Here is a 262,167-nt window from a genome sequence, read left to right as displayed (position 1 = left end):
AGCTATTTTTTTTTAGTTTCAGGATATTTATTGATATGAGATTCTTAAGAAATAATTTTGAAACAGTATGACCCTCAGTTCTCTGATCTGAGGATATATCCTCTACCCACTGGACATTAAGCCACCAACAAACAACCAAACAATCTACCTACCTTCATGCTTAAATCAGTTTCATTGAGGAGATTACACTTAATTTGTTAATCATACAGAGTTTGACATGTCAATGCATATTACTATGTTTAGATAGATATCGTATATAAACATGTAATTAATGAACGTCTACCACGCTTCCTTGATATATCCATTAAACATGTTTAAGGAATCGACAATACGTTAAATATATATAAAACTGCTAAAAAGACCGCATTTTTCTTCTTTTTTCTACTTTTTTGCATTTTTCTTTTTTTTTTGGCATTTCTTTTAATATGTTTTTCTCTTCAATTTTTGATGAAATGTAATTCATTTCGCGTATTTTTCAGTTTTCCGGTTTTGTTTATAGAAAATCAATGAAATATATCAACTGAACTTTTAGGGTTCCTATTGCTGATGGATATTTCTTTTCGTTCCTTTTTTAACAACAAATGCGTTTAAGGTTTGGTCATAGCCTTTTGGTACCACTATATCCTTATCTAAACAAAATGCAACATTTATCAATTACTCTGGAATTTTTGTGGATAACTTATGGTTTTTATAGTTCTATAGATTTTTATCCAAGCATTTTCAAAACTTTTAAGAGGCTTGCATTGAAAATATGTGTTTGCATATATTTGATAACATTCTATTTTCAGTAAAACAATTGAGGAACATTCACAACATTTTGGCGAAATGTTTACTAGATTACATTTCACTCTTGACTACAAAACATGTCATTTTGGTGTTAAGGATTTCAAGATAAAACGTCACATTATTCCATAGGACGGTGTCATGTAGATGACTTAAATATGAAAAATGTAAAACAAAACCAATATCCACCAAATAAAATCAGAACGAGGTTTTACAGTTCATATGTCGATGCAATTAGTGTAGACGTTTAGTGTAAGACTAAGCTAAAATCACAGTTTCCTTACAAACAATATTACAAAAAAGACAAAGAAAATGTCTGAACTAATAAATGCCAGATTTCGCTTGAAAATATTAAACAGGCTTTGACGAATATCCTTTTTTGTCGTAATCCGATATGTCGAAAACATTTATTTTAACAGGTTTGCCTTTCGACGCATTTCATCCTGGTTATACTAATTTTGGTTCATGAAGAACATTATCGACTTAGACTTAATGAACTTTGGACAACATTTTTGTTTTCCTACATCTTTGGTATATATGTTTTTGGCACCGTAAACCTTTTAATGAAAGTGCTTCTATGGGTGTTTATGAAATAATCATGCTTTCGACATTAAATTAACAGTTAAGACAGGATTTATCATTTCAAACACGTCCACATGTCTTTGCTTTTTATCTTCTCCATGATTTACAGTACATGTAAAATTGTGCTACATGTACATTGTTTGTAATTTTCGAAAAGTCACGTTTTTGTTTTGTATATGCAGCTACTTCCCCATTCAACTCTCATAGAAGATTATGAAATCCTTTTTTTTAATTCTGCTTTTGTGGCTCTTCGAAGTAAATTGACCCAATATTTTTATTTCCGCTTTACTTTCTCGATCAGATATTTCTTACAGATTGAATGCAAAAGAGTCGTATATTTGTTTATTAAAAAATTGTTTGAAAGCTTTCATCTGTAAATTACTGAAAAATAAAAACAGATATGTCACTCTATCTTTTATTCATGCCATAACTCATTCAAATGCTTGAATTTATTTATTTGAAAAAGGATGAAATAGGAATAACAAAACAGGAAATGAATAAAGTACATCAGCTAGTGTATACTATTTCTATGCTATACAGATATTTGATATTGATAATTCGTTCTTTATTGACTATATACAATTGAGATAGTTACGATTTATTACATAAATATGAATAAAGATGATCAGAATCTATAGTTAACATTACTCGTTGTAAATTGCATTGTCACTGATACTTTTCAAAATACGGTCAACTAAGATCGATAATCTAAAAGATTCGTTTCTTGTCTAAATCTCCCATAAAAAAAACATATGGGTCCTTCAGATTAAAAACAAATTAAATTTATATCATCTAAAGAATTTCCATTTAATGCGCTCGAGGATTATTTGTTCAAATTCTAAAGCATAGTGATATAAACTCTTATGACATTGTTATTGTTATGATGGTCACCAGCTGATGTCTTAAACGATGCACGTGCTTTCAAACCTCTAATTTATCTGTTGCTTTTACAAACAAGTCGCATTAAAGTAAAGTGAACGAATGACAATTTAATTTTGGCATTTGCACATGCATATATATATATCATTTCTACCTTCCATGTTTTTTTATTCTTTGAAAGATTGGTATTGGGTTTTTTTTATAGTAACTGCTGTTTACAGTGCTTTATTTGACCAAACGGTCGTTAATACATCCGTAATGGCTTATAATTGTTGCAAAAATAGATTAAAAAAATGAAATTGTTTATTCCAGAACGATTTTTTATGTGAAAAACTAAAAGCAACTAACATCTGATAATGGAGAGGGGATATGATTGCCTTATTGCGTCTTGACATTAACTAGCATACCACCTCTCCTTGTTCAAGTTTATTATAAGATTTACTTTCTGTGTTAACAAATGGACCCATTCTGAAGTTGTGCAATCCTGCTCGTTAAAACAGTTCTCGAGGACTCCGTTCCGTCGAGTCAGTATACAGCGAATCATGTGCATCAAACCTGTATATTTCTGAGGTTTTTTCATAGACCTATCCATTTTCCTAAATAACCAGTAATTAGTCAGAAAAATGACTTCAAATATTTTTTGGTAAATTGTTTACATATGTTGAACTTGTATATCTGCATGTGTTCATCTATTACATAAGGGGTCCTCAGTGGCCTAGTGATCTAAGTAGTAACTACTGTAATCACTAGCCAGTCAACACTGATGTTGTATGTTCGAACCCCGCTCGTGCGGGTGCACCCGACTTCAATCTTAATTGACTAGAATTGTCAGTTTTCCTATCGGAGGTCGGTGGTTTTCTCAGGGCACTTCGGCTTCCTCCACCAATAAAAACTGCCCGCCACAAAAAAGCATAAATATGGTGCTTAAAAGTGACGTTAAAACACCAAAAATCAAAAATCAAATCTAAATACATAAGGCTGTTTAGTAAATCCAGCGTTGTATATGTCTGGGCTAGTTTAGTGTTGAGAAATCTAGTTCAATCATCGATTAATATGATGTATTGTTGTAAACGGGTTATCAGTTATAGTGTACTAAATCAAATACTGATGCAAAGTTAATTAAAATTGTTCTAGCTTGAAGCATTGAAGTAAAATAAGTGAAATACTTTGATAAATAAACGTCAAATAATTGTGAACTGGATAGCCTACTTGATGAAATTGACGGAATGAAAGACACGATTGGTTTTTACATGGAAATTCTCAAGATAGAATAAATTTTCTCTTAAAACGGATATACATATGGAAAGAATGTTTGAGAAACACCAGTGTTTTGTCTTTAGGTTGAAGTTTCTGCCGATTACGACAACGATGACCCAACACCGATGTATTGATTTGTTATAACTTAATATGTTTTGCTATTTGTAGAATTATGGTGTTTCACTTTCATATTTAATTATTCACAACTTATTTTTAGTCTCTATAGGTGATTGTATTACAATATCTATCAATAAAATAGGTGAAATAAAATTTCACATATTTTATTGATAGATATCGTAATTAGTTAACAAAGGTATCAGGATTATAATTTAGTACGCCAGACGCGCGTTTCGTCTACATAAGACTCATCAGTGACAAAGTTACAGAGCGTTGAGGATCCAAAATTCCAAAAAGTTGTGCCAAATACGACCAAGGTATCTGATGTGGAAATTTTTGTTGTCTTTATGTAACAGTTCCTTTGACGCATAACCCATCATAATTTAAATCATATGCATCAAAAGGTACCTGCAGATAAAACATATCATCAACATTTACAGAACTATAATAATTTATTTTTTGTTGCTATGACGTTCTCCAATCAAAAAGGACTTAGCATAGTACATAACACAATAACATAACAAAAGACGACCAAAACTATCTTAGACTCATTATTCAATTGTTATCATAACGCTATCTTTCAAATTGTATTATTATCTTATACGATCTTCTACCCTCTTATACCATAAACCGTTTAGAAATGCGACTTTTTAAAAATCTTAGTAGCGATTTCGTAAATTTTGCGTATATTTTTTAACGATTTAATAGACTGGACATGTTAGTTAATTAAAAATAGAATGAGAAAAGCGCTACATCTCAAATTCTATTATTATCTAATAGCTTGAACTATTTACAAGTGCTCCTTTTTGAACATGTTAATAATGTTTGGTAAATCGTTCATTGGCTTTAATAATGATTTAATAGACTGGACATGTTGGTTAATTAAAAAAAATGAGTATGTCATTTCGACTCTGGACAAATATGTTCTTGACAATATTGCTTACAGTACTTCTGAACGACGAAGCTTCTGCTAATAACAAACAGATGATTATATGAATTATCGCAAAGTGGACAACCAAACAGTTTGTTTATTGACCGAAAAAGAAAAATTATATTGATGACAGATTGGTCTTCGACTAAGCTTTAAGTGGCGTTTCTAACTTTCTGAACAGACAAGTTTTAGATCGATAGACTATCACTTATAAACGGTTGAGTTGACATATCATTTACTAATATATCTTGATGTCTTGTTTTGGCGGTTCAATTGTTTAATGAATATAATGTTTCCTTAGTCCGAACAGTGAAACACATCGTTTTCCTTAATATGAGAGTATTGACTTTACAAGTATTGCAATTATTTTGTTATTGGAGCCTATCAACATGAATATCATTTGTTTCAGATAATAGATTTCGTCCACCATTGCAAACATTTGAACCAATCCGACAAACAATTATTGTCTATTGCCCTAGTTTGCTGATTGTTAAAAGAAGAACTGATTTACGCTTGTGCATGTTCACGCTGGGTGGACTTCATTTACAGGGATGCGTTCCTACTTACACAAAACAATGACCAACAGAGTTATGAGGAAGAACGAACGATGTCGACCCTTTAAATTATTTACGGTCAACAATACGATTGTGTTGACCAATATGATGTATGTCTGTGTCTCATCTCATTAGCCACATGTTTATGCAGTCTTTTATCTTTAGATACCAGAAAAGTTGTCTTCGCTCTACTTTCCCGAAACTCTATACTTCGGCAAGATTGGTGATAGCATGCAGTAGAGGTATAAGCTATCGATACTAGGGGTATTGCTCCTTTTGGAGTTCATACGATTTACTTAGTGAGTGCTTGTTTTCTATTTTCAATTTATGGGCTTCGAACATCGGTTGTTAGTGTTGGTGCGTCGGCAAAGGAGGTTAACAGATATTAGCGAACATCAAATTATTATCAGAAGCTAATTAACAGTTCCACAAATCTTCAAAAACATTTTGCACCCGAATTTGTCTGCCTCTGTATGAAAACACCATCATCTCCCTCATGCAAAGCTCTGATTCCTTTCATGGCTTTGGCTATACTATTTGGACCTTTTGGATTATAGCTCTTCATCTTTTATATAAGTTTTGGATTTAAAATATTTTGGCCAAGAGCATCACTGAAGAGACATGTATTGTCGAAATGCGCATCTGGTGCAAGAAAATTGGTACCGTTAATTTTATAACGTGACGGTTGAGTTTGTGTACATATAATCAGCAGACAAAAACCAAAAAGGGGAATGGTGAAAACAATTTGCGAATACTTTGTTCGTCATATGACTTCACATAATCATGTAACACCTAAATGAGCATATATATAGGTTAATGTGTAAGTGTCATTTCAGATGGTTTATCATTGTAATTTCCAATATGATTCAATATAGTATTTAATCATTGGAATGAAACCATGAAGCTACATTCAGTACAAATGTTAAACAATTTTGTTTAATGCTAAAACTATATAAATCCTTCCACAACGGACACCGGTGAACTAGGTTAACCCTGTACATATATATTACAGTCTTTGCAATCACTTATACTGCAGACTAAATGTACAATCTGCAACAAAGACGTCCAACTGAAACGTGATTCAAAGACACATCATATATCGATATCTCTCAACTGCAAAAATGTTAACTTAATTAGGAATATGTCATCTATGAAATACATTCAAGTAAAGTAATTTGTTTTCGTTTTTCAATACTTCAGGTTTCCCTCATATAGGGCATAGAAAAAATCATTTACAAATGATATAACTGTTTTCTTTAAAGTTGAATTGTCGATATTTCAGAGTTATTGATGTTTTATGTATTAGTAAAAAGTGAATGAAAATTCTATTTTCAGTATATGCTAGTACTCAAAAATAATTACCATAAATGGCTTTCTTTTGGCCATGTCTTTTCATTTTCGTTTACAAATAAAGTTTCGTATTGGCAAACACGATTTTTTTAAAACTAAAATACCAAACTTGAAGGTAAATTCAAAAGGAAGAAGTCTTACGAAATCAGACGTAAATATGTGAAAGAGGGACAAAAGATACCAGAGGGACAGTCAAACTCAAAGATTGAAAATAAACTGACAACGCCATGGCTAAAATATAAAAAAAAAAAAAAAACAGACAAATAATATTTCAGAAGACACAACATAGAAAACTAAAGACTAAGCAACATGAACCCCACCACAAACTTGGGGTGATCTCGGGTTCTCCCAAAAGGTAAGCAGATCCTGCTCAACGTGTGGCACCCGTCGTGTTGCTTATGTTATTACAAATCTGGTAAATAGTCTTATTCGGTAGGTTACATTCGTGAAAAGGGAAGGGGATTGTAGTTATGACATAAGGAACATAATCATTATCATCTGTGAAACGGTTATTCCATAACAGACCGAATAAAAATTAACAGTTATATTCCTGTCTCGGTACAGGCGTTCCTCAAAGAAGATTTTAATCTTACGGCAGGAGATGGACGGAATCGAAAACTGTGTTCGTGTCTCGCAATGTTCAAATTAACTGCAAGCTTTGCAATGCAAATGGCTTCGTTATAGAAATATAAGTTGCTGATTAAATTGTATATACTGCGAGTGTCCGTCTATTGGCTAATACGATCAATGTATCATGCAGATCAGATTGTGTGTAGACGGCTGATATCGTAACGAGGAGAAAATGATATTAAAATGTTAGAAGTATTGATTACATCTTGTCACTTTAAAAACCTATGACAATTAATCCTCGGACAATCAATTATTGTCTTTTGTTATCTTATACACTCAATCATTGTTTGTTTCTACTGCTGATTTACCAATAGAACAATGGATGAAGGTTGAAGGATAAAACAAATAGTATCTGTCCAGTGTCATTCCTTTTTTTTATGTTCAAACGATCAAGATACAAAAAACATAATGAGGTTTACGAAATCGCAGAACAAGACTGAACAACAAATTTGAGTCATTAGGGTCCTTTGATATATCTTCCATTGTTTTTGTCTCCTTTTTTAGAGGGGGTGATGGCAGATGAAATATTTGTATTGGGTTTTGAAATGTCACTTGCCTGCAAAAAATATTACATTTTATAATTCAAGCATGCTTCCAATTGTTAAAATCAAAATGCAAATACACTAATTTGCATGTATACACTGTCACTGTCTGAAACTGTCATATGATCTCTGTGTGAATATAACGATCTATATCAATTTAAAAAAATAATGAATGGATAATTCAAAAGTGTCAAGCATATAATTCGATTTCGTTGATGTTCTTTTTCTTTAACTTCTTTAGTCTAGCTTGGCGAAGTGTACGGAAATGAAGCGTGTTCAAGTTTTAATTCAACCATTAGAGAGAAAAAATACAGTTAAATTTTCCACAATTTTACTATTACCGTAACTTGTTGACACTGTGTCAATTGACTAGTTTGTATAACATCTATTTGTAAGCATGGTATCTATGATGAGTTAATCTATATTAAGTGATAAGAAGAAAGTCCTACGTTCTACAAAAACAAAAAACAAACGATGAAAAGACAAATAAATTCACATAAAAACCATAAAACTGAGTAACACGAACCCCACAAAAACCGGTGCTAAACTCATGCGCTCAGGAAAGTTAAAAAAAACAAAAATACCGAACTCCAAGGAAAATTCAAAACTAAATGTTGTTATCAAATGGTAAAGTAGTTAACTGATCTTCCTCTGCATGTTTAAACATATCTTTAGTATAAAGAATACATTAAAATATTAGCGGTAAAATCAATACAGACATTATTGTTCATACTAAGTGTACATTCACTTAAACGAATGCATAACAACTGTCATATTCAAAACTTGGTATAGGCATTCTCAAATTTAGAAAATGGTGTATTGAACCTGGTTTTAAAGCTAGCTAAACATTTCACTTGTATGACAGTCGTATAAAATTCCATTATATTGACAACGATATGTGAATAGTATTCTAGCAAACTGCAATCCTGGTTGTATATGAGGAGTTTATTTTTATTTGGAGCCAAATTTATAGAATATCGTAGCAACTAGGAGATATAAGTACTACATATGCAGGCGCAACTGGGATGTTGCTACAAAAAACAGGAAAGTCAACTATCGGAAAAGCTTAAATCATTGGTATGCGGTAATGTTTTGTTCTCAACTATCATTTTCAATTTCTAAATGTAATTCAAATTGGAATTTGAACTTTGTTGCATCTGGTATCTTTTAGTTGTTTTTTTTTTTTTTTTTTTTTTTTTTATTTCTTTAAATAACCCATTTTCTTCCTTACTAATAAAAATAATATCCTTATGAATGTTCATGAAGGAAAGAGGTATCCTATTTACAAAAATGATGTTTTATGTGTCTTAATATTATTACGTTGAGGCTTTGATGTGGTGAATTATGTGTTTTTCAAATCCCAATGGCATCACTTATTTGACGAATGTGGACTGTATCTATTTCTCAACGTTGCCTTTAAACGAAAAAATACATGATTAAAGACTCTTGTTTCAAATTGAGCCAGTTTTTTTTTTTTTAATTAAACCGCCTTTTTACAAAACGATTCTTTGATCTTTTCTATTTCTGTTGTTTTCAATTTCCTTTTTTTTTTCCAAGATTTTATTATTGCATTTTACTCTCTTTGTAATAACAGCTTTGTTGTTTATTCAATTTGATAAAGTGCTTGAAATTTCCTTCTGTTGCTAAGAGTGAAGGATATGAAATATTCTAAATGAAAAAATGTTATAAAAAATGAATTATTTACAACAATGTGTGAGGGTTATATGTTCTGTAACTACATTCGAATAAAGATAAACAACTTTTGAAATAAAAACATGACGTCTCTGTTAAAAAAGAGTAACAAAATTTGACTAGTTCAGTCTTATGTGTGTATCTCATGATTGCTCGACATAGTAATAAGAAAACCAAAGGGACATTCAAACTCCTAAATTGAAAATACACTGACAGCGGCAGTGCTTAAAATAAAAAGACAAACAACCAACAGTGCACAAATTACAACGTAGAAAACTAAATACTGAGCAACTAGAACCTTACCAAAAACCCTTTACACCCAGAAAACAATAAACAAAAAACCACTGCAGAACATCAGCAACTACTATAAGTTATCGGTGTATTCCATGCCTCTTTGTCAATTAATTAGATCCGTGTTCATAACTTTTAATTGGTATGTAGGCGTTAAATAAATAGTAATAATCCTATACTTCATTAGATTCGCTTAAAATATCAGTATTAGGCTATAGGGTATATATCATACAACTGATTTACGGACAACGAGATTGACAAGTTACTAAATAAGATTTTTTTTCCCTGAGTTTTAGTCATGATTTATGTATTAGGTTAAGTCAAATCAAGGATACATGACTGTGTCAAAAGCACAACTTTAAAAATCTACAAACTCTAATAGTACAAGTTGTCTTGATGACAAGTTTTTTCTTTACTACAGATTTTGTTCTTGCAATAATTACTTTGAGACAACTTGAAATGACATTCGATTGACAATATATATCCATCAACATCATTGAACTTATACAAGTACATCTTGCTATACGATTGAAGTTTTTTTTTGTATAGAAAGACATACAAAATTAGGTTTTGTTGTCTCTGCTTGTTAGGCTTTTTAATTCAAATTTACGAAGTACACTTGTCTTTCTGTAATATATTGTATTACTAAAGAATCGTCCTTATTGTTCAAGTGGGAGATTTATATTTTTGAGAATGAGTTCTTCCCAGGAAAACTATATTTTATAATAGCAGCACATGGCAATCTATCTCATTTTCCTGGCAAAAACGAGAACCGCTTAATAAATTATTATATGCTAAAACATTCTATTTTTTTATTCTTTAATCAGTCTTACTATTTCAATATTTATAACTTAAGTTGCAACTGCTTTCCCTCTTCGCTTAGTTTCTCCAAAAACAAGTTTATTAATTAGTGTGGTAATAATTGTGGCGAGTATAACATCAACATTGCTTTTCAATTCAAACATTCAGTTTGACTATACTATATATCTACGTTGATTGAAAATAACTTGTCATAAAGTTCAAATTTCAAGTTTTATTGAATAAGTCTAAGATACAAATATTTAGCATGAGGCAATGCAAGTACATAACATAACAAAATAATAGTACCGTCAAAATAACATACATTTGTAAAACCAAATTATCAATTTCTTTCATATTCCCCTATATCAATAAGATTGTGTAATTCCTTACCAAACCATGTATGTGTATTGATAGAACAAATTAATGTTGTTGCCTTTAATTTATATACACACAAAATATATCAAAAGAAAACCCCTGGTTTTTTTTTAAATCTATTGTACATATTTCATATAGAAACTTTGAATTTTCTCTAGTATGTACCTTTTTTTAAAACATGAACATATTGAAGTTAAAATGTATAATGTAGATGTAATGAGGAAATAAATAAATACAATTCATTGTAACAAAGAAGTGCATACTTATTTTCGCGGATAATTTATTTTGCGTGTTAAACAGTCTATTAAGGCTAGTTTACGGCTATTTATTTTCGCGATTTTCTTTTTCTAAATGTAATTCTATATGGGTATTCCAAAGCTTGACATATCCGTGACAATTTATTTTTAAGTAATTTTTTTAACAGAAAACGCGAAAATCAATCGTTCGCGAAAATAAGTTTGATAAAAGTATACCATTATTCCATGTGGGAAACTACCACATGACGATTAATAAACTCATCATAGATACAAGGATTTTAGTTTTGTATTTGCGCCAGACGCTCAGTTCGTCTACAAAAGACATATCTAAGCCGGTCGAATAAAAAAAATGTCATTTCGAGCCCTGTTATGGCTGACTATGCGGTATGAGCTTTGCTTATAGTTGAAGGCCTTACGGTGACCTTTAGTTGTTAATTTATGTGTCATCATTGGCAATTATACCACTCATTTCTTTTTTATATATTATAGACAATCAATAGTACTTAAAACACAAAAAAGAAAACTAAAGACTGATCAACACAAACCGCTCCAAATTAAAGTGACCAGAAAGATTCATGTTACCAACACTGTCCACACTTGATCAAAAACTTGATAGATACAATAATAAGCGATGTTCCTTGCATGAAAATCTCTAAATCGTCAGCGTTTTTCCATTAATCAAGTTGATTGATCAGTTTGTGTCCATCTGTTGTTATTGTGCAGTGCTACACGAAGGAATAAAGAGTACGATTAGATATTTGAATTGCAGATAGGGTTAATTTACCTACTAGATTTAAAACAATCATTCTATTTATGCTTAGGAAATTTAAAATAATTGATTAAATCTAGCAAGTATTCTATGAAAATTGATGAATTGCAGACATTTTACAATTACTGTCTTCGATGAAGCGTAGGCTTGTTGCTGTGATCCAAGGACAAAGTTAGTACTATATTTATTTCAAGGCCCGTTAAACATAGGTTCTATAACAGTATTCATGTTGTCCAGAAATGCTTTTGACACAATGTATAAATTAGGTTTTAGACTAAAATCTAGCAGAAAAAAATTCTTGAGACTATTTTTCATGATATATTCATGTTATATATTTCATACATTTGTATATTCTGGCATACCATACTCTTACAAGGAAACATCCAAGACATAATACGAGGAAAGCAGACTCTGAGTGAAAATGTGCCCGCTAATGTAGATGCGTAGCTCATAAAGCCACAGCTATTGGAGGCAACAAAATTGATGTACATAAAAATGACAAAATGTCGAAAAACGAAATGTCAAAATAAAAAATGTCGAAGAAAAACAGATAACTTCATATAAATAAAACATACGACGATATTCAAGCAAATACTAGTCAACAATTATATAATAGACATTGTAAATTGGTCAACCAAATCACGATTAAACTTTCTTTGTTTGAAAAATTCAAACTATTCTGAGTATGCCTTTTATTTTGAAATTCGTTATTTTCTTTATTATTTGAATTATAAAGAAAAGTAAAATTACAAAAATACTACTCCCAGGAAAATTCAAAACGGAAATTCTCTTTTCAAATGACACAATTAAAGGCACAAACACATCAAACGAACGGATAACAACTGTCATATTCCTTACTTGGTATAGGCATCTTCGTATGTAGAAAATGGTGGATTGATCTGCTTTATAGCTAGCTGAACCTCTCACTTGTATGGCAGTCATCAAATTCCATTATATTGACAACGATGCATGAACAAAACATGTGAATTGATGGTTCTTTTATATGTATAAAATGAATTGATAAAACCATGAAAACAAAAAAAAACACATAATAGACCTATAAATCAGTTCCACATAAATGTTTGGTGATTATCAATGTGGACAATCACCTATACACAAGGGACGCAATAACCATTATTCAACAAGGGTTTTAGACTTACGAATGATTCTTGAATCTATACTAGTAGGAATACGATTAATTTCTAATGTTACAGATCAAGGTTCTTACGCAAGGCGATTGTCCTCATGTAGGTACACTTTAGAGGTTCGACAAATATATTTTACTTACGATTCGGAGGGTTTTAGATCTTGATCTATGGTTTTATCCGCAGGACGCGCGTTTCGTCTTCATTAGACGCTAGAACCATTAAAGTTAAAAAGTCCAAATACACCATGAAGATAGATTCTTTAATTGATGTTATTGTGTTGTTTTATTGCTGTTTCAGCGTTTAACCGACTTTACCTTATAGTCATATCTAAGTGTTGTTGTTCTCTAATGTACTCTAATATAGTTACGATACAAAACATAACCTTATTTAACTTTCCAAAGATGCCTCCATCAAAACATGTCGATCTTTAATTGTTCGTGCTTGTTTATCATTGCTTCCAATTTGCGATTCGTGGTAGCATGTGAACAACAATATTTGAAGCATGCAAATGTACAAATGATAAAATTTCTACAATCAAGTTTTCAGCTTTGGCGTAATAATTTTAGCTGTCAAATTAAAAGACGTGAATGGAATTAAAATTTGTAATTTGAGGCTCACAAATTGTAATTATAGGAAATCACAATTTTCACTTGAAACATTTCTTTGTTTTGTCTTTTAATGTGACAAAGATTGCAAGAACGCTTTAATATTACGATAAAATCTTCGACTTTAACGTTTGTAGCTCAAATGTCTGCTAATTAGCTTTTATATGTTATAATAAGGGAAACCTGTGTTAAAACATATTTTAAAAACTCTCATACTATCTTTTACAGATTGACCAACTTTACACTTGTACTTATTTACCAAATTAATAAATACTTTTAGTAAACATGATAATCGGTACATACATGTACTTTTGCATCTTTTTGAGAAAACGATCTGTATTCACCACCCCCATAAATCCCTTTTTAATTTTAATTTACAATACTTCTTGCTTCTCACACATGAAAATGAACATCAAGCAAGCATGGAGGATGAAACAATATCAATTATCAAACGGACGAACATTCTAGTTATGGTATGTGATTTTAAATGAGTTGAACTAATAGGTTAACAGCATTTTAATGATATGAAACTATGTAAAAAGTAGAATAATATAAATACTGAACTCCGTGGAAAGTTCAAAACGGAAATTTCCTAATTGAATGGCAAAATAAAAAGCTCTAATACATCAAACGAATGAATAACAACTGTCGTATTCCTGAATTGGTACAGGCATTTTCTTGTGTAGAAAATGGTAGATTTTTAAGCTAGTTAAACTTCTCACATGTATGACATTTTCATAAAAGTACATTATATTGACAGCGATATGTGAACAAAACATACAGACATAACTGTTAAAAAATGTCCAAAATAGGGGTGTTATTTAGATGCAAAGAATGTGAAAAGGGATATTGTAGAAGTAGATAATTGTAATCATATTTTAACTACAATCAGTTCACGACAGGTGCACCTACTTGAACACGACTCGTGACTGCTTGCCCTTCCGGAGAACTGGAGTGAATCCCGGATCTTGGTGGGTATTTTTCCTAGTTATTATATTAGGTGGTCATTGTAGCGTTTCGTTTCTATGTGTGTTACATTTTGATATTGTGTTTCTGTTGTGTCGTAGTTCTCCACTTATATTTGATTTTGATGTTTACCTCAGTTTTAGAATTTTGAAGAGCGGCATACTACTGTTGCCTTTATTTGTTATTATTCTTTGTCATTTTGTCATTTTCTTTCTTTTAACTAAACTTATATTTTTGTATTGCCTTCCTACTATCTTCTCTATATCTTTTAAATTATGATTCATTTTTATTCCCATTTTTTTAATGATGCGGAAGTAAAAACTTTATTTTGCCAAATCAGCTTTTGACACAAAAGAACAAGTACATCAATAAATATGAACCTTAATGGCACTGACTCATAGGAAGACACATGTACGCATACTTTTATTCTACCACAATACCCTGTTCATTGGTGAATATAAGAACATAATAGATGGAATTCTTTAAAGAATTTACATATGACTAAATAAAGATTGACATGTAATAAACTGCAGTATGATTTTTTTACCGACGTCAATATCTAGGGAAAATTTAAATATTCTGTGTTCCTTAACAATATGGAAATACAAGTAATTTGAATAATTGAGCAAAGATTATGTCAAATATTATCATACCCAATAGCTACTTAATAAGAGTATAGAAGAAGCTATATGCTGTTGTTAATATATGCATATTCAATGCTAATATCTTACATAGACAATTTTGCTTTCTGATGCAGGTCTTACTGGAACCGATCAGTTTGACTCATACAACCTCCTAGCTTGGACATTGAGATAAACAAAACATTGATACTATCATTGGTCCTTTGCTTATAATGTTATCAAGCGGTTATGATTTTTTGTCATGAATCAATAAGCCATATATATATATATATATATATATATAAACCGCAATTTTTATACGTGTGCATGTAAAACAAATTTCGTTGTAGAAGGGTCTAAAAACAGCACAAACAACATTTTCCAAAAAAAAAACAAAAAAGTGAAAAAGTATATTTAAACAAAACACATTTGACTAATAGGTCGAACAACTGATGTTCTTTAACCCTGCTGACTGCCATTGGCGATTGCCAAATAAAATTGATCACAAGATGTAATAAAATGGATCTTAATATAAATTTAATACTAAACAGAAAAAAAATAACTTTTAGGCCACGATGTTATGCCACATATATATATATATATATGTGTGTGGCATAACATCGTGGCCTAAAAGTTATTTTTTTTCTGTGTGTCACTAGCTCAGAATACAGAGTTTCTGCACTGGCACGATATACAAATAAAGGAAGTAGTATACCGCTATTCAAAAGTCATAAATAGATTGAGAGAAATCAAATCCGGGTTACAAACTAAAACCAAGGAAAACACATCAACCAACTATAAGAGGAAAACAACGAAATATCAGATATATATATATTGGGAGATGTGGTATGAGTGCTAATGAGACAACTCTCCAACCAAGTGACATTTCATAAAAGTAAACTATTATAGGTCAAGGTACGGCCTTCAACGCGGAGTCTTGGCTCACACCTAACAGCAAGCTACAAAGGGTCCCAAAAATTACTAGTGTAAAACCTTTTAAACGGGACAACCAACGGTCTAATCGATATATAAACGAAACACGTATGAACGAAGAAACGAAATAGTAGGTAACAGCTGCCATATCTACAGATGGACCACCGACCTCATATAAAATACTCTAGATATCCATGATCAATGGGTTAGGAGTAACACCAACAGACTTCGCATGTCAAACAAAAAGGAAAAAAACAAAGGAAAAAACAAAATTTCATGTAACCGTACCAGTTCGGCCAAAATGTTTCTGAGGAAGTAACGAAAATCTTTGATACATTGTTTAGAGACATCTTATAGCATTTCTGAGGGGGAAACATTATACGAGGAGATAACGACCAATTTCGTTAAAAAGGATTGGGTCTGAACATGGTGAGGAACGCTTAAATCTCAATCTTTGAAAGACAGTGATGTGGTTAAATATGCAAAACCGTAGTAGCCAAGTGACCAAAAGGAACATAAAAGATAAAATCAACCAAATTCATCTAGAACAAACCTTGTATATGTGTATGCGAGAAATGGAACCTACATTTTATTTTAAACATTTACTTAGCTCTAGACAAACAAACATCTCTAATAGCAATAGTTCTAAAGAAAATATTACAAGACAACTTAAAGGTTATTTTAAATGTCGATTTTTGCAGTTATTGTATATACACCGTTTACTTTGTAAACTGACGTATAATTCGGATTGTTTCTACTATTACCTGCATGTTGAGAGAAGAAAACATGTTAAATAAAACACTTATTACACTTTTTATAAATCATCAAGTGTTAACAATATTGTTTTCTTTCGAAAGTTTTCGTCATATATATAAGCTGTCCCCTTTCAACCTCAACTAAATATCCCTAGGTATTTGTAAAGTATTTATTTGTACATAAGTTTACTTCGTGGCTGGTTATTAAACTTTCACCTGAATTGCCCTTTCGTATTATCAAATTGGTCATATTGTTCAACGTTCTTTCATCTTCTGGGAATTTAAATTAATTGTTAATAATTTCCACCAACATTGTAATTAGCATTTGCTATTTGAAATAAACCGACTTAATTAACAGTTTCCATTGACCGGAAGCTCTTAGTCGCCATTGATTTGAATATCTGTCTTTTTATAGCTATTGACAACAGACAGTAAGTATGAATGGCATATTCCGTTCGGTACAAACTTAATTTGGATGTAAGCATACGTGACAATATAACACCAATTGAATCTCTAATTTCTGTATTTCTAAATAATTCTTTTAATTAAAAGTCGATATTGAGAAAGTTTTTTTCTTCACTTATACTAACATTTAACAGGTTTATGCTTGCGTCGCTTCCCTCTATAAATTGGTTAAGAAGTCTCTGACACAATACAGGTATTAAGAAAATGACTGAAGCCGATTATAAAGAGAATTATTTATCGAGTCCGAGGTCGACAGAGAATACAGTTGCTTGCAAGGGAGGAAAAATTATAACGGATGAGAAATATCACCTAATTAACGACACAGAAAAAAAAACCTAACATGCATCAACATTCCGTTGTTGAAAGAAAACGTTAAATTTGATTCAGTATTTTGTGATACTTTTTCAGCAATAGTAAATATAATCTTGTGTTCAGTTTCAAACATCATAAGCTTTAGATGAAATTATTGTACATTGTAGTTCAACTTTCTTTAAAAAGGACCAAAATATGACTAAGGGAAGTTAATAAAGAAGAATGTCCAGGTTGTTATTGAATATTACAAAGTTGCAATATTGTAAAAAGATAGCTTCATAGAATAGAATAGAATAATGTAATTCTCTGCAGTTCATGTATGAAATTGATGTTTAAAATGTACTCTGAAGTATCCGACAGTGATTAAGGCCACAATGTTTTATATCACCAGCTTTAAGTTTGCGAGAATTCGTTATTACTGTTTTTGCTACAATTGGTTGTCTAAAGTCATTAACCTCGTTGTTGGTTGTCTTTGTTAAGCTGATCATTGTGTCTGTAGTTATTGCATATCAATAGTTTGAAACAGAAGAGATTGTTCTTATTTTATATGGAAAGTATGTACAAATCTACTTTGGGAATAGCACAAAATATTGTCTTCTCGCACCGTTTGTGTAGCTACTTTAACAAATTTGTCCCGAAATGCAACGGACGATACTTGACAGTATCGCAGCATACTTTCTTTATTACCGGATTAGAAATTTCGAGCGGGCGAGTACTCTTTGGTATTATTTCCCTTTTAACTTTAAAAAAATCACTAGCATTGAAAACCATTATTTCCTTGCTAATCTTCATCTAATCTGTTAATAAGGAGATCTTTAATATATTGTTTTGGTTGTCCCATTGATAGATCCTCCAACCATTGTTCTAACCCATTATTATGTCCCTTTGATAGATCCTCCCACCATTGTTCTAAAACATTATTACGTCCCCTTGATATATCCTCCCAACATTGTTCTAACCCATTATTACGTCCCTTTGATAGATCCTCCCACCATTGTTCTAACCCATTATAACGTCCCTTTGATAGATCCTCCCACCATTGTTCTAACCTATTATTACTCGCTCTAATCATTTTAAGTTTCGATATGACATTTCTAAATCCAATACCGATAATAAAAGCCCTTTCAGCCATAATATAATCTTTAAAGGGTGCATAATAAAGAAATTATAATTGTATGTTTGCACGCGTTGTATTATATAACTATCATATGCTTCGTCTCAGGAATTTCAAATGCTATACTTACACGTGATGTAATACCTAACTATTCCATGTTTCGTCATCGTTACATTATAATTACAGAAACCACCACACTCCATTAATACATTGAAATGCTTTCTCTGAATCTTCAGAGCATTACAAATCTGGGCAGGTATTTAATTTCAACTGACGTTTTACTAATCAAATGTAACCTTTCAACACTTTTTGACAATAGTCATTGAAATAGAAATACTGAATGATTTAACAGAGAATTATTGCTATTAATTCAAATTGTTGAAGATTAGAAGATGAAAATAGATTCGAAGCTTTCATAAATGATGTGATTGCCACTAATAATGGAAGACAGCAATCTCACAACATCATCAAATTGAAATACGTATACGTTGCATTTTGTATGAATATTTGATCTGTTAAAATCTTAAAACTCTTAACGACAACAGAATTTAAGAATATCTAACTTTTTCGTTCAATACAAGGAATGTTTTGAGGAGGTCATGATTCGAAGTATTAAATCTTAACTGAATTGATCATTCTCTACTTATATCTATGTGTATTATATAAATGCTGGTGTATTTATATATCCTTCTGGGTTTTGCATATCTCTATGGAATTTGATGTTCTGTTAGATCTTTGATAGTCTGTTAAATTGCACTTACTGAGATAAACTGTGAAACAATTTACAAACAAAACAAAACACAAAAAAACAAACACAAAAAACAAAAAACAAAAAACAAATTAAAACAAAATAAAACTAACAAAATCAAAACAAAACAAAACAAAACAAATAACACAAATTAACGGAATCTTCATGCTAAATCATTTACCGAAAACCAATAAGGTCATACAGCGACAAAGATTAACCACCGAATTACAGGTTCCTGATTATGACAAGAACATAAAGATTGTGGCAGTTTAACTTGTGTGTGTTCCTGACATGGGACAGTGGTGTTTCAGCACAATTTAAGAACAAACTAAATAAACAGATCGGCATTAAGCACACGATATACTACCGGATGAAAGGATATATAGTCAAATTAAAGAAACTATAATTCTTCAGAACATTTTGTCCTAACTGAGATTTGCGCTAATAGCTTTAATATTCCCCGAACAAACATGATAAACCAGAAAAAATATTTGAAAGACTCTATTTGATAAAAGGAATATTTTATTGAAATCAAAGCCCATAACTCTCCTTTCAGTTAAGATTAAATTCCTTAAATAGATTGACTTCAGTTTTAATCTGATCACAATAATTCTTATGTTGACAATATTTCATAAAAAGATTTTGATGATCATATAAGTTTTAAACCCTCTGTTGATTATGTCATTGATAATGAAGGATAGCATGTAGGCTTGAAACTTATTTCATTTCAATTCACGAAACTCTTTTGATTGTCATTTAATAAACTGTCTAAAAAGTACCATGTCAGCATGACTTTAGCCTTTGAAGAAGTACATATTTCCTTTTCTAGATTTTTCAATTTTCGAGTTTTATGTCTCTGATTAAGTCAAACTTTGAAATTGTTTCGTGACGACACTTAGTCACTGCTTTGTTCACAAGTAACAGGATATTCTGTCTATAAGAATTTCAATTTGCTATACAAATCAAATACAACTTTCTTAGAATCCTTCAAATCAATCAGTAGACATAAGTTTCTTTTTATCTATTTACCATATGTGATGTCTGGCTACAAATTATCATTTGATGATATGTACGCAAAAGACATTTTCAAATAACAGAAACGATATTAAGAAAAAAACATCAGAAAGGTTACTGAAGTTTTCAATTTAATGGTTTTGATATTGGAATCATTATTTCTATTAATAAATCAAAAATACAAAATTAATGAATGAACGAAATATGTTGAATGTTTTCACTTAATGCACATATCCACATGTTCTAATGATTTTAAAAAGGAAAAGGATACCAAAGGAAAACAACATCAGTCTTTTAGCAATAAACCACACTATGACTAAAAGAACAAAAAATGCAATTAACGAACAACCACTTGCCCACAAACAACACTTCTCTAAAAACAAGCAGTTGAACACATGCCTTTGGTTTCTTTGGTATCAAGTACAATATATCCAAGTTAAAAGTATTCAATATTTGGTAATCAAATTAAGCCATCAAAAACATTTTAAGGTTACTAAATGTCAAGGAGAAATGTCGAGAAAATGGAAAAAAATTGATAACCATAGAACCAATTCAGCTTTCGTACTAAATTGGCAAGCAATATTCTATATAAATAGTCTGAATATATACATTTCTCCAACAGAACATCTAGTTATCATAAAATACAATTGTCAAAAACTATCAGCTCTGTCGGGAGAAGATAATTAATTGCACGTGTATCATTGTAGTATAATGAATGTTATTGACAAAAATGCAAAATATGTATTGGTGCCTTAATAAGACATAGTAAATAGGGTCGCTAAAGGTTAATAAATACATTAATCGAATAATTTACAACCGTCAGGACATAATTATCGTCCTTTATAATTGTCTAGACGGTATAACAAACTTTTTGATTTTTCATTTAGCTTTACGATAGGAAATATAATGTAATATAATTTTAGAGATATCGAATTTTCCATGTTTATGTTTTATTCATGGACATGGTGGCTAACTGCAAAAGATACGGGAAAGACACCGAATAACCAGTGGTATTTTACTTTTGTTAATGTAATGGTCTACAACACAATAGCTTTTACACATTTTCATGTATTCCCATTGGACTGACTTTTTGGTCTATTCTCATGAAAGACTTCCGACAACTTTTACACCTTTTTGTCACAAAAGATGGTCATATTTGATTAAAATGTGCTCGTATTTGATTTAAATGTTTATATATCTATAAATAAAATTGAAAAAAAGAAAGAAAAATACATGGCAAAACAAAACAAACTCTTTTTCAACGTGACAATGACGTCACAGATAAATCGTTTATGTCAATCTATTACAATATATCCATATGCACATGAAACAAACTACATAGCATTGAGTGTTTTGATTCTAGAATATATTGCAGTAACCGTATTTCTCGAACAAAAATAAAAATATCATAAATTTTATACGTCCGATGAGATTTATCTCCGCCAGAAATGCTTAATGTCAAGTATATTCTAAGTCAAATGACATACAAGACCAAAACGGGACTCGAAAGTAAGTGCCAAATTCAGTTAAAGTTAACTTTCCCCAAAGTAGAACAGTTATAAAATAGCTTCAACAGTGAAATTTACCAACTTTGACAAATATTGTCAGACTCAGTGGTATAGACAGTCGTTTTTTCGTCTAGTAGTATAGGGAGTTTGAACCTAGGTTTCTTAAGAATTTCTATTCTATAAAACGACAATTTAAGAAAGGTATGTAGCAGGAAGTTGGTTACAAGGTCGAAGCTCAAGGTCATGTTCTAAATTTTGAACTGTCCTTGTTATCACATATATTCAAAAACTGTAAAAGTTATCGAAAGGATTTTGCCAAATTGTAAGTTGCGACATGATGAAATGTAAATACATATGACTTTTTCTTCCTTTAAACAATACAATTTAGCTGTTTGCTAAGATAGCGTCAATGTAAAATTGAGAATAGAAATGGAGAGTGTGTCAAAGCGACAACAACCCGACCATAGAGCAGACGTGTATGTTCCTGGTCTCATATATTTAGTGATCACTTGTTATTTAAAATTTAATGCAAGTGTGTAGCATAAAATATTGTCTTCCATGAAATATTGTCTGTCGGACAAATTTTCATATAAAAGATTGTCCACTGACAGTATTTCATAATGATTATTGTCTTGAACAACATTTCATTATGAAATAGTATCCTTGTCCATGAAATTTTGTCACCTCCATCTGGACAATATTTCACTATGAAAGTCTGTTCATGACAGTACTTCACTATGAAATACTGGCTTTTAAAATATTTTTTAATCGAATTATTTCACAATTAGAAATAGTACACAAGCATGCATCATGCACATTTTTAGATTTATAACTGAAATTGTTTTTACAGTAGAGAATTTATATTGTTGTTAATAGTGAGTTTCAAATTTGCATAGATACTTTACAAATGGTTAATTCTGAGACTACTATAACTGTGTTATAGTAGTCTCAGGTTAATTATAGATTAAAAATTGTCTAACAAAGGTTTCATTTTATTACATTATACTGTACAAATATAATTAATGTACTGACAATCGCTTATTTTGTAAATATAAACACAGGTATGTGTCGCAGAAAAAAAATCCTATATACCTTCTCTAACATGAATATATGTTGATAACCTCCCCTTCATGAGACAAATTTAATGACAATCTGTCTATGAAATATTGTCTCAATACTCACGAAATATAACCAAAATATAACCTCCTTTTAACAGGACACAATTTCGTAGTATTTATCTATGAAATATTGGCTTAATTCACACAAAATATAACCTCCCTTTAACAAGACAAAATTCCATAGTATTCATTCCATAGACGAGGACAATATTTCATGATACATGTGGTACGTCTTGTGGTACAATATGTCATAGGACAATATTTTGCTTTACAATTGTACATTCTATATTCGTAACTATATAATTTGTAGTTATAGTGTATAGTCGAAACTAAAGTTCATCCATTTATATATTGTTATTGACTTGCATTAACATTACAGTGTGAACAAAATTATTCTCATTTCTTTTTATGGTTTTTTTTTTATCTTATTGCATATGTATTGATATCACGTGACATTCGAACAGATTGATATATATCTGTCTAGTACATAAACTGTTTTCTTTTTTTTTTACAGGAAATGACTAGAAGCTTATTGTAATGAAACCTTGTGCTAGAGACAGAATCAAGCCACACTGACTACTATGTATAACGTAGTAAAGAAAACATTTAGACTAGCAAACGGTGCAGATAAGCTTTTGTTCAAAATTAATATTTCCAGTGTTTATCAACTTTGTCAAAAACACAAATCTAGTTGCGTTATGAAATGTTGTTGATAATTATTTTTACAATTCAATATAGCTGTTTATATTTTTTTTCAAATGTAATCTTGGTACGTAATTTCATTTTGTGTTATGAAAATTATAAAATATATTCACTGAATACATAATATCTCCGTTTTGTGTGGCTGTGTACAAAACTCAATATAAAATAAGCAAAACATGTCGTCAGTGTATGTTTAATCGTATTGATTTGTCTTTTCATTGATTTCAGCCATTTCAATAGATATTTTAAAGTGTGTTTTGCTATGTGGTGATGTTACACTATTGTTTCAGATAAAGGGGAGGTTTGATACCATTACAACGTTTAAACCCGCTGCAATTGCTTGCACCTGTCTTAGTCAGGAATCTTATGTTCAGTAGTTGTCTTATGTTGATGTGGTTCATAAGTGTTTCTCGATTTTCGTTTTTTATGTAGATTAGACCGTCGGGTTTCTCGTTTGAATGGTTTTACACTATATTTTTTTTATTTTTTTTTTTGGGGGGGGGGGTCTTTATAGCTTGCTGTTCGGTGTGAGCCAAGGCTCTGTGTTGCCCTTTAATGGTTGACTCTTAGAAATTGTGACTTGGATGGAGACTTGTCTCATTGGCACTCAAACCACATCTTCTTATGTCTATAGAAAAACATAACGAAAACCTTTAAAATGCAAGTCTTATCTAAAATCCCTTTCATTATTTTGAAGATATTAATGTTTGAATGTCAAGTAAATTACTTTATAACTCATCCTTATTTTCTGTACATGTTAATATGTTAACTAAACCATTATAGCTTTTAAGTGTATTTGAAAACTGCAATATGCATTAAACTAATATTCTTCGTTTGGAAATTCATCCATGTAATAAAATCTTCAGATGATTTATTACATGCATGAGTACATTTTCGATAAAGACTAAAAAGAGTTAAAAGCATATTGACTAGTGCCCTAGTTAATAAATGTGTATAGTAACCTTGTAGATATCAAAAAGGTAGACAGAAAAGTACATAAAGGTCATCATAGGTTTATTCAAATGCTTCGTATGGCATTAAAAGAGGGACAATAGATACCAGAGGGACATTCAAACTCATAAATCGCAAATAAACTGACAACGCCATGGCTAAAAATTAAAAGGACAGACAGACACACAATAGTACACACGACACAACATAGAAAACTAAAGAATAAACATCACGAACCCCACAAAAAAACTAGGGGTGATCTCAGGTGCTCCGGAAGGGTAAGCAGATCCTGCTCCACATGTGGCACCCGTGGTGTTGTTTGTGAGATAACAAATCCAGTAAATAGTCTAATTCGGTAGGTAACATTTATGTAAGAGAAGGGGATTGTAGTTACGACGTAAGGAAAATATCTGATATCATTTGTGAAACGTTTATTCCATAACGGTCAAACAACTCGTGATGGCGTCCGTGAAATTTACGAAGAGATGATATCAAATTCACCATTTGGAACTCTTGATTTAATAGCTTTAATTAACAAATGCAAGCCAATGACAAATAACAATTTTTAAAAACCTGTTACCAAAGCTATGGCAATCCATCCGTTCTCGTCAAAAATATGTTTAAAACCATTTTGCGAAATAGATACACACTGAGAATATTAAAAATTCTAATACAATTATTTTGTATTAATGGTTCTGATTGGATGACAGTTAGCGTAAAATTCTCTCTCCTTGTCTGTAACTAAGGAAGCCGACATTTTGAATTGCTGAATGTATTGGTATGTAATTTCTACAATAATAAGCCAAAAAACTCACAGGTTGCACCTAAAAATCTTCTTTTTATCAAATTTTATTACATTCTGAAGCGGCACAAAAGCCAGAAAATGCCCGGTCAGTGTTTATGTTTGACCTATGACGTCATCTAGTGTAAGACCAAAGAAGATATATATCAGCTTTTCGCAGAATTTTCTTTAATGAAGATTTTACACTGAAATAATGATTGAAATCTAAGTGTGAGTTTGTTTTGCATTAGAATAGAGATACCTGTATTGTATTTGAAGCTTTGCGGACGTCCACCGGTAGTTTTACTGTCGCAAATACCCGTTTACCTGTCTCCGCTAAGCGTCGCCAGGTAAACTAAATTTGCGACAGTAAAACTACCGATGGACGTCCTTAAAGCTTCAAATACAATACAGTTATCTCTTAAACACACTGAGATGAATAAACCCAAAACACACACTGAGAATTAAAAATTACAATTTCATAAAGACGCACTGAGATTAAAAAAATGGAAAACACACTGAGAATTGAAAATTACACACTAAGATTTCAAAAAGACATACTGAATGAAATAAACTGAAAAACACACACTGAGATTTTGATATTACACACTGATATTTGTGCGCACTTTTTATGCGCACATATCTAATTAGCATACTTAATCTGAATCTGAATCTTAACAAACTTAGAACAATTAGGGGACATAACTCGTTAGTCTTCAATTTGTCAAATGCCAAATGTTTTATAAAAATCATCAGAAATACAACATATTAACGATATAGAAAACTACAAAGACCAATAGAACAAGAAAAATATCCACTTTATTTACTCTTACTGCAAATTATAACAATATTATAAGAAAACATTGGAACAATCTGCAAAAAGAAAAAGAATGTAGTGACATTTTTACCAAAGTGCTTTTATAATAGAATATAAACGTAACAAAAATATAACAGATTAACTTGTGAAATCAGGGTACACAAGGTAATTGAAAGACTTTTGAAAAAAGGCCCATGCTTAAACGGTTTTAAGCAAAATATCCCGATACACTGTTAGTGATAATCTAAATTATAGGCAACAAACTTATGAATATGAGTAAACTAAAAAAAAAAAAATATTGCGAATGTTGGTTAAAGGAACCGCATTTTATTATAATGACAAGAGTTCGGGAGACCAAGATATTAATCTGTTGAATTATTCATCTCATGAATATTCATTAGTATTGCATATTAATCTCAGTGTGTCTTTTTGAAATCTTAGTGTGTAATTAACCATTCTCAGTGTGTGTTTTTCAATTTATTTCATCTCAGTGTGTCTTTTTAAAATATCAGTGTGTAATTCTAAATTTTCAGTGTGTGTTTTTGGTTTTTTTAAATCTCAGTGTGTATTTTCAAATCTCAATGTGTAATTTCGATTTTTCAGTGTGTTGTTTTAGGTTTTTAAATCACAATGTGGGCTTTTTAAATTCTCAGTTTGTATTTTTTCGAAAAAGGGTTTAAACATAGTTTTGACAAGAACGGCTTGCCATACAAAGCTCCTATGGTTTGCCTACTAAAACTGGTGCTTTCTTTTTTCTTTCAAACAGATTGAAACAAAACTGTGACGTATTTTATTGTTACCAAAAAAACAAATATTTGGAATAGAAAACAATTGAAAGTGACGGGGTATCCATAACATACAATTGGAAAAGCACAGCATAACACACACAAATTAAAGTACAGCGCTTTTAATGCTTTCTTCAATTCAAAGTCTCAACGCTATGAGGCCTTCATTAAGGAACTTGTAGCATATATCTTCCATGAAAAAATATTCAATTTTGTGTCAAGTTCCGAGATAAACAGCTAAAAGCTATACTCTTCAGAATTATATCAGATGAGTGAGGTAATTATTAACTCTTTTAAAAACACTGAAATATAATGAAATTTTAAGCAATTCATAGTCAAATCAGACTAAACTGACATAAACACTTGAACAAATGTTCTTTAGAAACGCGTCAGCTCTGAATAACAATTACAACCAATGAATTTTGTATTCGTATTACAGAAGAAAAAACATCATAATTACGTAAACATATCATCAGAAAAATATTTGTTTTCGTCGCTAGAAGCAGTGTGTTTTCATCCAGTGCTGAATTCAAATGAGTTACCAGTGCAAAACAATAAGAGACGATTAAAACAAAACATTAACACGTGTTCAATTACCAAGTCAAACAAACTTCCGGTCTGTCAGATCCTTAATGCAATGTGTATTCATATTTCAATGACAACTTATAACACCGTGACTGGGTACCTATCATAATCAATAAAAATTTTATCATAATGAAACCGATATTTGTGATCAGCTTTAAATTCTATAAATTGCCTGACAATTAAAGTTTTTTGTAATTTGAACTATAAAGTTTACATTGTAGTTGTTATCTAAAAATACTGTATGAAACCCTGATTTAATGTGCGCTTTTCTGGCTTTCAGCTTGAATTAAACAATATAGCTATAAGGTCTGTAAGTAGCTTGTACAATACATTAAATAAGGTTTCTTGAATTAAAGGCGGGAAAGTAGAAAATGTCAATAAGACATCAACCTAACAAAAAACCCAAGTTAACCTAAATAGGCAGGATTGACTTATCCTTCCGGAACACCTGCTATAAATCTGCATAATTTATATTGCCAAAAGCATTACCTTTTATTATTCACATTACGTAAATGTCATCCTTTGTTCTTTTATTAAGCTGTCTTAACCTGAATACAGAAATTTGCATATTCATCATGGCGTCAGCTGTTTGAGACAAGTAATCTATGTAATGTAGGCTAAACTCTGCATAAAGCATATATTTTCTAAAGTTAGAAAATTAAATTACATTTAAAGAATATAAATTCCATGAAGTGTAATGTCGTGTAATGTAGAATCAAAAAATGTGTGTTTCTTCCTAAATAAAAATCCGAGGTGGAAGTTCTTTTATAAGGTGGCATGGTATTATTTTTCTTGGCCATAAGGGATAATGATAGCCTTTTAGAATTTTCACAACTTTCTAACACTGCGCAAAAATCTGCATACGCAGTTAACTGAAGTTCTTTCATTATACTATTTAGAAATGAATTTGAATTTGTGTCATGACCATTTTCCTTTTTTGCTATCTTTGAAAAACCTAAGGTCACTAGTGCTTTTGGGTCTTTTATCGTGCAGTGAATATAAAATTCTAAAAAAATCATTTTCACCTGTATGTAAAATTATTTCATATTTTTCTACACCTGACTAATCCCTCAGTTTGGGAAAATATGTTCAGTTGATACTATAATTTTTGTCGAATCACATTGTTCTGATACATTGACTTAAATAGGGTCACAAAAGAGAAACTTAAATTCTGGAACGCAAACACTACCGTGTTACCTTTAAAAACTAAAAATATAGAACGGTATTGCCTTAACAAAATATGGGTTATTTTTTACGCGTACGCTCTCTCTCGTTTTATCATACACTAACTACATACCTGTCAACTCACCCGTTTTTTGCGGGTGACACCCGTTATTTTCACCTCTCACCCGGGAGTTTTTCTTTACCCGGCGGGTCCCGGGAATTTCTAACATTACCCGTTTCACCCGGATTTCTGACCGGAATTGTTTCCGGTATTTAGAAGTAATACGACCTTCGGTTTTATCGGTCTTTTTCAATGTAACCAAAAGTCAAAATGTAGGACTGTTTACCTGAGCTACGTACCGTGTAAATTAATGTTCTCTGACAGTGAAATAGCTTCAGGTTATTCCTGTGGAAAAACTAAAACCACCCAAATAGTAAAGAGGGCCCTTTCAGTTGAAAATAACAAAGTGGTAGTTGAAAACAAGCCAAGATTTTTTGTTTTGTCAAAACTTGCTAAAACATTACTGGTTTTGCCAAACAGCAATGCAGACAGTGAGAGGGCATTTTCTTTAGTAAAGAAAATAGCTACAGAGTTTAGGGCTGATCTTAATAAGGATACACTGTGTGCTCTTCTTTCTTGTAAAATGAATACACATTTGCATTGCTATGAACTGAAACCAAGTGCAGTTCTTTTAAAGAATGCCAAGTCTGCTACTATGGAATATAACAATAGTCTGAAATAAACTTGTATGCATGTTCTAACTGTTTCATATACATATTGACTATATAAATTATATATAAACATATTTTTGTTCTTCAATTGAGCCCGCAAAATGTCGTACGCGTTATGACCTGAGATTTTTTTTCTCAATGCAGGTCATGACCTGACTTTTCATTTTCAGAGGTTGACAGGTATGTAACTATGAAGAACAAAAATAAAAGTACATTTCAATTAGAAGCCTACAAGATTTTATATCACAAATAGTAGATAGTGGAAAGATTTACTACAAGCATTCGTATATAGAAATATGACAATATAATAACTCGTCCAGTTATTTATGAAGTTGGTCTCTGACCTTCCAATGTAGTAGCTCCAGATTAGCTTTGACAATATAGATTCGAACTAATGAAACGCAAATTTGAGAAAATGCAAATTGATGTCTTCTCTTAGAGACAACGGTTCCTTAATTTGTTAGTTATAATCAGCACAGGAAGATTGATTTCGGATTAATGTCTCGCTTCTACAGATTTTGTTTCATAATTCTAATAGGAAAAGGTATTGCCTGGAACGTGTGTAAATCTGTCCTAATCATTCAAACCTGCTCCTTCAATTAAAATGTCGCTTTTAATGTACTATGTAAATATATTTTGAATAAACTGAATTGAAGCTTTCAGTCTTGAAAGTATCAATGACAAACGAATTACTATGAAGTGAGCGATAAATAATGCGTTACAATTAACATTTGCACTTTTACAGTTTCTGTTCAGTGTGACATTATAAAAAAATATATCCATTTCCTTGAATGTCAAGTTGTGTTTATCCTTAAAAGTGTGATTGACAATTTCCTTAAGAAAACGCTATTTATACTTTCAATTTATGGGATGTATAAATGGAGTGTTGGATACGGCTGATACATGCATAAGTTTTCAACGCGGTAATACTCCACTTAATTTGTAGAGAAAACAACCTGTACATTTGCAGTAGTAATACATCAAAAACTGAACGAATTTCATTTTTCACAATAACAATATTAAACAGGGCAAAAATACGAAGACGCAATCAGAAACCATATCAACACCAAAGCTCAATAAAACGCAACGAAAAAACAAACAACAGTCTACCAAATTTTACAAACAACCAAAGATAGAACAACAATGCAAAACGGAGAAGAAATCTTTCGCCCCTAGGGTCATGCTATATGCATGTTTCTGCTGACTTTCCTATATCAAATAGATTTTAAAGATAAAATGATAATATAACTGTGTCGACCAAATAAGAAACACCCCTCGAAAGTAGGGATATATGCATGTAACACTAACAGTGGTTAACTTTGAGGCAGATACTTTTGAAGGTACATTTTGACTGGTGACTCAATATGAGTCAATCATCAATGAGAATTTTGCAATATGTATATATTAGCGCTGTATAGTCATTTTACACCAGGATACACAAATCAAACAGTGTGTGGATAACTACGTTCCAAATAGCGAAATGTTCTTCAAATTCCATTTAATACCCGGAACACTAACAATCGGGCAACTAGGCAAAACCGAAATAAAAAAATCATGTATGATAGCATGTTCATACGTAATAATATCCAATGGAAATAATGATTATTGGTTTTTTTTTAACTCTCAACCAGATGATGTTTTGCTAGCCTAACTGAAGAACTGATCTGGTCGTAGTTAGCGTCCTTTCAACAGAGAGTCAAAGATTAGCGGTTTTAACTTCCTGTTAATTTCAAGATAATATTTAGTCGATCGAATTTTTGAAATTACCAAAATTACCATATTACACGCAAACTCGATTCTAAAGTCGAAAATGTTTTTATATTAAAGTTATACAGTCTGTTTTATTTTGTTCTGTACAGCAACGAGTACGAATTATAATAGTAAACTTACGAAATAATTTGTATAGGAATTATAATATTATGATCCGATTTGGTCTTTTAAAAGTGATTTTCAAGAAAGTCCCAAAGAGATAAGACGATATCTACAACCCGTTTATATTAGCTACCCTAGCAAAAAACGAGTATCCCAACACGTAAATGACACTTTAATGAACATTAAAATATGACATAATCTATTTATGCACATTAACTTTGTCCTGAGTATTGGATTTCCCATGTGAAACATCATGCTCAAATTATGAGGTCTTTTTTACAAAGTTTAATCAAAAGAAATTGATTGGATGCGTGAGGAAATTTCATTGGAAACAGAACTTCAATGTAGATCAATTAATTTGATACTATTTTCATAGTTTTAATAGACAGAACACAAAGAAAGACATCTGCAATGCACTAAATGATACCGAATGTTGAAAAAAAGTTGAGAAACAAATGGTTCTGACCCCTTTGACACGTTACAGGAAGCTTATGAGATGAATTCTAATGGTATTAAATTACAACGACGAATATTTCTTAAAAGAAGTGGAATTGGAAAGGATCGAAGTTGATTAACGAGACATCAAATGGTCTGATTTATGTAGAAAACAATTAACGAGAAATAAACATGACCTACATCAACAAATGCCAACAACTCGATTACATGCTCCTGAATTGGGACAGGCACATACCGAATGTGGCGAGTAATGCACTTTTGGGTGGTGCGCTCACTCTCCTCATAGCCTGGGTCAGCAGTTTAACAGCATAGCATAAGAACATAATGTAAAAACTAACACTTCCGGTGTCACACTCCATCTTGGTTTCTTTAACACTTCTCATTTCATTATTCGTGACCAACGCTTTTGCGATTATACAGATATCGTCACCTTGGACAGATACAAGGAAATTATCATATTTATACATCCAAAAGCTAAAGAACAATTGATTCCTCTGTTTCAAGTCGATAATTAAGTTTTTATCGTAGCCAGTAATTGCCATAATCTTGGTAAAACAATGCCTAACAGCTTTGATTGAATATATTAATCGGCACTATAGCAGAATCAATATGTAATATATTTTAAGTTTTATCTTTAATATTTTAACTTGTCGGATGTCTAAAAATAGAAGAGAACAGCATAGAAACCATCTTTTCCCAGCATTAAGGAATATATTGTATTGTTTTATGTACTTTCTTTTAGTTATGCTCAAAATTTAAAATAGACAGTGTTTTGAGGTTGACAAAAAAAAACCTGTATATTTACAAAACCGTGTGCCTTGAGGAAAAGTGAGGCCAAAAGACGGCAGTTAAATGGATCGTGTAATATCATAGTGCTAGGATTTAATTTTTTCTCAAATTGATCTGTTAGGAGTAAAGAGTAATATCACAAAAACACTGAACTCCGAGGAAAATTCAACGGAGAGTCCCTAGTCAAATGGCAAAATCAAAAAGCTCAAGCACATCAAACGAATGAATAACAATTATCATATTCCTGACTTGGTACAGGCATTTTCTTATGTAGAAAATGATGGATATAGCTAGCTAAACATATCACTTGTGTGATAGTCGCATCAAATCAAAAAAGAGTGAATGTCACAGATTTTTCTAAGATTTAAAAATAAACCAAACTGCGACAATTCTATAAAAAAAATATTTTAATAGTTACTGAACTATGGTTGGACAATTCATCCAACAGCTACAAGTTAGAATACCAATTATAAAAATCGGCGGGAAACTTTCTATATAATATATTATAGGCATGATTTCTCAAAACCGAAATGTAAGATTATAATTCAAAACAATCAGGTCAATGGCGTTTTTTTTTTTTAATTTCGAGATAAGAGTAACTTTTATATATTATCGTCACCATAATTAAAGGTTATAAACGAAACACGACATGTAAAGAATGGCAATTGGACTACTCAATGCTAAAATCGAAACTCTCTGCATTATTATTTACCTGTTATACTACAATTTCAAAAAAATCTATTGATGTTGTTCGAGAGGACATTTATAAGTTTCTGTTTTAGTAAAATGAACAAAAGTAAATGTTGTGCATCCATGCGAAATTTTAATATTTGAAGATTGTCACATGTATTGTATATACATGAGATAAACACCATTGCCATAAACATAAAATTATATGTTTTCCATTTCGAGAATCGCATATTATCGTTGGAATTTGTGTCATGTTGTGAAGGATTATTTTAAGTTGTATTTTATTGCAAACCTATTTGAACTTAACCCACACAGAGCCTTTACAGACCTAAAGAGTATATCAGAAATATAGATCTTAATTGTTTTGTATAAAGAGTGCAATATTTAATTGAATATCGATCTGGAACGTTAGAAATTGATGACTTTGTGGTTATTTTGCTGAAAGATTATAGGAAAAGCATTGAAACAGATTCCAGCACTCTAATGATCACCAAATTGTCCAGCTTAACAATCACAGTATAAAGAACTGTAACGAAGAACTACTTTGTCAAGTTAAAGGGCCACTTGGGAAAATCTACGATATTGATTCATGCAACTAATCAAACCACTTGACGTTCTCCCAAAGAAGATATAGTGCCGAAACTTTAACATGCATTGGTAACTTTATTTCTGATAGAAAAGTCCAATAAACACTCGAGAAATGAGCATTTTACTAAACAAAACACACTTCAAAGGTTTAATAACATTCTAGAGAGCTATATATGTATTCCCATTCAACATGTGATTGTTTTCAATTGAAGATTCAAGGCTAAAAGGAAAACATAGAAATAACTGATTTTTATTCTTTGTAATTTCAAAATGATATATTAGTCACATTTGATAACAATTGTCTGATTGGCGCCTATGCTATTTGTATCAAAAGACATGAAAAAACAAAGAAAAGAAATAGTTTGTTGACACCAACTCTATGATTAGAGAGAAGCATTTGTTAGAATACTCGTTGATTTTTTTTATTCATTTTGGGTTGTTTTCATTTGTTGGTTTTTTTCTTTGTTAATTTTTTTTTTTTTTTTTTTTTTTGTATTAATGAACAAATCAGACAGCTATTGAACTAAATAATGATTTGAATTCAGTTATTAGTTTTGCACAATCTATATCAGATAGGTATTTTTTTCTCAAATTGTATGCTCAAAATCTATATGTAAATAGAAATGCTGTTGCCGTTATATCTTTTAACCATAACATGATATAATATAGTAGTTTTACATATAAAGTTTTGATTTAATCGAAAATTTTATTGGCCAAGAAGAGCCAAACGCCAAAAAATAAAAAGCGATTAATGTTCTTCGGTTTTGGTTTCCACTTCAAGATCTGATGTACAGTAGTTGTCGTTTGTTTATGTAATTTATACGTGTTTCCCGTTTCTCGTTTTTTTTTATATAGATTAGACCTTTGGTTTTCCCGTTTGAATGGTTTTACACTAGTAATTTTGGTTCCCTTAATAGATTGTTGTTCGGTGTGAGCCAAGGCTCCGTGTTGAAGGCCGTACATTGACCTATAATGGTTTACTTTTATAAATTTTTATTTAGATAGAGGGTTGTCTCATTGGCACTCACACCAAATCTTCCTATAACCTATATAATCTGGTATAGTCCACGCTTGTTAACAACGTGTATATATTAATGAGTTTCTATAAACTCCATTTGTTATTTCTAATCTGTTTTAGTCGTTGCATTTCGGTTTTTGTTTCGTTTAACAAATTCAGTTTGTTCAGTAATCAATCCATATTTTTATTCTTTATCATTATGACATATCTGTATGTTTGTTTGTTTAAAAAAAAACATACGTTTAAGGTGGTACCTAACACTACAGGGAGATAACTCTGTAAAATCAGCTCAACGTTTTTTAAAAATTAAAATTGCTTGTGTTGTTAAGGGAATATTAAGCTTCTCAATGATCAAAATAAGTGTGTCAAACTGCTATATAACCAGTGTAATTTTTCTGATAAAACGGTTGGTTCAAATTTTTTGAAATTTTTATATTTTTGTAAAAGGGTCAAAGTAAATACTTTGTCAAAATTTTAAGAAAATTAAACCACCCAAATTAATTTTAGCTAAAGTGTTGGGTACCACCTTAAACCTATAAATGATAATTTTACTGTGAATTACATATAACCGTATAGGATTGTAAAGAAAAAAATGTGCTTTTGTAACATTTCTCCTCAATATTTCATATATATTCTTTATAAACATTGATTTATACTTCCTGTCTTCATTGTAAGATATTATAGAACAAAATGTCCAATAAATTGTGTAAATCTGATTAATGGTAGGCAATAATCAAACACACCGAAAAATAATTTAGAACTCTACCAAAATATCATATTTTGTGATAGACAACTAATTTATAATACTTTATAGACATAATCAAACACCAAATGGAAGAAATCGTTTCACGAATGAGATAGCAATTCTGTATAGACTTTCTTAATCAACTGGTATGGTAAAATCTCAATATACAAAATAATGCTTTAAATGTCTTTATACTGTTTACAAGATATTATTCCGAATTAAACTAATCTAGAATCAAAACTTATCTTTTTTTTTAATAACAGTTTGTCGTCGTTATTCTAGGTTCTTGCGTACTAAATTACACAAGTTAAAGCAACAACACAGCTTTTTTTCCTTATGAAGGAGTGCTAAAGATAATATCAAGTTTTATATAAAACTAAAGAAACATTATTTTCTCTAAGGTACAAACATATACAACAACCTTGACAAAAGAAATTCCTCATGTTGTCATCTACAATATTGCTTCGACATATTTGTGCAAAATTGTTCTTTAGCACTGACGTTTTAGTGCAAATGAGCCTTCAAAAGTTAATTTCATCCGCAGCCGTTATGGCTTACCGCAGGCCATGAAATTTTAAAGACAATTATACCTTTACTTACAACTCATGTAAGAATAACTCTCAAACCGTATGGTTAACTGAACATGAGACAGAAGTAATTATAATTGTTTAAGTCGACTTCAAAAAACGCACTCGTTTGCACTGACAAGCATTGTCCTTATTAATTCTATGTAACTTTTGAACTGTATTACAGTTTTACTTGTGGAATGTGCAAAAAAAAAATCATTTCTGTTGTGAAAATAGCACAAAAGCTCTGTTTACGGTAAACAATCATCGTATAGAAATAAAATAACCTCTCAAGAGACACGCTTAAAGAACAGGATATTCTTAAGAAACAAAACCTTTCGTGTATTTAATGCCCAGGGGAATGACATTTACATCAGCAATTGTTCTGCACCAGATGCGCATTTAGCGCTAACGGGAGTTGTAAGTCAGATATGCATTTTTACAATCATTTTTTTCGTTGACGCCCGATGTTAAATCCAAACTTAGTTAATAGTTACAGCGCTGTCAATAGGGCTTATAAGCTAACAGCGTACTACTGAATCGCTTGGCTACAACAAGATAAACGAAGAACAGTAGTCTGTAAGCGAAAGAAGCAAATATGTACGTTAAGTTTTAATTCTATTTATAATACCAACGAGATGATAAAATCCAATATTTGAATATCAAAAAGTATTACAATTCACTGATTCATACATTTGAGTGACATTGTGTTACTCTCCCCTTTTTTAAATTAATTAAATATTCGATTGCTATTCATCATTGTTATATGCGAATGAATAAAATCTTAGAATTATACAATATATACTAATGCAGGAATGTGAAAAGAAAATTAACATTAAAATGACTTCAAGATACTATAACTCGTTTAAAGGATCCGTTTGTAGGCTGATTTCTTTAATATGAAGTCTATCAATTATTTATTGCTTTAATTATTTCCGATCAAATTGTTCTTCAGACTTGTGAAGTTTCATGCGTTCAACTGATTGCCGATAAAACATTAGCTTTACAGGAAATTAATAACATTTATTTCAACTCAGTTATAGAAATGTACACTTTCGTATAAGATACAAAATGTATCGAGCATTATTGATGTTAACAAGATGGACTTGGTCCCTGGTTTTTTAATTGACGTTTACATGATGGACTTAGTCCCCCATGTATCCCTTTTGCTCAAGAAAGCTGGAGCGTATTGAAAGTTTAAAAACTTTATAAATTTGTGACATTTTGATTTCCCTTGTACACTGACGCTTCGATACTCCTCTGGTTTTAACCTATAAAATCATAAGTGAAAAAAAACACCATTTTCCATGTTCATTTTTGAACGAGTTGGGGCTCTTTTTATTTGTATTTAGCTCGAAAAAAAACCTGATCCATTCTTTAGTGTATTCTGTCGTTATGATGACAAGGTTAAACACGTTGCAAGAAGGAGAGATAGATTATGGAATGGACTGAATTATTCGGATTAGTCAGTATATACTGCTGTTCGCAATTCTTACGAGGTCACCTTAATTTCGTTTACAAATGTCGTGTGTCTTGGTGTATCGTACTCCGTAACATCTTTCACGTTTACATGTGTTATATACCGATACATTATTGCAGGACAACTAATTAATTACTACAAGAAATGATTAACCAGGTTTTTTTTTTTAAAGATATTTCACTTTCTTTTGATTATATTTGAAGATAAACGTCAAACATTTTGAATAGCAGCAGTGTTGAAGAAAAATAATATTACTTTTCAACAAAAAGGAAAAAAACATTTTTTTTTTTTAATTGTTTTTGGTCAATCTGAAATAGTCTGCAGGTGTTAATTAGTGTTTTGATATATCCAATTTTTCTCCCTTAACATCCAGTGGCAAATTATTACATATAAACTTAAGCTGTCCATGATTTTCTATTGTCTGACCCATCATGGAAAATTAAATTGTTTTTCCATTCTTTGTTCAGAAGTATATGTTAGAATGAATATAATCTAACTGAACCAGAAGTTCCATTAATAAATTAGTTAAACAAATAAATAAAGACAATAAATAAACTCAAAGTGTATCTTTACACGATATCGTATTTGCTTTGAAATTGGACGCATAAGCAAAACATTTGTCATCAAATATATTCGGGTAATTTTTTGTTGACTGACTAATTTAATAAATTGGCCATGGCAGCGGTTGGCTAGTGGTAGATATTTAAAATACATTACAAAAATGAATCAGTTATAAATTAAGCGTTCTGGCGGAGGCATATACTACAATTATATTTTGTGTATTATATGTCTTTGGTTATGGCAATTACCATTTACATTAAACAGCTGCGCCCAGAGCGCAAGATTTGCTCGTCCTAGCTAGGTAATTATTCGAAAAGTTTTATGATAATTTTCAAAATTACATACACATTGCTAAATGGTCAGCATAAAATATTATAGTTCATGAGAGTTTAGTGGCATTTGAAATTTTTTCTTGAAAATGCGTCGGAGTATCATATGCCTTACTTGTAAATAACGGATATTTCAAACGACTTTATTTTCTTGGTTTTCTAATATTTCTAAGCATGATAACAGCGTATGTTTGTGCGTCTGTCCTATGGACACACACTAAAGCCTGGTGGTGGTATCTTTGACTTGATATTCCTTGTTATGATTATTAAAGCAAAAACAAAATACAATATGCAAACCTTTTCATGCTTAACACCAATAAAATTCCAGAGGAATTCAACCTGCGTGATCGTAACACATTTGAAAAAATAAAACGTGTTTTAAATAATTATATGTGATGATTTGAAGAAAACATTACTGTTTTAATGATAAGATAACCGCTTTGATCTCAGTGGAGCAGGAAACGGGACTATTCTTGAGAAAACGTTACGCAAATTATTATTATTGCTTGGATTACTAGACTCGATATCAAGTTTCATTAGTGGACCGGCGTTTTATGACTCGGCATCAAATATCATTAGTGGTCTGGCGGTTTTATGACTCGGCATCAAATAGCACTAGTAGTCTGGCGGTTTTATGTCTTACGTAAACAAAAGATGCAACATTATTGTTCCATCGACAAAATAACATTTGTGCCAAAATTAAAGCTACAAGAAAAACAATGGCGTCGATGATTTGAATGATAGGTTTATTCATGAACACAAACAAAGTAATAAAAACCAAAAGACGTCGGAATAAGTCTATTCATAAAATGTAAACGATGATTTACACAACGAATTATCACAATTAAGAAGTTGCGGTTTGATTGCCACCGGAAAAACTATCTCACAGGGACCAAACGAGGGCCGTCACCATAAGACCTTCTACAATAGCAAATCTATATCCTTCCCGTGTGACAACTCAATGATAATGTCACAGGGTAAATGGCCACTTGGTCTTTATAAACAGGGCGTTGAATAGTGTGACAAATATAAAGTTGCAAACCTTTTATGTCACACTGAAAATACATAATTATAATAAACATTTATTTCAAATGTTAAATTAAAATTTCGTTTTAAATTGAAATATGAATTTGATAGAAGTACATGCATGATAAGGCAAAGAAAATGTGCTTACCTGAAAAAAGGGATAAAGTTATGTGTCCGTTATGCAGCGTGCGTGCTTAAGTGTGAAACTCGCACAAGTACGAGTTAACCATATATATAGTGCTAAAAAACGTGGCGGGGTTGCATGCATAATAAATTCGTGCAGAGAAGAACAGATAATAAAGTCTTTTTCTTACTTTAAGTCAATGAATGAATGAGTTAATGAATGAATGCATGAAGGAATGTGTAAAAGGTAATAAATATATAGTACACACAACATATATGGTAATAGTAGTATAAAGATGTACTCTAATAAATAGCTACGGTGACAATAAGAACAAAATCAACGGTCTGATCTATCAGTTTAAAACACCATATACGAAAAACATGATAGCCAAAATCCGATTACAACTACTGAATTACAGACTCCTGACTTTGGACAGGCTCAAACAGAAAGATCAACGTAAGGGACGACATCAAAAGATCAATGTAAGATAAAAAAAAAAAAAAAACTTAATTCAAATAGTTTAGGGATGAAAAGGGGGGTTGAACTGCAGCAAGATTTGGTTATCCGACATTGATTTTTACATATATCCATATGGGTCAATCACTTTTCCCAAATTAAGTTAAGAGGGCGTGGGGGTCAGTGAAAAAACTATGTGAATGAAGTTTTTTATCCTTCATTGAACTTTTGATGTCGTCCCTAAGAACAAGCAGTAATCATCAGATCGACACAAAGCACAGTAAACAATCAACACAAGAAATAAGTACACAGAAAGAACCGACCTAAGAGTACTCGCAGTGCTGCCTAAAACTAATTGATTAATCATGTATCCAAGACACAAATACCAAGTAGGTGAGTTTTTCCTATAATTAACATAATACAAGTGCCAGGATGAAAACTGACTGAATTTTGATTTTAAATAGTGCAGGGTACCCAACACTTTGACTGAAATAGACAAGGCTTGTTTAATTTTCATTAAGTTTTGAGAAAATATTTACTTTCACCTGTTTACAAAAATATGAATGTTTCGAGAAATTTGAACTTCACAATTTACAGGAATAATTTTGTTGGCTATGTAGCAGTTTGACAAACAATAGTTTTGATGCTGAAAAGCTTGATTTCTCCTTACTTGATATATGATGAAAACGCTTAGTTGATTTTTAAGAGTTAACTCCCTTATCTGTTCCCCTTAAACATTCAAACTGATCAATAGTATACATGTTAATTCCTTATGTGTGTTGCATGCATCTTTGCGAAAATCTCAATTTATCCAAAATATATCATACATGTATTTCAAATGTAAACGGAGTTTGTTCACTAGAATAAAAAAAGAATACAGAGATTCGACTTTTGTATCAGTTTAAGATAAAACTGTCGGTCATTGTACTAGATGACACATAGCGTTTTAAATGAATCCTAATTCTTATTTCATAATTGAGCATGCGTTACAAAAACAATGTTGTCGAGGACAGGCAGTCGAAATTGTTTTATAAAAACAAGATTTACATGAAGAGTCACAGTGAAACATTTGATTTTTTTAAGTAATCTGGCGAAAGCACTGAACTCTATTGAATTTCTCGTAACTAAAACAATCAAATAAACTAATGTAGACTTTTAGAAGCAGTGTGATTCTACATAATCATCAATACAACACACAAAGCTCTACGGGAAATTGACAGAAATCTTTTTAGCTCGCGTTTAAGAGGTTGTTTAGTATGCTAAACTTTTTATCGAAATGAGCAAGTCATGGACATATAGGTGATATTGATATATAAACGTTTAGATCTGTCACACGCTTGACTTTGGATTTGGATTACCTTTAGGTAATTCACCTCAATTCGATCAAGTATTCAAACCTGTCAGATTACTTTTTAAAAATATGAACATTTTTAAGGATATATCTAATTCAATTTGAAAAAAAAAAAAAAAACATTTTTGCTCTTTCCGAGTTTAAAACTGGATGGGTACCTTATAACTAAATGTTTGTGTATATTGAACGGAGATAATGAACTAGCACGTCTATGTTCAGATTTGTTTTCGTCCATTTATAATCATAATACCGGTATTTCTGGTTTCGGAAATAAGTAATTAGTTTGGTTTTAAATTTATGCAATCTGGTTGAAATACAGACCCTGTGTTTACGCTACGCTATCTGACAACACCCCATTTTACTTTCTGTTCTTGTGATTACACTCTGTTCTTCTTTTTGTTGTAGGGATTATCATCAGCCAATGAAATTTCTGCCTTCAAATTTTTGAAGGTATGTATCATTACAATGAAATCCGACGATCCCGAAAGGTCTTTTCAACAGAAAGCAGACTGGAGCATTATCAGATTCTTGTAAATTTAATGTGGACACAGATATGTATTTCAATCATATTTATTTGTTCTTCATTTTAAAACCTTACGTATATCTGAGTGCAGATTTTTTTTCAATTTTTGAAAACGGGTTAAGAAAAGATACGACAAAAGAAATAAAGAGATAACGAACATTTTAGTGATTTTCTTACATTGTGATTCTTTTTTCTCTAATCTTTTCTTTATGTATTCTACTTTAAAGTTAATACGATACTGACTGATTGAAATTCCGTTTAAGTAAGATAATCTGAGTTTACGAAAATATCCTTAAATACTGTTGAATTATGCCGTTTCAAAACCAAATGATTAGTTAGTTATCGCCTTGATATATCTTGGTTTCTATTTTTTTCCAATTTTTTAAAATAGAATAGGAAAACAAGAATATAATTTTGATTCACAGTTAAATACCATTTTGCTACATAATTGTGCTAAAGCTTCGGTTGAAATTCCCCACTCGAAGCCATTTGACCTAAAAATAGCGTGGACACTTCTAGTGGGGTCATTTTGGTTTTCAGACTTTCCAACTTGTTTAAATTTTTTGCTTTCAAAATAAACGCCAAAAAGACGAAATTTGGTTTTCGAATGATTGAACCCCATTGTTGACTAGGTAATAGAAATATTGGCGTTTCGGACTTCTTCGAACAGTTTGTAAAATCCTTGCCAAAGTCGGACATCGGTTTGGTTGTGTTGGATGTACAAGAAAGCAGCAACGTCCGATCAGACTGGTGAGAGGTAAAGAGAATATCATGCCTCCGCACGTATACAATCCTTGCAACAACTCTTTAGGGATCTGTAGGAAGCCTGCCGAGAGTCCAAAAAATTGTTCTTGTCCTATATACCCTTATTTTCCAGGGGCATTTATATTTCCCTGACCGAGATTCCCTCTTTTATAGAGACTTCCTATTGGATTCGTTGTTAATGTGTTCTTGTATCGTGAACATGCATGAGACACATGACATTAGGCGTTAAGCAACCAAATATCAATCAAACCAAATGAGCATTGAGTGAACATAATGAAGGTTAACTTAGTCCAAGAACATAGTTTATATGCTTAGTAATTACCTTTACCAGTTTGTTTTTTTACAAATTAAGCCATGATGGGTTTTCTGCATGCCAAGTTATGATATTTGTATAATATGACAAAATGAAATATTGTTATACAAAACTGTTAATTTTGTATAAATCCAACATATGGAAGAAATATGTAAACCAAAGTTTATTTTTACGGAGTTTTTTATGAGTAAATTTAATTTTTCAATCACAAACTTAACATAAAGACGTCCTTCGGACTAATTCTTTTTGTCATTGAGTGGGTTCAGTTTACATATTGATGAAATCTTTCAAACTAATCTTTATTACTGCAGTGTTTTCGTATATGTTTTGCAAAGTATAAAAAGACCGTTTAATGTATCATTTTCAATATATATCTCGAACGTGATACATCCGTGTTTAGCATGACAGTCACTGTACTCTGCATCATGTTATCATATATGGTAAGACCGATATATTTGTACAATACAACATTACCGTCATATCTGAATGATGTAACAAAGTATACAAGACTTCCTAACTGTACGTTATATCTGCATTGTATGACCAAATTATGGTCCAATACCGTTATATAAAATGTATGCATACAATAACAGTAAATATACATTGTAATAACACCAGTTTTCCACATGTATATACTGCATTAAGCCCTGTACAATTTATGATAGTTTAATATGTTGTTTATGGTTAAGTTCACTTTTATTGAAATAATCCATAGAAGAGTAATTCAGTACTAAAGTAGTTCATTAAATGGAATCGAATATTTTGTTCAAAATTAAAAGTCAACTTACCTTTGCTAAAAATAGACAGGACGCAATAGTTAATTCCTTAAATTGGTTTGAATTTCAGAAACTTTTTTGTTCCAATAATTCACAATCCAAGACTATTATATCGTGATTTGATTAGAAATTTCTGTGTAAAATAAATTCAGTTTTGATCACTGTCAAAGCGTTTTTGTGTATAACTAGAAACTAGAATCTCCACTATATTGATCACGAAATTTTACTTCATTCGTTGATGTTACAATAGCATGAAATTTAAACCAATCGGATTTGTTGAACGGACATTTATGTAAATGATACGTTAAGCGGTATTGTATGTCCTATGTCGGTTTATTTACTGCTGAACTAAAAGCTCTAATCGTATCTAATGTTACTTCAACTATCGGAAACTCGCGAATTTGTTTCTTACTAAATTGAAATGCCAGTCTGTGTTTGATTAAAATGAATTATCGCTTTCCAAGTCATTGGTCCCTTTATTATTCATTTTTCAAAATTTGTTGAAAAGGAATATTTTGCAGACATTAAGCAAATATTTTTTCTTCTAAGATGATATCAGTTTGTTGGGGCTTAAATCTGCTAGCTTGAAATTAAAGCCATTTGTTTAAAGAAGAGTTTTTTGTTAATTTTAACAATATTGTATAGTAAATAACTTATAACTTTTAGCTCAGCTGGATTCAATAGGTACAAACAAAATAAAAAACTTTAATCTCACATTTAAACAATGAGTAAGTTAAAAGCATATAATTTAATTTGAATCTAAACCTATATTGTTTTCAAATATATCAATGTTTGTGGTAATATTTTTATTCTTTGCAACTCCGAGTAGTTTACTCATGTGTTTACATGGATGGAAATTTCTCGCTGCATTGAAGACCCATCGGTGACCTTCTGCTGTTGATTGTTCTTTGGTCGGGTTGTCTCTTTGACACATTCCACATTCCATTCTCAATTTTATCACAGCAGCCAAGAAAGACAAATCCTGTGATACGAAAGACTTTTTTATTTTATTTTGAAATACACATTTTATTTTTCCGTATAATTTTTATAACTTTCGTTTTGAACGATGGAACCAATAGAATTGTAATGCAAGCTTTTTTTTTTCTCTCCTCTAATTCTAATCTGAGTTGAACTCAAAAGAAAAACATTTTGTAGGTAATATTGTTAGATACCCGATAACACTGTCCATACAGGAATACTTATCTCAAAGAGTAATCTATTCAGTCTCTTGTTTGATAAGGCACAGATTTTTCAATGAATCGATTTATCGCAAAATGAGCAAACACAGCCATCAACATTCAGTCACAGATCTGTTTCATTGAATAGACAACTTTTAAGTTCGTTACATTTCCGTCCACAAATTTGGTTTTAGTGAATATGAATATCGTTTACGGGCATCGTCACTTCCCTTCCATGTTGAGCGAGCGGTTGAGAGAATATGATGCTTTATTGCAAAATTCATTCGATATTAAAAGAATTGTGATAAAATACGGAACACAGAGTATTTCAAGTGTATTTATGTATTTATACATACATATGCCTAATACCCACAATTCGATTTATGTCTAGCCTTCATGATTCCTCTCGCATATTCCTCAGGAAATTCGGTTCCATTTAAATGTTCTTTTGATTAAACAGTTCTCCCTGAACTGTAAACCAACGTGTCTCTAAAATTCTGGTATTCCCCCTCATCAATTGATATGTAACCTTGTAAAAGACAATGAATGCCTGTAGCTAACGCCTAAATGAATCATTTACAAATATAATGCATACCCATGTTAAAATGAACATGGAGCATGGCATGATAGAATTATTTTGATTCTAATAGGAATATTTTGAACTTTTGTACTTTAAAGCAGACATATAGTAGTCGCCATTTTGATTTGATGAACCAAAAACGTTATGGAAAATCAACAGTTTATCAATGACAAAGAACAGAAACATTTAAATTTACGTTTAGAATGTTTTCATTTAATTTCCTAGCAAGCAACACCAACAAAAATGTCCATTTTGATCTCTAGCGTTGTTCAAAATTTATCTGACGTTGTAATTTCAATTGTGACGTCAATCCCGTGCTGTGAACTAGAACATTGCTTTGTTACCAAAGCTAAAGAAACGTCATATAAGAATTATGAATTTGTTATGAAATATATGCTGATCTGAAGGCTAATATTTTGCAAAAAAATGAATAGTTTTTACCATTAAGAAAACTTTAAGCTATCAACCTGTATGAAATATTCCAGGTGGAATGTACACGGAATATAGTAGGAATATTGGTCTGAATTCCTACTAGAAAAGAGTGATATTCCAGTCAGACATTAGTAGGAATCCACATGGAAAATAGCTGAAAAATTTAAATTAGCAGGAATTTCTTAGTAGGAATATTGTATATTCCTACCAGGAATATACCAATCAGCAGGAATAATTTGGTAGGAAAATAAAATTCCTACTAGAAAAACTTAGTGGGAATTTTTTAAATTCCACCCAGAAAAAAATATTGCCTGGTAGAAATCTAAAAATACACAAAATGTAAGTGTATATTCACAAATTCACAACTGGGTCAATGATTTAAGTTTGAATCTCAACAACAAGGAACAAAGGAAATTCATGAAATAAATTCATTTTTTAAAAGTGGACTTTTGAAATGTATAAAGAAACTGCAATATATGCAGGCTAGAAATTGTTTAATACATAAACATGAAGAAAAGCCAAAATATACTTAGTTGAAATTAATAGTTCTAACAAATAAAGAGTAAAATTAAATTGATGTACTATTGTTGAATTAACTGAATATTTTTGGCAGTCAGATAAAACAATCATTTTGAATGTATAAGAATTACCTTAAATCTTCATAAGCCATATGTTCTTACATTTATGTATTGTAGTTGTGTGACCCTAGCTTGCAGCATTGTTTCCAACACAACTTTTCATTTTTGTTCCCTCTAACTTTTGAATTTTGAACTGGAACCTGCTTGCATGTAACACTGCAAAATGTGTGCTCTTAGCAAACAGGAATCCAGTACAAAATAAGTAAAGGTAGAAAGATTATCTGGTAGGAATCTATAAATTGATTCTGGCAGGAATCTTGTACAAGTAGTAGGAAAATAAATAATCAAATCAGATTTTCAAAACAGAAAATAATCCATACAGACTTTTAAGATTCCACCTAGGTAGTAGGATTTTGGTAGTACGAATATAAAAAAAATCCAGTCAGAATTTTGTTCATTTTCAATGTCCGCCTACTTACTATATGGAATCTTTGATTCTAGGTAGATTCCTACTACATTCCTACTAGTGTCTAGGTGGAATCCTTCTACATATTTCGTACGGGAAAGTTAATGTTTGTTTTGAATGTATGTTGATACGATATTTTGTTTTGATAATCGATGCCTAAAAAAGTATATGGATCATTATAGATAATTTTAAAACTCACAGAAATATGAAAATCTCATTTTTCATTGAGTTTATTCATCGGTCGATTTTAAAAACTGTACAATCGATTTTATAACCCATACAACCGATATTTTAGATTGTACAAACGAGTAAAAAAAACGTTCACATAATTTTAAGAACCGTACAAGCGATTTTCTACTCTGGCTTATGCTTGCCATGAGTTTGGTTTTAAATGCTTTTCAAATTGTATTAATGATGTCTACTTAGTTTTTGTATTGCATTTTAGTGCCGTTGACCAATCTTCTGAAACCAAACAAGTGTCTTTATACCTAGAAGTATATGCATTGTAACTGAATTGTGATTATCTGTGTAACTGAATTGTGATTATCTGCAATAATATTGTCATTAGCAATTGTGACACCAATTTATTTAAGAAAAGATTTTAAACTGCTAGTATGAATAGAGTTTATTTTGTCATGACATATGTGATAGATCAAGTTTTCTTCACACGTATAAATCATTAAGTCTTTTTTTTTTGTTCATAGCTTTTTCTATTGTTCTTTTTTTTATCTGCTGTATAATTTGATCCATGTTAATTCAACAAAATTAGAATAAAAAACATTGGCTAACAGTGGTAGTTTTCATTTTAGCATAGAACGAATCAGTTCATTTTATTATCACTAAACAGATATTTATATCACAATTATTTTCAAATATATGTGTGCAAAGTCTTCAATGCCTCAAATGTTAGAATGTAAATTCACCAATACATTGTAATGTCAAGATAACGTGTGATTCAAACGAGGTAATATAGACTTTTATTTTGTTATTTTTACTATGGAAAAACACTATATAAGACGGATTAAATTCAAGTTAAAACATTTAAGGAAACGCTTTGTGTGAAAAGGTGACAGTAACAGTAAAAATAAAATCAAACGATAAAAATCAAAACTGAAATGTGCAATCTGAATACTTCCCGACACTTCGAATAATCTTTTAATGGTTCGCAAAGAACTATTAGTTTTAAAAGCACGTTCATGATTACGCCTTTAAGATATAACGGGGTATTAGAATAATTGCAACTCATACATTCAACTGAAAACGATTTGAACTAAAAGAGGTAGTTCATTTCAAAGTCCTAACTACAAACTTTTTTGATCACCAGTCGAAAAGTAAAGAGAAATCTCCCGATAAGCTAGACGGCTGAAGGCGTATGTAAGCTTAAATGTAAAGAACTGGATATGAATGTTCAACCCATCAATGCGAATTTAGTCTTTTCGACCAAATACATATTTGTTTAATCGATTCATTATATCCAATATACCTAATCATATATAAATATTGATCTTTGATATTGACGTGAATTCAATTTTATACAATAAAAAGGTACAATTTGTGTTTGAGTTTTGTTTGATTTTGAGTTCGTTTTCAATTATTTTTTTCGGGAGAGGGTATGCTTTACTATAACAATGGTTTTATTGTAGGTTGAATTTTTAAGAAAGATACTCGAGTGGAACACATTCATATATATTTAAATATTTAGATTGCCACTCATTAATAGTTATCATAGTTTGTTTTCAATCATTTTAATCGGGAGAGGGTGTGCTTTACTATAACATTGGTTTTATCGTAGGTTGAATTTTTAAGAAAGGTACTCGAGTGGAACACATTCACATATATTTAAATATTTAGATTGCCACTCATTAATAGTTATCAAAGGTACCAGGATTATAATTGAGTACGCCAGACGCGCGTTTTGTCTACAAAAGACTGATCAGTGACGCTCATATCAAAATATTTATAAAGTAAAACACGTGTTACTATAACTTTTGCTTCATATCTTTAACATTAAAGGTAAATTGTTTTGCATTAAATGCGCATTCCGATAATAAACAGTGAGATGAACCTTCCACAAGAATAAGTGTCAATCCAGTAGAAGTATACATTAACGCTACAAATTGTTCTAGGCAAAATGATTAAAAATCCTCATATGTGTCTTAAATTTTACACAAAGAGACTTTATCCCCTGAACATGATGAATTCAGTGTTCCCAAAGTCATCTATGTCTTACAGCTTATTTCCTCTATGAACTGTTTGTGTGTTCTTGAAATTTCTATTATTTGTTAATCTTATAGGTGTGTTTCATTGATAAATTCAAAGGTCTCGATGGAGAAATTTTATTCAACCTCGGATGTAGGCTGAACTCTGTAAGTATGATTATTTTCGAATGTAAAAAAAATTGGCTTTAGGAATCGATAGGTTGAAACACCTAATAGGTATGATGACATTATTCGTTAAATAGTTTCTTTAACGGAAAATTATTAATCAATCTTACAAATGATACCATGTTTACACAAAAACAGGTTTCTTGAGTTACGTAAAGAAAAAGGTGAAGTGCTATGTATGGAAAACACCTCAATATGACGTTCTGAGAATATCTTTTTATAGGATACAGTAATCATTTCACATATACCTAACGGAGATAACATTTGTATTAAATTTTAAGAAATGACTAACTCTATATCACAGAGGTGCAGAATGCTAGAGGGTTAGATGTGTGTACAAGCTGTTGTGATTCAGATCTTTGTAATTATGGTGGATGTGGAGAAACAGTTTTTTATTGCTAAAAAGTTAATTCAACCTTTGAGTTGACACAATTTGTAAAGCATTACTGTGCTTATTTATTTTGTATCTCGTCTCACTATTTGTAATTTGTATCATCTTTGATAAGTATGTAGTATGACGATAACTTTCACTTTTGTACTCGTACTGTTAACAGCAAATTTATTAATTTTGTAGAAAGAAAAAAACGTTACCGTTATTATTACAATAAAATTATTATATTAAGATTGACCTGTGAACTTTGTTTTATCTAAATCCAGTTTGTCCCAGGTTAGAGTTGGCTTTTTGACAATATTGCCATATCATTTTTATTGTATTCATAGTGTGTCATAGATAAAACTTATTCGTTCAGTTTATGTTTATATGACTTTTTGATCGAGTTAAGCCATTTCAATTGATATTTTATGGTGTGTCTTTTTATGCTGTAAATTGTAAAATCACAATCAAAGAGCAGAATGCTCTCAGGGATACGATTGTCATAGTTTTCATTGACACATGTATAGCAGTTCTGCCAACTTTTCATTAAGCAAATGTATGAGATTTGGCCAACATTGAAAAGATCAAAGGGAAAAAAATAGATCCAAGGATACTGCCGCAAAAAAAGCATGAACATGCGTGAGTCTCACGCATTTTTGGCAGCTCTGGTACAGCTGGATAGTATCATTTTCAAAACTAATTCAACTGCACATGCAAAATGTAATAATCTGAATAGTCACTCAACTTTAAAAATAGCCAATCCCGGATACAAGTGTATGAGCAATTTACTCATTGTGTTTTATTTTTGTACTATCAATTCCAAGTTTACTTTCCACAGCAGTCACTGAGAGTGAGAGAAGGTATTTCACTTCGTATCTCATCACCGTTAATTCTAGGAGGAACCCCATTTCTAACTCTTTAAATATTAATTTCCTTTGGGTCAGTGGGCATGACTCCTTTCCGTACACACTCCTCTGTTTAAATTGAGATCGTTCTTAATATAATACGACGATTTTCGACATCTAACGAGTTAAGTTTTCTTGACGAGTCGTATTGTATTTCGATTTTGACGGAAAATACTTCCGGAAGGGAGACTACTCGAAACGATAATATGGAAGACTCCATTTCGGCTGAAGGGGTGTTATAGGTAAAATTTTACGGGAACTACATCTATTCTAATTTAAATGATGCATATGATTTAAAATTATGCAACAACAATAACCCTCAATAGCAGACAGACATACAAAGAATCCCATGAGTTTCAATTTAATCAATGAAGCGGGGAATCCAGAGCAACCACTCAATCTGATCCCCTTGAAATCAAGAAAACTATGCGCATGCGCATTAATACATAAACAAACCCGCGACTTGCGATTTTGAACAAGAACGTTTATTAAATGATATGGTGAATGGTTCTCCATTTCTTTTATGAGAGTACAGTATCAAATCATCAAATATCAGTTTCATAACGGTAAAATATGGAAAAACTCCACTTCAGTTCTTATATGACAGAAATAGAATTATCGGAATTCAGAGAACTCTCGCATTTATCAAAACTGGGGAATTCCCTCTGACGTGTTTCTAAATTTATAAAAACATTAAATATAAATACTGCTCAATTCTGATTTTCCGTGTTGTTAAAAACACGCATATATGTCAAGGGAAATATCAAACATAAATATTATGAGAAGAACTTTACAGGACAGTTGTTTATGTTCAATCCTTTAGTTTTTTATACCTTTTAAAGCAAGGCAATTATAAGAATCTGAGATGTTGCTGAATGTTTAGAATAAAACGGTTGACGCGAGGGAATGCAGCCCTGAGTCAGCGGTAAAAGTCTACAGATTGCTTGAAAGCAATCGTATGCCAAAAATACTGAACTCCGAGGAAAATTCATTCCGAAAGTCCGTAATCACATGGCAAAATCAAATGACAAAACACATCAAACGAATGGACAACAACTGTCGTTTTCCTGACTGGGTACAGGCATTTTCAAATGTAGAAATGGTGGATTGAACCTGGTTTTGTAGCGCTAAACCTCTCACTTTTACAACAGTCTCGTCAAATTCCGTTATATTTACAACAATGTGTGAACAAAGCAGACATAAAAATAATGTTACACTACTATCAGGTTAGAATGAAGGTTTGCGTCTATTAAAAACATTTCACCCGCAGCATTTGTATGCACCTGTCACAAGACATAAGCCATATGTTCAGTGGTTGTTATTTGTTAGTGCGGTTAATAAATGTTTCTCGTTTCTCCTTTTTATATAGATTATACCGTTGGTTTTCCTGTTTGAATTGCTTTATAGTAGTCCTTTTGGGACCCTGTTTTGTGTGATTCAATGATCCGTGTTGATACCTTACCTTGACCTTTAATTGTTTACTGACTTGGATGGAGATTTGTCTCATTGACATTTATACCACATCTTATAAAAAAAAAGAGGTGGTATGATTGCCAATTAGACAACTCTCCACAAAAGACCTAAACAACTAAGTCTTTCTCCAAATTTCCCATTTGCGTTAGAAAATCGTCAAATTCAACTTTTGCTACTTTTCTTTAAGGACTTCTTAATAATCATGGACCTGTCTGTTTAAGTTGTAAACAGTCGAGAAACCCAACCAAGTGTGATTCTATAAGCATATGCGAAAATTAAGAAGTAAGATTATATAGCTATAGTTCTTTTAATTATCATAACAGCAATCTACACTTGACAATTGACCAATCAATTTTTATACAATCAGCCACAAACATAAATATGAAAACATATGGTGTGATAGTGAATACATCCATTGCAATTCAGTATTCCCGTTGTTCCTTTGTTGTTCTCTAATTGTGCATGTGTTTCCCGCGGTTTTAGTTTATAGCCCGGATTTGTTTTCTCTAAATCGATATATGACTTTTGAAAACCGCTATACTAATGTTGCCTTTATTGAAATAAGACAGATTACTAATTACAAAATAAAAACACATCACTATATAAAACTGAAATTGAATAGATTCGATACAAGAATTACTATATGCTGCCATTACAAAACAAACTTTTAAAATACACACACTAAACTGATCATAAAGTTAAACCAATAGCGAAGAGAGAAATGATGCATTCCTCCATCAATAATCCAAATAATACAATATTATACTTAATTCAACAATGATGAAAAATATATTTTTTACAAAGGTGTATCACATAGAAGAGACAAATCAGTCTTGTATTAAGTTTTATAAGTCTGGTTGTTTGTCGGAACATGTAAGTTCGTAAGTTTGAAATTATAAATGAAAATGTGACAAGGACCAAAACTCCTCTTAAATGTTTTTCGTATTAGTTGTTTGACATGTTGTCATTTCGGGCCTTTGGTATAGCTAACTATACGGTATGTATTTTGCGAATTGTTGAAGGCCGCAACGTAACCTAACGTAACTACGTATTCATAAATCCATGGGTTTCATATTTTGAGTTAAGCGTTCCTGATGCAGTCATATTGACTTTTATACGAATTCATGACCTTGTGGGCGCCGTTAAATGTTTTTTTGATTGATTGAAGTAAAGTTGTTGAATACATTTGTTCAACAAAATTAGAAAATGAATGAAACAGGTAATGGAAAATCTTAAAGTTGTATAAAATTGCTAATTTTAATGGGAAAAGATTTACTTGCACGCACTTTGATTCTCATGAAAACCATTGCCAAATTCATGGCGGTATGGAAGGGGGTTTACAGAAAAAAGAACAATGCGCACGAAATATATAGAATAGAGAAATACCAACCAATAAAATATTGAATAGAGAATAATGGAAGCTGGTAAAAAAGAATGAAGATGAATGAAGTCTAAAGCATGACAAAAATGCCTACAAAATCAAAGAATACAGAAATAAAATACCCCTTCCGCCATTCCAAACCTTCAGACATGATGTTACAACTATAGTAGTTACGAAGGTTTATATCAATTATGTCTGGGTTGGTTACCCAAGTTTTTAAACACCTGTCGTATAAAAGTAGTGGTTTAGCAAGCTAAAAACCCAGGTATGAACCCATTTTTTTTCGGATTATGCCATGGCAAGTCAGGGATATGGCAGTTGTTTACTAATCCTTTAACTGTTGGACCGTTTTTTCTGGACATAGTAAATTGAACTTGGAGTTCAGTAAAAAAAAAACTGTAGTCAATAAAAAAAATTCGTTCGGTCGAATCGTTTTTTTTCTGGATTTGCCTCCATCAGAAAAGCTCAAACTCAAATGTTCATCATACCATAACGATGGCTAGGACATTGACATACATTGAAACAGAAGTAAAATTTAAATCAGAAAAATCTTACTTTTGTCTTGAACTTAAAATATTATGATCTTACTATCATTCAAATAATGTCGTATTATTTTAACGGCCAAACAAAATGTCTTTTTAAGACTTCGTTTAATTGCAGTCAAAACGCGAATGTTGTTAATAAATCTAAAAGAAAGTGAAAATCAGAAAGAAATCTGTCTTTACCTTCCAAGATAAGGATATTACATAAATTTTTATAAGGGGCAAGAAATCATCCATGCCAACAGAAAATATTTTTAATTAACGTCTACTTTTGTCACTACGTGCATTGAATTTCATTTTATTTTGTCTTTGATTATAATTTTTCAGGTTTACTGGTAATTCAACTTCAGACTAAATTGATTTGGGGTGGGTGGGGGTTATATCTTTTTATTTAAATGACACTAAAATACTACGTAAAATCTGTATGTAACTAGCGTCATGTTTTGTCCAAAATAGGATAAATTTAAATCATATGAAAAACATTTAAGGTTCTATTACAGTATAACATAAACGATACGATTTTTACGGTACCAGATTCACATCAGGTGTTCTGCCTTCGATGCTTGATGCCTTTTAAAAAATGGAAGAGCTGATATAACCGAATTGATCCAAAACTCGTACAACAAATGAGAGATACTTTATACTTTTTTATTTGGAATGATTTCCTTAATTTTTAAAAATATTTTTTAAATAAGGAAGACTCGACAAATAAAAACAATATCAAAATTAGGTTTGTGTGTGTTTATGATGTTCACACAGTTGCGCTCCTACCGAAGTTCATAAAGTCACTTTTGCCTTCATTTATTACTTCTTAATTGAATTATAAGATTTGAACATTGGTAAACTACTGTTGAATCAAATTTGTCAGAATGAGTAATTGATCGTTTTTGTTTGTAGACGAAACGCGCGTCTGGCGTAAATATAAAATTTTAATCTTGGTATTTATGATGAGTTTATTATTTAATTCATTCACTACTTTCAATGGCAAACTAATGTCATTGTAACACAAAATGAAGTATAACCACAATAACTTCTTGTATTTTCTTCCTGATTTATTTTAGTTTTGTCGTCAATTCCTAAAACCAATAGATATATTCGGAAGACGGTCTGTAAATAGAACTGATCGGTCAAGTGTTGTCACCTGTGCCAGTTGTTGTCATGAAAATTTGTGTAATAGTTAATGTGAGTACAGATATACATTTATACATTAGTGTATGTTTGCGAGATTAAGACAATAAACGACAAATAAGGAGAATATTGTAATATTTCCGACATTTTCATGTACTGTTATACCAAGCACTTTAGAAGTTTTATCCTCGAACGTTTATTGCTTCTCAGAATGATAATATCCAAGTTATTACATTTTATACACACATTTAGATATTAATGACTGTTTTCACTTACATTTACTTGATGGTGGTAGGATAAATCCTTTTCTAATATAAGCTGTTTTAAAACTATCCCGGTACACAATTTAAAAAATATGAGTCTAAAGCTTTAAAAAAAAATGACATGCAATTGTATAACGTCAACAGTGTATGGATTAACCTCATAACATGCATGGTGCTAAGAGATGAAACAATAACCTCATAACATGCATGGTGCTAAGAGATGAAACAAACTATTTCTGACGGGCCGTGTAAAACCCTATACTTCACCGTAACGATAGCAACGAATACACTTATAATATAGAATAAACTATGCTTCTTAATATAACTATCAGGCTAAATAACAAGATCAATAACTATTATTTTCTTGATCTAATGAATATTTTTTTTCGTTTTTGATAATATATTTTTCTGTTAAATTACATAACATGGGAACCTAAGAATGGCTCCCTTTGTATCATATTACTTAAGTTAACAACATTGATAAATAGACTATGACTATATGAAAAAAGATCATCGCACATACTTCTCCAATAAATTCAATTTTTTTTCTTAAAAAAAATGCTAAATATATAATAACTGTGTTTCTGTAAAAAAAAAGAATTAGATGCTTTCACTATTTGTATAGCAGGGCGGTTTAAATATTATAAAATCATGATAATCTTCTCTGGACTGTTGTGACTTGTTGACTTTTACAGATCAGCACTCTACCACCGGGGTAATTTTTATCATTGCATTGGTGCCAATACAAAACGATATTGTTTCTGATAATGGATTATAATTTTATCATAACTAAACATGAAGAAAGATGTCTGATTAGTTATTTTTCTAATTAAATAAACTCATCATAGATACCAAGACTAAATTTTGTACATACGCCAGACGCGCGTTTTGTCTACAAAAGACTCATTAGTGACGCTCGAATCCAAAAAAGTTAAAAAGGCCAAATAAAGTACGAAGTTGAAGAGCATATTCTAAAATTATATTCATTATAACCGTTAAAATTAATTTACTAGTACAAGATGTCGTTCTACACTATTGTTTACGTGATTATACTATCTATACAAAGCCTCATGACGTGGTTTTGGTGACTCTAATATTTATTTAATCTTACGATGTAACGTGTAACTTGTTTTTCAAATATTTTTTTTTTAATTTTTATCTTGTGTTTAACCTATATTTTAGGTCTAGCTACAATGACTACAACTTCTGTTCCTCGATGAGGTAATGCACACTATTTCCCACTTTAAAATGCAACTACCTATATTGTTAAATTGTTTAATATAGCATTTCAGCGCTATTCAAATAAAGATGCACGCAATATTTCATTATTTATATATTCCATTGTCTTCAGGCTATGTCACCATTAAATAAAGCCAACGTTTTACATTTCAACCTTTCGAAACATTCCATCTTGATGACATTCGCCGATGGCTATTTAAGTAAGAATGCCCAATTAGATTTATATCATTGTTTTGCCAATATTTACAAGAAAGTTTACTCTTATAATAATTATTATAAAATTCCCACATTGCTAGGTGAGCAGCAGCCTTTTTGAAAATTCCAAAGACAAAGAGTGCATTTATACATTCAAATTATCATTTTTGCAAAGTTTCATTAAGTTTGGAGCATTTTGATATTTTGGACATTTTTGCTGTTTCCATGGTTACGGCGGCCATTTTGAAAATTCCAACTTCAAAATGCAAGTCTGCCTATGACAGTTACCATTCCTGTAAAGTTTCATCCAGTTGGCAGCACTTTGATGTTTTTTGAAATTTTGAACATTTTTGCTGCAACCATGGTTACAGTAGATAATTCCAAAATTCTAAAAGTAGAGATCTCAGTGCCACCTGTAATATTATATATCCATACAGTTTCATTTACTTTGGTGTAATACTCTCTGAGAAAATGCAGATTTTATGCATTTTTCCATAGGGTCAATGCAAGGCTTGCCCCCAATTTCCATGACAACGTCGGCCATTTTGGACTATCCAACTATTGTTTTGACATCTTGGCATACAGGGTAACATTTTTATGAAGTTTCATCCAGTTGGGTCTTATAATGAAAGAGTAAGAATTTTTTTATATTTTAGCTGTTTCCATGGAAACGGCAGCCATTTTGAAAATTCCAAAGTCAAACTGCAAATCAGCACATGCAAGTTATAACTCCTGTGGAGTTTCTTCCAGTTTGGAACACTTTGAATATTTCGGGTTTTTGCTGTTTCCATGGAAACGGCAGCCATCTTTTCCATTCCTAAGTCAGGTGCACAACTTCACATACTGGTCCACATTAGGGTACAGTTCCATCAACATTGGTCCATACAATTCCGAAAAACTGTGTAAAACACAACTGAACATGTATACGGGTGTGAAATAAACACATTTCAAAGAAAATAAATTCATCATCTTGAACTATCGACATAGCATAAATGACGACATGACATTACGCCAATACATTATGGTTGCTACGCTCTGCTGACTTTTAATATGAGATACACCCCTCAAATGTAATAAAAATATGTTTGGTATGATTCTGTTTTTTAAAGATCTCTATATTACGTATTTTAGACCCTGATTACTTAATTTGAGACTCTCGGTCACCGTGCGGTGACCCTATAGTTTTTAATTTATGTGTCATTTTGGTATCTTGTGGAGAGTTGTCTCATTGGCAATCATACCAGATCTTCTTTTTTATATTGATGGTGAGGTCAATCTCAAAAGTTCAATTATCATTATAGATTTTTGACTTTTGCGATAAAAGAGAGCGAAAAATACCAGAGGGACATTCAAACTTATCAGTCGAAAATAAACTGACAACGCCTTGGCTAAATAAAAAAAAAATCAACACATAAACAACCGACAGAAAATTAAAGACTGAGCAACAAGAATCACGCTAAATATTATTGGATGATACCTCCATACTGTAACATGTTAAAGCCATAAGTTCTTTCTTATAAGGCTGGACAGCACATAATCTTGAAGAAGAAAAAGTGACACTTGTGTGTGCAAAAAGTAGTCATTTGGGCAATAACTGCGAATGAAAGTATCTCCCTTATTTGAATCATAGGTATTTCAAAAGTTTTTTTTTTAATCAGTGTTATGTAAGCTATCAAAAGACAAGTTGGCATTTTGTACATTGAAAGTAACAAACCTGTCTTGTATCAAAGGGGAAACAAGGAAACCAAAAAGTATTGGTATCAGTGATAAGTTAGCTTTCAGTTAACATCAGATGGAAATATCTAAAACCAAGAAGCAGTTGATCATCGTCTTTAATAAAAAGAACTACAAACAACTATACATGTGTAGAATCTGCACAAGAAAATTTATATTCTGATTACGTAATTAATCAAGATCTTTGTGTTATCATTCTGTAAGTATGTATTTTCCGATGTTTTAGGTCTTATGCATAATTGTGATTGGTCAGACTTCGACGTTTCTATTTTTAATGAGTTTGTAAAGTTTCACAAATTAAAGACAAAAGTCTACATGTCCTTTCGTGAACACGGAAGTTCAAAAGGATGGCATAATTTTATCTGTTTATATTTTTTTATGTTTCTTTTGCAGAGAACTAAATTTGCATTATTTTGTTTTACTAAACTGATATTCTATCACTTGTTTCATATTTTTATATAATCACTCATTTTTCATAAGACAATTGCAGTCATACAAGGCTAGTAAAATTAATTGTTTTATCGAACACTAAGACCAAAAGTACAAGTTTATATCTTTAAAGACGTGACAATCAGCCATGTTAATTGTCTGCAACAGTGGCAAGTTAAACATGTATCTGTAAGACAAAACGTATCGACAAGTCGAATGATATATCCAATCAAGGAAAAGGTCATAACCATGACTTAATCTTTCATTTTCGGTAAAATGCAGAACTAATTTCCATGTGACCTCAATAAGATTAGTTGTCTTGAAGATCTTTGATATGAAGATCCCCGATGGGCAAATATCATTTCTAAAAGTAAGTCCGAAAATATAAACTCATCAATCAAATATCAAAATAATTACTGTCCGTTTCAAGCCTTGCTTTGATCAAAGTAAAGCAAATAAAATCGTTATAATAAGCCATGACTTCGTTTCTGCAATCGTAAATTTGAATTGAATGCTTACGCTCTGTTTACATATTTGTTGTATGTATAGATAAGGGCGATGTGTTATCAATGCCAATGAGACAACTCTCAATCCAAGCATAAATGCATAAACAAAAAGTACCGTACTGCAACACGGTGCCCTGGCTAACATTGACCAGAAGCTACAAAGGGCCCCAAAATAAACAAATCAAACAGGAAAACCAACGGTCTAATCGATATTTAAAAAAATTGAAAAGCAAGAAACACCCGAGAACCACACCAACAAACAACAACCACTGAATAACAGGTTCCTGCACTAGGATGCCGCGGATTCAAACGTTTTAACAGGTTTCAACCTACACACTAACCTGAGACGACAGTAGTGATTCATTTCAACATAAAAAGACACTTTGTTTGGTTTGTTTGGAGATGTGATTATTAAATAATCAAAAAAGCTCTTTCCTTTAAAAGATTTATAGTTTGATATTTGGTGTGAGCCAAGGCTCCGTGTTAAAGGCCATACCTTCACCTATAACTCTCAAATCTTTCTACGTTGAGACATGTCTAAAAAAAAAGGTTGTCTTATTGGGTCAAAAAACACATCTTCTTATTTATATTAGTTTAATTCTCAAGAACAGTTTAAGATCGTATCCGTATAAAAGCAGATGTTTTCTTTTAGATAAGAACAAATTTGCAAAGCCGATCAAAACGAATTTTAATTCTTTTTTATTAGCTGCCATTTCAGTACCTTTCAATAATCATTCAACTTCTGACATTTTTAGATTTTGCTTTTTAAAATACTATCTGGTACTCACTTATTATGATTTCACGTATAATTTGTTTTACAGAATTCCCGGATTCGACATTAAAACTATAAATGTTAAGAACCGGTTCCAAAAAACCAACATTGCCACTATTTCTTGTGTGTTTTAATGTTTTAAAGTATGGTACCAGACCTATTATTGCGGTTATATTTTTTTTAAATAACTGTTTACGGTCAGACAAGTTAGGGTAGAGGATGCTTTATGGTAGCAAACGGTTCAGATAAACATCATCATTTTCGTATTGAATAAATTTTTGGCAAAAATTTAAAGTTTCAGTAATCAGCATTTTCATAGGAAATGAGATCAGGTAGAACACTTACTCAATGAGCTTTGTTTCAAGCGTTCAATATGATAAGATTAACGATACTTTGTCTTATTTCAAAGCTTACATTTTTTTAAATGTATTTACTGATAAAATTGAGAATGGAAATGGGGAATCTGTCACAGAGACAACAACCCGACTATAGAGAAGACAACAGCAGAAGGTCACCCACCAACAGGTCTTTAATGCAGGGAGAAATTCCAGCACCCGGAGGCGTCCTTCAGCTGGCCCCTAAACAAATATATATACTAGTACAGTGATAACGGACGCCATACTAAACTCCAAATTGTACACAAGAAACTAAAATTAAAAATAATACAAGACTAACAAAGGCCAGAGGCTCCTGACTTGGGACAGGCGCAAAAAAGCGGCGGGGTGAAATAGGTTTATGAGATCTCAACCCTCCCCCTATACATCTAGCCAATGCAGAAAAGTAAACCCATACCAATACGTACATTTAAATTTAGTTCAAGAGAAGTCCGATTCTGATGTCAGAAGATGTAACCAAAGAAAATAAACAAAATGACAATAATACATAAATAAAATAAGACAACTACCAGTTAACTGACATGCCAATTCCAGGCTTCAATTAAACTGATTAAAAGATTATGATGTCTTCATCATATGAATATCAGGCACAGTCCTTCCCGTGAGGGGTTTAGTATCATACCATCATAACATATATGAGAAGAAAATAACCCGTTTCATGCCAACAACTGGTTTTTAAATAAATGTGTTAGTTCCGATGCAAAGACACTATCAGTGAATCAATATTAACGCCAAAATATGCAGTCTTTAATGACCTGACAACAGTATCGTAACTATAACTGAGAATGTATAGTTATTATAATAGAACATACGAGTCCATACTCCTAAGCATTTTCTTTCTAGCAAAGCATTGAAAAGCATACTTATATAGTACTTTTGGTTGTTTTATTTATCTTTTGGACATATGCTGGACCAAATATCGTATTAAACTAAAATGCCCAACGAAATTATTTAATGGTTTTAGGTTATACAAAACAACTATTATATTGTTCATGCCATCCAGTGCAAATTGAACTATCGTATTAATTATTAAACGTTTTGTGTTGTTGAAATATTACTGATTCAATAATTGAACTTCATTTTATTTCGTATTACACCAAGTACACAACAAATACTTCATTTTACTTTCTGTGCCAAATGGCAGTGTATGTGCTAACTTGATAATGCTTGCTTGCTCAACTCTTTTTCGAATTTCGATATACTTAGTAAGTATGTTCCTCATAATAAAGGTCAAGTTTGATATTGTTCATTTTCTCTTTTGTCGTTTTATTAGAAAATCTGGCTTGAAAGTTTATGCGACAGGAAGGTTTGAAACGATGTCTATATGGTTCTTACACATCAATGAAAAATAAAGATCCTTTTGATTTTAATGCAATCAAATGTTTTATTTTCGTTTTGTATTTTGTCTTTAACCGAACGCTTTTTGGTTCTATATATAGAGATAGCACACTTAAAAAAGAAAATTCCCGCCTAACAATTGTGACAGTGCAATCAAAACGAAACTTCAAAAGGTCACTTTATAATCATTAGTACACCACCGTCTGTCAGTGAAATTCGGTAGATTTGGCAAAAAGCTGCGTTTCCCCTAAGCCTATTTTTCTCATTGATAGAACTCCAACATTGATTGAATGGCAGTAGAAACAAAGACAGGCATTCTTTTCTAAAAAAATCGCTGCGGCATGTTAATTTTATTGGAGAAGAACTTTATGTACAGTGTTTGGATTATCTATGTAAAATGCAGATAATGTTTGATACATTATGACCTTGTCTGTCTCCTTTTCGGGAATTTAATTGTATTAAATTCATTTTTCATAACTTTTGATAGTTTTGCATGATTGCTACAATCTTGAATAGAAAATTAATGTGCATTAATTTGCTATGACAATGTATGACCAAAAGAACGAAAAATGTTTAACCATAAAATGAAAACTAAAAAAAAAAGGAACAAAAAAGACATTGTTCTGTTGGGTTTTTTGTTTTTTGTTATTCCGTTTATTGTTTACATTTTGGCATTCTTATACATCAGGTAAGTCTTTTAAATAAACAGTTAACCTTAAACCTCTGTTTTTGTCTTTTACTGTATACCAGTTATAAGCCCTATATGGCTTCACCTTTGACAATTCACTTGTCTCTGAAAGAAAAAGAATCAATGAATGCAATAGTATATATTATGATTACTTAATCTAATTTCTATGATAAAGCCACTTTTTACCAGACATATCGAGACAAAGTAGACGTAGAGTATAAAATAGAAAATTAAGGTTACGATTTACGGCTCTCTAGAACAGTGTTTATTTCGGAATAAGAACCTTTAATCTTAATATTATGTCTGGGAAAGCTCTCCAAATAATCATCGTTTGACGTATGTAACAAAGGTTATTGAACCAGTTCAACGTTTGGCAATTACTCGTCAAATAGAGTCACACAATGATAAAACAAGCTTTCTTTACTTCAAATAGAGTCACACAATGATAAAACAAGCTTTCTTTACTTCAAATAGTCACACAATGATAAAACAAGCTTTCTTTACATCAAATAGAGTCACACAATGATAAAACAAGCTTTTTTTACATCAAATAGAGTCATACAATGATAAAACAAGCTTTCTTTACATCAAATAGAGTCACACAATGATAAAACAAGCTTTTTTTACATCAAATAGAGTCACACAATGATAAAACAAGCTTTCTTTACATCCAATAGAGTCACACAGTGATAAAAACAAGCTTTCTTTACATCAAATAGAGTCACACAATGATAAAACAAGCTTTCTTTACATCAAATAGAGTCAAACAATGATAAAACAAGCTTTCTTTACATCAAATAGAGTCACACAATGATAAAACAAACTTTCTTTACATCAAATAGAGTCACACAATGATAAAACAAGCTTTCTTTACATCAAATAGAGTCAAACAATGATAAAACAAGCTTTCTTTACATCAAATAGAGTCACACAATGATAAAACAAGCTTTCGTTACATCAAATAGAGTCACACAATGATAAAACAAGCTTTCTTTACATCAAATAGAGTCACACAATGATAAAACAAGCTTTTTTTTACATCAAATAGAGTCACACAGTGATAAAACAAGTTTTCTTTACATCAAATAGAGTCACACAGTGATAAAAACAAGCTTTCTTTATATCAAATAGAGTCACACAATGTTAAAACAAGCTTTCTTTACATCAAATAGAGTCACATAATGATAAAACAAGCTTTTTTTGCATCAAATAGAGTCACACAATGATAAAACAAGCTTTCTTGACATCAAATAGAGTCACACAATGATAAAACAAGCTTTCTTTACATCAAATAGAAGTATTATTAATTCATGTATTTAAACAAATTTGATTCGTTTATGGATAGTCACATGTTAAACTATATTTTCGAAGGTAGAGAGAAAACGGCGGATAACAAAAAAACGATATACTTTGTGACGTCATGTAATGAATTTCAGGATATTGTTTAAAAACGATCTTAAACGTTTTGAAACAAATGCTATCTGTGATCGATTATTTGACGGTAAAAAATCTTCAAAATACATAAGATGACAAACAAACAGAAAAAAAAAGCAATTTAAATAACAACTAATATTTTGTTATTGTCAAGGAGACATTATGATATCTATAAAATCCCAACAAAATCAAATAACGATTTTGATACAAATATGGTCGGAAATTAATAATATAAATAAATGTAGCCTTTGTATGAGGTCAATACAGGATATATCGACCCAAAGAGGTATATCAACATCGGACTTCGTCCTCAGTCAATATACTTCTTCAGGTCAATATATCCTTGTATTGACCTCATACAAAGGCTATATTTGTATAATATTGTGTTATTCAATTTGATAACTATCTAAATAAACACTCGTATGTATATAAACTCTTGATTTTTATGTTTTTTTGTCGTTTTGTTGTAATTTCATTGACCTATATAACGAACCAAAAACCTATTGTTATCATTCCAAAAAGATATATATTTAACATGATTATTCTCCATAATAAAAATTGATACGATTACATGTCTACTTTACTCAAATCTTCTCACCTAAATCCCTTAGTTCTAAAATGTACGGTCATACATGTAATGCTTCCATCAAATCATTCATACTGGGTCGATGGTATCGGGTGAAACTGACAGCGAAAAGCGTCTACTGTCCATTAGGCATGAGGGAGATGCATTCATAGACTTTGTTTTCATTGCATTAATTGTCATCTTACAAAGATGGTCAGGATGTTGTCATTTAATTATGTAAAAAAAAACAATTTTATAAATACACATAAACCGAATTTAACTTTTTTTTTCATTTTGTGTCGTTTGTTGCTTCTTTATTGAATAAAATGTATGAACCTCTAGTCCCTTTTTTTACATCAAATAGAGTCACACAATGATAAAACAAGCTTTCTTTACATCAAATAGTCACACAGTGATAAAAACAAGCTTTCTTTACATCAAATAGAGTCACACAATGATAAAACAAGCTTTCTTTACATCAAATAGAGTCACGCAATGATAAAACAAGCTTTCTTTACATCAAATAGAGTCACACAATGATAAAACAAGCTTTCTTTACACCAAAAGTCTCCTTTTCGCTTTATACTGCTTTATTTAAAATTTTATGTCACAAATTATAACATTTAACATAGATGAACTAAAAAGGACTTCAATAAGAAATATAAGGGATTACTGAAAACTCATTGAACATACTCTAAACCATTGATTCTGAGTTGAAATGTCGTGTTAGACAATTACGTCTATATGTAATCTCCAGTATTGTAAAATATGTTTAAAAAATACAATTAATTTCATTTTTAATCAAAAGACAGTCTGTCTTAAGTTAGATTCGTCAGTAGTCAAGGCCATACGTATAGATCACTTTTTCCCGCGTTTTTTTTTTTGAAAGATGACGTAACAATGCATATACCTGTTATTGTGTAATAATGCATATTGCATTAATTATGCATATAAATAGACTATTGTGTAATTATGCATTTTGCTAATTGGCGAATTGCGTAACATTGATAATTGACTAATTGCGTAATAATACATATTATAAGTTTTATGTAAAAATGCATATTATAAGTTTTATGTAATAATGCATATTATAAGTTTTATTTTATAATGCATATTATAAGTTTTATGTTATAATGCATATTATAAGTTTTATGTAAATTAAATAATGTATTTTTTTATATGGTTAATATGTAATATATGCCTAGTGAGTAATAAGTCTAATTAGTACATTGTTTACGACTTGATTTCACTCAATCTTTTGGCGTGTTTGCTTTAAGATAATTATCATTGATTTTATATCTAAATGGTTTTTAAAGAAGAACGCCATACTTAAGAGAAAATATAAACATTTGAAGATATAATGATCTGTTGAATTAGGTTTAATAATTATCTTTTAATTCAATGTTTTTCGTTGTAGCTTGACGATAAAGATTCAGATGATTTATTTCACATTCGATTATGAAAACATCTGTCCTTGCAGCTTTCAACACGGTTTTATTGTTAATTGTCGTCACCTGGCGTGAAGCTTTGTCACTGACAAGATAAATAGTAGTATATATATAATCAAACTTTGAATATTAGTTGAATATTTATCCAAGCCGATAAATTGTTCTTTTAAATTGACTATGTGCATGTTGATTTAATTTTCGTATTTAATTTGAAAGATGACGTAACAATGCATATACCTGTTATTGTGTAATAATGCATATTGCATTAATTATGCATATAAATAGACTATTGTGTAATTATGCATTTTGCTAATTGGCGAATTGCGTAACATTGATAATTGACTAATTGCGTAATAATACATATTATAAGTTTTATGTAAAAATGCATATTATAAGTTTTATGTAATAATGCATATTATAAGTTTTATTTTATAATGCATATTATAAGTTTTATGTTATAATGCATATTATAAGTTTTATGTAAATTAAATAATGTATTTTTTTATATGGTTAATATGTAATATATGCCTAGTGAGTAATAAGTCTAATTAGTACATTGTTTACGACTTGATTTCACTCAATCTTTTGGCGTGTTTGCTTTAAGATAATTATCATTGATTTAATATCTAAATGGTTTTTAAAGAAGAACGCCATACTTAAGAGAAAATATAAACATTTGAAGATATAATGATCTGTTGAATTAGGTTTAATAATTATCTTTTAATTCAATGTTTTTCGTTGTAGCTTGACGATAAAGATTCAGATGATTTATTTCACATTCGATTATGAAAACATCTGTCCTTGCAGCTTTCAACACGGTTTTATTGTTAATTGTCGTCACCTGGCGTGAAGCTTTGTCACTGACAAGATAAATAGTAGTATATATATAATCAAACTTTGAATATTAGTTGAATATTTATCCAAGCCGATAAATTGTTCTTTTAAATTGACTATGTGCATGTTGATTTAATTTTCGTATTTAATTTGATAAATAATTAGATACTTTTTTAAGTTTTCATTATATCTGAATTTATTTTTTTTTACAAATAGTTTACCGTCATTCAATTTAGATTATCTTTTTTGATTAATCTTAAAAAATATTAAAAACAAAACCTCTTTCTAGTTAACATTTAAAATCTGTCCTATATACTTATAGCAAAATTAAAGTAGATATTTTCCCACAACTGCAGCTTCTAAAGACATATGTCCTTAATCACCCATATAGCTAGCGGGTCATGCCATGATTAACATCAAAGGTCATGATTTAAAATTGAATTCGTTCCTATGAATAAAAGCCAATGAACAGATGATTATCTCTTTAGCCACTTAATTATGTCTAGTTAAATACGCCAGCTGCATTTGTTATTACCAGTTTGAAAACAAAATATTTCACACATACTTGACTTTGTATTGCTAAATTGTTTGAATTCCTATTGCTAAATTACTTGAATTCTCATTGCAACATTATTTGAATTCTTCTGCTAGATTATTTGAATTCTTTTGCAACATGATTTGAATTCTTTTGCAAAATTATTTGAATTCCTTACAATCAATTAAATGCGCATGCCTGCTTATTTTTGCGCCACTTTAAACTTGTAATAAAGGACGACATATACGGGGAATTGATGTATGGAATAACTTGGACAATTTATTTCTTAAGGTAAGATTTATTATATAAATTGTTTGACCTATCAAATATATCAAATAAAAAGACAACAAAACCTTTTCAAGAAAAAACATATTTTATTAAACTAGTAATACAGTATTTACAAGTCTTGTAAATCGCGTGTGTTAACCCATGATGAAAATCTCTCTGGCCAATAAAGCCATTTCACAAAATATTGTTTGTTTGGCCCCTTTCCTCTGGTTTTCACAATTTTTTCGATTTTCCATAAATCATCATCTTTCGTGGTAACCTTCTGGACTTCACTCTGGTAAAAGGTCCCAACTATTTCTTTTCCGTTGTAATCCTGGAGGCGATATATTGCAGCATTGTTTCTCCAAAATCTACCAGATATTGTAAATATCTCCCCGGTCCATTTTTCTTCATATTCACGAGTAAAAACATTTTTAAGATATGTTATTCTAACACGAGTTCCTATTGAAAATCTGAATCTCAAATGTTTTGGCATTTTCTTTGATGGTTTCCGTGCAAAGTATGTAGCTAGATGTACGCTTTCTTCATTCTGTTTAGACACCTCATTTGGTGGCATATCTATGGTTCTATGTACAGTGTTATTATAACCTTCAGCATAATCTTGCAATTTATCTATGTATTTGTAAGATTGTTTATAGGCAAAGTAACGATATATCCTGGTCTTAATGGTTTTTATTGCTCTTTCTGAAATAGCTGCTTTCACCTCGTTTAAGGCATAGAAATGATTAATTCCCTCAGTTTGAAAAACACGTTGTACCTTTCTTGATCTGAACTCTTGGCCTTTATCGGTTCTTATTCGGTTTGGTTTACGACCCTCCTTAAAAATGTCTTTAAATGCCGAAGCAACGGATTCGCCCTGTTTGTTTTTCAATTTTCGCAGCCATATGTATTTGGAAAAAGCATCAATTACGACCAAAACGTAAGAGTAATCGTCGTCATATTTTTTAAATTTCACCATATCCATGAGATCTGCAGACCACTGGTCGTCTATACCGGCGACATTTATATGAGTTCGATTTTTAGGTCGTCGAACACCTCTCTGCATTGAATAAGACTCTTGGTTCTGTAACCATTTTCTTATCTTATATTTACTGAGTTTGTATTTTCCATCTCGCTTTACAAATGCGTATAGTTTATCCGGTCCAGCAAAACTAGCGGCATTTGATGGCTCATAATAAATCTTCTGTAAATACTTTTCCCACGACGCCATGTGCACTGGTTGAATGTCGGAAGTAAAATGAAACATAATTTGAGTTTTCATATTATAATCCTCCTCCTCCTCCTCCTCCTCCTCCTCCTCCTCCTCCTCCTCCTCCTCCTCCTCCTCCTCATAAAAAACGAGAGAACGAAATGATTAACACTAATAGTTCTAATCCTCCTCTTCCTCCTCCTCCTCCTCCTCATCCTCCTCCTCCTCCTCCTCCTCCTCCTCATAAAAAACGAGAGAACGAAATGATTAACACTAATAGTTCTAATCCTCCTCTTCTTCCTCCTCCTCATCATCAACGTCCTCATCTCCCTCCTCCTCCTCTTGATCACCATCATCATCACCCTCCTCATCTCCCTCCTCCTCTTCGTCATCATCATCACCCTCCTCCTCTTCTCCTTTTTCTTCCTCCTCAATGACTTCATCAAGATAATTATCGAGTTCATTTTTGTATTTTCTTATCGCCATTTTTATTGCTTTTTTATATTCAGTTCCTTCTTGCAACAATTTTTCAATGAACTTTACTACCTTTAAATGCAATCTGCCAACTCTAAGTTGTAGAATATAATGCACCAAGTTTGCATATTTCCACATAAACTTATCAAGTTCATCTTCTCGAAGTTTTCGGTTAGCTCTGTATTTTGCTTCAGTTTCACTCATACCATTTTTCAAGTACTTGTCAACTTTCTCTTCCCAAAGGTCTTCTGTCTCGTCTCTCGCATATTTAGCTAATTTCTTAAAAACATCGCTTTCGCCGTCTTCAATCTCTATTTCAGTTTTGAATTTCTTTGAAGGAATATCTTCATGTTCCTCGTTGAATTTACGCTTCATATCGTTATTTTCTGGACACCATCGCTTTACATGCCTCATTAAATCAGATAAATTTTCGAACATCAATCCACATTCGTCACATGAAGGCATTGTTTCTTTAGCTTCAACAAATTCTGACACGTCTCCAGAAAGCGACTGCTCTCTTGTTCTTCTTACTTCAAACTGGTCAATTATTTTACCTTTATCGTTTATATACCTTGCCATACTGCCACCATGCATGACATCCGAATTCTCTACTCTTTGGTTTTGTTCATTAAATATATCAATTTTTAATCTCTCTTCTTCTAATGTGTTCTGCTTAAGATCTACAAACAGGTAGCCGTATGGTCTTTTAACTCCTTCAATATATTTGTTCATGAATCTTTTAAATTGTTTGGATACATCTGTCTAGCAAATACAGCAGGTGTGACTTGATCACGTGGGTTTTTGAACAGAACTATATACTGACTATTAATGCTCATTGTTCTGTTTTCCTTTCCCTTCGAAAAGGCATTTTGCAAGATACAAGTTACACTCAAGTTACGATGATGGCTACCCTCAACAAATAACTCGCACACATGTTAACTGTTAGTTGCGTCTTTCATAAGATCATCTATTACGACAAGACTAGGATATTTAGGATCTATAAATGAATCGCTGTTCATGTCATCTGGAATCCCTTGAACGAAAATAATGTTCTTTACCGTCTGTTGCATTTCAGTAAATAATGGCTGCCATCGTTTATAACACCATATTATCCTCTCTGGTGTTGGTTTTATCATGCACTTTGCTCTCTCCAAAAGCATTTTCATCCAAAACGTTTTTCCCGACCCTGTTGGTCCAGCCAACATCATGGTAAAGGGGTGCCCTAAAATGACCGTGTTGTCACGTGGCAATATTAAGGAAGAAGGAATATCTGTTTTGGTATACTCATCCTCATCAGTAAATGGTTGATTCTTTTCGTGGCTGTTCTTCATGTGTCTTTGCAAATTGTCTTTTCTGGAAAAGGACACCGAACAATATGGGCATCTAGACATCTTTTCACTTCAAACACAAAATTTAAAATGAAAACATTTCTTGTAAAATCTGTTTTTATGTAGGCGAATATTCATCTCCTTATACATTCGTTTTCCTTATAGATATTCTTCAGTACAAGATGGATCATCATCGAGGAAAGATGTCCAGGCAATATGAGTGTCAACATTGTGGTGCTACATTTTCCAAACGCAGTTTACTTGATGAACATAAACGAATACTAGGACATCAAGAAGTCTTCAGGTGTCGTGTGTGTGATAAGGGATTTTACAGAAAGAGTAACTTAGAGAGTCATGAAAGAAAACACAGCAGTTCAGAGTTTTACCAGTGTGATAAATGTAAAAAGGTGTTTAGTCATCCGGATCGTTTATCCTTACATAAAGAAAACTTTCATAATCAGTCTGGTGGAGGTGTAAAAAGGAAATCAACACAAGATGGACTCCCAATAAAAAGGAAAGTAACAAAATATGACGACCCAAGTGATTCGTATACCATAAGCGTTGTTGGAACCCAGAAAATGCCCAAATTTAACACAACCTCGACCAGATATAAAGTTGCATTTCGAGAGCTAGATGTTCGGGGTATTCCTAATATTTTAAAGAGTCTCAGAGTTCTCTTCAACTCCATCATAAAAGATATTACAAAGTTCATGGAGCCTGACGATTTAGTTCGACTATCAGTGCAATGTCCAGAACTCGACTTTCCAATCTCATTGCCGTTCATGAAATTATCACAGTTGAATGCAGAGCGATTTCTCACGGAAATTGAAAGAGTGCTGCAGTCATATGAGCAATTCGTGATGGACGAAACTCTTGAAATTGAATTCATACAAGTCAGTATGCCAGTTGGTGGAATTGGAAAGCGATGTAGATATGTCGATCTTGAAAAGACTTTAGAGGGAAAAAGATGTTTTATAAGAGTACAAAACAAAGATAACTTATGTTGTGCTAGAGCGATAGTGACTGCAAAGGCTAGATTGGATAATCATGAAAAGTGGAACAGCATTCGTGTAGGTAGACACATACAAAGAGATCTTGCTTTGCAGTTACATGATAAAGCAAATGTACCTTTAGGTAAATGTGGTATCCCAGAAATAAAACGCTTCCAGGAGGTTATGTCAGAGTATCAAATTTATGTACTATCTAAAGGCCATTTTAATGCAATTATTTATGAAGGACCAGAAGCGGATAAGAAAATGTATCTTTATCTACATGATGACCACTATGATGTGATCACCAAAATGCCTGCATTTCTAGGCAGAAATTACTATTGTACGATATGCAACAAGGGATATGACCATAAAGAACGCCATGCGTGTAACAATACCTGCCACCATTGTTATAAAATCCATGATGTACACGACGAACATTGGAAATATTGTGAGGACTGTAATCGTTATTTTCGTAATGATATTTGTTTCGATTTGCACAAACAAAGAAGTAACTCTGGTCAGTCAACGTGCACCACCAACTTTAGATGTAATCAATGTGGTCAGTCCGTATATGCCAAACTACACAAAAAACCGCACCTGTGCGGGGAGCAATACTGTAGAGTTTGTAAAGATTACTTTCCCGAGAGTCATCAATGTTATATGGTACCCGAGGAAAAAAACAAAGATAACAAAAACTGTCTCTCCGAGAGCACACATGAACTTAACATTTCAACGGATCATAATAGTTTACCAAAGGAAAAGTCGAAAACGTTTTTATTTTTAGATTTTGAATGTAGACAGGAGGAATTACTGCAGTGTGAAAGGGGATTTACAGCATCTACTGAGGGACGAAAATGTATTCATTGCAAACAATCATGGTGTGGAACTAGAAAGCACACACCAAATTTATGTGTAGTTCATAAAGTGTGTGAAATATGTATGACAGACGAGGTAGATAGCGGAACGCACTGCGAAAAATGCGGTCAAAACGAATACATCTTCAGGGGTGAAACAACAAGAGATGATTTTTGTCGATGGCTTTTCTCTGAAGAAAACAGTGGTGCTAAAGTACTATGTCATAACTTTAAAGGATATGACAGCTACCCTATTTTACAGTATTTGTACCAAAACGGAGTTCTACCAGAGGTTATTAAGAGTGGATCAAAGTTCATGTCCATAGATATACCAAAATGCAACATCAGATTTATAGATTCAATCAATTTTTTACCCATGTCACTTGAAAAGTTCCCGAAGTCTTTCGGTTTAAAGGAATTATGTAAAGGGTACTTTCCTCATCTCATGAATACAAAAGATAATCAAAATGCAATACTCCAGGGACTACCAGATATGAAATATTACAATCCTGATGGAATGAAACCAGACAAAAGACGGGAATAAGTATGACACATTTAACTTCCAAGAACAATTGCTAGCATACTGTAAATCTGATGTAGATATACTAAGAAAGGGTTGCATAGCGTTCCGAAAGATGTTCATGGAAGTTACTTCACTAGACGATAAGCCTGGCGTTGATCCCTTTGATAAATGTTTAACAATAGCATCAGCATGTAATCTTGTTTTCCGTAGAAACTTCTTAGAATACGACAGTATTGGTATCATACCCCCAAATGGATACAGGCCTCAGCAAACGCAATCCATTAAAGCATTAAAATGGTTACAATATATTTCGGAGAGAGATAGTATTGAAATAGTACATGCGAAAAATGGAGGAGAAAAAAGAATCGGCCCGTTTTTGGTTGACGGCTACCAAGAGACGCTTGATGGAGACAAGATTGTATACGAGTTCCATGGGTGCTTTTGGCACGCTTGTCCAAAATGCTTCGCAAAGTCAACAATGAATCCCGTTACTGGCACATCAATGTCTGATTTATACCAAAGAACACTCGATAAGAGAAGTTTTCTCGAAAAGAATGGATATAAATATATCTGTATTTGGGAATGTGAATTTGACAAAGAAGTGGAGAGTAATATGGATCTGAATAAGTATATGAAGAGTCATACTATGCATTATCCTCTTGAACCGAGAGAAGCATTTTACGGAGGACGGACTGAGGCATTCACAATGTATAAAGAAGCAGCCAAAGACGAAAGCATTAACTATTATGACGTAACTTCGCTGTATCCATTTATCAATAAAACAGGGAAGATTCCACTTGGACATCCATTGATAATCACAGAAAATTTAAGAACATAGATGCTTACGAAGGATTGGTCAAATGTAAAATCAACCCTCCAAGAAATTTATATCTCCCTGTTCTTCCCTCGAGAATAAAGGGAAAACTAATGTTTGGATTATGTCGGACTTGTATGGAAGATGGTGTAACTGAAAACTGCTGCCACAACGTCGATAGCAGGGCCTTGACAGGTACTTGGGTCAGTGACGAAATAAAAAAAGCCGTTGAAAAAGGTTATGATATAGAAGAAATATACGAAGTGTGGCATTTTGAAAATGTTTCACAATACGACCCACTTTTAAAACAGGGTGGTGTCTTTACAGAATATGTAAATACATTTTTGAAAATAAAACAAGAGGCAAGCGGATGGCCCGATTGGTGCAAAACAGAAGAAGACCGTCAGAAATACACAGAGGACTACTTCGAAAAAGAAGGCATAAGGCTTGATGCAAAAAACATTAATTGTAACCCAGGACTTAGACAACTGGCCAAATTAATGCTGAACAGGTGAGGTGTACATGATATAAGATAATAATAATGATAATATTAATAATAATAAAACAAATAATATATTATGCATATGTTATTCACTGGTTGATTTCAACTCTTAATTGAAATAAAGACCACTTAAGATTAACTTACTGTCATATATAAAAATATAATTCTATTTACAGTTTCTGGGGAAAGTTTGGTCAGCGATTAAATTTACCACGTACAACATATTTAACAGATCCTTCCATTTATTTTGATATCCTGACCAGTGACAGTCAAGAAGTCCAAGACGTCAGCTTTGTTACGGACGATATGGTCAGAATCAATTGGATTAACCAGTCTCAATTTATTGAAGAAACAGGAAGAACTAATGTGGTAATAGCAGCCTATACAACGACACAGGCTCGACTACAGCTGTACAAATATCTTGAAAACCTTGGTGACCGCGCACTCTATTGCGACACTGATTCAATCATTTTCAGCTCTAAACCAGGCGATTGGCGACCAATAACTGGTGATTATTTGGGGGATCTAACGGATGAAACACCAAACAATAACATTGACGTTTTTGTTAGTGGTGGGCCAAAGAATTATGGTTATAAACTCAAAAATCCCGATAGAGATGGAAATAGAACATGCTGCAAAATCCGTGGAATAACTTTAAACTATAAGAATGCCCTCGAACTCAACTTTGACACAATGAAAGATGTTGTACAAGGAAAAACTGATAAAGTAACTGTGACTGATGATAACAAAATCTGTCGTGAAGTTAAAACTACTAACATTATAACTCGTGCAGAAGATAAAACCTACAGGATTGTATTTGACAAACGGGTGTTAAAGAAAGATTATACAACAACCCCATATGGGATGTAGATATTGTATATAAATAAAAAGTGTATTTATCCCTATTATCTTAGTCTTTATTATTAAAAAAATAATAATAATAATAATACACGGTTACGTGTTGTGTTGATATTTAAAAATAATTTATGAAAAAAAAACTAAAAAAAAAAAAAAAACTATATACATACAACGTTAAAAAAGTCTGGAGACCCCTTCCAAAAAAAAAAGCATTGCTCCAAACACACACAAATACACACACTAATACAAGAATAAAAGTCTAACGATTGTTATCTAAAATATATGATTAAAAGAGGGCAATATCTGCTGAATTATAACACTCGACAAAATTAACATAAATCACTAGCTGCAACATATAGTCATACTTCCGTACGAAACACCATACATAACGATAACTTCTTTCAATCTATTTTCATGAAATCATATCATAAAATCAATTATCAATTTGTATTATTACATAATAGTCCATATGCATAATTGCTTAATTAGTGCAATATGCATTATTACACTATAGTCTATATGTGCATAATTAATGCAATATGCATTATTACACAATAACAGGTATATGCATTGTTACGTCATCTTTCAAAAAAAAACGCGGGAAAAAGTGATCTATACGTATGGCCTTGACTACTTTCGTCTAAAAGTACAATATAAAAAATACCCAACTCCGAAGAAATTTAACAGAGTAGTGTATATGGCCTGGGTTAGGTTTCGCCGTTGATACTTTTATTACACAACCATAATCAAATAATGGTTACCGAATGGATTCCCTAATACTTTCAATAATTCGAATAATAAGATTTGAATCTGTATTTTGTCTTTTTCTATTGTCAAATTCATGGTGTGTGGTTGCTGGTATTTGTTTTTTCTATCGCTGTATGTTGTCATTTTACCTACTCGCATCTACTTACATAAATTGTCAGTTTCCTGTTATTTATTGATGAAAGTAAGAGGAAACAAAAACTACAATATTGTAAGCGCTTCTTTCTTTCGTTAAATATATCACATATGATAGTAAAAAATTCAACAACAAAAATGAAAATCCAAACGGGAAAGTTCATCAATAATAACAGTTTGTATACACGAAGTACAATTTTAATTTTTAATTTATCATACTTCATTAAAGCAATATTTCAACAAAATATACTGATGAAATAACCCAACTGTTTACTATGGATTCATTATTATTCGATGGATACTAATTTTCGTGTGTTTCGTAGTTACCCAGTAACCACGAATTCAAATGTCCAACGAATTACAAATTTTGTATAGGTATTTATGCACAATACAAATTCAAATAGATACAAAATACCAGTTTTCCTTAATCCTCGAAAATTGGTATCTACGAAAATAAATGTATCAACAATATTTGTCCTTCAATATTTGTGAAGAAAAAGCAATGTTAAAATCAATTTATAAAGAATTCTTAACTGTTCGCTCACTTTATTTAGTTTTAAACTAAACCAACTTCAATCTTCTGCTTTTAATTGCACGTTATAAGGCATTGTAACCTCCATTAGAAGAGCTAATTTTCACCTTGATAAAGTTCAATGTTATTATGGGAAATTAAAATGCAAATACGCCGAACGTTTCTATTTCAGTAATAATGCATGGAATTCGGCATTCTTTTGAGAAAAGTTCGATACAATTTAGTTTATAGAACAGGTTCTTCAAGGTCATGTGTTGCATCAGTTTTCTGAATTACACTTAGGAATTGAATGCTTCTTTTTGTAAATTCATTGGGGTGTAAAAGCGTTGACCGAAGTACATTTTGTATGAAGCGCGGAAGTGGGAACATTCTAAAAATGTTCCCACGGTCAACGCTTTTACAACCCTATGAAGTTACAAAAAGAAGCATTCAATACTTATAATTACATTTTTTAGCTATGATCATGAAAACACGAATTTTATATGTTTTATCATTTATTTCACCTGTGCACTTTATTGTTGGAGCACGTGTTATCATGAGTGAAAAGTTGTATTGAGCAATGCAACTGCTTACGGAATAACACGTGATGTGCAGTTAGCCAATCAGAATAAAATATTATAATGAAACATACATCTAATGTAATTATAAGACTATAAATTGCGTCTATTTTTAATCCATTTAACATGAAAAAAAATGTATCGTTTGACCAAAATTTACCTTTGGTTTCATAAAATATTTGAGAAAATATACATTTTAAACTACAAAAGCAAAGTTCAACCACTACAAAGAAACAAATAGTTAAACTTAAAGATATGGAAAATATAAAGTAGTGAATACTCATTTCTTGTGTCATGTGCAGTTTGTTTTAATTAACGTCTTCTGAAATCGACAGCTTGGAAACAATGTACAATGTACTGTACAAAATAACTGAGAAAGGAAATAACGGGTAGTGGCTTTTAAAGCATACATTACACATGACGTAATGTGGATATTGTTGGTTAATAATTCTTCCGATTAACATAGAAGTCAACTCTTACAGTAACAGGCTTGTCCTTTTTTTCTTACTTTATGATTATAGAAATTTTCTGTTCTAGTAATGATTACACCAAACATTGAAATTACAGCTTTCAAATTTTAGATTTTTGATTTTTTTCGTTTTATAAATGATATTCATTTTTGAATTTTCCTCGGAGACCGGTATTTGTGTCGTTTTACTTTTTATCCGATAAAAAAAGAGAATTCCGAGAGTCTTTAAAACAGAAAACAGACAGATGTTTTCAGATACAGGTAAGCAAAGGTAAGCAACAGCCGTGTGTTGTCGTTTTTTTTTTATATACTTCATTGTTTTTAAAAAGTAAAACAAAAATCGACGAATATAAATAGTAGAACGCTCTAGCCAGTTAAAAAAAACTATATGCTTATTGTAAACCACTGCATTTAATAAAACGACAATCGAATTAACATGGAATATAAAGTATGTTTACTCTATTATTTTAAAAAAAACAATGGTATTAACAAGTTTGAATTGTTACACTTTTATTCCAATGATTAATTTGTAAAACTTGATGAAGCAAATAACCTTATTTGATCATAATGATTCCAAAACTTACAAAGATACCGCCTGAACTACTCATAAGAATATCAAATATCGAATTGGAAATTTATTTATTCGATGATTTATATATTATCTTCTTCAACTTTCTAAACATGAATGTACATTGAATTTCGATTCTTGTAGGAATCTCTTGTTCGTTTTTCTTGTATCTGTTATTTTATTTTGATTTTATTAATGGATAATTTTACTGTTTCCTGAATCTTGAATTGGGATTCATAACTTGCATCCGCAAACTTTTGACACACAGTTTTATTCAAAAACGTGTGGTCAATATTATAACAAAAACATTAGTGACACCAGACTTATAACTTTACACGATAGACCCGCGTTTCGGATACTAAAGAGTAAAAAGGGACTCTCGAATAAAAAGTTGAAAGTGAACTGCGGTGCCATTATGTATGAAAATTAAGTAACAGATCTAGACGAAAAATATTTGTGAAATATCTGACCAAAAACAACGATCCTCCGCAGAAAAAAACTTTTTACAAAATGTTGTGAAATGCATTCCCTTATAAAATATTGGTCATATGAACATGTAATCTCTTTAAATATGACTTCAAAAAGACCAAACGTAATGTTTCTGATGACCGTTTTAAGTTATACCTTATTATGTCAATAATTCAGTAAATGTCAAATGACCAAACGTAATGTTTCTGATGACCGTTTAAAGTTATACCTGATTATGTCAATAATTCAGTAAATGTCAAATGACCAAACGTAATGTTTCTGATGACCGTTTAAAGTTATACCTTATTATGTCAATAATTCAGTGAATGTCAAATACTGAGAAATAACTAAACGATGCGACATATTACAACGATATCTATATGTTTTACCAACTCCATAATATATGTCCATTCTCAAGCGTGCTGTTTGTGTTATTTTTAAAATTTTAAAGAGAAAAGAAAAAAACAAGGGGCCAAAATCGTCTATGGTCGATTTTGCAAGATGGGATTGTTATAATTTATATCATTGCATACTTTAAGTCCCCATAATGTATTATTCCATGGTATTATTAATTCGTATATTTTAACAAATTTGATTCTTTTATGGATAGTCACATGTTAAACTATATTTTCGAAGGAAGAGAGAAAACGGCGGATAGCAAACAAACGATATACTTTGTGACGTCATGTAATGAATTTCAGGATATTGTTTAAAAAATCTTCAAAATACATAAGATGACAAACAAACAGAAAAAAAAGCAATTGAAATAACAACTATTATTTTGTTATTGTCAAGGAGACATTATGATATCTATAAAATCCCAACAAAATCAAATAACGATTTTGATACAAATATGGTCGGAAATTAATAATATAAATAAATGTAGCCTTTGTATGGGGTCAATGCAGGATATATAGACCCAAAGAGGTATATCAACATTGGACTTCGTCCTCAGTCAATATATTTCTTTCAGGTCAATATATCCTTGTATTGACCTCATACAAAGGCTATATTTATATAATATTGTGTTATTCAATTTGATAACTATCTACATAAACACTCGTATGTATATAAACTATTGATTTTTATGTTTTTTGTCGTTTTGTTGTAATTTCATTGACCTATATAACGAATCAAAAACCTATTGTTATCATTTCAAAAAGAAATATAATTAATTACCATGATTATTCTCCATAATAAAAATTGATACAATTACAGGTCTACTTTACTCAAATCTTCTCACCTAAATCTCTTGGTTCTAAACTGTACGGTCATAATGCTTCCATCCTATCATTCATACTGGGTCGATGGTATCGGGTGAAACTGACAGCGAATAGCGTTTACAGTCCATTAGGCATGAGGGAGATGCATTCATAGACTTTGTTTTCATTGCATTAATTGCCATCTTACACAGATGGTCAGGATGTTGTCATTTAATTTTGTTTTGTTGCTTCTTCATTGAATAAAATGTATGAACCTCTAGTCCCTTTTTATCTATATCGATGAAAAAATAGCCTTTTGAATTTTTTCAACATAAAATTGATTGTGTTATGTGCATACAGTACACTTAAGGCATTATAAATAAAGTTTCTGAAAGAATTGTTCGGATTCCAACTAGAACAGATCCATGCTATTTTGATAAAACAACACTGCTTATAAATTAAAACCCTAATGGGTCATGTCAACAATTCGTTATATTCAAACTAAATAACTTCAAAACCTCTGATATAACGAATTGCGCACGCAATGGGAAATCATTGATAACAGTACTGCAATAAATGCGCATTTTGACATTTAAAGTTTCATCAGTGATGATCGATTGAAAAAAGTGATTTATTTAATGTCATACGGATACTGTTAACATTAACAGTTGAAAAATTAAACTGATCAATTAATTAATATACAATTAACTGATAAGAAGAATTATGTGTTAACAAAATATCACAGCTATTACACTACACCTTATAACGTTATAAAAACTTTAGTGTATCGTGCATCGGTTTTGTATATTAAAGTTTTAATTTTATAATAGAGCTCAAAATAAACAATTTATATAATAAAATAAGACATGTAAAAAAAATATATAAATTCTTTCCTAAATGTGGCTATGGAAATCACGTCGAAGATAAAATATCACAGGAGGTAAAAGGTGATTGTTTGATGTTCCACATTAAACTTGAACATGACGCAAGACAAAAAAAAACTCCGTTTAAAAATGTTTTTACACTTACAACTTCTAATTTAAACTTACACATTTAGTATAATCATTTCCATTTAGAGAAAACTTAATGCGCTGTTGGCATCGTATACACGGCTTTATAGTTTTCTCGCACAACAAATGAATTTGCATGTTCGGTTAATTAAACATGGACACATAATAACAGGAAACTAATAATCATATAATGTTTTTATGATTATGCATCTCACTTGTAAGAAAAGACATTTAAAAATCACGATGTCAATCATCGTTACATTATAATGATATAATGTAGTTATGTTCGACTTCGACTAACTTGTAGCGATATTGCTGAGATGAGCAAGCAGGAAAAGAGAAAATTAGCGTTGAATGTTTACCAGACAAATATCGGATGAAATTGTAAGAAATTTCCCTTATCATTAAGGTCAGTTTTTGTTGTGCTTGTTCGTGACAGTTTCATGTTATTTGCCACTGACTAGGAGATTTTAAACATCAAAGAAAACGCTGTCCATTGGAATGAATAATGAAGTAAGGTGTGATATTCTAAGGCCATCGCTACAGATATCTAGAACGAAACATTTAGAGAAACCAATGATTCTGTGCATATATATTAGTGATGAACAAATTTCGATTGCTGAATAATGCAATGTAATATAGGAAATAGTATTAAAGTAGTTTTATACCAATTCAATGTTCAGTTTATTTTTCAAATCCAATTTGTATAAAGAACCTTATTTCATTCAATTCTATCCAGTTGATCAAATGAAGTCGAAAGAAAAATACTTTTTAATCAACGACGCCAAATATCTCCTCTAGTGACGCGAAAAAGGAAAGTATATCATTTCCTGTAACACTGCGGATGAAAAGGAAATAATGTATTGTTATAGTTATTAATACAGAGTTATAAGCGGAAATTTGAATATTAAGATACATAATGAAACAGAAAGTTTATTATAACAGTACAAGGAATTTTGTTATATAATACTATTCGATTCAAATATGTTTTCTGTTTCAGTTGACAAATATTGCACTTACGTCATAATATCAAATGGTATTCAGAATTTCATATTAAAAGTGCGTTTACCACTTTGCAATTAAAAAGATCGCAACAGAATAATAAACCTATGTATCCTAGTTTACAAGGCACGTCTTGTCGATATATTTGCGAAGAATGTGTTGCACATTAATGTTATAATGAATTTACTCAACGTAGCCATGATTTCGGGGTAAATTTGTACTGACAAGGAACGGTTCGTTCTTCGAAATCTGACAAGTCTCGAGAAGACTTGTCAATATTTAAATGCATGAATACTTGTCCCATAAGTTTTAATGAGTAAGTTGATAGGCTGTAGGTTAAAACAGGAAAAAAACTTTAAGTATTATAAGACTCACTCCATTGACTACGTTTTCTGATTCTTTTATCGTTTTGTAGTAATAGCGTAGTAAATGTGTATTGTCTGATTCGGATACCATAGCATTTGGCATTTGTTAATTTCGTTTATGTATAAAATTGTATAATATCATGTAATTGATGTTTTTATTTTCCACTGTAATATAATCTTGTAGGGAGAGAGGTACATATATAAAACAAAATGACTTTGTGTAACATTTAGGTGCCAAATAAACTCATCACAGATTTTGTATTTGTGCCAGACGCACGTTTCGTCTCCTAAAGACTCATCAGTTAGGTACGCTCGAATAAAAAAAGTTAAAAAGGCCAAATAAATACGAAGTTGAAGAGCATTGAGGATCAAACATTCCTAAAAGTGTTGCCAAAATACATTTTTGCTAATTTTAAAGAAAATTACAGGTATATTTTTTCTGAAGAAAAATAGATTATCATATTTTTTTATTTATTTATTTGGGAGGAGGGGGAGTATGAGAAGTTTGGCTAATTGATTGTACATACTCCTAAACAAAGTGAAACATTTTTGCTAATTTTAAAGAAAATTACAGGTAATTTTTTCTTGAAGAAAAAATAGATTATTATATTTTTTTTATTTTTTTGGGGAGGGAGTTGTGTATGAGAAGTGTGGGTGATTGATAAACATAAACAAAGTGAAACATAATATTAGATTCGTCGTCTTCTAAAGATAAGTACAGTGAATATTTTTTTTTTTTGGCTTTTTCTTTTATCTTTCGTATCAGATTCTATTAAATTCTATTACTCAATTGCACTTTTTAAATATACACTTTTTACATTTTTTGTTCTCTCTAGAATATATTCCATCAATTGGACCCTGTTGGCTCTTCGTTGACCACTACAACATATATACATTGAAGGTAACGCTCTTGGCAGTCGTGATTTTAACACAACAGATAAGCAACTATTATTTTAACGTTGAACGAATTGCAAAGCAGTAACTTTAAAGACCAACAACACCAATGAAACACTGAATTCATTTTTTCATTGTTTCTTGCATTTTTCAATTTTTAAACGATTATGGGTACATGTGCATCCAGCCCACATTTGCTTTAAAGTTTCAAATATGTTACTGCAGCCCTATATAAAATACATGAATTTCATGATAGTAGAATGGGTTTTGCTGTGAAAACAAATGGCATATTGTTTAGAGAAACCTACTATTATATTTTCTTTCCACTACTATCCAAAATAACATAAACGTATCAATTCTAATTAGCAGTTATTTTCACTAGACTTGATCCATGAGTGCGACATTCATTACATTTATATTAATTATTAGCTTCAATGATTTATAATAAGATATATAAATTGTTGGAATTTGAATAAATACAACAGATGTAAAAGAGATAAAATATAGGCACATGTTGAAAAATTATTTCTTTTAACTCAAATGAACAATATGTTTTAAAATCTTCGATGTTTTAAAAACCAATATACCACTTAAACTTATACGTTCTCATTATGGTGATTTACTTGCTAGGTTGCGGTGTATATATAATGTAAAGACGCTAGAATACAACAGGTTAAACATAGATGATTATTAACAGTCATAAATGTATGGTCTATTTATCGTCTCAATTTTTTGTTTTCTTGAAATCTTTTACACAATTCTTACTACCTAATTAAAGCAAGACAAAATTACTATGGATAGTATGATTCAACTTTTCAAACTAGAGTAATATGCTCTAAGATGATTTTTAAATGAATAATTTGAGCTATATTTTTTCAACTTTATCTAAATAAAAGGTAGAGCTTGTTTGCCGTCAGGTACTTACAAGAGAAAATTAAAATAAGTCATATAGTGAGATCAATACGTAACTGAACCCAATACTAAGGAGTTATCTAACCAGAACTAATTCATATTATCAATGTTTTGCAGTGATAGATATATCTAAATGTTTTGACAATGATGAACAACAATCAGAGTGTAGACAGCTGATTAAATTAAAAAAAATATTATACCAACCACTTTAATTGTGTGTGCTCCTTGTGAAAGTGAATCAAAAAAAGAGATTCGAACATAAGCATTAATATTAAGTGTTATTTTCAATTGATGTTGGGAGACTTTAAGCTGCCCCTTGTTAAATTGCTATATTACTTTTTATGTTTAAGTTCTTTCTGTACATTGAAATAGAAGGTAGGGTGAGATTAAGTAGTAAAACCAAATCTGCTATTAGACCATCACAACCATTTAATGACGGTCAACATATTACGGGAATGTGCCTGATCCGTTACAAAACAAGAAAATTCTATTCGGGGCCATCATTATTATCTGGAATAAGAAATCGAAGTAACTTGATATATAATTACTTCTTATGACAAAACTATTTTAGTTTGAGTGCATTTATGTTTTAAGGCATTTATGATTTCTGCAAATATCAGCACTTTTTAGTGTGTCTGCTTGCATTGATTGATGATATCGTAAGTCACAAAAAGAATCAAAGCATCCTACTTTATTACTAGAAACAAATATCACTTCAGAAGTGTTTAAAGATTTTTTTATACACTCTATATTGTTTTTATATGGATGTTCAGTTTTTTTCATTGTTTCCGTTTATAATTTGAATTATGTTCACAAACTTAATTTATAAAAAAAGTAAAATTGTATTTCAAGTTTTCAAATATAAAGTAAATTTTTTTTTTCTGGACATTTATTAAGATCAAATAAACAGCAATTGTGCATTTGGTAGTTTGTTTAAATGAAAAAAGCATAAAGAAAAGTTTGAGGGCAATAAGGCAAATTTGTTCCATATTTTTTTGTGAGAAGAGATATTTTTGTGTAAATAAACTTTCTTACCATTCTAATCAATATCTACTACTACTATTATGATCAACTGTAAGATATTGTCTAGGTTAAATGATGGAAATAGAATAACGTTTTAGATTAGGATGACATAGCTGTCCCATGTGTCTTTTATTCTGTCATTAAGAGGTTCATTAGTTAGCAGTGATGTACTTTTATCCATGAAAGGTGTTAAAATGTCTGATCTATTCTATACTTTAAGCAATATATTGATAGCGGGATATTTGCTGTATTTCAAGGCAATAAAACCCGTTTCTTGTATAAGTTGCCTTATTTGTAAATTATGTATGTCAATTATGTTGAGGAAGTCAAGATTCGGTTGGCTTCAAATGTCATTTTGTCAAAAAGATCCCTACAAGATGTTAAAATATAACTGACTCATCTGTATTGCACTTGTTTTTTGAACATCTTTCCTGTAGTTAAGGGACATAACGAATGCAGCACTTTATAATTTCTCTATAATATTATTTCACAATAAAGCAATTGTCTTTGTGACCTATTGCACTTTGTAAATACAGCTGTTTCACAAACCATGACACTTGTTGGAAGATACATACTATTCATATCAAATTTGTTTTCTTTACCTACTGCCTACTGGTTCCAATATATGATCTCTATGGTTCACCTCATAAAGCCATAACTTGGGAACTTTACCAGTATGAATAAATAGCGGCTAAATTCAATTTTGAGGAAGATGCAATGTGAAGATAGGGTCAGTTCAAAAAATTGTATACGTTTAAACTCTCAGAATTTCTGGATATATATTAAAAGTATGCCGCACAGCCTTCTGTTTTGACATTAAAAAAAAAACAGAAGTTCATATGTGCTTTCCAATCTTGGATATCATTTTTACAAAACATCATTATTTTGATGAAGAAAAAAGTTTTGATCAATGCCGATTTCTACATTTTGTAAGTTATAACTTAACTCAATTAGTTTTCGCCTTCCATGTAGATCTCTGAAATCAGGGAAATAATATTAAAACAAAATGGTATTGTGCAAACAAATATTAGACAATAATATCATGAAATACTAGACCGTGATTTATATACTAAACCTGAGGGTGATAGTTATCATTACTCAAGATACAGGCTACAAACAAATCCGCAGTAACGCTCAAATCAAACTTAAAATCCAGAGACAAAATCAAATATGAAAATGAAAAGCAATTCTGAACATGAACGCGCGAAACCTAGCACTAGAGCTATGCCATGACGACAGAAATATGCTTCAACTGTGGAAAAAGCTTAAATCGTAAATAATAGATCTTACCTCGAATCGTCCATCTGTGCCAATATCACGAAAAAGATCAAGATATCAAGCAAATATAGATTAGTTTTCGTAGTAACCTCATCGTCAAATTATCTGGAATATAAGAGATTCTTCCACTCACTAAAATGTGTTTTATTCAGTGACATGACTTCCTTCATCTGTATATCTAAATGTGAAATACAGAACTTAGCTATGTAATTCTATACTTTCCCCTAAAAAGGTTTGTATAAATTTTGAGCTCATCTCTTCGATAACAATCAAAGAGCAGACTGGTTTGATTGTTATCGACGAGATGAGATCAAAATTTATACAAACCTTTTTAAGGGAAAGTATAGAATTACATAGCTAAGTTCTGTAATTCACATTTAGATATACAGATGAAGGAAGTCATGTCACTGAATAAAACACATGTTAGAGAGTGGAAGAATCTCTTATATTCCAGATAAATTGACGATGAGGTTACTACGAAAACTAATCTATATTTGCTAGATATCTTGATCTTTTTCGTGATATTGGCACAGATGGACGATTCGAGATAAGATTTATAATTTACGATTTAAGCTTTTCCCACAGTTGAAGCATATTTCTGTCTTCATGGCATAGCTCTAGTACTAGGTTTCGCGCGTTCATGTTCGGAATTGCTTTTCACCGTCATATTTGATTTTGTCTCTGGATTTTAAGTTCGATTTGAACGTTACTGCGGATTCGTTTGTAGCCTGCATCTTGAGTAATAATAACTATCACCCTAAGGTTTAGTATATAAATCACGGTCTAGTATTTCATGGTATTATTGTCTAATATCTGTTTGCACAATACCATTTTTGTTTTAATATTATTTCCCTGATTTCAGAGATCTACACGGAAGGCGAAAACTAATTGAGTTAAGTTAACTTACAAAATGTAGAAATCGGCATTGATCAAAACTATTTTTTTTCATCAAAATAATGAAGTTTGTAAAAATGATGTTTTCATTGACACATGTATACATGTAGCTGGATAATATTATTTTTAAAACTAATTCAACTGCACATATAAAATGTAATTTACGTAATCTGAATAGTTACAAAATAACCAATCCCGGATACAATTGTATGAACAATGTACTTATTGTGTTTTATTTTTGTACTATCAATTCCAAATTTACTTTCCACAGCAGTCACTGAGACTCAGAGTGAGAGAAGGTATTTCACTTCGTATCTTATCACCTATTTCCCTACGTTAATTCTATAGGAGGAACCCCATTCCTACCTCTTTAAATATTTAATTTCCGTTGGGTCAGTGGTCATATCTCCTTTCCGTACACATTCCTCGGTTTAAATTGCGATCGTTGTTAATATAATACGATGTTTATCGACAGAACGAGTTAATTTTACTCGACTTGTTGTACTGTATTTTGATTCAGAATTGACGGAAGTTACTTCCGGAAGGGAGACAACTCGAAACGATAATATGGAAGACTCCATTTTGCCTGAAGGGGTGTTGTAGTTACACCTTTACGATGTGGACAATATTTATTTTAATTTAAATGATGCATATGATTTAAAATTATGCAACAACAATAACACTCAATAGCAGACATACAAAGAAGGATCCCATGAGTTTTAAATTAATCAATTGAGTGGGGAATCAAGAACAGCCATTCAATCTAATACCCCTTGAAGTCAAGAAAACTATACGCATGCGCACAATTACCTAAACAAACCATGGAGTAAGAACGTATATGAAATGTTAATTAAACGACCTAGATGGTTCTCTATTTCCTTATGGATGAACAATATCAAATATCAGTTTCATAACGGTGACATATAAGAAAAACTCTACTTCAGTTCTTATATGACAAAAATAGATTTATCGGAATTCAGAGAACTCTCGCATTTTTATCAAAACTGGGGAATTCCCTCTGACGTGTTTCTAAATTTATAAAAACACTAAATATAAATATACTGCTAAATTCTGATTTTCCGTGTTGTTAAAAACACGCATATAAGTCAAGGGAAATATCAAACATGACGATTATTAAAGGACATTATAGGAAAGTTGTTTAAGATAAATCCCTTTGTTTGTTTTTACCTTTTAAAGCAAGACAATCATAAGAATCTGAGATGTTCCTTAATGTTTAGAATAAAACGGTTGACGTGAATGCTTGGACCTGAACCAATGGTATAAGTCTACAGATTGCTTGAAAGCAATCGTATCCCAAAAACAAATCAAACAGATAGGGTGAACTATGAGAACTCATTGGAGAACGAATCAATGGTTGAAGCATCACTTCACCTTTCTTAAAAAATGTTGTGTCATCCTAAAGTTAGGCATTTTGATGATATCGTCTTCGGTGTATTTTTATTTGAAAATATTTCTTTACTTTATTTACGATTCCTATTTTTATACAAGACTCTGAGAAATATCGATCATGTCGATTACTTAATTGATCATTGTTAAATGCAGAAGAAATTACTTTTTTGAAACCACAAAACAGGCCTTATTACCCCGGGTCTTTCCCATGCACAATGTTAAATAACGTATAAATATGCATTTGTAAATAACGTTCTGTGATCATTATATTCTCTCCGAGTGAGGAAAAATGTTAAAGTTATATAAAAACGTTTTAGAATGTTTAGATGACATAAAAATTAAAAACACAAAAACACTGAACTCCAAGGAAAATTCAAAAAGGAAAGTCCAAAATCAAAAGGCAAAATCAAAAGTCCAAACACATCAAACGAATGGATAACAACTGTCATATTCCTGACTTGGTACCGGCATTTTCTAATGTAGAAAATGGTGGATTGAACCTGGTTTTATAGCTAGCTAAACCTCTCACTTGTATGACAGTCGCATCAAATTCCATAACATTGTCAACTATGCGTGAACAAAACAAACATACTCAAAGAGTAAAATGTCAAAAATGGGGGTACAGCAGTCAACATTGTGTTATCATCTTAATCACTATAAAAACAACAAATGTAACGAAGAAGCACAAAAAGGGATACATCAAATTTAACATCCTCATTTTGCTTATCTTAAACGATTTTATTTATCTATGTAAAGTCTACTCGTAAAGGATGGAAGGTTTTCACTACTGGTGTAACATTGCGCGTTTGAAATTCGCACAGGTAGACATAAAATAATTGTGTCGTTCAAAGTATGACGGCATACATAAATGCAGAGTCACGTAAAGTAGATATACACATGGAAAAAAGTATTGCAACACCAAATTGAAATTGAAATTGAAAAAACACTCTTTATTTTTTTGTGATATAATTTGGTAAAATAGAACTATTTAAACATTATTTAAGTATCACCTGAGTTTAATCAATAAATATCGACTCGATAAGTTTGTATCTGCGCATGCAGCTACTGTACCCGTAAACAGTAAAACAGATATTTTTATCCTCATTGTTTTCAACACTTTAAATAACCAAGTTTTTAAAGTTATGTGATTGACACCTTGTAATGGGTCCTTGACAACTCTTAACTGCAGCAAGATGGCAGATTATCAGCATAAGAGAAGCAGGGATGTCGCTGTAACAACTGCATAACCATTCCACTATAAGTCGTTTTGAGAATAAAAATCAGGCAGTAAACGCTGTTAAAGACCTTCCGAGATAATGAAGACCCCCTATACCATTTGCTAGGGAAAATCAAGCATAATGAAGGTTGGTCAGAATGAAACCCATTGCCTACAAGACAATCCTAAAAAGAGAGTGGTGACCATACAGGAGCCTTTTAATAAGAACTGTTTGAGATCGACTTATCGCTACTGGTTATCGTGCGATAAGACCATTTCGGAAACCTTTGCTAACGAACAGACACACAGTTTTCCGTATCCAATGTAGTGCAGAGCTCGCCAAAGTTGGAAATTAGCATCGTGGAGGAAGATCCAATGTTCAAATGGAATTCGGTTCATCTTCCTTGGCCCGATCGAAGCCCGGATTTGAACACCATCGAGCATATTTGGGACACTATTGGGCGGAAAGTGCGCGAAAGGACACCCCAGTTCAAACACATCATGAAATAAACAATGCCCTTTATCAGAAATGGTTGATGCTACCTTAGCAACAAATTAGTCGATTTATGGCAGGAATCAGAAGACGTTTAGATGCGGTTATCCGTTTGAATGGAGACTGCGCACAAAGTACTAATTCTGTGGCGTATAACGATCAACCATGATGTGAACAGTCATCTGAAGATTAATTTTGAAATGTCTGACATTGTAAAGTTCGACTACAGTAAAAGTTGCAAAATGCATTTTTTTGTACAAAAACACTTCATTTTGTTATTAAAATTGTGATTATATAAATCATTTTTTTTTCAAACATTTTTTGTTCGTTTCAATGCCAATGTTATCATAAACTATGTTTCAATAATATTATACACATATTTTATTATATTTCATCCAAACAAAGAGGCTGATTTTTCAAGTTTTAAAAAATCAAGGTATTGCAATACTTTTTTCCATGTGTATATAACAAAAAACAGACTTAACAGTAAAAGTAATAATAATAAATAAAATAATTGTGTGGCTCAAAGTATGACAGGATACATAAGTACAGAGTCACGTCAAATGTATATCATAAAATACAGATTTAAAAGAAAAAGTAGTATTAATGAATAAAATAGTTTTGTCATTCAAAGTATGACAAGATCCAAAGTATAATAGTTTACACAAGCAGAGTCACGTCAAATAAATACTATAACACGTTATTAAGATGATAACCAACGTCAGTACGCAAAATCTATACTTCAAGACCATCTTGTATTATTTGTGAAGTTGATACGGAATATTTATCAACAAGTTCTTGGTACCTTCCGATGAACTAGATTAGAAAAGGGAGAGACGTTCTTTGACATACCCCTGGTTCATCAACTTTCTGCTCAGACACTGGTGACGTTTTACAAAGTCTGAATAAGAGCTGCAAGCTCTTGAATACCGAATAAGTTGGGTAATGTATATTCCATATGCAGTTGAAGTTGGTATATTACTACTAAGGTGGGGAAAATTGATAATTTCAAAATTAAAATCGTCTCATTTGTCATAGATTCTGGTACTGAGATGACTGTGTATGTCAAATTCGAGGTATAAGTCTAAAAATGAGGCGGAGGAAGCCGTGTCTGTTGTCTCTTTAATTTTTTTTCTGGTGGGTATATTAATGGAACCCAATCAGAAAAGTTCGGATTGTTAATGGAAAGAACATCATCAATATATCTGAAAGTGAAATTAAATAACCTGGCTTCTTTGATCTTCTTGTTTTTGACAAGTGTCTGAAGGAACTCCGATTCATATGACAATAAGAAGAGGTCGGCAAGGAGAGGCGCACAGTTCGTTCCCATAGGAATGCCGACAATTTGTTGAAAAAGTCTACCTCCAAGTTCAACAAATATGTTGTCAATAAGAAACTCCAGCATACTGATCACTTGTTCCTCTGTGTAGTATGTTTTACCCTTTTGTTCCTATTAACAAAATATGCCTTATGGTATCCCAAAGTGATAAATACATAGCGTATGCTACCATTTTTGTGATTAAAAGCATTGTGGATTATTTCTTTTAGGCGGTTTTTCAATTTCACATGGGGAACGGTTGTATACAAGGTTGAAAAATCAAAAGTTTTGATAGAACTAATTTCAGAAAAAGACCGAGATTTAAAATTATCCAGAAGTTCTTTAGAGTTTTTAAGAATCCACATATGGTTAATACCACTACGCGAGTAAACAGTCTCACAGTATATCTGAAGACCCTCTTTAACTGCGGACAGAATTTTAGTCAATTTCATGGACAATTCTTTAGTAGAACATGCAGATGAGCCAGCAATGTACCGTTGTTTGTACGGAATTTTGTGAAGTTTAGGTATCCAATACAAACAAGGTAAGTCCTCCGATTTGTTGTTCAATGCAATATTCATAAAAGCCATGAAGGACTTATGATTCGCCAAAATCTCATCCTTGTCAAATGATATGTTTTTGTATGTGGGATTACCTGAGTGCTCATTTATTCCTAATTCTTTTATAAGACACTCGTAGTAATACGATTTACATATAAAGACAATATTATTTGAAGCTTTGTCCGCAGGAACAACAACATACTTATCTTGAAGATATGATACACATTTTACAGCCTCTTTGTCACTGAAAATGGACTTAGGTCGATCATTCACACAGTTTTTCAACTTATGAATGCGACGTTTTATCAGAGACCTGATTGTTTTGACCCATTCTGACAAAGTGTTCAGTTAAACTTCTTCTCGTTTAGCCCATGCTCTGGCGTAGTCCTCAATGGAATCCATAATTATTTTGAAGTTATGGTTCCAATTGATTTGTTGGGGTTCTCTAAACTTAGGACCACGAGAAATCACCTTTCTGAGATTTTCATGTTGAATTATGTTTAGATCCCCAGTAATAACATGGCCAGAGGGGCTGTAATTGTAAGGCGAGTGGGAACCGTCACATGTCAGAGGTTTTTTTTAGGTATTTTTCTAAATCAAGGTCCTGTAATGCTTGTTTATAGTTAAATAATTTGGGTGCAATGGTTTTGGTGTAACTGTAGGATACAATAGGAACAGACTGATTTTGAAAATAAATAGGAATTTTAGATGTTACCTCCTTGTGATGTAGAACGTTGCTGATGTTGATTGCATCAATTCCTCTATTGGTAAAGTAAATATGAAGGAATTTCCTCTTTTCCTCATGTAAAGGTTCCGATCTTACTGGTTTAAAGAGACGAAAAAGAGCAACATCACAAATTATACTGACAATAAAATTGAGAATGGAAATGGGGAATGTGCCGAAGAGACAACAACCCGACCATAGAAAAAAACAGTAACAGAAGGTCACCAACAGGTCTTCAATGTAGCGAGAAATTCCCGCACCCGCACAAAGTCTGTATATTGGAGAAAATGTATTGGTGCCTCCTTTGTCAAGTGCATAATCTCTCAAACATTTTAGTGAAAAAAGAATAGTTCTAATGTAATGTAACCCTAACGGATGATGTCGATGAGAAAGAAAGTCATTAAAGCTTCCAGAGGCCGATCTAGATATGGAAGACTTTTTTACATTAGGCCGACGGTAATGTTTTTGTCCATGACTACGTTGAATTCGTAAGGTAGTATTAAAAAATTCGTAAGGGTTCCGCGGAACCCAGTGTCTCGCCTACTTTTGCTGTTAATCGCAGACTCAACAAAATGAGGAAAAACATCAATAAAAATTTCCCTCTCGATACTGTCTTTTGATTGAAAGAAGTTTCCAAGTTTGGTAAAAAATCCAGGATAGTTTATGAATCTAATAAATGTTGTATAAACTTTAACTGCAGACTGTATGTAATGTTAACTGGAAGTCCATTGATAAGTAGAATACGGAAAAAGTTTTTTTTTTTACAAAATTTACTTCTGAATAATATCTTATGATCAGAAACAAGCTTCTGTCTAAGTTTGGTAGAAATCCAGGATAGTTTAAGAACATTATAAAAATTTTAAAAACTTAAACCACAGAGTGAATGTTTTGTTTCTGGCAAAAAAACTAAGTCCATTTATAAGTAAAATATGGAAAAGTGGAAATTTATTTTTACAAAATTTTCTTCTTGATACTATCTTATGATTATAAATAAGCTTCTGTCCAAGTTTGGTACAAATCAAGGATAGTTTATGAAAGTTATTAAAATTTAAAAACTTTAACCACAGAGTGAATGTAATGTTTCCTCGCAGAAAAACAAGGTCCATTTATAAGTAAAATACGGAAAAAATGGAATTTTATTTTTACAAAATTTAATTCTGGATACTTTCTTATGATCATAAACAAGCTTCTGTCCAAGTTTGGTAGAAATTCAGTATAGTTTAAGAAAGTTATAAAAATTTCAAAAACTTTAACCACAGAGTGAATATTTGTGGACGCCGCCGACGACGACGACGCCGACGACGACGGAATGTAGGATCGCTTAGTCTCGCTTTTTCGACTAAAGTCGAAGGCTCGACAATAAACTCATTACATTAACATCACTGCAGGCTGGACTTAACAAATTTCCTACTCCTTTTGAAAACGCTGTGACACCATTTGTTATTTCTAAAAATAAACATTACCCAGTAAAGTAATCGTTATATAGAATCTATCGGAATGGACAGGCAAAGGTAAAAAAGGAAAATTGCTTCCCTAATCTGATTCTTGGCAGATCATAATCGGATTCTTTATGATTTTGTTGCTGCATAAATAAGCGTTATCTGATCGCCTTACTTTACTTTTGCAGGTTAAAACAAATTTAATTGATTTTATAAGAGGCTTAAATAAAGAGGTTTGGTAACAAGCATGTGTTAAGGCATGAAAATACGGATGTTTAGTGTTATTAAAATTTACTGTTACAAAATGTTAGAAATTATTATAAATTAAGGAATGTATCTCCCTCATGCATAGCTCTGATTCCTTTCGCGGATTTGGCTATACTTTTTGGACCTTTTGGATTAAAGCTCTTCATCTTTTATATAAGCTTTGGATTTCATATATTTCGGCCACGAGCATCACTGAAGAGACATGTATTGTCGAAATGCGCATCTGGTGCAGGAAAATTGGAACCGTTAATGTTATCACTACCACTGGATCTATGCCTGTACTGGTGGACTGTTAGCCCCCGAGGGTATCACCAGCCCAGTAGCCAGTACTTTGGTACTGGCATGAAAATACGGATTTTTTGTTTTATTAAAATTTACTGTTACAAAATGTTAGAAATTATTATGAATTAAGGAATGTATCTCCCTCATGCATAGCTCTGAGTCCTTTCGCGGATTTGGCTATACTTTTTGGACCTTTTTGATTAAAGCCGTTCATCTTTTATATAAGCTTTGGATTTCATATTTTTTGGCCACGAGCATCACTGAAGAGACATGTATTGTCGAAATGCGCATCTGGTGCAGGAAAGTTGGTACCGTTAATGTTATTAAGAAGAGGAAACTTAATCAGATCTGTCACTATATTCTAAAAAGGCAATAAGGGCATCAAGTACAATCTGTTACATTTGAATACTTACGCTGCCCTATTTATCATTAAATTAAAATACAGCATTCTGGGCAAATTTACATTTTACTCATATTTAACCATTCTAGTGCAATGACGTATAGTCCATATATCTATATATCAATCCCTATCCCGTTTTATGCCTCATCTACTTGGTGACTTGTTCTAAGAGACAAATCATTGTCTGTTCAAATTTTATGAATTCCTTTTTTGAAGTGAGAAGATAAGTAAACAAGATAGTAAGTAAGTCAGCATATATTAGAATTTGCTGTTGGTTACCAATCATGATTGATAAATCTCAATAAAGTCTTGATAAGTTATTCAAGTTTTAAAATCATTAATCACAGAGTGTATTTCAGTGATAACAGCAAATTAAGATAACTCGATGGACAAACAAATACGATTCAGAATTTTGGTTTATCTGGATGTTGGTTAAAAAAAAATGGAAAACAACACGTTTTATAATTTATTGCGTCCGAAGCGCTTTTCTGGATTTACCTTCATCAGGAACGCTCAAAGCCAAACATTTGAAATCCGAAGATGTATAAGTACCGAAAATCGTTGAAGACCTTTATGTCAAAAATACCTTAAATAAATAGCCAAATTCATCTAAAGCCAACTTTGCCTGAGGGAGTTGAAACCTTAGTTTCATAATAATTTCAAAATTTATAAACCGACAATTTTAGTAAAGTTTGTTAAATCATGTCAGTACCGAAGCACTGACTACTGAGCTGATGATACCCTCGGGGACTGATAGTCCACCAGCAGAGGTATCGACCCAGTGATGTAAAAAATGGAAAACAACACGTTTTATAATTTATTGCGTCCGAAGCGCTTTTCTGGATTTACCTTCATCAGGAACGCTCAAAGCCAAACATTTGAAATCCGAAGATGTACAAGTACCGAAAATCGTTGAAGAGCTTTATGTCAAAAATACCTAAAATAAATAGCCAAATTCATCTAAAGCCAACTTTGCCTGAGGGAGTTGAAACCTTAGTTTCATAATAATTTCAAAATTTATAAACCGACAATTTTAGTAAAGTTTGTTAAATCATGTCAGTACCGAAGCACTGACTACTGAGCTGATGATACCCTCGGGGACTGATAGTCCACCAGCAGAGGTATCGACCCAGTGATGTAAAAAATGGAAAACAACACGTTTTATAATTTATTGCGTCCGAAGCGCTTTTCTGGATTTACCTTCATCAGGAACGCTCAAAGCCAAACATTTGAAATCCGAAGATGTATAAGTACCGAAAATCGTTGAAGAGCTTTATGTCAAAAATACCTAAAATAAATAGCCAAATTCATCTAAAGCCAACTTTGCCTGAGGGAGTTGAAACCTTAGTTTCATAATAATTTCAAAATTTATAAACCGACAATTTTAGTAAAGTTTGTTAAATCATGTCAGTACCGAAGCACTGACTACTGAGCTGATGATACCCTCGGGGTCACACAAGTGGAAATCAGAAAAATGTATGTCAATGGTTAAATTTAAAAAGTTTTAAAAAAAAGATAACTTCATCTATCAGACTGAAAACTCAGAAAAAAAGCATTTTGAAAATGTTGCTTTCGAACAAAAAATCAACTACTGCTAAAGTTAACTTCTACTGGAATTCGATGCGACTGTCATACAACTGAGAGATTTAGCTAGCGATGAAACCAGGTTGAAACAAGCATTTTCTACAAAAGGAAATGTCTGTACCAAGTCAGGAATATAACAGTTGTTATCCATTCGTTTGATGTGTTTGGGCTTTTGATTTTGCCATTTGCTTAGAAACTTTCCGTTTAGAATTTTCTTCGGAATTTTAAGTTTTTGTTATTTTACTTTTAACGCTACCAAGATATCACCGAAATAGTTTACACATAGCCTTCGTCCTAAAAGGAAACTGTCACCCTAAACGTAGTCTGTTGACATATTGTTTTCCTGTAACTATCATAATTATTCCACTGAAACATTCCTGAAAGACTAATGGACCACTGTACCACTATTGATCAAACTTTAGCATACAGGTCATTACCAAATGTAGATTTGTATTTCATCTGTGGAACTGCCGTCACAAAGTAATCAGCATGAATGAGGTAAAAGGATAGAAATATGACATCTGATATTGGAATTTTCTAAATGGATGTTAAATTATAATCCTGGTACCTTTGATAACTACTTACTATAGAAATAATGCAAAACAAAAATGCAATGCTCCAACTTAAAATATTTAAAACAAAATGTTTACTGTTAGCAGACATAGTCAAATATGAAGAAAACAAACTCCAATAAAAATTCAAACTGTATAGTCCCTAATCAAATGGCAAAACCAAAACCTTACACACATCAAACAAATGGAAAACAATTGTCCTATTGCTGACTTGATACATGGGATCTTGGCATATGAAGTTAAGATATTTGACTAAGCAATTGTTATGAAAATTCACAGACTGATGTATAACCCTGTATTTATGTGCATTTACGTTTTAAAACTTAAGGAACGGCAGCAGCTTAGTGGCAATTATAGAGGGTGGTATCCCTTACAGACTGCAATAGCAATTCAAGTTATCTAAGTTCTTTCTCCATATTGAGTTTAATTGTCTGTTTGCATTGTGGTATCATGACTTTGGTCATTCTTGATCATGTTTATTGTAGGAAAATGCTTAATTGTAGAGTTTGACACATATGTTTTGTGTTATATCATTCTAAAATTAATACACACACTAATATTTGTTTTGTCTATTCTCATATAAGTCTTATGAATCCCATTCATATTAAAAAGTCCTTTAAAATGATTGATTTTTGTTAAAAGTGCTTCATTAAATGAAATAAACAAATCCTACTCCATTTCTTTTATCTATTTATAAACTGCCAACAATAGTTATGTAATAAATAACAATTATTTTCATAACAGCAACATAAATCATTGATTATAACAGAAATCTGAATTTTTAAGTTGTCATGATAACTATGTTTATTGAGCAGTTTAAACAAAACTGAATTTAATATTGCTATAAACAATTCTGAGTCAATTCACAAAACAGTAATTTAACACCCATGGCTTCCACTCTGATCATTAATAAAATCATACAGCACTCACAATAATACATATAATACTATCTATGTCAAACTGCCCAAGTATTACCAACACACTTATTATATTCTCTTGCATCCATTTGTAAAATATCAACATCTATATTTTAATGGAAATTAGACATGATAATAATTTCCTAACATGTTTTAGCAATAAGACACTTCTCTGAAACAGTTTTACGCAATGTATTTAGTTTTATAAAAATTGATAATATAAGAAACAACCAGGTTCACATTTCTTTTTATGACAAAATGGTTTTTCACAATAAATGAATTAAATATGAAAACTTTAAACAGCTTATTATGATATACCTGGCCTTCTAAAAACTGAGCAAGAAATAAATGATATTATAAAGAAAATATGAGATCTTTTTGTCCAAGACAAACTCTTCTATAATAAATAGAATATAAATATAAGACCATACTGTATATGTAGCTACTAATATCTAATGAAACTAAATTAACTTCTTTGAAAATTTGATATTTTGCTGTTTTATATGTTTAATGACAAATTAACTTTTCATAATAAATTACCATGAAGATAGTAAATGACTTTTAATATGAAACAATCATTTTTATCTATACATCATTTGACATACCTGTACATAAACATATCTAGAATTGTTACGGGCTAATTGTTGGTAAAATAGGAAAACACCAAAAAACAATGTTCTGTTAACTGTTTATATATATATATCAATTAAAAAAGCTTCTTTCTCATATTTTGTAAAATTCCATGATTGCCAGACAATCAGTATAGAAATTTTGCAAAAATAAAAATATATTGAAGCAAATAATTAGGAATAATTTTCTTACTTGAATATCAATCATTTGTGATCATAACAGTCATCACAAGAAAACTTGGAAAAATACCCTTCTTTCCTAATATTGGTCATCATATTACTGTTAGTTTAGTCATCATTTAAATACACCCTTCACCATTTACTGTATCAAAGTCAAAACTGATTTTCATACAGCTCAGTCTTCAGGACTTTCTGACCTGATAGTTACCTTTTCAAATGAAGACCTGTTTTCATCATTTCGATTGGATTCTTTATTTTCAGAACAATTTTCTAAACAATCCTTAACAGTTTCAAAACTATCACAATTTTCTTTGATGCCCATTGCATATTTGCTAACTGCATCATCAGTTTTGTTGTCAGCATTTTCAAAAACATCAATTTGTTCAGAGAACTGGTCTTCTTCAACTTCAGACTTATTTTCATCACTGATATTTTCTATAACTGAACTGTTCAGTTTATCTTCACATTTACTTTTCTCCTTTAGCACCAATTTGTAAATATGTAAAGGTTCACTCTTGTCTATGGATTTAACATGCCTTAATGTTGATAAATCAAAAGCTCTTATAGACAGCCGGCGTTGTAAATTTATCAGCTGAGCAGAACTTTTATCTACTGTAGAGGTACGACGGAGACTAGAATTTGGATCAAATGTTTCTATGGATTGACAAAGCTCATGTAAAGCACTCAAGTCCCTTTCCTCTGTAGCTTTCAAAATGTGATGTACTTTTGGCTGCTTTCCATGTTCTGCAAAAATAACATATTCAATGAATAACTTTAAAAGGTAAAGATAACCATGTAAAAAAACTTTTATTTCAAAATAAAAGCAAAATCTGTTTGTTTTGCTTTTTGACATAGTGAAAGCATTAATCTTGGAAAAATTAAATAAAGTTTAATCAATTATTGGGTCCTCTTGGAACTTCAAATTAAAGTAACATATAAAGTTCTGGGTTTTTTGTTTTCTTTTAGGACTCCTGTTATTAGGCTAAAAGGTCATCTCATGGCAACAAAATTAAGGACCTCATTAAAGGATTAAAATATCTAAAATTACATATAACTAGCTTTCCTCGCCCTTGTGGAACATTTACATTTTGTCTGTTTGATGCAACACACTATCACTGTATCATATTACTTAGTGTAAAATATCATGCAAGTATGTTCACAATATCAATATCTAAATTTATATTAGTTGTTTCGACATTGTTAACGAAGTTTTGTTATATTATATATTGTATGAATCTAACAATATAGATTCATAAATCTCAGTTGATAAATTTACAAACTACCATTAAATACTCAGTTTGGTTAACTCATGAAGCAAACATAAGTATACAACATTAACTGCAACAGCAATGTCCTGTAATTTTGGTTAAATTTGGTTTTATCACTGGCATTATGCTTAGCTCTTTATAAAATTGTAATAAATCTCTGTTACAGTCAACTATTTGGTTTAATTTTAGCATGCCTTATGTGCTATGTGAGTAAATATGGATTTCAATACGAATATTTATACGAGTCTATAGATCTAACCACATAAAGAATCATTTGCTACATATTACTTAACTGCAATTCAGAAAGTAGAAACTATATGTCTAATTATTATCAATATCTTATAAGTATGTGTCTAGAAACGCTAAAATAAATTCTCTTCATACCAATTAACCGTATTGTTTTTTGTTTTGGTTTGTTTTTTGCAATTGTTTATGTGATGCTTTTAAAATTCTATTCTACTTATATATTCAAAGAATGTATGTACTAAAATTACTTGCACGCATTTACATAAAATAAAATTCATTAATATAGCATTACTTTTCCATCTTGGTTTTTTCCCCTCATATTCTCATAGGCATTTTTAGATTCAAATTCTGTGCTTTGATTTATAAAATCTTTATTACTATAACAGATCATTCTCCCTCTTGTTCAATGACAGATCTTCGCCAAATTAGTGAGAATTAAGACAAATAGAAGTGCCATCATATCCGACCTCTAGATTCTGACATTAATTAAAGCAGTGATGTATGACTATAGCTCTTTATTTCTCTAATAGATATTTGATGGATTAAAAATGGGCCATTACTCTGCCATAAACCAATATAAGTATATCAAATTGATATTACAATGTTGTTTAAAAAGTATTACCATTTGTTTCCTGTGTTAGTGGTGTAGTAATCTGTTCATTATCATGACGAATCACATTCTTTGTGTAGATCTTCAGAAGTTCTACAATGTCTGGATTCTGAAAATTAGTATGAAATATAAAAAGCTCAGTTTACAATAAGTCTTTATTATATACAGTAATTATTTGTTGATAAAGTGGCTTTACAGGAAATAATATTCATACAAGATTGATTAATGTTTGCACAACATCCTAGGCAAATGTTCAACCTACCATTGGTTTTTAAAATATCCTGTACCATATAAAGAATATGGCAGTTGTTATCAAATAGTTCCTTTCTATGTGTGTTGGTGATTGTGAATGTCGGAGATTTATTTCCCTGAGGGTATCACCAGCCCAGTAGTCTTCTGTGCTGACTTGAGTTATCATTGATATGTTCATAATTAAAAATTAACTGTTAACAAAACTTCGAATTTTTAAAATACTAAGGCTTTTCTACCTCAGGAATAGATTACCTTAGATGTATTTTTGGCAAAACGTTTAGGAATTTTCGGTCTTCAATGCTCTTCAACTTCGTACTTTATTTGGCCTTTTTAACATTTTTTGATTCGAGCGTCCCTTTTGTAATCCTGGTATCTATGATGAGTTATTTTGTTGCACTTATGTGTTCCTGTTGCTCCATTGTTTTCCTCTTATAGTTGATGTTTTGTCTCTCAGTTTTAATTTGTAACAAGGATTTTTTCTCTCTCTCAATTGATTTGACTTGAACACTTGTATACTACTGCTGCCTTTATTCAACCTTATATCTTACTTCGGGACCTTGAAATCTGGAAAGAGGGTTCCAATTTGGTTTTGGGTTAGGTAAGGGTTTGTTCTAAATTAGGGTCAGGTATCAAGTCCAGGGCTAGTGTGAGAGTAAGGTCATAATTAGTTTTAAGTTGAGGGTCGATTTAGTATAGCTCTATATAAGTTTGGGTCCTTTAAAGTAAAAGACGGTCATCATTTCATGAACATTCAAAACAATATATACATGACTTTCATTCAATAACAAATTATACTCCAGATCTTTTACATGGGAAGGAATGAGAGAGGTTTAATGGCAATCTAAATACTCACTCCAATTCAAGGACTGATATTGAAGCCTAGTTTGTGGCCTACACGAATGTCATAAGTGTCATCTAAGGCACTAGTGAGCAGTGCAGTGGTTGGTTGTAATTAGCAGTAGTTAACAGTAGTTTCATATAATTATTTAAAACATGCATCATATATCACAACAAATAGAATTATTTTTTAGCTTGTTCTTTTATACCATATGTGTATTTGTGACCTTCATTATATTATATATGTTTGGCTTTCTAAACTTGTGGTCTATTCTAAATGCTAAAGAATATTTATCATGTATAGCCTTTCTGTAGATGACTCTGTTGCATCAAATGTGGTATGGTGACCTATAGTTGCTTATGTCTATGGTGAAAAGTTGTCTTATTGGCAATCATGCAACATTTTCTATTTTTATTACAGAAACATGTGCTGTGTACAAGGCAATCACTTCATATATTTTATTGTAATAACAAGAAGATGACTAGAGATTGAGAGAGTCCTAATCAACAATTAAGGAAATATCAATCAGATGTATAACCTCTAAAATATGTTATGATTCACTAAGATAGTGTTTTTGCATTAGAAATAAAATGTGGTATGAGTGCCAATGAGACAACTCTCCTTTCATATTAAACAAGGTGTTGAATGAATTTTTTTCTAGCCTACAACAACATTGTCTATCATTTATAACTTTGTTAAATCAAATATGACTAAAAGATGGATTTTGTCTAATGCTTAGTTCGTTCCTGTGTGTGTTACTTTTTAATGTTGTCTCATCAATCTTTTATATTTAATGTGTTTCCCTCGGTTTTGGTTTGTGACCCAGATTTGTTTTTTTTTTCTATCGATTTATGAGTTTTGAAGATCGGTATACTACTGTTGCCTTTATTTATATATCATAACTAGAACACACCCGTGATATCGCGGGTCCGTGACTGAATTAAAGTATATAACTATGCGCAAGCCTTATTTTAGTATTATTACTGTCATCTGATAAAGTAATGCCGATTATAAGATGCACAGTTTTCCGTCTGCTTTCAAATCTTTCTGTTTGAACCTGTCGAACTGGAACTTATCAATTATTGGTAATATTAATTATTTGGAAAACCAAAGGTCCTGGAATGGAGTATTTTTTTAATCAACAGCATTGTCCTATATAAGTTATAAATAAAGTTGAATTCTTTGTTTCGATGTTTTACGTCATGCCCGCTAACAAATTGAAAACTGTACCTATAGGCCTTATTTTTAGTCCAGATTTTTAGTACAGTGTATTCGTATTGTTATCTTACAAAGTCTTACTGATTAAAATACTACAATAGGTAACAATTTGACCTGTGATTAAGACCAGTGTATATAGCATATTAATCCTGAATATACCGGTTGTTGGTGCGCCTGTCAGATGCGGAACATACAGATAAGGTAATAGGTAACAGGTGAATATACTATTGGTATCGGTATCGGACTCGACCCGGAACTTCTTAATTATTGGGAATATTAATTACAGGGAAAACAAAAGGGCCTTGAGTGGTGTAATTTTTAATCTACACCTTTGTACTAAATTAGTTATATATAAAGTTGAATTCTTTGATTCGTTGTTTTTACGTGATGACGGCTGACAAATTGGACCTCGTAATTTTAGTATTATAGATAGCAAATGGGAGATAATTAATTGATATTGGTTAAATGGAATAGAAGGAAATAATATGATTATAACCATTTCAAAATGCCTAAAGAAACTGATAGTTTACATTCAGTATACACATTTTTACCTCTGATAATGTTGCTAATGACCAAAATAAATCAACAGCCATGATAGCTTACACAAAAGATATAATGAAGTGATCTATATGATTATCTTGTACAAACTGTTCTTTAGTCAATCTATTGTCATAGGTCTACTAACTAGAAAATATGCTACTGGGTAAAATCCATCAATTTAATGTATTTTTTTTCAAACCAGACTTCTCTAACTAATGGCCAACAATGCCTGGAGATAGAAATGATAAAGGTAATAGATCCAGTAAAAGAAAGAAAATAGCAACAGCGACAGGGTAATTAATAACTAAAATGAACAGGAATAGACCACTGGTTTTATCAGTATAAGCTGATATAGTTCTCATTACTTTTAGAAAAATATAACAGTTCAAGGCCTAGCCTTTTGACTTTTAACTATATATATTTCTAACAAAAAGTAATTTTGTCTGAAACAACACTAGGGTAGACCATTACCATATCTAGCCCTTCAGTGACACTTTAAATGAAGTGATTCATACAAGAAAAAATCAGTCAGTGTCTGCTTCAGGGAAAGTCCTGATAATGAATGTATCACCAACATATTCTTATATGCTTTTCTCTTGGCTATGATTTTTGGCAACCACAAATTAATAGACCTTTGGTTTAGACATTAGTAGGATAATCAAATTATATGTTAAAAAGGCTAAGGACTATGTTCTCAAAAACAACATTATCAAAATATATTTTTTCAACCATCTTAAATTGTTTAACTATGTTTAAAGAAGCAGAAACAAACCATAATGACTAGGAATTACCAAGTCACTAAAAAATATATCTCAGACTATTGTTATCCTGTATGAAACATTTTCTGGTTCATTCATAGTAGAGCTTTTCATTGAAACAATCTCATAACCAGTACACTATGTTTCTCATTACAAAAGTATATAAATCAAAAATCCAATGAAAATTACCAAATAGATAAACATATTCCTATAATATTATGTCCATAAGACCAAATTCAATTTTAAAATCAAACAAATATCAGAAGAATCACTTTCATATAATGGTCACCGACATGGTATGCACATTTTGTGAATAAAAGCTGGGGACTGACTTTAATTTTGTGTGCTACAACTACTTGCTTAACAAATAATTAATTCTAGTTTCAAGTAAGCATGCACCTTCGACACAATCCCTCAAAATCGCTTAATCAAAAAGGTAATAAATTCTTCTTTTCACTGGGTAGTAAATACCAATTCTACACCAAGTAAAAACATTATTTCGAGATGTTTATAACATCTTAAATAGTATTTCAGCACTAAATTTAACAGATTATAAAATTCTATTCATTTATCAGTAATTTATCAGTAAAAGTTTGAAAGAATCTTACTACATTTGCAATTTAAGAAGTAAAATAACAGTTCTAAATTTGATCCTCATACTTTAAATTTCTAATTTGCAGGACTTTACACAATTAAAGCTCCTCATGAATTAACTTTCTAACAAATCTCCAAATAATTATGTTACAATTAAACATAATTACATGAAATCCTTGCTGAAATTAATATTTTACAGATCTTATAAATTTCAATGAAAGTTTCCATCACAGACTAATACCTGTCAGATTGTTCTAATATTTTGTTAAAGTTTTCATGAAAATTAACTATTTTCTATGCAAACAAAGAGATCACTTGGGATCGTCAGAGATAAACTATGATTAATTGGAATCGGTATAAACACTTGTCTTGGATCAAGCTATGCAAATAAATATATATTCACAGCTTATTTTGGTGTTATACCCTTAACTTTAAAATACTGCCAATTCCAAATTGTTATTAATCAATTTGTCAATTGGATCCCTTTGGTTAGATGCTGATAAAATTTTAAAAAATGAAAAATTATGATTTACAACATTTTATTTTTTCTTATGTTCTACTAACACCTTCCTTAATCTTTCCTAAATGTGCCTCCCCATATAATTTGTGAAATAAAACTGTTGACCTTTTCAAGAATAGTTCAACAGCAATAATCATAAATCATGGTTTGATGAAATATGAGAACGTGTCAGAATTGTTAACAAATCATTTTCTCCAGACAACAAATATAAACTCTATCTCAACTTGAACTTTAAGAAACTCAAAATATTAAAAAAAAAACAAATGAGTAACCAAAGGTTTAGACTGTCAAGATGATATGACGAAAAATGAAATATGCGAGCATAGTTCACATCAGATATGCCACATAAAAAATATACTTTTTTGTGTTAAAATAATCAGGAGAAAACTGAGGAATTTTAACTCTGCTGTTTGGTATGTATAGACATTTACACTTGAAATGTCTTAGATAAACAATTTAGGCCACACTGATTAGTCAAGCCATGGTATTTGTCTTTTTATAGGTATAATTTCATTTTTAGTATCTGTAATCAGTTATAACTGCACTATTCTTTAGACTTAGATATACTTATAGACACTGTCACATGATTAATACACACTTATTGTCACAAAACAACTGACAAACTCATTAAACTCATGCTGAGTTATCAACGAGAACAAAGTTATGTATTAATAATAGTATCCAATTTTCTTAGAAATTGAAACAGGAAATGTGTCAAAGAGAACAACCCAATCAAGAAGAAGAAAACAGCACAAGACAATGGATGAGTCTTCAACACAGCAAGAAAATCCTGCAACAAGATGCAGGCTTCAATTTGCCCCTGAATAAAGTATATTCTTAATCATATTTCTACTTTTCAGGATTCTGGTATAAAGATTTTTGATTCTACAGGTGTACAATTTGTTTTTCAGCATATAAAATACAAAAAAATGATAAGATTTCATTTGACATCAATACACTTTACTACCAAAATAAAACCTTGCATAATAAATGCTAGAACACCACTGAACTTTCAATAAAATAGATTGTTCCTATATGTAACTATTTATAAACAGGCTATGCATCTACAGTAATAAATTTGACAAAAATCCATTCGTTCAAAATTTATGGTTATTTCCATTAGTGAAAAGAAATATTCTTTCATAACATATATGCTATAAAGTCAAACTGAAGAAAAAAAATACAATAAATCTAGCGGTTTTCCTATCAATTAACATGAAGTAATTCTTCCTACGTAACAGACCAACTATACAAGACATTTGATGCAGTTTGAACATTGCAACATTTCACAATTATTGACATAACGGATATGCAGCAGAGTTTTAATTCCTTCTTTTCTATTTGAGTTGAAATAATGTCATATGAACAAATAAAACAAAGAAAATCCATTCTTTAATCACTGAAAATGTTAAATGTTTCTAAATACATTTTTGTTAAACATCTTATATGCACTATAACAAGTGTTTGCAGATACCTATTAATTTAGGGATATGAAAAGGAACAACAAGTTAACCAGTCAAAAAATTAACTCTCATCTAATGCTTTTACTAAAATCTATATCTTTTTCACAAAAAGAGTAACTAAATTTATTGTGGCATCAGTGGTCTAAAACTACATATCTTACCTTCTAAAAATTCACATCTTCTTTTATACAAACAAATATTTAAATCTTAAATCTAAAAGTTCAATTCCAGCAAAAAATTAAATAAGCTTCAGTATCGCATCCTGCCTATTACTGTAAATCCAAACAATAAGTCAAATAGGCAAACTTTTTCAATAAAAGATGCAGTTTCTACATAAGAAAATTTTAACCACTTCAGGAATATGACAGTTGTTATTTATTCGTTTGATGTATTTGAGCTTTTAATTTTGCCATTTGATTAGGGACTTTCAGTTTTGAATTTTCCTCAGAGTATTTTTGTGATTTTCCTTTTTTTCATCTGTTTTTCTCAAAAAAAGTAAAATCACAAAATTACTGAACTCAGAGGAAAATCCAATCGGAAAGTCCATAATCACATGGCAAAATCAAATGACAAAACACATCAAAAACGAATGGACAGTTCGTTTTTGATGTGTTTTGTCAAAAAGATGTCTACAGCAAGTTCTTTTAAACACTTTTCTAGTTTTGTTATAAAGTTACTACTATTTCTACAGAAACCTGCTGTATATTTGTTATTATTACAAAAATATTAATAGTGTTGGTAATTACGTCAATAAACGTACTTTGAATGCATTTCTAATATGCTGCACTTCTTTATTTTCTCATTTTTTTCCATTGAATGTCAACATTATAGTTTCTGAACAAACAGTCTAATATCAAATTATTATGTTATCATATTAAAACTGATTGTTTCATTAAGACCTTATAAAGGAAGAAAAGAAGAAAGTGTATGAGGACACTAATACCTTCTTTAGGACGGACAGATGGAAAGATGGATGAAAAGACGGACAAAGGGACAAACAGTCAATAGTAACACTCAATTTCCCCTTCACCTATGGTGACTTCAATTCACTATAAATGTTTCCTAATTAACCAATACACCAAAATCAATGTTTATAACAAAAAAAAAACAAACAAAAAAAAAAAAAAAACAAACAACTTCAAATTGGTTTTCATCAATATGTTCACTTATTCCTGCAAAATGATTTTTTTTCAGTTGATGGGATATGGAATTCGGATGTAAGATGTACCGAGAAACTGCACAACTGTTACATTTTATATTTTGAATACTATTATATATAATATATTATTTTGGAAGCATTGGTATTGCATAAAGTTGAACTAAACGTAAATTTACTGAATTTCCCTAAAACCTTTTACGTAAATATATTTCAAATTAGTTACGAGGAAGAATATAAGACAAACAAAAGTTCCAGTCAGATAAATCTAATTGTAAGGAATTATTTATCTCAAGATGGATATTATACATTGAGGTTTCCAAATTCCCACAAATATCCATTATATAACACAGCATTGTAAAATACGCCATACCCAATAACTTATGAACATATCTCTATAACATTTCCTTATAGATTATAATATAAATTGATAAACAGTTTGCTAAGTGCACATTTCAAGGCTTTGCACAGAGTTTTAACAATTATGACAAGTTTGTCAACTGAGCTGAATCGTAATTACACCCTATGATAGACATATCTATTGACCTAAACCTATTGACACCCGATTAAAGGGACAGACCATGCTATGTCTATTTATCAAATACTAAAGACTTTTACAGATCATAGCTTGATTTAATATTGGTTATACAAAAAATACATTATTCAAATGAATGACTTTCCTTGAAATAACAGCTTGATGCTTACCAACTTCCTTGTAAAATCACATAAACAAATGTCAACTATGTAAAGAAAGACAGATCCTGAATTTCATTGCTGTAAATTTAATTCTACGCTGAGACTGCACTCTCTCACATCCTCATCTATAATGTAAACAAGTTTTGTAATGTCCTAACGTACAAAAGGTGACCAGTCTTATCCAAAACTATAGCCACAATTCAACTATCCTGAGGAGCTGTGAATAAAACATTGTGCACATTTCTGTTTGGATAAAACTGTACAGACAGTCTTTATTTCTTTTCAAACTTAAGAATATACACCTCAATCAGATTAGATATGAGAAAGTCAAGACTCAAAAGAGTATATTGAATGATAAAATGCAATGTTAGCCCCATGTTATATGTTATCTTATAGTTCGTTTCTGTGTGTGTTGCATTGTAGTTTGTTTTTTTTTTTTTTTTTTTTTGTTTGTTGCACTTTAGTGTTTCTGTTGTTTCATTGTTTTACTCTTATATTTGATGTGTTTCCCTCAGTTTTAGTTTACAGCCCGGATTTGTTTATTCTCAATCGATTTATGACTTTTGAACAGCATTATACTACTGTTGCCTTTAAATGTCTCATATACTGTCCATGCTTCTGTAATGCCTGTAGTGACTTAATAGATAGGTACTTTCACAGGAAAATACTGCACTGAACATCACACTAAGCATCAATGATCTCCATCAAAATGTTTAAAAAAAGTTAACAAAACAAAAAAAAATGTTTGATATTAACAAATAAAGGTTTTATGCAAATAATTCTTTTAAATTCTTTTAAGATATTAAATCTCTTTAAAGAATATTGATGATTTGTATACTTCGGGCAGTGGAATCTATAAAAGACAAATATTCTTTTAAGGTTATCTACTGATGATGCAAGCAGTACTAAATGATGCTATGATAAAATAAAAGATAACATGTGATAAGGGATAAGGAATACCTTCAGTAGGTTTAATAGCATTGAATTTACTTTGTCCTGAAGAATAAAAAAAAACTGTTTTATACAAAACTAATGATTTTTGTTATAAAGTGAAGGTTAACATTACAAATGATGAAGTCAATTATCCTGCAAGCAGTTGTTCAGAAATGATCAGGTAAAGGAATGTTAATAAAATTGTTTACAAGATAAGGATCAAACTTGCCCTAAAACAACATTTGTATTCCAATTTTTCTTCAATTTGCGGAATGCATTTATTTTTATTTTATAAAGTGTTGTCATTTGTTTACTTGATGTGTTTCCCTCTGTTTTGGTTTGTGACTGGGATTTGTTTCAGTTAAATTGATTTATGCTTATTGAAAAGCAGTATACTACTATTGCTTTTACTTATTTTTAAAATAGTTCCTGTTCACACCATTACCAGTTGTCAAACTTTATAATAATTAGTAAAAGATACAATGCCTTCTGCTTATGAACAGTAACACAGACAAGCAAATGAATACTATATATATCACATTGTTAATTGTATAAAACCAAGTAAAACACTGTTATATAATCCTTAATGAATGACATTGTGAAAAGTACTTCTCTGACCACAGTAACAGATCTTCAATAATTGAAAACTCTGACCAGCTAAAATGTAACAATTGTAGACATATACAGAGATTTGGACACACAAGTATTTCAATTTTTTTTGGATAAATCTAAATAATAATAAACAACTCCTCTGAACATGAAAAGTGACCATTTCCCTATGTGCTTTGTTGTTTGTACATAAAACTACTTTAACAATAATGACTGGTCTTATCTGACAGGCTGAAAATGTATAACTATTTATTGCCTTATTTATTTGTTAATCTCATTATTGCAACTTGGTGATGTTTATAGGCATTTTGCATTATTTAGCTTATAGACTGACACCATGCAATGACTGTAAAATTCCAAAGAAAAGCTGCCTATTGACCACTAGATAAGGGGGTGAAAAAAATTGTCAAAAGTAACAAAAACATAAAGATACAACATGAGACAACTTGTGACAACCTCTATTAAGGTACAATGTCCATTACAAAAATATATTTTGATAAAGAAACAAGATAATTTGTGAATTTCTAATATTTATATTTTCAGTGAAGATCATTTTAGCAGGAGATGATATGAATACTTCAACAAAGAACTGTGGAGATCAAATGGAACATTTATATATCTTCAGGAAATAATTTTCTTAACATAATTACTTTCTAATAGTCATGATGTGGTTATTTTATTTATTGGCAGTCATGCCTTGGTCATTTAGTTACTTTTGTATGTATTCAGCATTAACCTTTTCATGAACTTTTGGGTTAATATCTGAAGTAAATATCTTTCTTTATTAATTACCAATAATCGTGTTAATACATTTGGATGCAATTTGTTTTGTGGATTTCTCTTTGTGCAAAGTTGGTATATGAAACATAAAATTGATAAAAGAAGATATGGTCATAGTGAATTAATATGGCAGTAAATAAAACATTAAAGAATGTACAATGTATATCCCTAAAAGTAATAACTATATCAGTAAACAAAAAATTGATATACATTGACATACAATAAACACCATTTTTGTAAAAATAGAATATCACGAAAAATCAATCCCTTAACAATACAAACAACATATTTTGTTCTAATCAATTTTCTTACAATAGGTTCCATTTCATTTCTTAGTAAGAGCAAAATAAATGTAATGGAACTAATAAATATTGGATAAGGTTAAGTGACATAAGATGTTTCCTCAGTACAATGTTGATTTCATTATATCTTATAATATTTCTAAAAGCTATCATGTTTTATTCAAAAGCTACATTTTTATTGTACTTTCAATTCCTACTTATTTAATACTTAACCTATAGTGTTTTATTCTTATAGTAGCATGCTTATACTACAATGAAATTACAAATAAAATTAAGCTTTTCTTATGATTTTCTTTGCATTGTTGTGATATTTTCTAGAGAAGCATGTGCATGTTGAATTAAAAAGCAAATCAAATATAATTTTGGATGCCTCATAACTGTTGCCTGCAATTCAAAATTAGGGTTTCTGATGAGACATAAATGTAAAATAACAAACAAATAATAAAATTTCATGTTTTGAGAAAAATTTTAGTATGTATCGTGTCAAAACTTTTGACACATATATATATATATATATATATTTATATTAATCACAGGAAAAATTTCAACTGGTGAAAATAAATTTATCCAATTGAAAAGAATTTCAATAACAATGATCAGTCTAAATCAAGTAAGTGTTTGGGGTAAATTGGGCAGGTGGAAAAATGCCATATTCGTTATGAATGATTTCTTGTAAACCATAACCAACCAAACTTTTTGAAATTATGAAAACCTACATGTCTGTATTGGCATAGTTTTTCTGATCTCTTGTCAGACTATTTAAACTTAAAGCAATTGAAAGTTTGGGCCATAATGTCAACTTTATAATTGAGCAAATTTGCATTGACAATACACCAATACATAGCAAATCATCTCGAAGAATACTGCAAACAATCTCATTTTTCAGTTCTTTGTCATAAAGTGTGTTTAAGAGAAACATGGTACAGCAAACATTGAATTCCTTCACAAAATTATATGACATACAATACTCTTTGGTTAAAACTTAAGTTTCTTGACCGAGTTATCCTCAAGAACAAGATCACTCACTATACTTAGTGTTTTGTAAAATCAAATTACGTAGGAAAGTGAATTAAAATGAGATTTACATTTCAAATGAAGCCATAAACAAACTGTAACTTAATTACATTGTGACATTTCAGCATGGTAATAACACAATAAATTAAGTTGAAATTGGCCTACAGAAATATTCTGTCATTTATCAATCAACCTTCTGTTTATCAGATACGAATAAGTTTGCTGAAGATTTTTTTTTAGAAAATGTCAGACAGTTGTCGATCCTAAGGGTTCTCACTCTGGGAAATCAAACAAACAGGAGAAAGCTAAAAATTACTAGGTCACAGTTTTGAAATTTATTTCATGGTGGCATTAGCAAAGAATAAAAGGCTAGTTTATCTTATTAGTAAAACAAATATGGCAAAGCATATAATTCCATGATGAAAATTTGTACTTTTAATGGACTGATTGATTGATTATTGTGTACTTAATGTTTACGACACCAATTTAGGTGTCTTAAGATGGTTAAACACATGTAAAATTCTGAGATCCAAGCATACAAAGAGTAAAGAGCTAAAAGTTCACATACCTGAGAGAAGTCATAGAGAAACAAGGAGGAGGAAGTAGCCACATCAAGAACAGAATACAGAAAGCAAGAAATATATGGTATGCAAGTGGAACTGCCAAAAAAACTGATATACACCTGTTTAACTCATTTATTAGACCTGTACTACTGTATGGATGTGAAACATGGAAAACCTTAAAGAAAAGAAACTTACTACTGTACAATACAAAAGCTCAAGAAAGATCCTAAAAATAAGATGGCAAAGTAAAACATCAAACACAACAGTAAATGAATTTGCTATTACTAAGTACCTGAAACGTCAGTTGTAAAATCAGAAAGAGAATGTGGACACAGCTGATAGGACACATATTGTACCAAGTCAGGAAAATTGCCATTGTTACATTATAGTTAGTTTCTATGTGTGTTACATTTCGGTGTTGTGTTTCTGTTGTGTCGTAGTTCTCTTATATTTGATACGTTTCCCTCAGTTTTTGTTTGTAACCCAGATTTGTTTTTTTCTCTATCGATTTATGAATTTTGAACAGCAGTATACTACTGTTGCCTTTATTGTATGTAGCACAATGGGTAAAGAAAACTAGAGGCTCTCAAGAGCCTGTGTCGCTCACCTTGGTCTATGTGCATATTAAACAATGGACACAGATAAATTCATGACATAATTGTGTTTTGGTGATGGTGATGTGTTTGTAGATCTTACTTTACTGAACATTCTTGTTGCTACAATTATCTCTATCTATAATGAACTTGGCCCAGTAATAACAGTGGAAAATATTTTCTAAAAATTTACCAAAATTTATGAAAAATGCTAAAAATTAACTATAAAGGGCAATAACTCCTTAAGAGGTCAATTGATTATTTTGGTCATGAAACTTATTTGTAGATCTGTTTTTGCTGAACATTATTGCTGTTTACAGTTTATCTCTTTCTATAATAATATTCAAGATAATAACAAAAAACAGCAAAATTTCCTTAAAATTACCAATTCAGGGCAGTAACCTAACAACGGGTTGTCCGATCCATGTGAACATATCAGAGCAGATAGATCTTGACCTGATAAACACTTTTAACCCATGTCAGATTTGCTCTAAATGCTTTGGTTTTTGAGTTATAAACCAAAAACTGCATTTTACCCCTATGTTCTATTTTTAGTCGTGGCGGCCATTTTGGTGGTTGGCTGGGTCACGCCACACATTTTTTAAACTAGATACCCCAAAGATGATTGTGGCCAAGTTTGGATTAATTTGGCTCAGTAGTTTCAGAGGAGAAGATTTTTGTAAAAGATTTCTAAGATTTACGAAAAATGGTTAAAAATTGATTATAAAGGGCAATAACTCCTAAAGGGGTCAACTGACCATTTTGGTCATGTTGACTTATTTGTAAATCTAACTTTGCTGAACATTATTGCTGTTTACAGTTTATCTCTATCTATAATAAAATTCAAGATAATAACCAAAAACAGCAAAAATTCCCTAAAATTACCAATTCAGGGGCAGCAAACCAACAACGGAAGTCGGATTCATCTGAAAATTTGAGGGCAGAAAGATCTTGACCTGATAAACAAGTTTACCCCGTCAGATTTGCTCTAAATGCTTTGGTTTTTGAGTTATAAGTCAAAAACTACATTTTACCCCTATGTTCTATTTTTAGCCATGGTGGCCATCTTGGTTGGTTGACTGGGTCACGCCACACATTTTTTAAACTAGATACCCCAATGATGATTGTGGCCAAGTTTGGTTTAATTTGGCCCAGTAGTTTCAGAGGAGAAGATTTTTGTAAAAGTTAACGACGCCGGACGACGACGACGACGGACGCCGGACGCCAAGTGATCGGAAAAGCTCACTTGGCCCTTCCGGCCAGGTGAGCTAAAAAGAGCACTAGAGAGAGGCAAACAACTAAATAATGAAAAACAATAGAGAGAGAAAGGAATGAACTAGAATGGACAAGTTGTAACATGGCCAGAACAGCTGCAAAAAATAGAAAAGGGAGAAATATCAGCATGGAGGTCTTATGAGAATTAAATTTAAGGTTAGAAAGATGGCCTGACTTTCGGATAAATTTAAAGATGCTTGATTTATTTCTCAGACCTTCTTTGGAACACTAATTGATTCAACTTTGGCAACTTTACTGAACAGTAAGAATTTATACTTCCAGGAAACTCTATAACATTAGGATCTCTTTTTGGTTCGTGTGTATTATTATTTTTTTGGCACAACTGAAATAGTATAAACACTCTGTATTTATACAAAAAATGCATTGGAATTGGCTTTGAACTATGTTATGTATGAAACTGTGACACTTTGAATTCAACAATATAATATAAAAATATTTCTTTAAATCAAGTATTTCAAAAATCTCTTGGCTTTATCTTGCAAGTGTAAGCTGTTAATTATATCAAAAATACATTTTTTTTGGTTCACACTACACATAATTTCGCCTAAAACAACTTTTCTATAATAATTCCTTGAAAGGTTCAAAGGTTTTGTTTAAGGGAATATAGGTATTAGACTGATTTTACAATTTACCTACATTTTATACCATTAAGAATATAGATGCCTGTATGCGGGATCACAAATTTCTATATAATACAAGTGTGGTTGTAAATTCTCAACATCTATTAGGAGAATCTAATTCTGTCACAAATAATTGCACATTTGAGACAGTGGCGATTTACAGTAAGTCTACTTTGAAATGCTGCATTCAAAACTTAGAAGATATCAGCTGTCAAAACCTCATTAAAGAATAATAAAGATCCTCATTTCAAATCAAAGTTAATTTAATGAAATTAAAAGTTCATGAAGGAATCCATTATCTTAATCAAAATGTAAGCCTTTATAATGTCAAATGCATCATCTGAGACTGGTAATGTCAAATTCATCATCTGGGACTGGTAAGGAAGCATTCTTCTCAAAACTGACAATTACTAGTCAAGATAACTCAGTAATTGTTATTATTCTATGACATGTACTATGTTATAAACTTAAAGTTTATAACCAAACAGTTAGACAATCCTCATGCAAATGATCAATTGTATTTTGTCTTGAAATTTAACCAAAATATATAAACAAACAGAGTTAACAAATAGGATGGCATGATTTCATGTAAAGTACTTTAAGGGCATAGTAGTATACAGTTAGTAAAATATTTTGAAAAGATGCACTTTTCAATTGATTTTAATAATTAAATTATAAACGAGTAAATGGACCCCAATTTTGTTTGATTCAATATGATATGTATAGATTCCATAACAATAAACTCATCATAGATACCAGGATTAAAATTTTGTATTTTAAGCCAAACGTGCGTTTCATCTACAAAAGACTCATCAATGACGCTCAAGTAAAAAAATATGTTAAAAAGGCCAAATAAAGTTCGAAGTTGATATGCATTGAGGACAAAAAATTCCTAACAGTTTTGCCAACTACAGCTAAGGTAATCTATTCCTGAGGTATTCCAAGTGAGAATTGGATAATAAGTTATTCTATTTCACTATAGTAATTAACAAGCCTTTGGTAGGTTGAACTAATGTTTATGGCATACAAGAACATGTATGAAGTTATATTGCCTTTTTAGCTTCAAACTTTATCATCAGATATTTTAAACTTTTAATCACATTAGAATGTAACAAAATTTAACCAAAATAAGATTTTTTGGTGAACAGTGCAAGTGTTTCATCACATAGGGATGAAATCACATATCTTTGTTAACTGACAGGAAATGAACATCATTTTGATCTTTGAAAGTCATCAATGACCTAAGGAATAACTTATGAAAATTTAGCAATATCATTTCATGATCCTAAATAAGCCAATCAGAATAACACATTTTTTGTACAACTGTTTTGTATCATGATGCATGCAAGTGATTTGGAAACATAAGAGAATGTTGATTACGATTTTTGTTATATCATAAAATTCAGATCAAGAGAAGAAGGATAAGATTTCCGAAACTAATTCAACTCTCCCAGATGTACATTTGCAGTTCCCAAGTCAAGAAATATTTTAATTGTTGTCATTTGTAATATCTTACTGTTACTGGGTTTTTTTTAGGTTTTTTAGGACAGAACTTATATCAATCTGAAGTAAAGCTTGTGTATTAAGCTGGTTTTTGCAATACTTTTATCGACATTTAACAATAAAAAGAGGTGAGAAAAAACCAAGTGGACAATCACTATGCATGAGTAACACTTGCTTCCTTTTTACATTGTGAATAAAATTGTTCCACTGTCCACCTGTTATCTGTTTAAGGGCAATAACTCTAATTGTTTTTATTTCTTTTGTTATTTTTTTTTAAGTTACTGACCAACACAATTGATTTCTCTCTGATTTTATGGAATGTTTGTACTATTCATTTACACCATTCCATGAAATAGACATATTCTAAGGCCATATTTCCAGTAAATATGATGTTAAACTTGTTAGATAGCTTGCTGATATAAACCTTTTAACGTATATAAAAGTCATAGATTTATCAAGCAAAGAAGGTGTGAGAGTGTGGACAATGTAACTTCTCATTCAAATTACGTTTCCTCCTGTAAATATATGTTTGATCAGCACTGATGTTCAAAATAGTGTGACACATTGCTGACATGAACATTGTATTCAAATTTCAAAAAGATCTTTCAAGAAATGTAAGCTTGGCATAAAAGACTGGAAAACAGGACAGATGTTTAGACTCCTAAATTTCTATGTCCCAGTAAAAGTGCATTGGTTTTTGAATGAATTTATTATTACAATTTCCGAAGAATGGACAGACATGAAAGTCTAATTATTGGGATTTCAATAGATAATGCATACAAATTATGTTTCATGTATAAAAATCTTAAATGCAAGGTACTTTTTTTGTAAAATCTGTTCCATCACAAATAATGCAATTATATTTTTTTTTAACACAGCAACTATTTCTGTATTTACTTCTTTAGATAAAGTAATTACTAAGGGATATAACAAACAATGTTCATAATTTAAGAACATTTTCACAAACTTATTACCATGTTAACATGTAAAAAGCCTGATTAATCAAAGTCTGCATATAGTCCTATAGAAAATTTGCAATTTGTTTGACATTAGAATTCGTGATTACTGGGTTATCATGGAATCAACGAAAATTGGTATGGAACGAATAATAATGAATCCACAGCATACAGAAACAGCAAAAATGATCGTCCTGTCCCCAAGTACCTATGAAAATTATGTGTAATTTTGAACTCGCTTAAACAGAAGTCTTGTCTATGACTTAAAAGTCTGTCCATTGATGGAAACAATATAACAATATCAAGATCCTGTATTTTTGTTTTCCTCCCAAAATCCAATGAAATAATAATAAGCAAGTATGACAAATGTGACTATGCATGGTACCTATAAGACACAAAGGCATGATGATTCTAATTCAATAATATAGATTAAAAGGGGGAACATCTTACATTCTTATCATACCCTCAGCATCAAAGTTTAAATATTTCTGAGGCCTTATTGTTTTTCAAATCAAGGAAAGGTATGAATTCTTAATTTTATTTTCTAAAGCTAATATTTGAACAATTGGTTCTTACTATTCTTACCTTGGCATAAAATATAGGAATTCCACCATCTTTATTTCTGGTATTAACATAAGCTCCAGCCTTTAACAGTTTCCTGACTGTGTCTATGTTCTGTGTTTTCACAGCTATATGCAGGGGTAGGTCACCTTGTTTATTGGCTGGATTTATCATTACATGGTTCTATATTGAAAAAAATAAAATTATCAGACTATTTCCATGCAACTGCTCAAAACATTTAAATTTCTTCAATTTAAAAATCTTGTTGAATAAAAACATCCGCATGCAAATCTGATGTAAATTAATTTAAGCTGTTTTGGGTGAGCATTGTTGATTCCAGCAAATCATAAAATAAATTTATATGGTTTACAATTACAAATGGTGACTTGGACAGAGAGTTTTCTCATTTGGCACTCTTACCACATCTTCTTATATCTAATAACATTTTTATTTTTAACTAACCTGTTCCAAATATTTTAAAAAGAAATATCAGGTATTTTTGCCATTAACCACGTAAAAAAAACTTACACTACAAATCATACAATTCCTGCAATTGTCAATTTCAGGTAGATGGGGTGTCTAAATTTTAATCCATAGAATTTTTTAATAATTTGCCAAAATGTAGTTTATATACCGTAATGCTTTTTTTTTTTAAATAATAACAAGAATGTGTCCAAAGTACATGGATGCCCCACTCGCACTATCCTTTTCCATGTTCCATGGACCGTGAAATTGGGTAATTATCTAATTTGGCATTAAAATTAGAAAGATCATATCATAAGCAACAAGTGTACTAAGTTTCAAGTTGATTGGACTTCAGCTTCATCAAAAACTACCTTGACCAAAAACTTTAACCTGAAACTCCCACTTTCATATTCTATGTTCAGTGGACTGTGAAATTGGGGTCAAAAGTCTAATTTGGCTTAAAAATTAGAAAGATCATCTCATAAGCAACAAGTGTACTAAGTTGCAAGTTGATTGGACTTCAGCTTCATCAAATAAAATTGAGAATGGAAATGGGGAATGTGTCAAAGAGACAACAACCCGACCAAATAAAAAACAACAGCAGAGGGTCACCAACAGGTCTTCAATGTAGCGAGAAATTCCCGCACCCGGAGGCGTCCTTCAGCTGGCCCCTGAACAAATATATACTAGTCCAGTGATAATGAACGCCATACTAATTTCCAAATTGTACACAAGAAACTAAAATTAAAATAATACAAGACTAACAAAGGCCAGAGGCTCCTGACTTGGGACAGGCGCAAAAATGTGGCGGGGTTAAACATGTTTGTGAGATCTCAACCCTCCCCCTATACCTCTAACCAATGTAGAAAAGTAAACGTTTAACAATACGCACATTAAAATTCAGTTCAAGAGAAGTCCGAGTCTGATGTCAGAAGATGTAACCAAAGAAAATAAACAAAATGACAATAATACATAAATAACAACAGACTACTAGCAGTTAACTGACATGCCAGCTCCAGACTTCAATTAAACTGACTGAAAGATTATGATTTCATCATATGAACATCAGGCACAATCCTTCCCGTTAGGGGTTTAGTATCATACCATCATAACATATATGAGAAGAACATAACCCGTGTCATGCCAACAACTGTTTTTAGAATAAATGTGTTTAGTTTCGATGCAAAGACTTTATCAGTGACTCAATATTAACGCCAAAATATGCAATATTTAATGACTTGACAACAGTATCGTAATTATATCCCTTCTTAATAAGTCTATTCAAAGGTTTTGTAAGTTTCTGAGGTGAATACTGACACCTTTGTGCTTTATAAAGAATATTTCCATAAAAAATTGGATGTGAAATACCTGAACGTATTAGAAGTCTGCATGTTGAACTATATTTACGAATGATGTCTTTATACCGATGATAAAATTTAGTAAATGTTTTGACTAGTTTGTGATATCGAAAACCCTGGTGTAATAATTTTTCAGTAATACATAAATTTCTCTCGTTAAAATCTAAAACATTGTTACATACACGAGCGAATCGTACAAGTTGAGATATATAAACACGTAAAAACTACCTTGACCAAAAACTTTAACCTGGACGGACGAACGGAACCACAGACGGACGGACGGACAGACGGACGAACGGAGCCACAGACCAGAAAACATAATGCCCCTCTACTATTATAGGTGGGGCATAAAAAGAATGGGTCACAGGGCTTATTTTCACGCTACACACTGTGCAAAATTGACAGATTTTGTATAGATTACTTTTGTTTGTCTGTTTGTTTTTCATTTTAAGCCATGGCGTTGTTAGTTTATTTTTCGATTTATAAGTTTGACTGTCCCTCTGGTATCTTTTGTCCCTCTTTTATGCATGGAAAACTCAATTTTCTGCAATAAAGCGTAAACTACACCATTGAATTTTGAGATAAGATATGAGAAGATAGCTTTAATAGTATGCTTTCGGTTAAGAAAAAGAAAAGATGGGGTCACCGAACCTGTTTTCTTGCTACAGTTTAAAATAGGTAAATTCCTAACACATTCTATTGTAAAATTACCTTAATCTGAATCATCTGCCCTTGCATTTGAGTTGCCTCCCCTTAAGTGGCAAAGTTGGAAAAAATTTAATCAAACAAAAGTTTTTTGTATTTTGTAAAATACAACCATGAATATGATAAAACATGTCATTTTCTATATTGAAATGAAAGTTCATACACCTGAATCATCTACTACTCTAAAAATTTGCACATTTTATTACAGATCTAGACCTTGTTTTCTTGTATTTCCAAATCCAAGATGGAGGAAGACACCCCTAACTACCTTAATACTAATATAATTTTATGATTAGAAATTTTAACATATTCTAAATTATTGAAATGGTACTTTAACAAAAACAGCTTGTTTAGGGTGACTTGGGCTAAGGTTTATTTGAGTTCTTTCTAATGAATTCAGTATCTACACCTGAGATTTTGAAGAAGAAAAACATATGACATAAAGATAGAATTGGACACTGGAAAGAAAGTTGGTTTACATTGAGATGGTTTTTATTGTATCTTATATTGACTATATTTAATCTTTTCGTCAAAGTTTAAACACTTTTTTTAGACAATAAAGATAGAAGGTTATGTTGAGAATTGCTGTAGATAAGTATTACTGATAAGATTTTTACCTGAATTAAAATATCAATTATATCAATAAAGCACTTGTAACAACAAAGATGGAGTGGTGTGCCCAGCATGTTGTAGATAAGATTATTACCTGAATTAACATATCTATTATATCAATAAAGCCCTTGTAACAACAGAGATGGATTGGTGTGTCTAGCATGCTGTAGATAAGATTATTACCTGAATTAACATATCTATTATATCAATGAAGCCCTTGTAACAACAGAGATGGAGTAAAAAAATGATGTAGATAAGATTTTTACCTGAATAAACATATCTATTATATCAATAAAGCCCTTGTAACAACAGAGAAGGATTGGTGTGTCTAGCATGCTGTAGATAAGATTATTACCTGAATTAACATATCTATTATCTATTATATCAATAAAGCCCTTGTAACAACAGAGATGGAGTAAAAAAATGATGTAGATAAGATTTTTACCTGAATTAACATATCTATTATATCAATAAAGCCCTTGTAACAACGAAGATGGAGTGGTGTGCCCAGCATGATGTAGATAAGATTTTTACCTGAATTAACATATCTATTATATCAATAAAGCCCTTGTAACAACAGAGATGGATTGGTGTGTCCAGCATGCTGTAGATAAGATTATTACCTGAATTAACATATCTATTATATCAATAAAGCCCTTGTAACAACAGAGATGGAGTGGTGTGCCCAGCATGCTGTAGATAAGATTATTACCTGAATTAACATATCTATTATATCAATAAAGCCCTTGTAACAACAGAGATGGATTGGTGTGCCCAGCATGCTGTAGATAAGATTATTACCTGACTTAACATATCTATTATATCAATAAAGCCCTTGTAACAACAGAGATGGATTGGTGTGCCCAGCATGCTGTAGATAAGATTATTACCTGAATTAACATATCTATTATATCAATGAAGCCCTTGTAACAACAGAGATGGAGTAAAAAAATGATGTAGATAAGATTTTTACCTGAATTAACATATCTATTATATCAATGAAGCCCTTGTAACAACAGAGATGGAGTAAAAAAATGATGTAGATAAGATTTTTACCTGAATAAACATATCTATTATATCAATAAAGCCCTTGTAACAACAGAGATGGATTGGTGTGTCTAGCATGCTGTAGATAAGATTATTACCTGAATTAACATATCTATTATATCAATAAAGCCCTTGTAACAACAGAGATGGAGTAAAAAAATGATGTAGATAAGATTTTTACCTGAATTAACATATCTATTATATCAATAAAGCCCTTGTAACAACAGAGATGGAGTGGTGTGCCCAGCATGATGTAGATAAGATTTTTACCTGAATTAACATATCTATTATATCAATAAAGCCCTTGTAACAACAGAGATGGATTGGTGTGTCCAGCATGCTGTAGATAAGATTATTACCTGAATTAACATATCTATTATATCAATAAAGCCCTTGTAACAACAGAGATGGAGTGGTGTGCCCAGCATGCTGTAGATAAGATTATTACCTGAATTAACATATCTATTATATCAATAAAGCCCTTGTAACAACAGAGATGGATTGGTGTGCCCAGCATGCTGTAGATAAGATTATTACCTGACTTAACATATCTATTATATCAATAAAGCCCTTGTAACAACAGAGATGGATTGGTGTGCCCAGCATGCTGTAGATAAGATTATTACCTGAATTAACATATCTATTATATCAATGAAGCCCTTGTAACAACAGAGATGGAGTAAAAAAATGATGTAGATAAGATTTTTACCTGAATTAACATATCTATTATATCAATGAAGCCCTTGTAACAACAGAGATGGAGTAAAAAAATGATGTAGATAAGATTTTTACCTGAATAAACATATCTATTATATCAATAAAGCCCTTGTAACAACAGAGATGGATTGGTGTGTCTAGCATGCTGTAGATAAGATTATTACCTGAATTAACATATCTATTATATCAATAAAGCCCTTGTAACAACAGAGATGGAGTAAAAAAATGATGTAGATAAGATTTTTACCTGAATTAACATATCTATTATATCAATAAAGCCCTTGTAACAACAGAGATGGAGTGGTGTGCCCAGCATGATGTAGATAAGATTTTTACCTGAATTAACATATCTATTATATCAATAAAGCCCTTGTAACAACAGAGATGGATTGGTGTGTCCAGCATGCTGTAGATAAGATTATTACCTGAATTAACATATCTATTATATCAATAAAGCCCTTGTAACAACAGAGATGGAGTGGTGTGCCCAGCATGCTGTAGATAAGATTATTACCTGAATTAACATATCTATTATATCAATAAAGCCCTTGTAACAACAGAGATGGATTGGTGTGCCCAGCATGCTGTAGATAAGATTATTACCTGACTTAACATATCTATTATATCAATAAAGCCCTTGTAACAACAGAGATGGATTGGTGTGCCCAGCATGCTGTAGATAAGATTATTACCTGAATTAACATATCTATTATATCAATGAAGCCCTTGTAACAACAGAGATGGAGTAAAAAAATGATGTAGATAAGATTTTTACCTGAATTAACATATCTATTATATCAATAAAGCCCTTGTAACAACAGAGATGGATTGGTGTGCCCAGCATGCTGTAGATAAGATTTTTACCTGAATTAACATATTTATTATATCAATAAAGCCCTTGTAACAACAGAGATGGAGTGGTGTGCCCAGCATGCTGTAGATAAGAGTATAACCTGAATTAACATATCTATTATATCAATAAAGCCCTTGTAACAACAGAGATGGATTGGTGTGTCTAGCATGCTGTAGATAAGATTATTACCTGAATAAACATATCTATTATATCAATAAAGCCCTTGTAACAACAGAGATGGATTGGTGTGCCCAGCATGCTGTAGATAAGAGTATAACCTGAATTAACATATCTATTATATCAATAAAGCCCTTGTAACAACAGAGATGGAGTAAAAAAATGATGTAGATAAGATTTTTACCTGAATTAACATATCTATTATATCAATAAAGCCCTTGTAACAACAGAGATGGATTGGTGTGCCCAGCATGCTGTAGATAAGATTATTATCTGAATTAACATATCTATTATATCAATGAAGCCCTTGTAACAACAGAGATGGAGTAAAAAAATGATGTAGATAAGATTTTTACCTGAATTAACATATCTATTATATCAATAAAGCCCTTGTAACAACAGAGATGGATTGGTGTGCCCAGCATGCTGTAGATAAGATTTTTACCTGAATTAACATATCTATTATATCAATAAAGCCCTTGTAACAACAGAGATGGAGTGGTGTGTCTAGCATGCTGTAGATAAGAGTATAACCTGAATTAACATATCTATTATATCAATAAAGCCCTTGTAACAACAGAGATGGATTGGTGTGTCTAGCATGCTGTAGATAAGATTATTACCTGAATAAACATATCTATTATATCAATAAAGCCCTTGTAACAACAGAGATGGATTGGTGTGCCCAGCATGCTGTAGATAAGAGTATAACCTGAATTAACATATTTATTATATCAATAAAGCCCTTGTAACAACAGAGATGGATTGGTGTGCCCAGCATGCTGTAGATAAGATTATTACCTGAATTAACATATCTATTATATCAATGAAGCCCTTGTAACAACAGAGATGGAGTAAAAAAATGATGTAGATAAGATTTTTACCTGAATTAACATATCTATTATATCAATAAAGCCCTTGTAACAACAGAGATGGATTGGTGTGCCCAGCATGCTGTAGATAAGATTATTACCTGAATAAACATATCTATTATATCAATAAAGCCCTTGTAACAACAGAGATGGATTGGTGTGTCTAGCATGCTGTAGATAAGATTATTACCTGAATTAACATATCTATTATATCAATAAAGCCCTTGTAACAACAGAGATGGAGTAAAAAAATGATGTAGATAAGATTTTTACCTGAATTAACATATCTATTATATCAATAAAGCCCTTGTAACAACGAAGATGGAGTGGTGTGCCCAGCATGATGTAGATAAGATTTTTACCCGAATTAACATATCTATTATATCAATAAAGCCCTTGTAACAACAGAGATGGATTGGTGTGTCCAGCATGCTGTAGATAAGATTATTACCTGAATTAACATATCTATTATATCAATAAAGCCCTTGTAACAACAGAGATGAAGTGGTGTGCCCAGCATGCTGTAGATAAGATTATTACCTGAATTAACATATCTATTATATCAATAAAGCCCTTGTAACAACAGAGATGGATTGGTGTGCCCAGCATGCTGTAGATAAGATTATTACCTGACTTAACATATCTCTTATATCAATAAAGCCCTTGTAACAACAGAGATGGATTGGTGTGCCCAGCATGCTGTAGATAAGATTATTACCTGAATTAACATATCTATTATATCAATAAAGCCCTTGTAACAACAGAGATGGAGTAAAAAAATGATGTAGATAAGATTTTTACCTGAATTAACATATCTATTATATCAATAAAGCCCTTGTAACAACAGAGATGGATTGGTGTGCCCAGCATGCTGTAGATAAGATTTTTACCTGAATTAACATATCTATTATATCAATAAAGCCCTTGTCACAACAGAGATGGAGTGGTGTGCCCAGCATGCTGTAGATAAGAGTATAACCTGAATTAACATATCTATTATATCAATAAAGCCCTTGTAACAACAGAGATGGATTGGTGTGTCTAGCATGCTGTAGATAAGATTATTACCTGAATAAACATATCTATTATATCAATAAAGCCCTTGTAACAACAGAGATGGATTGGTGTGCCCAGCATGCTGTAGATAAGAGTATAACCTGAATTAACATATCTATTATATCAATGAAGCCCTTGTAACAACAGAGATGGAGTAAAAAAATGATGTAGATAAGATTTTTACCTGAATTAACATATCTATTATATCAATAAAGCCCTTGTAACAACAGAGATGGATTGGTGTGCCCAGCATGCTGTAGATAAGATTATTACCTGAATTAACATATCTATTATATCAATGAAGCCCTTGTAACAACAGAGATGGAGTAAAAAAATGATGTAGATAAGATTTTTACCTGAATTAACATATCTATTATATCAATAAAGCCCTTGTAACAACAGAGATGGATTGGTGTGCCCAGCATGCTGTAGATAAGATTTTTACCTGAATTAACATATCTATTATATCAATAAAGCCCTTGTAACAACAGAGATGGAGTGGTGTGCCCAGCATGCTGTAGATAAGAGTATAACCTGAATTAACATATCTATTATATCAATAAAGCCCTTGTAACAACAGAGATGGATTGGTGTGTCTAGCATGCTGTAGATAAGATTATTACCTGAATAAACATATCTATTATATCAATAAAGCCCTTGTAACAACAGAGATGGATTGGTGTGCCCAGCATGCTGTAGATAAGAGTATAACCTGAATTAACATATTTATTATATCAATAAAGCCCTTGTAACAACAGAGATGGATTGGTGTGCCCAGCATGCTGTAGATAAGATTATTACCTGAATTAACATATCTATTATATCAATGAAGCCCTTGTAACAACAGAGATGGAGTAAAAAAATGATGTAGATAAGATTTTTACCTGAATTAACATATCTATTATATCAATAAAGCCCTTGTAACAACAGAGATGGATTGGTGTGCCCAGCATGCTGTAGATAAGATTATTACCTGAATTAACATATCTATTATATCAATAAAGCCCTTGTAACAACAGAGATGGATTGGTGTGTCTAGCATGCTGTCTTTAACATTCACATAAGCTCCATTTCCAACTAGATAGTTGGCTATCTGAAAGTTAAACAAAATATTAAACAAAGTTTCTAATAAAACAGAATCATCTAAACATTCATTTTATATGCAAGACTACACTTTAAAAAAATATACAATGTTTAGAAAAAGATAGACAGTTACTTCTAACCCCATCTCTTCGGCATAATTTTTTTTATAATGATGCAAAATCTGTTCTAACAATATCAGTTTTCACCAACAATTATTTTTTATATTTTCTTTGATCATCTCAACAAGATTGATTTTCTCGCTTGAGCCAGTATGGTACATGACCAATGATAACTGTTTATCGCTATTTTAGATATGGGTCAATATCCCTAATGCACCTCCAATTGAGGAACAGTTGGGTGTAAACAAAAAATCTCTGTGCAGTGATATTGGACATGTTTCAATTCTAACAAGTGACTGAGCTTAACCATTTGTGTTGATCTGGAAAGTAAAGGACCATAGAATAAATATATAAAAAACTATGGAATTAATAAATGTATTCAAAGAATAAATTTTCAAAAAAAATTATTGTGTGAAAAAAGAGATTTTTTACCATAAGGAGCTGCATCATTGAAGGGTTTTTCGGGGTATGCTTATTTACGGAAAAATGAATCACACTTCGTACCCCAAAAATTTAACCATATATGTGAAAATGTCTCAGCTTCGAAACAAGCCATCGTACATATCCAAGTTTACTATATGGACTGAGCTAGAGAAGAAAATGTTACCATTACCACCTATGTAAAAACAATTGTGCATATTGCCCCAAGATGAAAGATGAATTAAAGAAGTTGTCAAGACTGATCGATGAATGATTGCCTCGTATACACCAGAGAAAATTGTGAAAATGAAAGTTAGTTGTCTTTAATAAACTCCAAGTTATCATAGCTGTTTCTAGATTAGGATTATTTATAAAGATCAGCATTAATTTTCACTTTTGAAATGTATTACTGGCACAGGGTTGGAGCATTTCTTTTAGGCACAATAAAATCTATGTTTACCCGAGACCTCCCAAAATCAACTGTTATTGATTTGAAAAAGGCACTAACCATGCTAACTATTAAGTCTTCTAATGGAAACATTTAATATTGTTAAACTGTAAATGGATATAACAAAGTAAAGACATTGTTGTGTCATTATTGTTCCAGTCACTACACACATGTTAAGGAATAGCTGATAATCAAGGGAAATAACACTTTGTATGAGTATAATTGGACACATGTGTTTTAAACCATTATTTGACCAATAATTAGCACCTTGTCACTAAAATATCCAAATAAACAGACAAACATATTGAAGAAAAGCATGTTTTTTACATATTATTGCACAATAATAAATCACAAAATAGTTTCTTTTCTCACAGAAAAAGGGGGAGGGTCAAACTTTTTCACCAATTCAACTATTAAGCTACTACTGACTGTTACTTATTAAAAATGTTAAAATTAAGACTGTGAAACCATGAGGGAGAAGCAATTCCCTTTTAGTGATAAAACTTTTAAGAATTTGATTTTTTTTTATCTCAATGATACAGTTATGATAACACAACCTGAGTCAATTTTTTGTCTTATTTCAGTTTCAGATGTATCATTCCAGTTTAACCCGAGAGGGCAAATTAGAGGTTAAAAAAACTTTAAAACTTTACATTTCTTACTGGAAAAGGGTTTCACTGAAATAACATTTAAAAAAAACTTTTCTCCAAATAGGATTATGTAAAAGGACATGTTTAGACAATTTGCACTTCATTACGCTTTAATTATATGATGAATCTAACAACACAGCTGTTTAGAGGGGTTTCTATAGTTGAATATACCCGATTTCTGCCGGTAAAAGAAATTCAATATTTTGGTGTGTTTTTTATGAAATCTACATTTTGCATAATTTCTCACTCAAAATGTACTATTAAACAAATGAAAATTTTATTAAATGCTTAAACAGGGTCTGTATTTTGTAATTGAAGTTTAAAATCATATGTTTTATTCATATTGTGACTTGTGAAGGTATACTAGAAGAAATCAATTATACCTACACATTGTATTCAGAATTAATGAATATAGCGATAAAAGGGCCATTGTCTTATAGTGCTGAAACAACTTTATTTTTTTTCAGAAATGAACAAAAAAACACAGATTTATTCAGAAAGTCATACCAAAGAAGATGACACAAGAATATTTGGAAAATCAGAACTATGAATTTCAATATGGGTCAATATCCCTAATACGCCTCTAATTGAGGAAACACAAAAATTGTGTGTAAACAAAAAATCCCCAAAAATTTAACCACATATGTGAAAATGTCTCAGCTTCGAAACAAGTCATCATACTTATCTTGTCACAAGCTTATTGTAGTGGTGTAATAGAGAATAAACCTTTCATTGGGGGATTACATTGGTAAGGGTTTGATGCAGTGTGTGATATCGAAAAAATCAATTTCATATACAATTCATTTAATACTTAAAACAAATGTTGTTCTGTCAACGTATATTTGTTCCACCTAACAGAAGTTCCCCTGTAAACTTTGTTACAAACAATGTCATAATATTTGTTCCTGTTGGAACAAATATTCTCTGTTCCTGATGGAACAAATATTCTATAACCTTTATTCTAGTTAGGAACAAGTACTGTAATATTTGTTCAGTTCCAATGGAAATAATATTACAGAAGATATTTGCCACTTTGAACTTATATTATGAACTTCTGTCACCTGTTTCGTGACAGTTCTGTGGGTGGTTTGATATTTTTAAAAATTTGTGCAATCATGACTGATATCTATGTCAGCACGAATATATGATAATTATACTTACGTCAGTAAAGCCTTGGTAACAAGCTAAATGCAGCGGTGTAATAGACTTGGAAGTAACATCGTTAATCTTGGCACCTTTGGTTACAAATAAATGGACTAGCTGTAAACTGTTAGCAAGAACAGCTCTGTGTAGAGGTGTATATCCTTTCTTATCTTTGATCCTAACATGGAGACCATTCTTACCAATACCTGAGATCTACAAAGAAAATTATAAACCTGACAATTTTTTTAGAAATTTATGTTAATGAGTTGAATGAGTGAAATCTAAACTCTGACATTTTAGTGTATAAAGTTTATACATATTATAATTAGCTAACAACTATGAGAAATTGTATGATATAATAGCCAATTTTTCTGAATGTTCAATCACTAATTATTTTAATTACCATTATAATTAACTTTCAATGATTAAACCTATTTCTAGTGAACTAGCTTAATAAATTGATTAGTTACTGTTATCTGTCAAAAGCTATCTTTAAGAATGATAAATAAAATTGGTACTATATAGCTTTGAAAAATTCTACTGTTTTGACCCTTCTCTCAACACATTTGTGCTAATGGCATATCACTTTTACAAGCAATTCTAAAGTTTTGATTATTGAGGTAATTTTTCAATATCCATAAACTGACCTTTTGAACTTGAGAACATTTTTTACATTGACACAAAGGATGGCACATTTCCAGTGAGTTTGGTGAGATAGGTTCAGTTTCTTCACTGTCCAAACTGGTCCATCCCAAGTGAAACTGTACCTTAAAAACAAGCCGGTTCATTTTAAAAAGCATTCAAAAATTCTCTTTAAGAATTGTTATTCATTTAAATTCATTGAATCAAATTTGTCAATACTACAATAGTTTAATGCAAACATCACTTCAAATTGACAGTTTTACGTTCTAAAGATTGCATTTCTGTAAATATAGAACTTCTTTTACGTCTAAAACTACCAATTTTAATATCAAGTTTTGAAAAGAAAATATATCCTAGAATGGAAAGTTCATATGCACTACTATTTTTTTCAAAGGTCAAAATATAGAGCTGTGTGGCATATGTTGATTGTTTATAAGCCCCTTACTTCTAAGAGTTTAAACTTACACTTAAATTCTGTACTACCCCTACCTTGACTTAAGGTTTTCAACAGATTTCAATTTGACCACTATACATATGTATATTTACGGGTAACAACCCCAAGTTATGTCTCTACCAGATGAAACAAAGAGATCATAACTGGGAACCAGTACGTAAACAAAATTAATGAGACATGGTTTGAGAAACAGCTGTATTTACAAAGTGCAACCTTTAGCATTTGGAGTTATATTTTCAACAGCTGACACTAAAACATCAGTGGTTGAAAAAATGTCCTAAACAATGGATATCTAAATAATGATATAATGTTATATTAACTTTAGTGTACACAATCGAATTACCTACAATTCATCTTCTAAAACAACTTAAAGATTATAATTTACAGTTTAAATATAGTTTTAGGTTATCATCATAGTTTTAACACAAGAATTTTTTTTACTAACCAAGGGAATATCATTATCTTCGATAGCCTTGTATAACAATGCTATTTGTTTCTCTTCCATCAGATCCAGAGATTCCACCATAGGTGTATTAGGTAAAGATACTGATTCTGTACGGCCCTTGATCTCATGGTCATGTTTTACTACTTTAACATAACTGTGGTCTAAATCTGACTGTAGTAAAAATGTAAATGTGAACGTCAATTGAGGAATAATAGACATTTTTTAATAATAGCAATTTGACAAATATTTAATTTTGATCATTGAGAACCTTAATATTTTTTTAACAAAAGTATGAAATTAAGTCTGATTTTTACAGAGTTATCTTCTGTAGTGTTATGTACCACCTTAAACCTCCTGTCTTTCGTATTCATAAAGTCATTGTACGCTTTTCTTTACCTTTAAAAAATCTACAGTTATTCGAATTTTAATCATAAAATACATAAGAAAGTATTCATTTATTGCAAATTAATCAAAGCATATAATAGTCATTTTCAAGATATGGAAATAATAAGATGCCACAATAAACAATATGATTTGAATTTACACTCACTTGTGAATATGATCTAGACATGTCTATCTTTGGATTATTTGCAAAGTCAGTAAATATTTGTACAACGTTTTTGTTCTGAGCCAGACTTAACGCTGTCTGTTTCTTTCTATTCTTTATAGTTACATCAGCCCCATTCTCTAGTAATGAGTTCACAATTGTACCTGAATAGAAAATTGGAAATAAACTAATAATTGTGTTTTGCTTCAAACAAAGAATATAATTAAATATTTGTAAGTATTTTTCATTGTTGTATTAATGTAAATTCAGAAATTATTACATGCATTTATTATTGCAATTTTTGAGAAATTAACAACAAGAATGTGTCCAAAGTACATGGATGCCCCACTTGCACTTTCTTTTTCCATGTTCAATGGACCGTGAAATTGGGTTAAAAAACCTAATTTGGCATTAAAATTAGAAAGATCATACCATAGGAAACATGTGTACTAAGTTTTATGTTGATTGGACTTCTATTTCATCAAAAACTTCCTTGACCAAAAACTTTAATCTGAAACTCGCACTTTCATTTTCTATGTTCAGTGGATCGTGAAATTGGGGTCAAAACTTTAATTTGGAATTAAAATTGGAAAGATCATATCATAGGGAACATGTGTACTAAGTTTCAAGTTGATGTAACTTTAACTTCATCAAAAACTACCTTGACCAAAAACTTTAACCTGAACTTCGTACTATCATTTTCTATGTTCAGTGGACCATGAAATTGGAGTCAAAACTATAATTTGGCATTAAAATTAGAAAGATCATATCATGGGGAACATGTGTACTAAGTTTCAAGTTGATGTAAGTTAAACTTCATCAAAAACTACCTTGACCAAAAACTTTAACCTGAACTTCGCACTATCATTTTCTATGTTCAGTGGACCATGAAATTGGAGTCAAAACTATAATTTGGCATTAAAATTAGAAAGATCATGTCATGGGGAACATGTGTACTAAGTTTCAAGTTGATTGGGCTTCAACTTCATCAAAAACTACCTTGAATGAAAACTTTAACCTGAAGCGAATGGACGCACGGACAGACGAACGGACCAACGGACGGACGGACAGAGGCACAGACCAGAAAACATAATGCCCCTCTACTATCGTAGGTGGGGCATAAAATTGCAAGATTAAATTTTGTGATTTCAGGAAATCTGCCTATAGACATTTGTATCAAATATGAGATTGCAAAATTTTATTATTGAGATACCCACCGAGTTGCATTTCTCGCATTAATAAAATCCTAGCAATAATTTCTGAATTTACAGTAAATTGAACAAGCTGTGAAATGTAATTTATCAAGAAATTATTTACATTATTCTTGTAACACTCATTTTACTGACAAATGATACCATAAGGATTTATTGGGCAGTTCTGTTGCATGGGTTAAGCTCATAAAAACTTATACAATTATTGATACATCATTTAAAAGAGAAGGAACATCAGTTGGAAGTACTGGGGAGAAAATCATATGAAGCATTAAGAAATCTTTATATACATGTATGTGTGAAAATGTGGGGAAAAAACATCTAGTTATTTTTCCGTTTTTTACATTGACTAGAAAGTAAATTTACCATTTTCCCTTCATAACTAAAAAAAAGTTTCTTTTCTTTTTCACTTTTCCTACCAAACACATATTCAATTTGCATCATGTAATTCAAAATGGAAAGCTTGGAGCATTGCATAAAAAAAACCAATTGGAAGTACTTTGATTGTACTAATTACTATTGAGAACTTGACTCCATCTGTGTTTATAGCTCTAGAAGTTATGATAATACATAAAATGTAAAGGAATTGTAATGGATATCAAAATTTGTTGTATCAAAATATTTTATTAATAATACCCATTTCATAACTTACCATATCCCCATTTTGCTGCAAAATGGAGCGGTGTATCTCCTCTCTCATTCTGTGCATTAATATCTAACTTTATTCTAGATACATCAGAAAATACTAAACCTTTCACACACTGAAAGTACAGATTTAAAAAAAACATTAAAATATTTTCATACTTAAAATTTGAAGAATTTGTCTTACAAGTGGTCATTTCTATTCCAATTTTATTAAGAGCTTTTTCAAGCTAGACCTAAAAATTAAAAAAAAACAGTGTGATTTACTCTATTATTGGACACATCATATGCAGAAATATAGTTTCCTCCATCAATTCTATAGGGACATTAGTTCAATAAATCTATTCTGAAAAAAAGTTGCTGAAAAATAATTTGTATAACTTAAATGTTTAAAGAAACCCAAATGAATATCAAAATGAAACAATCATTGACCTCCATTTCAGTCCAAGTTGTTGTTTTGCTAAGCATGCCCTACTATAGCTAGTAATTTAAAGTATAAAAAAAAACCAGGAAAAGGTATGAATACATGTACTAACATCTTCATGGCCATTATCAACACACAGATGCAGTGGTGTGTTCCCAACTCCGTCTGTCAACATAACATCAACTTTAAAGTGGAGCAGTAATAACTGAAAAAGTCAAACAATAAATGTGTATCAATAATGAATATGTTTATACTAATTTTTTTAACAACATAAGATTCAGATCTAGGTTCTCGATCAGAAAACTTCAGATCTAGGTTCTCGATCAGAAAACTTCAGATCTAGGTTCTCGATCAGAAAACTTTACTCAGTAGTCATATTTGTGTCTTAAACTAGATTCAGTACTGTGGATTCATTTATTTTCGTGGGTACCAATTTTCGTGGATTAAGAAAAACTTGCATATTCGTGGATATTTAATTTCGTGGTTTTGCTGATGTCTGCATACAAACCTATAGAAAAATTATCATTCGTTCAATATTTAATTTCGTGGTTTGACTGTGCCCACGAAATCCACGAAAATTGGTATCCAATGAATAATAATGAATCCACAGTAATTTGATTGGTTCAATTATGAATCTCAGTTTTATAACCCTACTTTAAATTTTAAAACCCTCAAGGTCTTTTCCAACAATTTTTATTCCTATTTTCTTAACCTACATCTGAACGCTATATCAAGAAAAAAGAGCACAATAGAAATCATTATTTCCTGATCATCACTAGATTTCTATAAAAGTTAGATGATGGAAGTTGTTAAAGACTTTGACAGGCTATACAGCCCTTGCACGGTCTTCTGTAAAAGTATTATATGCATAAAAGTCTTAAATACTAGTAGGTCTCTCATGTCTGGTACTGTACATAACTTTTTGTCATATAATTTTGTATTCTTATAAATTTTCATGGTGCAAACATTTCCATTATCAAAAATATTTGTAACTGTTCTTCCCTGTACATGTATGGTTGTCTCTGTTTTTGTGGGTTTTTTTCCCCTGCAGAGAAGAATAGAGATAAGCAACAGTATAAGATTAAACATTTTCAAAACATGGATTAAAGAGCAAGCTGATTATACTAACAATTATATTCTGAAAGCCTTTTTGACAAGCAAGGTGAAGAGGTGTTAGTCCTAGGTAGTCACTTGCATTGACTATAGCACCATGTTGAATAAGAACATCTATTAAATGTGCCTGGCCATGTAAAGCTGCGATGTGAAGAGCTGGAAATAAATTACACAAATAAAGTATTATTACATTGTATCTACATACTGTACAGACAATAGCAAGGTTATATAAAAATTAAGACATTTTGTTCTATTGTAATATAAGAGATACTAATTCAAGTAGATTTTCAGCATTCCACAAAATACAAATTTCATATAAAAGAGGGACGAAAGATACCAAAGGAACAGTCAAACTCATAAATCTAAAACAAACTGACAACGCCATGGCTAAAAATGAAAAAGACAAACAAACAACAGCACACACGACACAACATAGAAAACTAAAGAATAAACAACACGAACCCCACCAAAAAACAAGGGGTGATCTCAGGTGCTCCGGAAGGGTAAGCAGATCCTGCTCCACATGCGGCACCCGTCGTGTTGCTTATGTGATAACAAATCCGGTAAATAATCTAATTCGGTAGGTCACATTCATGAAAGGGAAGGGGATTGTAGTTACGACGTAAGGAACATATTCGATATCATTTGTGAAACGGTTATTCCATAACAGTCAACCAACTCATGATGGCGTCCATAAAATGGCGTCCATAAAATTTACGAAGGGATGATTTCAACTTCATCATTTGGAACTCTTGGTTTAATAGCTTCCTTGTGAGCAGCAACCCTCTATCAAGAAAATCATGATAGGAAATGCAAGCACGGGAATATCGTATCAATTGGGAGATATATACCCCGTATGCAGGTGCTGCTGGAATGTTGCTACAGTGAAACTTCTCTAAACCGGTCCCTCTTAATACCGGTTCTCCCTTCATACCGGCCAAAATAACAAGTCCCGGCCGGCGTGTATGTAAATAAATGGTCAGGTAACCTTATAAAACCGGCCACCCCTTTAAACCGGATACCGGCCGATATTTGTATATTTGTGTAATCAAAATCAATAAAATATCACCTCATAAGACCGGCCTTGTCATTTGTAATCATTAGTTCATATATAATACTGTTATATAAACAAACAAGTTAATGCGGTCAATTAGACACCTGCATGGCCACTGAGTAGTGTTTACCTGTCAATGTCAAATCAATACCCGAATAAATTATCGGTTGAGAGATTATGATCTTCACCCACACTAGTGAATGATGATAATTAATTTTCATTAAATGTTTTAGCTTGGCTACTTTATTTGATCATTTTAAATAATTAATTTTTAGGCAAATTACAGAATTCTTTTACTTTGATCTTTCAAAATTAATCGTTAATAAATATGGTCGTTTAGTGTTTACAACTTCAGTAATGCTTAATACATATAATTAGTATAATCATCGTATGGTACCAATGATGAATGTATGTCAACTGAGGTCAATAACATAATATATTGATATTAAAACTGTTTTGCTATATAGTTGCATTTTATTTGTTATTCCTGCAAAATAAAAAATAATAAAAATACAAATGATGTTTTAATATTTATTTCATAATCAATTTAGAATACAAAGCTAAATTTACACAACAAAACAAACTTTATGATTGAGGTACAATACATGGTAAAAAAAAACAAATGCACAAATATTGAAGGGAAGTAACTCTTGTTAATTTCAAATTCAACAAACCGGCCACCCCTGAAAACCGGCCGAATCCCGTGGTCCGACGGGCGGCCGGTTTTGAGAAGTTTCACTGTACTTAGAAATGGAAAGTTCACAATTGGAAAGCTGAAATCATCTCTTTTGTCGTAAAGTTTTGTTTTCAACCGACCCTCATTGTCAATTTCTAGATGTAAGTCAAGATATGAGGCCGACTTAACTGTATCTGTAGTATCCTTTATCTCTAGCTCGATTGGATAGATGCGTTCCACATAGTCACCAAATTTTGAATTATTTAGTGAAAGAACATCATCTATATAGCAAACAGTAGAGTTAAAGGATATTGCTAACTTCTTATCTTTCTTCCTAAGAAGTTCCTGCATGAAGTCAGCCTCATAATAATAAAGAAACAAGTCGGCAAGTAGAGGGGCAGAGTTTGTTCCCATTGGAATGCCGACAGTCTGTTGAAAACGTAACAAATATATTGTCAATCAAGAAATCAAGCATCTTGATAATATCACATAAATTTAGGTTCATAATCTGTCAAAATCAAAAATCATATACACTCACTATTGTTTTCAATCCACTAGAAATTGTGAAGAAATGTATAAAAGGAGTTATGACCTGACTTTAGAATCTGTGAACATACTTGTGTAACCTATACCTTAGAAACTGTGAACATACCTGTGTAACCTCTTATCTGAGAATCTGTGAACATACCTCGGTAACCTCTAATCTTAGAATCTGTGAACATACCTGTGTAACCTTTGACCTTAGAATCTGTGAACATACCTGTGTAACCTCTAATCTGAGAATCTGTGAACATACCTTGGTAACCTATAATCTTAGAAACTGTGAACATACCTGCGTAACCTTTGACCTTAGAAACTGTGAACATACTTGTGTAACCTCCAATCTTAGAATCACTATACATACCTGTGTAACCTTTGACCTTAGAAACTGTGAACATACCTGTGTAACCTCTAACCTGAGAATATGTGAACATACCTGTGTAACCTTTCACCTTAGAAACTGTGAACATACCTGTGTAACCTCTAATCTTAGAATCTGTGAACATACCTAGGCTTGGGTAACCTCTAATCTTAGAAACTGTGAACATACCTGTGTAACCTTTGATCTTAGAAACTGTGCACATACCTGTGAAACCTTTGACCTTAGAAACTGTGCACATACCTGTGTGACCTTTGACCTTAGAAACTGTGCACATACCTGTATAACCTCTATCATCTCTGGTGTAGGCTGTTACCAGGTTTTCATCTGTTTTGACTTGTGAAGTGAGTCGTGAACATTTATCACAGCCACACAGAGGATGGCACATTAATGGACTGATATCATCCTGACCAGACTTAGATTTCCTCAGTAATGTTATCACAGCTGATTCATCACCACATTGCACATACTGAAAGTTTAATTAAATTAATTTTTGCTGCCATTCAATAAATATGTGAAGATATTTCTGTTCAGTAAGGTTTTGGTTGAATGTTAGTTTACTCGCTAGTTGTGCTGAACATTTCCTCCAAAGATTTGTATATAAGATAAGTAAAAAATGTAAGAAAGTTTTATAGACCTATACCTGAAAAAATCTGTCTACAATATTACTGGATGTCTGTCTATTGATTTCTGTCTTACTGTCATGTTTGGGAAAAACCTGTAATTGAAAAAAACACTATATCATGGTAAAATATTTACTCTAAAAGGGATATTTTAAGTCTATAAATCTTCTATAGATAGAGAAACTTTAAATGACATGAAAAATAGAATTCTAAATTGTTTTGTTGTACTCTTGAGCACTGTGTTGTTGTGTATAACATATTGGGCTATAACATTTTGTATAGAGACATGTCCAAAGTTCAAGACTGTATGTTGACTTATAGCAGGGCTCACGCTACCAGGCGACTTGGGCGAAGAAGTCGCCTTCCCAACCGTCACTTCGCTTTCCCCGACCCCCAAAAGTGAAAACAAGTCGCCCTGTTCTTGACGATACTCGCTTTCAGTCGCTTCCGTCATCGGACATTTTCAATTTTTACTAAGTTGATGAAACATCAATTTTTTATTAATAATTAAAGAAATTCAGACATAAACGATTCATTATCTTCAGAAAAGAGGTTGAAGCCTTGTCTTCACAGTGTGTAGCAGGTTATTTGATAAAAATACAACTTTTTATCACTTCGTGCATTTCCGCAAGTTCCGGTGTTTGTTACTCGAAACGTACAGCAACCTAAATTTCGGCGGCAAAATAACTTTGTTACTTCATTTAAACGTGATAAAAGTTGCCTCCAGTAAATGTTTAATCCATTTATTGCATTAAAAACGTCATGTTCCTTTCCAGATAACTTGTCAAACATCGTTTATTTTTGTAAATTTTCTTGCATTCGTCCGCCATTGACCGATTTCTAAACTACAGATCTGAACCGGACCAGCTATGACCGAAATCCGTACTTTTACAATAATTACTACGGACGCACGGATGGAACAGCTGACAGAAGAATATTGATCCCAAAGGGAAAAATTACGCATTCCACACGCATTAAGAGACTTTTGGTTACATCTAATTGATTGGTGTATATAATTCCCTATATTTTTTATGGATTGTTTCAAACTATTGATTAAAGTTGCTTAACTCTGACACTATTTAATATCAATATATTATGGCCCAGCTTAATAACTTTTATATTTTTTTATGAATAACACTGAATTTCATACACAAGATAATTTTTAATTAAATTGTAATTGATATATTATAATTTCTTTACATTTTTTAAAATAATTTTTCTTTTTTTTTTAGTGCTAGATATTTAGTTGGTAGTTTCTCACAAGAACCTTAGTAAAACTTAAACAACTTTTAATTTCAAATGTTACTTTAATTGTAATTTTTTTACTCAGATATGAATTGAACAATATAAAAAAAACATTATTTACGTATGGCCCTTTATACTATTGTAAAATCCAAACATTGTAGCGCACCGCGCGAATGAGCACTTCTCTTTCAAATCTCACCACTTCTCCCTATAATTCTGAAGTAGTGTGAGCCCTGCTTATAGTCCTTTTGGTTTCTAGTATCATTGGGTTGCAGTATCACTATTGAATTAACACATCTCCTTTCATTGGTATATATTATAATGATAAACAGTATGTGCATTTAAAATACATGTTTTTATGTTTACCCTGCATCTCCTTAAATTCATTTTTATAATTACATTACCAAAAATTATTTTAAACTAAATACAAAAGGGTAATAAGTATACCTACAACAATATTAGCCTTGCTTGATTCTTCTGTTAGTTTACCACTCTTTATATGTTCTAACCCTGCCTCTACTGTAGTCAAGTAATACCTGGATATAATATAATCAAAAACTTCAATTAAACTATCAAAAAAGTTATATTCAGTTAGCTATTATTCATTCAGAATTATTCCTATCAGAAGAATTTTCTTTAAACCTTAAGCAATGTCAATAAAAGACCATGGTCATGGTTTCCGCTGGCGGTCGCCATTTTCGCAATTTGCGAAAAAATAATAATTGTGGCGATAAAAATTTGTCATTTGCGAAAGAATTTGGCGAAAGAAAAATATATAACGAATTATTTTCCTCCATCTTGTTTATTTACTTTATTCGAGTTTCTCGGACTTTACCCGATCAGACAATACTCGGAATTCACCTTGACCTCATTAAGATTTGGACAGAAAATCAATAATCAGCTGATTGCATTTTATGGCTATCGACAACAAAGGACTGATTAATAAAGGTGTTGATTGAATTGTTTGACAAAACGATATGGATAAATGGCTTCCGGAAAATGTCATATTACAAGATCATTACAAAATTTATTTACCACTTTGCAACGCACGTGATTGAAGCAAACTTTTGACGTCTCCTTTTCCTTTTAAAGATAGTTTAGAAAAGAAAGCTGTTGTGACGAAAAATGTTCAAAAGGAAGAAAAATCCCCGATTTAAAACTTTAATTATCCTTTGACTTTAATATACTGTAATTGATTAGGGAGACTACTTTATAGTTGTTTGAGTGACACACGTGCTTCAAGCACAGTTTTACGTTTCAACTTTTTTATTTACGATAGTCAAGAAAAGAAAACTGTCGTTATGAAAAAAAGGTTGGGAACAACCCCTAGAATGAGAGTAACCCTTCAATGTAATGACTACACATGAAATGAGGGATCAATTTAATGTGATAAAAGCTTTTGTTTTGTTGTAAAAACCACTTCTTAGTACAACAGGGCACATCAGTATATTTCTTTTAAAGAAACTTTCCCTACCAACTATACTGGTATTATAAGATCAAAACATGTCCATGAATTTTGTTATATTCCAGGACTTATATCTTCTGTATTATTAAAAGTATAGTGGCCTCCTCATTTAGAAAAGTTGTTTAAAATACAATGAATATTTTTCCCTTTTAAGTTAAAAAAAATCTGTTCTTGTAAAGTAAATTTTAAGTGTTTATTCATTAAAATGTGGACTCTAAAATAAGTTTGAGAGAATAATCATAGACACAATGGGGCAAAGTCATCTTATTTAAGAAAGGGGGGGGGGGGCAGAAAAAAAGTTAAATTTGAAACGATATGTTACTTGGCGAAAAAAATAATAAAGTGGCGAAAAATATATTGTTTTGGCGAAAGAGTTGGCGAAAAAAATAATTGACCCAGGGGAAACCCTGCATGGTTTTTGGTATTCACAATCAAATTTATTCAATATAAGTATTTTTCCACTAAAAACTGTATTATCATATATATATATAATGTTGCAATCCTGGTTTATCTTGAAAAAATCAACTGAAAGTATTTTTTGCAACACAGCAGGTAACAAAAACACCAACATTGTGCATTTACAATAAAGGTTGGTAAAATGGACAAATCTGTCAGAATATTAGATTTGTTCCATTATAAATATTCTATTAACTTTGATTCTAATTTTCTTATTATGATGTCCTCAAATTATGGGACAGATTCATTTGATGAAAATAGCTTTAAAATTTGTATTTATGGGCTATTTCATTAGAACATACATGGAGCACAGAGAATGCACTGTGAAAACAGGGAAACCACCTAAAGAGGTCCTTATTTTTCAAACTCACTTACTTTTTCACTGTTCAAAAACATTTGACACCCACCCATCACATTTAACCACATGACTTACAAGTATTCATCATCATCTGTAGTTCTAGAAAAATGAAAATGCTTCATATACATAAGATTTGCCATCCTGAAAAATAAAGTATACATTAGATTTGCCATCCTGAAAAATAAAATATACATAAGATTTGCCATCCTGCAAAATAAAACTGCACTGTTTAATATACTTATTTCTCCTATTTCTTATTTCGGAATTTTGACTTGGAAACAGTTATAAAGAACTGAGCAATGTTGGCAAGATCCAGAAGATATTAGGATATATTTCAATACAGATGAGTTTCAATCTTGCTATTTGTTTTTCTTTTTGGTTGAATCATTCAATGATTGAAGTGTCAAATATTTGTTATTATTGCAAATCCCTAGTAAAGCAGAAATATATTTAAAATCTTCTGATAAAAGAGTTAGTCAGCAGTACAGGTATTAGGTCAAGGTTTTTCAATGACATTTAGTAAGTTGACGAAAATCATGGCCTCATTATTTCAAAGTTCTTCCAATGTTAAATGACCAAGCATCAACTTTAAAAGTTGCACAGTTGTAAGGACACTTCCAAAATGCAAATTTTTATCATTTAGAAACTTTAAATACCCTTTGTAGCGAGTGCTACATAATAAAATCAAACTAATGCATCTCATTGAAGGTGGAAATACTGCAAATCTTTTCCCAAAACCAACTGAAACAATTGTTGGAGAAAACGTTTGTTTCCAAAAGAATAGACAGACAGACAGACAGACAGATAGAGTAGCAACTGTAGGCTCTTGTGAAACTTTTTTCACTTTTTCTCATACTGTATAGCAACCTTTTGAGAAGTAGATAGATCTGCAACTTTCAAATTAGGAATATCAGAATTAGCATCCATAACTTACCAGTTAGGAATATCAGAATAAGCCTCCATAACTTACCAGTTAGGAATATCAGAATTAGCCTCCATAACTTACCAGTTAGGAATATCAGAATTAGCATCCATAACTTACCAGTTAGGAATATCAGAATTAGCATCCATAACTTACCAGTTAGGAATATCAGAATTAGCATCCATAACTTACCAGTTAGGAATACAGTGTAACCTGCATAATCCGACACCTGAGTATTGCAACATCCTGCTTAAACAGACACATTGTCATGGTCCCAAAATATGCCTATCCTTGCAGAAAAAACCTGAGTATTCCGACACCATGCTTTATTCAACATTTTTTCTGGCCCCCCAGTGTGTCAGATAACACAGTTTTCACTGTACCAGTTTTTACATCTATAACTTACCAATTAGGAATATCAGATTTTACAATCAGGAAGATTAACATAGGAAGGAAATCATCTGTGGTGATCACTATGGATTCCTCTACTGAAAAATATATAAATACAAAATACATCATTGAAAGTAAAAGTATAAGCAGTATTCAGGTTACTATACAACATGTCTAACCTTGTTCTTTTATGAAAAAGTAACCTTAACATGTTCAACCGAATCACATACTGTTTGGGCCTATCCCAAGTGTTTTTCAGTGGTTGTCGTTTGTTGTTATTTATCTTATTTGCTTTCAATTAATTGTTTTGTACATGAATAGAACTCATAGTTTCCTTGTTCGAATTGTTTTACATTTGTCATTTTAAGGCCATTCATAGCTTGCCATGCGGTATGGGTTTTGTTGAAGGCTGTGCAGTAACTTTAAGTTGTAAACTTCTACATCTTTTGTTCTCTTATTGACAGTTATCACATTGGCAATCTTACCACATTGTTTTATTTTTAAATTAACAGTGATTAACACAGATCTGTAACCTTCAATTCATTCATCTACCTGAATTTTTTCTCTTTGGAGGTCTGCATAAAACTGAGACTACTCTTTTCAAACATTTCATTCTTCCGAAAGGTGTTGAGTAAGAATTCAGCCTGACCAATTCCTTTCTGGCAGGAACTATATTAGAAATGAAATCTGACTTGACACCCAGATTATTAAGGTTAATGTCCTTTAAATTTCTCCTCATCTTGTTGATATCTGTATCCTGACTAGAAAAGTTGGTGACTATCACTTGGAATAATTCCTTATAAATGGCTTGCATCATGTAGGCCTGGAAAATTATAAAAAGAAGAAAATTCAGGAGGAGTCTGTAAAACATGAATACTTTAAAAATAAAAGGAGAATGTGCCCATGTCATACTGATGCCCCTGCTTGTAATTATGCTAGAGTCAATGACATGTTCTAATTAAAACCTATTGACCTCTCTGAACCTTGTCTCTGTATATTATCATTAGAGATTGTTTGGGTTTTGAGTGCTCTTATTGTTAAATAACAAAGAGTTATGGGTAACAAAGAGTTATGGGTAACTCCAGAATGGCTAAATTAGTGTTAAAAATCATAAACAGCCTATGATGATTCAATTAACACTAGTAAATAATCAGAAAGATGAGTCTAACAGAAAAGGCCATTGCACAGAAATAATTTTCAAAGGTTATTGATTATATTGTAGACCTGCCAACTTTCTCTACTTGTATAGGGATTTCCTAAAGTGATGTGTTGATCAGAATCTTTTCCATTACATAACCTGAATACCTCATAAAAGACATTTAAAGAAGTTTTAAAATGGCATTAAAACTAATATATACTCATTCAAAACCATAGAACAAAAGATTCAAGTACTTTAATCTGAGAAGTATTTTTGTGCATAAAAACCCACAAATGAAAATTGTTTAAAATGTTTGCAGGTTTGATACCAAAAGCAAGTAGAAAATATCTTCAAATCTGCATATTTTATTTTATTTATTACTGGGTACTCCATATTAATAAGAAGATGAGGTTTGAGTGCCAATGAGACAACTCTCCATTACAGTCACAATTTACAAAAAGTTAACAATTTCATATAAAATGTAAACTATTTTTACCTCCACAGCAAACTTTAAATTGTCCATGTTTGTCTGGCTTTCTTGTGCTTGTCTTCTCTGAAACATAAGACATATTAACTGTATTCATTGGAAGTCACGGTCATTTAACACCCCAAAGAAGTACATGCACTCACCCCTAAATGTAAATTTCCTATCAATCGCTCTTCCCCCTCAGCTATTAATCAAATGATCTATGTTTGCTCCTTTGGAATTCCTAATTTCCTATTTCACAACACTTCACTACCATTCTTTTGATTTACAATAAATTACAAAAACTAATTGTGTGCATTTATAATTTCGACTTTTGAAAAGCTAAAAAATTTGTAGATGATTTTTTCAGAATTTAGATTTTTTTTTTATATTTAAACTTGAGATTCCTGAAAAATTCAACAAATTTCGCTTTACCATCAAGAGTTTACAAAAAAGAATGAGATTTTTTTTTTAATAAAGAGATTCAAATTTATGCTTCACTTCACACTTTATAAAACTGGTACACAACTCCTTGTTATAGACATAATCTTACCACAATAGAATCCTTCATAGCTGTCTGCATAACTTTGGTGTACTGTGTAGAGGCAATGTCCTAAAATAGAAATTCATTTTTAATTCACAATACTTGAATTTTTAACAAACAGCAGAACCAATGCCTCCTAATCTCATCGGAGAAACATGTTAAACAATAAAAGTTGCAGTTAACTTAGTGTTAGTGTCAATTTAGCGGTACATGTATATCTTAATTTGTAATAAAAAGTTTTGTTTTCTTCAATATATACTAGAACACACCCGCGAAATCGCAGGCATATACAGCTTGTGAACTATTACAGGATGATTTTTTGTCAAAGATATTATGTATGGAGAATTCCATAAAAGGTATGAAAAGCTCTCTTCCTTTTTCCAAAGTCCGATATTTGTTTCCTTTCTGTTAAATTCAATTATTTCGTGTTTCTGGCCTCAGACCACAGTTATTCATCTCCTTTGCTACAATCTTCTTTAAAATTTGGTAAAAGTCAAATCAAATTAAAAATTTGCACCGTTTTAAACATGTAATAAATGTAACTGCTTATATATAGACCATTATTAGTTTAATAAAATATGCTGCTAGGACAATCCATCAGTGCTTTTTCTTTTGGGAGCCTTATTAAAATGCCAATGGTAGGATATGAATCTTGTATAAATGACCAAGACCGACTAAGGCTAATTTGAAGGGTGGTCGGAGGGGTCCTGATCCCGAAATCCCGGGCTTAAAACCATGAAAACCCGAGATGCAGAATTTTAAAAAACTTCATATCCCGAAATCCCGAAATAGAAAAATATATTACCGGATCACGTAAGGATCAATCCCAAAACCAGGAGCTTAAAAACACCCGATCCCGACGCCCCCAAAAAGGTCATGCCTTCCTCTAATCTCTACCTTACTTTCATTTTTGCCAAATCACTATTTTCCCTTTCAACAATAAATTTGTATGTCCCATTTGTGGGCATTATGCGTTCATTCGTTCGGTCTTCCGTCGTCCGTCCGTCCCGTTTCAGTTTAAAGTTTTTGGTCGAGGTAGTTTAAGATGAAGTTTTACTTATTTATGCAAGTGGTATGACCCCTTAAATAGTAAACATTTCAAAGAAAACAGTAGACAGAATCAGGAACTTTCTATACTAACATAGAAAGTCCCTGACAGAATACAGAGAGTCTCTATATATTTAAGTAGTATTTAAATCGTAGTTTACATGTAGATAAACACGAAAAATAATTGTCATCTCTAAGGAGGTATAATAGTTGTGATTCTTGCGATCTAAACACCATGATATGGAGAACGCTCTGAATGGCTTATTTATTTTTCATTTTTGTTATCTATCATACGATTGGTTGTACTTGTGTAACATGTTTTACTTATTTTAATATATATGCAACTGGTATGACCCCTTAAATAGTAAACGTTTCAAAGAAAACAGTAGACAGAATACAGAGAGTCTCTTAGACTATATATTAAAGTAGTATAATCGTAGTTTACATGTAGATAAACACGAAAAATAATTGTCCTCTATAAGGAGGTATAATAGTTGTGGGCCTTGCGATGTAAACACCATGATATGGAGAACGCTCTGATTGGCTCATTTATTTTTCATTTTTGTTATCTATCATACGATTGGTTGTATTTGTGCATGTTTCAAACCGGAAGTCTAATCTATGACTAAAAGTCAGTCTGATGACGGAATCATATCCGGTTTCTCCCAAAATAACTCAATCTGAACAGTCGTAAGAATGGATGACAAATGCGACTATGCATGTTACCTATAGGACACAGAGGCATGATGATTGATTTATTGTGGAAGGAAGAGAAGCGACACACAAAATGAGGTCTTCTCGTTTAATAGTATAGATAATGCTCTGGATACACAGTTAGGACGTAAAAAATAATGAATCCTCACATGCAATAAACAAACATCACATCACATTATTGATAGTCTCAATGGCCTTATCTAATCACAGGTGTTCGCAATTAAAAGATCGAATGCCATATTGGAGATACTAAGGCAATTTTCCACATGTTGTGTATTGACTTGATTTTTTTAGTTCAATACTTCAAACTTTATGATATTTGTTAGGATGGCTGAGAGTAAGCTCCCTTTTCATCACATAGAAGGCTACTCATTTCATACTGGTAAATGATAACAATATTCAGGTTAAAGTGTTGATGCTATCTCTAATAAGAGACCCACTTACAACAATATCAACAAACTTTTCTCCTGATATCTTGTAGGACTTAGCGAAGGAATCCAGCAGTTTATCCACAGCATCCTGGCTTCTTCTAGATCCTATAAACATACAAACATGGTTATACAATTTAGTTTATAGGTACTGGTCTTAAACACTTTTCAAATATAATTTTCTCATTCCAACATATGTTATGGCAACGCCCTGGATATAACATAATCAAATATTAAAAGATGAACCAAAATAGCAAAAGCAAAGACAGTGAAGATTCAATTAATTTTCAATATTTTGATTAATAACATAAACTTTTTGTCTATGTATATGTACCGGTATGTACTCAAATGTCACTGATTAAGTAATACTTATCTCATATAATCTCAAATTCTTTTTAAGGTTTATGCTTAGTAAATCAAAGGTGGGGCAGGAAATCATTGGTGGTACCAGTTGAGGTTTAGTTTTACTAAAATTCTAGTATTCTATGTCATGTCATGTTTTGTGCACTGTAGTTTATAGATATAGGAAGATGTGGTATGAGTGCCAATGAGACAACTCTTCATCCATGCAAGTTTTTCAATAGTGTTGATTGACTTGGTTCAACATTATAGATTTTGGTATCTTCTCCCCTCATTTGTTTTAATAATTGTGCTTAATGTTTAAATACCTGAATGTCCAAAAAGTAATTTACAACACTCTTCATATGTGGTTGGCCTTGCTGCAGTTTTGAGGTGATCACTTTTAACATTATCTGAAAATAAAACATTTCTTTAAATAGAAAATTTGTTGTAACATTGTAAAGAGTGCAAAATTTGTTTTAAAATGAAATAAATAAGAGTAACATTAGTAATTTTTCCTATTATAATAACTTACACAAATATGTACACACTAATTCTTAAAATTGATTTTCAATCTAAATGTTAATTCATTAAAAGGTAACATCCTAACTATCAATACTTTTATTTTAGCATTGCACAAGTCATGTCTTCTTGACTGTCCATTGCGTTAAAACACTTAACCCTCTTGTCACAATTTGTAATGAATTTTTGATGTTTGCTTGTTTTTGTGTTATATCTCTTCTCACTATTATATATACATGTGCCATCTTTGATAAGTGTTAATTATTGATATTAATTTTCACTTCTATTTTCGTACTATAAACAAATCAATTCTGTAAAAAATATTTCCGTACTCCTAAAACACAATTTTTTATATTTTTATAATTTTAAACAGTTATATTTAAAAAAAAAATCAAGTTACCTGTGAAAACACCATTTTGTCCCAGGATATAGTTGTCTATTTGACATTGTTTTACATATTGTATTTATATTTAAGAAATAATTGATGCAAGCTATACTTTATTTTAGTTTTAACATGGGTAGGCATTATATTCGTGATTATTTTTGCCCAAGCAATAGTGAGTGTAGAGCGTTTGTGTAGGCTCTTCCATGAACCTCCCGTTTTTGTTAGCTCACCTGGCCTAAAAGGCCAAGTGAGCTTTTCTCATCACTTGGCGTCCGGCGTCCGTCGTCGTCCGTCGTCCGTCGTCGTCGTTAACTTTTACAAAAATCTTCTCCTCTGAAACTACTGGGCCAAATTAAACCAAACTTGGCCACAATCATCATTGGGGTATCTAGTTTAAAAAATGTGTCCGGTGACCCGGCCAACCATCCAAGATGGCCGCCATGGCTAAAAATAGAACATAGGGGTAAAATGCAGTTTTTGGCTTATAACTCAAAAACCAAAGCATTTAGAGCAAATCTGACATGGGGTAGAATTGTTAAACAGGTGAAGATCTATCTGCCCTGAAATTTTCAGATGAATCGGATAACCCGTTGTTGGGTTACTGCCCCTGAATTAGTAATTTTAAGGAAATTTTGCTGTTTTTGGTTATTATCTTGAATATTATTATAGATAGAGATAAACAGTAAACAGCAATAATGTTCAGCAAAGTAAGATTTACAAATAAGTCAACATGACTGAAATGGTCAGTTGACCCCTTTAGGAGTTATTGCCCTTTATAGTCAATTTTTAACCATTTTTCGTAAATCTTAGTAATATTTTACAAAAATCTTCTCCTCTGAAACTACTGGGCCAAATTAATCCAAACTTGGCCACAATCATCTTTTAGGTTAGTAGTTTGAAAAATGTGTCCGGTGACCCGGCCATCAAACCAAGATGGCCGCCATGGCTAAAAATAGAACATGGGGTAAAATGCAGTTTTTGGCTTATAACTCAAAACCCAAAGCATTTAGAGCAAATCTGACATGGGGTAAAATTGTTAATCAGTTCAAGATCTATCTGCCCTGAAATTTTCAGATGAATCGGACAACCCGTTGTTGGGTTGCTGGCCCTGAATTAGTAATTTTAAGGAAATTTTGCTCTTTTTGGTTATTATCTTGAATATTATTATAGATAGAGATAAACTATAAACAGCAATAATGTTCACCAAAGTAAGATTTACAAATAAGTCAACATGACTGAAATGGTCAGTTGACCCCTTTAGGAGTTATTGCCCTTTATAGTCAATTTTTAACCATTTTTCGTAAATCTTAGTAATCTTTTACAAAAATCTTCTCCTCTGAAACTACTTGGCCAAATTAATCCAAACTTGGCCACAATAATCTTTTGGGTTAGTAGTTTGAAAAATGTGTCCGGTGACCCGGCCATCCAACCAAGATGGCCGCCATGGCTAAAAATAGAACATGGGGTAAAATGCAGTTTTTGGCTTATAACTCAAAACCCAAAGCATTTAGAGCAAATCTGACATGGAGTAAAATTGTTTATCAGGTCAACATTTATCTGCTCTGAAATTTTTAGATGAATCGGACAACCCGTTGTTGGGTTGCTGACCCTGGATTGTTAGTTTTAAGGAAATTTTGCTGTTTTTGGTCATTATCTTGAATATTATTATTGATAGAGATAAACTGTAAACAACAATAATGTTCAGCAAAGTAAGATTTACAAATAAGTCAACATGACCGAAATGGTCAATTGACCCCCTTAGGAGTTATTGTTCTTTATAGTCAATTTTTAACAATTTTCATAAAATTTGTAAATTTTTACTAACATTTTCCACTGAAACTAATGGGCCAAGTTCATTATAGATAGAGATAATTTTAAGCAGCAAGAATGTTCAGTAAAGTAAGATGTACAAACACATCACCATCACCAAAACACAATTTTGTCATGAATCCATCTGCTTCCTTTAATATTCACATAGACCAAGGTGAGCGACACAGGCTCTTTAGAGCCTCTAGTTTGTTAATATTTCTTTTTGATCAAGTTAAGCCATTTCAATTGTTTTTTATAGTATGTATTTCTTTTTTATATTGTATGTAATACTACAGGTTCAGATTAGGGTGAAGGTAGGCGTCTGTTAAACATTTAAACCCACTGCATTTTTTTGCACCTGTCCTAAGTCAGGAACCTGTTGTTCAGTGGTTGTCGTTTATTGATGTGGTTCATAAGTGTTACTAGTTTTTTACATCGATTAGACTGTTGGTTTTTCTTGTTTGAATTGTTTTACACTAGTCATTTTGGGGCACGTTTTAGCATGCTGCTTGGTGCAAGCTAAGGCTCTGTCTTGAAGGATGTACTTTAACCTATAATGGTTTACTATTTACAAATTGTGACTTGGAGAGTTGTCTCATTGACACACATACCACATCTTCTTTTATCTTTTAACAGTAAATGTATGTGTGAATGTCATATAATAATTACGAAATTCCAGAAGCAAGTTTTGTACAGACCTTTAGGGATAGTATTCAGTGGCCAGCCAATACACAAAACTTTGTAAGATTCATCACTATTGTTGTAAAATGTCTCTTCAAATAAAATTGGAACCTAAAAATGGATAGAAACTTTGCAAAACTAAGAAATATTGGATTTAGTAATTGCTGTTTTCTTCAGTAAAACAATACAATGTATGTGTTTATTATAAAATATCAAAAACTTGAAAACTTGCTTAATATAAAAGTTTTTTAGATTATCACTGAAGACTTTCATGACAGTCAAGATGAACATCAGTAATATGTAGTTGTAACATGTGATTTTAAATAACTGTATTGGTCATTATGAGGCAACAAGACCCTTTTGTTTATCTTAAATACCATTTGACATGGTACATGTACAATATTACGGTGTAAGATACAAACATGTTTTGATATCTTTGTAACTTCCAACTTTCATTAAATAGAGTATCCCTTAGTAAAATTAAACTGTACCTTATTTTCTTCATTGCCTATCTTTAATGAAAGCTTTCCATCTGTGATGCAGATTTTCTAAAATGAGAAAATACAAATAAAATTGAGAATGGAATTGAGGAATATGTCAAAGAGACAGAAACCCGACCAAAGAGCAGACAACAGCCGAAGTCCACTAATGGGTCTTCAACGCAGCGAGAAAATCCCACACCCAGAGAAGGTCCTCAGCAGGCCCCTTAACAAATCTATGTAAATCAATACTAACTTTTTTGTAAAACAAAATAATATATGTTACTGCTGATCAAGAGGAGTTTGTTTGTATTACCACTGGTCCAGTCCATCATTGCCATCCATGGATACTGATGGAGTAACTGATTTTTAATTTATTGTTTGCAAACCTTACTTTTTTTAATTTAATGTTAATCTAATTTGTAAAAAAGAAACTACAAGGAATTAATTTTCCTAAAAACACATATTTTTCAGAACTGACAACTTCTTAAACAGTGTTATATCAGATTTGCTGTGTTCTTCTTTGTTCTAACATGACTTTTGTACAGTCAGGACTATTTACACATTGCAATATTGTACCTTGACCTACATTGTTATACTGTAAATTCAGAAATTATTGCGATATTTTTATTATCATGATTATTGCGAAAAATTGCAACAGGGTTTAAAAAACTTTATATTACAATAATCTAAAAGTTGCATTTAAAAAAAAAAATTATATGAATTAAACAGGATTTTTCTCAATATCGCAAAATTAAAATTGCATTTTAGTAATAAATGACAAAATTCCAATGATAAATGTACGCAATAATTTCTGAATTTTACAGAAGATGGTTTAAATCATGCTTTTGGGTTGCTTTCACATTGAGATTACCTAGCATCATCTGAAAAATTGTGACAGGGTATTTTTTGCAAATACAAAAACTTGCATTAGTAATTTTGATAACATTACTTGTAAGATGCATTTCATAAAATGGTGTTAACTAAAATCGCCTTTTTGTTCATTGTTAAACAATCCCAACAACTACTCACAACGATGCTGCTACTTAAATGTTAATAGGAGTAAATCTAGATTATGACCTCTGACCAGACATATATGACAACACAAGTTTACCTTTCCTGACCAAGTTGAATAAATGTCTGTTTCCGTCTGTGCTGTAATAATAATGTGATCCTTTACATCTTGTTCAGTAAAACTTCCATGTTCCACAGAGGAATATCGTGGTATACAGACCTGAAATATAGGTACACTTTAGATATTTTTAATTCTTTACTTTATGTGCTTAAATTAAGGTGTCAACTACAAATGTATCAATCCTTAAGAGCTGATTTTTTTCAATCACTAGCATGAAACTATTTCTGGACTGTGAAACTTTTGTTTTATTAACTTTAAAACATCCCTAGAAAGAATGTGTCAATAGTACACGGTTGCTCCAATCGCACTTTCATTTTCTATGTTCAGTGGACCCTGAAATTGGGGTCAAAACTTTAATTTGGAATTAAAATTGGAAAGGACATAGGGAACAAGTGTACTAAGTTTCAAGTTGAGTGGACTTCAACTTCATCAAAAACCACCTTGACAAAAAAACTTAAACTAGAAGTGGGACATATGGATGAACCAACGAAGGAACAGATGAATGGACGAACGGATGAATGGAAGAAAGGACGCACAGACCAGAAAACATAATGCCCATCAATGGGGTATAAAAATAATGCTACTTTCAACACTCCTTTTCTTGACCATATTATGATTAAACTAATGTTATATATGTTCCCTATTGGAATTTTTTAAACAAGCATATTATGATGACCTACAATGTATGATGGTCAGTTTTTATTGATGGAGGAAGCTGGAGTGTCTGAGGAGAACCACAGATCTGCTTGCTGATACACACCTGTCCAGTATACGTATTTATTGTAATATTCTTAAATACACTATAAATATATATATACTTTTGTCATCCATCTAACAGACACTGTTTTTTAACTAGATGTCAGAAAGCATCAAAGCAAGATTCAGATTGTTTTTGTGCAAGAAAGGAATATGTGCACTTTTAAATGTTAATGTTTCATCATTATCAGTTTTTAATTTCGTGGTTTCCAGTTAATGGAAGTGATATTATATATGGAGGTTAAATTTTCATGGAGTTTTTAATTTTGTGGATATATTCCTTCCACGAAATAAACAAAATTAAATCCTCCACGAAAAATTTCTGCTTTTACAGTAGATATATTTACTTACTGTCCAACAACTGGATGTTGCCTCTTCATTTAATTGAGGAAAGTTAGTCTGTAAAGCTATGAAGAACGGGTTTTCATACAAATCTTCATCATACTTATCTACCATGGTAGATATCTTTTATACCATGTATACCATTTTTTTCCTGTCTGTCACACTGGAACCTAACTATGTAAAAAAAAAAATCATATATTTAAAATTGATTTCAAAACCGATTGAGATTCTTGAAGCTACATTTCATGTTTAACCCTTGATTTTTTATTTGCTGTAAGATATATGTTATAAATATAGGTAAGACTGGTCTTACAGAATGAGTGATCCTTTAGTACGACACTTTTATCTGTATTATTTCTATTGGACAGGAGTATTGCAGTATCGGTGCATATATGTACTTATAGTTTAAATTCATTTTTTTAATTAAGAATTGAATGCTTCTTTTTGTAACTTCATTGGGGTGTAAAAGCGTTGACCTATGTACATTTTCATTCTAAAACTGTGTGCACGGTCAACACTTGTACAACCCTATGAAGTTACAAAAAGAAGCATTCAATACTTATAATTACATTTTTTAGCTAGAATCCAAAATCGTGCGCTTACCACAGCACTATCAAAAAATCCTGGAGAGAACACTGAGTCATGAAAACACGACTTTTATCAAGTTTTTATTAAATTGAGCTGTGCACTTTATTGTGGGACCTTGTGTCATCATGAGTGATAAATTTTATTTTGTAATGAAGTTGATTAAGGAATAACGCGAGATTCCAGTGTAGCCAATCAGAATAACGTATTATAATGAAACATACATCTAACATGTCTAATGTAATTATTGGATATAAACTATGATAGTCTATCTTAAGATTAAACTTTCAAGTTCTTGTCTCTTCTTCGTGTTTCTCATGTCTAATAAGTGAGACTGTTCATTGATTGTGGTGATTACATGTATGCTAGAGAGGAGTTATGCGTGTGTGGAAAAAGAAGAAAACATGAGGGTCCAGCAATTCTTCTATACCTCGAAATTCAAATGCAAAATTTCGTCCCATGACCTAACAATACAGTACTTGAATTGTCAATTTGAGGTCTTTTGTTGCTGAATATGCGTTAATGGATTTGCTCATTGTTGAAGCTGTATGTAACCCGTGCTATACTATAGTTGTTTATTGATGTGTCATTTGTCTCTTTGTGAAGAAATGTCTCATTGGCAATCATACCATGTACACTTTCTTTTTTTATATTAAGTTAGTCTTTATTTTTAGTTTACGAATTGCAACAGAAAGGGTCCGTATGCGCACCGAAGTCATGGCAAAATATTCAGTTTATTGATTGTGGCCATTATCCGGTAGAAGTAGAAGTAGAATACCTTATCAAGGCTCAGCTGATATCGTATGACCATCTACCGTCATCTGTTCAAACTGAGGTTCTTAGTTAACCCGTGCAGTAAATATTCTAAACTGTAATCGTTGTATTTCACATATGTATTAACTCCTCTAATTAGCAGTTTTAAATAGATTAAACATTCAAGTAAACAGAAAAAGTCACAAGTGACAAGAGGAATAAAAATCTAGGGGAAATAACTCTAATTAATTTTTGGTGAAGTGTAGATTTTACGGTGAAAAATCAACAACATTCAATGACCTTCAATCGAGTTCACCTAAATCATTGTTTATTATGTTGAATTGCACAAATCTCGTCCGACATAATAACATTAACTTCCTTCAAAATTACTATACTTAAACGCATAGACAGTGCATTTCTTCTGTTACACAAAAGACGAAATCATGACAAGGCCGTATAAATAATGTTTGTTTTAAGCTTCATTTACTTCATCCAGAGCCATATAATACAATATGTCTCTGCTTTATCAAAGGCATTCTAGTAATTTTACTCCGTGTAAAATTTTAGGTAGCTAACTTTATACTACCTTTTGTACTTCGCATCAATTTACTTTTGAAAGCGTTTCATCCTGTTTGATGTTCACTGAAATGACAAACGGCTGTTATAGTTGAGAAAACACAAGTTTGTGCAGTGGCTATATTAATGGGGAGATAATCTCTCAGTAAACTACGTAGGGTATACGCATATATACGATCTCTGAGACTCAGGTGGACGGACGGATTGGTGTTTAACGTCCAGTGGTGAATATTACATGCATATCAGGATAAGAAGACAGAAATACATGAATTTTAAGATCTTTTAGAGATAGTTTACGACAATTTGTACATTTGTCGATAAAATCTGCACTGAAGCAATATATAAAAAAAACTATTCATATTTTGATTTTAATGATTCATTGTTTTAAAAAGGGGGAGGGGCTGTTAAGTTCGGATATTTTCCTAGATGTAATGCTCCTAGTCAATTACAATCTATCAAAACCACCAACAGTGGCATTCATTCTTCAAAACAGATGAGGAAAATGATGAAAATGATGAAATCGTTTGTATTATAATGATTTGATGCATCAAAACCGTGTTTGTCATTTTCACATGTTCAGTCACAACACTCACTGGTCAGGAGGATGTAGATGATATAGATCAACCTAGAAAATGTTGAGTACTTCAATGCACCTCATTGAACCTAAAAGAATGAGATCATGCGAATTTGTGTTTCGCCAAATTGTGTCATCTGATCATTAGATTTATCCAGTAAAAGAAAATTACTTGAGTACTACTTTAGCATTTTGTCATATGTTTCAAAGCAGTTGGTTTGGTCGACTTTTCTTTATTTAATTGTGTATCATTGCCTCCGTAGAGGCGTTCAGAAATTGCGACTGCTGCCGTATTTCAGGCTTCAGCGCGGGGTATTGGGTATAGTTTTCAACTAGCAATAACCACGCCTCGGATAAACCTCATCGGCTATGGTACCGCCACTGCGCAAAGCTAATGAATAACGTACAGTGTACACTGTTTGTTTTAAACTACATTTACTTTATCAAAGGTATTCTAGTAATTTTATTCCGTGCAAAATTTTGGGTAGCTGACATTGTTCTACCTTTTGTACTTGGCATTAATTTACATTTGAAAGAGGTTCATCCTTTTTGATGTTCACTGAAATGACAAACGGCTGTTATAGTTGAGAAAACACAAGTTTGCATAGTGGCTATATTAATGGGGAGATAATCTCTCAGTAAACTACGTAGGGTATACGCATATATACGATCTCTCAGGTGGATGGACGGATTGGTGTTTAACGTCTAGTGGTGAATATTACATGCATATCAGGATAAGAAGACGGAAATACATGAATTTTAAGATCTTTTAGCGATAGTTTACGACAATTTGTACATTTGTCGATAAAATCTGCACTGAAGCAATATATAAAAAAAACTATTCATATTTTGATTTTAATGATTCATTGTTTTAAAAAGGGGGAGGGGCTGTTAAGTTCGGATATTTTCCTAGATGTAATGCTCCTAGTCAATTACAATCTATCAAAACCACCAAAAGTGGCATTCATTCTTCAAAACAGATGAGGAAAATGATGAAAATGATGAAATCGTTTGTATTATAATGATTTGATGCATCAAAACCGTGTTTGTCATTTTCACATGTTCAGTCACAACACTCACTGGTCAGGAGGATGTAGATGATATAGATCAACCTAGAAAACGTTGAGTACTTCAATGCACCTCATTGAACCTAAAAGAATGAGATCCTGCGAATTTGTGTTTCGCCAAATTGTGTCATCTGATCATTAGATTTATCTAGTAAAAGAAAATTACTTGAATACTACTTTAGCATTTTGTCATATGTTTCAAAGCAGTTGGTTTGGTCGACTTTTCTTTATTTAATTGTGTATCATTGCCTCCGTAGAGGCGTTCAGAAATTGCGACTGCTGCCGTATTTCAGGCATCAGCGCGGGGTATTGGGTATAGTTTTCAACTAGCAATAACCACGCCTCGGATAAACCTCATCGGCTATGGTACCGCCACTGCGCAAAGCTAATGAATAACGTACAGTGTACACTGTTTGTTTTAAACTACATTTACTTTATCAAAGGTATTCTAGTAATTTTATTCCGTGCAAAATTTTGGGTAGCTGACATTGTTCTACCTTTTGTACTTGGCATTAATTTACATTTGAAAGAGGTTCATCCTTTTTGATGTTCACTGAAATGACAAACGGCTGTTATAGTTGAGAAAACACAAGTTTGCATAGTGGCTATATTAATGGGGAGATAATCTCTCAGTAAACTACGTAGGGTATACGCATATATACGATCTCTCAGGTGGATGGACGGATTGGTGTTTAACGTCCAGTGGTGAATATTACATGCATATCAGGATAAGAAGACGGAAATACGTGAATTTTAAGATCTTTTAGCGATAGTTTACGACAATTTGTACATTTGTCGATAAAATCTGCACTGAAGCAATATATAAAAAAAACTATTCATATTTTGATTTTAATGATTCATTGTTTTAAAAAGGGGGAGGGGCTGTTAAGTTCGGATATTTTCCTAGATGTAATGCTCCTAGTCAATTACAATCTATCAAAACCACCAAAAGTGGCATTCATTCTTCAAAACAGATGAGGAAAATGATGAAAATGATGAAATCGTTTGTATTATAATGATTTGATGCATCAAAACCGTGTTTGTCATTTTCACATGTTCAGTCACAACACTCACTGGTCAGGAGGATGTAGATGATATAGATCAACCTAGAAAATGTTGAGTACTTCAATGCACCTCATTGAACCTAAAAGAATGAGATCCTGCGAATTTGTGTTTCGCCAAATTGTGTCATCTGATCATTAGATTTATCTAGTAAAAGAAAATTACTTGAATACTACTTTAGCATTTTGTCATATGTTTCAAAGCAGTTGGTTTGGTCGACTTTTCTTTATTTAATTGTGTATCATTGCCTCCGTAGAGGCGTTCAGAAATTGCGACTGCTGCCGTATTTCAGGCATCAGCGCGGGGTATTGGGTATAGTTTTCAACTAGCAATAACCACGCCTCGGATAAACCTCATCGGCTATGGTACCGCCACTGCGCAAAGCTAATGAATAACGTACAGTGTACACTGTTTGTTTTAAACTACATTTACTTTATCAAAGGTATTCTAGTAATTTTATTCCGTGCAAAATTTTGGGTAGCTGACATTGTTCTACCTTTTGTACTTGGCATTAATTTACATTTGAAAGAGGTTCATCCTTTTTGATGTTCACTGAAATGACAAACGGCTGTTATAGTTGAGAAAACACAAGTTTGCATAGTGGCTATATTAATGGGGAGATAATCTCTCAGTAAACTACGTAGGGTATACGCATATATACGATCTCTCAGGTGGATGGACGGATTGGTGTTTAACGTCCAGTGGTGAATATTACATGCATATCAGGATAAGAAGACGGAAATACGTGAATTTTAAGATCTTTTAGCGATAGTTTACGACAATTTGTACATTTGTCGATAAAATCTGCACTGAAGCAATATATAAAAAAAACTATTCATATTTTGATTTTAATGATTCATTGTTTTAAAAAGGGGGAGGGGCTGTTAAGTTCGGATATTTTCCTAGATGTAATGCTCCTAGTCAATTACAATCTATCAAAACCACCAAAAGTGGCATTCATTCTTCAAAACAGATGAGGAAAATGATGAAAATGATGAAATCGTTTGTATTATAATGATTTGATGCATCAAAACCGTGTTTGTCATTTTCACATGTTCAGTCACAACACTCACTGGTCAGGAGGATGTAGATGATATAGATCAACCTAGAAAATGTTGAGTACTTCAATGCACCTCATTGAACCTAAAAGAATGAGATCCTGCGAATTTGTGTTTCGCCAAATTGTGTCATCTGATCATTAGATTTATCTAGTAAAAGAAAATTACTTGAATACTACTTTAGCATTTTGTCATATGTTTCAAAGCAGTTGGTTTGGTCGACTTTTCTTTATTTAATTGTGTATCATTGCCTCCGTAGAGGCGTTCAGAAATTGCGACTGCTGCCGTATTTCAGGCATCAGCGCGGGGTATTGGGTATAGTTTTCAACTAGCAATAACCACGCCTCGGATAAACCTCATCGGCTATGGTACCGCCACTGCGTAAAGCTAATGAATAACGTACAGTGTACACTGTTTGTTTTAAACTACATTTACTTTATCAAAGGTATTCTAGTAATTTTATTCCGTGCAAAATTTTGGGTAGCTGACATTGTTCTACCTTTTGTACTTGGCATTAATTTACATTTGAAAGAGGTTCATCCTTTTTGATGTTCACTGAAATGACAAACGGCTGTTATAGTTGAGAAAACACAAGTTTGCATAGTGGCTATATTAATGGGGAGATAATCTCTCAGTAAACTACGTAGGGTATACGCATATATACGATCTCTCAGGTGGATGGACGGATTGGTGTTTAACGTCCAGTGGTGAATATTACATGCATATCAGGATAAGAAGACGGAAATACGTGAATTTTAAGATCTTTTAGCGATAGTTTACGACAATTTGTACATTTGTCGATAAAATCTGCACTGAAGCAATATATAAAAAAAACTATTCATATTTTGATTTTAATGATTCATTGTTTTAAAAAGGGGGAGGGGCTGTTAAGTTCGGATATTTTCCTAGATGTAATGCTCCTAGTCAATTACAATCTATCAAAACCACCAAAAGTGGCATTCATTCTTCAAAACAGATGAGGAAAATGATGAAAATGATGAAATCGTTTGTATTATAATGATTTGATGCATCAAAACCGTGTTTGTCATTTTCACATGTTCAGTCACAACACTCACTGGTCAGGAGGATGTAGATGATATAGATCAACCTAGAAAATGTTGAGTACTTCAATGCACCTCATTGAACCTAAAAGAATGAGATCCTGCGAATTTGTGTTTCGCCAAATTGTGTCATCTGATCATTAGATTTATCTAGTAAAAGAAAATTACTTGAATACTACTTTAGCATTTTGTCATATGTTTCAAAGCAGTTGGTTTGGTCGACTTTTCTTTATTTAATTGTGTATCATTGCCTCCGTAGAGGCGTTCAGAAATTGCGACTGCTGCCGTATTTCAGGCATCAGCGCGGGGTATTGGGTATAGTTTTCAACTAGCAATAACCACGCCTCGGATAAACCTCATCGGCTATGGTACCGCCACTGCGCAAAGCTAATGAATAACGTACAGTGTACACTGTTTGTTTTAAACTACATTTACTTTATCAAAGGTATTCTAGTAATTTTATTCCGTGCAAAATTTTGGGTAGCTGACATTGTTCTACCTTTTGTACTTGGCATTAATTTACATTTGAAAGAGGTTCATCCTTTTTGATGTTCACTGAAATGACAAACGGCTGTTATAGTTGAGAAAACACAAGTTTGCATAGTGGCTATATTAATGGGGAGATAATCTCTCAGTAAACTACGTAGGGTATACGCATATATACGATCTCTCAGGTGGATGGACGGATTGGTGTTTAACGTCCAGTGGTGAATATTACATGCATATCAGGATAAGAAGACGGAAATACGTGAATTTTAAGATCTTTTAGCGATAGTTTACGACAATTTGTACATTTGTCGATAAAATCTGCACTGAAGCAATATATAAAAAAAACTATTCATATTTTGATTTTAATGATTCATTGTTTTAAAAAGGGGGAGGGGCTGTTAAGTTCGGATATTTTCCTAGATGTAATGCTCCTAGTCAATTACAATCTATCAAAACCACCAAAAGTGGCATTCATTCTTCAAAACAGATGAGGAAAATGATGAAAATGATGAAATCGTTTGTATTATAATGATTTGATGCATCAAAACCGTGTTTGTCATTTTCACATGTTCAGTCACAACACTCACTGGTCAGGAGGATGTAGATGATATAGATCAACCTAGAAAATGTTGAGTACTTCAATGCACCTCATTGAACCTAAAAGAATGAGATCCTGCGAATTTGTGTTTCGCCAAATTGTGTCATCTGATCATTAGATTTATCTAGTAAAAGAAAATTACTTGAATACTACTTTAGCATTTTGTCATATGTTTCAAAGCAGTTGGTTTGGTCGACTTTTCTTTATTTAATTGTGTATCATTGCCTCCGTAGAGGCGTTCAGAAATTGCGACTGCTGCCGTATTTCAGGCATCAGCGCGGGGTATTGGGTATAGTTTTCAACTAGCAATAACCACGCCTCGGATAAACCTCATCGGCTATGGTACCGCCACTGCGCAAAGCTAATGAATAACGTACAGTGTACACTGTTTGTTTTAAACTACATTTACTTTATCAAAGGTATTCTAGTAATTTTATTCCGTGCAAAATTTTGGGTAGCTGACATTGTTCTACCTTTTGTACTTGGCATTAATTTACATTTGAAAGAGGTTCATCCTTTTTGATGTTCACTGAAATGACAAACGGCTGTTATAGTTGAGAAAACACAAGTTTGCATAGTGGCTATATTAATGGGGAGATAATCTCTCAGTAAACTACGTAGGGTATACGCATATATACGATCTCTCAGGTGGATGGACGGATTGGTGTTTAACGTCCAGTGGTGAATATTACATGCATATCAGGATAAGAAGACGGAAATACGTGAATTTTAAGATCTTTTAGCGATAGTTTACGACAATTTGTACATTTGTCGATAAAATCTGCACTGAAGCAATATATAAAAAAACTATTCATATTTTGATTTTAATGATTCATTGTTTTAAAAAGGGGGAGGGGCTGTTAAGTTCGGATATTTTCCTAGATGTAATGCTCCTAGTCAATTACAATCTATCAAAACCACCAAAAGTGGCATTCATTCTTCAAAACAGATGAGGAAAATGATGAAAATGATGAAATCGTTTGTATTATAATGATTTGATGCATCAAAACCGTGTTTGTCATTTTCACATGTTCAGTCACAACACTCACTGGTCAGGAGGATGTAGATGATATAGATCAACCTAGAAAATGTTGAGTACTTCAATGCACCTCATTGAACCTAAAAGAATGAGATCCTGCGAATTTGTGTTTCGCCAAATTGTGTCATCTGATCATTAGATTTATCTAGTAAAAGAAAATTACTTGAATACTACTTTAGCATTTTGTCATATGTTTCAAAGCAGTTGGTTTGGTCGACTTTTCTTTATTTAATTGTGTATCATTGCCTCCGTAGAGGCGTTCAGAAATTGCGACTGCTGCCGTATTTCAGGCATCAGCGCGGGGTATTGGGTATAGTTTTCAACTAGCAATAACCACGCCTCGGATAAACCTCATCGGCTATGGTACCGCCACTGCGCAAAGCTAATGAATAACGTACAGTGTACACTGTTTGTTTTAAACTACATTTACTTTACCAAAGGTATTCTAGTAATTTTATTCCGTGCAAAATTTTGGGTAGCTGACATTGTTCTACCTTTTGTACTTGGCATTAATTTACATTTGAAAGAGGTTCATCCTTTTTGATGTTCACTGAAATGACAAACGGCTGTTATAGTTGAGAAAACACAAGTTTGCATAGTGGCTATATTAATGGGGAGATAATCTCTCAGTAAACTACGTAGGGTATACGCATATATACGATCTCTCAGGTGGATGGACGGATTGGTGTTTAACGTCCAGTGGTGAATATTACATGCATATCAGGATAAGAAGACGGAAATACGTGAATTTTAAGATCTTTTAGCGATAGTTTACGACAATTTGTACATTTGTCGATAAAATCTGCACTGAAGCAATATATAAAAAAAACTATTCATATTTTGATTTTAATGATTCATTGTTTTAAAAAGGGGGAGGGGCTGTTAAGTTCGGATATTTTCCTAGATGTAATGCTCCTAGTCAATTACAATCTATCAAAACCACCAAAAGTGGCATTCATTCTTCAAAACAGATGAGGAAAATGATGAAAATGATGAAATCGTTTGTATTATAATGATTTGATGCATCAAAACCGTGTTTGTCATTTTCACATGTTCAGTCACAACACTCACTGGTCAGGAGGATGTAGATGATATAGATCAACCTAGAAAATGTTGAGTACTTCAATGCACCTCATTGAACCTAAAAGAATGAGATCATGCGAATTTGTGTTTCGCCAAATTGTGTCATCTGATCATTAGATTTATCTAGTAAAAGAAAATTACTTGAATACTACTTTAGCATTTTGTCATATGTTTCAAAGCAGTTGGTTTGGTCGACTTTTCTTTATTTAATTGTGTATCATTGCCTCCGTAGAGGCGTTCAGAAATTGCGACTGCTGCCGTATTTCAGGCATCAGCGCGGGGTATTGGGTATAGTTTTCAACTAGCAATAACCACGCCTCGGATAAACCTCATCGGCTATGGTACCGCCACTGCGCAAAGCTAATGAATAACGTACAGTGTACACTGTTTGTTTTAAACTACATTTACTTTATCAAAGGTATTCTAGTAATTTTATTCCGTGCAAAATTTTGGGTAGCTGACATTGTTCTACCTTTTGTACTTGGCATTAATTTACATTTGAAAGAGGTTCATCCTTTTTGATGTTCACTGAAATGACAAACGGCTGTTATAGTTGAGAAAACACAAGTTTGCATAGTGGCTATATTAATGGGGAGATAATCTCTCAGTAAACTACGTAGGGTATACGCATATATACGATCTCTCAGGTGGATGGACGGATTGGTGTTTAACGTCCAGTGGTGAATATTACATGCATATCAGGATAAGAAGACGGAAATACGTGAATTTTAAGATCTTTTAGCGATAGTTTACGACAATTTGTACATTTGTCGATAAAATCTGCACTGAAGCAATATATAAAAAAAACTATTCATATTTTGATTTTAATGATTCATTGTTTTAAAAAGGGGGAGGGGCTGTTAAGTTCGGATATTTTCCTAGATGTAATGCTCCTAGTCAATTACAATCTATCAAAACCACCAAAAGTGGCATTCATTCTTCAAAACAGATGAGGAAAATGATGAAAATGATGAAATCGTTTGTATTATAATGATTTGATGCATCAAAACCGTGTTTGTCATTTTCACATGTTCAGTCACAACACTCACTGGTCAGGAGGATGTAGATGATATAGATCAACCTAGAAAATGTTGAGTACTTCAATGCACCTCATTGAACCTAAAAGAATGAGATCCTGCGAATTTGTGTTTCGCCAAATTGTGTCATCTGATCATAGATTTATCTAGTAAAAGAAAATTACTTGAATACTACTTTAGCATTTTGTCATATGTTTCAAAGCAGTTGGTTTGGTCGACTTTTCTTTATTTAATTGTGTATCATTGCCTCCGTAGAGGCGTTCAGAAATTGCGACTGCTGCCGTATTTCAGGCATCAGCGCGGGGTATTGGGTATAGTTTTCAACTAGCAATAACCACGCCTCGGATAAACCTCATCGGCTATGGTACCGCCACTGCGCAAAGCTAATGATTAACGTACAGTGTACACTGTTTGTTTTAAACTACATTTACTTTATCAAAGGTATTCTAGTAATTTTATTCCGTGCAAAATTTTGGGTAGCTGACATTGTTCTACCTTTTGTACTTGGCATTAATTTACATTTGAAAGAGGTTCATCCTTTTTGATGTTCACTGAAATGACAAACGGCTGTTATAGTTGAGAAAACACAAGTTTGCATAGTGGCTATATTAATGGGGAGATAATCTCTCAGTAAACTACGTAGGGTATACGCATATATACGATCTCTCAGGTGGATGGACGGATTGGTGTTTAACGTCCAGTGGTGAATATTACATGCATATCAGGATAAGAAGACGGAAATACGTGAATTTTAAGATCTTTTAGCGATAGTTTACGACAATTTGTACATTTGTCGATAAAATCTGCACTGAAGCAATATATAAAAAAAACTATTCATATTTTGATTTTAATGATTCATTGTTTTAAAAAGGGGGAGGGGCTGTTAAGTTCGGATATTTTCCTAGATGTAATGCTCCTAGTCAATTACAATCTATCAAAACCACCAAAAGTGGCATTCATTCTTCAAAACAGATGAGGAAAATGATGAAAATGATGAAATCGTTTGTATTATAATGATTTGATGCATCAAAACCGTGTTTGTCATTTTCACATGTTCAGTCACAACACTCACTGGTCAGGAGGATGTAGATGATATAGATCAACCTAGAAAATGTTGAGTACTTCAATGCACCTCATTGAACCTAAAAGAATGAGATCATGCGAATTTGTGTTTCGCCAAATTGTGTCATCTGATCATTAGATTTATCTAGTAAAAGAAAATTACTTGAATACTACTTTAGCATTTTGTCATATGTTTCAAAGCAGTTGGTTTGGTCGACTTTTCTTTATTTAATTGTGTATCATTGCCTCCGTAGAGGCGTTCAGAAATTGCGACTGCTGCCGTATTTCAGGCATCAGCGCGGGGTATTGGGTATAGTTTTCAACTAGCAATAACCACGCCTCGGATAAACCTCATCGGCTATGGTACCGCCACTGCGCAAAGCTAATGAATAACGTACAGTGTACACTGTTTGTTTTAAACTACATTTACTTTATCAAAGGTATTCTAGTAATTTTATTCCGTGCAAAATTTTGGGTAGCTGACATTGTTCTACCTTTTGTACTTGGCATTAATTTACATTTGAAAGAGGTTCATCCTTTTTGATGTTCACTGAAATGACAAACGGCTGTTATAGTTGAGAAAACACAAGTTTGCATAGTGGCTATATTAATGGGGAGATAATCTCTCAGTAAACTACGTAGGGTATACGCATATATACGATCTCTCAGGTGGATGGACGGATTGGTGTTTAACGTCCAGTGGTGAATATTACATGCATATCAGGATAAGAAGACGGAAATACGTGAATTTTAAGATCTTTTAGCGATAGTTTACGACAATTTGTACATTTGTCGATAAAATCTGCACTGAAGCAATATATAAAAAAAACTATTCATATTTTGATTTTAATGATTCATTGTTTTAAAAAGGGGGAGGGGCTGTTAAGTTCGGATATTTTCCTAGATGTAATGCTCCTAGTCAATTACAATCTATCAAAACCACCAAAAGTGGCATTCATTCTTCAAAACAGATGAGGAAAATGATGAAAATGATGAAATCGTTTGTATTATAATGATTTGATGCATCAAAACCGTGTTTGTCATTTTCACATGTTCAGTCACAACACTCACTGGTCAGGAGGATGTAGATGATATAGATCAACCTAGAAAATGTTGAGTACTTCAATGCACCTCATTGAACCTAAAAGAATGAGATCCTGCGAATTTGTGTTTCGCCAAATTGTGTCATCTGATCATAGATTTATCTAGTAAAAGAAAATTACTTGAATACTACTTTAGCATTTTGTCATATGTTTCAAAGCAGTTGGTTTGGTCGACTTTTCTTTATTTAATTGTGTATCATTGCCTCCGTAGAGGCGTTCAAGAAATTGCGACTGCTGCCGTATTTCAGGCATCAGCGCGGGGTATTGGGTATAGTTTTCAACTAGCAATAACCACGCCTCGGATAAACCTCATCGGCTATGGTACCGCCACTGCGCAAAGCTAATGATTAACGTACAGTGTACACTGTTTGTTTTAAACTACATTTACTTTATCAAAGGTATTCTAGTAATTTTATTCCGTGCAAAATTTTGGGTAGCTGACATTGTTCTACCTTTTGTACTTGGCATTAATTTACATTTGAAAGAGGTTCATCCTTTTTGATGTTCACTGAAATGACAAACGGCTGTTATAGTTGAGAAAACACAAGTTTGCATAGTGGCTATATTAATGGGGAGATAATCTCTCAGTAAACTACGTAGGGTATACGCATATATACGATCTCTCAGGTGGATGGACGGATTGGTGTTTAACGTCCAGTGGTGAATATTACATGCATATCAGGATAAGAAGACGGAAATACATGAATTTTAAGATCTTTTAGGGATAGTTTACGACAATTTGTACATTTGTCGATAAAATCTGCACTGAAGCAATATATAAAAAAAACTATTCATATTTTGATTTTAATGATTCATTGTTTTAAAAAGGGGAGGGGCTGTTAAGTTAGGATATTTTCCTAGATGTAATGCTCCTAGTCAATTACAATCTATCAAAACCACCAAAAGTGGCATTCATTCTTCAAAACAGATGAGGAAAATGATGAAAATGATGAAATCGTTTGTATTATAATGATTTGATGCATCAAAACCGTGTTTGTCATTTTCACATGTTCAGTCACAACACTCACTGGTCAGGAGGATGTAGATGATATAGATCAACCTAGAAAATGTTGAGTACTTCAATGCACCTCATTGAACCTAAAAGAATGAGATCATGCGAATTTGTGTTTCGCCAAATTGTGTCATCTAATCATTAGATTTATCTAGTAAAAGAAAATTACTTGAATACTACTTTAGCATTTTGTCATATGTTTCAAAGCAGTTGGTTTGGTCGACTTTTCTTTATTTAATTGTGTATCATTGCCTCCGTAGAGGCGTTCAGAAATTGCGACTGCTGCCGTATTTCAGGCATCAGCGCGGGGTATTGGGTATAGTTTTCAACTAGCAATAACCACGCCTCGGATAAACCTCATCGGCTATGGTACCGCCACTGCGCAAAGCTAATGAATAACGTACAGTGTACACTGTTTGTTTTAAACTACATTTACTTTATCAAAGGTATTCTAATAATTTTATTCCGTGCAAAATTTTGGGTAGCTGACATTGTTCTACCTTTTGTACTTGGCATTAATTTACATTTGAAAGAGGTTCATCCTTTTTGATGTTCACTGAAATGACAAACGGCTGTTATAGTTGAGAAAACACAAGTTTGCATAGTGGCTATATTAATGGGGAGATAATCTCTCAGTAAAATACGTAGGGTATACGCATATATACGATCTCTCAGGTGGATGGACGGATTGGTGTTTAACGTCCAGTGGTGAATATTACATGCATATCAGGATAAGAAGACGGAAATACGTGAATTTTAAGATCTTTTAGCGATAGTTTACGACAATTTGTACATTTGTCGATAAAATCTGCACTGAAGCAATATATAAAAAAAACTATTCATATTTTGATTTTAATGATTCATTGTTTTAAAAAGGGGGAGGGGCTGTTAAGTTCGGATATTTTCCTAGATGTAATGCTCCTAGTCAATTACAATCTATCAAAACCACCAAAAGTGGCATTCATTCTTCAAAACAGATGAGGAAAATGATGAAAATGATGAAATCGTTTGTATTATAATGATTTGATGCATCAAAACCGTGTTTGTCATTTTCACATGTTCAGTCACAACACTCACTGGTCAGGAGGATGTAGATGATATAGATCAACCTAGAAAATGTTGAGTACTTCAATGCACCTCATTGAACCTAAAAGAATGAGATCATGCGAATTTGTGTTTCGCCAAATTGTGTCATCTGATCATTAGATTTATCTAGTAAAAGAAAATTACTTGAATACTACTTTAGCATTTTGTCATATGTTTCAAAGCAGTTGGTTTGGTCGACTTTTCTTTATTTAATTGTGTATCATTGCCTCCGTAGAGGCGTTCAGAAATTGCGACTGCTGCCGTATTTCAGGCATCAGCGCGGGGTATTGGGTATAGTTTTCAACTAGCAATAACCACGCCTCGGATAAACCTCATCGGCTATGGTACCGCCACTGCGCAAAGCTAATGAATAACGTACAGTGTACACTGTTTGTTTTAAACTACATTTACTTTATCAAAGGTATTCTAGTAATTTTATTCCGTGCAAAATTTTGGGTAGCTGACATTGTTCTACCTTTTGTACTTGGCATTAATTTACATTTGAAAGAGGTTCATCCTTTTTGATGTTCACTGAAATGACAAACGGCTGTTATAGTTGAGAAAACACAAGTTTGCATAGTGGCTATATTAATGGGGAGATAATCTCTCAGTAAACTACGTAGGGTATACGCATATATACGATCTCTCAGGTGGATGGACGGATTGGTGTTTAACGTCCAGTGGTGAATATTACATGCATATCAGGATAAGAAGACGGAAATACGTGAATTTTAAGATCTTTTAGCGATAGTTTACGACAATTTGTACATTTGTCGATAAAATCTGCACTGAAGCAATATATAAAAAAAACTATTCATATTTTGATTTTAATGATTCATTGTTTTAAAAAGGGGGAGGGGCTGTTAAGTTCGGATATTTTCCTAGATGTAATGCTCCTAGTCAATTACAATCTATCAAAACCACCAAAAGTGGCATTCATTCTTCAAAACAGATGAGGAAAATGATGAAAATGATGAAATCGTTTGTATTATAATGATTTGATGCATCAAAACCGTGTTTGTCATTTTCACATGTTCAGTCACAACACTCACTGGTCAGGAGGATGTAGATGATATAGATCAACCTAGAAAATGTTGAGTACTTCAATGCACCTCATTGAACCTAAAAGAATGAGATCATGCGAATTTGTGTTTCGCCAAATTGTGTCATCTGATCATTAGATTTATCTAGTAAAAGAAAATTACTTGAATACTACTTTAGCATTTTGTCATATGTTTCAAAGCAGTTGGTTTGGTCGACTTTTCTTTATTTAATTGTGTATCATTGCCTCCGTAGAGGCGTTCAGAAATTGCGACTGCTGCCGTATTTCAGGCATCAGCGCGGGGTATTGGGTATAGTTTTCAACTAGCAATAACCACGCCTCGGATAAACCTCATCGGCTATGGTACCGCCACTGCGCAAAGCTAATGAATCACGTACAGTGTACACTGTTTGTTTTAAACTACATTTACTTTATCAAAGGTATTCTAGTAATTTTATTCCGTGCAAAATTTTGGGTAGCTGACATTGTTCTACCTTTTGTACTTGGCATTAATTTACATTTGAAAGAGGTTCATCCTTTTTGATGTTCACTGAAATGACAAACGGCTGTTATAGTTGAGAAAACACAAGTTTGCATAGTGGCTATATTAATGGGGAGATAATCTCTCAGTAAACTACGTAGGGTATACGCATATATACGATCTCTCAGGTGGATGGACGGATTGGTGTTTAACGTCCAGTGGTGAATATTACATGCATATCAGGATAAGAAGACGGAAATACGTGAATTTTAAGATCTTTTAGCGATAGTTTACGACAATTTGTACATTTGTCGATAAAATCTGCACTGAAGCAATATATAAAAAAAACTATTCATATTTTGATTTTAATGATTCATTGTTTTAAAAAGGGGGAGGGGCTGTTAAGTTCGGATATTTTCCTAGATGTAATGCTCCTAGTCAATTACAATCTATCAAAACCACCAAAAGTGGCATTCATTCTTCAAAACAGATGAGGAAAATGATGAAAATGATGAAATCGTTTGTATTATAATGATTTGATGCATCAAAACCGTGTTTGTCATTTTCACATGTTCAGTCACAACACTCACTGGTCAGGAGGATGTAGATGATATAGATCAACCTAGAAAATGTTGAGTACTTCAATGCACCTCATTGAACCTAAAAGAATGAGATCCTGCGAATTTGTGTTTCGCCAAATTGTGTCATCTGATCATAGATTTATCTAGTAAAAGAAAATTACTTGAATACTACTTTAGCATTTTGTCATATGTTTCAAAGCAGTTGGTTTGGTCGACTTTTCTTTATTTAATTGTGTATCATTGCCTCCGTAGAGGCGTTCAGAAATTGCGACTGCTGCCGTATTTCAGGCATCAGCGCGGGGTATTGGGTATAGTTTTCAACTAGCAATAACCACGCCTCGGATAAACCTCATCGGCTATGGTACCGCCACTGCGCAAAGCTAATGAATAACGTACAGTGTACACTGTTTGTTTTAAACTACATTTACTTTATCAAAGGTATTCTAGTAATTTTATTCCGTGCAAAATTTTGGGTAGCTGACATTGTTCTACCTTTTGTACTTGGCATTAATTTACATTTGAAAGAGGTTCATCCTTTTTGATGTTCACTGAAATGACAAACGGCTGTTATAGTTGAGAAAACACAAGTTTGCATAGTGGCTATATTAATGGGGAGATAATCTCTCAGTAAACTACGTAGGGTATACGCATATATACGATCTCTCAGGTGGATGGACGGATTGGTGTTTAACGTCCAGTGGTGAATATTACATGCATATCAGGATAAGAAGACGGAAATACATGAATTTTAAGATCTTTTAGGGATAGTTTACGACAATTTGTACATTTGTCGATAAAATCTGCACTGAAGCAATATATAAAAAAAACTATTCATATTTTGATTTTAATGATTCATTGTTTTAAAAAGGGGAGGGGCTGTTAAGTTAGGATATTTTCCTAGATGTAATGCTCCTAGTCAATTACAATCTATCAAAACCACCAAAAGTGGCATTCATTCTTCAAAACAGATGAGGAAAATGATGAAAATGATGAAATCGTTTGTATTATAATGATTTGATGCATCAAAACCGTGTTTGTCATTTTCACATGTTCAGTCACAACACTCACTGGTCAGGAGGATGTAGATGATATAGATCAACCTAGAAAATGTTGAGTACTTCAATGCACCTCATTGAACCTAAAAGAATGAGATCATGCGAATTTGTGTTTCGCCAAATTGTGTCATCTAATCATTAGATTTATCTAGTAAAAGAAAATTACTTGAATACTACTTTAGCATTTTGTCATATGTTTCAAAGCAGTTGGTTTGGTCGACTTTTCTTTATTTAATTGTGTATCATTGCCTCCGTAGAGGCGTTCAGAAATTGCGACTGCTGCCGTATTTCAGGCATCAGCGCGGGGTATTGGGTATAGTTTTCAACTAGCAATAACCACGCCTCGGATAAACCTCATCGGCTATGGTACCGCCACTGCGCAAAGCTAATGAATAACGTACAGTGTACACTGTTTGTTTTAAACTACATTTACTTTATCAAAGGTATTCTAATAATTTTATTCCGTGCAAAATTTTGGGTAGCTGACATTGTTCTACCTTTTGTACTTGGCATTAATTTACATTTGAAAGAGGTTCATCCTTTTTGATGTTCACTGAAATGACAAACGGCTGTTATAGTTGAGAAAACACAAGTTTGCATAGTGGCTATATTAATGGGGAGATAATCTCTCAGTAAACTACGTAGGGTATACGCATATATACGATCTCTCAGGTGGATGGACGGATTGGTGTTTAACGTCCAGTGGTGAATATTACATGCATATCAGGATAAGAAGACGGAAATACGTGAATTTTAAGATCTTTTAGCGATAGTTTACGACAATTTGTACATTTGTCGATAAAATCTGCACTGAAGCAATATATAAAAAAAACTATTCATATTTTGATTTTAATGATTCATTGTTTTAAAAAGGGGGAGGGGCTGTTAAGTTCGGATATTTTCCTAGATGTAATGCTCCTAGTCAATTACAATCTATCAAAACCACCAAAAGTGGCATTCATTCTTCAAAACAGATGAGGAAAATGATGAAAATGATGAAATCGTTTGTATTATAATGATTTGATGCATCAAAACCGTGTTTGTCATTTTCACATGTTCAGTCACAACACTCACTGGTCAGGAGGATGTAGATGATATAGATCAACCTAGAAAATGTTGAGTACTTCAATGCACCTCATTGAACCTAAAAGAATGAGATCATGCGAATTTGTGTTTCGCCAAATTGTGTCATCTGATCATTAGATTTATCTAGTAAAAGAAAATTACTTGAATACTACTTTAGCATTTTGTCATATGTTTCAAAGCAGTTGGTTTGGTCGACTTTTCTTTATTTAATTGTGTATCATTGCCTCCGTAGAGGCGTTCAGAAATTGCGACTGCTGCCGTATTTCAGGCATCAGCGCGGGGTATTGGGTATAGTTTTCAACTAGCAATAACCACGCCTCGGATAAACCTCATCGGCTATGGTACCGCCACTGCGCAAAGCTAATGAATAACGTACAGTGTACACTGTTTGTTTTAAACTACATTTACTTTATCAAAGGTATTCTAGTAATTTTATTCCGTGCAAAATTTTGGGTAGCTGACATTGTTCTACCTTTTGTACTTGGCATTAATTTACATTTGAAAGAGGTTCATCCTTTTTGATGTTCACTGAAATGACAAACGGCTGTTATAGTTGAGAAAACACAAGTTTGCATAGTGGCTATATTAATGGGGAGATAATCTCTCAGTAAACTACGTAGGGTATACGCATATATACGATCTCTCAGGTGGATGGACGGATTGGTGTTTAACGTCCAGTGGTGAATATTACATGCATATCAGGATAAGAAGACGGAAATACGTGAATTTTAAGATCTTTTAGCGATAGTTTACGACAATTTGTACATTTGTCGATAAAATCTGCACTGAAGCAATATATAAAAAAAACTATTCATATTTTGATTTTAATGATTCATTGTTTTAAAAAGGGGGAGGGGCTGTTAAGTTCGGATATTTTCCTAGATGTAATGCTCCTAGTCAATTACAATCTATCAAAACCACCAACAGTGGCATTCATTCTTCAAAACAGATGAGGAAAATGATGAAAATGATGAAATCGTTTGTATTATAATGATTTGATGCATCAAAACCGTGTTTGTCATTTTCACATGTTCAGTCACAACACTCACTGGTCAGGAGGATGTAGATGATATAGATCAACCTAGAAAATGTTGAGTACTTCAATGCACCTCATTGAACCTAAAAGAATGAGATCATGCGAATTTGTGTTTCGCCAAATTGTGTCATCTGATCATTAGATTTATCTAGTAAAAGAAAATTACTTGAATACTACTTTAGCATTTTGTCATATGTTTCAAAGCAGTTGGTTTGGTCGACTTTTCTTTATTTAATTGTGTATCATTGCCTCCGTAGAGGCGTTCAGAAATTGCGACTGCTGCCGTATTTCAGGCATCAGCGCGGGGTATTGGGTATAGTTTTCAACTAGCAATAACCACGCCTCGGATAAACCTCATCGGCTATGGTACCGCCACTGCGCAAAGCTAATGAATAACGTACAGTGTACACTGTTTGTTTTAAACTACATTTACTTTATCAAAGGTATTCTAGTAATTTTATTCCGTGCAAAATTTTGGGTAGCTGACATTGTTCTACCTTTTGTACTTGGCATTAATTTACATTTGAAAGAGGTTCATCCTTTTTGATGTTCACTGAAATGACAAACGGCTGTTATAGTTGAGAAAACACAAGTTTGCATAGTGGCTATATTAATGGGGAGATAATCTCTCAGTAAACTACGTAGGGTATACGCATATATACGATCTCTCAGGTGGATGGACGGATTGGTGTTTAACGTCCAGTGGTGAATATTACATGCATATCAGGATAAGAAGACGGAAATACGTGAATTTTAAGATCTTTTAGCGATAGTTTACGACAATTTGTACATTTGTCGATAAAATCTGCACTGAAGCAATATATAAAAAAAACTATTCATATTTTGATTTTAATGATTCATTGTTTTAAAAAGGGGGAGGGGCTGTTAAGTTCGGATATTTTCCTAGATGTAATGCTCCTAGTCAATTACAATCTATCAAAACCACCAAAAGTGGCATTCATTCTTCAAAACAGATGAGGAAAATGATGAAAATGATGAAATCGTTTGTATTATAATGAGTTGATGCATCAAAACCGTGTTTGTCATTTTCACATGTTCAGTCACAACACTCACTGGTCAGGAGGATGTAGATGATATAGATCAACCTAGAAAATGTTGAGTACTTCAATGCACCTCATTGAACCTAAAAGAATGAGATCATGCGAATTTGTGTTTCGCCAAATTGTGTCATCTGATCATTAGATTTATCTAGTAAAAGAAAATTACTTGAATACTACTTTAGCATTTTGTCATATGTTTCAAAGCAGTTGGTTTGGTCGACTTTTCTTTATTTAATTGTGTATCATTGCCTCCGTAGAGGCGTTCAGAAATTGCGACTGCTGCCGTATTTCAGGCATCAGCGCGGGGTATTGGGTATAGTTTTCAACTAGCAATAACCACGCCTCGGATAAACCTCATCGGCTATGGTACCGCCACTGCGCAAAGCTAATGAATAACGTACAGTGTACACTGTTTGTTTTAAACTACATTTACTTTATCAAAGGTATTCTAGTAATTTTATTCCGTGCAAAATTTTGGGTAGCTGACATTGTTCTACCTTTTGTACTTGGCATTAATTTACATTTGAAAGAGGTTCATCCTTTTTGATGTTCACTGAAATGACAAACGGCTGTTATAGTTGAGAAAACACAAGTTTGCATAGTGGCTATATTAATGGGGAGATAATCTCTCAGTAAACTACGTAGGGTATACGCATATATACGATCTCTCAGGTGGATGGACGGATTGGTGTTTAACGTCCAGTGGTGAATATTACATGCATATCAGGATAAGAAGACGGAAATACGTGAATTTTAAGATCTTTTAGCGATAGTTTACGACAATTTGTACATTTGTCGATAAAATCTGCACTGAAGCAATATATAAAAACAACTATTCATATTTTGATTTTAATGATTCATTGTTTTAAAAAGGGGGAGGGGCTGTTAAGTTCGGATATTTTCCTAGATGTAATGCTCCTAGTCAATTACAATCTATCAAAACCACCAAAAGTGGCATTCATTCTTCAAAACAGATGAGGAAAATGATGAAAATGATGAAATCGTTTGTATTATAATGAGTTGATGCATCAAAACCGTGTTTGTCATTTTCACATGTTCAGTCACAACACTCACTGGTCAGGAGGATGTAGATGATATAGATCAACCTAGAAAATGTTGAGTACTTCAATGCACCTCATTGAACCTAAAAGAATGAGATCATGCGAATTTGTGTTTCGCCAAATTGTGTCATCTGATCATTAGATTTATCTAGTAAAAGAAAATTACTTGAATACTACTTTAGCATTTTGTCATATGTTTCAAAGCAGTTGGTTTGGTCGACTTTTCTTTATTTAATTGTGTATCATTGCCTCCGTAGAGGCGTTCAGAAATTGCGACTGCTGCCGTATTTCAGGCATCAGCGCGGGGTATTGGGTATAGTTTTCAACTAGCAATAACCACGCCTCGGATAAACCTCATCGGCTATGGTACCGCCACTGCGCAAAGCTAATGAATAACGTACAGTGTACACTGTTTGTTTTAAACTACATTTACTTTATCAAAGGTATTCTAGTAATTTTATTCCGTGCAAAATTTTGGGTAGCTGACATTGTTCTACCTTTTGTACTTGGCATTAATTTACATTTGAAAGAGGTTCATCCTTTTTGATGTTCACTGAAATGACAAACGGCTGTTATAGTTGAGAAAACACAAGTTTGCATAGTGGCTATATTAATGGGGAGATAATCTCTCAGTAAACTACGTAGGGTATACGCATATATACGATCTCTCAGGTGGATGGACGGATTGGTGTTTAACGTCCAGTGGTGAATATTACATGCATATCAGGATAAGAAGACGGAAATACGTGAATTTTAAGATCTTTTAGCGATAGTTTACGACAATTTGTACATTTGTCGATAAAATCTGCACTGAAGCAATATATAAAAACAACTATTCATATTTTGATTTTAATGATTCATTGTTTTAAAAAGGGGGAGGGGCTGTTAAGTTCGGATATTTTCCTAGATGTAATGCTCCTAGTCAATTACAATCTATCAAAACCACCAAAAGTGGCATTCATTCTTCAAAACAGATGAGGAAAATGATGAAAATGATGAAATCGTTTGTATTATAATGAGTTGATGCATCAAAACCGTGTTTGTCATTTTCACATGTTCAGTCACAACACTCACTGGTCAGGAGGATGTAGATGATATAGATCAACCTAGAAAATGTTGAGTACTTCAATGCACCTCATTGAACCTAAAAGAATGAGATCATGCGAATTTGTGTTTCGCCAAATTGTGTCATCTGATCATTAGATTTATCTAGTAAAAGAAAATTACTTGAATACTACTTTAGCATTTTGTCATATGTTTCAAAGCAGTTGGTTTGGTCGACTTTTCTTTATTTAATTGTGTATCATTGCCTCCGTAGAGGCGTTCAGAAATTGCGACTGCTGCCGTATTTCAGGCATCAGCGCGGGGTATTGGGTATAGTTTTCAACTAGCAATAACCACGCCTCGGATAAACCTCATCGGCTATGGTACCGCCACTGCGCAAAGCTAATGAATAACGTACAGTGTACACTGTTTGTTTTAAACTACATTTACTTTATCAAAGGTATTCTAGTAATTTTATTCCGTGCAAAATTTTGGGTAGCTGACATTGTTCTACCTTTTGTACTTGGCATTAATTTACATTTGAAAGAGGTTCATCCTTTTTGATGTTCACTGAAATGACAAACGGCTGTTATAGTTGAGAAAACACAAGTTTGCATAGTGGCTATATTAATGGGGAGATAATCTCTCAGTAAACTACGTAGGGTATACGCATATATACGATCTCTCAGGTGGATGGACGGATTGGTGTTTAACGTCCAGTGGTGAATATTACATGCATATCAGGATAAGAAGACGGAAATACGTGAATTTTAAGATCTTTTAGCGATAGTTTACGACAATTTGTACATTTGTCGATAAAATCTGCACTGAAGCAATATATAAAAACAACTATTCATATTTTGATTTTAATGATTCATTGTTTTAAAAAGGGGGAGGGGCTGTTAAGTTCGGATATTTTCCTAGATGTAATGCTCCTAGTCAATTACAATCTATCAAAACCACCAAAAGTGGCATTCATTCTTCAAAACAGATGAGGAAAATGATGAAAATGATGAAATCGTTTGTATTATAATGAGTTGATGCATCAAAACCGTGTTTGTCATTTTCACATGTTCAGTCACAACACTCACTGGTCAGGAGGATGTAGATGATATAGATCAACCTAGAAAATGTTGAGTACTTCAATGCACCTCATTGAACCTAAAAGAATGAGATCATGCGAATTTGTGTTTCGCCAAATTGTGTCATCTGATCATTAGATTTATCTAGTAAAAGAAAATTACTTGAATACTACTTTAGCATTTTGTCATATGTTTCAAAGCAGTTGGTTTGGTCGACTTTTCTTTATTTAATTGTGTATCATTGCCTCCGTAGAGGCGTTCAGAAATTGCGACTGCTGCCGTATTTCAGGCATCAGCGCGGGGTATTGGGTATAGTTTTCAACTAGCAATAACCACGCCTCGGATAAACCTCATCGGCTATGGTACCGCCACTGCGCAAAGCTAATGAATAACGTACAGTGTACACTGTTTGTTTTAAACTACATTTACTTTATCAAAGGTATTCTAGTAATTTTATTCCGTGCAAAATTTTGGGTAGCTGACATTGTTCTACCTTTTGTACTTGGCATTAATTTACATTTGAAAGAGGTTCATCCTTTTTGATGTTCACTGAAATGACAAACGGCTGTTATAGTTGAGAAAACACAAGTTTGCATAGTGGCTATATTAATGGGGAGATAATCTCTCAGTAAACTACGTAGGGTATACGCATATATACGATCTCTCAGGTGGATGGACGGATTGGTGTTTAACGTCCAGTGGTGAATATTACATGCATATCAGGATAAGAAGACGGAAATACGTGAATTTTAAGATCTTTTAGCGATAGTTTACGACAATTTGTACATTTGTCGATAAAATCTGCACTGAAGCAATATATAAAAAAAACTATTCATATTTTGATTTTAATGATTCATTGTTTTAAAAAGGGGGAGGGGCTGTTAAGTTCGGATATTTTCCTAGATGTAATGCTCCTAGTCAATTACAATCTATCAAAACCACCAAAAGTGGCATTCATTCTTCAAAACAGATGAGGAAAATGATGAAAATGATGAAATCGTTTGTATTATAATGATTTGATGCATCAAAACCGTGTTTGTCATTTTCACATGTTCAGTCACAACACTCACTGGTCAGGAGGATGTAGATGATATAGATCAACCTAGAAAATGTTGAGTACTTCAATGCACCTCATTGAACCTAAAAGAATGAGATCATGCGAATTTGTGTTTCGCCAAATTGTGTCATCTGATCATTAGATTTATCTAGTAAAAGAAAATTACTTGAATACTACTTTAGCATTTTGTCATATGTCTCAAAGCAGTTGGTTTGGTCGACTTTTCTTTATTTAATTGTGTATCATTGCCTCCGTAGAGGCGTTCAGAAATTGCGACTGCTGCCGTATTTCAGGCATCAGCGCGGGGTATTGGGTATAGTTTTCAACTAGCAATAACCACGCCTCGGATAAACCTCATCGGCTATGGTACCGCCACTGCGCAAAGCTAATGAATAACGTACAGTGTACACTGTTTGTTTTAAACTACATTTACTTTATCAAAGGTATTCTAGTAATTTTATTCCGTGCAAAATTTTGGGTAGCTGACATTGTTCTACCTTTTGTACTTGGCATTAATTTACATTTGAAAGAGGTTCATCCTTTTTGATGTTCACTGAAATGACAAACGGCTGTTATAGTTGAGAAAACACAAGTTTGCATAGTGGCTATATTAATGGGGAGATAATCTCTCAGTAAACTACGTAGGGTATACGCATATATACGATCTCTCAGGTGGATGGACGGATTGGTGTTTAACGTCCAGTGGTGAATATTACATGCATATCAGGATAAGAAGACGGAAATACGTGAATTTTAAGATCTTTTAGCGATAGTTTACGACAATTTGTACATTTGTCGATAAAATCTGCACTGAAGCAATATATAAAAACAACTATTCATATTTTGATTTTAATGATTCATTGTTTTAAAAAGGGGGAGGGGCTGTTAAGTTCGGATATTTTCTTAGATGTAATGCTCCTAGTCAATTACAATCTATCAAAACCACCAAAAGTGGCATTCATTCTTCAAAACAGATGAGGAAAATGATGAAAATGATGAAATCGTTTGTATTATAATGAGTTGATGCATCAAAACCGTGTTTGTCATTTTCACATGTTCAGTCACAACACTCACTGGTCAGGAGGATGTAGATGATATAGATCAACCTAGAAAATGTTGAGTACTTCAATGCACCTCATTGAACCTAAAAGAATGAGATCATGCGAATTTGTGTTTCGCCAAATTGTGTCATCTGATCATTAGATTTATCTAGTAAAAGAAAATTACTTGAATACTACTTTAGCATTTTGTCATATGTTTCAAAGCAGTTGGTTTGGTCGACTTTTCTTTATTTAATTGTGTATCATTGCCTCCGTAGAGGCGTTCAGAAATTGCGACTGCTGCCGTATTTCAGGCATCAGCGCGGGGTATTGGGTATAGTTTTCAACTAGCAATAACCACGCCTCGGATAAACCTCATCGGCTATGGTACCGCCACTGCGCAAAGCTAATGAATAACGTACAGTGTACACTGTTTGTTTTAAACTACATTTACTTTATCAAAGGTATTCTAGTAATTTTATTCCGTGCAAAATTTTGGGTAGCTGACATTGTTCTACCTTTTGTACTTGGCATTAATTTACATTTGAAAGAGGTTCATCCTTTTTGATGTTCACTGAAATGACAAACGGCTGTTATAGTTGAGAAAACACAAGTTTGCATAGTGGCTATATTAATGGGGAGATAATCTCTCAGTAAACTACGTAGGGTATACGCATATATACGATCTCTCAGGTGGATGGACGGATTGGTGTTTAACGTCCAGTGGTGAATATTACATGCATATCAGGATAAGAAGACGGAAATACGTGAATTTTAAGATCTTTTAGCGATAGTTTACGACAATTTGTACATTTGTCGATAAAATCTGCACTGAAGCAATATATAAAAAAAACTATTCATATTTTGATTTTAATGATTCATTGTTTTAAAAAGGGGGAGGGGCTGTTAAGTTCGGATATTTTCCTAGATGTAATGCTCCTAGTCAATTACAATCTATCAAAACCACCAAAAGTGGCATTCATTCTTCAAAACAGATGAGGAAAATGATGAAAATGATGAAATCGTTTGTATTATAATGATTTGATGCATCAAAACCGTGTTTGTCATTTTCACATGTTCAGTCACAACACTCACTGGTCAGGAGGATGTAGATGATATAGATCAACCTAGAATATGTTGAGTACTTCAATGCACCTCATTGAACCTAAAAGAATGAGATCATGCGAATTTGTGTTTCGCCAAATTGTGTCATCTGATCATTAGATTTATCTAGTAAAAGAAAATTACTTGAATACTACTTTAGCATTTTGTCATATGTTTCAAAGCAGTTGGTTTGGTCGACTTTTCTTTATTTAATTGTGTATCATTGCCTCCGTAGAGGCGTTCAGAAATTGCGACTGCTGCCGTATTTCAGGCATCAGCGCGGGGTATTGGGTATAGTTTTCAACTAGCAATAACCACGCCTCGGATAAACCTCATCGGCTATGGTACCGCCACTGCGCAAAGCTAATGAATAACGTACAGTGTACACTGTTTGTTTTAAACTACATTTACTTTATCAAAGGTATTCTAGTAATTTTATTCCGTGCAAAATTTTGGGTAGCTGACATTGTCCTACCTTTTGTACTTGGCATTAATTTACATTTGAAAGAGGTTCATCCTTTTTGATGTTCACTGAAATGACAAACGGCTGTTATAGTTGAGAAAACACAAGTTTGCATAGTGGCTATATTAATGGGGAGATAATCTCTCAGTAAACTACGTAGGGTATACGCATATATACGATCTCTCAGGTGGATGGACGGATTGGTGTTTAACGTCCAGTGGTGAATATTACATGCATATCAGGATAAGAAGACGGAAATACGTGAATTTTAAGATCTTTTAGCGATAGTTTACGACAATTTGTACATTTGTCGATAAAATCTGCACTGAAGCAATATATAAAAAAAACTATTCATATTTTGATTTTAATGATTCATTGTTTTAAAAAGGGGGAGGGGCTGTTAAGTTCGGATATTTTCCTAGATGTAATGCTCCTAGTCAATTACAATCTATCAAAACCACCAAAAGTGGCATTCATTCTTCAAAACAGATGAGGAAAATGATGAAAATGATGAAATCGTTTGTATTATAATGATTTGATGCATCAAAACCGTGTTTGTCATTTTCACATGTTCAGTCACAACACTCACTGGTCAGGAGGATGTAGATGATATAGATCAACCTAGAAAATGTTGAGTACTTCAATGCACCTCATTGAACCTAAAAGAATGAGATCATGCGAATTTGTGTTTCGCCAAATTGTGTCATCTGATCATTAGATTTATCTAGTAAAAGAAAATTACTTGAATACTACTTTAGCATTTTGTCATATGTTTCAAAGCAGTTGGTTTGGTCGACTTTTCTTTATTTAATTGTGTATCATTGCCTCCGTAGAGGCGTTCAGAAATTGCGACTGCTGCCGTATTTCAGGCATCAGCGCGGGGTATTGGGTATAGTTTTCAACTAGCAATAACCACGCCTCGGATAAACCTCATCGGCTATGGTACCGCCACTGCGCAAAGCTAATGAATAACGTACAGTGTACACTGTTTGTTTTAAACTACATTTACTTTATCAAAGGTATTCTAGTAATTTTATTCCGTGCAAAATTTTGGGTAGCTGACATTGTTCTACCTTTTGTACTTGGCATTAATTTACATTTGAAAGAGGTTCATCCTTTTTGATGTTCACTGAAATGACAAACGGCTGTTATAGTTGAGAAAACACAAGTTTGCATAGTGGCTATATTAATGGGGAGATAATCTCTCAGTAAACTACGTAGGGTATACGCATATATACGATCTCTCAGGTGGATGGACGGATTGGTGTTTAACGTCCAGTGGTGAATATTACATGCATATCAGGATAAGAAGACGGAAATACGTGAATTTTAAGATCTTTTAGCGATAGTTTACGACAATTTGTACATTTGTCGATAAAATCTGCACTGAAGCAATATATAAAAAAAACTATTCATATTTTGATTTTAATGATTCATTGTTTTAAAAAGGGGGAGGGGCTGTTAAGTTCGGATATTTTCCTAGATGTAATGCTCCTAGTCAATTACAATCTATCAAAACCACCAAAAGTGGCATTCATTCTTCAAAACAGATGAGGAAAATGATGAAAATGATGAAATCGTTTGTATTATAATGATTTGATGCATCAAAACCGTGTTTGTCATTTTCACATGTTCAGTCACAACACTCACTGGTCAGGAGGATGTAGATGATATAGATCAACCTAGAAAATGTTGAGTACTTCAATGCACCTCATTGAACCTAAAAGAATGAGATCATGCGAATTTGTGTTTCGCCAAATTGTGTCATCTGATCATTAGATTTATCTAGTAAAAGAAAATTACTTGAATACTACTTTAGCATTTTGTCATATGTTTCAAAGCAGTTGGTTTGGTCGACTTTTCTTTATTTAATTGTGTATCATTGCCTCCGTAGAGGCGTTCAGAAATTGCGACTGCTGCCGTATTTCAGGCATCAGCGCGGGGTATTGGGTATAGTTTTCAACTAGCAATAACCACGCCTCGGATAAACCTCATCGGCTATGGTACCGCCACTGCGCAAAGCTAATGAATAACGTACAGTGTACACTGTTTGTTTTAAACTACATTTACTTTATCAAAGGTATTCTAGTAATTTTATTCCGTGCAAAATTTTGGGTAGCTGACATTGTTCTACCTTTTGTACTTGGCATTAATTTACATTTGAAAGAGGTTCATCCTTTTTGATGTTCACTGAAATGACAAACGGCTGTTATAGTTGAGAAAACACAAGTTTGCATAGTGGCTATATTAATGGGGAGATAATCTCTCAGTAAACTACGTAGGGTATACGCATATATACGATCTCTCAGGTGGATGGACGGATTGGTGTTTAACGTCCAGTGGTGAATATTACATGCATATCAGGATAAGAAGACGGAAATACGTGAATTTTAAGATCTTTTAGCGATAGTTTACGACAATTTGTACATTTGTCGATAAAATCTGCACTGAAGCAATATATAAAAAAAACTATTCATATTTTGATTTTAATGATTCATTGTTTTAAAAAGGGGGAGGGGCTGTTAAGTTCGGATATTTTCCTAGATGTAATGCTCCTAGTCAATTACAATCTATCAAAACCACCAAAAGTGGCATTCATTCTTCAAAACAGATGAGGAAAATGATGAAAATGATGAAATCGTTTGTATTATAATGATTTGATGCATCAAAACCGTGTTTGTCATTTTCACATGTTCAGTCACAACACTCACTGGTCAGGAGGATGTAGATGATATAGATCAACCTAGAAAATGTTGAGTACTTCAATGCACCTCATTGAACCTAAAAGAATGAGATCATGCGAATTTGTGTTTCGCCAAATTGTGTCATCTGATCATTAGATTTATCTAGTAAAAGAAAATTACTTGAATACTACTTTAGCATTTTGTCATATGTTTCAAAGCAGTTGGTTTGGTCGACTTTTCTTTATTTAATTGTGTATCATTGCCTCCGTAGAGGCGTTCAGAAATTGCAACTGCTGCCGTATTTCAGGCATCAGCGCGGGGTATTGGGTATAGTTTTCAACTAGCAATAACCACGCCTCGGATAAACCTCATCGGCTATGGTACCGCCACTGCGCAAAGCTAATGAATAACGTACAGTGTACACTGTTTGTTTTAAACTACATTTACTTTATCAAAGGTATTCTAGTAATTTTATTCCGTGCAAAATTTTGGGTAGCTGACATTGTTCTACCTTTTGTACTTGGCATTAATTTACATTTGAAAGAGGTTCATCCTTTTTGATGTTCACTGAAATGACAAACGGCTGTTATAGTTGAGAAAACACAAGTTTGCATAGTGGCTATATTAATGGGGAGATAATCTCTCAGTAAACTACGTAGGGTATACGCATATATACGATCTCTCAGGTGGATGGACGGATTGGTGTTTAACGTCCAGTGGTGAATATTACATGCATATCAGGATAAGAAGACGGAAATACGTGAATTTTAAGATCTTTTAGCGATAGTTTACGACAATTTGTACATTTGTCGATAAAATCTGCACTGAAGCAATATATAAAACAAACTATTCATATTTTGATTTTAATGATTCATTGTTTTAAAAAGGGGGAGGGGCTGTTAAGTTCGGATATTTTCCTAGATGTAATGCTCCTAGTCAATTACAATCTATCAAAACCACCAAAAGTGGCATTCATTCTTCAAAACAGATGAGGAAAATGATGAAAATGATGAAATCGTTTGTATTATAATGATTTGATGCATCAAAACCGTGTTTGTCATTTTCACATGTTCAGTCACAACACTCACTGGTCAGGAGGATGTAGATGATATAGATCAACCTAGAAAATGTTGAGTACTTCAATGCACCTCATTGAACCTAAAAGAATGAGATCATGCGAATTTGTGTTTCGCCAAATTGTGTCATCTGATCATTAGATTTATCTAGTAAAAGAAAATTACTTGAATACTACTTTAGCATTTTGTCATATGTTTCAAAGCAGTTGGTTTGGTCGACTTTTCTTTATTTAATTGTGTATCATTGCCTCCGTAGAGGCGTTCAGAAATTGCGACTGCTGCCGTATTTCAGGCATCAGCGCGGGGTATTGGGTATAGTTTTCAACTAGCAATAACCACGCCTCGGATAAACCTCATCGGCTATGGTACCGCCACTGCGCAAAGCTAATGAATAACGTACAGTGTACACTGTTTGTTTTAAACTACATTTACTTTATCAAAGGTATTCTAGTAATTTTATTCCGTGCAAAATTTTGGGTAGCTGACATTGTTCTACCTTTTGTACTTGGCATTAATTTACATTTGAAAGAGGTTCATCCTTTTTGATGTTCACTGAAATGACAAACGGCTGTTATAGTTGAGAAAACACAAGTTTGCATAGTGGCTATATTAATGGGGAGATAATCTCTCAGTAAACTACGTAGGGTATACGCATATATACGATCTCTCAGGTGGATGGACGGATTGGTGTTTAACGTCCAGTGGTGAATATTACATGCATATCAGGATAAGAAGACGGAAATACGTGAATTTTAAGATCTTTTAGCGATAGTTTACGACAATTTGTACATTTGTCGATAAAATCTGCACTGAAGCAATATATAAAAAAAACTATTCATATTTTGATTTTAATGATTCATTGTTTTAAAAAGGGGGAGGGGCTGTTAAGTTCGGATATTTTCCTAGATGTAATGCTCCTAGTCAATTACAATCTATCAAAACCACCAAAAGTGGCATTCATTCTTCAAAACAGATGAGGAAAATGATGAAAATGATGAAATCGTTTGTATTATAATGATTTGATGCATCAAAACCGTGTTTGTCATTTTCACATGTTCAGTCACAACACTCACTGGTCAGGAGGATGTAGATGATATAGATCAACCTAGAAAATGTTGAGTACTTCAATGCACCTCATTGAACCTAAAAGAATGAGATCATGCGAATTTGTGTTTCGCCAAATTGTGTCATCTGATCATTAGATTTATCTAGTAAAAGAAAATTACTTGAATACTACTTTAGCATTTTGTCATATGTTTCAAAGCAGTTGGTTTGGTCGACTTTTCTTTATTTAATTGTGTATCATTGCCTCCGTAGAGGCGTTCAGAAATTGCGACTGCTGCCGTATTTCAGGCATCAGCGCGGGGTATTGGGTATAGTTTTCAACTAGCAATAACCACGCCTCGGATAAACCTCATCGGCTATGGTACCGCCACTGCGCAAAGCTAATGAATAACGTACAGTGTACACTGTTTGTTTTAAACTACATTTACTTTATCAAAGGTATTCTAGTAATTTTATTCCGTGCAAAATTTTGGGTAGCTGACATTGTTCTACCTTTTGTACTTGGCATTAATTTACATTTGAAAGAGGTTCATCCTTTTTGATGTTCACTGAAATGACAAACGGCTGTTATAGTTGAGAAAACACAAGTTTGCATAGTGGCTATATTAATGGGGAGATAATCTCTCAGTAAACTACGTAGGGTATACGCATATATACGATCTCTCAGGTGGATGGACGGATTGGTGTTTAACGTCCAGTGGTGAATATTACATGCATATCAGGATAAGAAGACGGAAATACGTGAATTTTAAGATCTTTTAGCGATAGTTTACGACAATTTGTACATTTGTCGATAAAATCTGCACTGAAGCAATATATAAAAAAAACTATTCATATTTTGATTTTAATGATTCATTGTTTTAAAAAGGGGGAGGGGCTGTTAAGTTCGGATATTTTCCTAGATGTAATGCTCCTAGTCAATTACAATCTATCAAAACCACCAAAAGTGGCATTCATTCTTCAAAACAGATGAGGAAAATGATGAAAATGATGAAATCGTTTGTATTATAATGATTTGATGCATCAAAACCGTGTTTGTCATTTTCACATGTTCAGTCACAACACTCACTGGTCAGGAGGATGTAGATGATATAGATCAACCTAGAAAATGTTGAGTACTTCAATGCACCTCATTGAACCTAAAAGAATGAGATCATGCGAATTTGTGTTTCGCCAAATTGTGTCATCTGATCATTAGATTTATCTAGTAAAAGAAAATTACTTGAATACTACTTTAGCATTTTGTCATATGTTTCAAAGCAGTTGGTTTGGTCGACTTTTCTTTATTTAATTGTGTATCATTGCCTCCGTAGAGGCGTTCAGAAATTGCGACTGCTGCCGTATTTCAGGCATCAGCGCGGGGTATTGGGTATAGTTTTCAACTAGCAATAACCACGCCTCGGATAAACCTCATCGGCTATGGTACCGCCACTGCGCAAAGCTAATGAATAACGTACAGTGTACACTGTTTGTTTTAAACTACATTTACTTTATCAAAGGTATTCTAGTAATTTTATTCCGTGCAAAATTTTGGGTAGCTGACATTGTTCTACCTTTTGTACTTGGCATTAATTTACATTTGAAAGAGGTTCATCCTTTTTGATGTTCACTGAAATGACAAACGGCTGTTATAGTTGAGAAAACACAAGTTTGCATAGTGGCTATATTAATGGGGAGATAATCTCTCAGTAAACTACGTAGGGTATACGCATATATACGATCTCTCAGGTGGATGGACGGATTGGTGTTTAACGTCCAGTGGTGAATATTACATGCATATCAGGATAAGAAGACGGAAATACGTGAATTTTAAGATCTTTTAGCGATAGTTTACGACAATTTGTACATTTGTCGATAAAATCTGCACTGAAGCAATATATAAAACAAACTATTCATATTTTGATTTTAATGATTCATTGTTTTAAAAAGGGGGAGGGGCTGTTAAGTTCGGATATTTTCCTAGATGTAATGCTCCTAGTCAATTACAATCTATCAAAACCACCAAAAGTGGCATTCATTCTTCAAAACAGATGAGGAAAATGATGAAAATGATGAAATCGTTTGTATTATAATGATTTGATGCATCAAAACCGTGTTTGTCATTTTCACATGTTCAGTCACAACACTCACTGGTCAGGAGGATGTAGATGATATAGATCAACCTAGAAAATGTTGAGTACTTCAATGCACCTCATTGAACCTAAAAGAATGAGATCATGCGAATTTGTGTTTCGCCAAATTGTGTCATCTGATCATTAGATTTATCTAGTAAAAGAAAATTACTTGAATACTACTTTAGCATTTTGTCATATGTTTCAAAGCAGTTGGTTTGGTCGACTTTTCTTTATTTAATTGTGTATCATTGCCTCCGTAGAGGCGTTCAGAAATTGCGACTGCTGCCGTATTTCAGGCATCAGCGCGGGGTATTGGGTATAGTTTTCAACTAGCAATAACCACGCCTCGGATAAACCTCATCGGCTATGGTACCGCCACTGCGCAAAGCTAATGAATAACGTACAGTGTACACTGTTTGTTTTAAACTACATTTACTTTATCAAAGGTATTCTAGTAATTTTATTCCGTGCAAAATTTTGGGTAGCTGACATTGTTCTACCTTTTGTACTTGGCATTAATTTACATTTGAAAGAGGTTCATCCTTTTTGATGTTCACTGAAATGACAAACGGCTGTTATAGTTGAGAAAACACAAGTTTGCATAGTGGCTATATTAATGGGGAGATAATCTCTCAGTAAACTACGTAGGGTATACGCATATATACGATCTCTCAGGTGGATGGACGGATTGGTGTTTAACGTCCAGTGGTGAATATTACATGCATATCAGGATAAGAAGACGGAAATACGTGAATTTTAAGATCTTTTAGCGATAGTTTACGACAATTTGTACATTTGTCGATAAAATCTGCACTGAAGCAATATATAAAACAAACTATTCATATTTTGATTTTAATGATTCATTGTTTTAAAAAGGGGGAGGGGCTGTTAAGTTCGGATATTTTCCTAGATGTAATGCTCCTAGTCAATTACAATCTATCAAAACCACCAAAAGTGGCATTCATTCTTCAAAACAGATGAGGAAAATGATGAAAATGATGAAATCGTTTGTATTATAATGATTTGATGCATCAAAACCGTGTTTGTCATTTTCACATGTTCAGTCACAACACTCACTGGTCAGGAGGATGTAGATGATATAGATCAACCTAGAAAATGTTGAGTACTTCAATGCACCTCATTGAACCTAAAAGAATGAGATCATGCGAATTTGTGTTTCGCCAAATTGTGTCATCTGATCATTAGATTTATCTAGTAAAAGAAAATTACTTGAATACTACTTTAGCATTTTGTCATATGTTTCAAAGCAGTTGGTTTGGTCGACTTTTCTTTATTTAATTGTGTATCATTGCCTCCGTAGAGGCGTTCAGAAATTGCGACTGCTGCCGTATTTCAGGCATCAGCGCGGGGTATTGGGTATAGTTTTCAACTAGCAATAACCACGCCTCGGATAAACCTCATCGGCTATGGTACCGCCACTGCGCAAAGCTAATGAATAACGTACAGTGTACACTGTTTGTTTTAAACTACATTTACTTTATCAAAGGTATTCTAGTAATTTTATTCCGTGCAAAATTTTGGGTAGCTGACATTGTTCTACCTTTTGTACTTGGCATTAATTTACATTTGAAAGAGGTTCATCCTTTTTGATGTTCACTGAAATGACAAACGGCTGTTATAGTTGAGAAAACACAAGTTTGCATAGTGGCTATATTAATGGGGAGATAATCTCTCAGTAAACTACGTAGGGTATACGCATATATACGATCTCTCAGGTGGATGGACGGATTGGTGTTTAACGTCCAGTGGTGAATATTACATGCATATCAGGATAAGAAGACGGAAATACGTGAATTTTAAGATCTTTTAGCGATAGTTTACGACAATTTGTACATTTGTCGATAAAATCTGCACTGAAGCAATATATAAAAAAAACTATTCATATTTTGATTTTAATGATTCATTGTTTTAAAAAGGGGGAGGGGCTGTTAAGTTCGGATATTTTCCTAGATGTAATGCTCCTAGTCAATTACAATCTATCAAAACCACCAAAAGTGGCATTCATTCTTCAAAACAGATGAGGAAAATGATGAAAATGATGAAATCGTTTGTATTATAATGATTTGATGCATCAAAACCGTGTTTGTCATTTTCACATGTTCAGTCACAACACTCACTGGTCAGGAGGATGTAGATGATATAGATCAACCTAGAAAATGTTGAGTACTTCAATGCACCTCATTGAACCTAAAAGAATGAGATCATGCGAATTTGTGTTTCGCCAAATTGTGTCATCTGATCATTAGATTTATCTAGTAAAAGAAAATTACTTGAATACTACTTTAGCATTTTGTCATATGTTTCAAAGCAGTTGGTTTGGTCGACTTTTCTTTATTTAATTGTGTATCATTGCCTCCGTAGAGGCGTTCAGAAATTGCGACTGCTGCCGTATTTCAGGCATCAGCGCGGGGTATTGGGTATAGTTTTCAACTAGCAATAACCACGCCTCGGATAAACCTCATCGGCTATGGTACCGCCACTGCGCAAAGCTAATGAATAACGTACAGTGTACACTGTTTGTTTTAAACTACATTTACTTTATCAAAGGTATTCTAGTAATTTTATTCCGTGCAAAATTTTGGGTAGCTGACATTGTTCTACCTTTTGTACTTGGCATTAATTTACATTTGAAAGAGGTTCATCCTTTTTGATGTTCACTGAAATGACAAACGGCTGTTATAGTTGAGAAAACACAAGTTTGCATAGTGGCTATATTAATGGGGAGATAATCTCTCAGTAAACTACGTAGGGTATACGCATATATACGATCTCTCAGGTGGATGGACGGATTGGTGTTTAACGTCCAGTGGTGAATATTACATGCATATCAGGATAAGAAGACGGAAATACGTGAATTTTAAGATCTTTTAGCGATAGTTTACGACAATTTGTACATTTGTCGATAAAATCTGCACTGAAGCAATATATAAAACAAACTATTCATATTTTGATTTTAATGATTCATTGTTTTAAAAAGGGGGAGGGGCTGTTAAGTTCGGATATTTTCCTAGATGTAATGCTCCTAGTCAATTACAATCTATCAAAACCACCAAAAGTGGCATTCATTCTTCAAAACAGATGAGGAAAATGATGAAAATGATGAAATCGTTTGTATTATAATGATTTGATGCATCAAAACCGTGTTTGTCATTTTCACATGTTCAGTCACAACACTCACTGGTCAGGAGGATGTAGATGATATAGATCAACCTAGAAAATGTTGAGTACTTCAATGCACCTCATTGAACCTAAAAGAATGAGATCATGCGAATTTGTGTTTCGCCAAATTGTGTCATCTGATCATTAGATTTATCTAGTAAAAGAAAATTACTTGAATACTACTTTAGCATTTTGTCATATGTTTCAAAGCAGTTGGTTTGGTCGACTTTTCTTTATTTAATTGTGTATCATTGCCTCCGTAGAGGCGTTCAGAAATTGCGACTGCTGCCGTATTTCAGGCATCAGCGCGGGGTATTGGGTATAGTTTTCAACTAGCAATAACCACGCCTCGGATAAACCTCATCGGCTATGGTACCGCCACTGCGCAAAGCTAATGAATAACGTACAGTGTACACTGTTTGTTTTAAACTACATTTACTTTATCAAAGCTGATCCGTTTATATATACTTTGACTCTAAAGTGCTTTGCAGCTCGAGAACTCTCGATGGAATGATAGAATATAACTGATCCGTATACTATATATATATACTCTGACTCTAAAGTGCTTGGCAGCTCGAGAACTATATATATACTCTGACTCTAAAGTGCTTGGCAGCTCGAGAACTATATCTATACTCTGACTCTAAAGTGCTTGGCAGCTCGAGAACTCTCGATGGAATGATATAATATAACTAAGTCCACGTTTATATAAAAGCATGTCACGTGGCTGTTCATTTATTTGGCAATTTCTTAAGATATAATTTTTCCTCTGTAAGACGGAATAAATGTGAAAATAACTGAACTAATTCACAAAAATGTATATGAAAAAATACTGTAAGTAGAAATATGTAAACAAAGTATTTATAGGTCTAGTTCCCTGTCCGACCTCTGTTAGAGTCGGGTAACTGAATAAACAAAAGCTAGCTTTTGTTTCTTCAAAAAGCTGAATTTGTTATTTTTTTAGATGCCACAACAAAGTTGAAATATGTGTCTTTGTTTATTTGGTTTGGTAAAGAGGGTGATGAGGTTTATGACGGATCTTATTAACAGATACTGCTTGCTTTTTATAAGGACTTGACACAGATGTCGGAAGAAGCCATAAAAATGATAATAGATTTCAATATAAAAATTAGTCTTTGTTTCTTTTTTGTAACCTGTATAGTGATGCTAATTAAGAAAAACATGCACTTCAACTATCTATCATGTTATGCCAATGAAAAATTTATTTACAAAACCTTCGCAGTATTTTCAAGTGCTAAATCACTCATTTCCCAAGCGACCAGTTCTGTTTATTTATATATTCAATTTTACTTATAACTGAAAATATCCAGATAATATCTGATCATATAGAATTTATTTTCTAGTCCTTACAAAAGAACTTATGCACATTACTGTAATTTGATATGTTGTCTTACTTTTTCACAGACGATAACACTGGTAAATATTGTATGTCTTTGTCTATATTTTTAACCTGAAAGTTATTATTGTTAGATAATAAACTTAAATTCCATTTTTATACGAAAACTTGAAAATGGTTGAGCCAAAAAAATATTTGCAAAGTCTTTGTATCTAGATTATATACAAAGCTAAACAATGTCTAAACTATAATGATTCATTTTGGTGATGGTCAATTTCCTATGAATTATTTTCACACTTGGGCTATATTCCAAAAGATCCGCCGCTGAACAATAGCAAATTTTCATTGGTTATTAAAATGTATGATATTTTGTTTAATGTGTAAATAATTACTTGTTTCTTTTTTGTATGCAAAATCTTCATACACATGGAGGAGATAAAGATTCATTCATTCGTTCATTATGTCTGTGTTCCAGCTTATTGTTATTAAAGAGATTTTGATTAATTAAAATATTATATAAGACGTACAACCTGTGTACGTTTGAAGTGTAAAAATCGTATCCTTAATTTCAAGTTACAGATGATTATTTTATTTTATATATTTTGACAGTGTAGTTGGTTATCTAGAAAGGTGTGTATTAAACTATTTTTTTGCTAATTAATTTGCTAATTCATATAATAAATGAAGTTTTAATGTAGAATATTTACTATTTTGAATGTGCAAAGTTAAATTGTGTATATTTACTCTGTAGTTTGTATTTTAAAGGAATATAAGGGTTTAGAAGATATCATATAAGGGGAGGTAATTAAAAAAAACCCGCTAGTTCTATTTTTAGTTCATTTTAAGATTTGATATATATCTGAGACTACTATAACACATAGTAGTCTCAGTATATATATATATGAACACAATGCCCTAAAGTTATTCTAAACTATCTGATATTATATTCGAAATGAAATGTTTCATCTATGTAAAAAAAAAAAAAGAGAGAAAACAACAAAACTTGTATCTTGTATTGATTAATGGCATATGATAATAGATTTGTCATTTGTGGAGGACTCAATGCACCGGTGCCTTCACAGATGTAGTCATACACTAGCAGTTACTGAATATTATTAAATACGAAATACGAAATATTTTATTAAAGAAAGCTCAATTATGAACATAATCATTAATAAAATTGAGAAAGGAAATGGTGAATATGTCAAAGCGACAACCACCCGACCATAGAGCAAACAACAGCCGAAGGCAACCAATGGGTCTTCAATGTAGCGAGAATTCCCGCACCCGTAGGTGTCCTTCAGCTGGCCCCTAAAATATGCATAATAGTACAGTGATAATGGACGTCATACTAAACTCCGAATTATACACAAGAAACTAAAATTTAAAATCATACAAGACTAACAAAGGCCAGAGGCTCCTGACTTGGGACAGGCGCAAAATTGCGGCGGGGTTAAACATGTTTATGAGATCTCAACCCTCCCCCTATACCTCTAGCCAATGTAGAAAAGTAAAAGAATAACAATACGCATATTAAAATTCAGTTCAAGAGAAGTCCGAGTCTGATGTCAAAAGATGTAACAAAAGAAAATAAATAAAATGACAATAATACATAAATAACAACAGACTACTAGCAGTTAACTGACATGCCAGCTCCAGACCTCAATTAAACTGATTGAAAGATTATGTCTTCATCATATGAATATCAGGTACAATCCCTCCCGTTAGGGGTTTAGTATCATACTATCATAAAATATATGAGAAGAACATAACCCGTGTCATGCCAACAACTGTTTTTTTAGAAATAAATGTGTTTAGTTCCGATGCAAAGACCCTATCAGTGAATCAATGTTAAAGCCAAAATATGCAATCTTTAATGACCTGACAACAGTATCGTAACTATATCCCCTTTTAATAAGTCTATTTAAAGGTTTTGTTAGTTTCTGAGGAGAATACTGACATTTTTGTGCTTTATAAAGAATATTTCCATAAAATTTTGGATGTGAAATACCTGAACGTATAAGATGTCTGCATGTTGAGTTATATTTACGAATTATTTCCTTATACCGGTGATAAAATTTAGTAAATGTTTTGACCAGTTTGTGATATCGAAAACCCTGGTGTAATAATTTTTCAGTAATACATAAATTTCTCTCGCTAAAATCTAATACATTGTTACATACACGAGCGAATCGTACAAGTTGAGATATATAAACACCATAAGATGGTGACAAGGGAACGTCACCATCTAAAAATGGATAATTAACAATAGGAAATGAAAAATCATCTCTTTTATCATAAATTTTTGTATTAAGCTTCCCGCTTATGATATAGATATCAAGATCGAGGAAAGGGCAGTGGTCATTGATATCATTAGCTTTATTTAAAGTAATAGCATAGATATAACAAAGAATAACATTTAAACAATCTTAACTCAAGTATTAAATTAAAAGGAAAGTGGTATCACAGTCACACCAAACCATTAACAGCCTAACGATAATAGACCTCGTATTACTTTGAATAACGAGTTGGTGCATGTATGCTTATATATATATGCTTTACTTAGATCGCCGGTTAACGCGTCCAACTTAATTATTCAAGTTGTTGTATTTTTGCTAAATGCAAAGCTGTCATAGAATAATGAAATCAATGAATCAGAATCCTAGTTCTTGTTTCTTGTTTACTGTTTTACTTCTGTCAAGGTATAATGGTTAGTCGCATTATAATTCTTACTTTATTTCATTTCCAAAGAGAGACAGCAGACAGAGACAGCAGAGAACAACAATTACTGCTCACTTTATGTTTATGTTTTCAGGAAAACCCTTATTTACTGCACCTTTATTCCTATATTGAAACATAAAAAAAGAGATTTAAAAGCTACGTGGGGTAGTTTTTATTATTCTCGGTAAATAATTCAAACAAATTTCAAACCTGTTTTTAAATTAAAAGTAGATCTATCCACAAAAAAATTTAAATCTTTAATACACATGATACACAATCGTCGTTTTACTGAATAAATAAAATAATACATTACTGAAATACTCAAATTTCACCAATTTACATATAATTAAGAGGTAAATTATTTAATAAGCACTTAAACCAACTCCGATAAAAATAGTTTAGAATGTATCGAGTTATATTTGTTTCTTTGTGGTGTTATTAAGTTCGAACAAATTCCGAATGCTTAATAAAACAAATGCGCTGCTAGTATTGTATAGCACATTTGAAGCAGATAATTAAACATACACGTTTATCCTCATCTGTATCCAACCAGTTTAATAAAAATATAGAACTCTGATTCGGTAATGCCGTATGTTAAACTGCGTATGGTAATTATTGGTGTAGAATTGTCAATGGCAAAGAAAATAAGTTGTCACACATTTTGTATAACTTTATGTTTTTAAAATATTCACAGAATAATTGTAAGTCTGAATGGGTTATCTATAATACTAAAATTACGAGGTCCAATTTGTCAGCCGGGATCTCCTGTAGTTGGTGATCGTAATACTGGTATACCAGTATTGTCCACAATACTGGTATAAAAATTTTGTACCAGTATTGTTACTTTTTATAAAAAAAACAGCAATACTGGTACATTACTGATATACCAGTATTGTAGTTGTATTGTTGACTAGACTATATTGAAGATCAAAGGGAGATTAACTGGACATCGAAGATTTAAAGTTTTATTTGATGACAATCACATCTATGGCATCATCAGTTAAACACAATCATTCCTAATAAAATTGTCATGTCATATGTTAATTTCATTATGCATATATGTGACACCTTTAACAAAAGATTAATTACCTATATTGTTTATTTAAAAAAAGCACAATACTGGAATACAATACTGGTACAAAATTTTTATACCAGTATTGTGGACAATACTGGTATACCAGTATTGCGATCACCAACTACAGGAGATCCGTCAGCCGTCATCACGTAAAAACGACGAATCAAGGAATTCAACTTTATATACAACTAATATAGTACAAAGGTGTAGATTAAAAATTACACCACTCCAGGCCCTTTTGTTTTCCACGTATTTAATATCGCCAATAATTAGGAAGTTCCGGGTCGAGTCCGATATCGATACCAATAGTATAATCACCTGTTACCTATTACCTTATCTGTACGTTCCGCATCTGACAGGCGCACCACCAAACGGTGTATTCAGGATTAATATGCTATATATAAACGGGTGATAATCACAGGGTTGACACTACTAAATTGTCAAATTGTTACCTATTGTAGTATTTTAATCCGTAAGACTTTCTAAGATAACAATACGAATACTAAAAATCTGGACTAAAAATAAGTTTCAATTTGTTAGCGGGCATGACGTAAAACAGCGAATCAAAGAATTCAACTTTATTCATAACTAATATAGGACAATGCTGTTGATTAAAAAATACTCCATTCCAGGACCTTTTTTTTTCCCAAATATTTAATATTACCAACAATTGATAAGTCCCAGTTCGACGGGTTCAAACAGAAAGATTTGAAAGCAGAGAAAATTGTGTATCTTATAATCGGCATGACTTTATCAGATGACAGTACTAATACTAAGATAAGGCTTGCGCATAGTTATATACTTTAATTCAGTCACAGACCCGCGATATCACGGGTGTGTTCTAGTGTTTATAAAATATATTCTTGATTCATGTGGTTATAGTAATATTTGGTTAGCACAAACTGGCTTTAGCACATAATTACACCTTAAGTAAGAATCCGGGGTTTTGATTGGTTAATAGCCAGTGTATTTTTCACCAATTTACTGTTATCAAATGAATATCGTTCATTTTTAACGCCGCCGGGGTATTTGCTAAAAGGATATGCCTTTTTTACCCTCTCTGCCGTGGTATTTGCCAAAAAATACTCTATCCGACTGGACGCTTGTAACGTCACGATCATCAATGCGTTTTAGTACATTAACATTCGGTGTAATTAAACAGATATATCATGTTATTGAGGGGTATTTGCGAAAAATACCAGTCTTGAGAATGAATTTCCCTCGCCTTACGGCTCGTGAAATTTAACATTCTCTCGACTGGTATTTTTTCGCAAATACCCCTCCTTAACATGATATATCTGTTCAAAATGACTGAGTAATAGTTTAAAACAGAAGTTATTTGACCAATTTCAACAAAACTGGCGTTCAAATATATGTAATTCGTCAAAAGGTTTATCATATAGATTATATAAGGATAAGTTTGAATTCGAAAAATATTTAAATATATTACCAGATAGAGATTGGGTTATATTTTGTAGATTTAGAACTGGTAATCATAGATTACCAATTGAAACTGGAAGATGGATAGGTTTAGATAGAGAAATGAGATATTGTAATTTATGTCAATGTCAAGAATTCGGCGATGAATTTCACTTTCTTTTGAATTGTAGATCCCTAGACGTCTCAAGAAAACTGTTTTTGGATAATTGTTATTGTAACAGAGTAAATATAATTAAATTTTGTAAATATTTACTTGACAACACAAAAAAATAAGTTTAAAAATATATGCAAATTTATAAAGGTTATAAAATCAGTAGCAGGTCTTCCTGGTTAGCCTTTGTCTATTTGTTTTTCTATTATAATAACTTCTTGCATATATATATGTTTAGACGAGTTGTATATACATAATGTACACAGCCATGTATCACCATCACTGCTGGTGATCCGATGGATTAATCTGTTGTAGAGTTGTCACTGGCTGAGACGTACTTATAAATATAATTATTTTCTGTGACTGTATCGTACATTAATTACTATATATATAGATAATTTAGCTGATCTGTAAAAATAACTTCTCCATGCCTTATATGTCATGTACTGTAGTACGACGTAGATTAAAATTGACGTGGAAAGTAACACACGGCCACCGAAAGCTTCGTTTTTACGAAGCCCAGGTGGTCGTGTGGTCTAGCGGGACGGCTATACAGTGCAGGCGATTTGGTGTCACGATATCTCAGTAGCATTGGTTCGAATGCCGACGAGGGAAGAACAAAAGTTTTGCGAAAGCAAATTTACAGATCTAACATTGTTGGGATATATATATATACAACTCGTCTAAACATCAACCCAACAATGTTAGATCTGTAAATTTGCTTTCGCAAATTTTTGGTTCTTCCCTCGCCGGGATTCGAACTCATGCTACTGTGATATCCTGACACCAAATCGCCTGCACTGCAGCCGTCCCGCTAGACCACACGACCACCTGGGCTCTCAAAAAAAGAGCTTTCGCTGGCCGTGTGTTACCTTTCCTCGTCAGTTTTAATCTAGCGGCGTACTAAAAAGTTTTAAAGAATAAAATTGTCTTGTCTTGCATTGGAGACCGAGTATAACGAAATCAGAGTTCTACGTTTAATTAGAATGAAAACGAACAATTTTAAATGAACCTCTTCCATAGCTATGCCGTTAGGTTTTGTGCTAAAATTGCTTTGCGAAAGAAATATACCGTTTCCTTATATTTTTATTTTTTTTAAACTGGGTGAAATCGAACAACACCGAGCTATATTGTTACTCCTCGAGAAACAGTCGATGATTCGACGACGAGCTTATGATGTTTTATTTGAATGAAAGAAAAATTATAATTGTTTGCCATGTTCACAATCATGTACGTTGATTTGTGTGTTTTGGAGTTTAGTTGGATGTCCATTTTCACTGAACTAGTATACATGTACACATTTTTGTTAAGGGGTCAGCTGAAGCCCGTCGCTGCATGGGTGTGGTATTTTTTAGCTGTTTTGAAGACCCATTGGTGACCTTTGGTAGTTTACTTCTCTTTGGTCGAGTTGTTGTCTTCTTGACACATTCCCAATTTCCATTCTCGATTTTATAGCTTATTTATATATAACCTAACTCGCAGTCATGACTGGGGTTATGAAGTTAGTGGTCAGTGATTGAATGCGTTGTAACATTGGTGTGGTAGACTTTTCAGGAAAGCAGGCAATATGAAGTTATATTTAATGTTCTCCTCGGGCCTTCTCAAATCACACAAGCTGTATATAATCATAATCATACCAGGTATACAGCTTTCTGAGTCATCTATACTATACTATATACTTTTGTGTGTCGCTTCTCTTTTTCCAGGATGAATTAATCATCATGCCTCTGTGTTCTATTGGTAACATGCATAGTCGCATTTGTCATCCATTCTTATGATTATTCAGATTGAGACATGTTTGGAGAAAAACGACAAAGGAGTCCGGATATTGATTCCGACATCAGACTAACTTTTAGTAATAGATAAGACTTCATGTTTGAAGCGGTGCAAATTTCAAATTTAATTTGACTTTTACCAAAAGATGCATTGTAGCAAAGGAGAAGAATAATTGTGGTCTGAGGCCAGAAACACGAAAATAATTGAATTTAACAGAAAGGAAACCAATATCGGACTTTGGAAAAAGGGAGAGGGCTGTTGATACCTTCTATGAAATTCTCCATACATAATATCTATAACAAAAAATCATCCTACAACCGAGTTCACAAGCTGTATATGCCCGCGATTTCGCGGGTGTGTTCGAGTTGTATATATCATAGGTTTTATTTTATTTAGTAATCACGAAATCAATGTTTCCATTTACAGTCCTAGTCCTAGTGGGTTTTCATCATGTTCACGGGTAGTAAGGTCGTCATATCGAGGAGCGTTTAGTACAGTGATTTTGTCATAGTTTGGATAAGTTTGACATGACGGTGTTAAGTCTTTTTGATGACAATCAGTGGAAAAATGTAAACATTGGGATATTTTGTAAACGGAGCTTCTGATCATTAATTTAAGCTGGAAAATATCTTTGTATAAAGTAAATATGTTAGTACATCACAAGTTTTATCATATGGTTAATGATTTAACACAGAACAAAGCTTGCGTATGTCAAAATTTAAAACTGGCTATTGGTTTATTGTGCATAAACAACGTTATTTTCTTACATCACATATATCTTCGTGATATAACACTGCGGTCAATTATTCTAAAAAAATACCTACTTTTGCAACCAATTCAAAATTACTGAAATATCTGTGTCATGGTTTGGTTCATTCGTGTCATGGTTAAGTTTATGTTCGACATGGTTCAGTTATGTAATTCTTGTCGTGTATAATGAAGAGTTACTATCTAAATTAACAACAATTGTTTCATTTGAAACACAAAGGGACATAAAAACGCACATACAATGTAGTAATATGTTATAAGTAGATGCATATGATTGCTAAGGAGATAACTATCCACCTGAGATCAAATGACGTAGATGTTAGCAGCTTTTTGTCATCAAAAGGCCTTCAACATTCAACAATGAGCAAAACCATATTTCTTAGCAAGATATAAAAGGTTGCGAGAAAATTCAATGTATAGGAATTCCAATTAGAAAATCATCAACCTAATTTCTGTCCAAAATAAAAAGCAAAATATGATACACAGTCAAATACGATATTCATGGCATTACAGACACTTAACTTGAGACAGTATATACAAATTATTGTGGAGTAAAACATGTTTGCGGGTTCCTCAACCTCTTCTTCGCCTTAACCATGCAACACATGTAAACTCACCAGATCGGGTTTAAACAAGAAAATCAAGTAGCAGAAACACTAAAGACACAAAAAAGTACTGACATTTAGTGGGACCTAGTTTCAAACAAATAACAAATGATAAAAAGTCATGATTCTAAGATAGCTTCTTTTAAATTTCAGTATGTTATTCTGCTGCCAATATTTACGCTATACTGAGAATAGTTTGATGGTTTCAGATCTCTGGTTGTCTCTGTTTTACCCATTTTATAGAAACAGGCAGATATAGAGTTTGGCCTATTTAATTCATCCTATTGTTGAAGAATTTATGTTTGTGTTGTTGGTTTGCTGTCTCGTTTATGTATTTCCCACGTCATCTTACATGGTCCGAGTACACAGTTATTTCGTAGTGCATTTCTTTTAGGCAATAAATGGAAATAAAAAAATCCCACCTGCGCTTTCTCCATAAATTTTTTACAGTGTGTTGTACTACTTTTGGGACAAATTATATCAAAATTATAGAAAACTTCATCAGCTTTAACTCAAAATATGGACAACTTTATGTGAAGAGGGTCTTGAAATCTTTTGACAGCTTCCGAAATGCTAATTTTTTACCTTTTTCAACTTGACCAAATCACTACTTTACATTAAAATTCGTGAATCAAATTTTTTTACAGTGCAGTTTTATCCCCCTTCTTGCTACTTGAGGCATAAAACATAAATAAATAAGTTGGAAGGGGTATAAAAAAAATGACAAGTAAGACACTGTCCACACTAGGGGCTATATTCGACGATAACTGTGTACTCGGACCACATTTGATATTACCTAGTAAATTGAAATCAAATAAGCAAAAATGATAAACGGCAAATATAGATAGCACAAAAATATCTAAGAAGCTCAAATGAAGTGTACTTGTGATATATATCAACAAACTTACCATCTGTTTATTCTTCGTCCATCTTATAATCCGTTCTGTCCTATTACAAACGATGATTTCTTGTCTAGCCAGGTCTAAATTAAGGTCGTATACAGTTTAAGGGGACGACCATTTGATATTCGGGGGGGTGGGGGGGGGGGGGGTTGAAAATAAATAACTCAGCCTTGATAATCACAAAAATAAATGGTTTGATCTGTGGTAGTTTGAAAATATATTACAAAAAAGTACCCGACTTGCAATGTATTGAAAATAAATAACTCAGCCGGTCTAATCAAAAGTATGATATGGCACCAGATTCTTCATAAGATCATCTTTTCCAAAAAAAAAAAAAAAACGGGAAACACTTCCCAAATTTTTAATAATAAAAACATAAATATTATTTAAATATACTTGAAATGTCTGAAAATTGGGTTCATTTAACTTGAGGTATGTTGTCTCAGGAAACCTTACCTCACATTTATTTTAACAGGGCCGTTACTTCATTGAGGCAAATGCCTCATGTAGGAAATTTCAAAACCAAACGTCTTTCTCCATATTTAATTGTGTTCAAGGCGAGTGCCTTGCAAGAAGTAAGTTCTGACTTCCCTCATACATAGCCCTGATTTTTTGTGTCTTTTGTTCATTGATTGCCCTTCTGTATTCTGTTAGTGTTGCATTCATTTTGTAATCTAGTAATTTGTGTTATGAACTTGATCATGAGTTTAAAAAACAGCAGCCACGACTTAACTATGAGAATTCCAATTTTGCTTTATCGTCCACATTGGTCTTTTGATGTTGTCCCTAGAAACTTAAGTCTTGCACTGAATTTATACATTTTGCTTTGAGACCAAAATATTGTCAAAAAAGTATTAAAACAAAACTGCATTTTCAGATTATGAAAGGTTCTTTGGAACACCCAGAAAGCATGATTTTGCATCATTTGTTCTATAGCTTCTTGGGCCTTCAGTGGCTCCAAAAACCCTTAAAAAAAAGGTTTGCCAATATTTTAAATAGAGGCAAGTTACAAGTAAACTTTTAAATTAATACTATGTATGTATGCAATACATGTATATGCAGTTGGGAATATAAAAGATTCATTTCTGCAAAAGATGATGATTAATTCTGATTAAATGGTACATAATGACTTGACTATACATGTATTATTTATAATAAACAAATCATCTAAAAATTGTATGTTTTTGAATATCATAAATATAGTTGTGAAAATGAATAATCAGTCCCTTGCTTTAATGAAAATCAAAAATCTTGCTTCAATAGTGCACTAAATGAATAATCTGTCCTCTTAGTTTACAAAAATAAATAACCGATCAAAAACAAATCCTCCAGCCCCCCCTCCCCCCACACACACCCCAGAATATCAAATGGTCGTCCCCTAAATGTACATGTACCAGACAACATAACACGTGGGTCTTTGAATTTCAATTTATTTTTCAATCACATTTAATAATATACCACCTCATACTTAAAACTAGATGTTTAACTTACGTTTTGACGATTAAACCCGCTAAATTTGGTTAAACAGGCTTTTTTTCTTCGCAGACAGTTAATATAAAGTGTAACTTCGTTCAATAACAGGCGCTATCAATCAAATTTTCAGTATTAAAGTGAAACACATATATTTTTATTTCGATATAAACCATGACAATCTTGACCAAAACCATGACGATTTTCTAGACTCTTAACCGAACCATGTCAATCGCTTAACCAAACCATAGCAATTCCGATATCTTGCTTATTCTGCGTTAATTTCGTGAGACAACAATTCCAATATAGATCGTTTGACCTCCAATACAGATTCAAGCATCTTATTTGCTTTTTATCTGCTCGTGTGAATAGAACTGAGGCAAAAATTTAGGGAAGCAACATAAATTAACCATGTCAAACTTATCCAAACTATGACAAAATCACTGTACTAAACGCTTCTCGATATGACGACCTTACTACCCGTGATGTTTTCGTTCTGAAAATGGATTCTTTAAATCTGCCACTGGACGTCAAACATTTATCAACTATCATTATACTATGAATATTCATGAAACATTGGCCTTTGAACGTTAAGCAGACAACAATCAAATATTTAAATCCTAAGGTTAAAGCATTTTAAATGTTATCTCCGTGACTTTTGCTGATATAAAGCCTCCATCAAACGTTATAGTCTGGGATCAGTTAACATTGGTGATTAAGTGATTAACATATAGGACTGTGTTAAATAACTTGTCATCAAGTTTTAATTACTTTAATCTACTAGATATACTCCACATCTGTCATTAGGATTTAAATATAAATGTATAGGTTAAGATACAATGCGATTGACCTTGTTCCCAAAGCCTGTATGAAATGTACTACTTAGATAAGTTGGGATCTAGGGCATAGGTCCAAACATAAGTTTCAATAGAAGTATACACAGGGGTTTAATAATTAATGCATGGTGTAGAATATCATTCAGTTTGAATTTTAATAATACGACTACAAACCATTCAGGACATCCTAACAACTTCATTTTTAAAAAATATCAAATACAACTGTATATCTCTATTAAAAGTTGATTGATTTCTCATATTGAATATATGAGTTGTTTGATATGCACTTATCTGCATGACTATATAAGTAAATAAAATGGCTTTCAAATAAAACTGTACATCTCAATCAACTGTTAATTGATTTTCGTATATTGGATATAAGATGTTTAATATGCACTTATGTGCACGACTACATAACTTTTAAGGAAATAGAAGTAAACAGAATACTTTATAGATTTCACAGTGGGCGTGGTGATCCGTGTTATTACATTTATCTAGAAACAAAAAGTTGAACATGTCCCGTGTAGCAATATAGATAATAGACGTGACAAATGCTTTATTAAAATCTCGCCACTTACCAAAACCGAAGATTGGAAAATTTTTAATATCAGCTGCATTTTTAATCTTGTCTTTATAATTAAGCTTTTATATCTCACTATATGGTATGGGTTTTCTAGTTTTTGAAGACCGCATTGTGACCTAGCTAAAGTTGTTAACTTCTATGTCATTTAGTCTTGATGTATAGTCTCATTGACAACCACACCACATCTTCTTATGTTTATGCAATGAGAGAAAATTAATAAGCATACTTGAGAGAAATATATTTTATAAACTCTGAAATCTTTTCAACAGAATACAGTCATTTCGTATGAAAGCAACTAATACAGTCATTTAGTATGAATGCAATCCAAACAGTCATTTCGTATGAAAGCAGCCCAAACAATCATTTCGTATAAAAACAACTCAAATTGTCATTTCGTATAAAACAATCCATACAGTAATATTGTGTGAAAACAACCCATAGTCATTACGTATGAAAGTAACACATACAGTCATTTCTTATGCAAAGCAAACCATACAGTCATTTCGTATGAAAGCAAACAATAGTCATAAGTCTGTGATAATTGTAAGTATATTTTAGAAGATAAAGCCCATGTTATTTTATCGTGTCCTTTATATAACGATTTTAGAAAAAAAAATACGTATTTGATGAAGCAACACATATCAATAGTTATTTTATGTCTTTTGATGGTAAACAGACATTAGCGGGTTTTTTTTTACAGATAATTATATGATTCGTAGCTGTGCCAAAGCCGGCTATCTTATTTGAAATAGCCGTAAACATATTTTATACTGTAAATAATGTTCTTATAAATATATTTTATAATAGACGAATTATATATAATGTTTTAATGTCTCTTATAATTCTGTACAGATTATAGCTCTCTTTTCACGTCTATATATTTTTACATTAAATGTTATTTTGTATCATATATTATTGAGAGGTGAAATTTTGATAAAATATTGAATTGATTTATGTTTAATTCTATCTCAAAACGTATGCAAACTGCATACAAGAAAGAAAACTGCATACAGCCTTTACTTGAAAGAAAAACAGTTGTACTTAAAGCACTTGACTTAACTTATTTTGCAAAGTAATTGTGTCTTTTTAAAATACTTTTCGATTAAATAAATGCGTTCTTCCATATAACTGCTTTCATAATTGACTTTAAAAAGAGTTCAATTCAATGTAACAGAAAGCACTTGATAAAGACTTGTTAAATAAAATTCAAAGGAATTTGCCAATATAGGAAATTACATACACGTAATATTGTCATTTTATAGATCCGTGATAATACGAAAATTGGTCTTTTGATCGATTTGGGCTAAAATACTAAAAACATAGGATATCGGTCATTAATATGTGTTGTTAGCAAATTAATGAAGATTGTTTTGTACACAATAGTCTTGAGAGCACTATTGATTGAGTTGAAAAGTGTAAAAAGATAAGAACGGGACCGATATTTCACAATTTAGGACCTATATTTGCATCTGTTTCATTTGATTTCAACATTATAAGTTAGATTAGAAATGACCTGTAAGTTTGAACTTTTTAAAGAGTGAACAAACTGATGCAGACAGTGTCAATAGAATAGAAATATTTCAAAATACACAATTGCGACCTTCGTATATCTAAAATAACACGGTATTTCTATCGTGGTTAAGTGCTCCTACAAACTAAATAAATAAAGTATCATTTTCAATACAGTTTTGCAATGCGACGTGGGCAGTTAAACAAACGCTAACTTTAAGCTAACAAATGCTTCTCCAAAGCAGTTAATTAAAAAAAATGTTCAGAAGGATGTTTAATAAACCCACTTTAAACACTTTGCTCTCGGAATGTATGCATATAGCTTTGTTTACAAAACAATTTCTCACGATCCAACAAAAACTATATAAAAAAATAAAAGAGTATACATATTTAATGTTGTAAATAAATATTTGTTATAAATAAACATTTAATACAAATAAAACAATAAGGATTGTTCAACCAATCCAAAAAGGCACTATATTAACAAAGTGATTGCACAATGAAAAAGAAATAAAACAAGATTATACATAAACCATGCTGCATAAACATGTAAACTGTTAGTGACCATCCAGAGTAAATGGTACTTAATTCGTCATGCAGATGACATTTCAAGATAGAGTCGACGGTTGCTTGATGGGTCTTTTGACATCATATTAATAGGGATCGGTCATGTTTCATTGACATATAAACAAACACCAGAAGTGACTTCGCTGCTACATAACATGTAACATGATTGGTGTTTGTTGTTTGGTCTGTTGTAATGCCCAATATTTTTTGTCAATTGTGTTATCATTTTCATGTTTATTTTGAATTTACATAATCAAAAATAATGTCATTGTAATTCTATAATTAATCATTTAATTCAACCATTTTTATTGGGTTTTTTATTTCAAGGCCTTACAATATACTTATTTATTGGAATTATAGTTTTACATTGTATTCCTTGGTCAGCAAATTCTGAGCTCTGTTGGTATTTGCATGTGGGATTAATTTTAAGTTGAAAAATGAATTGTATTGATTTTGGCAGTAAAATAATGAACTACTTTCCTTAATCGTTCTTTTTAAACCCGAATATTTGGCACTCTAAGCGTATTGCCCTCCTACCAACTGTTTGTTTCAAATGAAAACATAATCAGATTAAAAGGATGTCATAAATGTTCCATACAGTAACATGATCGAATATCGTATTTTTACACGCTGAAATGCAAAGCGCTTCAGAAGAGGCGTTGGATTTGAACAGGCATACTGTCTTCTGCAATCCTTTTAGATTTATTTTTAATTTGTCATATTTCTACCTTCAAATTCTACTGAGAAATAAATGAATAACAAAATAAAATCAAGGACAATTTTCTTAATGTAACATTTTGAATTATTATACATTTTACCTTCTCCTGTGACAACGAAAATAAATCAATCGTTTCTAATCTGGTAAAGTCTTTAAAACTTAGTAAAATTTAAATGTGAGAAAATAATTCAAATTATCATCGAAACTCGAAATTTTACTATCAGAAATAAAACAAATGAAATAAATCCGTCACAATTTGCATCTATACAGATATGGAATCATTAATCGAAAATAAAAAGTCGGGTACTTAGTGCACATACAACATCAAAGCACCATTCTTTCTGACTGGACTCATGCAGTTCATTCACAAAACAATGAAAGCTGCAACCCGAATAATATTCAGTCATTCAAGAGAGTCTATGACGGGGAGGGACTTAATTATTCGGGTTCCGAAAGCTATTGTTGTTTATGCTTCAAACTTTATTTTGTGTCACACTTTATCATTGATAACTTCCTTTTATCTAGAACATAGTTTAACGCAATTCGACGTTCTACAATGTTTATAGCCATCTATGTGTAGTTGTTGGAACTTCTAATCGCTTTCCCGCTATTTCGGGCAAAAGAGCAGCGACATTTAGTGGTTCCTTTTTATTTCTGAACCGCTTATCTCCTTTCAGCGGCTGCATATAATCCTGAATGGATCCTTTGTCGGATCCGTTGCCGTTGTCACATATTGTTATTGTTGTTGGTGAACTATAGTTCTTACTAGTAATTGTTCTTCGCGCAATTTGTTTTCCATTGAGAGTTGTTAATAAAGAATGTCTTGTGCTTTCTATTGCCATTTTGTACGAATTTAACGTTTTCTCGAGATCAAGGGTTGGTAGATTGTAATTAGTAGCGTTATTTCCCGACGAAGTTGTATATTTTAACTGAGTGACGGGTGCATTTTTAGAATCGGACGTTGAAGCTGTTGACAGCCGTGTGATTGGATTCAGTTTTTCCGGAGGTTTTAATTCTTGTGTCCCTATACTTTTGGCAGTAAACACCTCCTCTGGCAATGCTTCTTTCTTATAAGGACGAGGAGTTACATCTCTTTCTGTTCCTTTCTCCTTTCCTTTAGGTCTAAATAATTGTTTTATAGGATCTTCCTGAGGTTTCCGTAATCTAGTATCGTTCGCTATTTCTTTTTCTAAGGCATTTATACGTGTTGAAATATTTTCAATATATAGGTCACTTCTAGATTTATATAAATCTCCGGGTAATAAAGGAGCACTTTTGATTTCTGGAATAAGATACCCGTCTTGGTCTTTCTGGTAACGTTTAGAAAAGTCAGATGATTTCGTACTTATCGCGCGTCTATGTGATTGGTCGTTTCTAGTTTCTTGTTTCTCAGATATTTCTAAACAAGTCTCTTCTGGTTGTAGATCTAATTGAGTTAACTGTAATTTCAATGAATCTTTTGGAACACTTTCTCTTTTATTTTGCTTTTCAAATTCGCGTTTTAATTGGCGTTTTAATTCTTTCTGATATCTTTTGCTCTGCCAGCTCATAGATACTTGCTCTGGTTGTTTTTTGTTTACAGTAAACCATTCCCTTTTGTCTAAACCTAAAAATTTCATGGTTCTATAGTACCCATTGTGAGGTACGTATCTGTATGTAACTTGTTCGACCATTCCTTTCCAGTGTAAATACGAACCACTTTCCAATTCATCACCAACACAACGAACAGTTGGCTTGACGTCGCCATCTAAACTGGTTTTCTGCCAATCTGGTACTCTATTGTCATTAGGTTTTGTTTTTCGCTTAATCACGAGAGATGTTTGATAAGGATAGTATCTCGGATGTGACGAAACAGCCTTCCATGGAGTGACTGCTTCGTTCCAGTTGTCGTTTACAGTGTTTTTCAAATTGTTTACGTCATCATATTTTGATTCTTCGCTAAAACCTGTCAGAGCAGTAAGAAATTGGCGATTTTCGTTCATATGGACCTCTGCTGACATTTTTGTACAGAGTGGCTTCAAAATTGGATTTTTTGTTACTTAACTCACTTTCTTTTGTTTTCATTGCCAATTGCTTGTTCTTTAAACAAATTTAGTTACTCCGTCAAAGCAGACATTACCACTTTTTTTCTGAAATGAAAATAAAAAAACACAAATAATGAATTAATCTATACAAAATACAGTGTACATCATGTATATATTAATTTAAATGAAAATGTATATACACATGTTTCGTTTTTAATCTTCAAACATGTGTGTTGTATTAAGTGTGTAAGAAAGCCAAAATGCACATCAAGAAATACACATATGACTTCAACACTAGCCAAATGTCTACACCATGTATGCCAAACACCTAAATCGCATCGAATTCAAATAAGCTGTATACAAATTTAAAATAGACTGTCGAAAAACTTGTTACAATACAAATTACCTGAAAGGCATAACTTAAGACAGTATTTTACCAGGTTCGTTATCCGATGCATATTCGAGTGGAAGTCGCACAATTATCATATAAAATATTATTACAATAAAAAAATATTATATCTTTATCTTTCTTAATATTATCTTTAAAATCTCGATTTTCGAAATCAAGTCCATGTATTTTTCTTCATATTAATAAAATTGCAACAAATTTCGTTTTAAGAATCATTGGGTCATCAATTTTCGGTTTTGTTTTTCAGTTGTTTTTTGTGTGTGATTTTCATTTCTGGTACATATATGTAAAGTGGAGCTTTGAGTAAATAAGAATGCAAAAAAAGTCAATATAAATGTAAGCGCAGCATCAAAGCGCGGTATACAATAGATATAGGAAGATGTGGTGTGAGTGCCAATGAGACAACTCTCCATACAAATAACAATTTAAAAAGTAAACCATTATAGGTTAAAGTACGGCCTTCAACACGGAGCCTTGGCTCACATCGAACAACAAGCTATAAAGGGCCCCAAAATTACTAGTGTAAAACCATTCAAACGGGAAAACCAACGGTCTAATCTATATAAACAAAACGAGAAACGAGAAACACGTATATATTACATAAACAAACGACAACTACTGTACATCAGATTCCTGACTTAGGACAGGTGCAAACATTTGCAGCGGGATTAAACGTTTTAATGGATCCAAACCTTCTCCCTTTTTCTGAAACAATAGCATAACATCACAACAAAGAAAAACATACGATAGAATATCAATTGGCAGACTTAACTCAATCAAAATTTTTCAAAAAACGTATGATTAAACAATGAACGAATAACTTTGATCTGCGATATCTGAATACAAATGCACAGTTAATTAAATATTAGAGACAAACATTCATGACCAAAAAGCTAACAAACAAATTCAAACACAGGACATGACTGAGAATTATTTAACCAATCAATGTTCACTTTAGAAAAAAACCGGTTTTTTTATAATCTTGAAGTTTATACAAATGTTGTAAGAATAAGTGAAAAATTGAAGATATTACAAATAATCAAAGCTGGTGTACAGACAAGATCCATATAAATAAAAAATAACAAAAAAGCATTATAAACAGTATCAACAGGTCGATTAACAAGAAAATATGATTTGAGAGTACTGATTTGAGAGTACAAGTATGATTAAAAGTCCTGAAAGGCGTTTTTTTTTCTATTTTTCCATCCGTAGACATTGACAGATTGTTAAATGCGTCAAAATTTGTCCAACATTCATGGTGACCCTGTATACGATTAACTAATACTAATGTAACCAAAATTTATGCAGCAATGTATAAATTTCAAGAAAATATCATACTTTTGTTCTAGAGATATCATGATTTTAAGACAGTTCGAAAGTTTTACCACCAATTTCACTTGCATTTGAAATTGATACACACACACATACAAATGTATATAATTTAGGAGATAACTGTATTGTATTTTAAGCTTGGCCTTCGTAAAACGTAGATTTTACTGTCGCAAATTGAGTTTACCTAGCGACGCGGAGCGGAGATAGGTAAACGGATATTTGCGACAGTAAAATCAAGTTTTACGAAGGCCAAGCTTAAAATACAATACAGTTATCTCTATTCTAATGCCACATATTAAAATAAATGTCATTTAATAAATATTTTGGCTTAAAAATGGCATATATGAAAAAGTCCGCGAAACCGTTGTATGGTCTTTAGCATCTAAACAATGTGACGTCATGTGTTTACTCTGAATGTCAAACATGAATACTAAACGTCTTTTTACTTTTCGTACGCTTCAGAATGGTTTCAATATAGACTAAAAGAAGATTTTGAGGCTCAAAATGTGAATATCTTGTTTATTTTTTGAGAAATTACATATCCAAAAAAAAAAAAAGAATTCAAAATGGTGGCTTTCTTAGTTACGGACTGGTAGAACGTGGAATCTAACCCCTCAAAATATTTATCAACGTCCAATGAAAATTATCGTTACAAACTAATTGCATTAGAATGAGAAATTACAGAGATGTATTATTTTTTTGAATTTTAAATTCCAGCTGTCTTACAGTTGTAATAAAAAATCTCATAAAATATGTGATATCACACAGTTACTGTAATTTAACAATAAAATTGAGAATGGAAATGGGGAATGTGTCAAAGAGACAACAACCCGACCAAATAAAAAACAACAGCAGAGGGTCACCAACAGGTCTTCAATGTAGCGAGAAATTCCCGCACCCGGAGGCGTCCCTCAGCTGGCCCATAAACAAATATATACTAGTCCAGTGATAATGAACGCCATACTAATTTCCAAATTGTACACAAGAAACTAAAATTAAAATAATACAAGACTAACAAAGGCCAGAGGCTCCTGACTTGGGACAGGCGCATAAATGCGGCGGGGTTAAACATGTTTGTGAGATCTCAACCCTCCCCCTATACCTCTAACCTCTAATAGCCCGATCCACTTCAATGAGGATTGTTTGATTATTGGATGCTTAACGTCCAGTGGCAAATATTTCAAGCATGTTCAGGACGAGAACAGATTAACAATTAATACAATGTGTAGGTCAACCGGGAAGAAGGTCAGACAAACTTAAACTGCCACGAGAAAATGAGGGTGTATTGGATATGTACAGAAATATAGCCTTGCAACAGGCCATCTATGGACCCTTCAACGATTTGTTGCAATTAAAGTGTTTTTAACGTGCAAAGAGCAGGGCACTCTTTTTGGCACGAGGCATCGGATTTAACGTCCCAATTCTGACCGGACGTGACTGCGACCTTAATCCCTCATAGCCTAACCGACACCCCATTTCAAAAGTAAAAACACAAAAATACTGAACTCCGAGGAAAATTCAAAAAGGAAAATCAAAAATCAAAAGGCAAAATCAAAAGTCCAAACACATCAAACGAATGGATAACAACTGTCATATTCCTGACTTGGTACAGGCATTTTCTAATGTAGAAAATGGTGGATTGAACCTAGTTTTATAGCTAGCTAAACCTCTCACTTGTATGACAGTCGCATCAAATTCCATTACATTGTCAACGATGCATGAACAAAACAAACATACTCAAAGAGTAAAAATGTCAAAAATAGGGGTACAACAGTCAATATTGTGTTATCATCTTAATATCACTACATAAACAACAAATGTAACAAAGTAGCACGGAGGGTTTTCCTGAGGATCAGAGTGAACACCAATGATTATTATATTAATATATTTCTATTCAGTCCCCCAGTCACCCTTGATGGAGTTTTGAATGAAGATGGTTGTTTCTTATAGTCAAATCAGAAAGTTGTAGAAACCTATACTAGAATAGGACAAATAGTACATTCATGCAAACTATATATACGTTAAAGAATTTCAATAATTTATCATAATCCTCAAGATCAAAAATGTTATCAGTGCTTATAAAGACAATAAATTTTTGATTCAATGTTGCTTTCAGTATATTTCCGTAATATTTTGCATCTACAAACATGCACCTGAGGCCATATGGATTACTATGTATCTGAAAGACAATACACATACATGTACAGGGGCGGATCCAGCCATTTTAAAACGGGGGGTTCCCAACCCAGAGTAAAAAGGGGGGGTCCAACTATATAACTATATGCTCCTATTCAAATGCATTGATCGTCCAAAGAAAAAGGGGGGTTCCAACCCCCGGAATCCCGCTTGGGTCCGCCAATGATGTAGCATTGTTTCGACGGAGCTTGAGTTTTGATTAAAACATTCTATATTATTCTTCATAGTACAGTTGAAATGTATAATGAGAGAAACAACTATAATGTCAATACATGTACTTTGCATGATTCATGACTAATATTAACTGATATATATTTTCGAGATATTTAAAAAGAGAACTCTATAGAGGAGGAAAGATATTAAAAAAAAACTACTTTCTAATATAATATTGTACTAAATAATACATTTTTACTTTCAACATGTTCAATGCTACAAGTATATATTGTTTAATGTCTATTGTTGTTTTATTTATATGTTTTTTCTTCTTTAGTAACAATCACATTGCTTGGATTTTAGCTTATAAAATGTTGTTTTTTTCAATCTTAGCAATTATGTTTTTGTTTGAGAAAGACGACTTAATGTTTGTTAGAACTTAAAATTGCATACATAAAAGTGTGGCACTTAAAAATTTCGGTACGATGAAAGATTTTTAAAATAACATTTGTGAAATAAATATAGAATACTTTTTATTATTATTTGAACATGCAGCATATGCAGACATGAAGATGTTTTAAATTAATTCATCTCAAAAAACAGTTATGCTGAAATGCTATCCGGATTGGATTTACAACTGAGTTTGAATATAAATTTGGATACACAAGGAACATATATGTACATAAATATGAACAAAAATCAATTACTGACTTCGCATGGTCATCATGGGATCATCGACAATAGACAAGTGCCAATACAAACACTTTAACAATGACAGGCTTTTTTTAAAGATTTTCTCAAAAAATCATCATGATCATATTCCCTCCTTGAAATTAAACAACAAGGTTCATTAACATATAGAGAGGGAGATAAAATTTAAAATAGAAATGGGGATGCTTCAAAGAGAGTTTTGTTTTAGCACTCAACTATGTCCCCGTTGTGTAGTTGAATAGATTATGTTGATGAGAAGAGAGAAGATCTTACAATGTAAAACCGCGGAACTCTATAACATACAAGTCGAAGCTAAAAAAAATAAAACTTTTTTCGGGAAATTTTGATGTTTTAATATATATATATACATTTATGTGACCTAATGTTAGGTGACAAACCTGGTTAACAAGAATTTTATCCTTTAAAATAACACGATAACACATACATATCTTATAAAGAACAAGAATTTGAAGTATTGTTACCTTTATTTCGCTACCTGTTATTTACACATTAAAGTACTCCGAACATAACTGATATTTTAAACCAGTAACCGGAGATAATAGACACACTTTAAAACCAGACCTTAAGCACACTAGACTATGAATATTAAATGATCCGTGTAATCTCCCTCAAACTGAACCTGATATGTTTAAAGCATTAAAGAAATCTAAAGATTACTTTATCATGGTTCAGAAAATAAATGTGAGATACTATTGTATGGGTGTCAAGTAGTTTTTATTGTTCCTTTATGCAAGTGTTTCTCTATTCTTTTTAACTTCCTTAAATTGGGAGACCGAAAAATTGGTAAACGTACAAATAACGCTATTTCCGATCAGAGTGTAGGACGTTCTAATAGCATATTTATACAATATATGTTTGGTTGGCAGGGGACTGGGTTCGCTACGATTATTGCCAAGATGCAGGTGGTACAATGTATGTGAAAGAGGACAATATACAGACATGACAGACGATCGGTTGATATGTGAAAGAGGACAGGTTTGCAGCAAAACAATCAATTTCAATTTCAAATTCTGTAGATTCATTATTATTCGTTGGATACCAATTTTCGTGGATTTCGTGAGTACATTGTACAATGGAACCACGAAATCAAATGTTCAACGAATATCAACTTTTCAATAGGCTTTGAATACAGAGATTGACAAAACCACGAAATTGATACCCACGAAAATAAATGAATCCACAATAGGTACAGTACCTCAAACTATATTTGCTAACTTATAGTTAAAGTTGAGTCATTTTCATCTTGCATTTTATTATAAGCATAGATTTTTTTACCACATTTGTTCTATAAATGCTGATGGAACATTGCTTATTTTGTATTTTCCAATGAATGATTATTTACCAGTGTGCATTGTACAATGTATGGTAGAGGTATTTAATGATATACTTTTATTTCAGATTGTAAAGGCTGCTTTCGATGATGGTTCACAAACTCCATGAAATAGGGAATAGTTGTGTCATGAACGATATTTCCATCACTAGAAAAACTCCTCTTCAAATAAGGTGAATATGGCATTCACTGGAAACGAAAATTCTATTGGGGAAGGTCCAGTCATTAGTAAAATTGCAATTCTTAATACTGCTATAAGTTGTGTAGCCAGAGGCTTAAACTATGATAACATGATTAATTGATAATACCTCAGATTTGAAGCAGCGATAAAATGATATTTATTCCAAATGTCTATGACACTTTAAAGGGCTATGAGGGTTTTTTTTTATGCAAGGAAGCGTAATTATTATAATGAAGGATTTCAGTGGACAAATAGAAATCGCTCAAAGTACTGTCCACAGACGTTATGGTAAAGTCTCTAATCCATCTACTTATTTACTGTGCACTTTTTTTGTGGTGAGTCATGACACAATGGAAAGTTTATCCGTCAGTTACAAAAGTTAAAAAAATATTGAGCAAAATTTTAAGAAAAAGACCTATCTTCTTACAATTTATTCATGCATTTATAATTAACAGTAAAAATTGAAGTTCATTCAAGTATAGAATCCCACTTATAACTACTAAAAAAACCTATTTAAAGGTCAATGCAATTTGAAACATTTATATTTACGGATTTGGTGGATTTAGAGAGAGAGAGAAAACATCACTGCTTCTAAAAAAATTTAAAACAGTTAAGCACAATTATTTTAATTCGCTCATAGTGTGGGAGAAAAAGATAAGTAAAATACATACCTCACTATTTATTATATCTCGTGTCATAGTTCATTGTCACTTAAATATTACAAAATTAATCCATATTTGAACTGTTTTACAAACTTAAATTCAACTTTGTCATATCAAAACAAAACATCATGGTTATATGTCTTTATTTTGTTTACAACAGAAACAAAATCAATAGGTTTCACATGTATAGATGTCTTTAAAATACAACATTCTATTTCTAGCTTTACGAAGCGTCACACCTCTCCATGGGCAACTGTTATGTGTCGCTTATATCACTGAAACTACTGAATTCAATTATTTAAAAGGATGAATTATTTTGTTATGCACAAATTTAACTAATTTATTATATGCTCAATATGATTTGCAACTCTTTGATTTGACCATGTTTTGTTTTATATTGACGATACATTTTATTTTTAATGATGTATGCGATTGCAGGAAGTGCGTGCAAAAGAATGCGCAGATAATTTTTACCGCCGAGCTCAGTTTCAGCTGTTCAGTGAAAGAGAAAGCAAAAAAAGACAATGATACGACATAAAAAGCGAACTTTCCCCAGTAAATCTTCTGTATTCCTTGCCCAAGAACAATGGCAATATTCAGGAAATGCCTATAAACGCTTAAGTCAGGTTTGTTCAGACAACTCGAAAAAAAATCCCAACCTTATTTTGACTTTCACATTCATCTTGAGAAATGTAAACAAAGATAAATCTTCCTTTTCTATACATTCCTTTGTTGAATTTGATTTATATTTGTCTTTCTTATTTATGAATATGATACAATTCGACATATATATCTTCTTATTGTGAATTAAACTCTGCTGAGTGATGCTATTCATGCCCCACCTGGGTTTTTCCATTATGAAATTTAATCTTCACATTATACTTTACTCTCTTGACTAGTCCTGAACTTGCATGCGATATTTGCCACTGGAAGTTAAGCAACCACCAATTAATCTTGATAGACAGGAGTTCAAAAAAATGTAGTTAATAGTTTTCAAAGAAAACAGATGAAGTTGTAAATGTCTTAGAATTATGTCTCATTTATGTCTATTATCAAAGGTTTTTCAGAGGTATGTCCGTTCGCCCCAATAACATGTTCGCCCTGGGTCCGTTTGCCCTGAGTTCATTCGCCCATGGAGTCAATTCGCCCTACTAAAAAATATAAATATTCAGGGCATTGCAGTTGAATAAACTTATTCAGATATTTCTATGGTATTTGAAATTTATGGAAACATGGAAATATTTAAAAGTTTATGGCTTTTTCAGGATCATTAATTGTTCAAGGACAAAATAATTTGGATCACTGATTATTGTGATACTTGTCTTTCGATGAATAAATAATAAAACAAACGTTTTGTTTTGATAAAATATTCAGCTTGAAATTAATAAAAACAATGATGTAGTTTATCTAGTCATTTAGACTATAGCGTTAGTCTCAGTTATACTGCATACATTCGTAGTTGACTGAATACTACATAGATGCCAACCATTACGATTTTTCCGTAGTTTTTCCGATTTTACGATAAAAACTACGCTATTACGGTCAAAGTCGAATAGTTACGGATTCCCAATCATTGACGTTCAATTTTGTAAAACGCGGATTTTTATCATTACTTTTCCGTCCTGGTCCAATATTTAGGAAACGCCAATGTAATGCTTCCGGTTTCTCGGGAGTTATCAACCTATTGTTGGGTAACTAACTGACTTCCGAAAGAGGCAAACTTGCATTTCATTAAGTAGCTTTCCCGCTTTCTCTACTTCTCCTTGACAAAACAAAAATGTTTGAGTCGAGAACATCTGAACATCTGAACAATTAATGAATGGAATACATACTACAGACAACATGTTAAATGACAAATTTTAGTGTACATTACTTTGCAACCACTGTACTTTACTTTGCAACCACTCGTCGGTAATTTTTATTGGTAAATGCACGTTTATGAATGATTACTGAAAACTTTTCAAAAATACGGAAAATTTGATAGTTTGTTACTGATTGTGTCAAAAGGGGGTTGGCATCTATGATACTATTATTTTGTTAACAAATATCAATAAAGATATATACATTGTATTCCAGTATTGTACTTTGCAAATCAAAGGGAAAATGATAAATTGATTGCGGCAATATAAATATTCCGCAGAGCTCCAGATAAGCTGCGTATATGCGTGATCACGCAATACAAATAATAGAAAACCCAATGCAATTGTCCATTGAAGGGTTCAACAACCCAATTAATTCAACGGAAAACCCAATTATATGCGAAAACCATGAGTTCTCAACCCTTTTATTGGACATAATTTGGGTTATTTACCCTTATCTGTTTACAGTCGTTGCGTAAACTATTTTTATAATATTTATAATTGGAAATTTCCTGTCGTTCTAAAAATAGATCCCTGCATCAAGTAGCTGAAATGGGTCCCTGTTTGAGTTTTCCGTTGTACAATAGGCATGATAGGTACACGTGTTTTTGTAAACATTTCGATCTTCTCGGTGTTTATCCAAATAGCGTGTGTCATGTAGTCATATTTTTTTCGCATTGCTCGGGATTTTTCATAACATACATTGAATTAAAACGAAAGTGAATGTCCGGTGAAGCATGTTTTCGGCTTCTTTCGGAAAACTGAGGGAAAGTTATAATGATAACAAGACTCAGTCAGTGTTTTTAGGAAGCGTCCATCGAACGCACGGGCTTGTGTGCGTACCATAACGAGAACATTGCTAATAAACACGGGTTTCATCAAAAACGAACTCAGTTGGAAAAAGTTAAAGGCCAAATCAATTTTGAAATGATAAAGCATCAGAAACCAAAAGTTCTAATAGAAGACAACTAAACCCAGATTTATGTAAATTGAATAAAAGAAAATCATTCAAGTATAATTAGAGTTTATATACTATTTTTTATTCATTTTACGGTTGATAAATGAATACACACACCATGCACACAGCCACTGATCAGGCACTGGTCTCAGAATTTATTATATAAAGGTATAAGACGAATGCCACTGCCTGTGAATACACATATCCTTTTTTGTGAGAAAATACAAAACTGGCAAAAGGTTTGAAACGGAACACAAATTAAACCTACAATAATTGCTCCTCAGTGAATAAATCAAATAAAACAGCTAGCAAATAACCCTAACCCAAAACCAAATAAAAGAGCTAAACAAAGACATACAGAAACATATTAATTTAAGATGGAAAAAAAATTGGGGTTGATATTGCCTAAATATTCAATATTGTGTCGATGAAAAAACCCAATACATTAAGGAGCTTGGTGGTGAAAAACCCAATTTGATATTAATCGAGGGGTGAATTGGAATTAATAATGCAATTAAAAAACTTTATCACCCAATTATATAAGAAAATGGTGGGTAAAAACCCCAATTTATGAACTCTTATCTGGAGCTCTGATTCTGTCAATTTTTCAACAAACTTCAACATATTTTGTTGAAATACTGTAAACCAACTTATGTTCGCGGATACTTTATTTCACGTTTTACCCTTTGTAAACTATTTCGCGGCTTTTTAATTTCGCGATTTTCTAAATTCTAGATATAGTTTAATAAGGAAGGATCTGAGTTTTACATATTGGCGACGATTTATATTCGCGTTAATTTTCTACTCGTGAAAGTCGCGAAAATAAGTTGGTTTACAGTACTTAAAATTATGCGACTAGACAACAATAAGAAAAAATTAAAAATCAGGGCGAATGGACCCTGGGCGAACAGGTATCAGGGCGAACATGAATCAAGGCGAACCGACCCAGATTCTTTTTCAGATAGGGAAACTGTAGACGCATGTGCATGTTTAATGTTTGTTTTATTCGTTTAGTTACAAATTTTCAAAAATATTGTACTTTTTTACTAATGTGCAATGATAGATATCCTTCCACAAATAAACTAAAGAAAGAAAGAAGTTTTTGTTGTAGTTTTTTTAGGACCTAAAACCCTTTCTACTGGAAAGCTTATACACAGTGTTTCTTGAGAACATGAGATTTTGAAAATGACTGCTTCATTATGTTAATTACCAGTCCTAAAGATTTTTCATCATTTTTTAACAAGCCCAGGGGAAATAACATGATAATCATTACAAAATCTGCTATTTGCAGTAAGTTTTGAGGAAAGGGTGTTAATTTTAGGACCTGGGAACCCTGAGTCGTATTAAAGTTAAGCATTTCACTTTGCTACATTTGTAATTATAAACTAAGCAATGTTTTAAAAGTAATTTTGGTAATAATGTGTTAAAATTAATACTCTTCTGAATATTGCAAAGAAAATGATTGACTATAAATAACAGTATAATGATTAGCAAGTTTCAATTTAAGGTAACTGTTTACAAAAAAAATATAAGGCCAAATAAAAATATATGTGTGGTTCTAGTTACATTCTTTTTAAAGTCATATGTCAGAAATGAGTTACCGGCGAAAAATAATGTTATTCCAATTCTTGAACCAATGCATGCAAACATCATAAAGCACGATTTATCATTTTTTTCACATAAATTTCGTATAATCGTCAATTTTTCTTCATTCGGTCAGTGTTATTGTGAAATTATGGCAAGTTATTAAAGTTCATGTTTTGAAGCCAAAGTTTAATGATTGTCACCTGTTTGTCATCAATAAACAAAAAAGCAAGGATATTGAGCACCTGTTAAGATCATAGATGCCTACCATTACTATTTTTCCGATTTTGAGATAAAAACTACGCTATTACGGTCAAAGTCGAATAGTTACGGATTCCCAATCAGCGCCGTTCAATTTTGTAAAACACGGATTTTTATCATTACTTCTCCGTCCTGGTCCGGTATTTAGAAAACGCCAATGTAATACTTCTGGTTTCTCAGGAGTTATCCACCTATTGTTGGGAACTAACTGACTTCCGAAGAGGCAAACTTGCATTTTATGAAGTAGCTTTCCCCCTTTCTATACTTCTCCTGGACAAAATCGAAAATGTATGAGTCTAGAACATCTGAGCAATTAATGAATGGAACTCATGCTACAGACAAAATGTTGAACGACAAATTTTAGTGCACATTATCTTGCAACCACTTGTTAGTAATTTTTATTAGCTCACCTGGCCCGAAGGGCCAAGTGAGCTTTTCCAATCACTTTGCGTCCGTCGTCCGTTGTCGTTAACTTTTACAAAAATCTTCTACTCTGAAACTACTGGGCCAAATTTATCCAAACTTGACCAAAATCATCATTGGGGTATCTAGTTTAAAAAATGTGTGGCGTGACCTGGCCAACCAACCAAGATGGCCGCCATGGCTAAAAATAGAACATAGGGGTAAAATGCAGTTTTTGGCTTATAACTCAAAAACCAAAGCATTTAGAGCAAATCTGACATGGGGTAAAATTGTTTATCAGGTCAAGATCTATCTGCCCTGAAATTTTCAGATGAATCGGACAACCCGTTGGGTTGCTACCCCTGAATTGATAATTTTAAGAAAATTTTGCTGTGTTTGGTTATTATCTTGAAAATTATTATAGATAGAGATAAACTGTAAACAGCAATAATGTTCAGCAAAGTAAGATTTACAAATAAGTCAACGTGACCGAAATGGTCAGTTGACCCCATTAGGAGTTATTGCCCTTTTTAGTCCATTTTTAACCATTTTTCGTAAATCTTAGTTATCTTTTACAAAAATCTTCTCCTCTAAAACTATTGGGTCAAATTAATCCAAACTTGGCCATAATCATCATTGGGGTATCTAGTTTAAAAAATGTGTGGAGTGACCCGGCCAACCAACCAAGATGGCCCCATGGCTAAAAATAGAACATAGGGGTAAAATGCAGTTTTTGGCTTATAACACAAAAACCAAAGCATAAAGAGCAAATTTGACATGGAGTAAAATTGTTCATCAGGTCAAGATCTATCTGCCCTGAAATTTTCAGATGAATCGGACATTCCGTTGTTGGGTTACTGCCCCTGAAATGGTAATTTTAAGGAAATTTTGCTGTTTTTGGTTATTATCATGAATATTATTATAGATAGAGATAAACTGCAAACAGCAATAATGTTCAGCAAAGTAAGATCTACAAATAAGTCAACATGACCAAAATGGTCAGTTGACCACTTTAGGAGTTATTGCCCTTTATAGTCAATTTTTAACCATTTTTCGTAAATCTTAGTAATCTTTTAGAAAAATCTTCTCCTCTGAAACTACTGGGCCAAATTTAACCAAACTTAGCCATAATTGGGGTATCTAGTTAAAAAAAATGTGTCCGGTAACTCGGCCAACAAACCAAGATGGCCGTCATGGCTAAAAATAGAACATGGGGGTAAAATGCAGTTTTTGGCTTATAACTCAAAAACCAAAGCATTAAGAGCAAATCTGATAGGAAGTAAAATTGTTGATCAGGTCACGATCTATCTGCCCTGGAATTTTCAGATTAATCGGATAATCGGTTGTTAGGTTGCTGCCCCTGAATTGGTAATTTTGAGGAAATTTTGGTGTTTTTTTGTTATCTTGAATATTATTATAGATAGAGATAAACTGTAAACAGCAATAATGTACAGCAAAGTAAGAACTAAAAATAAGTCACTATGACCAAAATAGTCAATTGACCCCCTAAGGAGTCATTGCCCTTCATAGTCAATTTTTAACAATTTTCTTAAAATTTGAAGATTTTCAATAACATTTTCCACAGAAAGTACTGTTATAGATAGAGATAATTGTAAGCAGCAAGAATGTTTAGTAAAGTAAGATCCACCATCACCAAAACACAATTTTGTCATGAATCCATCTGTGTCCATTGTTTAATATTCACATCGACCAAGGTGAGCGACACAGGCTCTTTAGAACCTCTAGTTGGTAAATGCACATTTTTGAATGACTACTGAAAACTTTTCAAAAATACGGAAAATTTGATAGTTTGTTACTGATTGTGTCAAAAGGGGGTTGGCATCTATGTAAGATGTACAATGTACAAGCAGATAATTGTTTATTTTAAGGATACCCATGCGTATTGCAATCATCGGAATCTTACCAGATTGGTCACTCTAAGGTTCATACGGAAAATATGGGGGGGGGGGGGGGAGGAATTGCTTCCTTCCATTTCCAGGAAGCAATTAAAATAAAGTAAACTTCTAAATATGAACAAATTAAAGAAATTTCTTTAGAAAAAAGTATATGTACATAAGTTTTATAATGAAAACTATCCATTGAGTTATAAAAAAACATATGCATTATTTTTTTTTAATTTGAGGTTTCCTATGACATTAATAAAAGGATCTGTAGGTCGGCAAATTTTTTTTTTAATATTTTTTGGGATTGTCAAAATCCCGAAAAAATCATGTGTTAACTGAAATTGATTACGGCATTATGTACGCCCTAACCAGAAGGTTGTCTCATTTTACATGAGTTTGGTTGTTAAATAAACATGATAAACAGTCATGTTGCATTTTTAGTTCATTTTGTTTCATTCTGTTATGACTTTGTTGCATTTTACACATGTAAAGGGATACTTCTGATGGAATTTCAGATGACAGCAATTTTGGAATTTAATTATTTAAATTTACAATCCTCATAATTTGATTGTTTGAAAATTTATTTTTCAGAAATGGAAAAAAAAGTTCTAGGGTCAGGGGGTTTCAACTAGGGACTGTTGGGTAACTGGAACGACACATATATTTTTATTTGGCCTTATTAATTATGTATGTGTAGGAAATTTGCTTTTGAAACGCAAAGTTGATAAAAAAAATTATCAATATTTAGCAAGGTTCAATCTTTTTGGAAGTGACAATGATATTTTACTTGTTTGAACATGACTGCTATGATGGACTTAAAATCATTTTATCCTGTTCAGTTTATTTCTGAAATAATCCCGAGTGGGGTCTATACTGATTTCATATTCATAATATTATGTAAGAATAGAAAAGATGAATACATCTTTCTACCCACTTAAAAAAAAAACACTCTAAAATTAGACTGAACATGAGAGATGGACTACCCAAGCATACTTGTAATGTATTTATGTAATTTTTGTTTTTCTTCAGTTGCCAGAACATGTGATTGAGGAGATAGGTGAGGGGAGTGGTATCCCTGAGATAGTAGCAGAGTTGGACTACTTTAGCACACATATGGATGCAGATGATGATCTGTGTTTAGAGAATCTCAAGGTAATTGGTTCTATATTTAGACATGAAATAGTCTACTGGATATAATTTAAGAGAGAAGGGGTTGAGATTTTTTTACCCATGCATGACCGACAATAATTCAAAATTTTGTCGTTTCCAGTTACTATTAAATAGAGAACATCTGTTTGGTATTTATTGAAATGTTTTTTAAAATGAAAGATGTGATATGATTACCAAAGAGACAACCCATCCACAAGAGACCAAATTACATGGAAATTAACAACTATAAATAAATGTACGGCCTTCAGCAATAAGCAAATTGCAATTTTGCAGTGTTTTGGGAAAATCAATATTTTTTGGATTTTACTCTGGTCATGGATGTCAGGTCTTATAAATGTATGTTTTCAGTTTATATCAAGTTGTAATAAAGTGTCAAGGTGGGAAAAAATCCAGACATAAATAACTTTGTCAAACCTTCATCAAATGTTATGATACTTTGACATTTGCTGCAACAAGATCAATAAATATATGAATATAGAATCTATTGAAAAAGTCCAAATATTATCAAGTTCGTTCTATCTGTCCAGCTTCAGATTAAAGATTTTGATGGAGTTGATGTCCAATCAATTTTAAACTTATTTTACATGTTCCCTTTGAAATGATCTTTCAAATTTTAATGACAAATTAGAGTTTTAACGCCAACTTCAAGGTCCACTGAACATAGAAAATGACAATTTCCACCGGGGGTATCCATATACTAGTGGCACATTCTTGTTATTTTAGGTTTTCTGTATTTTATTGATAAAAGTGTTTGATTTTTTTTAAGTGAACATTACACTTCTACTCTTTGGTAATCAACATAACACTTTTACCTTGGCAGCGGCAGTAGCAAGTTAGACACATGGTGTTTATAAAACCTTTTCAATTATTTTTTAAATGTAAATGTTAAGAGAAAATATTTAATTGTAGCATTAACAAAAAAAAGTTACCAAAATTCTAAATTGTTAATCTTTTATTGCAGACTTTGTTGGGTAATTTGATGAACTTTGAACCTAGGAGATCAAATGAAGAGTCAAATGCAGATGATGAACAACAAAAATATGCAGCACAGTTCTATGAACATGGTGGTGTTGAGGTAGCAATCAAATTGTCTTTTTATACGACCGCAAAAATTTTAATTTTTTGCTCGTATATTGCTATCACGTTGGCGTCGTCGTCGTCCAAATACTTTTAGTTTTCGCACTCTAACTTTAGTAAAAGTGAATAGAAATCAATGAAATTTTAACACAAGGTTTATGACCACAAAAGGAAGGTTGGGATTGATTTTGGGAGTTTTGGTCCCAACATTTTAGGAATTAAGGGCCAAAAAGGGCCCAAATAAGCATTTTCTTGGTTTTCGCACTATAACTTTAGTTTAAGTGAATAGAAATCTATGAAATTTTGACACAAGGTTTATGACCACAAAAGGAAGGTTGGGATTGATTTTGGGAGTTTTGGTTCCAACAGTTTAGGAATTAGGGGCCAAAAAAGGGCCCAAATAAGCATTATTCTTGGTTTTCGCACAATAACTTTAGTATAAGTAAATAGAAATCTATGAAATTTAAACACAAAGTTTATGACCATAAAAGGAAGGTTGGGTTTGATTTTGGGAGTTTTGGTCCTAACAGTTTAGGAATAAGGGGCCCAAAGGGTCCAAAATTGAACTTTGTGTGATTTCATCAAAAATTGAATAATTGGGGTTCTTTGATATGCTGAATCTAACTATACATGTAGATTCTTAATTTTTGGTCCCGTTTTCAAATTGGTCTACATTAAGGTCCAAAGGGTCCAAAATTAAACTTAGTTTGATTTTAACAAAAATTGAATCCTTGGGGTTCTTTGATATGCTGAATTTAAAAATGTACTTAGATTTTTAATTATTGGCCTAGTTTTCAAGTTGGTCCAAATGGGGGTCCAAAATTAAACTTTGTTTGATTTCATCAAAAATTGAATAAATGGGTTCTTTGATATGCCAAATCTAACTGTGTATGTAGATTCTTAATTTTTGGTCCAGTTTTCAAATTGGTCTACATTAAGGTCCAAAGGGTCCAAAATTAAACTTAGTTTGATTTTAACAAAAATTGAATCCTTGGGGTTCTTTGATATGCTGAATTTAAAAATGTACTTAGATTTTTAATTATTGGCCTAGTTTTCAAGTTGGTCCAAATGGGGGTCCAAAATTAAACTTTGCTTGATTTCATCAAAAATTGAATAAATGGGTTCTTTGATATGCCAAATCTAACTGTGTATGTAGATTCTTAATTTTTGGTCCAGTTTTCAAATTGGTCTACATTAAGGTCCAAAGGGTCCAAAATTAAACTAATTTTGATTTCAACAAAAATTAAATTCTTGGGCTTATTTGATATGCTTTATCTAAATATGTACTTTGATTTTTGATTATGGGCCCAGTTTTCAAGTTGGTCCAAATCAGGATTCCATATCAAGTATTGTGCAATAGCAAGAAATTTTCAATTGCACAGTATTGCACAATAGCAAGAAATATCTAATTGCACAATATTGTGCAATAGCAATTAATTTTCAATTGGAGTTATCTTTCTTTGTATAGAATAGTAGTTGATAATATATGTTGAAAATTTGCCAGACATGACTATGATGTCATTTTCTATTTTTATTTGCCAATAACTTTATGTAAATAACTTCATTGGAAATTTGCCAATATAAAATGTTGCTGATGAAGCTTTTTTTCCTTATCTTATCTAAAATGTTTTTAGATAGTGTACAGTACTGTTCAAAAATATCGATTCGATAACTTTTTTCTCCGATTTCCGTGTTAAAATTTACACCGAGTACCGCGGATTTCACTCCTAAAATCCTCCAAAGATTCTCTCCCAACACCGCGTGGCTGTTAATTGGTTTATTGCCCATCGGATGTACTTCAAATTAACGACGCGTGACAACATAATTGGATTACCCAGATAATTTACCTTTGAACATTTAATCGATCTTGGTTGCACAGGTGTGCTTTAAAATCACGGTATTATAAATTGAACAAATGTTTTCCTTTCTTTGACAGATAAAGATGTGACAATATCATTTAGAATAAGATAATTATTATCTTTTATATTTGTGTCTTATGCCGTTATCTTTAAAATAGAACGTACATACGAAAAAGTATGAAGAAAATTGTTATTTTGTGTTTCTATTACAGTCCGGTCAGGTCATACATTGTGTTCTTTCAGCAAGGACGATTTTGCCACAATTAGTTTCTTTTATAACTTATTCAATAAGCAATATCAGCGCATTAATTGTTCATTATTAAAAAATCAACTGGCTAATAAAATCATGTTTTTTTTTCGGTAACCCGATTCATCGGATCATCAAGTAAACTTAATTTATTGAGCAATGTAAAATATGATGTTTCACCACCTCGGTACATTTATACAGACTTGAATAATTCAAATTACGAACAGAAACTGTTAAATGACAACTCTGTTGACAGAGGAAATAATTTCAAGTGATATTGATAGTGTTCGTCATTTTCGCATTTTACGGAACGATTTTCAAATTGACGAAAGTATTTATATCAATTTCGTCATTTGAATTTGGAAAGTGAAAAATATTTTCACATTAATTATATTATAAATGTACTATAATCGGTGTTTGACAAGTTTATGACGCTCAATCATTTTACGTTTACAAAAGATGTTAAAAGTTGTGATGATAAGTAATCCGCTTATCGCTATCCGATAGGTCACTAATCCTTTAATTATTAATAAAATTTATCAAACCTCATAATTGCCCATCATAATATTCTATTCCAGTTAAATCAGTCATCATTTTATTTTCAAAATTTCCCAAACGCCTACAATTGGCATTTCTTTATCGTATTATCATGATTATTGTCATTTGAATACAATCAGTCACCCCGGACAATTTCCATCATAATTTCCATTAATACATCACCAACTGTAAATCTATATTATTGACCATGGACATATAATTAATGTACTTTCTTTTTTGAAAGATAAAACATTAAAATTCAAATAGTTAAAAATGTGTTCACGTTTATTCGGATAAGAATTATATTTTCCCGATAAATCAATTGTAAAAGGACCTTCTGGAGCCTCAATACGATTGCACAAAAATGTTGTTCTGCAACTTTAGAAACCTTGAATGGACTTTCCCACGGTCGGCCAGAAAGGTCACCTGAGTTTACTAGTACGCGATATTTTTTCCCGCCCTTTAAAAAACTCGTGCTGTGGATAACATTGATGTTAACTATTTTTAGCATTTAACATTGTTAAGTAAGTCAAGTTCAAGTTCAACCCAAACTGTTGATAACTGAGATGTGTATCGTGGAATTGTCTTCGCACGGCAAATAATTGTTTTTAAAATCTTTTGTTGAAAATACACAAATTTACATTCATTGTGCGAAAGTTAATATTAAACAAAGACGAATTAATGCAGCTGGAAGTATTCCTGTTGTAACGGAAATGTATTATTATTCTGCTGTACTGCCAACAAAATCGTAAAACGAAAATGCCGTAATTGTTAAGCATAACGAATGGTGAATAATCTTTTCCTTTTTACTTGAATATACAAAACTTTCAAACACGTAATTTTATTTAACTGCTCAGATTAATTTAGCGAAAGTTTCCGGTTATTTTTACACAAGTATGCTCATTTCGTAAATAAAATATTAATTTACTGGTGAAGACATCGAGGTCAAAATTAAGTAGTTTTCATTTTTTATAAAACTTAAATACAATTGAAAGAATTAACAACAACATTTTGCTTTTAAATCTTTTATTCATTCCAGCAATTAGATAATCGTAAAAAGAAAATGCCGTAGATTTACACAATTAATACGGGGCAATCATTTTGTCTAATGAATGGTGAATAAATTTTCCTTTTTACTTGCATATATAAAACTTTTAGACTTATAATTTTTAAATAAAGACTTTAACTTTGAAGTAGAATATTTTGTTTTTCACATATTCCGCTATATTTTATAATCGTTTTTTTTTTTAAAGCAAGTACATTAAGGTTAAGATATTTTTAGATGGGCTAACAAAAAATACGAAAATATTTTGACTTTAGTTTTTATTACCACAACTGAAATTTAATTAGTATAAAAGACATTTAAAATTATACACCGGTTTGACACTTAAACTGGTACAGTAGACCGGAAATATAACTCTTTATAACTTCAACCTTTACCTGTCAGGTAATCCAATTACCCATTCAGTCTTGTGCCGGTATAGATCAAAGTAGGATAAGGGCAATTAATTCCTCGGTGTCGAGAGTGAGCTCGTTATCACAATAAACATTTACCTGATTTTGGGAGAGATTACTCCCAAATTCCTCCCAACATTTTGAGAGGAATATCGGAGTTTGTCGGAGTGGCTCCGACATTTTCCTCGGTGTAGGGTGTGGGAGAGTTGGTACTCTTGAACTGTACTGTATGTTGGACATTTGCCAGACATGACTATGATGTCATTTTCTATTTTTATTTGCCAATAACTTTATGTAAATAACTTCATTGGAAATTTGCCAATATAAAATGTTTCTGATTAAGTTTTTTTTATTGTTTTATACAATAAACAATGTATATTCACTTTTACTACCAACCAATCTTTACCATTTAGTGATAACAAGCACTTTATTTTACATTTTAATATTTTATGATGTATTTAAAAGAGTAGTTATTGTTGCAAACTCCATTAGAAATTTGAATTGATATCAGTTTTGGAAAAAGGGAAACGAGGATGTGAAAAAAAAGGGGGGGGGTTTAAATTTTTCTCATTTCAGATTTCTTAAATAAAAAGAAAATTTCTTCAAACATTTTTTTGAGAGGATTAATATTCAACAGCATAGTGAATTACTCAAAGGCAAAAAAAAACTTTTAAGTTCATTAGACCACATTCATTCTGTGTCAGAAACCTATGCTGTGTCAACTATTTAATTTTAGATTTAAAAAGTTTGAAGAAGAAATCTTTAATTGATTTGTAAAATCTTGACATTTGTTTTGTGTAAAAAAAACCCATGTATTGTCAAAAATTTGATCACAATCCAAATTCAGAGCTGGATCACGCTTGAATGTTTTGTCCATACTTGCCCCAACTGTTCAGGGTTCGACCTCTGCGGTCGTATAAAGCTGCGCCCTGCGGAGCACCTGGTTTAAACCTGCAGCCATGAAAGATATCTTCAGAACTGAAGAGTTTTATTCTATCACTTAAAATTTCTTACGATTTGTACTACCAGTATATGATTATTCTGTATTATATTTATTATATCTATCCTAAATTATTTTATTTATAATTACTGTTCACACAATACTTATTAAATTTGATAAAACATTTTTGACCATGTTTCATGGACAGACAAAGATCATACATATTTTTAATGATAAATGCTCAGTTAAAAACAAAATCACTTTTAATCTTGGCTACTAAAAGTTTCCTAAACAAAATTAAGATTTATTACACTAATTATGATTTCTTTTTTAGGTATTGATGAGAATTTTGATGTTTAACACACAGTTTCCCCAGGCATGTAAAAACATCAAAGGTAAGCAATATATACATTTCTCAATAGCTATAGTTGGTCCACATCAGAAATATTGCACCACCATGAAATATCACAATAGTGTTGAAAGTGGTGTTAAATACCAATCAATCAATCCAGAAATCGTGCAAAATAGACATTGCAGGCCTGTTTGATCTGACTCCACCATTGTCATGCATGTATTACAGTTTATTATCCTTGAAAGTAAACGTCCTTCCTCTTACATGTGTATTAAAAAGTATAATTTCATCAAAGACCACAAAAAACAAAATCCTGAACAGCCTATAGTCACTGTATTTCATGATGATGTCATCTTACTTTTAAAAAGGCAGACAAATAAAATGTCAAATGATAAAAATGCTGTCAATTTATGTTTCAAATAACTCTTTATGTCATTATATATTTTATTTGTACTTTTAGTTGGATATCCAGAGTCTGACCTGTTACTCAGAATCAAGAGTCTGGTTTTGGAAATTTTGACAAAAATATCTACAACTGTAAGTTTAAATATCTTGAAATTGAATGGATTATACAATTTGTACTTTTATAAATTTGAACTACCCAGAACTCAACTGTAATTAAATGTAAATAAAACCACCAGGAAGATGGACGAAGAATAAAATGTGTATGAAAATTAAAGAATAAAAAATGCTTAAAAGATTTTTTTTTATTCTACCTTTCCATTTTATTGTAATGAGCTATAGCCATAGGACTACTGTTTTCAAAATGTGTTGAGATTTGCAGAATACCATTAAACAACCCTTCACATGTAAACATCATTTTAAAGCTTTCCTACTGGAAGTAGCTTTGATTTTAAACTTTTCTGGTATCTTTTTTCATTGCATATTACTTTGATATTAAACTTCTGCCTCAGCATTTACTCCCCTGACCTTGAATTGTATTGATATCAATTTTTCAAAAACTGGTTATCATGTGATTAACGTGATACTTTTCAGAGTATTGGTAATCATGTGATTAATATAAAAAAGATGTGGTATGATTGCCAATGAGACAACTATCCACAAAAGACCAAAATGACACAGACATTAACAACTATAGGTCACCGTACGGCCTTCAACAATGAGCAAAGCCCATACCGCATGACTATTCAGAGTATTGGTAATCATGTGATCAACATTCTGATATTTTTCAGAGCATTGGTGATCATGTGATTATTTTTTTCAGAGTATTGGTGATCATGTGATTATTTTTTCAGAGTATTGGTGATCATGTGATTAATATTCTAATGGAGGATGATGAAGTACTGAATTATGTGTTTACATTGTTATCTCATACAAAGACTTTTATAAATGCTTGTCAATTGGTAGAGGATATGTTACAGTCTAAACGACAAGTGTTAGATCTACATAGAATAAGTAAGTATACAGTTCCTAGTTATTAACAGTTTATTGTGATAAATAATTTGTAAATACCAGAAGTTTAAATTAACTGAACTAGAAAGAAAGAAAACTTGCCTAATATTGATGGTACAAAAATGAGTATTCCATAAATTAGTATGAAACTTCAGAATCCAAGGATTTTTCAGAATTTCAATCACTTCTATATGAAAAATTTTCAGCTTTTGGTTGTTATCTTAAATATTATTATAGATAGATAAACTTTCAACAGCAATAATGTACAGCAAAGTAAGACCTACAAATAAGTCAGAATGATCAAAATGGTCAATTGACCTCTTTAGGAGTTATTGCCCTTTGTAGTCAATTTTTAACAATTTTGTTAATTTTGTAAATTTTGTAAATTTTTACAAAATATTTTAACTACTGGGCCAGTTCTTTAAAGATAGAGATAATTGTAAGGAGCAAGAATGTTCAGTAAAGTAAGATCTTCAAACACATCACCATCACCAAAACACAATATTGTTATGAATTTATCTGTGTCCTTCGTTTATGTGATGCACATAGATCAAGGTGAGCGACATAGGCTCTTTAGAGCCCCTAGTTTTCTATTATGTAAAGCACATTATTACAACCAGAATGAAATTCCATGACTTTGCACTCTTAGCTCTTAGATTAAATTCTAACCTATCTAATAGATGATTTACTCCAGATTTAAGAGGCATATTGTCAAGGCTACAAATTTTAGATTGACATTAATTGTATACTTTTGTTTTGTAGCTAATATAAAGACACTGATTCTATCATTGACTGACTCACAACTTGCTAACTTCTGTAGAATATTGGCAGTGGCAATATCTGACCTTGATATTTACGAAAACAAATCTTCATGTAAGTTGGTAATGTGAATCATATTATATATCATCAATGTAGATTATTTTGATATCCATAGATTTGTGATGGTCATGTTGGTATTTGATTGTTGAATTAGTGTTCTTGTCTAATTAAGCCTACACTAGCTTAGAGTTACATGTATGCCAACAGGGGTTTGAGACCTGTTTCAATCATTGGACATTACATATCCATTAATCTATACAGTGAAACCTGGGTAAACCGAACCCTGATAAAACCAAATTTCAGTTTAAAAGTCCTACAGAATTTCCCTATCAATTAAGGTTAATCTTACCTTTCAGTTCAAAGTCCTACAGAATTTCCCTATCAATTAAGGTTAATCTTACCTGAAAAAAAATGAAGCCTGTCAACACCAAATTCAGAATGCTTTTTGAAGGCTCCTTAGTAAATATGTATTCGAAATCGATTGATAGCAATCAAAACAAAAAATATTTTTAATTATTTGCGTGATTTAATTAATCAAACACAAGAAACTTTCCCCAAGATCAATTAAATGCACATTAGTCATTACTCAAATAATTACGGCCACAAAATCATAACTGCCATTCTGTAGCTGAACTGTTTGATTAAATAATAGTTTTAAAGCTTTTCACTGGATTAAGAAGTTGTGAAACACAACAAGGTCAATGGCTTTCGTTTACAGGATGCCGTATTCCCTTTAGAGTCCCTATTTATATTCAATTACGGAATAGTCATTTGACAGGTACTGGGAATCTGAATTGGTCAGTGAATTAACGGATGAGGAAATAATTATAAAAAGCAAAATCACTCCATGTCGGACATAATTGAACAATTTATAGTTTGAAAACGACAAGCGTGATTAAGTGAGTGGCGTTTGATTTATATACAAAAAATTGTAGCAATACGTCTATCTTCATTAACTTATATTTTTACATCTAAATCAACACGAAAATAAATGGTCATCTGTTGTGTCACCTATTTATTATTAATATTTTGGTGTTGACTTCCGTTTACCTCTACAATCGGAACACCTGTGAAAACCAAACAAAGCACAAAGTCTCGTGAGTGTGTGTTTGGACAGGTTTGACCGTATGATCCAACTTTACTTCAAGAAGGATGAACTTAATATTCGCAAACATTATTATTTAGATCTGGTTCTAAACTTAAAACGGATATTTTCCATTTGTATGCAAAAATCAGATCAATGTTCAGTGATTTTGCTAGCGCTCGTCACTTTCGTATTTTACGAAAAGGTTTTCTCATTGACGAAAGTATTTCAAATCAATTTCGTCACTTTAATTTTGAAAGTGTAAAAAAAAATTCGCCATAAAAACCATAAATCTACCTGTCTTCATGTTTTTGACAAGTTTATGACCTCCAGGTAATTAACATTTTCAACAGGTGTTACAAGTTGTGATTACAACTAATCCGCTTATCGCCATCAGATGGGTCACTTATCCGTAATTTATTAATTAACCCCATCATAGAATGACCATCATATTTATTTCCCCAGGAAAATCTGTCAGTTGGCATTTCAACAACCAGGAGTATAGGGTGGGTCTTTTCACCACCGAACACCACCGCACACCACCGAACACCGCCGAACACCTGAAAAACCACCAACCACTAAGACAAACTTTGATATTATACAATAAAACGATAAAATAAATTAAATTACATATAATTTAATCAATTTTTGATTTTTATGGGCATCATTTTTATGTTAAAATCGAAAATTAATATAAGAAAAAACGTCTCCGGATTCATCACTTTCCGGATTACATTGTGTGTGTTATAAAATTCAAATATATATAATAAGTAATCAGTTCAAGTATCCTGGAACTCTGTTTATTGGTTAGATTTTGATATTTTTCTCTTTTATTATTATTGGTACAACTATTTTATAGAAGAGTTAGAAAGAAAAAATGGAAAAAAGTATATTTGAGGTGTCCATGAGGGTCAGCGGAGTTCAAAAAGTGGGATGTTATAAGACTCTTCCTTTCAGTTTTCTGTAGATATTTGGACTTTCAATCTTCTGATTTGTTGAATAAATAACTTGAATATTATATTTAATTCACATTGATAACGATAAAAGACAAAATAATAAACTTTTGGGGTGTTCGGTGGTGTTTGGCGGTGTTCGGTGGTGAAAAGACCTACCGAGGAGTATAATTTCGTCATTTAATAAAAAATGTAACATCCCGGACAGTTCGCATTTGAATTTCAATATTTCCTAAACGATCACAATCTGAAGTTAGTTTGTCGTAGATTCGTCATTCAAAGGTATTTTCGTCATATTTGATTTAGATTTTTCATCAAAAGCTTTCGACAATTTCCATTTAAAATAAAGAACTTTAATGTGTTTATTCAAAAAGTTCACGATGTTAAACAGGTGCTTCCTGTACTGTGTTCTACGCATGCGTGAAAGTATTCTTTTTGACTATTTATAGACATTCAAAAGTAAACGTAAAATATGAAATCATTTAGAATCAATTAAACGAGAGAGACAAATATATATCTCTTACTGAAGGAAATTAAATCGAAAAATGACAATTTTCTGATGAATCCGGACTCGTTTTGAATTTATTATCCACGTGTCACTTCCCGTTTTCGTTTCATTTTAAAACCGAAAGTAGTAAACGTGATCTATTGTTGATTTGTTTACAACCTCCTTTCAGTCATTATAATCGTTCCAAAAAGGATTTTATACATTTCAAACTTGATAGAAATGATTTCCAAATATCGACTTAGACGTTTTATAAGGATAATGATTATGCAGTGAAATAATCATTGCACATTAATTTCTGCTGTGATTCCATGTTTAAAAAAAATAGAATCCAACTTTTGTTGATCAGGAATGACCCCTGGAACAAACTGAAGAGAAATTGTGAACTAAATTTCTGGATTCCATGTCAGAATCTTTCATAATGGCCAATACAGTCAAATCATACAATAACTGCCAATCATGCTGGTTGGTGTCTCAATCCCTTAAAATCTGACTAAGCTAGTAATATAATCATTGGTCCATTGCTTTTACACAAAATAAGGTTGATTTTAATAGCGCGCAAAAGTGACTAAAGCCCTCAAAATCCTAGCTTAAACCCTGAATGTTGACCTTACATGTATAATGTTTTTGCAGCACAGTATTTTGTTATTCTGAACTATGGTGTTAATTTAGGAAGTTTCCACAATACAAAATAAATGGTTTAAAACAAATGTTTTATAATTTCAGTGTTTGCCCAGAATAAACAGAAAAGAAGTCGAGGTTTTGTCAATGTTAGAGATATTAATCAAGGTAAGAATAATACAATTTATAATTTGTTTAATATAGAGTCAATTTATTATGATTGTAATTGAACAAGAATGCTGATTGTTAGATGACTATAAATTTTATTTATTTGTATTCATTAGAAAGTAGAATGATTATTTGAAATCAAAAACAAAATATGAAATATATGGTAAGGTAAATAATAACATTTTATTGTCATGGAAATTGTTTTGTTATTTCAGAGTTGTTACTTGGTATTCCAGAGTTACTGCCCAGACTTGTGAACTTGGCTGTAATGAAAGATTGTAAGTCTGTTTGTAGTGCACTTGTTATTTTTTTCGTATTGAGCGCTTTTTAAACTTTACTTCAAGAAGGATGAACTTAATATTCTTTTCAAAAGAAAAGACTTTTGATAGGAAAAATTTCGTTTATTCATCGATGAGGAAAAATCTTGATAAGATTATGATTATTGGTTGTTTAATAAAATATAATGTCATAATTAATATTTCACATTTGAACAACTGAATAAATGAAAAACACAGATAAAAAAAGAAAGAAAAAAACATTGAACCAACAACAATAAATCAACTGACGAAAAGAATTTTGAAAATAACACAACTGGTTAGAAAAAGACGAAAGTAAGCCTTTTTCCAATTATTTGAAAATACTCATTTGTATGCATAGTGCTGATGCAATTACAATTTATCTTGTTTTTAGATACCCCCAGATACAGGGGAATGGTGAGTGAGTTAGATTGTTGGATGGAATGGATAGAAAATCAAATGGCGGAGGAGGTATATGACACACCCACAGTAGATGATGATGAGGATTTTATTGGGGGTAAGATAAGTTATGTTGTACAGTCAAAAGTAGGACAATAATATTATAGATGTTATCAAATTAATGCAAATCTGCTTGGGTAAAAAAAGGATTTTAGAAGTGACCTGTTCCAGTCAGTATAATTAACCAGCAAAACAAAACAAAAATGTTTTCGTTAATTTTATTAAGGATGATTGTAACTGACAAAGAACCGTTAAATAATATGTAAGAATCGGTTCAAGTTTTTACTGAAAAATATAGAATTTGTATTTTCCATTTAATATTTCTCTTTTTTTTTTGCCACATATTTAAAGTGATTATTATTTCAGGAATATCTGAGCCCACATCAGCAGGTGGAGCTATGAATGTCCAGCAGGGTCTAAAAATAACAGAGGAACTTGTACAGAGAGTAGAGGTGGTTTATGTACTGGGTCTCTTCTTATTAGGAAAACATCGGAAAAAGGTAAGAAAAACAAAAGGAACAAAATTCACACACATATACATGTGCTAAAATTTGATTTCAAAGGTCAGCTGCAATATATGTCAGGATAAGGTAATTTTACAATGTTGTTAGGAACGCATGGGGTTGTTATTCATTTGACAAGGGGAAAAACTATATAGTTACATCTAATTTCTTTAGTAATGGAAAATACTTTAAAAAATTTAAAATTGAACTGTGAAACAGAAGAAATATTGTATTCATTCTCATGCCTCATTTACAGCAAAAACATAAAAATAAGGACATTTTTTTATGACTTTTGATGGATAAAACCCTTGATGGATCATAATTGTAGGTGCTAAAAACATAAATGGAAATCTGTTGTATGAAGAATGTCCATAGCACTGCATGCATAAGAACCTTTTCTTATATTTCATTTAACACCACCAAAAAAAACTTTAATGTTTATTCCATTAGAACATGTTATGAATGTTTATTTATTTCATTGTGACATTTTATGAATGTTTATTTATTTCATTGTGACATTTTATGAATAAAAAATTTAATAAACAAGCTGATGGGGTAATGAAAATGAAAAATAAAAAAAACTACCTGTGAATTTTTTTCTTAAGCACTCATGACACTTACACAACTGTTAAGGACATGCCTGTTGGCCAACTGTATTGTGTTTTTTTATGTACCTGTTGTTTTATTCTAGGTACAGAGAAAGCTGGCAGAACTGAAATTAGCACCTGGTTTAAGTGAATTGTTTGATCAGTTTATTTGGAAGTGTCAAGTGTATGTATTTATATTATGGTTTAAGCTAATTTTTATGCCCCACCTACGATAGTAGAGGGGCATTATGTTTTCTGGTCTGTGGCTCCGTTCATTCGTTCGTTCGTCCTGCTTCAGGTTAAAGTTTTTGGTCAAGGTAGTTTTTGATGAAGCTGAAGTCCAATCAACTTATAACTTGGTACACTTGTTGCTTATGATATGATCTTTCTAATTTTAAAGCCAAATTATACTTTTGACCCCAATTTCACGGTCCATTGGACATAGAAAATGAAAAAGGGAGTTTCAGGTTAAAGTTTTTGGTCAAGGTAGTTTTTGATGAAGCTGAAGTCCAATCAACTTATAACTTGGTACACTTGTTGCTTATGATATGATCTTTTTAATTTTAAACCCAAATTAGACTTTTGACCCCCAATTTCACGGTCCATTGAACATGGAAATGAAAGTGGGAGTTTCAGGTTAAAGTTTTTGGTCCAGGTAGTTTTTGATGAAGCTGAAGTCCAATCAACTTGAAACTTAGTACACTTGTTGCTTATGATATGATCTTTCTAATTTTAAAGCCAAATTAGACCTTTGACCCCAATTTCACGGTCCACTTAACATAGAAAATGAAAATGGAAGTTTCAGGTTAAAGTTTTTGGTCAAGGTAGTTTTTGATGAAATTGAAGTCAAATCAACTTGAAACTTAGTACACATGTTCCCTATAGTATAATCCTTCTAATTTTAATGCCAAATTAGATTTTTACCCTATTTCACAGTCCATGGACAATGATTGAGTGGGGCATCCGTGTACTTTGGACACATTCTTGTTTAAATATACTATACATGCTATACTATAGAAAGAATCTTTCAAAGTAAAAGTTCCTAATGTGATGAATTAATTTGTGCTTCTGAACTTGCTGTTTGCATAATTGTAAAATGTCTTCCATAAATATAGAATTAACTGTCATAGTATCATATATATAATTAGACAGAATTTAGGATGTAAAATTGCATTGATAAAAAAAAATTAAAAATTGGGAATTGGAATAGTTAAATGAATAAGTATTGATCAAACCTGTATTATACCATTGATGAGATGAAATCTATAAATATATTATTGTTGACAGAAGCCGATACAGCAGTAGGAACAGATTACGTGGACACAACGCAGCCTGTGAATGTAGTCCTGTGAGTATTTAATAATGATTCTGAGTCAAAAAGAAAAGGTCCGTCTGTCATAGGTCAGAAGAATTGACCAAATATGGTTCATTAGAGTGACAGAATTAATGATGCTTGATAGATCACAGTCAAGCCAAACAATTGATCATAACTGGTTTGTTTCTAATGTGCCTTTTGGCAGAAAGAGCCATTACTAAATCTATCTTTTTAGGCTTGTATTTTCCAACAATTCAAAACTGGATATTATATTTAAAAAAGGAGATGTTGTAGGATTGCCAATGAGACAACAATCAACTCAACTTCAGTATCAATACGCAGTCTTTATGCATTGCAATTTTCAACACATTATTTTAATCATTAGAAGACTGAAAGTCTTTAGCCACATATACTGTTGTTGCCTGACATTTCATTATTTTCTATATACAAACATTGCAATAAAATATGTTTTAGTTTATTTTCAACATATTTGTATATAATAACGATCCATTGTCCTATTTTTACAGGAAGTGGCATTAAAAATCCAGTTTTTACGACTTGTACATAGTTTCTGTGATCATTCTGAGTAAGTATGATTCATATACAGTCACCCTGTTGATGTACAGTACATTTAATTCCTGTCTAGTTTTTGTAGATTGTTCAGAGTTCATAAAACTTCTCCATTGTTTCTTGTCACCACGAAATAGCCTAAATGCGGTGCTAAAAAGTAGCGTTAAAAAACCCTACTCAAAAATCAAAATCAATCAAATCCATTGTTTCTGTCTGTCATCGTTCTAATTAAGTTTGAATCCTACCCCCTTGTTTCTCTGCATACATCTGACGCTTGAATAGTGTATGTGAGCCATTTATATCATTTTAAGGAAGTTTGCTGCTCAGATTCAAAATAAATAACTTTTCATAAAACTAGTATATATTGATAGGGTTTTAATTGAGGAATAAAAAAGCCAAAAAAATAAAGGGGCCAATGTGCTTGTTTTCGAGATATTAGCCATTGGAATTTTGGCAGGAAAATATTCTCTCTTGATTTATCATAGCTTTATCATTGACAAGTTAAAGTTCTAAAAACTATTAAAAAATGAATAAGATTTTAGAAGGCTTTTACAAATGGCTTATATGTAAAAGATTTATTAAAAAAAAAGAAAAATGGGGTCCATGGGCAAATTTTCTAAAGGCATTCACATGGATAAAACCTGAAAATCTGACAAAAAAACCCAAAACATGACAAGCGAATTTCCTTAAGTAAGAAACAAATTAATTTAACACCAGTTCTGTGTAGTCACTTGTGTATATGTGAGTTCTCTTATAAGTAGTGATTTCTGTTTTTGTCGAGCCTGCAACTTTTGTTGCAGAAAGCTCGACATAGGGATAGTGATCCGGCGGCGGCTACGGCGGCGGCGGCGGCTACGGCGGCGGCGTTAGCTCACTTCTTAAAAGCTTTATATTTTAGAAGGTAGAAGACCTGGATACTTCATACTTCGTATATAGATGCTTCATGTTATGAAGTTTCCGTTAGTCACATGTCCAATGTCCTTGACCTCATTTTCATGGTTCAGTGACCACTTGAAAAAAAAGTTCAAATTTTTTGTAATGTTGAATTCTCTCTTATTATAAGTAATAGGATAACTATATTTGATATGTGCGTACCTTGCAAGGTCCTCATGTCTGTCAGACAGTTTTCACTTGACCTCGACCTCATTTCATGGATCAGTGAACAAGGTTAAGTTTTGGTGGTCAAGTCCATATCTCAGATACTATAAGCAATAGGGCTAGTATATTCGGTGTATGGAAGGACTGTAAGGTGTACATGCCCAACTGGCAGGTGTCATCTGACCTTGACCTCATTTTCATGGTTCAGTGGTTATAGTTAAATTTTTGTGTTTTGGTCTGTTTTTCTCATACTATATGCAATAGGGCTACTATATTTGTTGTATGGAATGATTGTAAGGTGTACATATCTAGCGGGCAGATGTCATGTGACCCTGACCTCATTTTCATGGTTCAGTGGTCAAAGTTAAGTTTTTGAGTTTTGGTCTTTTTATCTAATACTATATGCCATAGGTCAACTATATTTGGTGTATGGAAATATTTTATGATCTTTATGTCAGTCACGCAGGTTTTATTTGACCCTGACCTCATTTTCACGGTTCATTGCACAGTGTTAAGTTTTTGTGTTTTGGTCAATTTTTCTTAAACTATAAGTAATGGGTCAACTATATATGTTGTATAGAAGCATTGTTAGCTGAAAATGTCTGCCTGGCATGTTTCATCTGACCTTGACCTCATTTTCAAGGTTCATTGGTCTTTGTTTAGTTATCTTGGTTAATGTTAAGTTTATGTGACAGTTGTAATAAAGCTTAGCTTTACACCTAGGACTATCAACATAATATCAATGATTAGTATAGAAGGCGAGACATTTCAGCGTGTGCACTCTTGTTATATATACATCCTGTTTGTTTATACCAGAAAATTTATGGCTTATTTTATCCAATGCAAACAAATACAAAAATACCATAAATAAAGGAACTCTCAGAGAATGGGTTAATTACTTAGACAGCAATATAAAATATAAACAATAGAAAAATAAAGGCAACAGTAGTATACTTCTGTTCAAAAGTCATAAATCGATTGAGTGAAAACAAATCCAGGTTACAAACGGAGGGCAAAACCAACTATAGGAGGAAAACAACACAACAGAAACACTGAAGTGCAACAAAAACAAACCCCAACATACATAGAAACAAACTATTTGTTAACAACTGCAATATTTCTGACTTGGTATAATAGTGGGATGAACCTGGTTTAATGGCTAGAAAAACTTAGATTCATGTGAAATTTTCATGATTTTTGTCGAGCCTGCAACTTTTGTTGCAGAAAGCTCGACATAGGGATAGTGATCCGGCGGCGGCTACGGCGGCGGCGTTAGCTCAGACTACGCGAATGAATTTTATTTTTACAGGACATTCGGTCTGGTAAGCATCCTAGCTTTACCAGACCGAATGAAATTTTACCAGACCAATTTTTTTTTACATCTAATTGTATATTATCCGACAAAAAACAACAAACATATGACTTTGTTGTGCCCTACTCCTCCCCGAAATGCAAAAATTAAAACAAAATGATGTAACAAGAGGGGATATTGTTATGAAAGTTGTGCACAATTGCTTGAATGCATTTCAGTGAAGAGTAATGTCCCATTTTATTGGATTTTGACAATGTTTGTGAACTAAACATAATTTACTAGAGTTTCTGTATAAAATATTATTTCCTGTTTCTTCTTTCTTTTTCATATATCTTTTGGTTTTCAATTCTTGTGGTTATATTTCATAGCTAAATTTTGTGATCTGCTTGGATGTTTATTCATTTATTGTATTTAAATCGGCAAACCCGGAATTATCCTTATCCGTTCCCAGAATCTGATCCGGTTTTATTTACATTTCCGGTTGTGCCAATGATGGCATCCATTGTTGTTTTTGACAGTCAGATATGTTTTTACCCGGATTTACACATAACTGGTTGTCGATGTTCGGCATAAAGCTAGCGGTTGAACAAAATAAACATCGCTGTGGTGAATAATAAAGATGAAAATGAATTTGAGATCGTTTGGCAATTTTGCTAGAATGTTCCATGAAAAAAAACACCGGACATTCGGACCGGAATTCAACAAAATTTTACCAGACCGATCCATTATTCACCGGATTTGTCCGACGGTCCGACGTATTTCGCATAGTCTGTTAGCTCACTTCTTAAAAGCTTTATATTTTAGAAGGTGGAAGACCTGGATGCTTCATACTTTGTATATAGATGCTTCATGTTACGAAGTTTCCGTCAGTCACATGTCCAATGTCCTTGACCTCATTTTCATGGTTCAGTGACCACTTGAAAAAAAAGTTCAAATTTTTTGTAATGTTGAATTCTCTCTTATTATAAGTAAAAGGATAACTATATTTGATATGTGCGTACATTGCAAGGTCCTTGTGTCTGTCAGACAGTTTTCACTTGACCTCGACCTCATTTCATGGATCAGTGAACAAGGTTAAGTTTTGGTGGTCAAGTCCATATCTCAGATACTATAAACAATAGGGCTAGTATATTCGGTGTATGGAAGGACTGTAAGGTGTACATGTCCAACTGGCAGGTGTCATCTGACCTTGACCTCATTTTCATGGTTCAGTGGTTATAGTTAAATTTTTGTGTTTTGGTCTGTTTTTCTCATACCATATGCAATAGGTCTACTATATTTGTTGTATGGAATGATTGTTAAGTGTACATGTCTAGCGGGCAGATGTCATGTGACCTTGACCTCATTTTCATGGTTCAGTGGTCAAAGTTAAGTTTTTGAGTTTTGGTCTTTTTATCTAATGCTATATGCCATAGGTCAACTATATTTTGTGTAGTTTTTGTGTTTTGGTCTATTTTTCTTAAACTATAAGTAATGTGTCAACTATATATGTTGTATAGAAGCATTGTTAGCTGTACCTGTCTGCCTGGCATGGTTCATCTGACCTGGACCTCTTTTTCAAGGTTCATTGGTCTTTGTTTAGTTATCTTGGTTAATGTTAAGTTTATGTGACAGTTGTAATAAAGCTTAGCTTTATACTTAGGACTATCAACATAATATCAATGATTAGTATAGAAGGCGAGACATTTCAGCGTGTGCACTCTTGTTCATTTTGATAGAGAGTTGCCTCTTAATCTCTATATCAACATTGCTGTTTCTTTTCAGTTATAAACATTTGTTATTATCCAAAAATGAGCTCAATGAAGTTAAAAGAATTAACAGTAAGTATAGTTATAGATTGTTTTGAATATGTTAGTAAACATATCTGCAGTTTTTTAAAAAGGAAATTCTGGTGGAGTTATAATTAGAGAAAATAAAGATATAGTTTAAGGAAAGGATATGTATTTTTATATCTCTGTTTTAAAAAAAAGTTGGGGTTTACTGTTTTAGCTATGACTCAACAACTCCCTGTTTACCGAAATAGGCAGGGGTATCATCAGTGAGAAGTAACTTGCAGTTTCTGTTTTTGTCTTCATATACATTTTTTTAAAGTTTTAAAGAGAGAGCACTTTTCATATCTGTTATACACTTTTGGTATCTGTCAGACACTTAGTTTCTGTTTACCGATACTGTTTAATTTCAGATATTTAGCAGTTATGTTCCATGCTTTTCTGTTGCTATAAGATAAATATATTGTTGGTAACATCATAAAATGTATGTTTTATTTCCTTTCAGCTAAAGCTGGTAATTTATCGTTACCTAACCTTGATGCTGTAAATAAGTAAGTGTATTTACAAGTTAAGTTTCAAACAGTTATAAAGTGATAATACAATAGATACTAAAAGTTAATTCATGAAAAGATATTGTTTTCATACAAGTTTGCCACTGTATCAATGCAATTAATGGCCCTTGTAGTTTTTTGTCGAGCCTGCAACTTTTGTTGCAGAAAGCTCAACATAGGGATAGTGATCCGGCGGTGGCTACGGCGGCGGCGTTAGCTCACTTCTTAAAAGCTTTATATTTTAGAAGGTGGAAGACCTGGATGCTTCATACTTTTATATAGATGCCTCATGTTACGAAGTTTCCGTCAGTCACATGTCCAATGTCCTTGACCTCATTTTCATGGTTCAGTGACCACTTGAAAAAAAAGTTCAAAATTTTTGTAATGTTGAATTCTCTCTTATAAGTAATAGGATAACTATATTTGGTATGTGCGTACCTTGCAAGGTCCTCATTTCATGGATCAGTGAACAAGGTTAAGTTTTTTGATCTGTTTTTCTCATACTTTATGCAATAGGTCTTCTATATTTGTTGTATGGAATGGTTGTAAGGTGTATATGTCTAGCGGGCAGATGTCATCTGTCCTTGACCTCATTTTTATGGTTCAGTGGTCAAAGTTAAGTTTTTAAGTTTTGGTCTTTTTATCTAATATTATATGCCAAAGGTCAACTATATTTGGTGTATGGAAATATATTATGATCTATATGTCAGTCCCACAGGTTTTATTTGACCATGACCTCAATTGCACGGTTCATTGCACAGTGTTAAGTTTTTGTGTTTTTGTCTATTTTTCTTAAACTATAAGTAATAGGTCAACTATATTTGTTGTATGGAAGCTTTGTTAGCTGTACATGTCTGCCTGGCATGGTGCATCTGACATTGACCTCATTTTCATGGTTCATTGGTCTTTGTTTAGCTATCTTGGTTAATGTTTATGTGACAGTTGTAATCAAGCTTTATACTTAGGACTATCAACATAATATCAATGATTAGTAAAGAAGGCGAGACATTTCAGTGTATGCACTCTTGTCTTTGATGTGTATTGTATAAGGTGACTTTTTTTAATGTAAACAAAGTAATGTTATTAATCCTTTCATATAAATTTTCAGATCATTAATGTGCAAAGGAAGTAAAGGTCTGTTAACTAAAATAGTGGAAGTTATGAAGAAAGAACCCACAACATCAACTTTCAGGTAAGCATCAAGAAGAGGGGGGGGGGAGGGGCAGGCATAGAAAAGGGTGTCTTTAGTAATACTCAACTAACATAAATAAAATAACTCTGTTGAGGATGTTTATATTTATATTTTAAAAGGCATGTTGTTTAAATTTATTACATGCAATTTATTATTAAAATTCCTGCATTTTCATTGACTTTCATGACTTAAAATAGTATTCTACATGGTAGAATAGATGTTCAAGTTCTAGCGCATTAGAAGACCCTTGTTCAAGGACCTTTTTTGGTTTGTGCAGAATGTCTTGCAGTTACTTTTATTTTATGAAATATTTATATGGCAAGGCGAAAAATAACAACACAAGAGGTAATTTGCTGTGTTGGATATGAAAATTTCTCAACATTTATACAAAAAGAAACTATACCATAGATATCTAGAAGAAATTTTATTATAAACATTTATTTGAGATTGTCATATTTCAGGTTTTGGCTGGCCAGAGCTGTAGAAAGTTACTTAAGAGGTAATACATCCTACTGTGATCAGGTCTTCTTAATGAGGAGAGGACTTCTGCAAGTAAGTATTTACTTAACAAAAAAGGACAGACATTTTCTTCTGTACTAAGCCGTCAATCTTTTGTACTCAAAATCAAATGAGAATGGAAATGGGGAATGTGTCAAAGAGAATACAATCTGACCAATAGCAAAAAACAAAAACAAAGGCCACCAATGGGTCTTCAACACAGCGAGAAAATCCAGCACTAGAAGGTGTGCGTAAGCTGGCCCCTAAACAAAATGTGTACTAGTTCAGTGATATTGGAGGCCATGCTAAACTCGAAAACATATAAATGAACTAAAATTAAAAATAATACACGAATGGCCAGAGGCTCCTGATTTTGTACAGGCGCCAAAATGAGGTGCAGTTCAACATGTTTTTCAAGATATCACCAAATAAATAGTAAATCATATTACCATTCCAAATACTTGGTATTGAGAAAAGTTAAAATCAAGTGTGGAAAATTAAGTCTGTTTGGTAGATTCGAGTTACAAAAGATAAAAAGTAAGGTTTATTCTGCTACCCACGTTGGTTTTTTTACAACGTCAATGGGAAAAGTCCATACCTCAAAGAATAAGTTATATGGCTTACAAACATTCCAGTTCACTAAGAATGAATACATTTTAGTTGACCACATTACATGGAATTTATATAATTTAAATGAAATATGCCTAAATAAGCTTCCATTGTAGTGCCAACACAATTCCATTTTTTTTTATTTTATGTAATCTTTTACAGCATGTTGCAACAAACATTGTGGAACATGAAATACGACACAAAGAAATTCTACAAAGCAGTTTTGACTTGTTGGGAGAACTTGTTAAATTCAACATTGAAGCATTTAGATCATTTGATGAAATTCTCAATACTTCACCTAAGGTAAGTCAATGTATTGAATATTCATGTAAATTACTGCATGTCCAACTTCACACTAGACATGTAAAAATATTTATAAGATGTAAAAAAAAAAAAAATTAAAACAAATTTACTGACTCAATTTTACCATGATTGTTACTAAAAGAATGCATTAAGTTAAGTTAAGATCTGCATTATTCAATGTGAAATACTGTCTGATTTTAAACTTAAATTAACAAACTCCTTAAGGGCTGCTTCATTAAACCAGTTCTTGAAGTGGTAGTCTGAAAGATTTGACCATAAAAAATTTGCAATAGCAAATAGTGAGGACCAGGAGCTTTTCTTCAAAGACAAGAAAAAAATAATCCCATAAACATGGTTAATATGAATGTGAGATGGTAGTAAAGGACTTCCAAAATTTCCCATGACCAGCTCACTTTCTGTGAGAAATTTTGTATTCATCCTTTAATGACTCGTATCTGATGTCCAAAGAAAAAAGTAACCACTGTAATGTCCAACATTCTTATTAAAGAAATGCTCTTTAAAGTAAACAGAAAATAGATGCATGAAAAGGGGGAGGGGGGAATGTGGGTCTCAAAGTTACAAATGGAAAACGTTATAATAAATCAAAATTGATTTGACCTTTTTATGATCAAGCAAACTTTAAGAACTATTGATTATTTTTCAGTTTGATAAATTTACCAGTACAGTAAACAGAAACTTGGTTGATTCCAATATGTTTATCCGTAGTCTTATATTGTCCTTAGAACATCTGACCAATGATGAATCCCCGTGTCGAGGTGAGTAAAGTCATATTATATTGTCTTATATTGTCCTTAGAACATCTGACCAATGATGAATCTCCGTGTCGAGGTAAGTAAAGTGATACTATATTGTCCTTAGAACATCTGACCAATGATGAATCCCCGTGTCGAGGTAAGTAAAGTGATATTATATTGTCTTATATTGTTCTTAGAACATCTGACCAATGATGAATCCCCGTGTCGAGGTAAGTAAAGTCATATTATATTGTCCTTAGAACATCTGACCAATGATGAATTCCCGTGTCGAGGTAAGTAAAGTGATACTATATTGTCCTTAGAACATCTGACCAATGATGAATCCCCGTGTCGAGGTAAGTAAAGTCATATTATATTGTCCTTAGAACATCTGACCAATGATGAATCCCCGTGTCGAGGTAAGTAAATTGATACTATATTGTTCTTAGAACATCTGACCAATGATGAATCCCCGTGTCGAGGTAAGTAAAGTCATATTATATTGTCCTTAGAACATCTGACCAATGATGAATCCCCGTGTCGTGGTAAGTAAAGTGATATTATATTGTCCTTAGAACATCTGACCAATGATGAATCCCCGTGTCGAGGTAAGTAAAGGGATACTATATTGTTTAAAACATATCTATATAATCTGGCCTATAAATTAGCCATATATAGGACTTCTTTAGGATGTACTTAGGTGAGGTTTTGGAATTTGTGTCAAATGTTCGGACTCCTTGGTGTTTCCATACAATACTATGTAAAATATTTTGCCCAATAACACTCATTTATTTTTATGCCCCACCTACGATAGTAGAGGGGCATTATGTTTTCTGGTCTGTGCCTCCGTTCGTCCGTCCGGTTAAAGTTTTTGGTCGAGGTAGTTTTTGATGAAGCTGAAGTCCAATCAACTTGAAACTTAGTACACTTGTTGCTTATGATATGATCTTTCTAATTTTAATGCCAAATTAGATAATTACCCAATTTCACGGTCCATGGAACATGGAAAAGGATAGTGCGAGTGGGGCATCCGTGTACTTTGGACAAATTCTTGTTTGTAAAGCATCTTGCTTGTCTCTCATAAGTTTTACAATTTATCTTGCTTGTTTCTCATAAGTTTTACAATTTATCTGAAGCTTTTATTTGTGTTTTCTTCATTTTCAGATTATGCCAAAAAAGAAAACAAGTTGTTGATGTATATAGGAGATTTTAATAAACAGTTGGATTACCTGTATAAACTGATCAAAATAATCAATGTACAGAATCTCACACAGGTAAAATTGTTATTGACAGGTAAACTATCTACACAAGACACATTGGTTTTGTATGAGGGGTGTAGAACAAAAGTTTACGGAGAGTAAATACATTAGACTGCCTCAAAATCTATGTTTTGTTTTGTGTAATATAATGTTTTTATATCTTTACTATATTAGTGTTTTCTATATTGCATCAAATATTCCATTGCACATTTCTTAGGAACTACTTAAATTGGTAGACACATCATTTCCTGAAAAGCATTTGAATGATACACCATAAGATGCTGAATGTCAAACTAGTTCCAGAAGAAAAATATATTAAATTTGAAATAGAGATATGGTGTTTACAGGGGTAGCAGGATAAAGTGAACATTATGCTTGTTATACATTAATAATATTTTGAACTTTTCATTTGACATTTGTTCATATGAGGAAAACTGTTAAATTCGCATATACCTCTTGTAAAATGTTTTCAACAAGTGAACTCAATTATTTTGAAGTCTGACAGTTCTTTAGCAAAATCTTTTTCGTTGTTATTCCAGGAAAATGTAAGCTGTTTAAACACAACTCTGGTATTTTTGATGTTTGCCAACAGGAAGAACCAGTTACCGCGGTATCTCCAGGCTCTCCGTGACGAGAAGGAGGACATGATGGACGTCAGTGGGTGTACAAATCTATTACGCAATTTTAGGTCAGTTCATATAATTTCTAAGGTGAAGTAGGGAGAATTTGAACAGTAAAATGGTATTATTTTAAATTTTTAGCTCACCTGGCCTAAAAGGCCATGTGAGCTTTTCTCATCACTTGGCGTCCGTCGTCGTCTGTCGTCGTTAACAATTTTTCAAACATCTTCTCCTCTGAAACTACTGAATGGATTTGAATGTGCTTCGATTTTTGATCCGTCAAAAAACATGGCCGCCGTTACTTAAAATAGAACATAGGGGTCAAATGCAGTTTTTGGCTTATATCTCAAAAACGAAAGCATTTAGAGCAAATCTGACATGGGGTAAAAATGTTCATTAGGTCAAGATCTATCAGCCCTGAAATTTTCAGATGAATCAAACAAACCATTGTTGGGTTGCTGCCACTTAATTGGTAATTTTAAGGAAATTTTGCAGTTTTTGGTCATTATCTTGAATATTATTATAGATAAAGATAAACTGTAAACAGCAAAAATGATCAGCAGAGTAAGATCTACAAATAAGTTAATATGACCAAAATTGTCAATTGACCCCTTAAGGGGTTATTGTCCTTTAATGACAATTTTTCACAATTTGTTCATCATATTTGCTAACTTTAAAAAATCTTCTCCTCTGAAACTGCTGAATGGATTTGGATGAAACTTAGCATGATTGTTCCTTAGATTATCCTGCACAAAGTGTGTGCTTTGATTTTTGATCCGTCAAAAAACATGGCCGCCGTTACTGAAAATAGAACATAGGGGTCAAATGCAGTTTTTGGCTTATATCTCAAAAACGAAAGCATTTAGAGCAAATCTGACATGCAATGACATGGGGTAAAAATGTTCATTAGGTCAAGATCTATCAGCCCTGAAATTTTCACATGAATCAAACAAACCATTGTTGGGTTGCTGCCACTTAATTGGTAATTTTAAGGAAATTTTGCAGTTTTTGGTCATTATCTTGAATATTATTATAGATACAGATAAACTGTTAATAGCAAAAATGTTAAGCAAAGTAAGATCTACAAATAAGTCAATTTGACCAAAATTGTCAATTGACCTCTTAAGGAGTTATTGCCCTTTAAAGACTTTTTTCACAATTTGTTCATCATGTTGACTTACTTTAAAAAATCTTCTCCTTTGAAACTGCTGTATCAATTTCAGCCAAACTTAGGCTAAATGAGTTTTAGAGTTTCAGAGTATCTAGTATAAATTTTATATTTCATTTCCTTGTATGTCAAGAAACATAGCTCCTATGGCTAAAATAGAACATAGGAGAAAATGATTTTTTTTTTTGCTTTTGAAGAAAATAGGACGATTCAAAGAACATTTAAATAAATTGAAAAGCCAAAATAATCATTGATGAGAGATTAAACCAAAAAAATTCAGGTGAGCGATTCAGGCTCTTGAGAGCCTCTTGTTTCAGTATCAAAATGTAAATTGGTTTTGTAAAGTTCATATAGGTGAAATGTACTGAAAATTTTCTCTGGATAACTTGAGCAAATTGTTCCTTGGTAATTAAGGTCACAATTGAATCTATTTTATGTGTTATTAAATGTTAATAGTTCATATATGCCAACTCTTCATTTAAACAAACTCTCCTCCCCCTCCCCCCCCCCCCCCCCCCCCCCCCCCCCCCCCCCCCCCCATAAAATACACTTATTGCTTACCTGCAAATGGATCAGTATAATGGACCTAGATTTGTGCTAAACATGATTGTAATGTCTAATAGTGAAGTTTATTGAAATATTGCAACTAATACCAAATGACTTTATAATGCATGCACCTATTAAATTCCAATTCTCTTATCATATAAACTTTTTATTCGTTTGGAAATAATAACAATTGTTAATTATATTATATGACATGATTTTTTATTTTTTATTTTAGAGATTTGTTAATATTCTGGCAGGATCATTATCTACACAAAGACAAAGACTGTAGTGCTTTAGAAAAGGTAATGTATTTAGTGTATTATCTACACAAAGACTAAAGATTGTAGTGCTTTAGAAAAGGTAATGTATTTAGTGTATTATCTACACAAAGACAAAGGCTGTAGTGCTTTAGGAAAGGTAATGTATTTAGTTTATTTGTGAAGGAAATCAGACAAGGTTAAAATTTACATCTTAGCCTTTATAAATAATACCTTAAAATGTTGTGTGCTACGGGTTAACAAATGAGGCAAACACTGTCATGCTTTGTCACTTCTCCAATGACCTGATCTTGATTCAGATTTCAGTCATGGTGATATCCTTTAGTGGTCTCAATCAACTGACTATCATCATAATCACACAATTTACCATCCCACTTTTAAGAGTCGGCACATATGGATAGCATTTTCTTTTCGTGTCCCGCCACTGTGAAATATCTTGTAGACAGGAATAGATGATGCTAACTTGTTCAAGAACAACTAATTAAAATATTATTTTTATCTTTCAGAGTTCCAGAATCAGTTTTGACTACTGGAAACAAACTGTGTCAATTCTAGTGGATGAAAACAAGGACTTAACAACAGGAATATTACATTACATTACTCCTATACCATGTGATAGACCAAACTGACACAAAATATCTAATAAACTGTGAACAACAGTCATGCATAATTGTACAATCCTGTAGATCACATATGTGATGTAAACATGTGATGCTACAATGTAACAAAATGGAGATTGTATCAATGAAGTCTTTCATGGAGTTGATGCAAAGAAAGGCAAAACATTTCTGATGGCAGATTCTTTAGCCTACAGTTTTTCTATGAGTTTTTGTAGATGAAGGTGCCAGTGAAGAAGACGTTTCACAAACGAAAATATTTCTCTTTAAGTTGTTTTTACTGTGTTTTTTTTTGTAATGGAGGACAATGAAATGAAAATCATGAAATGATGGTTTAAATCTAGTCTGGTCTATGTCATTGCTTTGAAATATTTTTTATGACTTTGTATATAGTTGTTTTTTGTTTATCCATATACAAGAAGTGCTATTGTCAGATCAGTCAATGCAATCTATAGAATTAACAGTGCTACAGGGGTGCATAAGTTATCTCATGACTATATTAAAGCTGGCCTTTTTCTGAGCTACGGTACATTGTATATGCCAAGTTATTTTCATATAACTAGTTTGTCCTTGTCTTGTTTTCCAAAACATCTCTTTATAGATTTCTTAGTATCAGAATTTTTGAATGACTACTATGATTAGATAAAGGATGTGTTTTTCAGATTTATATACATTTTCTCAATTTTCTATGAAGTTAGTCTATAAGGTCATGACATTTGAGAAAACTTGTGATATATATCTTCTTTTACTTGGATAATTCCAGTAAATGAGCTTGTAAATTACAAATTTTGCAGTGTCTGTGCAACCTTAATGAATGAAAAATAGTCCTTTTTGGCTCTGGCATTTGTTAAAATATTTACTGATTTGATTGTCTGATTAAATCTCGGTGATGTTGAGCAGATATAGAACTGTCACAGTATTATTCAGCTTGCAAATGGAATCAGATCAGTCAGTTTATTTCTAGAGGATTAAAATGTCTTTTTTTTCTTAAATACTGCATAATATAATTTCCAATATTTTGTGATTCCCCATTTTGAAGAATTCTTGCAGGGTATTGAACATTTATTTACATTTTAACATTGATCATAATTAATATTCTCATCTTTATCACCTTGTATGTGACAGTATTTACACATGAAATATTTGTATGCAAATAAAAGAAAAAAATTGACCCAGTACAAAATAGTTAAATGCAATTTTCTGAGGGGCATTAAAAATCCATTAGAGTACTTTTTATGTATGTAAGAACAAAATGTCATAGACTTCTTCACACAAAAGAGCTTTAAATGTATGCTCTGTCAAGATTTCATATTGAAGCTTTGCTTCATGACGGATATTTAAATGTTGTGTTCCTTTTATATTATTTATTTCATTGTTTATCTTCTTTTATAAAATGAAGTATGTTTTGTGTGCTAAGAGCACACACAATTTTCTAAATGATGTATTGTAAATAAATGTGTATCAAATTTTATGCAAAGTGAAATCTAAACAAAAAAATTTGATGTATTATATATATAAATATTTATTTGTGCCTGATTTTATTTCATTTCTTTCTTAATGAAATTTTATTCAGTTTTGATACAAAAAAAATCAGTAATGGTTCTCAAATCAGCCAGGAGAGGATCATTACTATAGCAAATGATCTATTTTGTGTTTATATAATTATAACATTATTGTGAATTCTACTTTTACTATTTAGCCTTCAATTATACTGTCATTACAAAACAGCAACAAACAAATTCCAGCCAAATTTGAAAATATGAATATTGTTTTTAAGGAAAATTCAGTTTAAAAAAAGTAAACAAAAATATATGTTATGATGCACCCTTCCCAGGGGAACTATAACCTTATACCGTGGTCTCTTATGGAGAGTTGTCTCATAGGCAATCATACCACATATTTTTCTTTGTACATCTGGATTCTTCATAGACTCTGCATTATATTCCATTCTATTTCTTTGTACATCTGGATTCTTCATAGACTCTGCATTATATTCCAATGTCCTACTAATGAATTGATATTATATTCATGTAGAAGTCATTATACTGACACCTCTAGCTTTTAAAACCTCTGTTTAAGTGGGATTCTCATGTGTTTTAAGTGCTTAAACATTGTAATGGAAATGCATTAACCATGAAGAAATCTTTCTATGCTATCATTAAATGTATTTTATAGGTTGTTTTAATTTTTCCATGACACGGGTGAATGAAAACTGCAATAAATTGTATGTGTTGTACATAAATCATGCCAAAATTTTTTATGTTAAGAAGAATTTTTCCTTCATTGTAGATATACATTATCCTTCATTGTAGAAATCATAGAAATACAGAAATTTTTAGTTTATATTTATGTGAAAATTGAAAGAAATTGAAATTTCAAAAAGCTGAGGGTTTTTTTCCCTTCTTTTTTGAACAGCTTAGTTATTTACAGATTTCCTTTTTTTGAAGATAAGTGCAGATTTTCAAACATTTTACAAAACTTTTAGTGTTCAAAAACTTCAATTGAGTCATGTTATTTACCTTTTTTCTTTATTTAAGAGTGCATAGGCATTAGCAGGATTTTTTTTGTAAGAACAACACTATTTGTTTTTGTTTATAAATAATTGAATAATATTCTCAAAAATTCTTTGAAACAACTTCATGGTTTAGAACAATGCTTCAGAATATATTATTCAATCAAGAATCTGAGATGCAAGTTCTGTTTCTAAATGTAGTAATGCTTGTACAATAATGAAGTAAACTATCCCAGTTGGTAAAGAGGATTTTATGGTGGTTTGGAATCAAGTGAAAAAGCTTACATTGTAGTTCAATCATTTTGACCAGTATTTATAAGCTGTAAATATATGTTAAATGTTCCAATCGAAGTATAAAAACAAGTGTTCAAGTTTGAAAGGGGGTTGTATGACTAAACTGCCAAAGGTTTAAAACAGAATAATGGGCTTTCATTATCAAGTCTCAAAGTAGAGTATGAAGCAGTGTATCTTTTTAGCTGTAAACAGTCATCATAATTCATTTATTATGTGTGGAATTACAGAAAATAATGCTTTGGCAAAATGTGAAAATGTTAGGTTTTTTTTGTTTTTTTGTGAATGATGATTATCTATGTGTAAAGAGCTGAATGACCGTTTCAAAAATACTATGGAGGTATGAATGGAAGATATTAAAATGAATTTTTGTGTGAATGTATTTTTATCCCAGTTTGATTATAAAAACCAGATAGAGCAGCCAATAAAAAAAAAGATTGGGGTTGTAATCTCGTAAGAAGGCATTAAAACAAAATGTCAGATATGTCCAACTTAATTATAAATTTCATACTAGCTTTTTTCTTAATATCAGGATTATGAAAAAAAAAGGTTTGACTAGGCATTCTATGACAACAATAGAACATTTATTGATGTTAATGCCAAATTGGAATTATTTATAGCATCATAATTCCCTATTAATCTTGTCTCGTCATTTGGTCTCTGATGGAAAAGTGTCAATCAAACTCTGCTGGTTGATGTCATTTTTTATGTATGAACTTTTGTGTTTGTAAGAATGATAAACGTTTTACTATAAATGAATTTTGATGTAATACAAATACTGTACTTGAGATGAATGTAAAGTTTGAATGGAAGAAGATGTATTATATGGTCATTAAATTATTATAATATATATGTAAATTTATCAAATAAATATTGACTTTATTAATTAATCGTCTTAATATAAAGTGGTGCCATATTTTGAAAGTTACTTTGGATCTGTTCACCTCAAGATAATCCTAGTTTTGCCAGACGGACAGTGATGATCTGTTTCTGCCAATATTTGTAGGAATGCAACATCTATCAGAACTTTTATTTACCCCCATCCTGCCTGTACATGTAATTGCAAAAACCATTCTATATAGTGCCTATTTTATGTCCCCAGTGTAGCAACGAAGGGATCATTAATTGTTGCCTACATACGTCCTTATGTCCCGCATTTGGTTTCTGTTCTGTAAGTTAAGTTTGTCTCGAGCAAATATTATGACACATATACACAATGCTTTCTACCACTAAACACTGATCTAGTTTGAATTTGGATGGCGTCACTTATACAGTTCTAGAGTTGAACAAATGGAAAAATTGCTGAATTTTTAGTTTTGCCTCTACCAAGTTTAATGAATATTATACACAATGCTAATTTCAACAAAACACAGATCCAGTTTGAATTTTGGTGGCTTCAGTTGTAGAGTTGTGCACCTTTACAAATGGGAAAAATTCTAAATTTTTTCACTTCCATTCTCAAGTTTTCATCAACCAAATGTTATGAAAATTCTACATGATGATTATTTCAACAAAATTCAGATCCAAATACAAGTTTAAATAGCACCACATTTAATGGTCTTGAATTATAACATTATATGCAAGTGATGGCATGTTAATGTGTTTTATAATTTCAAATTTTATTAACGGAATTTTATAAAGGTTTGTTATAAATCATATCAGTACCGAAGTACTGATGACACTATTGTTGACTAATAGTCCAGAAGGTGAACATTAAAGATAGACATGAAGTATCGACCCAGAGCTGTAAAAAAATAAAAATAACACTATAAATGAAAATAAGTTGTGCATGTCTGTTCATCTGACCTAAAGCTCATTTTCATTGTTCATTAATCAATATTTTTGTCGAGCCTTAGACTTCAGTCGCAGAAAGCTCGACAAAGGGATAGTGATCCGGCGACAGCATTAGCTACCTTCTTAAAAGCTTTATATTTTAGAAGGTGGAAGACCTGGATGCTGAAATTTCCTTTAGTCTCCTGTCCATTGTCCTTGACCTCATTTTCATGGTACTGTGATTACTTGATAAAAAGATTCAGATTTTGTTTTTAATGTTAATTTCTCTCTTATTATGAGTAATAGGATATCTGTATTTGGTATGTGCGTACCTTGCAAGGTCCTCATGCCCGTCAGACAGCTTTCACTTGACCTTTAGATCATTTCATGGATCAGTGAACAAGGTTATGTTTTGGTGGTCAAGTCCATATCTCAGATATTAGATGTAATAGGTCTAGTAAATTCGGTGTATGGAAGTACTGTAAGGTGCATATCCAACTGGCAGGTGCCATCTGACCTGACCTTTTTCATGGTTCAATGGTTATAGTTAAATATTTTGTGTTTCTCATACTGTATGCAATAGGTCTACTATATCTGTTGTATGGAATGATTGACAGGTGAACATATCTAATTTGCAGGTGTCATCTGACCTTTGTCCTTATATTCATGGGTCAGTGGTCAAAGTAAAGTGAGTTTTGGTCTCTTTTTCTAATACTATATGCAATAGGTTGACTATTTTTGGTGAATCGAAATATTTTCTGATGTACATGCAAGTCTCGCAGGTTTTATCTGACCTTGAACTTATTTCCACGGATCATTGCTCAGTGTTAAGTTTTTTTTTTTTTGGTCTGTTTCGTAAACTAGAATCAATAGGTAAACATATTTGTGGTATGGAAAGATTGCAAGCTGTACATGTCTGCCTTGCATTGTTCATATAACCTTAACGTCAGTTTTCATGGTTAGGTCTGTTTCTTACAAATCATAATCAAAAGGTCAACTCAACTATATTTAGTGTATTGAATGATTGTAAGGTGTACATGTATTTTTTTGTTTGGTTTATATGACTTTGACCTCATATTTTTTGGATCATGTTAAGTTTATGTGATAGTTGTAGTAAAGCTTTATATTAAGGACTATCAACAAAATATCAATGATTAGTAAAGAAGGCGAGACATTTCAGCGTGTGTACTCTTGTTTTGGATATGTCTGCTTTTCAGATACTATAAACAACTATGTATAACTTAGACAAGAGGGGTGAAAGATACCAGAGGGACAGTCAAACTCACAGATCAAAAATAAACTGACATTGCCATGGCTTTAATAGAAATAAACAAAC

General features: G+C 32.2%; 4 protein-coding genes and 35 non-coding genes across 41 annotated transcripts; 2 read left to right on the top strand and 37 right to left on the bottom strand.

Moving 5' to 3' along the window:
* Positions 1 to 62,995: 62,995 nt before the first annotated feature.
* Positions 62,996 to 157,297, bottom strand: LOC143080762 (ankyrin repeat domain-containing protein 27-like). 3 transcript variants are annotated; one of them, XM_076256783.1, is made up of 26 exons: positions 157,092 to 157,297; positions 155,738 to 155,902; positions 154,610 to 154,729; positions 153,508 to 153,564; positions 153,034 to 153,127; positions 149,949 to 150,032; positions 149,297 to 149,388; positions 147,101 to 147,160; positions 146,578 to 146,634; positions 145,496 to 145,766; positions 144,960 to 145,041; positions 143,707 to 143,772; positions 141,804 to 141,888; positions 140,128 to 140,202; positions 139,764 to 139,953; positions 136,852 to 136,991; positions 135,835 to 135,927; positions 135,309 to 135,417; positions 133,449 to 133,609; positions 132,899 to 133,069; positions 132,005 to 132,124; positions 131,376 to 131,570; positions 128,468 to 128,587; positions 119,657 to 119,815; positions 101,880 to 101,976; positions 98,685 to 100,487 (listed from the first exon to the last, which is right to left on the bottom strand). In XM_076256783.1, exons 2-26 carry the CDS (start codon positions 155,840 to 155,842, stop codon positions 99,919 to 99,921), a joined length of 3,372 nt encoding a protein of 1,123 aa, XP_076112898.1. In that variant the 5' UTR covers positions 155,843 to 155,902; positions 157,092 to 157,297; the 3' UTR covers positions 98,685 to 99,918. The 3 variants fall into 3 exon arrangements, with proteins under 3 accessions (XP_076112900.1, XP_076112898.1, XP_076112899.1); XM_076256785.1 differs by lacking the exons at positions 98,685 to 100,487; positions 101,880 to 101,976 and adding an exon at positions 62,996 to 63,145; XM_076256784.1 differs by lacking the exon at positions 132,005 to 132,124.
* LOC143080761 (uncharacterized) lies at positions 74,346 to 75,726 on the top strand. The gene is made up of 2 exons (XM_076256782.1): positions 74,346 to 74,829; positions 74,997 to 75,726. The coding sequence occupies exons 1-2, from the start codon at positions 74,432 to 74,434 to the stop codon at positions 75,688 to 75,690; spliced, it is 1,092 nt and encodes a 363-aa protein (XP_076112897.1). The 5' UTR covers positions 74,346 to 74,431; the 3' UTR covers positions 75,691 to 75,726.
* A 1,173-nt stretch (positions 157,298 to 158,470) lies between the features above and the next one.
* On the bottom strand, positions 158,471 to 158,609 carry LOC143081215 (U4 spliceosomal RNA). Its single transcript, XR_012979943.1, has one exon. It is a non-coding gene; the product is annotated as a U4 spliceosomal RNA (small nuclear RNA).
* A 922-nt stretch (positions 158,610 to 159,531) lies between these two features.
* LOC143081212 (U4 spliceosomal RNA) lies at positions 159,532 to 159,670 on the bottom strand. The gene has a single exon (XR_012979940.1). It is a non-coding gene; the product is annotated as a U4 spliceosomal RNA (small nuclear RNA).
* A 922-nt stretch (positions 159,671 to 160,592) lies between these two features.
* LOC143081210 (U4 spliceosomal RNA) lies at positions 160,593 to 160,731 on the bottom strand. Its single transcript, XR_012979939.1, has one exon. It is a non-coding gene; the product is annotated as a U4 spliceosomal RNA (small nuclear RNA).
* Positions 160,732 to 161,653: 922 nt separating this feature from the next.
* LOC143081214 (U4 spliceosomal RNA) lies at positions 161,654 to 161,792 on the bottom strand. The gene has a single exon (XR_012979942.1). It is a non-coding gene; the product is annotated as a U4 spliceosomal RNA (small nuclear RNA).
* A 922-nt stretch (positions 161,793 to 162,714) lies between these two features.
* LOC143081209 (U4 spliceosomal RNA) lies at positions 162,715 to 162,853 on the bottom strand. The gene has a single exon (XR_012979938.1). It is a non-coding gene; the product is annotated as a U4 spliceosomal RNA (small nuclear RNA).
* Positions 162,854 to 163,775: 922 nt separating this feature from the next.
* Positions 163,776 to 163,914, bottom strand: LOC143081208 (U4 spliceosomal RNA). The gene has a single exon (XR_012979937.1). It is a non-coding gene; the product is annotated as a U4 spliceosomal RNA (small nuclear RNA).
* A 921-nt stretch (positions 163,915 to 164,835) lies between these two features.
* On the bottom strand, positions 164,836 to 164,974 carry LOC143081207 (U4 spliceosomal RNA). The gene has a single exon (XR_012979936.1). It is a non-coding gene; the product is annotated as a U4 spliceosomal RNA (small nuclear RNA).
* A 922-nt stretch (positions 164,975 to 165,896) lies between these two features.
* On the bottom strand, positions 165,897 to 166,035 carry LOC143081206 (U4 spliceosomal RNA). Its single transcript, XR_012979935.1, has one exon. It is a non-coding gene; the product is annotated as a U4 spliceosomal RNA (small nuclear RNA).
* A 921-nt stretch (positions 166,036 to 166,956) lies between these two features.
* On the bottom strand, positions 166,957 to 167,095 carry LOC143081204 (U4 spliceosomal RNA). The gene has a single exon (XR_012979933.1). It is a non-coding gene; the product is annotated as a U4 spliceosomal RNA (small nuclear RNA).
* A 922-nt stretch (positions 167,096 to 168,017) lies between these two features.
* LOC143081203 (U4 spliceosomal RNA) lies at positions 168,018 to 168,156 on the bottom strand. The gene has a single exon (XR_012979932.1). It is a non-coding gene; the product is annotated as a U4 spliceosomal RNA (small nuclear RNA).
* Positions 168,157 to 169,077: 921 nt separating this feature from the next.
* LOC143081216 (U4 spliceosomal RNA) lies at positions 169,078 to 169,217 on the bottom strand. Its single transcript, XR_012979944.1, has one exon. It is a non-coding gene; the product is annotated as a U4 spliceosomal RNA (small nuclear RNA).
* A 921-nt stretch (positions 169,218 to 170,138) lies between these two features.
* On the bottom strand, positions 170,139 to 170,277 carry LOC143081202 (U4 spliceosomal RNA). The gene has a single exon (XR_012979931.1). It is a non-coding gene; the product is annotated as a U4 spliceosomal RNA (small nuclear RNA).
* Positions 170,278 to 171,199: 922 nt separating this feature from the next.
* LOC143081201 (U4 spliceosomal RNA) lies at positions 171,200 to 171,338 on the bottom strand. Its single transcript, XR_012979930.1, has one exon. It is a non-coding gene; the product is annotated as a U4 spliceosomal RNA (small nuclear RNA).
* Positions 171,339 to 172,260: 922 nt separating this feature from the next.
* LOC143081200 (U4 spliceosomal RNA) lies at positions 172,261 to 172,399 on the bottom strand. The gene has a single exon (XR_012979929.1). It is a non-coding gene; the product is annotated as a U4 spliceosomal RNA (small nuclear RNA).
* A 921-nt stretch (positions 172,400 to 173,320) lies between these two features.
* LOC143081199 (U4 spliceosomal RNA) lies at positions 173,321 to 173,459 on the bottom strand. Its single transcript, XR_012979928.1, has one exon. It is a non-coding gene; the product is annotated as a U4 spliceosomal RNA (small nuclear RNA).
* A 921-nt stretch (positions 173,460 to 174,380) lies between these two features.
* LOC143081198 (U4 spliceosomal RNA) lies at positions 174,381 to 174,519 on the bottom strand. Its single transcript, XR_012979927.1, has one exon. It is a non-coding gene; the product is annotated as a U4 spliceosomal RNA (small nuclear RNA).
* A 922-nt stretch (positions 174,520 to 175,441) lies between these two features.
* On the bottom strand, positions 175,442 to 175,580 carry LOC143081197 (U4 spliceosomal RNA). Its single transcript, XR_012979926.1, has one exon. It is a non-coding gene; the product is annotated as a U4 spliceosomal RNA (small nuclear RNA).
* A 922-nt stretch (positions 175,581 to 176,502) lies between these two features.
* LOC143081196 (U4 spliceosomal RNA) lies at positions 176,503 to 176,641 on the bottom strand. The gene has a single exon (XR_012979925.1). It is a non-coding gene; the product is annotated as a U4 spliceosomal RNA (small nuclear RNA).
* Positions 176,642 to 177,563: 922 nt separating this feature from the next.
* LOC143081194 (U4 spliceosomal RNA) lies at positions 177,564 to 177,702 on the bottom strand. Its single transcript, XR_012979924.1, has one exon. It is a non-coding gene; the product is annotated as a U4 spliceosomal RNA (small nuclear RNA).
* Positions 177,703 to 178,624: 922 nt separating this feature from the next.
* Positions 178,625 to 178,763, bottom strand: LOC143081192 (U4 spliceosomal RNA). Its single transcript, XR_012979922.1, has one exon. It is a non-coding gene; the product is annotated as a U4 spliceosomal RNA (small nuclear RNA).
* Positions 178,764 to 179,685: 922 nt separating this feature from the next.
* On the bottom strand, positions 179,686 to 179,824 carry LOC143081191 (U4 spliceosomal RNA). Its single transcript, XR_012979921.1, has one exon. It is a non-coding gene; the product is annotated as a U4 spliceosomal RNA (small nuclear RNA).
* Positions 179,825 to 180,746: 922 nt separating this feature from the next.
* Positions 180,747 to 180,885, bottom strand: LOC143081190 (U4 spliceosomal RNA). Its single transcript, XR_012979920.1, has one exon. It is a non-coding gene; the product is annotated as a U4 spliceosomal RNA (small nuclear RNA).
* Positions 180,886 to 181,807: 922 nt separating this feature from the next.
* LOC143081181 (U4 spliceosomal RNA) lies at positions 181,808 to 181,946 on the bottom strand. Its single transcript, XR_012979912.1, has one exon. It is a non-coding gene; the product is annotated as a U4 spliceosomal RNA (small nuclear RNA).
* Positions 181,947 to 182,868: 922 nt separating this feature from the next.
* LOC143081168 (U4 spliceosomal RNA) lies at positions 182,869 to 183,007 on the bottom strand. The gene has a single exon (XR_012979901.1). It is a non-coding gene; the product is annotated as a U4 spliceosomal RNA (small nuclear RNA).
* Positions 183,008 to 183,929: 922 nt separating this feature from the next.
* On the bottom strand, positions 183,930 to 184,068 carry LOC143081156 (U4 spliceosomal RNA). Its single transcript, XR_012979890.1, has one exon. It is a non-coding gene; the product is annotated as a U4 spliceosomal RNA (small nuclear RNA).
* A 922-nt stretch (positions 184,069 to 184,990) lies between these two features.
* Positions 184,991 to 185,129, bottom strand: LOC143081144 (U4 spliceosomal RNA). Its single transcript, XR_012979879.1, has one exon. It is a non-coding gene; the product is annotated as a U4 spliceosomal RNA (small nuclear RNA).
* A 922-nt stretch (positions 185,130 to 186,051) lies between these two features.
* On the bottom strand, positions 186,052 to 186,190 carry LOC143081133 (U4 spliceosomal RNA). The gene has a single exon (XR_012979868.1). It is a non-coding gene; the product is annotated as a U4 spliceosomal RNA (small nuclear RNA).
* A 922-nt stretch (positions 186,191 to 187,112) lies between these two features.
* On the bottom strand, positions 187,113 to 187,251 carry LOC143081213 (U4 spliceosomal RNA). The gene has a single exon (XR_012979941.1). It is a non-coding gene; the product is annotated as a U4 spliceosomal RNA (small nuclear RNA).
* A 922-nt stretch (positions 187,252 to 188,173) lies between these two features.
* Positions 188,174 to 188,312, bottom strand: LOC143081120 (U4 spliceosomal RNA). Its single transcript, XR_012979857.1, has one exon. It is a non-coding gene; the product is annotated as a U4 spliceosomal RNA (small nuclear RNA).
* Positions 188,313 to 189,234: 922 nt separating this feature from the next.
* LOC143081108 (U4 spliceosomal RNA) lies at positions 189,235 to 189,373 on the bottom strand. Its single transcript, XR_012979846.1, has one exon. It is a non-coding gene; the product is annotated as a U4 spliceosomal RNA (small nuclear RNA).
* A 922-nt stretch (positions 189,374 to 190,295) lies between these two features.
* On the bottom strand, positions 190,296 to 190,434 carry LOC143081229 (U4 spliceosomal RNA). The gene has a single exon (XR_012979956.1). It is a non-coding gene; the product is annotated as a U4 spliceosomal RNA (small nuclear RNA).
* Positions 190,435 to 191,356: 922 nt separating this feature from the next.
* LOC143081217 (U4 spliceosomal RNA) lies at positions 191,357 to 191,495 on the bottom strand. The gene has a single exon (XR_012979945.1). It is a non-coding gene; the product is annotated as a U4 spliceosomal RNA (small nuclear RNA).
* A 922-nt stretch (positions 191,496 to 192,417) lies between these two features.
* On the bottom strand, positions 192,418 to 192,556 carry LOC143081205 (U4 spliceosomal RNA). Its single transcript, XR_012979934.1, has one exon. It is a non-coding gene; the product is annotated as a U4 spliceosomal RNA (small nuclear RNA).
* Positions 192,557 to 193,478: 922 nt separating this feature from the next.
* Positions 193,479 to 193,617, bottom strand: LOC143081193 (U4 spliceosomal RNA). Its single transcript, XR_012979923.1, has one exon. It is a non-coding gene; the product is annotated as a U4 spliceosomal RNA (small nuclear RNA).
* Positions 193,618 to 194,539: 922 nt separating this feature from the next.
* Positions 194,540 to 194,678, bottom strand: LOC143081102 (U4 spliceosomal RNA). Its single transcript, XR_012979840.1, has one exon. It is a non-coding gene; the product is annotated as a U4 spliceosomal RNA (small nuclear RNA).
* A 15,176-nt stretch (positions 194,679 to 209,854) lies between these two features.
* LOC143080764 (uncharacterized) lies at positions 209,855 to 220,029 on the bottom strand. The gene is made up of 2 exons (XM_076256787.1): positions 219,792 to 220,029; positions 209,855 to 212,892 (listed from the first exon to the last, which is right to left on the bottom strand). The coding sequence occupies exon 2, from the start codon at positions 212,761 to 212,763 to the stop codon at positions 211,324 to 211,326; it is 1,440 nt and encodes a 479-aa protein (XP_076112902.1). The 5' UTR covers positions 212,764 to 212,892; positions 219,792 to 220,029; the 3' UTR covers positions 209,855 to 211,323.
* Positions 220,030 to 220,223: 194 nt separating this feature from the next.
* LOC143080763 (short transient receptor potential channel 4-associated protein-like) lies at positions 220,224 to 257,915 on the top strand. The gene is made up of 24 exons (XM_076256786.1): positions 220,224 to 220,408; positions 227,780 to 227,902; positions 228,882 to 228,995; positions 234,370 to 234,430; positions 234,848 to 234,924; positions 235,644 to 235,803; positions 236,563 to 236,673; positions 239,888 to 239,950; positions 240,166 to 240,228; positions 240,641 to 240,763; positions 241,072 to 241,205; positions 241,900 to 241,979; positions 243,083 to 243,143; positions 243,638 to 243,696; positions 247,855 to 247,910; positions 248,365 to 248,410; positions 249,519 to 249,602; positions 250,064 to 250,154; positions 250,872 to 251,012; positions 251,677 to 251,788; positions 252,932 to 253,041; positions 253,566 to 253,714; positions 255,596 to 255,662; positions 256,145 to 257,915. Exons 1-24 carry the CDS (start codon positions 220,307 to 220,309, stop codon positions 256,265 to 256,267), a joined length of 2,310 nt encoding a protein of 769 aa, XP_076112901.1. The 5' UTR covers positions 220,224 to 220,306; the 3' UTR covers positions 256,268 to 257,915.
* The last annotated feature ends 4,252 nt before the right edge of the window (positions 257,916 to 262,167 follow it).

The sequence above is a fragment of the Mytilus galloprovincialis genome, chromosome 6 (genome assembly GCF_965363235.1).
Source record: "Mytilus galloprovincialis chromosome 6, xbMytGall1.hap1.1, whole genome shotgun sequence".
Taxonomy (NCBI): Eukaryota; Metazoa; Mollusca; class Bivalvia; order Mytilida; family Mytilidae; genus Mytilus; species Mytilus galloprovincialis.
The sequence above is the reverse complement of the archived record's forward strand: the minus strand, read 5'-3'. Positions and strand labels throughout refer to the sequence as shown.

Bases quoted from the DNA above. Each gene is read 5' to 3' on its own strand.
- LOC143080763 (XM_076256786.1), top strand. From the start codon at position 220,307: ATGATACGACATAAAAAGCGAACTTTCCCCAGTAAATCTTCTGTATTC. The intron at 240,764-241,071 runs GTAAGATAAGTT...TTATTATTTCAG, and splicing joins TGATGAGGATTTTATTGGGG to GAATATCTGAGCCCACATCA. The intron at 248,411-249,518 runs GTAAGTGTATTT...ATAAATTTTCAG, and splicing joins AACCTTGATGCTGTAAATAA to ATCATTAATGTGCAAAGGAA.
- LOC143080764 (XM_076256787.1), bottom strand. From the start codon at position 212,763: ATGTCAGCAGAGGTCCATATGAACGAAAATCGCCAATTTCTTACTGCT.
- LOC143080762 (XM_076256783.1), bottom strand. From the start codon at position 155,842: ATGGTAGATAAGTATGATGAAGATTTGTATGAAAACCCGTTCTTCATA. The intron at 145,767-146,577 runs GTAAAAATAGTT...ATAATTTTCCAG, and splicing joins ATTTAAAGTTTGCTGTGGAG to GCCTACATGATGCAAGCCAT. The intron at 139,954-140,127 runs GTATAGGTCTAT...TTAAACTTTCAG, and splicing joins TTGTAGACAGATTTTTTCAG to TATGTGCAATGTGGTGATGA.
- LOC143080761 (XM_076256782.1), top strand. From the start codon at position 74,432: ATGTTTGGATTATGTCGGACTTGTATGGAAGATGGTGTAACTGAAAAC. The intron at 74,830-74,996 runs GTGAGGTGTACA...TTCTATTTACAG, and splicing joins GCCAAATTAATGCTGAACAG to TTTCTGGGGAAAGTTTGGTC.